This window comes from Carcharhinus amblyrhynchos, chromosome 35 (genome assembly GCF_965287045.1).
Source record: "Carcharhinus amblyrhynchos chromosome 35, sCarAmb.v2.hapA, whole genome shotgun sequence".
In the NCBI taxonomy this organism is placed as follows: Eukaryota; Metazoa; Chordata; class Chondrichthyes; order Carcharhiniformes; family Carcharhinidae; genus Carcharhinus; species Carcharhinus amblyrhynchos.
Window position 1 is genome coordinate 12,134,545 of NC_137358.1, and position 288,358 is coordinate 12,422,902.

Here is a 288,358-nt window from a genome sequence, read left to right on the forward strand (position 1 = left end):
GATTTGAAATGACCGAGTGGTTTGTGGACGCATTCTGGAGGGTCATCCAATCACATTCGGAGTGTCTGGGGTAGGCCAGACCAGATAAATGGCATTTGTGAACCAGATGCTTTTCTCTTTTGGTGATTTCTTTATCATCATTGCTAACCCCAGTTTAAATCCCAGATTCATCCATTCATTTAACTTTTATGTTTGACCAGTTTCTGGGACTTGAGGCCATGACGTTAGAACATTAGACTTGGGCCTCTGCAATACTTCCCCATTGGACATTACCACAACACCACTGACAGGACACTGAAGATCGAGGGGCGGGATTCTCCCAAAAACATCCTAAGTGCCGAGCTCATGTAAAAACTGGAGTAAATCCCGCTTTTTTTTAATCTCCCGCACTCTGAGCGTTGCGGATTGCGTAGTGTGAATCCCACTGAAAATCAGGAGCAGGGCCTATTCAGAGAGTTCATTGGCTGTTCCATGAGATCGTGGGGCAGGGCAACCTCAACTTGCCTTGGGGGTGGGGGTAAGAGTCAATGAGGAGCCTCTCCGCAGGAGATTCCCATGTCGCCCGAGTGTTGAGGTCAAATCCCTGATAGAGAATGGGGGTAGGCAGGCAACAAGGAAAGAGAGAGACATAGAGAGAAGAATGTGGCCAATGTCCCACCGCTGACCCAATACCAGCTTTGTCCCAACTTGCCGTGCTGCGGACTCCCAATGTTCCTGGGAAGTTTACCAGGGATACAAGTCGGCTTACATTAACACTGCAATGAAGTTACTGTGAAAATTCCCCCTAGCGCCCACACTCTGGCGCCTGTTTGGGAGAACTTAGCACCTAACCCGCACGCCTTTTGGACTGTGGGAGGAAATCGGAGCACCCGGAGGAAACCCACGCAGACACGGGGAGAATGTGCAAACTCCACACACACACACAATGACCCAAGCCGAGTATCGAACCCAGGACCCTGGCGTTGTGAGGCAGCAGTGCTAAATCACTGTGCCACCCACATAGTGACACCTTGTATTTGTCTAATGGCACTGGGTACTAGTCCATTGTTGCGAGTAGTTGAACTGGGCCCCCCCCCCTCCCTATCCGCCCCCCAACCCCCTCTCCCCACCCCCCCCAACACTCCCTATGCCCCCCCCCCACCCCCCAGCTGGATAATTTGCATTGTCCTCTTGTGACCTCTTGCCATTTGGCAGCTGGTTAGTTGCCAGCTGGCCTCCACATCTGGCTGGGTGTGTTCCTGGAGGTGCCACAACATGGTGCTTTGCTTCCTCTCCTCATCTCTCACCCCACAGGACGCCCGACAGGTCCACCCATACGGCATTCCCAGTGGCATCAGTAATCCAGAGGCCCAGGCTGCTGTTCCGGGGACATGAGCTCCCAGGACAATGGCAAACAGCAACAAAACCTTGCATTGATGTGGCGCCCTTCACATGGTCAAACATTCCAAGGTGCTTGAAGATCAAGCACCCCCTTCATTATAGAATCATAGAATCCCTGCAGAAGGAGGCCATTCGACCCATCGAGCCTGTACCGACAACAATCCCACCAAGGCTCTATCCCCATTACCCCATACACTTACCCTAGCTAGCCCCCCTGACACTAAGGGGTGATTTAGCATTGTCAATCCAGGTAACCTAACTTCTTAGAATCATAGAATTCCAACAGTGCAGAAGAGAGCCATTCGGCCCATCGAGTCTGCACTGACCACAATCGCACCCAGGCCCTATTCCCATAACCCCACGTATTTACCCTGCTAATCTTCCTGACACTAAGGGTTAATTTAGCATGGCCAATCCACCTAGGGGGCATAACTATAAGGTTCATGGTGGGAGATATAGGGGGGATGTCCGAGGTAGATTCTTTATTCAGAGAGTGGTTGGGGTGTGGAATGCACTGCCTGCTGTGATAGTGGAGTCGGACACTGTAGGAACTTTCAAGCGGTTATTGGATAGGCACATGATGGAGCACACGGGAATGATAGGGAGTGGGATAGCTTGATCTTGGGTTCGGACATAGCTCGGCACAACATCGAGGGCCGAAGGGCCTGTACTGTGCTACGTTCTATGTTCTAACCAGCCACCTTTGCACTGTGGGAGGAAACCAGATCCCCGGTGGATGCCCAAGCAGACATGGGGAGAATGTGTGGACTCTGCAGAGACAGTGACTCAAGCTGGGAATTGAACCCGGGTCCCTGGCACTGTGAGGCAGCAGTGCTAACCACTGTGCCACTCAAATTTTTAATCATTTAACCGTCCACAGGATGCGGGCATCGCTGGCTGGCCAGCATTTATTGCCCATCTCTAGTTGCCCCTTGAGAAGGTGGTGGTGAGTCGCTTTCTTGAACCATTGCAGTCCATGTGGTGTAGGTACACTCAGGGCGCTGTTAGGGAATTGGATGTCTCTCGGCTCTTTTTCCCTGAATCCAAAATGTTCCAACAGATCGAGGAGAGAGGGTGATGAAAAATGTAGAAACAGAATATCGCTGTGACGTTCCTTTCTGGAACGTTTGTCTGCGTGTTCCTCATAGGCGTGTCCTAGAGTTTAAACATCAGGTACTGGAGACTTCCTGGATGCTTGGCAACTAAATCAGAGATACAGTGGGGAGGCGCTGGCCTAGTGGTATTATCACCAGACCATTAATCCAAAATCTCAGCTCACGTCAGTGGGCCTGGGTTCGAATCCCGCCATGGCAGCTGGTGGAATTTGAATTCAATAAAAATATCTGGAATTAAGAATCTACTGATGACCATGAAACCATTGTCGGAAAAACCCATCCGGTTCACTAATGCCCTTTAGGGAAGGAAATCTGCCATCCTTACCCGGTCTGGCCTACATGGGACTCCAGAGCCACAGCAATGTGGGTGACTCTCAACTGCCCTCAGACAACTAGGGATGGGCAATAAATGCTGGCCCAGCCAGCAATGCCCACGTCCCACAAATGAAATAAAAAGTCGCGTAAAGGTTGTAATGCTGATATCGGTTCTCTTTCTTTCTCCAGGTGGCTCTGCCCTTCAAAACTCCGACGAATAGGAAGCGGACAATGACTATTGTTTCCATTGCACTGGCCGCTATTCTTCTCGCCATCATTGGAGTTGCTCTCTGGTATTTCCTGAGTAAGTATCTGCCTGTCTGTGTCTGTCCACAATCCCATTGCCAATCAACAGCGTCAATACTAACATGAGGTCAAATCCCTACTGCCAGTGTATGTCCCAGTGTGAGTATACCAGTGTGAGCATAGCCAGTGTGTGTGCTCCCAGTGTGAGTATACCCAGTGTGCGTATACCCACTGTGTGTGCTCCCAGTGTGAGTATACCCAGTGTGCGTATACCCAGTGTGTGTGCTCCCAGTGTGAGTATACCCAGTGTGCGTATACCCAGTGTGTGTGCTCCCAGTGTGAGTATACCCAGTGTGCGTATACCCACTGTGTGTGCTCCCAGTGTGAGTATACCCAGTGTGTGTGCTCCCAGTGTGAGTATACCCAGTGTGTGTGCTCCCAGTGTGAGTGCTCCCAGTGTGAGTGCTCCCAGTGTGAGTATACCTCTACTGTTTCAGTGGAAGGTGGTAACCAACATGAAATATTCACAATTTTTGCACAATTTGACCCACTTGTGTTCCCTCTGTCAACTCCGTCCCTCCCCCTCCCCGGGGGTAATGGCACATCCCAGTGTACACTGGGAGTACACACACTGGGAGTACACGCGCTGGGACATGCACACAATGGGAATATACACACTGGGAGTACACACACTGGGAGTACACACACTGGGAGCTGAATAGGCGCCGAACTGTGGCGACTAGGGGAATTTCACAGTAAACTTCATTGCAGTGTTAATGCAAGGCGCATTGACCCGAACAGGCGCTGGAATGTGGCGACTAGGGGAATTTCACAGTAAAGATTGGGTCAACTGGGGTTGTTCTCCCTGGAAAGACAGAGAATGAGGGGAGACCTAATAGAGGTGTATAAAATTATGAAGGGCATAGATAGGGAAGCTTTTTCCCAGGTTGGAGGTGACGATCACAAGGGGTCACAGGCTCGAGGTGAGGGGGGCGAGGTTTAACTCAGATATCAGAGGGACGTATTTTACACAGAGGGTGGTGGGGGCCTGGAATGCACTGCCAAGCAGGGTGGTGGAGGCGGACACGCTGGGATCATTTAAGACTTACCTGGATAGTCACATGAGCAGACGGGGAATGGAGGGATACAAACGAATGGTCTAGTTGGACCAATGAGCAGCGCAGGCTTGGAGGGCCGAAGGGCCTGTTTCCTGTGCTGTTCTTTGTTCTTTAAACTTCACTGCAGTGTTAATGTAAGCCTTACTTGTGACTAATAAATAAATAATACTTTATCTATTCCCTTCATAATCTAATATGTTTCTTCTGAATTCCAATGAGTATAGCTCCAGTCTACTCAGTCTCTCCTCATAGGCCAACCCCCTCTGGTCCAGGCAGGCGATGGACCTGTTGCTGCCCAGGGTGAGAGAGGGATAAGAGCGGTGGGCACCCCAGAGGCAGGAGATGGCACCCTGCTGCCCACAAAAATGGCCAAAGGTGGCAAGCCTGCAGATCGTGGCATGGTTCCCCAGCAACGAGTCACTACGCAAGTTATAGTTCAGTCGATAAATATTTTCACACGAGCTTGCCCCAAACGTCGGAGACGCTCACGGGCATGTTATTTGTTTTCGACGCTTTCCTTTTGTTTATGAGGCCACTTGAGCAGAATAAGCAGCCGCATTTGTCCCCCTGGGGGTGTAGGCCGCAGGTGTGAGTCGCGGAGAACAACTCGCTCTCGCCTGAGGTAAATGAGGAAGGCCCATTCGGACGTGCATCGCCCTGGCAACCAACAACCAAAGGTAGACGTTGCAGTCTCCTGGGCTGGCAAATAACAAAGCAGCTTGTCGTGATGCCACCACATCTGCTCATTTGTTGTCCATCAAACAGAAGGCCCGGGGTGTTGGGGGGGAGGGAGGGAGGCCCCAAGTGAGACATGGGGTTGCCAACCCTCCTGCACTGACCCTGGAGTTTGTCTATTTATACATCAGAAGTAAGACTTACATTAACACTGCAATGAAATTATTGTGAAACTCCCCCAGTCACCACACCCCGGCGCCTGTTCGGGTACACGGAGGGAGAATTTACCACCTAACCGGCACAGCTTTCAGACTGTGGGAGGAAACCGGAGCACCAGAAGGAAACCCACGCAGACACGGGGAGAATGTGCAAACTCCACAAGACAGTGATCCGAACCGGGAATCGAACCCGGGTCCCTGGGCGCTGTGAGGCAGCAGTGCTAACCACTGTGCCGCCGTGTTGCCCGTGCCAAGTTTCCACGGGTGAAAGGTTACCTTCCAACTCACTGCTGCCAGGCAACAAGCGAGAGGGAGAGAAAGATATCATAGTGAACTACAGAACCATAGAAAAGTTACAACGCGGAAGCTGGCCATTCAGCCCATCTTGTGGCACGGTGGTTAGCACTGCTGCCTCACAGCACCAGGAACCCAGGTTCGATTCCCAGCTTGGGTCACTGTCTGTGTGGCGTTTGCACATTCTCCCCGTGTCTGCGTGGGTTTCCTCTGGTTTACTCGCACAGTCCGGAAGACTGTGCTGGTTAGGGTGCGTTGGCCATGCTAAATTCTCCCTCCGTGTACCCAAACAGGTGCCGGAATGTGGCAACTAGGGGATTTTCACAGTAACTTCATTGCAGTGTTAATGTAAGCCTACTTGTGACTAATAAATAAATAAACTTTATTTTGTCATGACAACCCAAGGACACGTTCTAATCCCAACCTCCTGCCCCCTGGCCCATACCCCCATAGCTTATAGCACTCACGGTGCAGATCCAGGTACTTTTTCAAAAGAGTTTAGGGTCTCTGTCTCCACCACCAACTCGGACAGTGAATTCCAGACACCCAGCACCCTCTGTGTAAAAACCTTCTTCCTCATGTTTATATGTTTTTAAAAATTGTGCATGTTACCTTTTCATTTCCTTTGAACACGTTTGCTTATCAAAATATCAGAGGAGGGATTCTTTGCCTGGGTAGGGGGCTATTGGAAACAGAGGCCTAGGTAATAAAATCTCCAGGGATGCCTTAATCTGAGTTGGTAACTGTGGATCAAAGAATCCTACAAACTGGCCCCGTAGTCGTGTTCAAAAGTCATGGCCATCCTGGGGTTATGATCGTAGAAATCATAGAATCCTACAGTGCTGAAGGAGGCCATTCAGTCCATTGATTCTACACAAACAACAATCCCACCCAGGCCCTATACCCGCAACTATTTATCCTGCTAATCCCTCTAACATACACACCCCAGGACACTAAGGGGTAATTTAAAATGGCCAATAAACCTAACCCGCACATCTATAAACTGTGGGAGGAAACCAGAGGAAACCCACGCAGACACGGGGAGAATCTGCAAACTCCACGCAGACACTGACCCGAGCCGGGAATCGAACCCAGGTCCCTGGAGCTGTGAGGCAGCAGTGCTAACCGCCGCGCCACTGTGCTGCCAAAAATACACAGTCAGGTTCCTCCAGAGATGTGCGGGTTAGGTGGATTGGCCTTAGTGTCAGGGGGGATTAGCAGGGTAAATATGTGGGGTTACGGGAAACGGGCCTGGGTGGGACTGCGGTGGGTCCAGATTCGATGGGCCGAACGGACCCCTTCTGCACTGTCGGGATTCTCCGATTCTGTGAAATGTGGGGAAGACGGGGTGAGTCAACGTTTTGTCACGCGGGTGAGTTGGAAGTTGAGGCGCTGCTCTGGATTTCTCTCACGGGCATGGGAATTAGGAGGCTGGGTCTCAGCTCCCCGAGCCTGCTTCGTCACCCTGAGGGGACCTGGGTAAGATGTTCTGACGGAGAGCGAGTACAGACTCAATGGGCCGAACAGCCTCCGTCTGCACTGGCGGGGTTCCTCCGTTCTCTGAAAAGCTTTCCCTTTAATGTTGCCCTCAGTCGAAAAGCCGAAAATCGATGAGCCGAAATTGCAGATGAGTTTTGTGGGCAGCCTGCGGTTAGTGAATAAAGCCTTCAGCAGCGATTACGGGGACAAAGCTTCAGAGGAGTTTGAATCCGGGATGGAGGAAATCGGCGCAAAGGTGAGATTTCCGAAATGAAATCGGCTTCCTTTGATTGTTTTAAAATTGCTGGGCGTAACTGAGCACGGTGGCACAGGGGTCAGCACCGCTGCCTCACAGGGACCCGGGTTCAATCCCCGGCTCGGGTCACCGTCTGTGTGGAGTTTGCACATTCTCCCCGTGTCTGAGTGGGTTTTCTCCGGGTGCTCCGGTTAGGTTGACTGGCCGTGCCAGATTGCCCCTGAGGGCCAGGGGATTGGCGGTGTGAGTGTGTGGGGTTTACGGGGATAGGGTCCGGGTGGGATTGTGGCGGGTGCAGACTCGATGGGCTGAGTGGCCTCCTTCTGCACTGTCGGGACCCTACGGTCCTGTAAAGGGAAATGCTCGCTGCCCTGCCAAAGTCAGCTGAATGGGATTGGCGGAGAGGCGGTGGCCTTGATTTTTAACGGCGTGCCTCGGAAGGTCTCGCGCCCGAGGTAAACGGGAGATGCCGTTCTGGGAGCCTCACCCTGGGGCAGCCAGGCTGGTAACATCAGGGCTGATGTGGTTAGCAGAACATGCAAAGACTACGTATCGGGAAAATGGCTGTGGATCTAATACACCTCGGGAGGGGGGGCTTCTCCTGTCCCACGGCAACCCTGTAGTGGGCAGGGTGGGGGGGTAGACCATGTAAAGGTCCATCAGGCGGGATTCCCTGGTTTAAGGGCGAGCGTGGCAGAGAACTCTACCCCCGACGTTGATCTGAGTTTAGCCTTGTTGATCTCCCGGGAGTTAACAACATTAAAATAAGGCACGTCGTCTGGGTAACTGAGGGGAGAGGGTGGCCTTGTAGTATTGTAATCAGGGACCCGGGTTCGATTCCCAGCTTGAGTGACTGTCTGTGTGGAGTTTGCGCATTCTCCCCATGTCTGAGGTACAGAGAGGTAGAGAGATTCCTCCCGCTCAGAAAGGACAGCAGGACTAGGGGGCACAGCCTCAAGATAAAGGGGGGACAGTTTAGAACGGAGTTGAGGAGGAACTTCTTCACTCAAAGGGTGGTGAATCTCTGGAATTCTCTGCCCATTGAAGTGGTGGAGGCTACCTCGCTAAATATATTTAAGTCACGGGTAGATAGGTTTCTGATAGACAAGGGAATTAAGGGTTATGGGGAGAAAGCGGGAATGTGGAACTGATCCACTTCAGATCAGCCATGATCTTATTGAATGGCGGGGCAGGCTCGAAGGGCTAGATGGCCTACTCCTGCTCCTATTTTTTATGTTCTTATGTCTGAGTGGGTTTCCACCGGGTGCTCTGGTCTCCTCCAAAGATGTGCGGGTTAGGTTGATTGGCGGTGCTAAATTGCCCCTTAGTGCAATTAAGGGGATTTGTAATCCAGGCACCTAGCGTAATGCTCTGTGAACCCAGGTTCAAATCCCACCACTGCAGATGATGAAATTTGAATTCAATTTTTTTTTAAATGTGGAATTAAAAGTCTAGTAGTTTCTATGATTCCTATTCTATGAAAAGTGATTGCTAAATTTGTGGAACTATTTCTCCTTTAGGTCAAAGAAGCTTTCACATCTTCAGGCATCAAATCGTATTACAATAAATCGGAGGTCTTCACCTTTGGGTAAGAAAACAATTAGTTTCTTACTTTTCTTTTTATCCTCCATCCAAATAAACAGACAAGACACTAAATTTAAAGTTTAAAGTTTATTTATTAGTGTCACAAGTAGGCTGACATTAACACTGCAATGAAGTTACTGTGAAAGTCCCCCAGACTCCGGCGCCTGTTCGGGTACACTGAGAGAGAATTTAGCACGGCCAACGCACCTAACCCGCACATCTTTCGGACTGTGGGGGAAACCAGAGCACCCGGAGGAAACCCACACAGAGATACGGGGAGATGCCGAACAGACAGTGACCCAAGCTGGGAATTGAACCTGTGTCCCTGGCGCTGTGAGGCAGCAGTGCTAACCCACTGTGCCCCTAGTTAGACCTCAGCTGGAATATTGTGCACAGTTCTGGACGACACACGTAGGCAGGATGTGACCGCTTTGGAGAGAATGCAGAAGAAGTTTACAAGAATGGTTCCAGGGATGAGGAACTTCAGTTATGAAGACACATTGGGGTGGCCCAGTGGTTAGCACTGCTGCCTCACAGTGCCAGGGACCCGGGTTTAACTCCGGCCTTGGGTCACTGTCTGTGTGAAGTCTGCACATTTTCCCCGTGTCTGTGTGGGTTTCCTCCGGGTGCTCCGGTTTCCTCCCACAAAGAAGGAGATTTGAGAGAAATGCTCAGAATCACGAGGGAGCTGGACTGAGTAGAGAGGGTTCCCACTTGTAAAAGGATCGAAAACGAGAGGGACACAGATTGAAAGTGATTCGCAAAAGGAGCAAACGTGATGCGAAAATAAACCATCGGACGAGTGGACCACTCGCCTAATGAAGGAGCAGCGCTCCAAAAGCTCGTGATTCCGAATAAACCTGTTGGATTTTAACCTGGCGTTGTGAGACTTCTTACTGAACTTAATATAAGGTAAGTCCTTTCAAACATCTGATGGCAACAGGGAAGAAGCTGTTCTTGAGTTGGTTTGGATGGAATCTCCGACTTTTATATCTTTTTCCTGATGGAAGAATGTAGAAGAGAGTATGTCTGGGGTGCGTGGGGTCCTTGATTATGCTGGCTGCTTTTCCAAGGCAGTGGGAAGTGTAGACAGAACCCGTGGATGGGAGGTTGGTTTGCATGATGGATTGGGCTACATTCACAACCCTTTGCAGTTTCTTGTGGGCTGGGACAGAGCAGGAGCCATTCCAAGCTGTGATAAATCCGGATATTTACTGTTTAACGTTGCCCTGATAGCTAACCTCCTGTTAAATGAACTTCTGTTCCAACAGTGAAGGCAGTCTGTTGTCCTATTTCTGGATAGATTTTCGAGTAACAGAAAAGCAGCGGAAAAACCTGACCACGGATTTGGTGAAGTCAACCCTGAACAAACATTTTCTGGCTGAGTCAACTGATCATCAGATCCAGTCATCAGGAACCTCCATAACCAGTCAGTATTTCCACACTACTGTCTCAAAATGTGGTTCCAGTTGTCGTCCTGTGGGGCAAGGGAGTGTTAAACGGTGGAAGAATATTAATTATTCAGACCTGAAAAGCAGAAGTAGGCCATTCGGCCCATCGAGTCAGCTCCACCATTCAAAGAGATCATCACTGATCTGATTTGATAATCCACTTATCCCGCCTTTTCCCCCGTAACCCTCGATTTCCCTTACCGATTAAAAATCTCTCTATCTCAACCCTTGGACCATACTCGACGACGCAGCCTCTACAGGCCTCTGTGGTAAAGAATTCCACAGATTCACCACCCTCTGAGGGAAGATATTCCTCCTCATCTCTGTCTTAAATGGGTGACACCCTCACTCTGAGATTATGCCCTCTGCTCCTAGACTGTCCCACAAAGGGAAAACAACCTCTCTACCCTGTCAAGCCGCCTGAGATTCCAATATGTCTCAATAAGGTCCCCTCTCATTCTTCTAAATTCCAATGAACACAGGCCCAAACTACTCAACCTCTCCTCACCAGAAAATCCCCTCCATACCCGGGATCGACCTGGTGAACTTTCTCAGGACTGCCTCTTTCCTTAGAAATGGGGATCAAAACTCAAGGTCCAAATAGTGCCGTGTAAAGTTTTAGCAAGACTTCCCTATTTTTATACTCCATCTCCTTTCAAATAAAGACCAACATTCCACTTGCCTTCCCAATTACCAGCTGAATTTGTATGCTAGCTTTATGAGATTCATGCACAAGGGCGCCCAGATCCCTCCGTGCTGCACTTTCTGCAGTCTTTCTCCATTTAAATAATATTTAACTCCTTTATTCTTCCTGTATCACTTCACATTTTCCTACATTACATTCCAACGGCCAAGTCTTTGCACCTAACTTGTCCATATCCCTCTGTAGACTCTTTGGGAGCGATTTTCCAGCCACGCTCACCCCAAGGCCAGAAAATCCCAACCTAGGTCAACGGATCTTTGAATGGTCCGTGTCCCGCTGGCTACGATTCCTGTGGTTGGAGGGATGGGGGAATTCCTCCCTTTGTATCTTTCTCACTGCTCGCCTTCCCTCCTATCATGTGTCATCAACAAACTTGGCAATAGTACATTCACTTCAAGGCCATGAAGTCAAGGAAGGTTATCTGACTTAAGATGCAGATCAAGTCTCCACTTGCCTGGATGGATGCAGCTCCATGAAGCTCGACACCAGTAGCCCGCATGATTGGCACCCCATCCTCTCCCTCCACCAGTCATGTGTATCATTCACAAGATGCTCTGCAGCAACCCACCTTCCAAATCCATGAGCCCTACCATCTAGAAGGACGAGGGCAGCAGATACATGGAAACACCACCACCTGGAGGTTCCCCCCCCACCCCTCCCAAGCCACTCATCATCCCAACTTGGAAATATGTTGGCCATTCCTTCACTGTCGTTGGGTATGTGTTCCCATGTTTCATTCTTGGTTATATGCTCACGTTACCCTTTGCACCTTCTCTTATTCTTCAATCTCCATCTTGATCTCCCCGTTCCTCCTCAGGAGATAGATAAATGAGCCCTCTGCCTCTGGAGCTTTGCCAGCCCAAGTAGTAGCTACAAGAGTGACTGGTAAAAGCATGCAGAAACGCAATGAGGGAAAAGGAATTTGCCTCATTAAATCTGTGATGCCCACTGACCACTTATAATGTTCCATTGATTAGAGTCACAGAGGTCTACAGCAGCGAAAAAGGCCCTTCAGCCCATTGCATCTATGCTGGCGAAAGATAAATATTCGAACCCCATTTTCCAGTAACTATGCTCCCTGGTCATTGGTCCCATCAAGGGGAAAAATTTATTCCTGTTGACTCTATTTATGACTCTCATAATTTTGTACACCTCAATCATGTCTCCCCCTCATGCCCCCTCAGTCCCTCCAGCTCAGGCAACATCCCAGTAAATCTCCTCTGCACCCTTTCTAGTGCTATCACATCTCTCCTATAATGTGGATTCCAGAACTGCACACAATACTTCAGCTGTGGCCTAACCAATCTTCCATATAGTTCCAACATTACCTCCCTGGTCTTTAATAGGGGGCGATCTAACAAAGAAAGCGCTAAATCCAGGACAAGTGTGAAAACGGACAGTTTGTGATCCATTTTTGTTTGGGCAAATCCAAATCTGTGATCTTATGCATTCAGAGTGAGAAACCAAACCTCAAAAACCCCATTTCTCACCTGTAGCAGAGAGGTGGGGGTGGGGGGAGGGAAACAGGGCTTAAATTTCCAGAATGCCAGCTGAGAGCAACAGAGGGCACCATTGCACATGCGCATGTCTCTGTTCTGAGAGCAGAGAGGCCTGTAACTCATGCTCTGCTGCTCTCAGTCAGCCTCCATGGCCTAAAGCAGGCACCCACCCCTCCCTCACCGCCCCTCCAGAGTACCATGTGTACCCATGGTCTACCATGACCAACACCACCACCCCCGCCCACCCTACAGCCAGACGAATCAACCTCGGTGACCACAACCCCCCCCACCTCTCAGCCCCAACTGTTGGACGTCCGTGTCCACCCCTTCCCTGCCTGGACTGATTTGCCCCCATTACCCCTCCCCCCCCGACCAATCTCACTGCAGAGTTGCAGCGCCCAACCTCCCCCTGCTCGCCCCAATTGCAATACCAAGTGTGTAGCTGTTCCTCTCCCCGCCCCCCGACCTGTCACTGATTGGCCACTCCACCGGCCCATCTAGGCCTGTCAGGAAGATGTTGCCACTTTTATTCACAAACGTCCCAGTGGCAGACCAAGTCGAACTTTACAACGTCTCTCTCTCTAACCTGACAGTAAACATTACCGACCCCAGAGCAGTTAGTGCCCTTCTGTTGACATCACCCTGCCATTGTCCCAGTGCATTCCACCCAGCTCACAACAAGCTCTGTAAACACTTAACCCTCACTGTGGATCCAAATTTTAATCAGTTACCTATCCAGCTCTTCTTAAAGTTGATGCACCACTGACCACTTTGGCTTTTGTGAGGGGAAAAATGTTCTTTTTCTTTACCAACTCAGACAAATAAACATAGAAATGTGTGCAGGAGGTTTTTCCATTGAAGCTTATTTATTATCGTTACAAGTTAAGTTGCTGTGAAAATCCCCTAGTTGCCACACAGTGTTCAGGCACACTGAGGGAGGATTTAGCACGGCCAATGCACCCTAACCAGCGCGTCTCCCGCACTGTGGGAGGAAACCGGAGCACCCAGAGGAAACCCACGCAGACATGGGGAGAATGTGCCGACTCCGCACAGACAGCGACCCAAGCCAGGAATCGAACCCGGGTCCCCGGCGCTGTGAGGCAGCAGTGCTAACCACTGTGCCACTCCTAGATAAGACCGTCCATCTCCCTCTAGCACACTCTGTCGCTCAGGTAACTTGCTGTGTTTCTTGACTCAACCTACAATGTCTTTGTAACTCTTAAAACTGTAATCCAGCAATTGGATACTTCCCAGGCTCACAAACCCAACCCAGGAGAGCCGGGAAGGTGGGATTTTTATTCTGGGGGGTGTGGGGTGGGGCTGGGTTTCGCAGACGGGACTGCCACCCCTGGAATGAGTGTAGAGGCTGCCGGGTGTGGGGGCAGGCTGGGCAGGAGGTCTGTCCCCGTGCCCCGGTACTTGCTGAAGTTACTTTTAAAAACAGAACAAAATGATAAACAGTCCTCATCCCCGCACCCCTCCACAAGCCCCACAGGCTCTTCATGATCCATCCATCCCCAGTCCCTGCCATCTCATGCCCCTCACAGTCCTGAAGAATTGACATCACAGCCAGTGCCCCTCTACCCACCCCTCTATAGCTCTTCAGACCAGCGTGTCATCCTATTCTCCTACACCTGCCCCCATGGCCACTTGTATCATAGAGGCCTTTCGGCCCATCGAGTCTGCACTGAACACAATCCCACCCAGTCCCTACCCCCATATCCCTACATATTACACCCACTAATCCCGCTAACCTACACATCCCTAGACACTAAGGGGGAATTTCTTAGCACGGCCAATCAACCCAACCCGCACATCTTTGGACTGTGGGAGGAAACCGGAGCACCCGGAGGAAACCCACGCAGACACGAGGAGAATGTGCAAACTCCACACAGACAGTGACCCGAGCCGGGAATCGAACCCTGGACCCTGGAGCTGTGAAGCAGCAGTGCTAACCCACTGTGCTACCGTGCTGCCTATGCCACTCGTTATCACCCCACAGAACCCCTCATACTGCCCCCGCTCATCACCACACCCCTTTAATGGCAGCACGGTGGCGCAGTGGTTAGCACTGCTGCGTCATGGCACCAGAGACCCGGGTTCGATTCCCGGCTCGGGTCACTGTCTGTGTGGAGTTTGCACGTTCTTCCCGTGTCCACGTGGGTTTCCTCCGGGTGCTCCAGTTTCCTCACACTCCAAAGATGTGCAGGTTAGGTGGATTGGCCATGCTAAATTACCCCTTAATCAAACTCAGCTCCCTAATGCTGTGAGGGAGCAGTGTTAACCACTCTACCCCCGTGTCACCCATATGACAAAACGACCAAGCTGTGTTGTACTAGTTTTGAAGCTGCGTGGTGTTATTTCTAAAAATTTATAAGCTTGAATGAAAATATATTTTTAAAAGACTAAATAGCACGGATTTCAATGAGTTTCCTCTCTTTATTTTCCAGAGTTGTCGCCCAGAGATTTGAAAATCTTGACAGCAGCGACAGGTAACAGAGTGGCGGGTCCCTGTTGGGTCAGTTTGAAAGCTGCAATGCCGTCATTTAATTTCTGGAAAGTTCTTTTTGCCCAGATGAGCAATGGGTCCCGTTGCCTCGCCAACCGCAGCCATCTTGCTCGATCCTGGATGACTATTCAACTTCCTCAGTGGCACATTGGCCTTGGCACCGCAGGCTGGGCCCCCGTCTTTTGAACCTTGAAGCCTGAGGATTCACAGAATCATTGAATCCCTCCAGTGTAGAGGCAGGCCATTTGGCCCATCGAGTCAGCACTGACTCTCTTACACAGACCATGTATTTACCCCACTAATCCCCCCTAACAGAATCGAAACCCAGGCCCAGCCAAATATTCCTGTGACCCTGCAAATTCACTATTGGTAATCCACCTAAACTATATATCTTTGGACACTAAGGGGCAATTTAGCATGGCCAATCCACCTAACTGCACATCTTTGGACACTAAGGGGCAATTTAGCATGGCCAATCCACCTAACTGCACATCTTTGGATACTAAGGGGCAATTTAGCGTGGCCAATCCACCTAACTGCACATCTTTGGACACTAAGGGGCAATTTAGCATGGCCAATCCATCTAACCTGCACATCTTTGGACACCGAGGGGCAATTTAGCATGGCCAATCCACCTAACCTGCACATCTTTGGACACTAAGGAGCAATTTAGCATGGCCAATCCACCTAACCTACACATCTTTGGACACTAAGGGGCAATTTAGCATGGCCAATCCATCTAATCTACACATCTTTGGACACTAAGGGGTAATTTAGCATTTTCAATCCACACAAACTACATGTCTTTCGGACTGTGGGAAGAAATCTGAGGAACCAGAGGAAACCCATGCAGACACGAGGAGAACATGCAAACTCCACACAGACAGTCACCCAAGGCTGGAATTGAACACGGGTCCCTGACACTGTGAGGCAGCAGTGCCAACCACTGTGCCCCCCATGCCGCCTGATTTGAGTACCACTCCAGGGGCACAAAAAGCCCGACTCCGGTGCAGCACTGAGGGAGTGCCACCCTGTTGGAGGTGCTGACTGTCAGATGAGATGTTAACCCGGGACCCTGTCCCCCCTCTCTCTCTATGGAGGATGTAAAGAAAATGCCCCAGGGTGTCGTTTAGCAGAGGAGCATGGGGAGGTATCCCAGCGACCGTCCGAGAGTTTACCCCGCGGTCAAAATCACCAAAAAAGGCTATCTGACCTCGGTGACATTGGATGCTGTGGTTGGTACATCGGCGATAGGCAGAGTTGAGGCCACGACCAGACCAACTGTGATCTTATTGCACAGGAAAGCATTCTAGACGGACTGAATGGCCTAATTAGAATCATAGAATCTCACAGTGCAGAACAGAGGCCCATCGAGTCTGCTCCATCATTCGATCATTCCTGACAGGTTTCTCAACCCCATTCTCTCATCTTTTCCCCGACTTTTGATCCCCTTACCAAGCAAATCTATCTCTGTCTTAAATATACTCAATGACCCGGCCTCCTCTGTGGCAATGGATTCCACAGATTCATCTCTCTCTGGCTGAAGAAATTCCTCGTCATCTCGGTCGTCCCTTTACTCTGAGGCTGTGCCCTCGGACTCTAGTTTCTCCCACTAATGGATGCATCTTCCCCGTATCCACGCTATCCAGGCCTTTAAATCCTAGCATCAAAAAGCTGACCAGTTGTGTCAAAGCCTACTCTGCACTTTTTATTATTGTTCTTCATGCTCATCCCTGATCGCCCTTGAGAAGGATGTAGATTTACGTCAAGTAACTAAATCCCTCAGACAGGTGGGCGTAAACGCCTTTGTACTGGGGAATCACGGGAGAGATCAGGCCCGAAACAGGCCTCAGGCCTAGGTACTCCCTCAGTTTTCTGAACCTACTGGAAGCTATGGGCAACACGGTATCAGCACTTCTGCCTCACAGCACCAGGAACCCGGGTTCGATTCCAGCCTTGGGTCACTGTCTGTGTGGAGACTGCACATTCTCCCCGTGTCTGCCTGGGTTTTCTCCAGGTGCTCCAGTTTCTTCCAACAGTCCAAGGTTGTTGGGACATCGTAAGGTTAGGTCGATTGACCATGATAAATTGTCCCTTAGTGTTGTGAGTATTAGTGGGGTAAATAAGTGAGATTACGATGATAGGGCCTGGGTGGGATTGTTCTCGGTACAAGATTGATGGGCCAAATGGCCTCCTTCTGCACTACAGGGATTATATGATGATTTGGAATTAAGAATCTACAAATGGCCGTTGCCGCTTGTTGGAAAAACCCATCTGGTTCACTAACGTCCTTTGGGGAAGGAAATCTGCCATCCTTACCCGGTCTGGCCTACATGTGACTCCAGAGCCACAGCGATGTGGTTGACTCGCAACTGCCCTCCAAGGGCAACTAGGGATGGGCAATAAATGCCAGCCCATGTCCCACGAATGAATGGAACAAAAAAAAATCAAGGGGTTGATATGCTACCCGAGACTCACGGTTCCTCCCTGCTTTGTTTCCTGCAGATTGCCACAGTTATAGCTACATCCACTCGGACAAAAACACTGTACTGACTGGGCCAGAATCGGACTCCAGGAGTTGCTTCTGGCACATCCAGGGCCCCAGTGGCCTATTAATCAGGCTCCGCGTGGAGTGGTTACTCATTGGCTGTAGCGACTGGATTGCCATCTACAACGATGTTGCACCCACTGGTTACACACTGCTAACATCGTGAGTCCTTCAGCTTTTACATTTACCTTCTAGCCGTCACGGGGAACGAAAACCGCAACTGGGCTCACATTAACACTGCAATGAAGTTACTGTGAAAAATCCCCGAGCTGCCGCTGCTCTGGCGCCTGTTCGGGTACACCGTGGGAGAACTTCAGCACCTCACCAGCATGCCTTTGGGACTGTGGGAGGAAACCGGAGCGCCCAGAGAAAACCCACGCAGACACGGGGAGAATGTGCAGGCTCCGAGTGACCCAAGCCGAGAATCGAACTCGGGTCCCTAGGTCGCTGTGAGGCAGCAGTGCTAACCACCGTGCCACCCATAAATACACTGCCAAAGTCCAAAGTCAACAATTTCACATTTTCCCACTTTATGCTCCCCTCTGTCAAGATTTTGCCAACTAAGTTACACTATTTACGTCCCTTAGAAAACTCCTTGGTCGGAATTTTACCGTCCCACCCACCACAGGAATAGGAGAGGGGGTGGGGGGTGGCAGGGGGGGTGGGGGGTACCATGGGAAAGTCTGTTGACCTCGGCTGGGTTTCGGGACAAGGGAGGCTATTAAATCCCGCCCTTTGTATCCTCCTCACAACTTACTTTCCAGCCCATCGTCACGTCAAATAGATTAGGTGCCGAGACTCGCATTCCAACCATTATTTTGTACGTTGAGTTTGTGTCTCTATATGCCCTGTTTGTGAACTGAACTCCCACTCACCTGATGAAGGAGCAGCGCTCCAAAAGCTAGTGGCTTTTGCTACCAAACAAACCTGTTGGACTTTAACCTGGTGTTGTGAGACTTCTTGTTGTGTTTACCCCAGTCCAACACCGGCATCCCTACATCATGGCCTCACAGTGCCAAGGACCCGAGTTCAATTCCCGGCTTGGGTCACTGTCTGTGCGGAGTCTGCGCATTCTTCCCATGTCTGCGTGGGTTTCCTCCGGGTGTTCCAATTTCCTCCCACTTCCAACAATATGTGATTCGTAGATGTGTAGTTGTCCAAGGTCAGTTGAGAGTCAGCCACGTTGCTGTGGCTCTGGAGTCACATGTAGGCCAGACCGGGTAAGGATGGCAGATTTCCTTCCCTAAAGGGGCATTAGTGAACCGGAATATTTTTCTGGCAATCGACAATGATGGCATGGTGTCACAGAGGTTAGCACTGCTACCTCACAGCGCCAGGGATCTGGGTTTGACTCCTGGCTCGGGTCACTGTGTGTGTGCAGAGTCTGCATGTTCTCCCCATGTCTGCGTGGGTTTCCTCCACAGTCTGTAAGACATGCTGGTTAGATGCTAAATTCTCCCTCAGTGTACCCGAACAGGAGCTGGAGTATGACAACTAGGGGATTTTCACGATATCTTCATTGCAGTGTTAATGTAAGCCTACTGTGACACTAAAAATAAACTTTAATACTAGGCGGAACAGTTACACTTTATTTCTTCTTGTCCTAATGATTACCCAGTTTCATTCTCTATTCTCTCTCTTGGTTCAGGGTTTACAAGTGCAGCTGGAAAGAACCTGTAGTGGAGATATTCTCATCCGCTAATGTGATGTCGGTCATTTGGAAACAAGGCCAGTACAGTTACTATGACCCATTCAGGCTCTCCGCACAGGCTATGGCGATGCCTGGTAAGTGAGTCAGTATTTGTCCACTCGCAGACAGACTCAGTCAGCGATTCCAATTCCGATCCTTCAGCCCTGCTGGAAGTCCCTCGGGGTGGAGGGTGAGGGGATTTGATCTGATTTATTATTGTCTGGGAACCAGTGAAAAGTATTGTTTCTTGCACGCTATGCAGACAAAGCATACCGTTCATAGGGAAGGAAAGGAAAGGGGGCAGAAGTTTCGGGGGAGGCAATGGCCTAGTGGTATTATCGCTGGACTATTAATCCAGAAACTCAGCTAATGTTCTGGGGACCCAGGTTCGAATCCCACCACGGCAGATGGTGGAATTTGAATTCAATAAAAAAAATCTGGGATTAAGAATCTACTGATGACCATGAAACCATTGTCGGAAAAACCCATCTGGTTCCTTGAGGGAAGGAAATCTGCCGTCCTTACCCCGCCTATATGTGATTCCAGAGCCAAAGCAAAGTGGTTGACCCCCAACTGCCCTCTGAAATGGCCTAGCAAGCCACTCAGTTGTATCAGCGATTCAAGAAGGCAGATCACCATAACCTTCGGGGTGGCATGGTAGCACAGTGGGTTAGCACTGCTGCTTCACAGCTCCAGGGTCCTGGGTTCGATTCCTGGCTCGGCTTACTGTCTGTGTGGGGTTTGCACATTCTCCTCGTGTCTGCGTGGGTTTCCTCCGGGTGCTCCGGTTTCCTCCCACAGTCCAAAGATTAGGTTGATTGGTCATGCTAAGAAATTGCCCCTTAGTGTCTAGGGATGCGTAAATTAGAGGGATTAGTGGGTACAATATGTAGGGATATGGGGATAGGGCCTGGGTGGGATTGTGTTGGGTGCAGACTCGATGGGCTGAAGGGCCTCTTTCTGCATTGTAGGGTTCTACGATTCTATAAACCTTCTCAAGGGCAATTAGGAATGGGCAATAAATGCTGGCCTAGCCTGCGACGGCCATGTCCCACGAATGAATTTTAAAACATTGATAAATGTAGGAGATATTGGGACAGGTGACCGAAAGACTGCTCAAAGTGATAGAATTTAAGGAATGTAATGAGGAGAGTGTAACGCAGAGGTGTCGAGAGGGACTTCCAGAGCTTGGAGATTAGACAGCCCAAGGCACGGCCACCAGTTTATTTACTTTTCACAAGTAGGGTGGCACAGTGGGTTAGCACTGCAGCCTCACAGGGACCCGGGTTCGATTCCCGGCTTGGGTCACTGTCTGTGTGGAGTCTGCACGTTCTCCCCACGTCTGTGTGAGTTTCCTCTGGGAGACGTGCTGGTTAGGGTGCATTGGCCACGCTAAATTCTCCCTCAGTGCACCCATGTCCTACAAATGAATTTTTTTTAAAAATCAGATAAATTGTGACAGCGAATCCCATAGGATCGAGAGGGGCCAAGAGGGAATCCCAGAGCTTGGCACGGCCACCAGTGGAGGGGCTGAGGGAACCAGTGATGTATCAGAGACCAGAATTGGAGGAGCTGAGATATGTCTGGAAGGATTGTTGGGCGGGAGGAGATCACAGAGACAGAGAGGACCCAAGGGATTGAAGGGATTTGGAGACCAATTAAAGAATCAAAGCATTGTTGGACTTTAAGCCAAGAGTGAGGAGTCAACAGGATTTGGTGTGAGTTGGGTAGCAGAGACAAGCAAAAGGTCACCATGGAAAATCATGGTAGCACAGTGGTTAGCACTGCTGCTTCACAACTCCAGAGACGCAGGTTCGATTCCCGGCTCGAGTCACCGCATCTATGCAGAATCAGCACATTCTCCCCATGTCTGCGTGGGTTTCCTCCGGGTGCTCCGGATTCCTCCCACAGTCCAAAGAAGTGCAGGTTAGGTGGGTGCTAAATTGCCCCTTAGTGTCAGGGGGATTAACAGGGTACATACATGGGATTATGGGGATAGGGCCTGAGGGGGATTGTAGTCGGTGCAGAATCGATGGGCTGAGTGGCCTCTTCCTGCACTGTAGGGATTCTATAAGCTGGAAGGCCGTGTCAGATGGGAATCGGAATGTGGAGGGGCCCTGGATCTCTGCTCTTGACCCCGATTCAGACAGGCCAGGTGTAATTTCAATCCTTGTCGCTTTTGTTCCAGATTGTTCCGCCAATATCACACTGACGAGAGGATGGGAAATCCAAGGGAATGCAAGCACTCCATTCTTCCCTAGTTACTACCCCCCTAACACGGAATGTACCTGGCATTTTACCGTGAGTACAGAATGTGGGAATGAATGGGTTTTGTTTTTCATTCTAAAACTGGGTTTTGTTTTTCACTCTCTCCTAGACAGGTTTGATGCTAAGAGCATGGTCCAGCCATGGTCAGTGGGTAGCTCTCTCTCAAATCTACTGGGTTCAGATCCCACTCCAGAGACTCCAGCAGGGCTGATAGCCCACAGCGGCACTGAGGGAGTGCAGCCCTGCCCTCTTTCTGATGAGACATCAAATCCAGACCCTGTCTACCCCTCTCTGTTGGACGTAAGGGGCGGGACTTTACATAGAAACATAGAAGATAGGAGCAGGAGGAGGCCATTTGGCCCTTCGATCCTGCGCCACCATTCATTACAATCATGGCTGATCATCCAACTCAATAGCCTAATCCTGCTTTCTCCCCATAACCTTTGATCCCATTCGCCCCCAGTGCTATATCCAGCCAGCTCTTGAATACATTCAATGCTTTGGCATCAACGACTTCCTGTGGTAATGAATTCCACAGGATCACCACTCTCTGGGTGAAGAAATGTCTCCTCACCTCCGTGTTAAACGGTGTCCCCTGAATCCTCAGACTGTGACCCCCTGGTTCTGGACTCCCCCCACCATTGGGAACATCCTCCTTGCATCTACCCTGTCGAGTCCTGTTTTTTCTTGACCCTAGACCGGAAAATCCTACCTGAGGTCAACAGACATTTCCGTGGTCCATGTCCCACCCGCTACGATTCCCATGGCGGGCAGGTTAGGAGTGTCACAGTACTTGTTATGTATGTTGGGGCAAATCCCCTTTAAGGGACTGGGTCATGTGACCTGGGGTTGTGGGGTGAGCTGGTTGTGAACCCGCCCTGAGGGCGGAGTCAATGTTTGGCGTGTGGAGCGAGTAGACAGAACAAAGATCTGTGTTTCCTGACGCCTGTCTGTGGAGAAGTTCTTGAGGAGACACCTAGAATAGAATCATACCATCCCGACAGTACAGAAGGAGGCCATTCAGCCCATCCAGTCTGCACTGACCACAATCCTACCTGGGCCCTATCTCTGGAACTGCGCATATTTACCCTGCTGATCCCTGACACTTTGGTCAATTTAGCATGGCCAATCAACCTAACCTGCACATCTTTGAACTGTGGGAGCACCTGGGGAAAACCCACGCAGACACGGGGAGGACATGCAAACTCCACACAGACAGTGACCTGAGGCTGGAATTGAGCTCGGGTCCCTAGCGCTGTGAGGCAGCAGCGTTAACCACTGTGCCGCCTCTCCATAAGCCTTTTAAGTAAGTTTATTTATCAGTCACAAGTAGGTTTACATTAACACCACAATGAAGTTACTGTGAAAATCCCGCCACACTCTTGACGCCTGTTCGGTTACACTGAGGGAGAATTTAGCACGGCCAATGCACCCTAACCAGCACGTCTTTTAGACTGTGGAGGGAACCCACGCAGAGAACGTGCAAACTGCGCACAGACAGTGACCCAAGCCGGGAATCGAACCCGGGTCCCCGGCACTGTGAGACAGCAGTGCTAACCACTGTGCCACCGTGTCACCCACTAAGTACTAAGGGATTTCAGGGTAATATTTCTCCCCAGTGTCCTGGACCGCATTTATCCCTCAATCAGCGTTGCTGGAAAAGATTAACTAGGGTGGGATTTTCCAGCTACGCTCTTCCCGAAACCAGAAAATCCCGCCTGAGGCCAAGAGACCTTTGCACGGTCCACGGGAATCATAGCGGACGCAATGGAAAAATTCACCACTTAGAATTGTTGTTTGTGGGATCTTACTGTGCTCAAATTGGCTGCCCTCAGAAATATTTCATTGAATTTAAAGCCCCTCTGGGGCAAATTTAAGAAACGCGAGGTGCTGATTAACTGCAGGTTTTCTCTGTCTGCATCGAAATTACACTATTATTAATTCGACAGGGGGAAAGACTCTCACTTGTGGCATCAGGAGATTGACTTACTAAAAATATCGACAGTCACACAGACTGGAAATGGGTTTTGGTTTATTTATTTCAAATTTCACCCTGTGGAAGCACTGAGGAAGGTGCGAGGTTACAGCAACGCAGCAGCTGGTGTTATTGCTCTCTGAACCTTTGGAAAGATCCCATCTGGAAACATGTTTATTGCAAGGATCTGTTATGCTTGAGAGGGTGTAGCCAGCAAAGGCCTGTAATTAGGGAGGGTTGGTTTGTGGTTGTTGGATAGAACAAGGCTCCAGAATGACACAGTTCGGGAGGCCATTATGAATCTTAGCTGCCACAGTCCATCCCTTACTGCACCCAGTTTGTGGAGGGCACGATGGTTAGCATTGCTGCCTCACAGCGAAATGGACCCGGGTTCAATTCCAGCCTTGGGTGACTGTCAGAGTGGAGTTTGTACATTCTCCCCAGGTCTCCCTGGGTTTCCTCTGGGTGCTCCGGTTTCCTCCCACACCCCACAGGATTGCAGGTTAGGTGGATTGGCCATGCTAAATTGCCCCTTGTTGTCTAAAGATGTGTAGGTTAGGAGGATTGGCCATGCTAAATTGCCCCTTGGTGTCTAAAGATGTGCAGGTTAGGAGGATTGGCCATGCTAAATTGCCCCCTGTGTCCCATCCACATGTCACAGACAAGTCAAAGACTGGTTTGCATATTTCTTCACTCACATTTGGACTCAATCCTCATTTCTAAGCTGAGCGCTTTATCTTTTTCTCACATTTAGTAGTTAATAAATTGCTGCTTCTTTAACTCAAGAACACCAGATTAAATTGGCTCCTTCTGAAACATAAATATTGGGCTAGGAAGAGGATTTCTGCGAAGGAAGGGACCATTTTTATATTAATCTTGTTGCAAAGCAGCAGAGGAGGGAGGCAGTTCATCCCTCCTCACTGGGAAGCCTAGATGGGGGCCAGATACAGCACTGCCAACAGTTCGGCCGAACTGCAGAACACTGGAGCCTGGGAATGACTTCCCTTGGAGCTGTGGCTTTGCTGTCATGGCTTGATTCAGAGAGAGAGAGAGTTACCAAAACCTTTGCTGGTGTCCGCCGTATCATTCCTCCTTCGTCGTACATTGATACCCCCAAAACTTATTGACTCCCACCAGGCTTTGCAGTTGACTTTTAACTTAGTCTTTGTACGTTCCTGAAAGACATAAATCCCAAACCGGTCTGGGACATTGCTCAGAAGATATTATTCCTGCTGCGATGATGAGAAGCTCCCATTATCTCTGCAGGAGATGGCAGTTTCGTATGGCTTTTGATGCATCCTTCTCCAGACTCAGGGACTAGATCCCTTGTCCCTTGGCTTACTATCAATTTTAAAGTTTATTTTATTAGAGTCACAAGTCGGCTTACATTAACACTGGCACCAAGGGTGTGACTTGTAACTTGTAAAGGACTCAGAAATGATTAAGGAAAGAAGGTTTAAAGTTTAACGTCAGCTTACATTAACACTGCAATGAAGTTACTATGAAAAATCCCCTAGTCGCCACTATCCAGTGCGTGTTCGGGTACACTGAAGGAGAATTTAGTACGGCCAACCAGCACGTCTTTCAGACTGCGGGAGGAAACCAGAGTACCCGGAGGAAACCCACACAGACACGGGGACAATGTGCAGACTCCACACAGACAGTGACCAAAGCCGGGAATCGAACCCGGGTCCCTGGCACTGTGAGGTAGCACTGCTCACCACTGTGCCACCGTGCCGCCCACCAGCAATTCAGCCAGTGATGGAATTTACATTCACGGCCACCTCTGGGATTACCTCCATCATCAGTTTCCCGGGTGTGGTCTAACCAGGCCTCTGTATAGTTGTAGCCGATCTTCTGCATTTAAACCTGAAGTGCTGCCATTTACCTTTCCTACAATCTTTCCGATCTCCAACACAGGTTCCATCCCTGGACTACGGCATCAGTCTGTGGTTTGATGGTTATGAACTGGATACACCAACCTTCACAAAACCCTGCTCGCAAGGTCAGTGGAGGATACAGAACAGGAAGTAAGTTCAATATCTTTCTTAATTGCCTTTTTTTTTGCTTTTCTTTCTACGTTCTTCTTGTTCTACCCTGGCAGCAGGGTGGCACACTGGTTGGCACTGCTACCCCGCAGAATCAGGGGCCTAGGTACAATTCCCAGCCTTGGGTCACTGCCTGTGTGGAGTTTGCATGTCCTCCCCGTGTCTGGATGGGTTTCCTCTGGGTGCTCTGGTTTCCTCCTATAGTCTGAAAGACGTGCTGGTAAAGTGCATTGGCCGTGCTAAATTCTCCCTCGGTGTACCCAGACAGGCAACGGAGTGTGGTGACGAGGGGATTGTCACAGTAACTTCATTGCAGTGTTAATGTACACCAACTTTAAAGTTTAAACTTTAAGCCCTCCTTCCTTAATTATTTCTGAGTCCTTTACAAGTTACAAGTCACTCCCCCAGTGCCGCACTCCCCCAGTGCCGCACCCCCCCAGTGCCGCACTCCCCCAGTGCAGCACTCCCCCAGTGCCGCACTCCCCCAGTGCCGCACTCCCCCAGTGCCGCACTCCCCCAGTGCCGCACCCCCCCAGTGCCGCACTCCCCCAGTGCCGCACCCCCCCAGTGCCGCACCCCCCCAGTGCCGCACTCCCCCAGTGCCGCACTCCCCCAGTGCCGCACTCCCCCAGTGCAGCACTCCCCCAGTGCCGCACTCCCCCAGTGCCGCACTCCCTCAGTGCCGCACTCCCCCAGTGCAGCAGTCCCCCAGTGCCGCACTCCCCCAGTGCCGCACTCCCCCAGTGCAGCACTGCCCCCGTGCCGCACTCCCCCCGTGCCGCACCCCCCCAGTGCCGCACCCCCCCAGTGCCGCACTCCCCCAGTGCCGCACCCCCCCAGTGCCGCACCCCCCCAGTGCCGCACTCCCCCAGTGCCGCACTCCCCCAGTGCTGCACTCCCCCAGTGCCGCACTGCCCCAGTGCCGCATTCCCCCAGTGCCAACTCCGTCAGCGCAGCACCCCCCCAGTGCCGCACTCCCCCAGTGCCGCACTCCCCCAGTGCCGCACTCCCCCAGTGCCGCACTCCCCCAGTGCAGCAGTCCCCCTAACCTACATATCTTGGGACACTAAGGGGCAATTTAGCATGGCCAATGCACCCTAACCAGCACGTCTTTCAGACTGTGGGAGGAAACTGGAGCACCCAGAGGAAACCCATGCAGACACGGGGCGAACGTGCAAACTCCATATAGACAGTGATCCAAGCCGGGATTCGAACCCAGGTCCCTGACGCTGTGAGGCAACAGTGCGAACCACTGTGCCACCGTGCTGCCCAGAGCCCATCCACGGTGAATGAATTGTCATCACTGTTGGAAGGTGGGAAATGCAGGAGTCAATTTGCACACAGCAAGCTCCCAACGGAAATCAATGAATAAACTGTCTCGGTGATGTTGCTTGAGAGTTAAATATTGGCCAGGACATTGAGAATAAGTCCACCCCCAACCCTTCTTTAAAATAGCACCGTGAGAGGGTGAACATGCAGTGAGTGTATTGACTCATTCAGAAAACAGTGCCTCTGGCAGTGCAGCATTCCCTTAGCGCTGCGGCAGAGTGCCAGCTTTGTATCCTGCTCAGTATCCTGAACTGGAACCTGAACTGAGAGTCTTTGACCTCAGAGGGGAGATTGTTATCCACTGGAGCGCAGCTGACACAAGTCCGCGAGCCCACACCTACCAGGATCAGTGTGTCTCCTTTGTAAAAATGTTGGTGATAAGTTCACTTCCTTCCTGTGTATTCATAGAACCCTTACAGTGCAGAAGGAGGCCATTCGACCCATCGAGTCTGCACCGACTCTCCAACAGAACCCACCCTCACCCCTATCCCCATAATCCCACATACTTTCCCCACTAAGCTCCCAAACCTTCGCGTCTCGGGACACTAAGCATGGCCAATCCACCTAACCTGCACATCTTTGGACACTAAGGAACAGTTTGGCCTGGCCAATCCACCTAATCCACACATTTTTGGAGGAAACCAGAGCACCTGAAGGAAACCCATACAGACAGGAGGAGAACGTGTGAATGTCCAGAGAGACAGTAACCCAAGGCCGGAATCGAACCCGGGTTCCTGACACTGTGAGGCAATAGTGCTAACCACTGTGTCACCATGCCTCATGACTCAAATTTTCTTCTTTGTATCTTTTAGCCTCCAAATCTAGCTCCTCCATTATCTCAATACAGTCAACCCAAGTAAATCACCAGCGTGCAATTTTCATTTGGTATTCCCTAAGGGCTCCCAGATGGTTCCTTAGGTCAGTTTACTCTTTAGAACTGAGATGAGGAGGTATTTCTTCAGCCAGAGGGTAGTGAATCTGTGGAATCCATTGCCATAGAAGTTGTGGAGGCCAGGTCACTGAGTGTATTTAAGACAGAGATAGATAGGTTCTTGATTGGTAAGGGGATCAAAGGTTACAGGGAAAAGGCAGGAGAATGGGCCAGCAGAGCAGACTCAATGGGCCGAATGGCCTTATTCTGCTCCTCTATCTTATGGTCTGATAGTGCAGAGTTAGCTGGTGTTGCTACAATTGAATTCAGTAGCCCAGATCAACATGGAGAAAGGATATACTGGCCCTGGAGAGGAGATTCACTAGGTTGATTCCGGAGTTGAGAGGGTTGGCTTATGAGGAGAGACTGAGCAGACTGGGGCTATACTCATTGGAATTCAGAAGAATGAGGGGAGATTTTATAGAAACATATAAGATTATGAAGGGAATAGATAAGATCGAAGCAGGGAAGTTGTTTCCACTGGCGGGTGAAACTAGAACTAGGGGGCATGGCCTCAAAATAAGGGGAAGCAGATTTAGGACTGAGTTGAGGAGGAACTTCTTCAAACAAATGGTGGTGAATCTGTGGAATTCCCTGCCCAATGAGGCTACCTCATTGAATGTTTTTAAGGCAAAGGATAGATAGATTTTTGAACAGTAAAGGAATTAAGGGTTATGATGAGCGGGCGGGTAAGTGGAGCTGAGTCCATGAAAAGATCAGCCATGATCTTATTGAATGGTGGGGCAGGCTCGAGGGACCTGATGGCCTACTCCTGCTCCTAGATCTTATGTTAAAGTTAGTTGTCAACAGCTGTGGATCTGTCTTGGGCCAAACACACTATTGCGAGAGAATTCAGCTCATGTATTCCCCGGTTGAACAATCTGCTCAGGATCACATGAAGAATGGGCACTTTTGTCAGGGTGTAAGGTGGAATGTTCCACTGCCTTCAGAAAACAGAAACAAGGGAGGCCCACAGCCTCAGGCCTAATTGAGGCCTACGCTGCAGGCTGCGCTGCAATCCCCACCTCCTCACACGCTTCTCCTCTCTTCCCAGGCTGTGCGGGCAGAGGGTGCTGCAGCCGTACGTGGAGAGAATCTTCGTCGTGTCGCTGACCACGACGGTGACCTTCACCTCCGAGGTGACCCTCACAGGGCCTGGAATCCAGTTCTCCTACAGCCTCTTCAACCAGTCGGATCGTACGTCTGAACCTTCCCTGTCTTCAGTGGGTGAGGGGCGGAGGGGGAGCAGGGGGCAGAAGTATCTGATTCCATCATGATGTGCCTTGCAAAACATAGAAAAATAGAAATTAAAAGCAGGAGGAGGCCCTTCGAGCCTGCTCCGCCATTCATTATCATCATGGCTGACCATCAAATTCAATATACTGATCCCCCGCCCACTTTCCCCCATATCCCTTGATCCCTTTAGCCCCAAGAGCTACAGAAACATCGAAGGTATAGAAACTTTAATCACTCTTGATAAATAGGAGACAAAATCCCCAAAATACTTCTGGCAAATCTTAGCATGTTTATGGGACATGGGTGTTGTTGGCTGGCCAGCATTTATTGCCCATCCCTAGTTGCCTGAGGTCATTGCTGTGGCTCTGGAGTCACATGTAGGCCAGACCGGGTAAGGACGGCCGATTTCCTTCCCTAAAGGACATTATTGAACCAGATGGGTTTTTCCAACAATGGTTTCACGGTCGTCAGTAGATTCTTAATTCCAGATACTTATTGAATTCAATTCTGCTGTGGTGGGATTCGAACCCGGGTCCCCCAGAGCATCACCCTGGGTCTCTGGATTACTAGTCCAGTGACAATACCACTAGGCCACCACCTCCCCATTCTAATCTTCGCCCTCACCTGCCACACCCCCTATCCTCACGGGCAAATTTCACGGGTTATGCCACTAAACTAAGCAGTTGCCCTTCCAGTGCCATCCATTCCAGACCTTAGGAGCTCGCTGCAGGTCTCATCGGATAGACAATCGCCATAAATCTGGGCCCGCTGCTTCCCGGCCCCTCTGCTAGCTTAGCTTCTCCTCCTCTAACCTGCTTGTGATTTTGAACATCTCAGTTGACTCTCTCCTTCACATTCCCAGCCCTCAGGAGATGAATCTGCCTTCCCCAGGGGGCCCCTTCATCTCTCTTCCATTCTGGTCAATCTCCTCCGGCGAAATCATCCCAAGAATCAAAGAAAAAGTTGTCCGTCCGCCTGTGAAAATTCTCCAGCCGCGCTTGTCCCAAAGCTGGAAATTCCCGCCCACTGGGGTTTCACGTTCTCCACAAAATTCCAATGGCGGGCGGGATGGGAGAATCCCGGCCAACGTGCGCCCTTCATGGTAGAATAGGCTCAGAAGACAGGCTCCTCAGGCTCACCTGGGGAGGGGGGGAGCTTGGTGCTTGTGGGTCTTACCCCTTTTTAAAGTTTAAAGTTTATTTATTAGTCACAACACATTAACACTGCAATGAAGTTACTGCGAAAATGCCCTAGCCGCCGCACTCCAGCACCCGTTCGGGTACACCGAGGGAGAATTTAGCACCTAACCAGCACATCTTTCGGACTGTGGGAGGAAACCCACACAGACACGGGAAGAACATGCCTCACAACGCCAGGGGCCGAGGTCCTACTCCTGGCTTGGGTGACTCTCTGTGCGGAGTCTGTACATTCTCCCCGTGTCTGCATGGGTTTCCTCCGGGTGCTCCGGTTTCCTCCCACAGTCTGAAAGATGTGCTGGTTAGGGTGCATTGGCCGTGCTAAATTCTCCCTCAGTGTACCTGAACAGGAGTGTGGCGACTAGGGGGATTTTCACAGTAACTTCACTGCAGTGTTAACGTAAGCCTATTTGTGACACTAAGAAATAAACTTTAACATAACTCCTGGATTTGAGTTATCATTCCAGTGCGGTACTCTGGACTTTTGCTGCAATATATTGATGATTAGCTGGATGGGAATACGGCCCAGATCCCTCAGAGTGTGGAGTGTAGCAGGAGCGAACGGGGAAGGGGGGAGTTTTAACCCTGAGTTAACAGCCACTTGCACCGTCCAACTCTCTACTTGAATCTCTCTATTACAGCCTGCCCAGGTGAGGTCCTGTGTTCGGTGTCTGGACTTTGTGTGACCGAGTGTGACGGGTTGAAGGACTGTAGCAATGGAGTGGACGAGAATAATTGCGGTAAATTTGTTTTCCATTAAGTACGCAAAGCCACCCCGGATCTCACGCACTTACAGAATGGATCACACTCTCAGATGGAGCACATCAGAATGGACCAGCTACACACACTTAAAATTCCCATCCTCTTTTTAAATCCGCAACCCCGCCACCACCCCCCACCACCGCGTCACTTTGCCAATCCCCAACCCCCGAACCTCCTCCCACCCAATGACTAGTTGGGCAGCACAGTGGTTAGCACTGCTGCTTCACACTGTTAGGGACCCAAATTCGATTCCCGGCTTGGGTCACTGTGAATGTGGAGTCTGCACAGTCTCCCCATGTCTGCGTGGGTTTCCTCCGGATGCTCCACTTCTCTCTCACACTCCGAAGGTGTGCGGGTTGGGTGGATTGGCCGTGCTAAATTGCCCCTTAGTGTCAGGGGGACTGGCTAGGGTAAATGATTGGGGTTATGGGGATAGGGCCCAGGTGGGATTGTGGTCGGTGCAGACCAGATGGGCCAAATGGCCTCCTTCTGCACTGTAGGAATTCTATTATCTCCAATTCTACACAGCAGCACGATGGTTAACACTGCTGCCTCACAGCACCAAGAAACCGGGTTCGATTCCCGGCCTCGGGTCACTGTCTGTGTGGAGTCTGCATGTTCTCCCCGTGTCTGGTTGGGTTTCCTCCAGGTGCTCTGGTTTCCTCCCACAGTCCGAAAGACTGTGCTGGTTGGGTGGATTGGCCGTGCTAAATTCTCCCTCAGCGTACCCGAACAGGCACAGTGTGAGGACCAGGGGCTTTTCACAGTAACTTCATTGCAGTGTTAATGTAAGCCTATTTGTGACACTAAAAATAAACTGTAATGTAACTCTTGGATCTGGGCTGCCTTCCAGTACGGTACTCTGAACTTTTGTTCCGTGCTACAACATATTGACGATGAGCTCGTGTTTGTTTAGTTGTCTGCAAATATTGGGACTCTACAAAGAACACAAAACAAGCGAGCCTAAGAGTCAGAGGCCAAAGGCTTTTCCTCTGTTTCCCAGGCTGTGCCTATTGTGCCGAGTATAGCAATGTTCACTCTTTCACAGGATATGGACATAACTGGCTGGGCCAACCATTTGTTGCCCATCCCTAATTGCCCCTTGAGAAGGTGGTGGTGAGCTGCCTTCTTGAACCGTGGCAGTCCCTGTGGTGTAGATACACTCACAGCGCTGTTAGGGAGGGAGTTCCAAGATTTTATAGGGTAGCACAGTGGCAGTGGTTAGCACTGCTGTCTCACAGCTCCAGGGACCCGGGTTCCATTCCAGCATCGCATCTCTGTCTGTGTAGAGTTTGCACGTTCCCCCTATGTCTGGGTTTCCTCCAGGTGCTCCGGTTTCCCCCCCACAGTCCAAAGATGTGCAGTTTACACGGATTAGCCATGGTAAATTGCTCCTTAGTATCCAAAGATATGGGGGTTAAGTGGATTGATGATGCTAAATTAGAGTCATAGAGGTTTACAGCATGGAAAAAGGCCCTTCGGCCCAACTTGTCCATGCCGCCCCTTTGTGTTTAACAACTAAGCTAGTCCTAATTACCCGCATTTGGCCCATATCCCTCTGTACCCATATTGCCCATGTAACTGTCTAAACACTTTTTAAAAGACAAAATTGTACCCGCCTCTACAACTACTACCTCTGGCACCTCATTCCAGACACTCACCACCCTCTCTGTAAAAAAATTGCTCCTCATGACACTTTTGTATCTCTCCCCTCTCACCTTAAACCTATGTCCTCTAGTTTTAGACACCCCGACCTTTGGGAAAAGATATTGACTATCTAGCTGGTCTATGCCCCTCATTATGTTATAGACCCCTTTAAGATCACCCCTCAGCCTTCTCTGCTCCAGAGAAAAATGTCCCAGTCTATCCAGCCTCTCCTTATAACTCAAACCATCAGGTCCTGGTAGCATCCTAGCAAGTCTTTTCTGCACTCTTTCTAGTTTAATAATATCCTTTCTATAACAGGGTGACCAGAATTGCACACAGTATTCCAAGTGTGGCCTTACCAATGTCTTGTACAACTTCAACAAGACATCCCAACTCCTGTATTCAATATTCTGACCAATGAAACAGAGCATGCTGCAGCGCTTCTTCTCTATTCTGTTCACCTGTGACTCCACTTTCAAGGAGCTAAGAACCTATACCCATCGATCTCTCTGTTCTGGAATTCTCCCCGACGCCCTACCATTAACTGAGTAAGTCCTGTCCTGGTTCAATCTTCCAAGATTAATCACCTTGCATTTATCTAAATTAAACCCCATCTGCCTTTCGGCAGCCCACTGCCACCCCAGACCTTGGGTCCGACCGCCCAATTGATCAAGATCCTGTTGCAATCCAAGATAACCTTCTTCACTGTCCACTATGCCACCAATCTTGGTTTCATCTGCAAACTTACTAACCGTGCCTCCTATATTCTCATCCAAATCATTAATATAAATGCCAAATAACAGTGGACCCAGCACCAATCCCTGAGGCACACCGCTGGTCACAGGCCTCCAGTTTGAAAAATAACCCTCTACAACCATCTTCTGTCTTCTGTCATCAAGCCAATTTTGTATCCATTTAGATACCTCACCCTGGATCCCGTGAGATTTAACCTTATGCAACAACCTACCACGCGGTACCTTGTTAAAGGCCTTGCTAAAGTCCATGTAGACAACATCAACTGCACTGCCCTCATCAACCTTTTTGTCTACGCCTTCAAAAAAACTCAATCAAATTTATGACACACCAGTTACAAAGCCACGCTGACTGTCCCTCAGATATGGAGGTTAATATTGATAAATTATTATTGCTGGTTTAGACCGATGTGTGATGTTATCTCCTCACTTTCCAACCTTGCCTTCTGGATTCCATCCTTTCTCCCATTCCCCCCTTTCCAACATCTTCCGAGTCGGCTGTTTGCACATTGGGTTTTCTTTCTCTCCCACCTTCTTTTGTTCCTTCCTTTCGCTGTGTTTGGGGTCTGGTTCCTGGGCTTCCTTTCTCTCCCTCTCTCCGCCGCTCAAGATCCACCTTTCCCTCTTGTGCCTGTTTCTTCTTTCATCCTCTCTCTCTCTCTCTCCTCCTTCCTTAGTTTGTCCCGTACAGTTTCACTGCGCCGAGGGCAACACCTGCCTCTCCTTGCTTGACGTCTGTGACCGGACCAGTGACTGCGAGACGGGAAATGATGAAGAGAACTGTGACGAGGGTAGGTGAAGAGCAAACTCCAGCTGGTGCGGAGAAACCGTTCTCTTTGTGAAGAATCTTGTTTGCTTTGGCATAACGCCTTCAAAAACTCTGTTGGCGAACCCAGATCCAGCTCATTGTACGGTTTGTGTTTTGTGATGTTTGTGTCCAGTGTGTCTTTTACACAGTAAGAAGTCTCACAACACCAGGTTAAAGTCCAACAGGTTTATTTGGAATCACGAGCTTTCGCAGCACTGGTCCTTCATCAGGGACCTGAAGAAGGAGCAGCGCTCTGAAAGCTCGTGATTCCAAATAAACCTGCTGAACCTTAACCGGGCAGCGTGGTGGCACCGTGGTTAGCACTGCTGTCTCAGGGACCCGGGTTCGATTCCCAGCTTGGGTCACTGTCTGTGTGGAGTTTGCACATTCTCCCCGTGTCTGCGTGGGTTTCCTCCACGTGCTTTGGTTTCCTCCCACAGGCCAAAGATGTGCTGGTTAGGGTGCATTGGCTGTGCTAAATTCTCCCTCAGTGTACCCTGAACAGGCACTGGAGTGTGACGACCAGGGGATTTTTACAGTAACTTCATTGCAGTGTTAATGTAAGCCTTACTTGTGACAAATTAATAAACTTTACTTTTGGCGTTGCAAGACTTCTTACTGTTTCCCACCCAAGTCCAACGCCGGCATCTCCACATCTTTTACACGATCTATATGTGTGTGAATTTATTGTGTGTGTGTGTGTGTGTGCCCCATGTGTTTGTGTGGGTTCCATATATGTGAGTACCCTGTATGTGTGCTTGTTGTGTCATAGGTTCAATGTGTCTGTGTATGTATCTGTGCCGTGTAGACGCCATAGGTTGGATGTTGCGGTGTCACACGCCCCGAACCCGCCGTTCCCACCTGCAATCAACAGACCTTTAAAAGATCCATCAGATTTCAGATCCCGCCTGGAACAATCCCCATGGTGGGCGAGACTGGAAAATGTACCCCTATGTGAGTGTACCTTGTATGTATGTGTTTAGTGTGTCTTCCAGTTAGTCTGTTTTGATTTGATTCGATTTATTATTGCCACATGTATTAGTATAGAGTGAAAAGTACTATAAAAGTAGTCTTTCGTACTATATAGACAAAGCGAACCATTCATAAGGAAGGAAACGAGAGAGTGCAGAATGTAGTGTTACAGTCGTAGTGAGGGTGTAGCAAAAGAGCAACTTAATGCGAGGTAGGTCCGTTCAAATGTCTGACAGCAGCAGGGAAGAAGCTGTTCTTGAGTCAGTTGCATGTGTGCATGTGTGTGTGTACCAAGTATATCTGTGTACATTTCATATGTGAGTGTCCTGTGCTGTGTGTCTTTGGGATGAATTTTCTCGTTCCTGTCCCACCCGCCATGGGAATCGTAGCGGGTGAGGGGGCAGGCCATGGAAAGGTCCATTAACCTCGGGCGGGATTTTCCGGTTTCGGGGTGAGCGTGGCCGGAAAGCCCCGCCCTTTGTGTGTGTACCCTGTCGATGCGTACATTTCATACACATACCCTGTGTGTTTAATCTGTCTTGTGTTCAGTGTGTGTTTGTCTGTGTGTACGCCCTGTGTACCTATGTACATTTCATATGAGTGCACAGTGTGTGTTTAGCGTGTCTTGCATTCACAGTTTGTGTGTGTGTATATGTGTATGTGTACATTTCATATGCGAGTAGTGTGTGTTTAGTGTGTCTTGTGTTCGCAGTTTGTGCGTGTGTATTTTGTGTACCTATGTACATTTCCTATGTGAGCACACAGTGTGTGTTTTAGCGTGTATTGTGTTCACAGTTTGTGTGTGTGTATACCATGCATCTGTGTACATTTCATATGAGTGTGTTGTATATGTTAGCATATCGTCTGTTCTCTGTGTGTGTCTGTGTGTGTGTGTGTGTGTTTTGCGCTGTGGTTTAATATTGTTCTGTGTTATTCTATATCCTATAGCTGTACCATGTGACCTGTTCACCTACAAGTGCGCTGACGGATCATGTGTGAAGAAGGCAAACCCTCTGTGCGATTATGTGTCAGATTGTCCAGATGGGACGGATGAGAAAAACTGTGGTAAGAAGCTGAATCAATGAAGCAATCTCCACTGGCAAACAAAGACCAAAAGATTCAATAAACAGCAGCGGTGGAAAAATAAAGGTCTAAATCTCACATTTAGATGTTAAGGCATTGGGAACTTGATGGCATTCCTAGGTGTTATGGAGTCAGAAAAGATAACAGATGTTAATCAGCCAATAGTGAAGGCCTGATTGTAGAGAGCCCAGCACAGACCCAGCACAGGCCTGGTGGGTGAGGGTAATGCCTGATGTGATATTGAGGGCCCAAGTTTGATTCTTGGCCTTGTTCTCTTAGAATCAGCGCATCCTACAGTGCAAAAGGAGGCCATTCGACCCATCCAGTCCGCACAATCCCACCCCAGGCCCTATTCCTGTCACCCACCCATGTTTACCCTGCTAAACCCATGACACTCAGGGTCAATTTAGCATGGCCAATCAACCTAACCCGCACATCTTTGGAGTGTGGGAGGAAACCGGAGCATCCGGAGGAAACCCACACAGACACGGCGAGAATGTGCAAACTCTACACTGACAGTGACCCAGGCTGGAATTGAACCCGGGTCCCTGGTGCTGTGAGGCAGCAGTGCTAACCACTCTGCCTCCGTGCCACCCTCTTTTATCACCTGTCCTGAGTTGCCTTTGATTTGATTTATTATTGTCACATGTATTAGGATACAGTGAAAAGTATTGTTTCTTGCACACTTTACAGACAGAACATACCGTTCGTAGAGTACAAAGGAGTGAAGGAAAGGAGGGGGTGCAAACTATAGTGTTACAGTCATAGCTAGGGTGTAGAGAAAGATCAACTTAATATAGGATAGGTCCATTCAAAAGTCTGTTGGCAGCAGGGAAGAAGCTGTTCTTGAGTTGGTTGGTACGTGATCTTGAGTCGGTTGGTACGTGATCTTGAGTCGGTTGGTACGTGATCTTGAGTCGGTTGGTACATGACCTCAGACTTTTGTATCTTTTTCCCCCCGAGGGAAAATGGTGGAAGAGAGAATGTTGGGGTGCGTGGGGTCCTTGATTATGCTGGCTGCTTTGCCAAGTCAGCGGGGAAGTGTAGACAGAGCCAATGGATGGGAGGCTGGTTTGTGTAATAGATTGGGCTTCGTTCACGACCCTTTGTAGTTCCTTGCGGTCTTGGACAGAGCAGGAACCATACCAAGCTGTGTTACAACCAGAGAGGATGGTTTCTCTGGTGCATCTGTAAAAGTCGGTGAGAGCCATAGTGGATGTGTCAGATTTCCTTAGCCTCCCGAGAATCTAGAGGCGTTGAAGATGCAGTGGCTGCTTCTCTTCAACGCTGCAGTTGTTTTGAATGCAAGCTAAGGGGCTACTTCAGAGGCGGTTGACATGAGCATAAGGATGAGGCCATAATACATAGGAGCATTCGGCCCATCGAGTCTGCTCTGTCATTCAATGGAATCATGGCTGATCTGCTGTGATAATCCTCAACTCCCCTTTCCTGCCTTATCCCCATAGGCCTCGATTCCTTTACTGATTAAAAACCTATCCATCTCAGCCTGGAACATACTCAGTGACCCAACCTCTACAGCCCCCTACAGTAAAGAATTCCACAGACTCACCACCCTCCAGGAGAAGAAATTCCTCCTTATCCCTGGGTGGGATTACGTGGACTCGGTGGCCAATCCCTAGTTGCTCTTGATCAGAGGGCAGCTGCGAGTCAATCACATTGCTGTGACTCTGGAGTCCACAGAATCATAGAATCCCTACTGTATAGAAGCAGGCCATTCGGCCCATCAAGTCCACAATCCCAACCAGGCTCCACTCCCGCAATCCCACACGTTCACCCTACTAATCCCATGACACTATTTAGCACGGCCAATAAACCTAACCTAAACCGAACACTTTTGGAGTGTGGGAGGAAACCAGAGCCCCTGAAGGAAATCCATGCAGACACGGGGAGAATGTGCAAACTCCTCACAGTGACCCGAGGCCAGAATTGAACCTGGGTTCCTGGCGCTGTGAGGCAGCGGTGCTAACCACTGTGCCACCACACTGCCCTAAAGGCCCAAAGAAGGCATCCTTTCGAGATGTAACATATGTAGGCCAGACCAGATAAGGAAGGCAGATTTCCTTCCCTAAAGGATATTAGTGAACCTGATGGGGTTTCCCGACAATCGACAATGGTCGTCAGTAGATTCTTAATTCCAAATTTTTTTGCTGAGTTCAAATTTCACCATCTGTCATGGCGGGATTCGAACCCAGGTCCCTGGAGTTTCTGGATTAATAGTTGAGCGATAATACCACTAGGCCATCGCCTCCCCAATTGGCCTTGAATTAACGGGTTGCCTTTTCTTCCTCAGAGTGTGGCCTGCAGCCCTCCATGGGCAGAATTGTCGGGGGGACCAATGCCACAGAGGGTGAGTGGCCTTGGCAGGCCAGTCTACAGGTCAGCGGTCAACACATCTGCGGAGGCATGCTAATCAACCAGAACTGGGTGCTGTCGGCAGCTCATTGCTTCACAAGCGGGTAGGTACAGAAAACAATCACAGAATCCCTGCAGTGCAGAAGGAGGCCATTCGGCCCAACGCATCTGCACTGACCACAATCCCACCCAGGCCCCATTCCCATGAACCCCATGCATTTACCCTGCTAACCCTCCTGACACAAGGGACAATTTAGCCAGGCCAATCCACCTAACCTGCACATCTTTGGACACTAAGGGGCAATTTAGCATGGTTTCTACGGTGCATCTGTAAAAGTTGGTGAGAGTTGTGGCGGGCATGCCAAATTTCCTTAGCCTCCTGAGAAAGTAGAGGCATTGGTGGACTTTCTTAACCATAGTGTCGGCATGGGGGGACCAGGCCAGGTTGTTGGTGATCTGGACACCTGGAATCTTGAAACACTCGACCATTTCCACTTCATCACCACTGATGTAGACAGAGGCAAGTTCTCCTCTACACTTCCTGAAATCGATGCCTATCTCCATAATTTTACTAACATTGAGGGAGAGATTATTGTCACCTCACTACGTCTTCATTTAAAATTCTTTTGTGTTTCCTTTCAGATATACACCGCCAGACCGATGGACAGTTGTCCTGGGCAAGTTTAAGCTTAATGTCATTGGCTACCATGAGATCACTTTTAAGGTGGACAAAATCATCTCTCACCGTTACTATGACGACGACACCTATGACTACGACATTGCTCTGCTCCTGTTGGACCAACCGGTACCCATGGTGCCACACATCTTTCCCATCTGCCTCCCCGCCAGGACACAGGTGTTCGAAACGGACACAGTGTGTTGGGTCACGGGCTGGGGTACCACAGAAGAGGATGGTAAGTGACCCTGGAGGCCAGACCTTCCCCACAGCCTTAGCTCTGTGTGTGTTTTCTTGTCCCGTTGAAAGTGTATGAGTCGCACGCCTGTCAGTATAACTACGGACAACATATTACAGTTATTTTTAAGGTTATGCCCCTTCAATCTGGAACCTTCCAATCAGACAAAGTACTTTAATTGTATTAAACACCTCAACTGGGGTGGCACAGTGGTCAACACTGCTGCCTCACAGCGTCAGGGACCCGGGTTTAATTCCAGCCTTGGGTCACTGCCTGTGTGGAGTCTGCATGTTCTCCCCATGTCTGCCTGGGTTTCCTCCGAGTGCTCCAGTTTCCTCCCATAATCCAAAGAGGTGCAGGTTAGGAGGATTGGCCATGCTAAGTTGCCCCTTAGTGTCCAAAGTTGTGCAGGTTAGGTGGACTGGCCATGCTAAATTGTCCCTTAGTATCCAAAGATGTGCAGGTTAGGTGGATTGGCCATGGGAAATGTGTGGGATTATGGGATAAGGCAGGCGAGTGGGCCTTGGTAAAATGCTCTATTAGAGGGTTGGTGCAGGGTCAATGGGCCGAATAGCTTCTTCTGCACGGTAGTGATTTCACTGATTCTCTGAATGGGATCACCCCTTCATGCAATCTGGTCCGATAAATACAAGACTCGTCTGTGCAACCTATCATCAATAATTTAACTCTTTAGGGACTTGGTGGTGTAGTGGTAATGTCACTGGGCTGGGGAATCAAGAGTCCCAGGCTAATACTCATGGACACAAGTTCAAATCCCACCAAGGCAATAAGTGGAATTTAAATTCAATAATAAAATCTGGAATTAAAAGTTGATTTTGGAATGGTGACCAAGAAACTATCAGTTGTTATAAAACTCTTTTTCTCCCGACTCCATTGAAAATCCACAAATTGCACATCTGTCAGTAAAAAACCGTAGAAAATAGGAGCAGGAGGAGGCCATTCTGCCCTTCGAACCTGCTCCACCATTCAACGTGCTCATGGCTGATCATCCAACTCAATAATCCCTTTAGTCCCAAGAGCTAAACCCAACACCTTCTCGGGAAAAATATAGGGTGGGATTTTCAGGCCACGCTACCCGAGGTCAATGGACCTTTGCTTGGTCCGCCCGCTAGGATTCCCTTGGCGGGCGGGATGGGAAACCACTCCCCACGTTCCATTCTTCTATTCTGAGGGTCCTTTCTGAATCTCCAAAACTCCAATATTTCTTCGCTGAGATTCACTAGAACACATGCACTTTCACACACAAGCACTGACCATAGGAACTCCCTTCCTAACAGCACTGTGGATGTACCTACACCACATGAGTGAAGCAGTTCAAGAAGATGCCTCCCTGCCACCTTCTCAAGGATAATTAGGGATGGGCAACAGATGATGGCCTTGCCATCATTGCCCACATCTCATGAAAAAAATTTACAAACATTTGATTTGATTTATTGTCACATGTGTAAGTATACAGTGAAAAGTATCGTTTCTCGCACACTATACAAAGCGTACTGTGCATAGAGAAGGAAAGGAGAGAGTGCAGAATGTAGTGATACAGTCATAGGTAGGGTGTAGAGAAAGATCAGCTTAATGCGAGGTAGGTCCATTCAAAAGTCTGATGGCAGCAGGGAAGAAGCTGTTCTTTAGTTGGTTAATACATCTTCTCAGACTTTTGTATCTTTTCTCGGAAGGAAGAAGATGGAAGAGAGTATGTCCAGGATTAGTGGGGTCCTTAAGTATGTTGGCTGCTTTTCTGAGGCAGTGGGAAGTGTAGACAGAGTCAATGGATGGGAGGCTGGTTTGCGTGATGGACTGGGCTACATTCATGACCCTTTGTAGTTTCTTGCGGTCTTGATCAGAGCAGGAGTCATATCAAGCAGTGATACAGCCAGAAAGGATGCTTTCTATGGTGCATCTGTAAAAGTTGGTGAGAGTTGTAGCTGGCATGCCAAATTTCCTTAGCTTCCTGGGGAGGCACGGTGGCACAATGGTTAGCACTGCTGCCTCACAGCACCAGAGATCCAGGTTCAATTCCGGCCCTGGGACACCATCTGTATGGAGCTTGCACATTCTCCCCATGTCTGCGTGGGTTTGCTCCAGTTTCCTCCCACAGTCCAAAGATGTGCAGGTTGGGTTGATTGGCCACGCTGAATTGACCCTAGTGTCAGGGCTATTAGCAGGGTAAAGGCACGAGGTCACGGGAATAGGGCCTGTGGTCAGTACAGACACAGTGGGCTTCCTTCTGTACTGTAAGGATTCTATGAAGGTAGAGGCATTGGTGGGTGTTCTTAACTATAGCCTCAACATGGAGAGATTTTTGGTGAATTGAACACCTAGAAATCTGAAGCTCTCGACCATTTCCACTTCATTCCCATTGATGTAGACAGGGGCATGTCCTCTACTACACTGACTGAACAAGGTAGATGAATCTTATTAAATGGTAAAAGCAGCTTAATGAATTAAATGTCTTTTTAACCCCAAAGTCCTTATTCAAAACCAATCTTGTTAATAATGGTGATGGTATTAGTAACAGTGCAGAATCTTTCTAAATGTGAACAGGACGAGAGTCTACACTGAACAACGAGTGCAGAAGGGTTCAGTAACCATCTCTCCATTTCTTTTAGGTTCCACTGCAAATGTTCTCCAGAAAGTCGACGTCAAACTGGTGGATCAGTCGACTTGCAATGAAGCCTATTCCTACACCATTACTCCCAGGATGATCTGTGCTGGTTACGCTGAGGGACAGAAGGATTCCTGCCAGGTACCGAGCAAAGCTTTTATCTTCCGACAGCAGAAACCTGGCAGTTTCCCGCCTTCAAGCAAGGCTGTTAGCACTGCTACCTCACAGCGCCAGGGACCCAGGTTCGATTCCCAGCTTGGGTCACTTTGCAAACTTCGCCCAGGCATTCTCCCCATGTCTGCGTGTGTTTCCTCCGGGTGCTCTGGTTTCCTCCCACAATCTGAAAGACGTGCTGGTTAGAGTGCACTAGTCATGCTAAATTCTCCCTCGGTGTTACCCAAACAGGTAACGAAGTGGGGTGACTAGGGGATTTTCACAGTAACTTTATTGCAGTGTTAATGTAAGCCTTATCTGTGACACTAATAAACTTTACTTACTTTCACTTTAGACTGCGTTGTTAAAACTTAAAGCTTTGACGTCTACTTACTAGTGTCACAAGTCAGCTTACTTAACACTGCATTGAAGTTACTGTGAAAATCCCCCAGTCGCCACATTCCGACACCTGTTTGAGTACACAGAGAGAGAACTTAGCACGGCCAACGCACCCTAACCAGCACGTCTTTCAGACTGTGGGAGGAAACTGGGGCATCTGAAGAAATCCCATGCAGACACAGGGAGAACGTGCAGGCTCCACACAGACAGTGACCCAAGCTGGGAACCGAACCCAGGTCCCTGGCGCTGTGAGGCAGCAGCGTTGCCCTATCAGTGGGTTTAATTTGTTTGGGCCTATAGAGTTGGTGTCTGTGGGAAGGAGTCTGGTAAATAGGGCTAGCTGTGTTCCAGTGGAACACAGATTTGAAAACAAGGAGCGATTGTTGAGTTGCTCTCATCTGGAATGAGCTGCCTGAATTGGATGGTGGAAGTAGGTGTGATTGAAGCTTCCTAATGATGTGCAGACACCAGCGTTGGATGGCATGGCGAGTGCAATTCCAAATGGAATTAGACACATGCAGAACACCGAGCAATTTGCAGGACAATGGAGAAAGAGTAAGGCAGTAGGACTAATTGGACAGCCATGTTACTGTAGGCTGAGTGGCCCCCTTCTATGCTCCATGAATTTGAGCTCACAGATTTCAATGGTCGTTATATCACTACACAGGGTCTCAATTTTTTGCAACACGATGGTGCTGCGGTTAGCGCTGCTGCCTCACAGTGCCAGGGACCTGGGTTCGATTCCTGGCTTGGGTCACAGTCTGTCAGAGTCCGCATGTTCTCCCCGTGTCTGCATGGGCTTCCTCCGGGTGCTCCAGTTTCCGCCCACAGTGCGGAAGAGGTGCTGGTTAGGTGCATTGGCCGTGCTAAATTCTTCCTTGGAATAACCCGGACAGGCGTGTAGCGACTAGGCGCATGGCTGCACAGCAGTTAGCACTGCAGCCTCACAGCACCAGGGACCCAGGTTCAATTCCCAGCCTTGGATCACTGTCTGTGTGGAGTTTGCACATTCTCCCCATGTCTGTGTGGGTTTCCTCTGGCTGCTCTGGCTTCCTCCCACTGTGCGAAAGATGTACTAGTTAGGTTGATTGGCCATGCTAAATTGCTCCTTAGTGTCAGGGGGATTAGCAGGGTAAATATGTGGCATTATAGGGATAGGGTCTGGGTGGGATTGTGGTCAGTGCAGACTCAATGGGCTGAATGGCCTCCTTCTGCAGTGTAGGGATTCAATGATCTTTGGACACTAAGGGGCAATTTAGCATGGCCAATCAACCTAACCTGCACATCTTTGGACTGTGGGAGGAAACCAGAGCACCCGGAGGAAACCCACGCAGACACGGGGAGAATGTGCAAACTCCACACAGTGGCCCAAGGCTGGAATCGAACCTGGCGTTGTGAGGCAGTAGTGCTAACCGCTGTGCTGCCCCATCTAACCCATCAACAAATATTTCTGTTTAAAGCATGAAGGCAGCAATATTTCCAACTTCTGATATCCTCCTTTATCTACAGGGTGACTCGGGTGGGCCGCTGGTCTGTCAACAGTCCAGCGGGCGGTGGTTCCTGGCCGGAATCGTGAGCTACGGTTATGGCTGTGCCCGGCCGGGATATTACGGCGTCTACACACGGGTGACCCGGTTCATCGATTGGATTCAGAACAACATTTCGTAACCAAAGGGAAGCCTCCACATCCACTGGAGCCAAGACGTTTGGATGTGTAAGACTGCCAGTGGTAGGGACCCCTGCTCCTAGGGAACCACCCAATCGCAACCTGGGACCTTGGGCGACTTTTGATGATGTCAGCCTATGCGGTCAACCATTGAGATGTCATAGAACATAGAACATAGAACACTACAGCACAAACAGGCCCTTCGGCCCACAAGTTGCGCCAATCACATCATCACCTACCAATCTACAGACCTATCTATAACCCTCAATCTCATTAAACCCCATATACTCATCCAGAAGTCTTTTAAAAGACCCCAGCGAGTTCGCCTCCACCACCACTGACGGCAGCCGATTCCATTCACTCACCACCCTCTGAGTGAAAAACTTACCCCTAACATCACTTCTGAACCTCCCTCCCCGCACCTTAAATCTGTGTCCTCTCGTAGCGACCATTTCAAACCGGGGAAATAGCCTCTGAGAGTCCACCCTATCTATTCCTCTCAACATTTTGTCAACTTCTATCAGGTCGCCTCTCAACCTTCGTCTCTCCAGGGAAAAGAGTCCCAGCTCCCTCAACCTAACTTCATAAGGCATGCCTCCCAGTCCAGGCAACATCCTTGTAAATCTCCTCTGCACCCTTTCAATAGCTTCTACATCTTTCCTATAGTGAGGCGACCAGAACTGCGCACAATACTCCAAATGAGGCCTGACAAGGGTCTTATAAAGTTCCAGCATTACCTCCCGACTCCTAAACTCAATCCCTCGATTAATGAAGGCCAGTACACCATACGCCTTCTTGACCACCTCCTCCACCTGCGAGGCCGATTTAAGAGTCCTGTGGACCCGGACCCCAAGATCCTTCTGCTCCTCAACACTACTCAGACTTCTGCCCTTGATAGTGTACTCGTTCATCCCGTTGGTTCTGCCAAAATGGACGACTACACATTTATCCGCGTTGAAGTCCATCTGCCACTTCTCCGCCCAGTCCTGCGTCCTATCTATGTCAATGCGGTCTCCTTTGTAAATAAGCTATGCAGCCAGTGAGCTAACCGAGCTGACTGGGTGGATACGTCAAAGAATTGAGCAGGGCGGGAGGGGGGATGTTAGGCAACCATCTTCTCACTGTCATTTTTGGAAAGTTTGTGCTATTTTGATATCAGTTAACCAAATGAGCACTTTAACAGCCAGTCAGACCCATCCACAAACATGCACTCCCTCCACCACCAACGCTCAGTAGCAGCAGTGTGTACCATCTACTAGATGCACTGCAGCAATTCACCAAAGATCCTTAGACAGCACCTTCCAAACTCATGACCACTTCCATCTAGGACAAGGGCAGTAGATACATGGGAACATAAGAACTAGGAGCAGGAGTGGGCCATCTGGCCCCTCGAGTCTGCTCCGCCATTCAATAAGATCATGGCTGATCTCTTTGTGGACTCAGCTCCACATACCCGCCCGCTCACCGTAACCCTTAATTCCTTTACTATTTAAAAATCTATCTTTGCCTTAAAAACATTCAACGAGGAACACTACCGCCTGCAAGTTCCCCTCCAAACCATTTACCATCCTGACTTGGAAATATATCGGCCATTCCTTCACAGTCACGTGATCAAAATCTTGGAATTGCCTCCCTAACGGCATTGTGGGTCAACCCATAGCCCATGGACTGCAGTGATTCAAGAAGGCAGCTCACCACCACCTTCTCAAGGGCAACAAGGGATGGGTAATAAATGCTGGCCCAGCCAGTGACATTCATGTTCCACGATTGAATAAAAATAAACCTTTCATACTTCTGAAACTCCATTACATTTTACAATAGAGAAAGTTAAAGAGAAAACAATCTCAGGTTCCCCAGTGTCTCAGCACAAGAATCATAGAATCCCTACAGTGCAGGAGGCCATTCAGCCCATCGAGTCTGCACCAAACATAATCCCACCCACATCCTATTCCCATAACCCCACATATTTATCCTGCTAATCCCCCTGACACTAAGATCAATTTAGCACAGCCAATCCACCTAACCTGCACATCTTTGGAGTGTGGGAGGAAACCAGAGCACCCAGAGGAAACCCACGGAGACACGGGGGAGAACGTGCAAACTCCACACAGACAGTGACCCTAGCCCGGAATCAAACCCGGGTCCCTAGCGCTGTGAGGCAGCAGTGCTGACCACTGTGCCGATAACCGAAATCTCCTCATCCCAACTGCCTTTTTCTAAAAATAAAAAATATATGGGATCATCTCAAATGACTCTTGTGTTTTGTCAAGTATTTGAACAGTCGATGATGTGTGTATTTGAACGGGAGGGATTTATGTGAAATGATATATTCTTTTTGCTGAGAAAGGAACCTTTACGAAACGATTATTTTGCACTCCCGTAACCTCAAAGCAAAGGGTCAATTTCCAGCTTGAAGCAGCAAAATGCTGTTAATATAAATGACTTGGGAACACAGGACTTTGCGGGGTTAGGCCATTCAGGCCTGCTATGATCAGGTCTGATCTAACTGTGGTCGCAACCTCTCTTTCCTGATTGTCCCCCAACCCCCAATAACCATTCATTCCCACCAAAGGTCTTTCCAATTCTTGGATATATTCAATGTGTAGAGAGGCCGGCGTTGGACTGGGGTAAACACAGTAAGAAGTCTCCAAGAAGATTTAACCTGGTGTTGTGAGACTTCTTACAATATTCAATGTCCCAGCCTCCACTGCTTCCAGAGGGGAGAAGAATTCCAGACTAACTTCCCTCAGGGAGAAAAAAAATTCTCCTCATCTCCATCTCAAAATGGTGTCCCCTTATTTTTAAACTGTTTCCCCCTAGTTGTAGTCTCCCAGGAACATCCTCCCAGTATCCATCCTGTCAAGTCCCCTCAGGATCCTATGTTTCAACAGGATCACCTCTAATCTTCAATGGACACACACATCCGGTGTGTTGAATCTTTCCTCGGAAGGCTAAGCCCTTCATCCCAGGAATTAGTCAAGTGACTCAGAGGCTGGTTAAAGTGTAGAACGGATGGATCGTCAGGGGGGACAATGGGCGGGATTTTCTGGCTGCACTCGCCCCAAAACAGGAAAATCCCGCCCAAAGTCAATGGAAAATTCGCCCCAATGTCAATAAATTTGAGAACTTGGAAAGTGATTGCATTGTGAGTTACTGTCTGGTAATTATTAAGAGGCAGATAGCTCACAATGGTATTCCTGGCATCACAGAATCCATACAGTGCAGAAAGAGGCCATTCAGCCCATTGGGTCTGCACCAACAATCCCACCCAGGTCCTAATCCCATAACCCCCTGTATTTACCTCCCTAACCCACCCCCCCAGCCGACACATTTTGGGACACTAAGGGGCAATTTAGCATGGCCAATCCCCCTAATCTACTTATTGTTGGACAATGGAAGGAAAGCGGAGCACCCAGAGGAAACCCACGCAGACATGGGGAGAACATGCAGACTCTGCAGACAGTAACCCAAGCCAGGAATCGAACCCATGCTCTGTGACAGGCAGCAGTGCTAACCACTGTGCCACCCCTTCCAGCAGGGAGTTGTAAGAGGGAACTCTGCTCTGAATCTAAACTGCGTTATAATCTGATCTGGGGCGGGTGGGGGAAGGCATCTGACCTTGATGTTGAGCCCTTTTCCCCAGGCTGAGACCATCACCTTGGAATAAAATGACCAAGAAATACTCAGCAACACATCAAACCTTAGGAAATGCCAACATTGGATTGTTTCACCAACAGGTGAAACATTCGAAGCTCTTCCAGTGATTTTATACAATATCATAGAATCCTACAGTGCAGAAAGAGGCCTTTCGGCCCATCGAGTCTGTACCGACCACAATCCCACCCAGGTTCTACCCCCATATCCCTACATATTTTACCCACTAATCCCTCTAACCTAAGCATCCCGGGACACTAAGGGGCAATTTTAGCATGGCCAATCAACTTACCCTGCACATCTCTGGACTGTGGGAGGAAACCGGAGCACCCGGAGGAAACCCACGCAGACACGAGGAGAATGTGCAAACTCCACACATATCGATGTTACTGCAAAGCTGCTACGTTTAGTGATGCTGCAACACTTGAAGGGGGCGGCTGCTGTATCGTTTGTGTAAAATGAACTAAAGAATGACTCCGTGGCCCTCTTTTTATTGTGATGGGGATTACAATGTGAAATAAGAGAGTATTGGGTGGGTGATCGTCACATTATACAACTCAACTATTTCAGACTAAAGCTACAGAATCAATATAGAATACAGAATTTAGCCCATCCAGTCTGCACCGACCACAATCCCACCCAGGCCCAATCCCTATGCATTTACCCGAGCTTGTCCCCTGACACAAAGGGGTAATTTAGCATGGCCTAACCAGCACGTGTTTGAATGGCAGGAGGTAACTAGAGCATCTGGAGGAAACACACGCAGACATGGGGAGAATGTGCAAACTCCACAGTGACCCAAGCTGGGAATCAAGCCCTGGTCCTTAGTGCTGTGAGGCAGCAGTGCTAACCACTGTGGCACCCCATTCATTCATGGGACAGGGGTGTGCTGACTAGACCAGCAGTTGTTGCCCTTGTGGAGGTGGTGGTGAGCTTCTTGAACCATTGTAGTTGGCGACTGATACAACTGAGTGTCTCGCCTGGTCTTTTCATCCATTTATTTGTTTATTAGTGTCACAAGTAAGCTTACAATTCCCTAGGCACCACACTCCAGCAGCTGCTTGGGGACTCTGAGGGAGAATTTAGCATGGCCAATCCATCTCACCAGCACATCTAACCAGGACTGTGGGAGGAAACCAAGCACCCAGAAGCAACCCATGCAAACACAGGGAGAACATGCAAACTCCACACAGTGACCCAAACAGCGAGTCACTTGAAGGAGAAACATTTCAAAAGCTCCTGATTCCAAATATATCACTTGGACTTTAATAAGATGTTGCAAGACTTCTTACTAATTCAAGCTTAGTTGGGCAACACGGTGACACGGTTGGGTTAGCACTGCTGCCACACAGCGCCAGGGACCTGGCTCGGGTCACTGTCCACGTGGAATCCGCACGTTCTCATGTCAGTGTGGGTCTCCTCCAGGTGCTCTGGTTTCCTCCCATATGCCAAAGGTGTGCAGATTCGATGGATTAGCCATGATAAAACTGTGGGCTTATGGGTATAGGGCAGGGTCACTGTCTGTGCAGTTTGCACATTCTCCCCATGTCTGCGTGGGTTTCCTCCTACTTTCCAAAGATGCGCGGGTTAGGTGGACTGGCCGTGCTAAATTACCCCTTCGTGTCAGGGGAGAGCAGGGTGCTCTTTTGATGAGTCAGTGCAGACGTGATGCATCCCTGCTGCACTGTCGGGATTCTTCGGTTCTCAGACGCCACATTCAAGTTTTGACCAATCGAGTTAAACATTTACTGCACTTGTTCAATGCTCGCGCCCAGAAGGTTATGTAAATAGGACTAGGGCATCAAAAGCTGATCTATTAAAGCAAACTGCAGTTAATGAGAATGGACCCACCACTCTTGACATTCCCACAGATAAACAGGTAACGGGCCGATACAGCTACGCACGGAGGGTTTGCCAACTCTCCAGGATCAGTCTGGGAGTCTCGAGGAAATAAAAATCCATCTGACTCCGGGGACAACAGGACTGATGTATTAGAAGAGACTGACTGGGTTAGGATCGCTTTCACTGGAGTTCAGGCTAATGAGGGGGAAATGTATAGAGACTTATAAAATTCTAACAGGACTAGACAGTGACAATGGGAGGATATTCCCGATGGGGGTAATGGGGGGGGGGGGCAGTCCAGAACTAGGAGTCACAGTCTGAGGATAGACCATTTAGGACAGAGGTGAGGAGACATTTCTTCACCCAACTAACGGTGATCCTGTGGAATTCATTAGCACAGGAAGTAGTTGATGCCAAAAGCATTGAACGTATTCAAGAGGCTGCTGGATATAGCACTTGGGGCAAACGGGATCAAAGGTTATGGGGAGAAAGCAGGATTAGGCTATTGAGTTGGATGATCAGCCATGGTTGGCGGAACAGGGCCAGAGATGCTTCCATCTCTGGGACGATACTGCAAGCAATTCCTAGGACAAAATCTCTGGGTAGCGTTAAAAAAATAGTGCGCTATTTTCATTTCCTTGCAGAGAAAAACTACCTACCCCATTATAAATCATCCACACCACAGGGTATTCTCCTCCAATGCACAACTTGAAAGTCTGTTCCACATATTGCTCATTGTGTGAGTAGAACTCAGTCAGTATTCATAACCATTTAATGGTTTGAACGCTTCCTATTCTCACAGGGCCAATCTAGATTAGCCTTGCCAGATCATTAGTTGTCTTAATATATAACAAAGGTCATCAAAAATTACAGGGGGATCTTAACCAGCTAGGGAACAGGACCAAAAATTGGGCAGCACCATGACAGTGGTTAGTGCTGCTGACTCTCAAGGCCAGGGACTTGGGTTCAAATTCCTGCTTGGGTCACTGTCTGTCTGCAGTTTGCATGTTCTCCCCATGTCTGCGCAGGTTGCCTCCAGGTGCTCCAGTTTCCTCCCAGTCCAAAGAATGAGGTAGATTGGCCATGTTAAATTGCCTCAGTGTTAGTGGCACTAGCTAGGGAAAATGCATGGGGTTGTGGGGATAGGGCTTGGGTGGGATTGTGTTCGGTGCAGACTCGATGGGCCAATTGCCCTCCTTCTGCACTATAGGATTCTATTAGCAAACGGATTTCAACACAGACAAGTTGCATTTTGGAAAGTCAAACCAGGGTCGTACTTACACAGTGAACGGTAAGGCCCTGGTGAGTTGAGGAACAGAGGAACAAGGAGTTCAAGTACATAGTTCATTGAAAGCAGTGTCACAGATAGGATGGTGAGGAAGCCTTCATCAGTCAGACACTGAGTATAGGAGTTGGGACATTATGTTACAGTTGCGTAAGTCACTGGTGAGGCCACACTTGGGCCATTGTGCATAGTTCTGATTGCCCTGTTATAGGAAATACACTGACAAACTGGAGAGTGCAGAGATGATTTATGAGGATGTTGCCAGGACTAGTGGGCCTGAGTTATAGGGAGAGGTTGGCCAGGCTAAGACTTTATTCCTTGGAACGCAGAAGCATGAAGGGTGACCTTATTGATGTGTACAAAATCATAAGGCATATAGTCCTTTTCCCAGGGAAGGGGGGGTATTGAAAATTAGAGGGCTTTGGTTTAAGGTGAGAAGGGAAAGATCTAGGAGGGACCCGAGGGGCAACTTCTTCACGCAGAGGGTGGTGAGCATATGGAATGAGTTGCCAGAGGCAGGTACAATAGCAACATTTGAAAAGCATTCAGGTAAGTACATGGATGGGCAAGGTTCAGAGGGATACGGGCCAAACGCAGGCAATTGGAACTAGCTGCGAAAGCACCAGGATTAGCACAGACTGGTTGGGCTGAAGGGCCCGTTTCTGTGCTGTATTGCTATGAGTCTATACCTCCAACGGCTCCCTTTCAAAGGTCACCTTTCTAGGCTAAGTCTTGGAATACCAATACCATTGAGCTTAACTAGACCCCGTGATTGTCTTTTCAATTTCCAAATGACACAGGTTTACCAATCATCTTGTGTCATTTTCTTAAAGAAATCGAGAATATGTCCAACTAAAAAGTTGATGAGGCAAAATTGCAATCTGTATGAAGCCCTGTTGACTGCTGTTTATCAGGCTGCTAAACAGCAAACTCTCAAGTTTACTTATAATAATTCATTCCATTTTGCATTGAAGTAAAATTGGTCTAGTTATAATACTTAACCCTACTAACGAAAAATCACATTCTTCAGCAAGTTCACATTACCCAACAGGATCCTGCATTGTTGGGCTCTGGCCAGCACAGTAGCATAGTGGTTAGCACTGCTGCCTCACAGCACCAGGGACCCAGGCTCGATTCAGGCCTGAAGTGACTGTGCAAACTCCACACATTCTCCCCGTCTACAAGGGCTTCCTCTGGGGGCTCTGGTTTCCTCCCACAGTCCAAAACACATGCTGGTTAGGTGCATTGGCCATGCTAAATTCTCCCTCACCGTACTCAAAACAGACGCCAGAGTGTGGCAACTAGGGGATTTTCACAGTAACTTCATTGCAGCGTTAATGTAAGCCTACTTATGACGGTACTAAAATAAAATTTTAAAAAACCTCACAGGTTAGGGAGATTACCTGCCAAGTTCTTAAAAGCAAAGCACTGCGGATGCTGGAATCTGAAACAAAAACAGAAATTGCTGGAAAATCTCAACAGGTCTGACATCTGTGGAGAGTCAACGTTTCGAATCAGGTTGACCCTTTGCCAGAGAAGCACGGTAGCACAGTGGTTAGCGCTGCTACCTCAGCGCCAGGGACCCAGGTTCAATTCAAAACATCGACTCTAGGGGATTTTCACAGTAACTTCATTGCAAGGTTGATGTAAACTTACTTGTGATACTAATAAATTTTAAACTTGGTTTCATCACCCTCTCTAAACTTGGGCACCCCATTAGCTGCTTCTACCATACAAGCATTTTCTGGAGTCAGATTACACCGGTCTCCTTTGTAATAATAGTCAGTGCATCATCAGCCTTTTTCCTCACCTCTCGAGAAAAACTATGATCTCCCCCATGGAATGTATGGTGGCACTATGGTTAGCATTGCTCCCTCTCAGTGCCAGGGACCTGGGTTCGATTCCTGGCCTTGGGTCACTGTCTGTGATGCTTGCACATTCTCCCCATGTCTGCATGGGTTTCCTCCAGGTGCTCTGGTTTCCTCCCACACTCCAAAGATACACAGGTTAGGTGGATTGGTAATGCCAAATTGCTCCTTTATGTCAGGGGAACTAGCTAGGGTAAATACATGGGGATAGAGGCCTGGGTAGGATTGCGTTCAGTGCAGACTCAATGGGCCAAATGGCCTCCTTCAGCACTGAGTCTATGATATCCTCTGGGTGCTCCAGTTTCCTCCCACACTCCAAAAAATGTGGGGGTTGGGTGGATTGGTTATGCCAAATTGCTGCTGAGCCTTAGGGAGACTGGCAGGGTAAAGAAATGGGGTTATGGGGATAGGGTGGGATCATGCAGGCTGGATGGGGCAAATGTACTGCACTGTAGGGATTCTATGATTTGATCCAGGACCTTCCAGGTTATTTAAGACTTCCGTCTCATTCATACTAAAGTATTTGAATTACAATTCCACTCTTTTAGAGGACTTGGATAGGGCAGGCATCTTGCTAATGTCCTGCTTTGGTAACACTTTGATGAAGTCATTACAATATTGGCCTTGTGCTTATCAATTTCAAACTCATCTGCACCCAGAAATGTACTCACCACTTCTCCGACAGCCCCTTTGCTACTGCCAGTGCTGGAAGATTTTCATGTTATTGGATGCTTTAGCACCCATGCTTCTCCCACCGCACCCCCCCCACCCCCATGCTTATCACAGCAGTTAGCACTGCTGCATCACAGCACCAGGGTTCTGGGTTCAATTCTCGGCTGGGGTCGCTGTCTATGTGGAGCCTGCACGTTCTCCCCGTGTCTGCGTGGGCTTCCTCCAGGTGCTCCGATTTCCTCCCACGTACGAAAGACGTGCTGGTTAGGTGCACTGATCGTACTAAATTCTCCTTCAGTGTACACGAACAGGCACCAGAGTGTGGAGACTGGGAGATTTTCACAGTAACTTCATTGCAGTGTTAATGTAAAGCCTAATAAAATAAACTTAGGAACTTAAACACATCCATTGTACGATTCCCAGCAGGTTTACAAACACCAGGGTGGAACGCTTCCTGTGGCTTTCACTTGCAGAGAAGCAGGTTGGCTTTCCCAAATCATATTGAAGTGAATTTCAAATTCACAATAATATGCCTGAATGCACATCCTTTCCATTTCTTTACAGAACAAACAATCTGCTTCCCGAGTTAAGTTAGATCAATATTTCTGGGGGTGGGGGGAATGCACTCTGTCATGGTGATGGTTTCTGCCTGGAGGAGGATTGTCCTGGATTCTCCAGGAATTAAGGCCGTACTTCCAGGGCACTGCTCCAAGTAGCACCCAGAAGAAAATTATCGCATGCATTAATATTGTTTCCAACCTCATTTTGCAACATGATAGAGTGAACAGAGGCTCAAGGGGGGAATGGGGGGGCAATTTTTATTTTACTTCCTGATGTGGGAGTAACACAAAGCCCTGCATTTTCCTCTGTGTGCTCTGGTTTCCTCCCACAGTTCAAAGATGTGTGGGTTAGGTGAATCGGCCATTCTAAATTGTCCCCAAGGACGGTTTGGTGGCACAGTGGCCAGCATTGCTGCCTCGCAAGGCCAGGGACCCAGGTTCGATTCCCATTCTGGGTCACTGCGAAGTCTACACATTCTTCCTGTGTCTGCGTGGGTCCAGGTGCTCTAGTTTCCTCCCAAAGTCCAAAAGACACGCTGGTTAGGTGCATCGACAGTGCTAAATCCTCTGTGTACCTGAACAGGCACCGGAATGTGGCGACAGTAACTTCATTGCAGTGTTAATTGCAGTGTCTGAAAAATTTACTGGAGTTCTATGAGGATGTGTCTAGGGCGGTGGATAGAGAAGAGCCGGTGGATGTGGTCTTTCTGGATTTTCAGAAGGCGTTTGACAAAGTACCTCACAAGAGGTTATTGCAGAAGGTCGAGGGACATGGATTTGGGGGTAGGGTGTTAGCGTGGATAGAGGATTGGTTGTCAAATAGGAGGCAGAGAGTGGGGGTCAACGGGTGCTATTCGGATTGGAGGATGGTGACTAGTGGAGTGCCCCAGGGGTCGGTGCTGGGGCCTCAGCTTTTTACCATTTATATAGATGATCTGGAGGAGGGAACCGAGTGTAGGGTGTCGACATTTGCTGATGACACCAAGATTGGGGGAACGGCAAATTGTGCGGAGGGTGTGGAGAGTCTGCAGAAGGATCTAGATAGGCTGGGCGAATGGGCCAGGAAATGGCAAATGGAATTTAATGTTGGCAAGTGTGAGGTGGTCCACTTTGGTAGGAAAAATGGTAGGAAGGACTATTACTTACGGGGCGAAAAACTGCAGCAGGTGACGGTGCAGAGGGACCTCGGGGTCCTTGTGCACGAGTCGCAAAAACCCAGCTTGCAGGTGCAGCAGGTGGTCAGGAAGGTGAATGGGATGCTGGCCTTCAGAGCGAGGGGGATTGAATATAAAAGTAGGGAGGTCTTGCTGCGGCTGTATAGGGCATTGGTGAGGCCGCAGCTGGAGTACCGTGTGCAGTTTTGGGCGCCGCACCTGCGCAAAGATATTTTGGCCTTGGAGGGAGTGCAGGGGAGGTTTACTAGGCTGATACCGGAGTTGGGGGGGTTGAGCTATGAGGAGAGGCTGAATAAACTAGGCTTGTACTCGTTAGAGTTTAGAAGAATGAGGGGAGATCTCATTGAGACATATAAGATGATGAATGGGATGGATAGGATAGAGGTGGAGAGACTCTTCCCACTCAAAAAAGACAGTAGGACTAGGGGGCACAGCCTCAAGATAAAGGGGGGGCGGTTTAGAACGGAGTTCAGGAGGAACTTCTTCACTCAAAAGGTGGTGAATCTCTGGAATTCTCTGCCCATTGAAGTGGTGGAGGCTGCTTCGCTAAATATTTTTAAGACGCGGGTTGATGGGTTTTTGATAAGAGAGGGGATTAAGAGTTATGGGGAGAGGGCGGGAAAGTGGAACTGAGCCATGACAGATCAGCCATGATCTTATTGAATGGCGGGGCAGGCTCGAAGGGCTAGATGGCCTACTCCTGCTCCTATTTCTTATTATGTTCTTATTAATGTAAGCCTAGTGTGACACTCAGAATAAACTAAAACTAGTGTCCAAGGATGTGTAAAGTGAGGTAGATTGGCCACCTCAAGTGTGCAATGATATGTGGATTAGCAGGTTAAGCATGTGTGTGTACGGGGATAGAGCAAGGGGTCCGGGCCTGGGTATGTTGCTCTGTCGGTGAGTCAGGCAGATTTGATGGGCTGAATGGCCTCCTCCTGCATTTTGGGGATCCTACTTCCTTAAAATCACCATTAAAAAAAAATTACCGGACCAATGAGTAAAAGTGTATTTCCACACAATATTTATCCACATAACTTGTATTATCAATGCTATCGTCACATCTAAATAGCCAGTAGCTCAATCTAAACCCTCAGCCAAGCCACCTCAAAACTATTTTTTAAAAAGTGTTCACTATAGATTAATCTCACTTTCTGTTTATAGCTAAAGCTAAAATGTACCAAAAAATGTTTTTTCATTTAAAAAGTTAACGTTTTCAAGTACGCTCCCCAGTCCCAGCACCACAACTACTCAAAGCTTTGGCCCCGACCATCTGTAAACAAAACCGGGGAGAACACTGGCATCCTGTTAATATTCACTTGCTCTATGGTGTCTACATTGAGAACATGCATCGCAGACCTCAAAATGACGGCTGAGGCGTCCAAAGTTTTGCCCAACGTGGCAAAATCCAATAGTGTTATCACCACAAATTACTCCCCTTTTTTTTAAGAAAAAAAAAATAAATTAGCTGCCATTATCCTACCAGCATCAGAAATGCCTTCGGTACAAAAAAAAAAGTACCACAATGTCCTCTGGGTAAGGAATCTCCAGCCTCCTGTAGCCAACAACAACAATGTGCTCCCCCAAAAGGAAGGCTGCAAATACCAAAGACCGAACCCACACCCCGTCCTCTCAAGCGGCGAAGAGGAACAGGAAAGCCGCGTTTTAACATCAAAAAGGAGGATTTTTAAAAAAAGGAATGGAATTGCAGAAACGGTCTGCGCGTGTCCTGCTATGGCTTTTGGTGTTGTGATATGCTGCAGAGTTCCACATTGTCCGCAGAGTGGCATACACATCGTTTGTATAAAAAAAGGGAAGGAAAGGCGGCTCAAAGCATCCTCTCACATCGTCGAGCCTTTTGCTTGTAAAAGCTGTGGGAAGGAAATGAGGAGAAAAAGGTTACTTACAATCGCAGACCCCCAATAAAAATCTTTAAAATAAAAATTAACAGTTTGGTTCACAGCCTTTGCTTATTAATCAGGTGGTCAGTAAAGAAACCAATATGAAACAATGGGTCTAATACCTCAGTGACTTCTCTCCAATTTTTTCCCCTCAGAGATCACTCCCAGTGCTAGGTGAAGAGGGGGAAGCGGGCAGATAACTCTCCTTTTACATTACCATGCTCACTGGTATCTGGCAGAGCTGCTCTGTATCCAGTTGCGCTAAAGAAAGGATATCCATAAGGTATACAATCCCTACAGTGCAGAAGGAGGCCATTCAGCCCATCAAGTCTGCACCAACCACAAATCCTACCCAGGCCCTATCCCTGTAACCCCACATAATTACCCTGCAAATCATTGGGACTAGAGTCAATTTAGTATGGCCAATCTACCCAACCCGCACAGGGCTAAGGGCCAACAGAAAACATTGATTTGTTCTTTCTACTGGTACAGATACAATGGCCACCCATTCTAAATTTTCCACTGGCCTCCTTTTGTTATTAATTTTTCCAATTTTTTCTCTTTTTTTTTAAAAAGAACATCCCACTTGGCACTGCAGATCCAGAAACCAGCACAGGCTGAGAATTCAGCGTTTTTAGGCAAATTGTGGTTTAAAAGGAATATTCCAACAGTTTGTGCTTGAATACTCATCATAGAAAAGCAGGCCAAAGAATCCCAAACTGATTTAGCCCACTCCCCTTTCACCAGAACCAGTCTGCAGAGCTGGATTTCACAGCCACTTTCAAAGTGACAAGTGCACAATACTGCAACCATCATCTTTCGCATCCACTTACTAGTAGAAAATAAAATTCTATGAAGTTAAGCCATTCGCTAGGCCAATTACAAAAAAAATATATAAATGTTCCTTAGTTAAAATGTTTAAAGCATGCACTAAGAGTACCAGTCATTCGCAGGGCTCCCATTCCAGCTGCACTGCCTGGCTCACTAAACAGACAAATACACCCATCATTCATACCACTTTCTACACGTGCTCACAATGACAAGAAGACGGACAACAAGAGCCATGCGTAGGAGGGAGTAAAGAGAAAGAAAGATAAAATGGCAGGAGTTGTACCACAAAAATAGAGACGGATGAAAATAAGTCAAAACCAATAAAAGCACACAGGCTGCGTGCGCACACATACAGACGCCCATGCACACAGAGGAAAGTTGTAAGCACAAGGGATATACTGCAGGAGAGCACCCATATACAAATAGTTTTGTATACATGGGAGAGAGCACGCATGCAAAGAAGGCATGCAAAAAAATTGACAGTTTGGTTCACAGCCTTTGCTTATTAATCAGGTGGTCAGTAAAGAAACCAAGTTGAAGCAATGGCGACAGTGCAGTCAACGTTGGGAAAAGATGTCCATGTAGACAAAGGTAGGGGAGTCTAAAACTGGAGGGTGTAGGTTTAAGGTGAGAGAGGAGTGATACAAAGGGTTCAGAGGGGCAAGGCCTTTGACCGCATGCTGGGTTGTTGCATAAGGTTAAATCTCACTTGATCCAGGGCAAGGTAGCCAATTGGATACAAAAATTTGCTGGATGACAGAAGGTAGAGGGTGGTTGTAGTGGATTGCTTTTTTTAAACTGAAGGACTGTGACCAGCGGTGTGCCTCAGGGATCAGTGTTGCGTCCGCTGTTATTTGTCATTTATATTAATGATTTGGATGAGAATTTAAAAGTCATGGTTAGTAAGTTTGAAAATGACATCAAGATTGGTGGCATAGTGGACAGTGAAAGTTATCTAGGATTGCAATGGGATCTTGATCAATTGGGCCAGTGGGCTGACGAATAGCAGGTGGAGTTTAATTTAAATAAATGCGAGGTGATGCATTTTGGTAGACTGAACCAGGGCAGGACTTACTCAATTAATGGCAGGGTGTTGGGGAGAGTTATACAACATGTGCAGATCCATAGCTCCTTGAAAGTGGAATCACAGGTGGACAGGGTGATAAAGAAGGTCTTCAGCGTGCTTGGTTTCATCGGTCAGAACATTGAATACAGGAGTTGACGTGTCTAGTTGAAGTTGTACAAGACATTGATAAGGCTACACCTGGAGTGCTGTTGATAGTTTTGGTTACCCTATTGTAGAAAAGATATTATTAAACTAGAAAGAGTGCAGAGAAGATTTACTAAGATGTTACCAGGGCTTGATAGTTTGAGTTATAAGGAGAGGTTGCACAGACTGGGACTTTTTCCCCAGGAGCATAGGAGGATGAGGAGTAATTTTGCAAAGGTCTGTAAAATAGTGAGGGGCACAGGTCAGTTAGATAGTCAACATCTTTTCCCAAAGGTAGGGGAGTCTAAAACTAGAGGGCATAGGTTTAAGGTGGGAGGAGAGAGATACAAGAGGGCTCAGAGGGGCAATGTTTTCCACAGAGGGTGGCGAGTGTCTGGAACAAGCTGCCAGAGGTAGTAGTAAAGGCGGGTACAATTTTGTCTTTTAAGAGACATTTAGACAGTTACATGGGTAAGATTGGTAGAGAGGGATAATGGCCAAAAGCAGGCAAATGGCCAAAAGCGGCCAATTGGACTAGCTTAGTGGTTAAAAAAAAAGAGGAGCTTGGGCAAAGTTGGGCCAAAGGGCCTGTTTTCATGCTGTAAACCTCTGACTCTGATGGACTGAATGGCCTCCTTCTGCATTGCAGTGATTCTATGATGAGAGTAGGGGATCCCACTGAACTGTACAAAGAAGAAAAAGCTTTGGTGGAGGTTATTTGGGAAAAACATCCAAAACAGTATATAATTATTATTATTACTACACATACACACACATATGTAGACACACAAAGCAGACAAGCAAAGCTCCATGTAATGCACACAGATGTCTGTTCATCTGTGCACATACATGTGGCAAATGCTGCAACCTAAAGTGACACACAGAAGAAGTGACAAAAGCAGACAATGGATCTCATTCACCCTGAGGCTAGGCCAGGTCTTCTTTCAAAGCTGCTTTTGTAATTCTCGTAACACACAAATGCTAACACAATCCCACCACCAACTATTCTAAACGGCTGCCGGTTCTCACCACCGTGTACGTGAATTACATTTTAGTCCCCGTCATTCATATCACAATCAGCTTCCTCTTCCTCGCTCTTTATCCAGCATGCAGCATGCACAAGGGGTCAAATGTTAAACAGAAAAGTGGCTAAAGATTAAGAAATAGCAACTTTGACACTTTTTAAAACGTTTCAGAGTGTGCACAATTTACCAAGTAGCTCAGTGTTTCACAGGTCAGAGGCTAGGAATACTGCGGCGAGTAACTCACCTCCCCAAAGTCTGTCCACCATCTACAATGCACAAGTCAGGAGTGTAATAGAATACTCCCCACTTGCCTGCATGGCTGTGGCTCCAACAACACAAGAAGCTCAACATCATCCAGGACAAAGCAGTCCACTTGACTGGTACAACATCCACAACATTCACACCTTCCACCTTCGACGCTCAGAAGGAGCAGTGTGTACCATCTACAAGATGCACTGCAGCAATTCACCAAAGATCCTTAGACAGCACCTTCCAAACCCACAACCACTTCTATCTACAAGGACAAGGACAGTAAATACATGGGAACACCACCACCTGCAAGTCCCCCTCCAAGCCACTCACCATCCTGACTTAGAAATATATCAGCCGTTCCTTCTCAGTCAGTGGGTCAAAATCCTGGAATTCCCTCCCTAACGGCGTTGTGGGTCAACCCACAGAACATGGACCACAGTGATTCAAGAAGGCAGTTCACCACCACCTTCTCAAGGGCAACTAGGGATGGGTAATAAATGCTGGTGGCCAGCGATCCTCATGTGCCACGAAGATAATAATTCTGTCCCAAAAACTGCAGTCAATACAGTGGAACTTGATGAAATTAGTATAACCATGGAGAAGGTACTCAAAACCGAAGAGTTTCAAAGTAGATAAGTCCCCGGGACCTGATGGCCTACACTCTAGGGTGTAAAAGGAAGTGAGAGCAGAAATGGTGGATGTACTAGTTATAATATTCCAATATTCCCTAGATTCCAGAAAAGTACTGGTGGACTGGAAACATGCTAATGTGAAGCCCTTATTCAAGAGAGAGGAATACAAAGTGGGAAACTCTAGACCAGTCAGCTTGATCTCTGGTGAGAAAGTTGCTGGAGTAAATCATTGAGGAGGAGGTAACTGAGCATCTGGAAAAGCAAAGCTTATTTAACCAGTATCAGCACAGTTTTGTGAAGGGGAAGTCTTGTTTGACAAACCCGCGCGAGTTCTTTGGGGATGTAACCAACAAGATAGATAACAGGGGTCCTGTGAATGTGATCTATCTTGACCTCCAGAAGATATCTGATAAAGGGTCACACAAGAGACTGATCCAGAAAGAGCGATCCCAAGGGCATGGGGGTAGAGTAGTGGCTTGGTTTGAAGGTTGGCTGACTGACAGAAAGCAGAGGATCGGGATAACTGAGTCCTTCTCCAGTTGGCAATCTGTAACTAGCGGGGTCCTGCAGGGTTCGGTTCTCGGATCACAACTATTTACAATCTATATCAATGATCTACAAGCAGGGACAGAGTGTAACATAACGAAACTTGCTGACAACACAAAAATATATGGAAAAGCAGGCTGTGATGAGGCGATCAAAAGTTTACAAATGGATATTGACGAGCTAGGGGAGTGAGCCAGTATCCAGCAAATGAAGTTTAATGTGGATAAATGCGAGGTTATCCATTTTGGCCAGAAAAAGAAAAGGGTAAATTACTATATAAATGGGAAACAGACTCAAAAATCTGTGCAGAGGGATCTTTGTGTGGGTGTCCTTGTGCACGAGTCTCAAAGTGAGTACGCAGGTGCAGAATGTTATAAGGAAGGCAAATGGAATCTTGGCATTTATTGCAAAGGGTCTGGAGTGTAAAAATAGAGAAGTGTTGTTACAATTGTATAAGGCATTGGCGAGACCACACTTGGGAGTAGCGTGTTCAGTTTTGGTCACCTTCTTTGAGGCAGTTCCAAAGAGGTTCACAAGATTGGTTCCAGGTTTAATGGGGCTGTTGTGTGAGGGAGTAACTTAGGCTGGAGTACAGAAGAAGGAGGAGGCATTTGAGGTATATAAAATACTCAACGGGATTGATAAAGTAAATGTTAATCAAATGTTCCCCATTGTAGAACAGTCTAGGACAAGAGGACATAGTTGTAGAGTAAGAGGAGGGGGAGCTTCAAGACAGAGATAAGGAGAAGCTACTTCTCACAGAGGATTGTGAATCTATGGAACTCCCTGCCCCAGAGTGCAGTGGATGCAGAATGAATGGATTCAAGAAAAAGATAGATAAACATTTGATCAAAAGCGGGATAAACGACCATGGACAAAAGGCAAGAAAGTGGAGTCAGGATGAAATGGAGATCAGCCATGATCACATAGAATGGCAGAATAGGGCTCCAAGGGCTGAATTACTGACACTCACTCCTAATTACTATGAATTGAATAAACTCTGTTGGATTCCGTGAATGGAGAACTAAGAGGCCAAAACTCAACGTAGAGCTGCCATGACTTAGTATGCAGCCTTGGAAATGGTATGGGGAAGAGTAGCCCCGGTTATTTGGGGCTGATCAAAGAAAGGCTTTAAAAAGTGTACCTTTCACTGACTAAGAGGGAATAAGAAAAAGCAGACAATCCCCTGAGCCAGCTCTTCCATTTGCTGAGATCATGGCAAAGTTTTTGCATCAACTTCACCTTGCCACCCTATCCTCATTTTTCATTTCAGGATAAGATTTGCATTATATTAAAATGCTCTTTTGGACTGCAATGCTTCCTGCTTGATGTTTCTTTTTACTCTGCAGAGTCACAGCACACAGCTCAACAGTGACACCTTAGGGTAGAGCACCAAGGTGCCAGCAGTACCTGGTATCCAGGACATGGCACTGTCAAGTCTGCACAACCCAAGAGGGTCACCGACTGACAGACAAAAACACTTTTGTAGAATCACTGAATCCCTACAGTGCAGAAGAGGCCATTTGACTCACTGAGCCCGTACTAACAACAATCCCATCCAGGCCCCATCCCTGTAACCCCATATATTTACCCTGCTAATCCCCCTGACACTAAGGTGCAATTTAGCATGGCGAATCCACCTAACCAGCACATCTTTGGATTGTGGAAGGAAACTCACATGGACATGGGGGGGAACATACAAAGTCCACAAAGTCACCTGAGGCCGGGTCCCTGACAACGTGAGGCAACAGTGCTAACCACTGCGTCACTGTGCTGTGTAACACCTTTCACTTTGAGATTCACAGCGAGTCTCCACCCAGTGGCACCAGACTGCACTGAGAAAGCAACTGAGCAACTTGAAAAATCGAATCACAATCCACCACTGTATATAAAGGATTACCCAGGCCACCACTGCATTAGGCTACTAGTCCGTTTTAGCAAGAAATTAGTTTGGAGACAAACCAATGTAAACGATTGCAGGTCACCTAGCATGGCCTCCCTCTACCCAGCCTGAGTCTCTCTCACCATGCTTCTACCTCACCTTCGCTTTCCGACTCGGTTCACAGCTTATCCCGTTGGTGGTGTTGTGCAGTTCCTTGGAAACAACGCACAGAAATTCTGCCTGGTCTTCGTTTCCATAGTTGTATGAAGATCCGATGCTGACCAACTGTAATGACAATAAGGAATGCTTAGACACAACCCACTGATGTGAAAGAAACCCTATAAAAACCCCTGAGGAATTCCCTCAAAACAGACCCCAAGCCGAAAGAGGTGGACATTAACAGGAGAAAACTGAGCTTTGGTCATTTTAAGGAGGGTTGTAAAACAGGAGGAAGCGGGTGACTGACAGGTTTAGGGAAGGTGGGCTGGGGGAGGTGGATTGGTACCCACACGTTACCAGGATGCAAATGGCAGGAGGATGCACTAGGGACCATAGTCTATGAATGTGGATGAAGAGGCTTACATACTGAAATGTAGAGAAGGTGCAACATGAACAACCAGCTGTATCAATACTTACCCAATCCTTGAGCAAATAGATCCAACTCCATATAGGTTAGGTGAATTGGCCATACTAAACTGCCATGTAGTGCCCCAAGGTGTGTCGGTTAGATAGATTAGCCATGTTAAATGTGTGGGGTTACAGGGGTAGGGCGGGGGAGGCGGCCTGGGTAAGATACTCCGTCAGACACTCAGTTCAGACTCAATGGGTGGAATGGCCTCTTTTGACGGTAGGAATTCCATAATTTACACATACTGCTTCCAAATTTTGCGATTTGTTTTCTCTCAACCACCCCAATCCGATCTTTAATGTTGACCCTTCCTGCAACACCCACTAACCCTATCAGTGAACTATCTCCCCATATATTTAACCTACTAATCCCCCTAACATTAAAGGGCAATTTATCATGGCCAAACCACCTAATCCACACATCTTTGGACTCTGGAAGGAAACCCACAGCGGGGAGGAGGAGAATGGTGCATACTCCACACAGACGGTCACCTGAGGCCAGAATTGAACCCAGGTCCTGGTACTGTGAGGCAGCAGCGCTAACAACTATGCTGCTCAATTCCACCAGTCTCACAGCTATCTTGCCCTGTGCTAAATCTCACAGGAATTCTCTTTGAATCCTAGAATCCCTACAGTACAGAAGGAGGCCATTTGGCCTATCAAGTCTGTACCGAACACAATCCCACCCAGGCCCCATTCCCATAACCCCACATATTTACCCATTTACCCTGTTAATCCCCCTGACACTAGGGTCAATTCAGGGTGGCCAATCAACCTAACCCGCACATCTTTGCACTGTGGGAGGAAACAGGAGCACCTGGAGGAAAGCCACGCGGACACAAGGAAAACATGTAAACTCCACACAGACAATGATGTGAGGCCAGAATCAAACCTGGGTCGCTGGCGCTGCGAGGCAGCAGTGCTAACTACTGTGCCACATGTGCTTGGTGATTATGTTATGGCGTTGTGTTATTGCACTCTTCTATCAGGAATTCCTAATACTAAACCATGGACAGAGTTGCCCAGCCTCACCTGTTCAAACTTCCAACCATCGGACATGGTGGAAACCATCTGGGTCAACTCTTCCTCCTGACACTGCAGAACTCGGTAAACATGTTTTGTGGGAATCTGTGGAAAGAGGGAACACCGTCTGTGGTTAGCCTCTTTAATTGAAACCCCCGCAATTCACTTTATTGGGCCCACACTAATGCAATCATCTTAAAGTTACAGTTACAAATAAACTCGCATTGCAGCACCATTGTTTCTCTTGCCAGCCTCGACCAATTTCACAAAAGTGCAATAAATTCTTTGGCCAAATGCCCAAACTCCTCGGTGTGGATTCAAAAGAAGCAGTTTCTCTCTCGTGCAAATGGGAAATCATTCTTGTATGACAGCACTTTCGGGGAGATTAGCTATCGACAAAACAATTACAGCACTGTCTTAATTGAATAAAGCAGCCCTACCGCAGAATATGTATCACACGAGGGACTCGCCAATGCCTCAGTAATTTCTTTATATGTCCAATTTCTGATAAATACTTGCACTGAACTTCAAGGGCGCTAAACCAGTTTCCCATGCAAATTGCCACACAAATCGGAATGCATGAGCGAAATGTTTTGCATGCGCTCCTAGTCTAATTTTACACACAGGCATTTCTGAAGGAATGTCAACCCCAGAATACTTTTTTTAATTAAAAGGATTTAATTTCTCTGACGGCTGATGAATAATCACATTGAACACAAAGGCTGGTCAAATAGTTGGGTTTAAATTGAAATTCCACAAAATTCTGAGCCCGCTTTTGGCCATCGCACTTTTCGTTTCATCATAGCTTAGCTGCACTATTGCTACATTCCCACAAACAGGTCTGCACAACAATTAAGGGATTTAATCTTCCATTGCTACACCCCATAATTCCAATTAAGCTGTTGAATCAGAATGGATGAACACTTAAGCCAACAAAAAATTCCTGATTGTTCGAACAAAGGCATCAGCCCGGCCCTATCTTCCATATCGTGAGAATGCAGGTCATCAAACCATCACACTCCAGGAGTTAGGTCTTGATGTATTTACACGCCAGCTGTCACACAGAGTTGGTCATTACAAATGCGAGGTGTGGTCAAACATCTGTTCACCTGGGGCTTTTCTGCCGCGTGCGTTGGTCATGTTCACCAGCCTGTAGCTTCCTGGGCTGTCCCTGCTTCCTTTCTTTTAGGTTTAAGGTGTGAGGGGAAAGATTTAAAAAGGAGCCTGGGGGAGGGGGCAACTTCTTGACGCAAAGGGTGGTGCCTGTATGGTGTGAGCTGCCAGAGAAAGGGGTTAAGGCAATACAAAAGCAGCATTTATAAAGCATCTGGGTAAGAACATGGATGGGAAAGGATGAGAGAGGCAAGGGCCAAACGCAGGCAATTGGGACTAGCTGGGAAGGCACCATGGTAGGCATGGAACAGCCGGGCCGAAGGGCCTGATTCTGTGCTGTATTGCTCTAGGACTGAATTACAACCGTTACAAATTTATTTGGGGAGCCATATAGGCCACATCAGCAGCCAAACAGTACATGAGCTGGCTGATCAGTATACCTGTGCCTAACTTTTAATTCAAGCTGTCAACTCTGCCTTTAAAATAGCAGAGGGAGGAATTTAATATCAGCAAATTAAACAAACCCTGCTGGCTCAGTAGCCTGTTTTCTCTGAATGTCAGCGTCTCTATTTAACTCTTGGGCATTGTTACCATCAGCTGTCTGTCGCTGCACCAGTCAAGGATCCAGACTCGGTGCTTCACTCATGGCTCAGTTAGTAACCGTACCACCTGGTGGGGAATCAGTCCAGGAAGGTTTATGGTTCAACCCCAATCTGTGCCAATTTAGCAGCACATGCCACAGCGCTGAATGGCATTAGCACCACTCCACTAAAAATTGTTTATTTAAAAATGTATTTATTACACAGGCAGGCTTACATTAACACTGCAATGAAGTTACAGTGAAAATCCCCTAGTTGCCACACTCCAGCACCTGTTCGGATACGCCGAGGGAGAATTGAGCACTTAACCAGCACATGGGAGGAAACCGGAGCAGCTGGAGGAAACCCACACAGACACAGGAAGAACATGCAGACTCCACACCAACCGTCGCCCAAGCCGGGAATCAAACCCGGCTCACTGGCGCTGAGAGGCAGCAGTGGTAACCACTGTGCCCAGGGAGGTAGGGAGAAGAAAGGAAATTGAAGACAGAAGGGTTCCTGTGACTATTTACTGACATCCGCAAGGGAAAGCACCAAGTACAAGTTGAGCGCAGAGTTGTGCTTCCTCACCCAGTTGAATAACCTGGTCAAAACTCAACTGATCAGTTCATATTTGAAGAACGGCTTGAGGGAAGGGAGCACGTAACTGTAGATTAACTTTGAGATACTTCACCACACCAGGTTAAAATCCAACAGGTTTATTTGGAATCATGAGCTTTCGGAGCACTGCTCCTTCAGATGATGAAACAGCAGCACTCCAAAAGCTTGTGATTCTAAATAAACCCATAGGACTTCAGCCTGATGTTGAGAGACTTCCTACGCTGGGATACCTCTCAACTTGTACAATGTTTGAAATGATACTTGTAAGATTACACTTAGCACATATGTACAAGTTTCAAGATGTTAAAAAAATCCCCGTCCAATGCCAACATCTCCTCATCATGACTTTGAGAGAAGCAGAGTAGAAAAAAGTATGCAACGTTTCGTTTCTTCCTTGCTTCGACCCCATCCTACAGCACACTGTCCTTACCTGTGCAGGTTTACAGTCTCGCTCCTTGATCTTCTCCTTCACTAATTTGATGAGAGGTGCTATGTTGTAAAACTCCGCTTCTTCTAGGACCCCTGCAACAAAGAAACATCATGACTGCTGTGACATTCCACACAAGCCAGCATCAGCACCTTTCACTGCCGCCCTGGCAGAGTTATCGACGAGACTTAAGAAAATCTGAATCTATCCTTTTTTGAAACCTTGGCATACTTAACTTGGAGACTCTTTCTGCAGTTTACAAACCTGACCCTCTCGTTCATTTTGCTGCTACTAACCAAGAGCACACTCTGATCTGCCTTTATATAACAGTAGCTAACCAAACCCAAAACCAAGAGTGCCGTTAATGTAGTAAAACGCCCTTCTGGAGCACTTTGGAATATCAGAACAAAACGTCACACCGAGCAGATAAGGAGATATTATGAATTGAAATGAAAAATGCTCAGGTCTGGTAGCAACTGTTGAGAGAGAGAGAGAGAGAGAGAGAGAGAGAGAGAGAGAGAGAGAGAGAGAGAGAGAGAGAGAGAATGTTCAAGATGATGATCTTTCATCAGAACGTAGGCTGTGGGGAGCTATCAGCGCTCACAGAAGAGCAACACCGTACAGCAGAAGACTTGAGTTGTACTGATAAAGCTGCTGAATTACACCAATGTGCTTTTGCAGCAACAAGTGTTAAGATATCTTTAGCAAGAAAAGAGAGAGAGAGTCCCACTCAAGGTGACAGGTACCTTTCTAATGAACAGCTGAGACGGGTGGTCACAGTCCAGGGTGGGGATCTGCCTTCTCAAGCACAGGTGCCATGCATCACAGGGAGAAATCTAGGACTATACCCCTGAAAAAAAACCACGGTTGACCTGCATTGGTTATGTATGAAACAAAGTAGATGTTGCTTTTAACCAGGACAAAATGATACTTTTTAAATTAAAGATGACTTATTTGTTGATGTGGGCACCGTGGGTTCAAATCCCACCAGGGTGGCTGGTGGAACTTTAAATTCAATCCACAGACCTGGAATTGAAAGCAAGAATCGCAGAGTCCTACAGTGGAGGAGGCCATTCGGCCCATCAAGTCTGCACTGACCACAATCGCACCAAGGCCCTATCCCCATAATCTCATGTATTTACCCTAGATAGTCCCCCTGACATTAAGGGGCAATTTAGCATGGCCAAAACACCTAGTCTGCACACCTTTGGACTAATTTCAGTAATAGTAAATATAAAACTATTACCATCCTTCATCAAAATCCAACTGGTTGGCTAATGACTCAGAGTTCCTGGCACAGTGGTTAGCACTGTTGCCTCTCAGCTCCAGGGACCCAGGTTTGATTCCCAGCTTGATTCACTGTCTGTGCAGAGTCTGCACATTCTCTCCATGTCTGCGTGGGTTTCCCCTGTGTGCGCCAGTTTCCTCCCACAATCCAAAAGACATGCCGGTTAGGTGCGTCGGCCGTGCTAAATTCTCCATCAGTGCACCCGAACAGGCACTGGAGTGTGGCAACTCGGGGATTTTCACAGTAACTTCACTGCAGTGTTAACACAAGCCTTCCTGTGGCACTAATAAATAAACTTTATTTTAAAGTAAGAAACTGTCCATGAAGAGAAATTAACAACCAGGATTCCTGCTTCTGACAACCATACATTGGGTCCTTCTGGAAACTGTAGGCAGGTACGTACGTCAAGTCAAGAAGTCATTGAGGGCCAAAGGGCCTGTACTGTGCTGTACTGTTTTAAGTGTGATCTTAATAAGGAAAACTCCCCATAGATGACAGGCCTGCAGGTGATGGATAGTCACTGATCCAAGATACCAGAGAAAGGGAGAGAATAATGAAATATAACAAAGTCTACAAGGTCACGCATCCAGTTCTACAGCTAGGCTATCGGGGAAGGATAGGGAAAAGAAAGTTCAAATTGCACAAGATTGACAGGATACACAAGACTGACAGGCTGGCCATTCAGCCCACCTGGTCCATGCCAGTATTCACACACCACATAAGCTTCCTCTTTATCTTGGGGAGACGGTGATGTAGTGGTTGTATCAATGAATTAGTAGTCCACAGGCGCAGGCTAATGCTAACTGATTCAGATCCCACCACGGCAGCTGGTGGAATTTAAAATCCAATTACTTAATAAATCTGGAATATATAGCTGGTGTCAGTAATGGCGACCCTGATAACCATCATCGATTGTTGCGAAAACCCATCTGGGTCACTAATGTTCTTTGGGGAAGGAAATTGGCCATCCTTACCTGGTCTGGCCTACATGCGACTCCAGTGCCACAGCAATACGGATAACTATTAACGGCCCTCTGAAATGCCCCAAGGGCAATAAAGGATGGGCAACAAATGCCAGTAATGCCCACATCCAACAGAAGAATAAATTTAAATGAATAGTCACTGGACAGGACAGAGGGTATTGCTGGAAGAGACACCTTTTTTTTTGCCAAATCTTTCACTCATCAGGGTATTACCATCATATTCTTGCCATGTTTGGGCCCTGGAAGCAGGCGTTGCCCAACAAGCTTTTAGACTGAACTCACCCACCCATTATTCAGCCCATTCAAGAGACACTCCATCCACCACCTTCCCTCCCTCAATCACTGACACACACAGTAGTTGCAGCGTCTACCATCTACAAGATGCACTGCAGCAGCTCACCAAGATGCCTTCAACAGCATCCAAACCCACAACCTCTACCACACAGAATGGCAAGGGCAGACGTACAGGAACATCACCACCTGCAAGTTCACCTTTTCAAGTTTATTTATTAGTCACAAGTAGGCTTACATCACACTGCAATGAAGTTACTGTGAAAATCTCCTGATCACCACACCCCGACGACTGTTCGGGTACACTGAGGGAGAATTTAGCACAGCCGATGCATCCAACCAACATGCCTATTTTTGGACTGTGGGAGAAAACTGGGGCACCCAGAGGAAACCCATACAGACACGGGGAGGACATGCAGACTCCGCACAGGCAGTGACCCAAGCCAGGAATCGAACACAGGTCCCTGGCACTGTGAGGCAGCAGCGCTAACCACCGTACCACGCAGATGCTTCTTTTCAAAGGTTTTTACTAGTCTTTAAATGGTCAGAATGTTTCACTTTGTAAAAGTGCTGTTAAAGAAGGGGAGAAATGAATTACAAACAGAAACAAAATTTGCAAATGGACGCAAGATATGTGAACCCTGGAAAGGGGTGCAGACAAACAAGGATCAAAGCCACCCACCCTTTTTCTTTATTTATTCTTTCATGTGGGCATCACAGATAAGGCTGGCATTTTTGTCCACCCACCCCGATTACCGAGTAACTTGTTAGGCCATTCCAGAGAGCAATTCAGAGTCAACCACATTTAACGGGAGTCACTTATACATCAGACTAGGTAAGGACCGCAGATTTCCTTCCCTGCAGGGCATTAATGAAACCAGATGGGGTTTTTCTAACAATCGATGATCGTTGTCATGGTGACCGTTACTGAGCCAAACTTTCCACTCCAGATTTTATGATTTGAGTTTAAATTCCACCAGCTTCTGTGGTAGGATTTGAACCCATAAGCACAGCATTAGCTTTGGCTTTGGCTTCTGGATTACTTGTCCTGTAACACTGCCATTATGTCACTCATTCAATCTCTGTCACATCCACATCCTTCCGACTGTTTCTTCAATTCTGTTGCAGTAACTTACCCTAGAATGTACTTCTCAAAGTGTCGCATGAAACTTTTACACCCAATTTCATAGAATCCCTACAATGCAGAAGGGAGGCATTTGGCCCATCAGGTGTGTCCACCTCTCTTAACCAGGCCCACCCCTCACCCTATCCCCACATGTGCCCTGCTAATCCCCTTAACCACACATCTTTGGACACCAATGGACAATTTACCATTGCCAACCCACCTAACTTGCACATCTTTGGACACCAATGAACAATTCAGCATGGCCAATCCACCTAACCTACACATTGCTGGAAGTGTGGGAGGAAATCAGAGCACCTGGATGAAACCCATGCAGACACGGAGAGAAATGTGCAAACTCCACACAGAGAGTGACCCAAGGCTGAAATCGAACCCAGGTCCCTAACGCAGTGAGGCAGCAGTGCGCCACCCAAGTTCTTTGCTCTTCTCCCCCAACTGAGGAGAATCATGTTAATGGAATCCTTCTGCTGTTGAGCACTGATGCTAGAGATAACAATTTTAACCAAGAGATGTGAAAGAGTTAGGATAAAGTTTCTTGAAAGCAACCTGCCTGCTCATCGATAGTTCAACATTGTAAAAGGTAGTCACTCTTTAAAAAAAAAATCATTTCATCATGGTTAAAAGAACTAAAACTGTTTCATTTCGTGCGTAACTGATCCACGTACTCCGTTAATCTCCATTTTGAGAAGAAAAATCAGAACCTGCAAACAAGCAAATTTCCAAGCTTTTGGCTCAGTGACCATTGGGGAAAGTAAAAATAAACTGAAACGGCTGGATTTTTGTACAGGTAACTGGATTTGGCTACTTCATCTTAGAAAGGATATACCAGCCTTGTAAAGGAGCACACAGGTTGATGAGAATATTACCCAGACACCAACCACCACATTAAGACAGGAGGTCACGTAAACTAGGCTTTTGTTCTATGAAAAAAGAGAAGATTTGATATTTTTATGACTTGGAAAGGAATCAATGTGGTGCACGGAAGGAAATTTTCTCTGCTGGTAAGGAAGTCCGGGGCGAGTGGACATAACCTTAAAATCTCAGGAAAGCAGTGGCAGTACAGTAGTCAGTACTGCTCCTCACAGCACTAGGGACCCAGAGTTAATTCCAGCCTTGGGTGACTGTCCATATGGAGACTGCACATTCTCTCCGTGTCTGTATCAATTTCCTCAGGATGCTCCAGTTTCCTTCCACAGTCCAAAGGTGTGCAGGTTAGATAAATTGCCCCTTAGTGTCCCAAAATCTGTAGGTTAGGGGGATTAATGGGTTAAATATGTGGGGCTATGGGATAGGGCCTGGTTGCTGAGTCAGTGCAGACTCAATGGCCGAATGGTCTTTTTCTGCACCATAAGGATTTGATGATTTTGGGAACACTTTTTCCCCCCACAACTGGCATGAAAAGAGAAGAACATTCACCCTCAAAAAGCAATGGAAGCAATCTCAATTAATAATTTAAATCTGCGATCAATAGACTTTTACCAATCAAGGGTTTAAAAGGATATGGAGGCAAAGTGGAATTAGGATACTGCTCCGATCACAGGAAGTACAAGCTCGAGGGACTGATTCCTGCTTCCATGATCCCAAGGGTTGCAAGGCTAACTAACTCCCTTACCTTCTTCAGCTAGCTCCTTGTTGATGACAAGCTTGCCATGTCGGAGATAGTTCAATATCGGCCCGAAGTAGGTGGGATCACGGTCAATCAGATACGCTCCAGTCTCATCCTGAGGGACAAAGTCATTGGTTTACCATCTTTTGAAGACACAGGCTACTCAAAAGGGAGGGGCGAGGGGGCATATTAATCTGCTCTGGCAGGTAGCAAGAGCACAACCTTTGCACAATTCCCTACCACTGAAGTTATCTTGGTCACACAGACATGGCAGGTACATTAGAGGTTCCCAACTGTGAACATAGGTATATCTACTGTACTAACATCAATATCTGGACAAAAAGGAACAAGGGCAGCATACAACAATGCACCATGTCTCACGTGGCTAAACAAAGTAATACACCAACAGACCCACCAACATCTCATCAGATCGGTGATTTCTGATAAAACACATGTGCTGAGATTCAAGGGAATACATCCATTTCCTATGTAAAGAGCCACGGATGTATACAATTTGGATAAAAAGGGAAAGTGCAAATTGGATATCTCTTGCAAACTACGAGCCAGCACAGGCACAATGAACTAAATGGCCTCCTTCTACACTAATGTTCTATCTGAATAAAAGACACAAGGAGCCACATTCTACCAGTTCAGCCCTTAAGACATGGCATATTCAAAAGCAGAATCAATCTGCCAAAACTGCCCACTAAGGGATTAACTTCTCAAGACTCTCCACTGGTTAACGCTGCTGCCTCACACACCAGGGACCCAGGTTCGACTCCCAGCTGGGAGTCACTGTCTGTGCGGAGTTTGCACATTCTCCCCACGTCTGCATGGGTTTTGCCCGGGTGCTCTGGTTTCCTCCCACAGTCCAAAGACCTGCTGGTTAGATGCACTGACCATGCTAAATTCTCCCTCAGTGTACTCAAACAGGCGCCGGATTGTGGCGACTAGGGGATTTTCACAGTGCAGTGTAAATGTAAGCCTACTTGTGATGCTAATAAAATAAAGTCATGGAGGCAAATTTATTTGCTCATCTATTCATCTCTTTATTCTAAAATGTAATAAAACTTCAAGCCAGGAACTTGCTGAACGCATTTTGTATTTGAATGAAATAATTTCTTCCCACTATGCGAAGAGGACGTTCTTCAGTTTAGAATCAGACAGCACAGGAGTTGGCCCTTCAGCCCATTGTGCCAGGACTGATGTGATGCTAGAGTTATCCAAGTAAGCTCACTTCCCTGCTCTCCTCCTGCACTTGCATCATGGTGTTTACTTAGAGTAGCTATACTGCACTTTATGGTTTCAGATGACTATTTTAATGAAAACATCAACATGGTTTAAGTGGTAGAGTAATACTGTAGAGTAAAATTGTGGTTATAGATAATGTCTTTGGTTCAAGGAACAGGTTTTATTATCATGAACATTACTGTTTCTAATGTTGGTGAGATGATAAATTATTCTGAACGTGATATTTACTAGGAGCTTTTTATATAAAAAAAAAATCACTGAATAGAATCCCAACAATGCAGAAGGAGACCGCTCAACCCATTGAGCCGGCACCAACAACAATCCCACCCTGGCCCTATCCCCATCACCCCACATATTTACCCTGCTAACTCCCCCTGGCACTAGCGGGGGGATCAAGTGAGCACATTGAAGGTGGTGGTGTGTTGGTGGGATTGTGTCTAACTTGGAATAACAGAGATAGTTAGCTGTTAGGAGTTATACTGTGGTATGTTTAAGTCTTGTAATTGGTAAAAGCTATATTAATTCTTTTTGTTATATTTTAACCACGTTCTCAAAAATATAAAGCTTAGAACAGCATACAATCCCTACAGTGCAGAAGGAAGCTATTCAGCCCATCGAGCCTGCACTGACTCTTCAATAGAGCATCTTACCCAGGCCCACTCCATCCCTGTGTATCTACCTCATTAACCCACGTAACCTACACATCTTGGGACACTAAGGATCAACGTAGCATGGCCAATCCACTTAACCTACACATCCTGGGTCTCTAAGGCTGACTAACTGTCAGCATGGGTTTCCTCTGGTCCTCCAGTTTCCTCTCTCAATCCCAGAAGTCATTGTGGAGTTGTGTTAGTTTGACGCAGTCATGCTAAATTCACATCACTATAAACACCACACATGGAATGTCAACACCCCCCCAGATGTTTTGATTCTTGAGCTGTTTTTGGCAACACACCTGAGATCCTCATCAGGTCCCTCAGCAGGTACTGCAGCACAAGTTTCCCCAACAACAACCTGCATGTATGGAACACCATTAACACAGTACACCATCCCAAAGCACTTCACAGGAAGGTAATTAGACAAAATATGACACAGCCACGCAAGGAAACATTTGGGGCAGGCAACCAAGAACTTGGTCAATAGAAGGCTTAATGGCTAGCACAGCGTTTAGCACTGCTGCCTCACTGCATCAGGGACCCGTGTTCAATTCCTGCCACAAGTCACTGTCTGTGTGGAGCCTGCACCTTCTCCTCGTGTCTGCGTGAGTTTCCTCCCACAGTCTGAAAGATGTGCAGGTTGGGTGGATTGGCCACGCTAAATTGCCCCTTAGTGTCCAACGATGTGCAGGTTAGGGGAATTAACAGGGTAGATAAGTACGATTACAGGGATAGGATGTGCGGGTGGGTAGACTTGACAGGCTGAATGAGCCCTTCTGCACTGCAGGGATTCAGTGATTAAAAAAAAGAATGAGGTTGAACAACAGAATTCCAAGGCTCAGAGGCTGGGAAGCTAAAACTGCCTGTGTGAAAGCTGAAGATGGTTAGAGACAGCAGGAAGGGAAAGGCCATGGAGGGATTCGGATACTGGGGAAATGTGATAAACACAAGTCACTTCAGGGCCGGGAGCTTACGGTGGTCAAGCAGCACAAGTATGACGACTGAACGAAGTTCGACAAAGGCAACTAGAGTTCCAAATCAAGTGAAATTTATGGTGCATGCCAGATAGAGGGCCAGACAGTAGCGGTCGTGGCTGGAGTACAGGTGAGAGATTCAGCCACAGATGGGCTGAGGCAGCCATCACTGCACTGGCATTCCAAATAAGCTGCCCTTGTCACAAATCCAGACAACAGCTTGGACTACTGACACCTTTTCTCACACACACACGCAGGCAAGAAGGCATTCACCAGCCACCCACAGTAATGCACAAAGCAATAAGCCAGAGTCAGGGTGGTGGAGATAACGAAAATCCCACTGCTAAACCTGGTCTTGATTAAGAAAGCAAATGAGAAATGGATAGAGTGATTCAAGACCAAGTTGGTCTTTAGAGATGGGTCAATATAATAGTAGGTTAATATTAGACTCTTGGAATTATAGTTCCTGTACAGGAAAACAATTACTTTAATTGCCTAGGCAGCAAGAGGTGCTGGACTCTCAAGGATTGAAGGGAAAGAAAAAAAAATAACTCTAGGGTTCCTGTGCTGAGTTACTCTCCATGGATTAGTGCCTGTGTATAGGTGTCAGGTAAATAGAAGCAGAAGACAGTTCAGCCCCTCAAATCTACTGCTCAATTAAATCACAATTGATCTGTATCGTACTCCAATGACCAGGATCCATGACTCTAGATAGCCTTACCAAGGAGAAATCTGTCACGTTTAGTTTAGGAATTGTCAATCTGGGCTTCTGCAATTCTTTAAACAGCCTACAGACATTTTGCAATCCGGAAGGTATCTATCAAATTGGGTTCCAGCTTGTCTCCATCTTCAGAGTGCCACTTCAAAGAAACCCTCAGCACAGTGGCAGTGGTTAGCACCTCTGCCACGCAGCACCAGGGACCCAGGTTCAATTCCCAGCCTTGGGTCACTGTCTGTACGGAGTCTGCACGTTCTCCCCGTGTCCGCATGGGTTTCCTCTGGTTACCTCCCACAGTCTGAAAGACGTGCTGGCTAGGTGCATCAGCTGTGCTAAATTCTCCCTCGGTGTATCTGAACAGGCGTCAGAGTGTGGCAACTAGGGGGTTTTCACAGTAACTTAATTGCAGTGTTAATGTAAGCCTACTTGTGACAGTAATAAACATTAATTTTAATTTAAAAATTTAAACATAGACAAAGAATAATCTGAGCTCTGGAAGGTCACAGACCTGGAACGTCAACTCTGTTCTTCCCTCCTCAGTTGCTGCCAGATCTGCTGAGAATCGCTGGCATTTTCTGTTTTGTTTTCCAGTGTCTGCTGTATTTTTCCTTTTGCACAATCTTAATTCCATCTGCCTACCTTCAGAGCCAAAAGGAACCCTCTCAGTTACTGTCCTCAGATCTTCCTGACACTTACAAAAGGCCCTTTTACTGCTCCACTATCCAGCACTTTTCCCCAACCCTTTCTGATCCATATGAATGACTTTTCAGTTACCCTCAAAAACAACCCAGTGCTCCCAACTCCTGCATCTCTTGAAAGACGCAAGGATCCATTTCAGATTTGACCGAGGTATTCAAAATTGCGAGGGTTCTGGACAGAGACCAGGAAGATTCCCACTCATGCTTCTCTTTCTCGCTCCCTTCAAAGATATAAAGCAGCTGGCTGAAGAAGCGTGACGAAAATCTTTTTTCACTCAGCACGTGGCGAAGGGCTGGAACGTGGTGGAGATCCAAGCAAAGCATTCAAAAGGAAGAGTGTGCAGGGTGGTTACGTTGAGGGAGAGGAGGTGGGAGAATGGCACCAATGAACTGGTCAGATAACCAATGCAGACACAATGGGCTGAATGGCCTCCTCTGTGCTGCAATAATTCATCTGAGACTTGCCAAATTGCAGAACGTTTAGAATCTCTACTGCCTGTGCCAACAACAACCCCACCCAGGCCCTATCCCCATAACCCCACATACTTGCCCTACTAATCCCCCTGACACCAAGGACAATTTAACATGGCCAATCAACCTAACCTGTATATCTTTGAGAGTAAAACAGGGAGGGAAAACCCATACAGACAGAGGGGGGAAAAACGTGCAAACTCCACACAGTCTGTTCACCCAAGACCAGAATTGAACCCAGGTCCCAGACTCCATTCAGATAAGTAGCCCAGACATTCAAGATGGCATTGGTTACTTTCTCCACAGCTGCCTGGTCTAAACTGAGTGAGATTAAGGTTCAGATTAAAACTTAAGTTTTACGTTCAAGACTCATACCAAAGTTTTTGAGATCATAATTGCGGTGCCCATTTTAAGGAATATTGCAATGCCTGTGGTAAGATCAACAAATGGACCCTTAAACTTCAACCTTACATTAGCTCTGATGAAGAGTGTTCACTAAAAATGTCACAACCCTGCCTCTTCTCTTTACAAATACCGATATACCTACTGTATGTTTGCATTTCTGGTTTACTTGATTGGATTTGATCACTACCTCCTATTATATATCTGTAGCCTTCCAAGTTTTCACTATAAGGTAGAAACATGAGTAGACCATTTGGTCCTTCGAGCTTCCTCCACCATTCATTATGACTGATCATCTAACTCGATTGCCTGATTCCACCCTCCCCTTTGATTCCCTTTGCCCCAAAAAAATGAGAAAAATATCAGCCATGATTGAATGGCAGAGCAGATTTGATGGGCCGAGTGGCTCAATTCTGCTCCTTTGTCTTATGGTCTAAGAGCTATATCTAACTCTTTCTTGAAATCACACAACGCTTTGGCCTCAACTGCTTTCTGTGGTAATGAGTTCCACAGGCTCAGCACTCTGGGTGAAGAAATTTCCTTATCTCTGTCCAAAAAGGTTGATCCCGTATCCTTAGACGATGTTTCAGGATCGCACTGCGTGGTGATGTTGCTTTGACAGTCAGTCTTTGTGCAGCCTCGCCTGATAGTCTAAATGAGGAGTGATCCATGATTATAGAGATTCTTTTGTTCACTGATTAGTAGCAATCTCTCCAAAGTTCCATTGTTATTATACTCTATTTGCAACACTCGCTGCTGTTCTGAGAACCCCTCCTGAGTCTGTGCAATTCTCCCATGTATTGACTGTATTAAGACTTCACACCCTAGGGTGTTCCTACCTTTCTCTATTGCATTCCTAAACATGAAGGCCTTCTGCTGCTTACCAGACTTTCCCCCGTCCCCACTCCTGCAAATTCTGCTGTAACCATTCACACCGCCTCTTCTTTATTTGTCCTATTACGACCTAATGTGTCAAGCACCATCCTCCTTTTTGTTGCTTAATCACTCCTGCCTCCCCCTCATAGATCATGGTTCTCTTCCTGCCCCCCCCTCACAGATCATGGTTCTCTTCCTGCCCCTTCCCCTCACCCCCCCGACTTTACTTGCTTAAGAATGATTATATCACTAATGTTTTCCAATTCAACATAAACTTTAACTTTCAGGTTGATGTCTTATTTATTAGTGTCACAAGTAGGTTACATTAATACTGTAATGAAGTCACTGTAAAAATCCCCCAGTCTGCACAGATAGTTACCAAAGCCAGAAATCGAACCCAGGTCCCTGGTGCTGTGAGGCAGCAGTGCTAACCACTGTGACCACAAGATCAGAAGAAGTTGGAACAGGAAGTGGCCGTTTGGCCCCTCAAGCCGACTCTGCCATTCAATGGAATAATGGCTGATCCCACATTCCTCATGTCCATTTTCCTGCCCTTTCCCCATAGCTCTTGATTTCCCGATTGATAAAAATCTATTTATCTCAGCCTTAAATATGCGCAAGGACTCTGCCTCTGCCCCTGCCACCCCCCGGTAAACCTCTGTGACTCTCCACCCTCAGAAGAAATTTCTCCTCAACTCAGTCTTAAATTGACCTTTTACCTTGAGGCTGAACCCTCTGACCCTAGACTCTCTCACAACGGGAAACACTCTCTCAGTGTTTACCTTGTCAAGTCCCTTAAAAATCCCAGATGTTTCAGTGAGATCACCTCTCATTCTTCTAAATTCCAATGAGTCAAGTCCCCCATTTCCTCTGAGACAAATCCACCTTCCAAGGGTCATCTGAGTGAACCTTCTCTGAACTGCCTCCAATGAAGTAATATCTTTCCTTAAATAAGGACACCAAAACTGCTCAGTGATCCAAATATGGCCTCACCAGTATACTGTAAAATTGCAGCAAGACATCCCTACTCTCATACTCCAACCCACTTGAAATAAGAGCCAACATTCCATTAAGAACCATAGAAACCCTACAGTGCAGGAGGCAGCCATTCGGCCCATCGAATCTGCACCAACCACAATCCCACCCAGGCCCTATGCTCATAACCCTACATACTTACCCACTAATCCCTCTAACCTACGCATCTCAGGACACTAAGGGGCAATTTTTAGCATGGCCAATCAACCTAACCTGCACATCTTTGGACTGTGGGAAGAAACCTATGCAGACACGAAGAGAACGTGCAAACTCCACACAGGCAGTGACCCAAGCCAGGAATCGAACCCAGGCCCCTGGAGCTGTGAAGCTTGGGAGCTCGCATCTGTTGGGAAATGTTCCTGCCCAGTTTCAAACCGATGACCCTTTGTGTGAGATGAATGTGATAACTACTACACTACAGAAACACACCAAGATTTTAAACTTGATTCCTTTACAGGCGACATGAAATATCCCATGTCACTACATCAAAAAGCAGAGGAACTCTTCTGGGTGGCCTGACCAACGTATAACAAAAAGCAGATTTGTTCACGATCTCATTGCTATACTGGGAGCTTACTGTGCACAAGCTGTGCTGCCTATATTACAATATGACTAAGCTACAAGAAAGTATTTCACAAAAACTAGAAGCAGGAGTAAGCCACCAGGCCCTACAAGCCTGCCCCGCCATTTAATACGTTCATGGCTGATCTATGTCCAAAGATGTGCAGGTTAGGCTGATTAGCCATGTTAAATTTACCCTACTATCAGTGGGCTTAGCAGGATAAATAAGTACGTTTATGGGGATAGGGCCTGGGTGGGACTGTGGTCGGTGCAGAATTGATGGACCGAATGGCCTCCTTCTGCACTGTAGGGATTCTGTGACGATATTGTATGAAGTCAAGTATCTGTTCCTTTTTTGTGCTGTTTCTCCACAGGCTTCTATTCCTCAATCTACTAAACATTCATCCAACTCCACTTTAAATACTTCTAATGATCCAGCTTCAATCATCCTCTGGGGCAGAGAATTCCAGAGCGTCACCACTCTCTGAGAAGAAATTTCTACACACCTCAGTTTTAAACAACCAGCTCTTTATCTTGTAGCCCTTTATCTTGTAGCTTTAAATGACCCGTCCTTTATCTTGAGATGGGTAGATCTCATCATCTACCTTCCTCAGGATCTTATATGTTTGAATAAAGCCATCCTTCACTCTTCTAAAATCCAAGGAATACAGACCCAGACTATTTGGTCTCTCTTGATAGGACAACCATCTCATCCCAGGAATTAGCCTGGAACATCTCCTCTGGACTGCCTTCAATGTTACTACATCCTTTTTAAGATAAGGGGACCAAAACTGTATGCAGTATTCCAGGTGAGGCCTCACCAACACCCTGTACAATTGGAGTAAACCTCCCTATTTTTACACTCCAACCCCTTTGCAATAGAGACCAAAATGCTACTTGATTTCTTAACTACTCGTTGGACCTGTTAGCTAGCTTTCAGTGAATCATGCATTGGAACACTTAGATCCCTTTGTACTTCACTCACCTGCAGTCTCCCTCCATTTAGGTAATCTGCCTTCTGATTCCTCCTACCAAAATGCACGACCACACACTTCCCCACATTAAATTCCACTGGCCAGATTTTTGTCCAGTCACCCAATCTACATCCCTTCGCAGAATCACAATATCCGCATCACAACCTGCCCTTCCACCTACCCTCATACTATCAGCAAATTTGGAAACGTTACATTCTGTTCCCTCCTCCAGGTCATTAATGAATGATTGCAGTACAAGAACTGATCCCTGTGATACTGCACTAGTTACACCTTTTCACGCTGAAAAGGACACATTTATTCCAACTTCGTTTTCTGACAGCCAGTTTTCAAACCATGCTAACACCAATTCCACAGGGATCTCTTATGCAACACTTTGTCAAATGTCTTTTGGAAGTCTAAATACACTACATTTACAGATTCCCCTCTATTTTATACTCAAACAATTCAAGCAAATTTGTCAAACGTACCTTTCATACAATCAAGTCAGCTACATTTGATTATATTCAGCTTTCCTAAATAATTAGCTATTTTCTCTTTGATTATTGACGTCAGCATTTTATTAACTGGTTTAAAGTTCCTTGCCTTCCTCCTTTTTGAGCAAAGGCGTCACATTGACCGTTTTCTAACCTCCTGGTACCCTTCCGGAATTTAGCAAGCTACAAAATGGGTCCACAATCTCTGCAGCCACTTCCATTAAAATCTTGGAGGCAAGTCATCGGGTCCTGGCAACTTTTAGCCCCTTCCATTTCTCTAATACTCTATACCTTGTGATGATTGTAAATTCTACCACATTAGTTGAAATCAGCCCATCTGATAACTGGATGTAACTTAACAGTCATATGATCTGTCCCTACCTGTATTTTTCTGTTGGCACTCACTGACTGGGAAATTTGGGAATTCCTTTGATGCTGAATGGCACATTAGCACAGTGGTTAATATTACTGCCTCACAGTGCCAGAGGCCTGGGTTTGATTCCTGGCTTGGATTACTGTCTGTGTGGAGCATGCACATTCTCCCAGTGTCTGCATGGATTTCCTCCCACAGTCCAAAGATGTACAGGTTAGGTGCATTAATTTTGAATTATTGTCACACGTATTAGTACAGTGAAAAGTATTGTTTCTTGCGCACTATACAGACAAAGTATGCTGTTCATAGGGAGGACGCAGAATTTACTGGACGCTAGGTGTAAAGAAAGATAAACTCAGTGTGAGGTAAATCCATTCAGCCGTGCCAAATTCTCCCTCAGAGTACCAGAACAGGCGCCGGACTGTGGCGACTAGGGGATTTTCACGGTAACTTCATTGCAGTGTTAACCTAAGCCTACTCGTGACACTCAAATAAACTTTAGTATATAAATGCAATGATTATTTTTGATACTGATCCCCCTGTTTCAGTGGTGATTCGATGTCAGGATTCCTCCCCCCGGGGTTGTTCATGGCCCTGTGCTTTGTGCTGCTGTCTGGGGCTCTCCAGCCCCTCACTCCCCCCAGCCGAACCCCCTCTTCCCCCCCACTCACCCGGAGCCGCTCACTCACTCACCCGGTCCGACAGCAGCTCTCCCTCCTCCTGGCACAGGCGGTACAGGAACGACTTCTCCTCGCGGCACAGGGTCTGCCGGGTGGTCAGGAAGTGAGTGCCACCGACATTGAGCCGAACCCACTTGTTATTCGGCTCCTTCCCCTCCGCCATCTTTAGCTGCCATCTGCCGCCCTGTCCCCTCCCCCCTCCACACAACGCGCAGGCGTAGATTAACTCCCGCTTTCTCTGCAACACGCAGGCGCGAAATGGAACCCAAAATGCGCAGGCGGAAAGCGACTCCCGCCTCCTCAGCAACACGCAAGCGCAAAACGGGAACCACCCTTCACGTCATATGCGCATGTGCACAACGAAAGGCGCCTCTTTTGCAAAACGCAGGCGCGAAACGTGGCCTCCCCTAGCAATACGCAGGCGCAAAGCCCAGCCCGCCGCCCCGCCCTCTCTCTGTGCAGGCGCAGATCGAATTCCGCCTCCTCCGCAATGCGCAGGCGCAAAGTCCGCTCCTTTTTTTCCTTCCCGCAATGCGCAGGTGCGAACCGAGTCTCTGCTCCCCTTTGCACCACACAGGCGTGAATCCCATCACCCTCCTCCGCAACACGCAGGCGCCAACTCCCTCCCACCACCGCCTCCTCCACCAGGCGCAGGCGCGAACCAAGTTGCCCTACCGGTTCGAGCGCCCCCTAGCGGTCCAGGTCACGGACTGCTCGCTGGGAGTTATCCGCCCGAAAGGCAGGCTGGGAATTGTAGTCCACAGGAGGATCCTCGGGCCTGCAGGCCTTGGCCTTCCTTGTAGTGGGTTCATGCTGGACTTGCAGCAGACTCAGTAATAATATAAAGGGCCACAAAAGCCCTTTCCCTCCATTATTCTTTTATATTTATATTCTTTCATATCCTTCCATTCCTTCCCCTCTCATTCAATAATCTACCTTCACATGAAAATATAAATCCTATTATACAAAAACAATTCCAGCAACCAAAGCATTTTGCTCTGATTCACATCCAATTATAATTAATGCTGAACTGAATAACTGAACTTAATTAATAAGAACTGAAAAAATCAAATCCCAAATAGCTCTGGCCCAGGCCAGACACCACAAACTGCCAGGCCAGATACATACATACATACATGAACTCACCTGGCAGTTTGGCTGTCACGCTTTCTTGTTGACTTGTTTTTTATTTTCTTGTTAATGAACATTTTCATTCTATTACTCAGTATAACAACCTCCAAACAGTGGACATTAAAAACAGGCACTTGAGAATATTAGGTTAGTTTGACACTGCTTGTAAAAAAAATCAAAGAAGGGAAAATACTTTTACAGATGCACCATAGAAAACATTCTTATGGTCGTATCACAGCTTGGTATGGCTCCTGCTCTGTCCAAGACCGCAAGAAACTACAAAAGGTCGTGAATGAAACCCAGTTCATCACGCAAACCAGATTCCAATCAACTGATTCTATCTACACTTCCCAATGCCTCGAAAAAGCAGCCAGCATAATTAAGGACCCCACGCATCCCGGATATTCTTTTTTCCACATTCCCCTATGGGAAAAAAATCCAAAAGTCAGGTCACATACCAACCGACTCAAAAATAGCTTCTTCCCTGCTGCCACCAGACTTTTGAATGGACTTATCTCTCATTAAGCTGATCTTTCTCTACACCCTAGCTATGACTGTAACACTACATTGTGCACTCTCTCCTTTCCTTCTCTATGAACAGGATGCTTTGTCTGTATAGCACATGCAAGAAACAATACTTTTCTCTGTATACTAATGCATGTGATAATAATAAATCAAATCAAATTACTTTTAAATTGACACAAAACAGGATCATCAGGATTTCTCCTGTAGTAGTGATTGAGACAAGACAATGGCTACAAGGTGAAAATGTCGAAACTTTAATGCAGCCACAAAGCTGCGCAACTCAAAGAAATCAACAGGAAAATTTATCTGAACCCATCTTATACACCTGAGGGATGTGATGGCCTAGTGGTATTATTGCTGGACTATTAATCCAGAAACTCAGCTAATGTTCAGGGGTTCGAATCCCACTATGGCAAATGGTGTCCATATGAGCCGAGGGAATGTGTATGATGTATGAACAGTACATATTTAGTTTTGGGCAACATGGTAGCACAGTGGTCAGCACTGCTGCCTCAGTGCCAGGGACCTGGGTTCAGTTCTGGCCTGGGTCACTGTCAGTGCAGAGTCTACATGCTCTCCCTGTATCTGTGTGGGTTTCCTCCCACAGTCCAAAGATGTGCAGGTTAGGTGGATTGGCTAGGCAATATTGCCCCTTAGTGTAAGGGGGACTACCTAGGTTAAATGCAAGGTGTTATTGGATAGGACCTGGGTGGGATTGTGGTTGATGCAGACTCAATGGGCTGCATAGCCTCCTTCTGCATTGTATGATTCTATGTCTATGTCTAAATTGACCCTTAGTGTCAGAGAGATTAGCAGGGTAGATGTGTGGGGTTGCGGAAATGGGCCTGGGTGGGATTGTTGTCGATACAGATTTGATGGGCCAAATGGTCTCCTTCTTCACTGTCGGGATTCTATGACTACATGGTCTCAAAATGGAACTCCAGTATATGACCATTTGGAACTATTTTTCCTTTGTGGGGAAAAATAATTCAATGAGACAAGATGGCCCAAAAGATAAGGGAGCTCCCAGGTCCTAGAAGGCGATTGCCTATAGGAGCATGACTTCTTTCTTTCTCTTGCTCTCATCTGTAAATCACAAACCCATCATGTATGATGCTCAAAGAAAGTCTAAGATGAATACATGTAAGCAATGTCCTTTAAACGCACTCAAGTAAACATACGTGGCCAAAGAAAGCAACACAAACATCTTTGCAAAAGGCTGAGTCCAAACTCACGCGGAGGAATCTCAGCAAATTGTGTGCATACTGGGTAGACAAATACATTTGAACTCAATAAAAATATCTGGAATTGAGAAGTTACTGATGGCCATGAAACCATTGTTTAAAGATTATTTATTAATATCACAAGTAGGCTTGTATTAACATTGCAATGAAGTTACTGTGAAGATATCTGAGTCACCACACTCTGGTGCCTGTTCGGGTTTGATTTGATTTGATTTATTATTGTCACATGTATGGCTATACAGTGAAAAGTATTGTTTCTTGTGCATTGTACTGACAAAGCATACTATTCATAGAGAAGGTAAGGAGACAGTGCAGAATGTAGTGTCACAGTCAGAGCTTGGATGTAGAGAAAGATCAACTGAGTGTGTGGTAGGTCCATTCAAAAGCCTGATAGCAGCAGGGAAGAAGCTGTTCTTAAGTCGGTTGGTACGTGACAGCAGAATTTTGTATCTTTTCTCCTATGGAAGAAGATAGAAGAGAGAATGTCCAGGGTGCATGGGGTCCTAGATCATGTTGGCTGCTTTTCCAAGGCAGTGGGAAGTGTAGACAGAGTCAATAGATGGGAGGCTGGTTTGTGTGATGGACTGGGCTACATTCATGAACCTTTGTAGTTCCTTGCGGTCTTGGGCAGAGCAGGAGCCCATACCAAGCTGTGATTCAATCAGAAAGAATGCTTTCTATGATGCGACTGTAAAAGTTAGAGCCGTGGCGGACATGCCAAATTTCCTCAGCATTCTGAGAAAGTAGAGGCATTGATGGGCTTTCTTAGCTGTAGTGTCTGCACGGGAGGTCCAGGACAGATTGTTGGTGATCTGGACACCTAAAAGCTTGAAGCTCTCGACCATTTCTACTTTGTTCCCGTTGAGGCAGACAGGAGCATGTTCTCCTTTACGCTTCCTGAAGTCGATGACCATACCTTTGTTTTGTTGACATTGAGGGAGAGATTATTGTCGTTGCACCAGTTCACCAGATTCTCTATCTAATTCCTGAGATAGAGATTTCTGATACGCTGAGGAAGAATTAGCACGGCCAATACACCTAAGCAGCACACATCTCAGACTTTGGGAGGAAACTGCAGCACCCAGAGGAAACTCACACAGGACACAAGGCAGACTCCACACAGACAGTCACCCAAGCCAGGAATCAAACCAGGGTCCCCAGCACTGTGAGGCAGCAGTGCTAACCACTATGCCACTATGTCGTCATTGTCAATTGTCAGAAAAACCCATCTGGTACACAAATGTCCCTTTAGGGAAGGAAATCTGCTGTCTTGAGGCCTACATGTAGCTCCAAAGCCACAGCAATGTGGTTGACTTTCAACTGCCCTCGGGCAACCAGGGATGGATAATAAATGCTGGCCAGCCAGCTGTGTCCATGTCCCACGAATGAATCAAAAAACATTTCATGGAAAAGGCCTCCCCTCTAGCACTCAACTACCTCCAGCAAGCAAGAAGTATAAAAGTCTCGAGGTGGGCTGCAGGTACCTCTCTGGCAAATGGACCATCTTAAACCAGGCACTGAGGGGACAGGGCTAGTGGTACACAGTTAGCAAGGTGTGTTACAAGCAGGTGCAAATAGGATCAGGAGCCTAGGAGGGAGGCTGCAAGGATTAGGAGATAAAGGCAGTGACCCTGGATCAGATAGCAATGTCAGCATGTCAGCGAGGGCAAAGCTCAGCGATTGGTCCCAAAGGCAGTGATTGAGACAGGACGCTGGGATCCATCAAAGGAGCTTACACGGGATCAGTAATTGATACTTCTGACATTAACGAACCAGGTAGGTTGTTCCGACAATGGTTTCGTGGTCATCAGCAGATTCTTAATTCCAGATTTTTTTCACTGAATTCAAATTTCACCATCCGCTGTGCCGAGATTCGAACCCTGGTCCCCAGAACACTAGCTGAGTTTCTGGATTAATAGCCCAGCGATAATACCACACGGCCATCACCCTCCCCCGAATGAGAATGCCATGTCTTCAAAATGGTGTATGTTGAATCTTGCGGTGCGCAAAATTATCTTGTGTTTCCTACCGCACTCACTATCCTTCAAAAGTGACTTCATTGGCTGCCAAGTACTTTGCGAGGCGGTATATAAATGCAAATATCTTCAGCGAAGCCGTGGATCCGGCAATCTTTGGCTTAGGGCAGCGGCAGAGGCTGGTTATAAAATTCCCAGAATGACTCATCCTTTTTAATATTTCTCTTAGCTGGTGTTCCAATTTCTCCCGAAGGTTCCATCACCTCCGGCTTTGGGGTAATCCCCTCCGGCTGGGGGGCGGTTTTCCTCGGCTTGAGGGCGGCTTTCTTCAGTGCTTTGGGAGGCCGGGGCTGGGCTAACACGGCGGGTCCGCCTGGCCCCGGGGCAGAGGTGAGAGTAGGCCAGTTCTTGGAGAGTTTGGGCTGCTCTTCAATGTACCACTGGAGGTTCCTCGACAGCCGTTCACGGGTCAGTAGCTCAGAGGTCCAGACACCTTCAAACAGCAGAATGAGGAAAATGACCCAACAATCCTCCAGTGTCTCTCCTACACAAGCCCACTGTCAACGTAACCTCACAACCCTTCCCCCACAGTGACTTTCACCGTCACCCAGTTGGTCACAGACTCCCGCCTTGGAGGCAGAAGCTTGTGAGTTAACTAGTAAATAAAAAAAGGAAAGTCTATTAGTCACAAGTAAGGCTTACATTAACACTGCAATGAAGTTACTGTGAGAATCCCCTAGTTGTCACACTCCGGCACCTGTTCGGGTAACACTGAGGGAGAATTTAGCACGGCCCAATGCACCCTAACCAGCACGTCTTTTGGACTGTAGGAGGAAACCGGAGCACCCGGAGGAAACCCAGGCAGACACAGGGAGAATGTGTAGACTCCACACAGTGTGGAGACATACAGCAGTGGGCAGCACGGTGGTTAGCACTGCTGCCTCACAGCGTCAGGGATCCCTGGGTTCGAATCCCGGCTTGGGTCACTGTCTGTGCGGAGTTTGCACCTTCTCCCTGTGTCTGCGTGGGTTTCCTCCGGATGCTCCAGTTTCCTCCCACAGTCTGAAAGACGTGCTGGTTAGGTGTACTGACCTGAACAGAAGTGTGGTGACTCGGGGAATTTCACAGTAACTTCATTGCAGCGTTAATGTAAGCCTTACTTGTGACTAACAAATAAACTTTCAGTGAGCCAAGCCAGGAATTGAACTCGGGTTCCCGGCACTGTGAGGCAGCTGTGCCAACCACTGTGCCATGGCCCAAGCAGTACTGGTGGGGGGAGGTAGGGTGCTGCACTGTTGGAGATGCCACCTTTCAAATAAGGTATTCATTTTATTTATTCATGGAATGTGGGTGCCGCTAGCTGGGCATTTATTGCCCATCCCTAATTGCCCTTGAACTGAGTGGCTTGCCCTTGAACGGAGAGTTAACCACATTGCTGTGACTCTGGAGTCACATGTAGGCCAGACCGGGTAAGGACGGCAGATTTCCTTCCCTAAAGGGGACAATAGTGAACCAGAGGACAGTTGGGGGCAGCACTGTGGCTGCCATTAAACCGAGGCCTCCATCAGGGTGTTAAAGATCCCTTGGCCCCTATTTGGATGGCACAGTGGCAAGTACTGTCGCCTTAAAGTGCCACGGACCTGGGGTCGATTCCGGCTTTGAGTCACTGTCTGTGCAGAGTCTGCACGTTCACCCCATGTCTGCATGGGTTTCCTCCGGGTGCTCCGGTTTCCTCCCACAGTCCAAAGGTGCGCGGGTTAGGTGGAATGGCCATGCTAAATTAGTGTCACAAGAATTAGCAAGGAAAATAGGTGGAATTACCGGGATAGGCCCTGGGTGGGACTGTTGCCGGTGTAGATTTAATGGGTCAAATGGCCTCCTTCTGCACTGTTCTATGAAATTTCTTCACACAAACAGTTGTCCCCTTAGTGTCCAAAGATGTGCGAGTTAGGTGGACTGGCCATGCGCGGGGTTACAGAATAGGGGTCTGGGTGGGAGGTGCCTGTGGTGAGTCGGTGCAGACATGATGGGCCAGTTAGCCATCCGTACTGTAGCAATTCTACGGTTCTAATGGATAAATACTGAACTCCCCTGCTTATCTTTTAATAGCAGCGTGGGATCTTTTCAGTTTTCCTGAGGAAGAAGTTGGCGAGAGGGTCCAGGTAAGGCAGTCTGTCAGAGGGTCAGTGCAGGCTCAATGAGCCGAATGGCCTCTTTCTGCACTGCAGGGATCCTATGAATCTCTATGAATGGCACGGTGACACAGTGGTTAGCACTGCTACCTCACAGTGCCAGGGACCCGGGTTCAATTCAGGTCTTGGGTCACTGTCTGTGTGGAGTCTGCACATTCTCCCCGTGTCTGCGTGGGTTTCCTTCAGGTGCTCCGTCTTCCTCCCACAGTCCAAGGATGTGCAGGTTAGGTAGATTGGCCATGCTAAATTAATCCTAGCATCGGGGGATTAGCAGGGTAAATATGTGGGGTTACGGGAATAGGGCCTGAGTGGGATTGTTGTTGGTGCAGGCTCGAGGAGACAAATTGCCTACTTTTGTACTGTGGGGATTCTATAATTCACTACACAAGCCAAACTAAATTGGTAAAACGGTTCTTTGTACACGATTGGGTCATCAGTGTCTAATTTTACATGGCTGATAAACTCAATTCTGGAGTAAGATTATCTTGAGTTTGATGCTGGATGAATCTAGTCAGGCTTTTATCTCTTTGATGTCGATAAAATTAAGACCAAGTCTTTTTTAACATTTTCTGTGAGCTGAACGAGTGTGAAAATGGGAGAGTTTTGGAATTTTTTTCAATGAGGGAACCTAAATTCACCCGCAATCCGGCTGCTCTGCTCAGAGGGCGCAATTGCACATGCGTCCATATCAATCCAGGATACTGGCTAAGCATCTCGGACCAGGAAGCAACCATGTATCTCCTGGCTGTCGAGTGGGTACAGGAATGGAGAACTGGGGATCGGTACCACCCTAGCACATGTGTCCTCTGCCCAACAATGACCCATGCCAAGTGGAACTATATCTTTCACTCACGTCTCTATCTTACAATTCAAAATGTGACTGCATCATGAGAAATTCTTTTTAAAAATTGCACAAAACAGACAAACGAGGAGCAGTTTTGTTTCCTGGTTTTATGTACTCAGTTGTTTGAAGAATTTGCCATCTGTTTCTCCAGTTCATCTAACGCTTTCTTCATCTTCCGATGAACAATACTCATCTCAACCCAGTGACCTAAAAAGATGACAGACAACTTTGCAAGTGTCACGATGCAAACCTAAGAATTGAACCATTTCTTTCACCTTAGTTTTCTTAAGATTTAAACAAAAAGCAATGAAGAATCTCCCACTGAAGATCCCAATATGGGAAGGGCAGCACAGTGGCACAGTGGTTAGCACTGCCGCCTCAAAGCGTCAGGGACCCGGGTTCAATTCCAGCCTTGAATGACTGTATGAAGTTTGCACCTTCTCCCCAAGTCTGTATGTGTTTCCTCTGGGTGCTCCGGTTTCCTCCCACAAAGATGTGTAAGTTAGGTAGATTGGCCATGCTAAATTGCCCCTTAGTGTCCTAAGATCATAGAATCCTTACAGTGCAGAAGAAGGCCATTCAGCCCATCGAGTCTGCACTGGCCACAATCCCACCCAGGCCCTATTCCCATAACCCCACATGTTTACCCTGCTAATCCCCTGACTCCAGGGTTAATTTAGCACGGCCAATCAACGGAACCTTCGGACTGTGGGAGGAAACCCACAGGAAACCCACGCAGACACAGGGAGAATGTGCAAACTCCGCTTAGACAGTGACTCAAGGCCAGAATTGAACCCGGGTCCCTGGTGCTGGGAGACAGCAGTGCTAACCACTGTGCCACCATGCCAGCCCCGATGTATAGATTAGATGGATTGGCCAGAGTAAATTATTCCATAGTGTCCAAAGATGTATAGGTTAGGTGGATTGGCCATGCTAAATTGCCCCTTAGTGTCCAAAGATGTGTAGGTTAGGTGGATTGGCCATGCTAAATTGCCCTTTAGTGTCCAAAGATGTGTAGGTTAGGTGGATTGGCCATGCTAAATTGCCCTTTAGTGTCCAAAGATGTGTAGGTTAGGTGGATTGGCCATGCTAAATTGCCCCTTAGTGTCCAAAGATGTGTAGGTCAGGTGGATTGGCCATGCTAAATTGCCCCTTAGTGTCCAAAGATGTGTAGGTCAGGTGGATTGGCCATGCTAAATTGCCCGTTAGTGTCCAAAGATGTGTAGGTTAGGTGGATTGGCCATGCTAAATTGCCCCTTAGTGTCCAAAGATGTGTAGGTCAGGTGGATTGGCCATGCTAAATTGCCCGTTAGTGTCCAAAGATGTGTAGGTTAGGTGGATTGGCCATGCTAAATTGCCCCTTAGTGTCCAAAGATGTGTAGGTCAGGTGGATTGGCTATGCTAAATGCATGGGGTGACAGGGATGGGGGCAGTAAGATGCTCTTTCAGAGAGTCAGTGCAGACACAATGGCCTCCTCCTGCACTGTAGGGATTCTATGGTTCAGGGTGGAGGTGACTGTCCTAACAAAGTCTAACTGTGGGTTAACTGCGGAGGACTGGGGTGGTGGTGGCGAGAAGGATACGACCAGAGGCACCTCCCCCGGCCCACCATCTTTACTTCAGTCAGATCTTGCGACAAGGGGTCATTGACGAGATCAGGAATTTGTCTGGAACAGGGGTGAGCTACGGAGTTAAGGAATTATACTGTACCCAATTCATCTGTCGTTCTTCCATGCCAGTGCTCTGGGTCGCGTTTAAAGCGGTGATGCACCTCTTTCGTGTAGGTAGATTGTGCCTCACTCAGCCAATCAGTCGAGGAACCTGACACCCCAAAACAAAAGCATCTATAATAAATGTCCACACATACCAGCAGAACCTCACTCTACCATTCACACACAAAAATTAGCACAGCTACAGAGTAACTCAGCATCTCCCCACTGGAATTGGTGCCAGCCTCGATACAGAGAAGAAAGTCCCAACCACCAAAATGAGAGCTGCAGAAATGTACACGCCAATGATTGGCCACCAATGTGGGCAACACGGTGGCACAGTGGTTAGCACAGCTGCCTCAGTGTCAGGGACCCAGGTTCAATTGGCTGATAGTGTGGAGTTTGCACGTTCTCCTAGAGTTTCTTCTGGGTGCTCCAGTTTCCTCCCACAGTCCAAAGATGTGTAGGTTAGGGAGTGATTGGTCATGCTAAATTGCCCCTTCGTGTCCAAAGGTGTGTAGGTTAGGGGGATTGGCCATGCTAAATTGCCCCTTCGTGTCCAAAGATGTGCAGGTTAAGTTGATTGGCCATGCTAAATTGCCCCTTAATCGCCAAAGATGTGCAGGTTAGGAGATTGGCCATGCTAAATTGCCCCTTAGAGTCGGAGTATTAGATAGGGGGTTATGGGGATAGGTCCTGAGTGGGATTGTTGTCAATGTTGGCTTGATAGGCCAAATGGCCTCCTGCACTGTGGGGTTTCTATGATTGTAAATTTGAGCTCAAGCTTTGAATGTGTGGCCTTCCAGCCCGCAATCCATTTTAAAAAATATTGTTTCTGGTACGTGAGCAACAGTGGCAAGACTAACATTTGTTGTCCATCCCCAACTGCCCTCAGTGGCTCACGTGGCAATTTCAGAGGGCAGTTGAGAATCAACCACATTGCTGTGGCTCTGGAGTCACATGTAGGCCAGACCCAGTAAGGACGGCAGATTTCCTTCCCTTAAGGACATTAGTGAACCAGCTGGGATTTTCTCATGATTATTACATATAAAACAGACCATTTATTGCTGATGTGTTATCATACAATCCCTACAGTGCAGAAGGAGGCCATTAGGCCCATCAAGTCTGCACAATCCCACCCAGGCCCTATCTCCATAATCAGCCAAATGATCTTTTGGGCATGTATTGATTTATAAAGCTTCTCTTGGGGCAGCATGGTGGCAGAATGGTTAGCACTGCTGCCTCGCAGTGCCGGTTATCTGGGTTCGACTCCCGGCTTGGGTCACTGTCTGTGCGGAGTTTGCACCTTCTCCCCGTGTCTGCATGGGTTTCCTCTGGGCCAAATGGCCTGTTTCTTAGGGTCAATGAATCCTTACACAAGGAGGCCAATCAGCCCATCAAGTCTGCATCAACTCTCTGACAGAGAACCTTACCCTGGGCCACCCCCACCCTATCCCCTAACCCCACACATTTACCCCACAAATCCCCCAGAACTACAGGGGCAATTTAACATGGCCTACCCACCTAACCTGAACATCTTTGGACACTAAGGGGCAATTTAGCATGGCCAATCCACCTAATCTACACATCTTTGGACACTAAGGGACAATTTAGCATGGCCAATCCACCTAACCTACACATCTTCATTATGATCATGGCTGATCATCCAACTTAATATCCCGATACCCCCTTCCCTCTATATCCTTTGATCTCTTTCATCCCAAGGGCTAAATCTAACTCCTTGAAAACAACGTTCTGGCCTCAGCTACTTCCTGTGGTAGCAAATTCCACATGCTGCTCATCCTCTGGGTGAAGAAACTTCTCCTCACCTCAGCCCCCTTACCCTTAAACTAGTTCTGGACCCTCCCACTATTGGGCACAGTCTTTCTGAATCTACCCAGTTTAATCCTGTTAGAATTTTATAGATTTCTATGAGATCCCCTCTCATTCTTCCGAAATCTGGAGGATATAATCCTCACTGCACGAACAGCAGACGTTCAAGAGGGTGGCTCACCACCACCTTCCCAAGGGCAAGAACGGATGGGCAGCAAGTGCTGGCCTAGCCAGTGACGCCACATCTCAAGATCAAGTATAAAAACTCTTCCTAGTCATCTCATAGTTCTCCCTTATGACTGTTAGGGCAGCACGGTGGTTAGCACTGCTGCCTCACAGCACCAGAGATCTGGGTTCGATTCCCGGCTCGGGTCACCGTCTGCATGCAGTTTGCACATTCTCCTCGTGTCTGCGTGGGTTTCCTCCGGGTGCTCCGGTTTCCTCCCACAGCCCAAAGGCATGTGGGTTAGGTTGATTGGCCATGCTAAATTGTCAGGGGGATTAGCACAATAAATATAAAGGGTTACGGGAATAGGGCCTGGGTGGGATTGTGGTCGGTACAGACTCAATGGGCCGAATGGCCTCTTTCTGCATTGTAGGGATTCTATGATATTACATTCTATGATACTACGAACTTCATTGCAGTGTTAATGTAAGCCTACTTGTGGCACTAAGAATAAAATTTGAACAATCTCGCATCTTGGGACATTGACCATTTTAAAACTGCCCCATCGAAATACAAATTGCAATCAATAAACCATCAGGGAACGGTTATAAAGAAAGAATTTTGCATTTATATAGTGCCTTTCAAGATCTAATGCACAGGCTCTGAAATCCTTTTTGGAGGCGTACACTCGTTTCCCATTTCTCTCGGTCGGAAATAATGTTTTGTCTGTAACAAAGTGAATGTTTGCAGTGAGTAATCTATGTCAGAACAGGAACTGGCAGCACTTGGAAAGGTGAAACCAGAAGAGAAAACGCTGGAAAATCTCGGCAGGTCTGGCAGCATCTGTAAGGAGAGAAAAGAGCTGACGTTTCGAGTCCAGATGACCCTTTATCAAGTTGTCTGGACTCGAAACGTCAGCTCTTTTCTCTCCTTACAGATGCTGCCAGACCTGCCGAGATTTTCCAGCGTTTTCTCTTCTGGTTTCAGATTCCAGCATCCGCAGTAATTTGCTTTTATTTATATACCTGGAAAGATGTTACATCGGAGTGGATATCCTATCCTTTCATACCAGCTCACGTGATCAGAGGGCTTCTCTGGTGCCTGTACTGGAACGTCCTCCGAATCCAAACTTTTGGATGGTCTCTCCTTCTGTTTCATGAACTTATTAACCTGCAGAGAAGCAACAGGAAGGTCGCCACGCTGGCTTACGAACAGACAAACATTTAAAGTTTATTCATCAGTCAGAAGTAAGGCCTCCGTGAGGGCAGCAATGGAAGTTACTGTGAAATTCCCCTAGTCGCCACACTCTGGCGCCCGTTCGGGTCAATGCACCCTAACCAGCACATCTTTCAGACTGTGGGAGGAAACCAGAACAAACCCACGCAGACACGGGGAGAATGTGCAAACTCCACACGGACAGTGACCCAAGCCGGGAATCGAACCCAGGTCTCTGGCGCTGTGAGGCAGCAGTGCTAACCACTGTGCCACCCCAATCAAATAACATTCTTTTTTTCCCATATTCTCTTTGGAGGGAGGGACGCAAGCTTATGGGAGACAGCTGCAATGTGTGGAGACGCCGGTGTTGGACTGGGGTGGGCACAGTGAGAAGTCTCACAACACAAAGGTTAAAGTCCAGCAGGTTTATTTGGAATTACGAGCTTTTGGATGAAGGAGCAGCGCTCCAAAAGCTCGTGATTCCAAATAAACCTGTTGGGCTTCGACCTGGTGTTGTGAGACTTCTTACTGAGAACAGCTGCAGGCATATCATCTATCTTTGGGTGGCACAGTGATTAGCACTGCTGCCTCTCAGCGCCAGGGACCCGGGTTCGATTCCCAGCTTGGGTCACAGTCTTTGTGGAGTTTGCATGTTCTCCCCGTGTCTGCGTGGGTTTCCTCCCACAGTTTGAAAGATGGACACTGGCCATGCTAAATTCTCCCTCAGTGTACCCAAACAGGCGTCGGAGTGTGGTGGCTAGGGGGTTTTCACAGTAACTTCAGTGCAGTGTTAATGTAAGTCTAAAAATAGATACTACACAGTAAACTCAGTCCGAGGGGAAGGCTGTTGCCTTGACTCCCCAGTATTAAACCACTCCGTTCAATCAACTTTGGGATCTAGAAATTCCAAGGCAAAGCTTTCCTTCGCAGGTAACTTCTTGGAGTAAGACAAGGGTTAGAGAAAAGTGAAACGAAGGGCGGTGAACCAAAAACAGAGAGAAAGAGGATTCACAGTTTGGATAATTGGGTGGATTTTTTTTCAAATTCATTGTTGGGACGAGGGTTTCATTGGCAGGGCCAGCACTTATTGTCCATCCCAAATTCCCATTAAATGGTGGTGCTAATCTACCGTCTGGAGCCATTGCCACCCATTTGACGTTTCTGTAGAAGCTTCATACAACTCAGGGCTTGCTGGGCCAATTCGGAGGTCAGATTGGAGTCAATCACATTGTTATGGGTGGTACAGCGGTCAGCACTGCTGCCTCACAGCGCCAGGGACTCGGGCTCAATTCCAGCCTCGGGTCACTGTCATTATGGAGTTTGCACGTTCTCCCCATGTCTGCGTGGGCAGCACAGTAGCTGGCACTGCTGCCTCACAGCGCCAGGGATTCCAGCTCAATTCCAGCCTCGGGTCCCTGTCATTATGGAGTTTGCACGTTCTCCCCATGTCTGCGTGGGCGGCACGGTAGCACAGTGGTCGGCACTGCTGCTTCACAGCTCCAGGGACCCCGGCTCGATTCCCAGCTCTGGTTACTGTCTGTGTGGAGTCTGCACATTCTCCTCGTGTCTGCATGGATTTCCTCCGGGTGCTCCAGTTTCCTCTCAGTCCAAAGGTTAGGTTGATTGGCCATGCTTAAATTGCCCCTTAGTGTCCTAAGGCATGTAGGGTAGAGGGATTAGTGGGTAAAATATGTAGGGATATGGGATTATGGTCAGTGCAGACTCGGTGGGCCAAATGGCCTCTCTCTGTACTGTAGGGTTTCTATGATTTCCTCTGGGTTCTCCTGTTTCCTCCCACACTCCAAAGATGTGCAGGTTAGGTTGATTGGTCCTGCTGAATTGCCCCTTAGTGTCTCAAGGTATGTAGATTGGCATGGAGGCACAGTGGTTAGCACGCTGCCTCACATCGCCAAGGACCCAGGTTCGATTCCTGGCCTGGATCACTGTCTATGCAGAGTCTGCAGGTGCTCTGGTTTCCTCCCACATTATGACAGATGTCCCAGTTAGGTGCATTGACCAGACTAAATTCTCCCTCAGTGTGCCCAAACAGGCACCAGAGTGTAGCGACTCGGGGATTTTCACAGTAACTTCATTGCAGTGTTAATGTAAGCCTACTTGTGACGCTAATAAATACACTTAGGTGGATTGGCCATGGTAAATTGGCTCTTAGCATCCAAAGGTGTGTAGGGTCACAGAAGTTTACAGCATGGAAACAGGCCCTTTGGTCCAATTTATCCACGCTGCCTTTTTTTTTAAACCCCTAAGCTAATCCCAATTGCTCACATTTGGCCCACATCCCTCTATACCCATCTTATCCATGTAACTGTCTAAATGCTTTTTAAAAGACAAAATTGTACCTGCCTCTACTACTACCTCTGGCAGCTCGTTCCAGACACTCACCCCACTCTGTGTGAAAAAATTGTCCCTTCTGAACACTTTTGTAGCTCTCCCCGCTCACCTTAAACCTATGCCTTCTAGTTTTAGACTCCCCTTACCTTTGGGAAAAGATATTGACTATCTAGCTGATCTAGGCCCCTCATTATTTTATAGGCCTCTGTAAGATCACCCCTCAGCCTTCTACACTCCAGAGAAGAAAGTCCCAGTCTATCCAGCCTCTCCTTATAAATCAAGTCCCAGTAGCATCCTACTAAAATCTTTTCTGCAGTCTTTCTAGTTCAATAACATTCTTTCTATAATTGGGTGCTTAGGTGGATTGGCCATGCTAAATTGTCCCTTGGCGTCCAAAGATGTGCTGTTTAGAAGGAATTAGCCATGGGAGATGTGTGCGGATGTGGGGATAAGGTGAGGGAAAGGGGCTGGGTAAGATGCTCTCTCAGAGAGTCAGTGTAGACTCAATGGGCCAAATGGCCTCTCCAGTACTGTAGGATTCTAATCTATGATTTCAAGATAAAGGGGGGGCGGTTCAGAACGGAGTTGAGGAGGAACTTCTTCACTCAAAGGGTGGTGAATCTCTGGAATTCTCTGCCCGTTGAAGTGGTGGAGGCTGCCTCGCTAAATATTTTTAAGAAGCGGGTTGATGGGTTTTTGATAAGAGAGGGGATTAAGGGTTATGGGGAGAGGGCGGGAAAGTGGAACTGAGCCACGACAGATCAGCCATGATCTTATTGAATGGCGGGGCAGGCTCGAAGGGCCAGATGGCCTACTCCTGCTCCTATTTCTTATGTTCTTATGTTCTTATTATGTAATCTATGATTCTGAGAAGTCAAATGTAGGCCACATTAGACAAGGATGAAATAGTTCCTACCCTGAAGGACATTACTGAACCTGATTGTTGATCTGGCAATTTCATGCCCACCATTACTGAAAATTTGGATAATTAAAGATCCCGACTTACTATTTAATTTAATCTGAATTCTCTCAGCTGCCTTGCTGGGATTTGAACTCATGTTTCTAAGAGCTTAAAGCACAGCCTCTGTATTACTAATCCAGTAAGATTCCCACTGCGCTAATGCCTCCATCATTCACCGTGTTATGGACAGGAGCCAGCTCCACAAGTATTCGTTCCACACTAACCTCATCATCTGTCAGAAGCTCGTCCACGAGTTGGCTCCCAAACTTGTGCTTAATATTTTTGGGAATTACACACTCCACTTCTCGACTGGGGGGCGGCCTTGGAGTCTCGCATGACTCACTGATTCTTCCATCGCAGCTAGAGGGCATAGTTCCAAGCGAGTCCTTCACCTCCGGTTTGCGGGCCTTGTCATCCGTTCTGCCTCTTCCTGATCTCGAGCCCGTGGCTCTCGAGGCATCGGGGCTGCTCCCCTGCCCTCGCCCAATAACCCTTTCCGCATCGGCCTTGCAAATGCGGCCCTGGCGTTTTTCCAACTGAGGTGGTGACTGGGCTTCAGCAGAAACTGGTTTTTCCTCTGACAACCCTATAATTGAGAGAAAAGGCTTGCATTTATACAGCACTATTTATTAACCACAACTAGATGTCTCAGAGAGCTTCACAGCTAATACTTAGAATCCCTACAGTGCGGAAGGAGGCCTTTCAGCCCATCAAGGCTGTACTGACAACAATCCCACCCAGGGCCTCTCCCTATAACCCCACCTATTCACCTTGCTAATCCTAATGGATAATTTAGTGATGGCACAGTGGTCAGCACTGCTGCCTCACAGCGCCAGGGACCCTGGTTTGATTCCTAGCTTGGGTCACTGTGCAGAGTTTGCACATTCTCCCCGTGTAACAAATGACCGAGATGAGAGTGTAGAAGGATGGGTTAGTAAATTTGCAGACAACACTAAAGTCGGACGAGGTGTAGGCAGTGAGGATGGATGTTACAGTTTGCAGAGGGACATAGATAAGTTGCAGAGCTGGGCTGAAAGGTAGCAAATGGAGTTTAATGCGGAAAAGTGAGAGGTGATTCACTTTGGAAAGAGTAACAGGATTACAGAATATAGGGCTAATGGAAGGACTCTTGGTAGTGTCGACAAGCAGAGAGATCTCAGTGTACATGTGCAGAGCTCCCTGAAAGTTGACACCCAGGTTGATAGGGTTGTTAACTTTTATTGGTGGAGGGATTGAATTTCGGAGCCGTGAGGTCATGTTGCAACTGTACAAAACTCTGGTGCGGCCGCACTTGGAGTATTGCGTACAGTTCTGGTCGCCACATTATAAGAAAGATGTGGAGGCATTGGAAAGGGTGCAGAGGAGGTTTACCAGGATGTTGCCTGGTACGGTGGGAAGGTCTTATGAGGAAAGGCTAAGGGACTTGAGGTTGTTTTTGTTAGAGAGAATAAGGTTAAGAGGTGACCTAATTGAGGCATACAAGATGATCAAAGGATTAGATAGGGTGGACAGTGAGAGCCTTTTTCCTCCGATGGTGATGGCTAACACGAGGGGACATAGCTTTAAATTGAGGGGTGATAAATATAGGACAGATGTCAGAGGTAGGATCTTTACTCAGAGGGTAATAAGGGCATGGAATGCCCTGCCTGCAGTTGTGGACTCGCCAACTTTAAGGGCGTTCAAATGGTCAGTGGATTGGCATATGGATAACATTGGAATAGTTTAGGTTAGAGGGTCATTAGATTGGTTCCACTGGTCGGAGCAACATCGAGGGCCGAAGGGCCTGTACTGCGCTGTAATGTTCTATGTGCGTGCGTGAGTTTCCTCTGGGTGTTCCGATTTCCTCCGGGTGCTCCGATTTCCTCCCATAGTCCAAAAGACGTGCTGGTTAGGTAGACCAGCCTTACTAAATTCTCTCTGTGTACCTGAATACCAGCGTGTGGCAACTAGGACATTTTCACAGTAACTTCATTGCAGTGTGACTGTAAGCTTACTTGTGACTAATAAATAAACTTTTACTTTAGCTTTTAGCATGGCCAATCCACCTAACTTCTTTGAAACATAGTCACAATAGAAATTATGGCAGCCAATCACTTTCCACTATATCCCACAAACAACGCAACAATAGTGGCCAAATAATCTACTTTTTTATGTTGAGAGATAAAACTGACCAATACACCAGAAATAACTCCCCTGTTCTTCTTTCAAGTATGGCTGGGGGATCTTTTATATCCACCTTGGGGAGACATTAGCTGGTGAAACTTATTTTTATTACTCATTCATGGGACATGGGCATCGCTGGCTGGACCAGCATTTATTATCCATCCCTAGTTGCCCCTTGAGAAGGTGGTGGGTGAGCTGCCTTCTTGAATCGCTGCAGTCCGCGTGCTGTGGGTTGACCCACAATGCCGTTGAGGGCATTCCAGGATTTTGACCCAGCGACTGTGAAGGAACGGCCGAAATATATTTCCAAGTCAGGATGGTGAGTGGCTTGGAGGGGAACTTGCAGGGGGTGGTGTTCCCATGTATCTGCTGCCCTTGTCCTTCCAGTTGGAAGTGGTTGTGGGTTTGGAAGGTGCTGTCTAAGGATCTTTGGTGAGTTGCTGCAGTGCATCTTGTAGATGGTACACACTACTGCTACTGGTGGTGGAGGGAGTGGATGTGGTGCCAAGCAAGTGGGGTTGTTTTGTCCTGGATGGTGTCGAGCTTCTTCAGTGTTGTTGGAGCTGCCCCCATCCAGGCAAGTGGGGAGTTTTCCATCACACTCCTGACTTGTACCTTGTAGATAGTGGACAGGCTTTGGGGAGTCAGGAGGTGAGTTACTCGCTGCAGTACTCCTAGCCTCTGACCTGCTCTAGTAGCCACACTGTTTAAGTGGTGAATCCAGTTGAGTTTCTCGTCAGTGGTAACCCCAAGAATGTTAACTTAAATTCAACTAATTAAAAAAAATAATAATTTCTGGTCTGGAACTGAAATCTGTTCTCAGTAACGGTGACAATGAAATGAATACCAATTGGTGTCAAGACCCATTTCGCTCACCAAAATAAAGGCAAAATACTGCAGATGCTGGAATCTGAAACAAAAGCAGAAAAGGCTGGAAAATCTCAGCAGGTCTGACAGCATCTGCGGAGAGAGAGTAGAGCCAACGTTGAGTCTGGATGACTCTGTCAGAGCTCGCCCTTTGGGGAAGGAAATCTTTAGGAAAGGTGGCGCAGTGGTTAGCACTGCTGCCTCACAGCTCCAAGGACCTGGGTTCCATTTCCTGCTTGGGTCACTGTCTGTGTAGAGTCTCCCCGTGTCTCCATGGGTTTCCTCCGGGTGCTCCAGTTTCCTCCCACAGTCCGAAAGACGTGCTGGTTAGGGTGCATTGGCCGTACTAAATTCTCCCTCAGTGTTACCCAAACAGGCGCCGGAGTGTGGCAACTAGGGGAATTTTCACAGTAACTTTGTTGCAGTGTTAATGTAAGCCTACTTGTGACTGATAAATTTTAACTTTAACTTGAAATCTGCTGTCTATATCGGTCTGGCCTACACATGACTCCAGAGCCACAGCGATGTAATTGACTCCTAAATGCCCTCCGAAATGGCCTGGCAAGCTACTCAGTTCAAGGGCAATTAGGGATGAGCGACAAATGCTGGCCTTGCCAGTGACACCCACAGCCCATGAAAGAATAAAGAATAACCCATGGTGGAAGTGGGAACTTGGTTCAAGTGTTTTAAACGAAACCTCCTGCCATCTCATACTCACAACAGACAACATGACAACAGATGGTGGCACAGTGGTTAGCACTGCTGCCCCACAGTGCCAGGGACCTGGGTTCAATTCCAGCCTCGGGTCACTGTCTGCGTGGCATTTGCACATTCCCCCTAGGGGCTTCCTCTGGGTGCTCTGGTTTCCTCCCACACTCCAAAGATGTGTGGGTTAGGTGGATTGGCCATGCAAAATTGACCCTAGTGTCAAGGGGGTTAGCAGGGTAAATATGTGGGATTATAGGGATAGGGACTGGGTGGGATTGTTGTCAGTGCAGACTCTGAGCCAAATAGCCTCCTTCTGCACGGTAGGAATTCTATGATTCACACAGTGGATTGGGGAAACCTTCACTGCCCCCCACCCCAACCCACCGTAAGCAGGTTATTACTGAGTGCAAAGGTCAGAGAGAGAGTCATGGGTTTGGAAGGTGCTTTGAAGGAAGTTTGGTGAGTTGCTGCAGTGCATCTTGTAGATGGTACACACGGCTGCTACTGAGTGTCGGTGGTGGAGGGAGTGAATGTTTGTGGGTGGGGTGCCAATCAAGCAGAGCTGCTTTGTCCTGGATGGTGTTGAGCTTCGAGTGTTGTTGGAGCTGCCCCCATCCAGGCAAGCGTAGAATATTCTATCACACTCCTGACTTGTGCCTTATGAAAAAGGTTTTGGGGAGTCAGGAGCTGAGCTACCACACTGCAAATTTCCCAGTCTCTGACATACTCTTCTAGGCCATGCTAAATTGCCCCTTAAATGTCCAAAGATGTGCAAATTGTGTGGATTGGCCATGCTAAATTGCCCATTGGTGTTCAAAGATGTGTAGGTGAGGGGGGGATTGGCCATGCTAAATGCTCAGGGTTATGGAGGTAAGGTGCTCTATCAGAGAGTTGGCACTGGGTCGATGGGCTGAGTGGCCTCTTTCTGAGCATGCAGACATGAAAGAAGGTGAATGTGAGGGTGAGCGAGTATACATGGCAATGGAAGAAATATTTCAGGATGAACGCCATCCAAATGGTCCAGTTCAATGGTAATCCAACATGATCTTAGAGCATTGGCTCTATTCTCTCTCCACCGATGCTGTCAGACCTGCTGAGATTTTCCAGCCTTTTCTGCTTTTGTTTCGGATTCCAGCATCTGCAGTATTTTGCCTTTATTTTGGTGAGCCAAATGGGTCTTGACACCAATCGGTATTCATTTCATCGTCACCGTTACTGAGAACAGATTTCAGTTCCAGACCAGAATTGCTGCAACTGTACAGGGCACTGGTGAGGCCGCAGCTGGAGTACTGTGCACAGTTTTGGTCACTGCACTTGCGCAAGGATATTTTGGCCTTGGAGGGAGTGCAGAGGAGGTTTACTAGGCTGATACCGGAGATGAGATGGTTGGACTTTGAAGAGAGACTAAATAGACTGGGTTTGTACTTGTTGCAGTTTAGAAGGATGAGGGGGGACCTTATAGAGACGTGTAAGATAATGAAAGGGATGGACAGGATAGAGGTAGAGAGATTCTTCCCACTCAGAAAGGACAGCAGGACTAGAGGGCACAGCCTCAAGATAAGGGGGGGGCAGTTTAGATCGGAGTTGAGGAGGAACTTCTTCACTCAAAGGGTGGTGAATCTCTGGAATTCTCTGCCCGTTGAAGTGGTGGAGGCTGCCTCGCTAAATATATTTAACTCACGGGTAGATAGGTTTTTGGTAGGCAAGGGAATTAAGGGTTATGGGGAGAAAGCGGGAAAGTGGAACTGAGCCACTTCAGATCAGCCATGATCTTATTGAATGGCGGGGCAGGCTCGAAGGGCTAGATGGCCTATTCCTGCTCCTACTTATGTTCTTATGATCTACCTCGCCTTAATTTTACCAGAATAATAGTTAGTAACAGCAGCCTTACAGTTGATGTAGTTCTTTACCTTTGTAGTAACCTTCACTATCCAGTGTTGTGCCAAACAGGGTCCGACCAGGGAACCTCTGGCCTCCATCGCTCACTGCACTTTCAGGTTTTATCATTGCATCTAGAAAAACAATTTTTTTTTAGAAGAGAAAAGAAACTCGAGTTAAGACTTGTGGAGCTTTCTTAAGCATTCCAGAACTCTACTAACCTCATTCCATTGAGGGAAATCTTAAATAAGAGGCCAGTCCACAAGGTGACTGCCATTTCAAATTATATTCAGGCAAACTCTCACAAAGCATACCCAACATTCATCAGATTTCATTGTTTTACTCTATAGTGCTGCCTTTCCTAGATGGTAAAAAATTTTCCTTTCTTTCCAATGGCTAGAGGGAGGTGATGGCCTAGTGATATTATCACTAGAATATTAATGCAGAAATTCAACTAATATTCCAGGGACCCGGGTTCAAATCCCGCCACAGCAGATGGTAGAATTTGAATTCAATTAAAAAAATCTGGAATTAGGAATCAGATGACCATTGTCAGAAAAACCCATCTGGTTCACTAATGCCCTTCAGGGAAGGGAATCTGCCATCCTTACCCAGCCCTTGATAATCACCACCAACCACCCCCACCTTATTCATAGCCTTAGAACTTGATGACATGTCTTTTCCCAGATGCAGACTGACCCTAAGAACCATAGAGTCCCTACAGTTCAGAAAGAGGCCACCCAGCCCATCGAGCCTACACCAACTCTCTGATAGTGCATCCTACCTCCATAACCCTGAGCATTTAGCATGGCCAACCCCCCCTAACCAGCACATCTTTGGACACTAAGGGGCAATTTAGCATGGCCAATCCACCTAACCTGCACATCTTTGGACACTAAGGGGCAATTTAGCATGGCCAATCCACCTAACCTGCATATCTTTGGACACTAAGAGACAATTTAGCATGGCCAATCCACCTAACCTACACATCTTTGGACACAAAGGGGCAATTTAGCATGGCCAATTCACTGAACCTGTACAATTTATGACACTAAGGGGCAATTTAGCATGGCCAATCCACCTAACCTGCACATCTTTGGACACTAAGGAGCAATTTAGCGTGGCCAATTCACCTAACCTGCACATCTTTAGATCCTTGTAGATACCACCCTTGTAATTTCCGATTTTGCTTTCAAATGTTTGCATGTTGTGAATTTATTGTACATTCTCAAACTGCAATGTTCCCCCTTCCTTTACCCTCCCGCCTCCCTTTCTTTTCTCTAGCCGTCTTTCAAAGGCTTTTGAGACGCTGAAAACCGGGAGGATTTATCCCCTGCTGGGGTCCCGCTGTCAAACCTCTCGCTCATCGAACCCCTACGGTGCAGCTGGAGACATACAAATTCAACTCAAAACGCCCAACAGGGGAGCTAATGAAAACGTTATTACCGACCTGCAAGTGTGTGTGCTCTTACCAGAAACTGAAAAAGAAAATTTAAAGAAAATGTTAAATATTTCATTTTACATGATTAAGTTTTTTTTTAAATTGTATTAGGTCTGGGAAGTAACTAACCTTGAAACTGAGGACATTTAGGATCCCCCATTGCAACTCCCAGCCTGATATACCTGCGGATTCCTCGCCTGCCTGATTTTAACCTGGCTGAATGAAACTTCCAAGCATGGTGCCAATCAGGGCTTCGGTTACACGAGCTCCACCAACCAACAGCGGATTAGCCAGTCACGTGGGGCACAATGTATCCAACGTTGCCAGGGGAACAAGTGATCAACATTCCATTAAGGAACTCCACCACTGGGGTGGAAATGACAAGAGAAGACATTTCTTCTTGGAAACCGATGGGATTTATTGATGCGGCCAGTTCAAGGTTTGTGGAATTCAACTCCAGCACTTCCTTATGCCAACTATAACAGGGGCAAATGCCAAATTAGGGTGGCACAGTGGTTGGCACTGCTGCCTCACCATGCCAGGGACTCAGGTTCAATTCCAGCTTTCCTACAATGCAGAAAGCGGCCATTCAGCCCATCAATTCCTCCACTGACAACAATACCCCCATAACCCAACATTTTTGCCCTTCCAATTTCCCCTGACACGAAGGGGCAATTTAGTATGAAATCATAGAATCCTACAGTGCAGAAAGAGGCCATTTGGCCCATCGAGTCTGCATCAATCACAATCCCACTCGGCCCCTATCTCCATATCCCTACATATTTACCCACTAACCTATGCATCCTGGGACACTAAGGGCAATTTAGAATGGGCAATCAACCTAGCCCGCACATCTTTGGACTGTGGGAGGAAACCAGAGTGCCTGGAGAAAGCCCACGCAGACACAGGGAGAATGTGCAAACTCCACACAGACAGTGACTAGAGCCAGGATTCGAACCCAGGTCTCTGGAGCTGTGAAGCAGCAGTGCTAACCACTCTGCTAATCAACCTAACCCGCACATCTTTGAACTGTGGGAGGAAACCCATGCAGACACAGGGTGAATGTACAAACTCCACACAGACAGTGACCCAAGCCGGAATTCAAACCCAGGTCCCTGGAGGCATGAAGCATCAGTGCTAACCACCGTGCTACTTTGCTAAACAACCTAACCGGCACATCTTTGAACTGTGGGAGGAAACCCACACGGGCATGGGGAGAAGGTGCAAACTCAACACAGGCAGTCACCCAAGACGGGTATCGAACCCGGGTTCCTGAAGCTGGGAGGCAGCAGCTTTGTGCCACCATTTGGGTGACTGTGTGTGTGGAGTTTGCACCTTCTCCCCCATGTCTGAGAGAGTTTCCTCCAGATGCTCCAGCTTCCTCCAGTACGTCCTCCAAAGATGTGCGGGTTAGGTTACAGGAACACGGCCTAGGTGGAATTGTGATGGGTGCAGACTCAATGGGCCGAATGGCCTCCTTCTACCTTGTTGAGTTTCTATAGATAGAATAATCCTATGCAAACTAGTTTTTTAAAAAATATACTTTTATTAAAGATTTCTCCCAGTTTCACAAATAACACAACAGACCCTCAAGGAATGGTACAGTGCAGCGTAAACATTTCCCAACATATACAGATAGGAAAACAGAGCACGGACACAGTTGGTTCGAATCATTCATTACAAATGGCGTCTCCAAAGATAACAATGAAAGGTCATTTTAGAGATTGACAGAAAACAGAATAACAAGATAAAGCCATGAGTACATGACATAATAGGGCACACCCTTGCTTACAGGATACCAGAGACAGAGCCACGTATCTTAGGTTCCAGGGTTTTAAAAGTAGCTACTGCCATTGCGTCTTTAGCCAAGGAGAATTAAAGGATATCGACAGAGGTATAGAAAAGGTTATTCAGCCAAAGATTCTCGCACCACATTTAGGCAAGCACCAAAACGTACTTCCCCCATCTCCAGCTATTCACCAAAATAGGTCTTTTCCCAGGATATCTGCTCTGTCTGCACCTTTACTGGAGTCCATCAGATTTTCTTTGACTCCCAGGAAATACAGAAACAAACCACACATCACCAATAAGGGGACCTTTCCTCACCAGCTGTAAGGACTCATTGGGCCATACTTGCACCCTCTAAACTAAACCACTCCCCACCTCCCTGGAGTGGCACCACTCATGTTAGCCATGACATGGCGGCACAGTGGTTAGCACTGCTACCTCACAGCGCCAGGGACCTGGGTTCAATTCCGGCCTCGGGTTACTGTCTGTGTGGGGTTTGCACATTCTCCCCGTGTCTGTGTGGGTCTCCTCTGGGTGCTCTGGTTTCCTCCTACAGTTAGGTTAGGTTGATTGGCCATGGTAAATTAACCATAGTGTCAGAGGGATTAGCAGGGTAAATATGAGGGATTATGGAAACAGTGCCTGAGTGGGATTGTGGTCAGTGTAGATGTGATGGGCTGAGTGGCCTCATTCTGCACAGATTCTAAGAGTAAGAAGGATTCTATGATTCTGAGAATAATGGATACCACATAACCACTATTATAAACGCAAGGATTACAAGAAACAAAATGGATAATATCACACATCCATAGTGCCAAATAACTCCCCCAGCTGGCTCCCCAACATACTCAAGTCCTTTAAGGATATTGAAGTTTATTCATTAGTCACAAGTAATGCTTAACACTGCAGTGAAGTTACTGTGAAAATCCCCTAGTTGCCACACTGTTCGGGTACACTGAGGAAGAATTTAGCACAGGTAATGCAGCCTAACCAGTGCATCTTTCAGACTGTGGGAGGAAACCGGAGCACCCAGAGGAAACCCACGCAGACACAGGGAACATGTGCAGACTCCGCACAGACAGTGAACCAAGCTGGGAATTGAATTCGAGTCTCTGGTACCTTGAGGCAGCAGTGCTAAATCCTGTGCCACCGTGCTGCTCATAAAACCACTAGGATTCAATTTTGACATGGTTCCAGAAGCCCCCCCACCCTGCTTTGTATCCTGGCATAATGAGAATATAGTAGGATCAAATCTGTCTCTTAGTAATTAAAGGAGCATTTTGCAGGATGTATTCCAATATAAATAAATGGGTGTGCCTGGTTTTCAAAGGACAATTCACTCAGTGCTTATACACTAGATCACTCTGGTCAACATGATAAATAATATCACAAAATCAAAAAAGCAGTGTAACGATAAATCCAGGATTAGCGATCAGCTGCAGATTAGGAATCCAGATCATTGCTATAAGAGAGCCTTTCACCCCTGGATAACAAAAATACAGAAATAAACCACGCATCACCCTTTCCTCTCCAACTGTGACCATTGGCACCCACAGAGCTTGTGGGGCATGGGCATCGCTGGCTGGGGCCAGCATTTATTAGCCATCCCTTGAGAAGGTGGTGGTGAGCTGCCATCGTGAATCTCCGCAGTCCATATTCTGCGGTTTGACCCCCAATGCCGTTGGGGAGGGAATTCCAGGATTTTGACCCCGTGGCTGCGGAGGAATGGCCGATGTATTTCCCCAACAGGATGGGGAGTGGTTTGGAGGGGAACTTGCAGGTGGTGGTGCTCCCGTGTGCGAGAGGTCAAAGCCTGACTAGGATTGTCAAACAGCCTTAATGATCAGATGTCACCCTCAGGGTGAAGCAGAGCAAACCGCATTCAGACAGTTCCTAGGCTCAGCGGAACCTCTGCAATTGGAGCTATGGAAAGGCATTACCTGCTGGGGTCAGGCCTCGAAAGCAGGGTAGGCCGTGCCCCTTCAGGATTAATATGCCCAGCTTTCGTGTCGAGATTAATAACCACGATACCAGCTCTCGAAAGATTTAGTTGGGAATGCGCCCTCAGCCCCTTCTGTAAAGCTGGTTACACGGACACTCCTCCTCTGGCCCCGCCTCGCCAGATCGATCAGGGTACGTGATGTACGTAGAATCCTGACTGCATTTTCTGGGCCCGATACTACTATCTCCCACCCCACCAGGAGTATTTCAGTCCAGGAGGGGTTCAGACCAGCTGCCCACTTTTGGGGAACTAGCGGGACGAACCCACTGGAGAGAAGGGGGGAAATCAGGGCTTCCCAGGGGGTCAGGTCCCCTGGGCATTGGCACCTTGGCAGTGCCAGCCTGTGCCCAAGGGGCAAAGTGCCCATGGCTAGGGGGCACCTTGGCACTGTCCGTCATGTATGGGGCAGTGCCAAGGGGGTAGGGCAGGGCCTACTGGCGATCACTGGGAGTATTAGGAAGTAGCCGGGAATGGGAGAAGGGGGCAGCACTGCCGGGGCCCCCAGCCTGGCCAGCGGTTAAGCTGGCCTGAAATCTAATGATATTCACGCCAGCGGCCTCTCCATTGCACACAGTGTGGGACATTCTAGTCTGAACTCCCACTGGAAAAAAAGCGTGATTTACTCATTTTCCCGAAAATCCGACACTTCAAAAACTTTTTTTTTGGGAGAATCCCAGCCCAAACTTTAGTCTTTTTCAAAAATAACTGAAGTTTATTTGAGTCACAAGTCAGCTTACATTAACACTGCAATGAAGTTACCATGAAAATCCCCTAATTGCCACACTCCGGTGCCTCTTTGGATACACAGAATTTAACACGGACAATGCACCTAACCAGCACCTCCTTTGCACTGTGGGAGGAAACCCACGCAGACATGAGGAGAACGTGCAGCCTCTGCACAGACAGGTGACCCAAGCTGGGATTCGAAACCCAGGTCCCTGGCGCTGTGAGGCAGCAGTGCTAACCACTGTGCCACCCATAAATGTGGTAGAACAACTTCTGTTTATTCTCATTACGTTAATCACCATTAAAAGTAGCAGCTACAGCCTTCTCTGCCTCCAACTCATTAAAAAGACTATACTTCCATCACATACAAACAAGCCTACCCATATTTAAAAAAACTTCTAAAGTACACCAGATGTTACTTTTTTAAGATTTGTTGTTGGTTTCCAAAAAAGTGAAAAGCAGGCTTTTAAAACGGGAGATAATTAATGCAAGTTTCACAGATTTATATTGAAATGTACAGCACAATACAGAAACAGGTTAGCCAGCCTGACTGGTGTTTATGTTCTACACAAGCCTCTCCCCAACCCTTTCCATTTCACCTGAGCAGAATAACCTTCATGCGTCTCTGCCATCCATCTCAATTACTCCCTGCGATAAAACATAGAAAATAGGAGGAGTAGGCCATTCGGCCTTCAAACCATTCCACAAATTATTTTGATCATGGCTGCTCATCAAATTCAATATCCTGATTTCTACCGCCACCCCCCTCCTCCCACCCCCATATCCCTTGATATCTTCAGCCCAACAGCAGCACGGTGGCACAGTGGTTGGCACTGCTGCCTCACAGCGCCAGGGACCTAGTTTCGATTCCTAGCTTGGGTCACTGTCTGTGTGGAGTTTGCATGTTCTCCCCGTGGGTTTCCTCCAAAGATGTGCGGGTTAGGTGGATCGGCTATGCTAAATTGCCCCTTAGTATCAAGGAGACTAGTTAGGGTAAATGTATGGGGACAGGGCCTGGGTGGGATTGTGGTCAGTGTAGATTTGATGGGCTGAATGGCCTTCTGTACCAACCGACTCAAGATCAACTTCTTCCCTGCTGCTTTCAGACTTCTGAATGGACCTACCTAGCACTAAGTTGATCTTTCTCGACTATGACTAAAACAATACATTCTGCATTCTCTCCTTTCCTTCACTATGAATGGTATGCTTTGTCTGTATAGCGCACAAGAAACAATACTTTTCACTGTATATTAATACATGTGACAATAATAAATCAAATCAAAAATCAGTCCATCATACAAACCAGCTTCCCAAACTTTGACTCCATCTACACTTCCCGCTACTTCAGAAAAGCAGCCAGCATAATCAAGGACTCCACACAACCTGGACATTCTCTCTTCCACCTTTCTCCATTGGGGGAAAAAGATACAAAAGTCTCAGGTCACCTAGCAATCGACTCAAGAACAGCCTCTTCCCTGCTGCCACCAGACTCGGAATCGACGTTCTATATATTAAGCTAATCTTTCTCTACACCTAGCTATGATTGTAACACTACATTCTGCAGTCTCTCCTCCTTTCCATGTACTCTAAGAAAACTTCTTTTTCTGTGTCCTGGGACATGTTTAAAGACACTAAATGTGGATTGTTGCAGGGCAGATTGAGGGGAAAGTCCGTAAAGTAATCTGTCTGAATGGGATGTGCTTTTGGAGATGGGTGGCACCGTGTTATGGGACCATGGTGTTAAGAGAGATCAGCCATGGAACAAGCTGGAGAAACTGGATGGCCTCTCTCGCATTCTTACCTTCATTAGTAACAAGACTTTAAGGGGTATGCTTTATCTATGTAGCATGCAAGAAACTATGCTTTCCACTGTATACCAATAAATGTGACGATAATAAATCAAATTGAGTTATAACAATCCACAAAATAATGCAAGTCACAGCAGAGGGCATAACCTACAGAGATCTCGTCACACCTTGGGGAAGGATATATTTATGGCGCAGAATAGATGAACCAGAATGATACTAGGATTAAATTAGGGCAGGTGGCACAGACCAGGCGTGCATGCCCTGACTACAGAAGATTTAAGTGCGCATCTTATTTGAGGTGCTGTGAAGGGAAGAAAAATGACAGGGTAGAGAGAAATGATTCCCCCCCCAAGTAGAGGACGTCCAGGCCAAAGAGGATATATCCCTGCACTCTTTCCACACTAAGGGTTGAGAAAACCAGGGACACAGGTCCTCTCCCCTTCCCAACTCACTTCCTGACCAAAGGAAAACCTGCTCAGCCTGGGGTCAATTATAGAATTTCAGAATTGAGATTAATACATGAGTTATGGGAGCACGATGTTAAGAGAGAGAGAGATCATAAGAAATAGGAGCAGGAGTAGGCCATCCAGCCCTTCGAACCTGCCCCACCATTCAATAATATCATGGCTGATCTGAAATGGATCAATTCCACTTACCTGCCTGCTCCCCATAACCCTTAATTCCCTTAGATCAGCCATAATCTAATAGAAAAGGCTGGAGAAACTGAATGGCCTTCTTGTGTTCCTATCTTCATTAGTTACAAGACTTTTAGGTTTAGGGTGACACACACAGATCATTGTTTACCTCCAAAAAAAACTGGCCTCTGCCCTACCCCTTAATCAAATTTCTCCATTCCCAAAAGCTAGGCCTTGCTTCTTAACCGGCATAATGCAGAAAAGATTTACGAGGATTTGATGGTTTGAGTTATAAGGAGAGGCTAGATAGAGTGGGACTTTTTCCCCTGGAGCGTAGGAGGTTAGGGGTGATCTTGCAGAGGTCTATAAAATAATGAGGGGCATAGATCAGCTAGATAGTCAATATCTTTTCCCAAAGATGGGGGAATCTAAAACTAGAGGGCATAGGTTTAAGGTGAGAGGGGAGAGATACAAAAGGGTCCAGAGGGGCAATTCTTTCACACAGAGGGTGGCGAGTGTCTAGAACGAGCTGCTAGAGGTAGTAGTAGAGGTGGGTACAATTTTGTCTTTTAAAAAGCATTTAGACAGTTACATGAGTAAGATGGATATAGGCCAAACATGGGCAATTGGGACTAGCTTAGAATCATAGAATCACAGAATCATAGAATCCCTACAGTGCAGAAGGAGGCCATTTGGTAAAATCAAAATACCACGGATGCTGGAATCTGAAACAAAAACAGAAAATGCTGGAAAGTCTCGGCAGATCTGACAGCTTCTGTGGAGAGAGAATAGAGCCTGGATGACCTTTCGTCACCATTTGGCAGAGGAGCTGAATCCAGTTCACTCGCAATCAACATCCAATATCCACATCCACATATCACATTGAGGTGAAAGTATAGGAAGCTGAAATCCTGATCAAACTTGTACCCCATTACCTGGCCTACCGTAGCACCCTTCAGTACCAACCAGCTAACAGCACAGGCCTGCACGCCCATTTGCTCAGCTATTCTTCATCATCCCACATTCTTCAAATCGTAGAATCCCGACAGTGCAGAAGGAGACCATTCGGCCCATCGAATCTGCATCGACCACAATCCCACCCAAGCCCTATTCCTGTAACCCCACATTTACCCTACTAATCCCCTGACACTAGTGACAATTTAGCATGGCCAACCAACTTAACCCGCACATCTGTGGAAGGGAACAGGAGCGCCCAGAAGAAACAACGCCAACATAAGGGGAGAACATGCAAACTCCACACAAACAGTGACCCAAGCCAGGAATTGAACCCAGGTCCCTGGTGCTGTGACGCAGCAGTGCTAACCACTGAGCCGCCTGTCTCCAAAAGCACATCCTGTTCAGACAGATTACTTTAAGGACTTCCCCCTCAAGCTGTTCCACAATAATCCACATTTACTGTCTTTAAACATGTCTCAGGACATAGAAAAAAAGGACACCCAGCCAAAGGAAACACAACTGAGTTATTGTAAGAAAGGATCTTCAGATAGAGGTGGTAAGGAGGAAGAGGGTATCCCACAGCTTGGACCCTAGACAGATAAAGGCACAACACCAAATCTTCTTTAATTTAGTGTCACAAGCAGGTTTACATTAACACTGCAATGTAATTACAGTGTGAAAATGCCTAATCGCCACACTCCGGCACCTATTCAGGTACACTGAGGGAGAATTTAGCATGGCCAATGCACTCAACTAGCACGTCTTTCAGAGTATGGGAGCCATGATGTGGAGATGCCGGCGTTGGACTAGGGTAGGCACAATAAGAGGTCTCACAACACCAGATTAAAGTCCACTCACGTTGTCTGTACCTGTAAAGACTTGGATTACCTGTTAAGACTCACATTCCAACCATTATCTTGTAATTGTCTCTCTCCCCAACTCTTCACCCACCCGATGAAGGGGCAACACTCCAAAAGCTCATGCTACCAAATAAGCCTGTTGGACTTTAACCTGGTGTTGTGAGACTTCTTACTGGATTAAGGGAGGTAACTGGAGCACCTGGAGGAAACTCACACAGACACAAACAGGGACCCAAGCCAGGAATCGAACTTGGATCCCTGGTGCTGAGAGGCTACCGACTGTGATGATAGGGCAATGGGTGAGGGATGCTCAAAAGAGATCATAATCAGAGGAATGATAAATTCAGAGGAGTTGGGGTATTCGAAGGACTGGAGATTAGAGAGAGAGAGAGAGAGAGAGAGAGAGAGAGATAGATAAATAGATAGAGGAGACCATGAATGCATTTAAGCAGGAGTGTGAACATATTAATGAGACATAGGGGACTGAGGGCAAAGCTGACAGATAAGTAGGAACTGATTCCTATTTGGCAGCTGTGGTTTATAAAGGATGAGGCTTGGAGTGCAGCCAAAGAGCAGAATGTTTTCACCAACTTTTAACACACTTCATACGGAAACATTTCTACCCAACTTCCCTTTTCAACGAGCTGAAGTGAACAACACCTTCAACTCAAGGAGAAACTGTTACTCCATAAATATCAGCACAAAAGTTGGTGCTGAACCATCATAAATCAGAGATTGGGCTTGAACCAGAGGACTGTGCCTAACTCTGGGCACTATACTTTCAGAAGAATGGTAAGTCTCCTCTGTTGTGCTTTGTGATTGAGAAGGCTGTGAGAACAAATCTCAACAACACTCGAGCACGGTGGCACAGTGGTTGGCATTGTTGCCCCACACTGCCAGGGACCTAGCTTCGATTCCAGCCTTGGGTCAGTGTGTGTGGAGTTTGCACATTCTCCCCGTGTCCATGTGGGTTTCCTCCAGGTGCTCCAGTTCCCTTGCACGCTCCAAAGATGTGTAGGTTAGGTTGATGGGTCAATTTAGCATAGCCAAAGCGTCAGGGGGTTAGCAGGGTAAGTATGTGGAGTTACAGGAATAGGGCGTGGGTAAGGTTGTGGTCAGTGCAAACTCGATGGGCCGAATGGCTTCCTTCTGCACTGGAGGGATTCTATGATAATGTAGGCCAATGGAGTGCAATGTTAAAAGAAATATTATTTTGCCCAAGTTGTTGTTTTCGGTTGTGATGTTAAGCTGAGCTACCTTTTAGGTGGATGAGACGTTTGGCCACTTTTCCCCAAAGAACAATGAGCAGTAATAGCCAGCATTCAACTCTTCAACAACCAATTAATCACGCATCAAGCATACTGAGACACCACGTTGCAAATACCCAAGGTACACTTCAAACAAGAATGCTGATGCCTAACAGCCTATTTATGGAAGACACTTGAAAGTCTCTCTCCCCCCACAACCCCAACAAGAGTCTTTTCCACTGTGCTTTCACAATTCCCCACCTTCGCCCTTTTCATCTCCCTGCTCCGTGTCCTTTTGTTCACTGTTCTGCAAAGGAACACAAGGCCATTCAGCCACGCTCCTCATCAGATCGTTGCTAATCTGTATCCATCTCTCTCCATGCAGCACTCTCAGTTGTTTTGAGATTTGCTGATCAGAGCTCTCCAGACATCCGTCTCCAGCCGTCTTTCCGTGGTGCCACATTGTCCACTATGAAACAAGCAGAAAAGGCAGACCCCAATAACTACCTCAGCCAGTATATTAAATGGACACCGTCAGCATCATTGGCTACCACACTCAAACCATCTGAGCTAAGTGGCTTTACCATTTTTACCTCAATACCATTTAAATACATTTGATCCACATGCCTTAATTCATTTGCTTGGTAGAATCAGAATCCATGCAGTGCAGAAGGAGCTTGCAGACAATAATCCCACCTAGGGCCCATCCCTGTAACCCCACATTTACCCTGCTAATCCGCTGGATATTAAAGGAACAATTTAACACAGCCAGTCAACCCAACCTGCAGATCTTTGGAACAAAGGGGGAAACTGGAGCACCCAGAGGAAACCCACGCAGATACGGGGAGAACGCCACAAAGACCCGAGGAAGGAATTGAACTTGGATCCCTGGTGCTTAAGGCAGTAGTTGTGCCGCCCACTGAAAAAAAAATCTATGAAGCTTAGCCTTGAAAATTTCAATTGATTCAGCATCTGCAGTCATTTGGGGAAAACAACTGGTTTCCACTACCATTTTGCATGGCTGTGATGAAGTACTTCGGATTCCATTCCTGAATGGCCCAGTTCTAACTTTAGAACCGTGTTCCCCTTGTTTTAGATTCCCCAGAGGAAGCATCTCATCTAGTTTATCAAATCCTTTTGTCATTCTAAATACTTCAATTAAACCACCCCATAATCTTCTAAACACAACGGAACAAGCTTGTGCAATCTGCTTTCATAATTTATCCTGCAAGGCAGGCAGATGTGGTTGACTCCTGAAATGTAATTATTAATGACCAATGAACCATTACCAGCATCAATTTTACCAATTTCTCTCAGAATCTTAGAATCCTACAGTGCAGGAGGAAGCCATTTGGCCCAATTAGTCTGTACAGATCATGCTGCCACCCAGGCCCTATTCCCATAACCCCATGCATTTACCCTAGCTAGTTCCCCTGACACTAAGAGGCAAACCAGCCTCCCATCCATTGACTCTGTCTACACTTCCTGCTGTCTTGGCAAAGCGGCCAGCATAATGAAGGACCACACACACCCCAGATGTTCTCTTCTACCTTCTTCCATCAGGAAAAAGATACAAAAGTCTGAGGTCACGTACCAACTGACTCAAGAACAGCTTCTTCCCTGTTGCTGTCAGACTTTTGAATGGATTTACCTTGCATTAAGTTGATCTTTCTCTACACCCTAGCTATGACTGTAACACTACATTCTACACTGTTTCCTTTCCTGCTCTACAAACAGTATGCTTTGTCTGTATAGCGCGCAAGAAACAGTATTTTTCACTATGTTAATACATGTGACAATAAATCAAATTTAGCACGGCCAATCCACCTAACCTGGACATCTTTGGACATGATTGTGAAGATTTTAATTATGACAAAGTCTTATTTACAAGGGAAACCATACCCAAACTTCCATAGTCTTCACTAACAAAGAAATTCCTCAACCGGAGCAGATGGAACAGCACTTCTCTGGATTTGTAGTAATCAATATCCTACGATTCCCTGGCAATAGGCTCCAGAGAAAAGAAACCCAACCATACAACCCAATAGAAGTTTATAAAATTATGAGGGATACAGTTAGGGTCAACAGTTGGAAGCTTTTTCCCAGAGCAAAAATGACAATTACAAGGGGGCACAAGTTCAAGATATGAGGGAGGTTCAGTGGTGATGTGCGGGAGTTTTTTTTCCACATGGAAAGTGGAGGGGGCCTAGAATGCACTGACAAGTGAGGTGGTCGAGACATATACATTAACAACATTTAAGACTTATCTGGATAGACACATGGACAGGGAATAGAGGGATATAAGTAACTCAATAGATAGGACATGATCAGCACAGGCTTGGAGGGCCTGTTCCTGTGCTGTACTGTTCTTTATATTATGGCATCTTGATACACCACAGTGGCTAGCACTGCTGCCTCGCAACGCCAGGGACCCGGGTTCGATTCCCAGCTTGAGTCACTGTCTGTAAAGTCTGCACCTTCTCCCCAGTGTCTACGTGCGTTTCCTCTGGTTTCATCCCGCAGTCTGAAAGATGTTCTGGTTAGATGCATTGACCATGTTAAACTCCCCCTCAGCACACCCCAACAGGCACTGGTGTGTGGAAACACAGGGATTTTCACAGTAACTTCGTGGCAGTGTTAATGTAAGTTTACTCATGACACTAGTAAATAAACAAACTTAACTTTTCTTAAGTGATTACTAAACAACAACTCTGGAATTATTAATCCGTTCAAGTCTTATTGCATTGGAACCAACTCAGTATCCGACAGCACTCGCACTGCAAGTAGACCAGTTGGCACAGTGGCCCAGCTATTAGCACTGCTGCCTCACAGCACCATGGACCCACGTTCAATTCCAGCCTCGGGTCACGTTCTCCCGTGTCTGCATGAGTTTCTTCAGGGTGCTCTGATTTCTTCCCACAGCCCAAAGAGGTGCGGGTTAGGTGGATTAGCTGTGTTAAATTGACCCTGGTGTCAGAGGATTAGCAGAGTAAATGCACAGGGTTACGGGAATAGGGCTTGGGTGGGATTGTGAACAGTACAGGCTCGATGCGCTGAGTGGCCTCCTTCTGCCCTATAAGGCTCACCGCAGAAGCACTTCCTTGCTCTACAAAAAAGGTGCAATAGGATGGAGATAAATTGACATCTCCATGTTCATCAGAGCACTTTATAAAAGAGACAACAGAACTATTACTTACTTTTCGCTTTTTAATTTCTTTTTCTAAACACAAATACATTAACAAACAGCATACAAACAAGAGGTATTGTGATTGAAATGGTGCATGTGCTGCAATGGTACATGGTGCTCAGAGGCAGCTTGAGCCTCCAAAAATGGAATGATTTCTTCACGTTTAAACTTTCCATTCATTAGAAATTTATTTTAAACAAGCGCATTTTTCTTGCTGTCCGAGCTGCTTTTTTTTTCTTTCAAATATTACAATTTCACTTTTCCGGGCAAGCAAGAAGTAAAGGAGAGCAAATATGGCCTTTGGAAAAAGGTGTGCTTGGGAAGGCAGCAGATTCCATGTCAATAATGTCTCACATTCCACCATATTGTATTAAAAAGGTTACAGAATGGTATACATGTCACACAAATCAGGCTTCGAAACGGACAACCGGTCTGGATAAATGCAGTTCAGCACTGGACCAGGTAACGGGTTGTGTCTGACTCTGATCAAAGTTGTTCGAAGAACAAGAGTGTACACATCAGATTAAGCTCACGTACCGATCCAATAGACGCCTGCCTGTTTCTCCAGACTCCTAAACACCATTGTATACAAAAGGCAAAAAAGTTACAACCTTTCAGCCCGCCATATGTTGGGAGGGCCAAGTGAGGAAATGCCAGGCTGGTCAATTAACATTTAATATTGAGCCCTGCTGGCACAAGTCAAAGCCCCCCAACACTTCATTTGGGATAATTTTTTTTTAAAAATGGACGAGAGAGACAGCCAACAAAAAAAATAAAAGCTTCAGTCAAACTTTAAAGTACTTCAAAATGTCCATAACAGATGCTCTGCCAAGCATGCTCCATCAGTACTTTGTCCAGTTGGAAAGAACTACTGCAAATGAACAGGGTTTACGAGTAACAGCAGCTCTTTGTAACTCAAAACATTTGCAGAACAATGGCAAATCAAAGCTGGTGCGTTGCAAACTGGTTCTCAGCTTTCCTTGAGCAATCACCCTACGTTTGGTGATGATATAGTCAGATGTTAAGAGACAAACCAGTCGTGCAGTTTTGAACGAAGGTGAATATCAACTGAGGCAGGAGGAGAGAGAAGGGGAAGCAAGCACCCCAACCTAAAGCTTACATTTCTACCAAAATCTAAAAGCAATTACAAAGTTCAGACAATTGCATAAATCTACAAAACATTTAATACATGTTCAGAACACCCTTCATATTTAACCCATAGATTTTTTTTTAAATTTTTGATTTGTTTTTTGAAAAAGAGAGGTTGGTGCTTGGTGGCAATGCTCAAACACTTTTGAAAAGTATGAGGGGGAGAGAGCTAGCTCAAAAAACTTCACGATTGAGTAAAAGATCACAATTTTCAATTTGAGGTATATTGGGGGGGGGGGGGGGGCAGGGAGGGGAAGAAAGAGACAAAGTACTGGAGGTTTGGGAATGCAAGGGCATTTTCACTGTTTCAATTCAAAATGTTAAGCTGGTTTCACCCAAGATTTGAGCAGAGTAAAGATTCTAACCTCGGGTTTTCAGAGATTGATTCGATCATGCAATAACCATAGTTAATGGTCTTCCAGCCTTACAACATGGTGAGCAAGGTGACACACTCAAGACACAGAAACACTACATTAGTCCCAACTGCACAAGGCCATGCAATAGGCAACCATTACAACCATCAACTTTTTTTTGTTTTTTGTTTCTTTTCCAGGGGTGGGTGGGGGGGCAGGGTTTGTTGTTTGGGGAGGGCAGACATTAAAATCAGCATGTTTTCTAAAGACATACCAATTTCATACTCAAAACCCAATTGACTATGAAAAAAAGATATAAAAGTATTGTACAAGTTTACAGTGTCACCCTGGAATACTGATTTCAGTTTAAAATTTTATTTTTGTTGTTTTATCCATCAAAAAATATAAACAAAGAAATGGATGTACCAGTGTTCCAAGGGTGTTTTTCTTTATTATTCTTTTAGCAAGTGCCTGTCCTGGGTCAACTGGAATCAATACATAATTAAGGGGGATTGACTGCAAATTATACTTAATCTAGAGAGAGAGAGAGAGAGAAAAGGAAGAAAAGAAAGAAAAGAAAGGAAGAAAAAAGAAAGGAAGAAAAGAAAGGAAGAAAAGAAAGGAAGAAAAGAAAGGAAGAAAAGAAAGGAAGAAAAGAAAGGAAGAAAAGAAAGGAAGAAAAGAAAAGAAAGAAAAGAAAGGAAAGAAAAGAAAGAAAAGAAAGGAAAGAAAAGAAAGGAAGGAGAGGGGGAGAGAGAAAGAAAACAAAAGGAAAGAAGGGACAGAGTTAAAAGCAAGATCTTGCTCAGTGCCCAACGTTTAAGTTTGGCCATAATTTTCAACTATGATATTACTTCAGATAAGCCACTAATATCAGAAGTTCCATTTGGAAGAATATTCCATAAAGTTAAGAAAAAAAACAAAGCGCATAAATTCCCTTTTCTTCCCTGGAATCTGTATCTTCAACTTTTACTACAAAGTCTCGCTCTTCAATGCTGTATGTGAATGCAATGTTCCAAATTATCATACATCTGGCCAGGAACAAACTTGGAGAGCGCATCCTTAACCCATGATTCCACAGGCTCCTGAGGCAACCACTGTTCGAAACTGGACTGCAGAAAGGGTTTGTTGCTAGTTGAAATTTAAGGAGGCAGCAGGACCTTCTTAAAAATTACAGTTTACATATATTATTAGATGTTCAATACTGTACACATACAATGAACATTCATAAGCGGTTACACAAAGGATATAACACTGGTGATTGACAGAACTTTAATCTGAGATGCCCATTAGGCACAACCAAGTCTTGCTTCATGTGGCATTGCTCCCATGGCACCTGCTTCCCACCAAGTCCCAAGTACACCTTAGGAACTCAGCCACGCTGCTGCGGTCCGATCCGCAATGTGTAATAACTCAAATGTTAACAGCAATACTTAAGAAAAATTTCAACAAGATGTGACACAAGACAGGTTGAATTTTATCACCATTTATATAGACCCATTTCTTTCAAGTGACCAGAGTGGCAGTACCAACAAAAATCAACAACCAATGTCTTCAATGGAATGTACATAAAGGATACACTACGAGCTATGGAATATGATTTAGAAGCAGATAACTTAAAAAGCAACTGTCATAGCCAAAAAATGGGACTTGGATTGTATCCTATGGCTCAGTGCACTCACCTATACCACACTGGGGAATTAAAACTATAGAAGTAAAATATAAGTTTCAGCAGCTCCACTGGATTAATGCACAGACTGGGGACTCCTTCCAACACAACCAAAAACCTTTTCAAGCATGGTGCTGTCTGCTTAAGAGAAGTTTCAACAGGCTTATTTCACTCCAAGACCAAGCCAATTCATGTGTGCCATGCACAGTCAACCTCACCGCATTTTTAATATTGAAACATGATGCACTGAAAGAACACTTAAAATTCCTGGGCACGGGCACATGAATGACGGCAGGAGCCCAGAAGGAGCTTGGATCCGATTTATATTTTTGAAAAGAAACAGCAGTGAGCAGCATGGGTTGAAAGACAGATAGACAGACACACACACACAGGGAGGGGCAAGAGCCAAAACCAGAATACACACACACACACACACACACACACACAAACAGAACACGCGCAAGAGATAAGGCAGAATGAATCGACAATGATCGATAGTGTTGACAATACACTGCTGCTCCAGTAAGGAAAGGACGAATAACTTAATATCAATTTGCTTCATTCACAAGTATGTGCAATAAACAGATGTAATTTAATAAATGAATGGAGGAACTTTCTGCCTTTAGTAAAAGCCTTGAGCTGTTTAGAGGAATATTTACTGAAAGGGTAATCCAATCCAAGTGTTATTCAGCATGCACGTGCCAGATGTAGAACAGATAGTGTTATAACAAAGGTTTCAGCAAAAAAAAATACACATAAGGCAGATGTTGCCTTGCAAAGTATGCCAATTCCTTCCTTCCAAAACTGAAGGCAATTTTCTTCAGGGACATAGCTCAAGTACACATAGGTAGTAAAATGATGGCCTTGCCAGCAACACTTACATAGAGGAGAATGAATTTTAAAAAAAAAGAAAATGACCAACAGAAAATGCAACTGAGCAAAGCAGGTCAAGAAGCCTGAAGATGCAACAAGCCAAGGAAAGCTGTTCTGTTACTGGTCCTGGGGTGCAATCCAAACACAGATAGTCACCTGGATACTACAGGAGAGTTCTGCGATATGCTGCATGAACTCAGAAGTCAGACAGCACAAAGTTAGGTGGAAATCAGGGGTCATTTCAAATGCATCAGGCACCCATGATCTTAGCAGATCATGCTCCCTGTATTTTACAAATGGATGGCAACTTCACTAAAGAGGTACTCTTTGAAAGCATCAACTTTCTAGAGAATGAACACCTCTGGTCGGTCAACAAGAAGGTGCATTCTTGGTACTCGTGGAACAAAAACAGCAGCATTATAACCCGCCACGTCTATAGTACTGAAGTTCCGGTCTTTTGACCAGTTCAAACATAGACATCCTTCATCTACAGCAATGACAGGAGTTGTATCCGCCGATACTAAAACAGTCTCACATGTTGTGCTCCAGATCCAATATATACCATGCTACCAAATGTAATAGTTGTAATTCCAAAATGTGACTACAGTGACAATGTAAAAAGGTTCACATCTCAACATGCAAATCAAATCGAATTTCTGAAGGTTCAGTAGTAAAAACGGCCACAAGTGTTAACTACTTTACTACTGTCTGCCTGATTGAATCTCATGAATTACAGGTATTTGCATAATTATACTCAAACTGTCCAGCAGGTTCTAGACTCAAGCCTGAAAGATAAACAGTACAAGCCTCAACTGTTTAGAAAATCAGAATAGTCCAAAGAGATTCTATTGTAAATGGGTTGCAATTCCAGCAAATTTTACAATGCTCCTGAAAAGTAAGAGGACCATGAAAAGAATGGTACTTCCTACCAGCTCCCCTTCACCAAAAAGGTAGCAACTTTTCTCCATTGTGTTCTAAGGATAAAAAACAACTGGCCTCCTGACAAGCAGCACACTTGAATCGAAGTACGACCTTCCGACAGTCAACTGAAGGAAGAGGATTTTTTCACCTATAATGCCTCAAGCATGCAGAGCCCAAACCTGCTTCACTCCCAAAACAAGTGAGTGGGATCATGGGGAGGAGGGTGGGGGGAGGGGAAGGGGGAGAACTGTACCCAATTAAACTTGTGACCAGATATCTAAAAAAAATCCTTTTGCACTATTTCCAGGGGTGCGTAAAGCAACTGCTTAAAACAACCACCACCAAATTTTCTTGCCAAAAAATTGAGAAATACAGGTTCATAAGCAATCCCTACTTGCAAGTGAGATACAACTGTCCACAGTCCAATCTTAAACATGCACTTTGCTTTGTATGATTAAGTTTGTTTTGTAAACCAGCTTCACACCATTTCAAATGCCTTTCTGCAAAACTAGTAACCCTGCACAAAAGGTGCCTTTTTTAAAAATAAATCATTTCCAGGTCTTTAAAAAAAAACAGGACACTCAAAGGTTACTTAACTTCGAAGAAAGAAAATTAAGGACAGTGTAAATTTACCCCCAAAACCGCAGTTAACAGTGACGAAGCCCAGAGCAAAACAAAAATGAGAGCAGGTGACAGAGTATACACATGCAGGCAGCTGTAATCAGACAAGTCACATGTACCATGCCACCGCATTTAAAAAGGAGTTACCCGATTAAAAGAAAAATGTTAAAAGCAAAATGTGCCACGCTGCGGACCGAGACCATCCACCCAGCTTCTGTGGATCAGAAACTGCTCAGGAAGAGCTGCAAGTTCTTTCAACTAAGACAGCAATCTCAGATGCAGGGCAACATCACACACGCGTTTCTCTGCAAGTACTGGGGGTGGGGCAGTATGGGTGCATAGAAATAACATTTTATTGACGGTTTCCTTTTTTTAAAATACATTTATTACAGGACTTCCAAGTCTCTCATTTTTTTTTAAAGGGCCAATGTGGATTTAAGAAAGCCTTGGTGTTTAAAGAGCAAAATGCAGATCGTGGTATGCAAATGGATTTTTTTTTAAAACTGTTCTCACTTTCTTCTTGTAAGATCTTTCTCCTGATGAATGGTCCGGAGGCTTGATTACTATGCCAGGATGCTTAAAAGATGGGCCTGAAAACCATTCATGGTGGACATAAGCTGGGGAAGAGAAAAGAAAATCCAACCGCATTTTGCAAGTTAGCCAGCATTAAATAGGAGCCCCAAATTCTGGCTACACTGAACGTCAATTGAACCATTGAACATGTAGGGCTTTTCTTTTTAAAAAATAAAAAAAACATTTTACTACAGCCGCCACAGAAACACAGCAAGTTTCGTGCCGAGATGATTTGCCTCTTTTTTTGTTGTGAACTAGAACTGTCCGAGTAACGATGCAATTTATTTTCCCCAAAGACTGCCAATTGCTTGTAACAGGAACTTGCTAAATGTGAAAAGCGTGCCTTCTTTTCTCAGCCGACAGTCAGAAATCCACATCCTTTAGCTGCTTGGATTTTATGTTGGAGCAAATTTCTTGGCCTGTGCTCGCACTCGTTTTTCATACTCTACTCTGTTCTGGCTGTGAATGGAAAAAGAACACAAAAGGGAGGAGTTACGGATTTGAGAGAGAGAATAGAAATCTTGAATGCTTTTTTTTTTAAACCTCAAAAAGTACAATTAGTTCAATTCTGTCATCCTGGATCAATTAGGTAATATCCCGTTCAAATATGTTCTGCTGAGAATATACCAGAAATGAGTTTCTTCCGCAGCATTATTAGGGTAGCACTGCTGCCTCACAGTGCCAGGGACCCAGGTTCAATTCCAGCCAGGGGTCACTGTCTGTGTGGAGTTTGCACATTCTCCGCAGGACTGTTTCTCCTCCAGGTGCTCTGGTTTCCTCCCACATTCCAAAGATGTGAGAGTTGGTGGATTGGCCATGCTAAATTGACCCTCGTGTTGGGGGGTTATAATGGTAAATATGTGGGGTTACAGGAATAGGGCCTGGATAGGATCATGGTTGGTGCAGTCTCGATGGTCTGAATGGCCTCCTTCTGCACAGTAGGGGATTCTACGATCCCAACCCCATGTACATCACTAAGACGAAGATGGGCAGTTTGCATCCAGGTGGCCAATGCCTCAATTCAGAGCAAGTGAATGTTTCTCAGGAAATCTGGTGTTAGAAAATGGCAGCATGGACTCTGGTGTGTCACTTTAGTTTTAATAGCCTTTAAGGATAAGGCTGCATTATAGGCCTATCCTGCAGGACTAAAACTGCTCAAGCTAATTTTGGCCAAATCTGATACTATCCAATAGTTCCAGTAACCTGGTTTTGACCCCTGGCTTAGGTCACTGCCTGTGTGGAGTCTGCACGGGTTTCCTCTGGGTGATGCAGTTTCCTCCCACAGTCCAAAGATGTGTGAATTAAGTGGATTTACCATGCTAAATTGCCCCATAGTGTCCCAGAATGTGTAGGTTAGAGGGATTAGTGGAGTAAATGTGTGGGGTTGGGGATAGAGCTTGGGGTGGGACTGGTGTTGGTGCAGACTCGATGGGCCGAATGGACTCCTCCTGTAATGTGGTTTTTATGAATTCTATAATGCAAAGTACATAGAACATAACAGCGCAGAACAGGCCCTTCGGCCCACGATGTTGCGCCGAACAGTTAAAAAACAATGACCCTCTAACCTAAACCAAACCCTTACCATCCATAAACCTATCCACGGATCTCTTAAACGCCCCCAAACTAGGCGCATTTACAACTGCAGCAGGCAGGGCATTCCAATCCCTCACCACCCTCTGGGTAAAGAACCTACCCCTGACATCCGTCCTATAACTACCACCCCTTAATTTAAAGCTATGCCCCCTCGTGCTAGCTTTCTCCATCCGAGGAAAAAGGCTATCACTGTCCATCCTATCTAAACCTCTAATCCTCTTATATGTTTCAATAAGGTCCCCTCGTAGCCGCCGCCTTTCTAACGAAAACAACCTCAAATCCCTCAGTCTCTCCTCATAGGACCTCCCCTCCATACCAGGGAGCATCCTGGTAAACCTCCTCTGTACCCTCTCCAAAGCCTCCACATCCTTCCTATAATGTGGGGACCAGAACTGCACACAATACTCCAAGTGCGGCCGCACCAGAGTTGTGTACAGTTGCAACATGACGCTGCGGCTCCTAAATTCAATCCCCCTACCAATAAACGCCAAGTAGGGTAACCTCTCATCACAAACTAAACTGGAGTTCAACCTCATTCCCAAAAAATGTACTAATTAATTTAATAAAAGGAGAGCAAAAGCACATATGGGTCTTCGAAACAACTTAAGACTTGCTGGCTCTTTTGCCTGTTTTTGAATATGTGAATCATAGGATGGTTAAAAAGAGAAATCAGAGACAGTGCCAGCTCTCTGCAAAAGCAAATCAACCAGTCACAAATCAGCTTGGCCCTGTGAGTTTTCTTCCCAGCTAACTACCCAAATCCCTTTAGACACAATTGACTGTCTCCAGCACACTTAGGCAGTACAGTTCAGATCCTAACCACATGCTACATCAGGCTTTGCCTTACATCATTATTCTTTTGCCATTTACTTTAAATTGGTGTCCTCTGGTTCTCAGTCCTGCGAAAGAGAACAGTTTCCACCCCCCACATCCCTCAATTTTGAGCAGCAGTCAACTCTCCTCTCAACAGAGCACAGCCTCAGCTTCTCCAATCTGGCCACAAAAACCAAAGTCCCTTATTCCCTAGGACCGTTCGCAATCTTTTTCTGCAACCTCTCCAATATCTTCACATCCTCCCTGAAGCAAGCCAACCAGAACTTAATATTCGGTTGAACAAACCCACAAGCTCACTGGTCTTTTGGCTAAGATCAAGTGCAGTATCAACATGCTGTACTTGGTTGAAGTCATTAGGTCACATTTTAGCTTCATTTGAAGCAATTTTTAAAAGTGGCATCTCAGCCTTTTGGCTAAGATCAAGCCTTGGAGGAGGAGCTATGCCTACTCCAATCAGCTTGGATTATGTAGATCATGTCTCAACTTGTTGAGACTCTGAACTGGACTTGATTTGAGTGAATTGGAATAAAAACAAAAAACAAAAAGAGGGGCATGTTGCTGAAGCTTTGCATCTTGCAGTCATCAGGACACATGCAAGAATGCCACATTAAGCAACTGCCACGTTTTCTAGTACAGGAGAAACAGGTGCCAACTGGTTGACAAGTCAACTCTGATTGCTTTCTCCATGGCAGGAGAAATGGGAACTATAAGCTTTCCAAACTCCCTCAATCCAAGGCAGCACAAGGCTTTTGGTTATATAGAATGCGCCCCTGTGTTACGAACATGTCACTTCTAGCACTGATGATGAGTCATGTTACGAGTTCAACTGATCTCTGCTTGGCTGTTAGTGTAACAGTTAGCACAGATTGTTCAGCTAGTGCTGTCAAATCATAGAATCACACCTTACGGTAGAGATTTTGGGGTTTTACAAGCACAGGCTGTTTGTATACTGTCTATACTCTGTTACAAAGAGCCAAAGGAACATGATGTTGGATTCAATCAGCCAATCACTAGAACGTACTGTTAACCAACCCGGCATCACCCTGGCACTGAAATTCATACATGATATTGCTCTATTGTATAGTGGGCAGGATATCTTTTTGGACTGACTGCAGCATCCTGTTAGTGGAAAATACCACTTGTTGTTACAATGCAGTAGCTGTATATACAAAGAACAAAGAACAAAGAACAACCCAGCACGGGAAACAGGCCCTTCGGCCCAACGAGCCCATGCCGCCGCATCACCCTACACCTATTCTACCCTGCATGTCTACGAATGGAACCCCTAACTTAGCCAGATATGAACCGTCTTCACGCAGGTTTACGCAATATAGGCAAACGATGATCTGCTCAGGATTGTCCTGCATGATGTGCTGTTTCTGCATCAAATTTTCAAGGTGAGCAAACAACTGGGGTCCTGTTCACACGGATTGCCAGTAAGGATATTCTTAGTGTGTGCACCTATAACTTGCAAACCCTCAAATGGGCCAAAGGCAGCCAGTTTTGGCCAATCCACTAAATATTAGTTTATTCATTAGTGTCACAAGTAGGCTTATATTAACACTGCAACGAAGTTCCAATGAAAATCCCCTAGTCGCCACATTCCAGCGCCTCTTAGGGTACACTGAGGGAGAATTTACCATGGCCAATGCACCTAACCAGCATGTCTTTCAGACTGTGGGAGGAAACCCACACAGACACGGGGAAACGAGCAGAATCCGCACACACTGACTCAAACCGGGAATCAAACCCCATGGTCTCTGGCACTGTGAGGCAGCAGTACTAACCAAATTATTTGCAACGGCAAAATATCTGAAAAATCTGAACAGGTTCCAGCCATTCCACGCTGCTGCAATGCAATGGTTACATGAATGATATTGTCCATAAACAGGATGCTGCCGTCAGTCCAATAATGATGCAATGCCTACCACACGATTGAGCAATATCACGTTATGAATTTCAGTGTCGGTGCAATGTCAAGTACATAGGCTATCTATCTCAGCAATTGGCTGATGGAATCAAACAGCATGTTCTTTTCCTTGTGTAATAGTTAGAGTATTTACTGTACTCAACCAGCATATGCTTCCATCAATTAGCAGAGATTTGGTTTTGCAAGCATACAATTGGGCAGCACTTGCTGAATAATCCTGAGTGTGCTCATAGCTGCACTAACCATCAATGTTGAGCTTATAACGTGGCTCACTTACACTTGCTAGAAGCCATATACATTCATGCTTAGGGACCCGTTCTCTGCAAATAAAAGGAATATCTTCAAGTCTTGCGCCTTTTCAAACATTCCTTCCCGCCACCCCCTCCTCCTTCTTCATGGCAATGCTCGGCCAGTCACTCATTCTCCGATGACACAAGTTGTTGATTGTTTGAAAATTGACATTCTTGCACTGGTCCTAAACACATTATTAACCATTTTCTCAACCTGCCCTGTCACCTTCAAAAAAAACGTACACATGCTCCCAGGCCCTTTAGAAATCCATTGGTTATTTTATACTGTTGTTTCGTGTTCCTCCTATCTCACTTCTCTGCGTGAAATTTCATCTGCCACATATTCATCATTCCATCAGCCAACCCTCTTGAATTCTCTCACCATCTTCCTCACAATTCGCAATGGTTTCAAGGGTTCGTGTCATTCACAAATTTTGAAATCATGTCCTGTACACAGTCAAATCTAGGTCATTAATATAGATCAAGGAAAGCAGAGATATTACTGCCATTCTCTGGGGAGCCACTATATCCGTGCTGCCCCCTTCCTCCTCCCAACCCCTATGCGATTTCATCAAAAACTGCTTTAATAAACCCAGGTTGGCATTCATTGATCTAAATTTGTCAAGTCACTGTTAATTTTGTCCTAGATTATAATTTCCAAAGCCTTCATACAACTAAGTCTAACCTGAACCAATGATTGCCGTGCTTATTCTATCGCCTTTTTTTTTGATACAAAGATGTAAAAACATTTGCAATTCTCCAGCCCTGGATCTAAGTAGAATTGAAGATTATGGCTAGCGAGTGGATCCTCAAATCTTATTTTTACTTCCCTCAGTGTCACTTGATGCACTTGACTTATCAACTTTAAGTACAGATAGCACACCCCAATCTGGGGCACTAATATAGGTCAAGAAAAGCAGTGGGAAATAGGCATAGGATACCCTTTTATATTAGCTGCCAGTCTCTTCTCAAATTTGCAGGAAACATGTTGTATGATTTAAATTTGCTACTTTTTGGCTTTGAACTTGGAGCAGTTCATGATTAAGTTATACATACCCTAGGCTAAATCAATAGTTAATATATTTCCAGCAAAGACAAATATTAGCAAAGTACTAAACACTGTCGATGGAACTGAAGCACTAATGGCCAACTAACCATTAGGGAAGTTGATGGTCCAGTGCTATTATCACTAGACTATTAATCCAGAAATTTAGATAATGTTCTGAGGACCCAGGTTCGAATCCCACTAGGGCAGATGTCAGAATTTTTTAAAAAAATCTGGAATTAAGAATTTACCGATGACCATGAAACCCCGCTGCCCATTGTCAGAAAAACCCATCTGGTTCGCTAGTGTCCTGTAGGGAAGGAAATCTGCCGTCTTTACCTGGTATGGCTTACATGACTCCAGAGCCACAGCAGTGTGGTTGACTCTCAACTCAGTCTGAACTGAGCGGCTTGCTAGGGCCATTTGAATGGGCAACTAGGAATAGGCAATAAATGCTGGCCCAGCCAGTGATGCCCATTTCCCACAAATGAATTTTTAAAAAAGTCATTTCAGGATAAAAGCTGAATTGAATACATAACCAAAGCAACAAGAAAGTGCAGGTACTTTGGTCCCGTGTTCGATCCGTGGATAATCCCAGCCTCAGAACCAAAACTATCTATTTACAAATCACCCAAAAATGGCAAAATCTGAACCAAATAGGACAGGGCTGTAAATCATATGGCTTCAATATACTAAAGTTTATTTATTAGTCACAAGTAGGCTTACATTAACACTGCAATGAACTTACTGTGAAAATCCCCTAGTTGCCAGTTTAGGTACACTGAGGAAAAATTTAGTATGGTCAATGCACCTAACCAGCACATCTTTCGGTCTGTGCAAGGAAACCCACGTAGGCGTGGGGAGAACGTGCAAACTCCACACAATGACCCAAGCCGGAATCGAATCCGAGTCCCTGTTGCTGTGAGGCAGCAGTAGCAACCACTGTGCTGCCCAGAAAACTGCTGTTGACCATGACGTACAAAGAAGTGGGTAACTGAACAGGATAAACATGGCAGGGGTGAATATGTTACAGCAATTCAATTAACATTTTTCCCTAGCAGAATTATTTCTCAAGTTAACTGGTCACTAGGTGGGGAGTATAACTAATCGCAAGGCTTACTAAAACCATGCTTTTTGTTAACAAGTCCTACGTACCAGTAGATTGTGTATGCTTCTGCTTGTGCTGGGTCTTGAATGTTTGGCTCGTTAAGAAGTTCTTGAATTCCTAGCAATATCTGTTTTGAAAGAGAGAGAGGACGGTTCAGTGGTGGAAAGCAGAACAAAGTGAGGAGGAGCAGACTCTACAAAAGGCTTTTTTTTAAAAAGAAGAGAGTGAAAGAGAGTTCTGACCTGCTTAATAGTAATAGCAGGCCTCCAATCCTTATCTTCCTCTAGAATGGATAGACACACAGTACCAGAGGGATACACATTCGGGTGGAATATTGGAGGCTCAAATTTACCTGTTGGAAAGTTTAAAAAAAATGTAATCTTAAACCATGCAGGTAGATTTTAGGATACATATAGACACACATACAGACACACAAGATTGCCCAGCGACAGGTAAAATGAGTAAACTTCTTCTTGCACCATATTCCTTCTGTTCCAGTTAACCATAAAACAGGAGATTACAACACAACAGAAGCAAAAGTTTTCAGGTTTCATTTGTTCTACTCCAAGCTCCTTCATCAACCACCCCTCCCAGTCCACTTACTCTACACAGTGTTTGAAGTTTATTTACTATCACAAGTAGGCCGACATTAATATGGCAATGAAGTTACTGTCCCCTAGTCACCACACTCCTGATCAGGTACACTGAGGGAAAATTTGACATGGCCAATGCACCTAACCAGCATGTTCTTTCGCACTGTGGGGGAAACCAGAGTACCCAGAGGAAACCCATGCAGACACAGGGAGAACATGCAGACTTCACACAGTGACCCATGCCAGGAATTGAATCTGGGTCTCTGGCGCAGAGAGGCAGTGGTGTTAACCACTGTGCCACCCAGTGAAAGCATCTTGCAGACAGAAGCTTTGACTTTTGCCTCAGAGACATCCTTTTGTTTTTAAGATAAAATTTAGGTTTTACAAGTCACAACAAACAGACCAGAATAGGCACCATTTGAAACCTCAGACCAAATCTTTTCAGAGCATAAACATTTCCTTAATATTAACGATGTGGGTTGTGTGCGAGTGCAGAAGTCCATTCAAATTGGTGACAGCCCCATAATAAGCAGCAGACCAGGTCAGTTAACATCAGAATATTCCCCCACCCACTTAAACATCTTGTGTTCTGCATTGTTCAGATTCACATGCAGGACAAATTGTCTCCACATGAAGAGGCTATTCCACAAAATAATATAGCTTAATTGCTACCAGCGAAATGCTTTCCACAGAGCAATTTCTAGGTTTTAAGAGATGCACTTAATAAAAACCCTTTTAAACTCAGATGACAGCAAAGGCTGCTGTCGAGTGGCTTGGAGAAAATGCTTTATAATCTCCATATCTGCTGCAGTAGATCATGAAGGACATATAGTACTCCAACTTCTAAGAGCAGGATTCAAATCCAACCAACGTTGATTCAATCTTTACTTTCCATTCACTGGGCTAAAGTCATTTTATCTTGTGTGCAAATTGCAGGAACACTGCATGTACACAGAATACAATAAAATTGCCTGTCCGAACGTCCATTCAATCAGGTAACTGTTCTCCCAAGAAATGTCCTCTAAAAGTCAAAATGATTGCTGAATAATTTCAAAGTAAAAAAACAAAATCTCAGATCTTTCACGATTGTGACTTTTCACAGTAAGAAAAGTCACACACCAGACTTCTTACTGTGCCCACCCCAATCTAACACCAGCATCTCCACATTGTGATTTCTCAGTTCACCTGGCAAAACAAAAGTGAATTAAATGGCACCAAGCCCCTCTCATTTACCCCAGAGCATTCAGCACTCAAGCACGGACAGAGGTTTGGAGCAAGTCAGTTATTTGGGCCAAGAAAGAAAATCAAGACGTAAATGCTTACACTTTGGTGGCGACGAAGGGTAGTCATCCTTGAACAGCATTCGAAGTTTATACTGCCCACCTTCCCACGGCGTCTAGAAGAGAAGAATGTCTTGTTAACAGACAACCAGATACATCGGTGTAAGATTTAATTAACACAGGTTTAGTGGGTTCAGTCAACCACTCGTCACAATTCTTAGATATATAGAAGCTCAACCCAAATTCTCAATGTATTAACAATAACTGATAATGCACAAATTATTTTTGGTAAACAGTTCAGTTATATATGGGCTCTTATTCTAAAGTACTGCTCAAAGGTACAGGAGCCTCTGTTATTTCTCTGTTATTTCTAAGAGAATAATGCAATACAAAAACTTGATTAAATACAAAAACCAAACTAGGTTAATGAACAGACTGATAATTCCAACCAATAAAAATACAAAGCATTCTAATGACCTAATGGTATTATCATTAGACTATTAATCCAAAAACTCAGCTGATGTTCTGGGGACCTGGGTTCGAATCCATGTCAGGTAGAATTTGAAGTCAATAAAAAAAAATCTGGAATCAAGAATCTACTGATGACCATGAAACCATTGTCGATTGTCAGAGATATCCATCTGGCTCACTAATGTCCTTTAGGGAAGGAAATCTGCCGTCCTTACCGGTCTGACTTCAGAGCCACAGCTATGTGGTTGACTCAACTGCCTTCGGGCAACTTGGGATGGACAATAAAACATTGGCCAACCAGCGACACCCATGTCCCACGAATGAATAAAAATAAAAAAGGTATTTTGGAATTTGTAGGAGATAAATTTGGGAATGTCAACGGTTCTCCTCAATTGTACTACTCTGACCATAATTTACTATTTTCTCCTTACCAAACTACCTCCTACCAATCCTATATCAACAGGACTTACAGGGGCGAAAGAATCATAAAATCCCTATAGTAGAGGAGGGGGCCATTCGGCCCATTGAGTCTGTACCGACCACAATCCCATCCATGCCCTTCCCATAACCCCTCACTAGGGTCAATTTAGCAAACCAATCAACCTAAACCACACATCTTTGCGTATTGGTAGGCAAAAATGTGGGGTTGAAGTTCCAAGCAGATGGGCCATTATCTTACTGATTGACCAACATGTGTGATCTTCTCTTGGAGATCCTCTCCACTTTGAGCAGGCGGTTTGCAGTGTCGGTGGTCGCCATGATGTGGAGATGCCGGTGTTGGACTGAGGTCGGCACAGTAAGAAGTCTTACAACACCAGGTTAAAGTCCAATAGATTTATCTGGTATAACGAGCTTTCACAGCGCTGCTCCTTTCTCAGCTGAATCTTACTGATTGGTGGAACAGGTTCAAGGGGCCAATTGGCCTACTAAAGTAGGCTACTGGCCTGTTCCTGCTCCTAATTCATATGTTTGCACAGAAAGCAGCAATATGTCTTGACCTTGGCTGGTAAGGCAAACAAAATAATTATTCACATCTCATTCTATCCATTTCTCTTCAATGTTCTATCTTCTGTGGGCAACGTTCCAACATGGAATACTGCCATAGAAGAGGTTACAAGTTACCATGCCTAAGCAGCAAGTCATCAACTGTAAACTTAAACAAAAGTTGTACAAACTGTGAAAGGCATTACAGCTGAGCCAGGTGCTGTTAGCATCTGACATCCCATTTTCAGGAAGGTTTGCTTGGTTAGTGTACAATGCAGAAAGCTCAGTAAATCATACAGTGACTGGGAGTTCAGTTGGAGACACCAATTCTGGCAATTACGCGAACTAATTTGTGATCACATTCTGAAATCCAACCTTCCCCACCCTACTTAATATCCAATTAGTTAATATCCAGTCTTAGTATCCCAAATACAGTAACTGCTTCTTGAAAAGCCAGTTTCCCCCTCACACTCCTCTGCCACCCCATAGCTTTCCTGGATCTCTACATGTACCATCTAGTAAGTCATTGGAATATACACTTCTTAGCACCTAGTGGAAGGAATAGGGGGAAAAAAAACACCCAACTGAGCAGGGAATGGGAGGACTGAACTCAATACAAAGTTGTTGGGCGTGACCTATATTGTCACTGTTGATGATTTTTATTTAAGTACAGATCATATCATGCTATTACACTTTTTGTCTATAGATCTTATTTGAATGGAGGTCATATTGGGTCTTTTTCCCCCAAGGAGGGGCAGTGGCGTAGTGGTATGGGCACTAGACTATAATTCAGGGACCTGGGTAAAATCCTGTCACGGCACATTATGAAATTGGAGTTCAATAAAAATCTGGAATTAAAGTCTAATGGTGACAATGAAACCCAGTCGATTGTTGTAAAAACCCATCTGGTTCATTACTGCCCCTTAGGGAAGAAAATGATCTGGCCTACATGGGACTCCAGATCTACAGCAATGTGATTGACTCTCAAATGCCCTCTGGAATGGAGGGCAGTTCGGGATAGACAATAAATGCTGGCCTAGCCAGCGACACACACACCTTATATAGTAAATAAAGTTCAGGCTTCCTGGTTTGATGGAGAAACCTACTAAGACGATTTCATCAGGCAATCAAAATCACACTGGAGAGACTAGACTTACCTTCCTTAAAAAGCATGAGCAAAAGCAGTTGGATTTTTATGACAATCCAACAGCCTCATGATCTCCTATTGATATTGGCTTTACTTTCAGATTCATTTAATACAACTGCCATCAGGTCTTATTCTCTGGGTTACTAGTCCAGATTTTTGTATTCCTAATACAATCACATAGCAATCCACTACCCTACCGATATGCCTGCACTGCCGTAAAACAGTAGAGGGGGAAATTTCAGCATGTTTCAATTAAGCTAGATGTCACAACCAACAAGCAAGAAACTGCCAAAGTGATCAATTCTCACTAAAGCAAAACTCAGCTTTGTTCTGTTACTATACAGCATTAGGTAGGAACATCGAAATGATGACAAAATATAAAAGAAAAGGATTACATTAAACATGAAATTCAGCTACGCATTGGCCATTGCTTTGGCCCCCGCACAACATCCATTTCATCAATTTAAACATTGCACACACTATTTAGGTTAGATTATTCACATTGACCAAATCCTGTACGACCTAGCCTCAACCTCTCCATCTCAAATACCACCAACATCTAATAGCGCCCATCTCAACCAGTCGCAGCCAACCTGTTCAAATTCTCATTCAAGACGCTTGTTATCTCCAGCCAAATACTCCAAAGCTCTGCTGGATGGCCTCCCATGCTCCAAAACTCTATTTTATTCATTGATGGGACATGGGTGTCGCTGGCTGGCCAGCATTTATTGCCCATCCCTAGTTGTCCTCGAGAAGGTGGTGGTAAGTTGTTTTCTTGAATCGCTGCACTCCATGTTCTGTGGGTTGCCCCACAATGTTATCAGGGAGGGAATTCCAGTTGCCCATGTCATAATTTGCACCAACTTCCACTCACCGATTAGCCCATGGCTGAATGACTTGACTAGGGCCCATCAAGCCTGTGCCATCCTCATGCTTAAATACTACTTTGGCATCACCCTCCCTTCGTGCTCCAGCTCTACAATCCTCCATTCCACGTGCACCACCCCTGATAACTGTGCCTGCTGAAGCTCCTAGCTCTGAAGTTCTGTCTCTAAACCTCTTCACTTTAACATCCTCAAAACCCAGCTCTGAATGAAGTGCAAGGTCACTCAAATATCTCCCCTTGGATCAAAGCCACTTTTTATTCATTTATTCTCCCGACAAGCACCTTAGATCAGCTTCTTACCACAAAGAGCACATAAGTTCAAGTTGCTGCTGTTAATTTAGGATGCCATACGTATAAATGAAGCGCCAGCAAGAAATTTGCAATGCCATGCTACACAGTCAGAAGCGCTCAAAACTGAAACAAGCCGGAAACACACAACTGAACTACTGTTACCACAGAAACACTAGTGCTGGACTCCAGCTAATAGCATTTTTTAGGCTCTCAAAATAAACTGAAATTATCACTCAAAGAGGTGCTTAGCTCGGTGTAAACTTGGTCCTCAGTTCCCACTGCTTGCTGAAGCTTTTCATAGGAAGAAGCCTCTATGTGCACACTCACTGTTGCTATGGAATTATAGTACGTCTTAATGAACAGGGAAGTGGGAGCTGAGAGAGAGAGAGCGCACTTAGTGGCAAAGATAGTGTTCAGAAGGGACACGTGATAAAATTATTCTGGAAGGGAGAATAAAAAAAGGGCAAGAATGATGAACTGAACGTTGGCAGGACAAAGAACGATGTCCTGCTTAGTCAATTTGGGGAGTTAAGTAACAAATTAAGGTGCTGAACCTCAAAAAGGTAATAATCTTTGGATTATTACCTGCACCATGTGCAAATTGGCATTGGGCAAATAAGATGAGAGAAATGAATGCATGCCTCAAAGACCAGTGTGGTAAAAGTAGGTTCATGGGGCACTGGCATCAGTACTGGGGAAAGTGGGGGCTGTGCCCTTGGGACAGTTTACCCCTGAACCATGCAGGGGCCAGGGTTCTAGTGAGCTGCATATGTAGAGAAGCAGACAGATTTTAAACTAAATAGATACAAGGGATCAAGTTTGGGAAAATGCAGTCAATCAAAAAGTAGACACAAGACAAGCGAGAAAGGTACTAACATAGGAAAATGATAAACAGACCAGGACAGGAAGGGATAGTGTACAAATCTAAGAGCAAATCAACAGATAAGACCATAAAGGTTCCAAAAATAATAAAAACACAAAACTAAAGGCTCTCTATCTGAATATACATAGCATTCTAAACAAAACAGGCAAACTGATAGTACATGTTTATTTCCACTTGCATTATCTTATAGCCATTAGAGATAATGGGAACACCCAGGTGATAGTATTCCCACCTATATGCTGTCATTCTCCTTCAAAATAGTAGGTGGTCATGGGTTTAGAAAGTGCTAAGGAGCTTGTACTTGATACACACTGCCACAACTGTGCATAGGTGGTAGAGTGAGTGAGTGTTTGTGGATGAGATGCCAATCAAGCAGGTTCCTTTTATCTTAGGTGGTGTGAAGTTGAGTGCTGTTGGAGCTGCACCTATCCAGGCAAGGGGAGAGCATTCCATCACATTCCTGACTTGTGCCTCAGATTGTGGACAGGACTTTGGGAGACAGATGGTATGTTGATAGTGGGATTCAGCGATGTAATGCCACTGAATATCATGGGGCAATGGTTAAACTCTCTTGTTCAAGATGGTCATTGCCTGACACTTGTATGGTATAAATGTTACTTGCTACTAGTTGGTCCAAGCCTAGATATTGTCCAAGTCTTGCTGCATTTGGATATGGATTGCTTTAGTATCTGAGGAGTCGCATATGGTGAACATTCTGGAATCATCAGCAAGCATCCCCACTTCTAACCTTACAATGAAAGGGAGAAAACCAATGAAGCAGCTGAAGATGGTTGGGCCTAGGACATTCCAAGGAACTCCTGCAATGAGTTGAGATGTCTGACCTCCAACAACCACCTCCATTTGTGCCAGATATAATTCCAACCAGGAGAGGATTTTTCCTGATTCCCTCTGACTCCAGTTTGTCCAGGCTCCTAATCCATACTGTCAAATGCTGCGTTCATATCAAGGGCAGTCACTCTCACCTTTGAAGTTCAGCTCTTGAATCAAGGCCGCAACAAAGTCAGGAGCTGAGTGGTCCAGGCAGAATGCAATTGAGCATTAGTGAGCAGATTAAAGCTAAGCAAGTGTCACTTGATAGCAATGTTGATGACCCCATCCATCACTTTATTAATGATTAAGAGTAGACTGATGGAGCTATAATTGGCTGGGTTAGATTTGTCCTGCTTTGCATGTACAGGGCATACTTGGGCAATTTTCCAAACTGCTGTGTCAATGCCAGTGTTGTAGCTGTACGAGAACAGTCTGGCTAGGGGCGCAGCAAGTTGTGGGGCAAAATTCTTATAGTACCACTGCCAGAGCCTTTAGCTTTTGCAGTGTGTCTTCAACTATTTCTTGGTATCACATGGAGTGAATCAAATTGACTGGAGACTGGCATCTGTGATGCTGAGGATCTCCAGAGTGGGTGGAAATGGATCACTGGCTCAGCGCTTGTGGCTGACGATTGTAGCAAGTGCCTTGACCTTTTGCACTGATGTGCTGGACTTTTCCACCATTGTAGATGGGGATACGTGTGGCACCTCCTCCTCCAGTGATTTGTTTCATTATCCACCACCATTTATGGCTGGAAGAAATAGGACTGCAGAGCTCAAATCTGATCCGTTGGTTGCGGAATCACTTGGTTCTGTCTATCACTTGCTGCACACAGGTACTCCTGTGTTGTAGCTTCATCAAGTTGATATTTTAGTTTTAAGTATGCCAGGTGCTGCTACTGGCATGCCCTCCTACACTATTTTGTTATTTATTTATTAGTATCACAGGTAGGCTTACATTAATACTGCAATGAAGTTACTGTGAAAATCCCCTAGTCACCACACTCCGGACACATTGAGGGAGAACTTAGCATGGCCAATGCACCTAACCAGCACGTCTTTCAGGGAACCAGAGGAAACCCACACAGACACAGGGAGAACATGGAGACTCCACACAGTGACACAAGCCAGGAATTGAACTCGGGTCGCTGGCATGAGGCAGCAGTGCCACGATGCCACCCCAATTTTCATTGAACCAGGGTTGATTCCCTGGATTGATGGCATAGTGGAGGACATGCAAAGCCACGAGGTAACAGACTGTGGTTGAATATAAGTCTGTGGCTCATCAGTGCCTCATGGTTGCCCAGCCTCAAGTTGCGAGATCTGTTCAAAAGTTATAAAATCTACCAGTGGTAATGCCACACATGGAGAATATCCTCTATATGAAGACAGGACCTAGTCTCCAAAAGGACTATGCACTCCTACCAATACTGTAACAGACAGATGCAATCAAGTATGTTTCATTAATCTCTCACCATTTCCACAGACCCTTTAGGACTCAGTCAGTAGTGCCAAAAGAGAAAATGCTGGAAAATCTCAGCAGGTCTGGCAGTATCTGTGAGGAGAGAAAAGAGCTAACGTTTCGAGTCCAGATGACCCTTTGTCAAAGCTAAAAGGCATAGCAAGTGGGAGATATTTATATTACAGGTTGAGGGAATGAAAGATGAGTCATAGCCACAGAAACCAGGGGAAAAAGCTGCTAATGGCAGTCCACAGAGAGAATAAAGGGTGTGTACGGCCAAACAGCAGAGAAGCTGTAAGCTGTGACAGATGAAGATGTTGGGAGAGGGGGAAAAAAAAGGGACAGAAGTAGAATGTAGAAAAGGGGAGTTGGGGTGGAGAAAAGCTAAGGGAAGAGGGATGAAGTAGGGGGAGAGTGGCGGGGGGGGGGGGGAAGAAAAATGAAGAAAGACAAACAAATAAAAAAAGGGATAGAACAATAAAAATTAAATAAAATAGAATGAAACAAAAAGGGGACAAGGTGGGGTAGAGCAAAACAGCTGAAGTTGTTGAATTTGATATTGAGACCGGAAGGCTGTAAAGTGCCTAGCTGAAAGATGAGATGCTGTTCCTCCAGTTGCGCTGACGGGAACATTGCAGCAAGCCAAGGAGACACATGTGGGCATTGCAGCAGGATCGTGTGTTAAAATAGCATGCAAGTAGAAAGGTCAGTCAGTCAGTCAGTAGTGCTGCTGCAGGACGACTCTTGGCAATGGATGTTGAAGACCCCCAGCCCACAGTATATTCTGCACCCTTGCCATCCTCAAGTCCTTCTTCCAAGTGATGTGGAGGTAAGGTAGCAAGGAGGTTATAGCAGTGTTTTTAGAAAATCTTAATACAGTCAGGCTGAGTCAACATGGTTTTGTGAAAGGGAAATCACGTTTAACCAATTTATTGGAGTTCTCTGAATTAACATGTGCTGTGAATAAAGGGGAAACCAGTAGATATACTATCCTTACATTTCCAGAAGGCATAAGATGCCACATCAAAGGTTATTGCAGAAAATCAAAAACCATTGTGTGGGAATAACATATTAACATGCAGAAAATATTGTCTATCCAACTGGAAACAAAATAGGCATAAACAGGCCATTTTCTGGCTTGCAATCTGCAACAGGGATCAGTTCTGGAGCCTCAACTATTTACAATTTACATAAATAATTTGGACATATGCACGGTTGCTAAATTTGCTGATAATGCAAAGACAAATAGGATAGTAAGATGTGAAGAGAACATAAGGATGCTACAAAAGAATATATAGGTTAACTGAGTGGGCAAGATCTGGCAAAAGGTGTACAAGGTGGGAAAATGCGAGATGTTCATTTTGACAGTAAGAAAAGATATTACGAAATACAGAGCTCTAGATGCAGAGGAATCTAGGTACTCTAGTGCATGAATCGCAAAAGGTTAGTATGTAGATACAGCAAGTAATTAGGAAAGCTAAAATGTTATATTTTATTGCAAGGGAAACCAAGTACAAAAATAGTGGTGTTATGCTTTCATTACACAGGGCATTGATGAGACCACATCTTGAGTAGTGTGTGCAATATCAGGTCTTCTTATTTAAGGATGGATGTAAATGCTTGAAAGCAGTTTCAGGAAGGTTGATGAGCCTTATATCTAGAATGGGAAGGGCAAGCTAAGTTAGTATCTTCTGAAGTTTAGTAAAGCAACAGGCATTGCAATTGAAGCCTTTAAGGTCCCGTGGGGGGGGGGGGGGTCTTGACAAGGTGGATGTGGAGATGATATTTCCTTGTGTGGGAGAATCTAGAACTAGGTGTCACTGTTTAAAAATATGAGGTAAGGGGAGAATAGGATTTTTTAGAAGGGGGGTTATGAGTCTTTGGAACACTTCCTCCGAAGACAGGGAAAACAGTCTTTGATATTTTTCAGGCACAGCTAGATAGATTCTTGATGGGAAAGGGGTGAAAGATGATCAAGGGTAGATAGGAACATGGAATTGAGATTACAATCAGATTAGTCATAATCTTATTGAATGATGGAGCAAGCTCAAGGGGTCAAGAGGTCGACGCATGCATCCAATACATGTTTACAAGTTCATATTTTACCAACCACAGGTTTTCAGGATTGTAACTACTTGGCAAACCTGTTAAATTGCAGTCTTAACATACTGCACAAGAATCAGATTGAATGAGACCAAATTAGTTGACAAAAGAATTTTGTCGTGTCCCCCCCCGCCACCACAGGTCAGCACTGCTGCCTCACAGAGCCACGGACTCGGGTTCAATTCCGGCCTTGGGTCACTGTGTGGAATTTGCAAATTCTCCCCGCATCTGCGGGGGTTTTCTCCACATGCTCCGGTTTCTCCCACAGGCCAAAGATTTTCAGATTAGGTGGCACAGTGGTTAGCACTGTTGCTTCACAGTGCCAGAGACACAAGTTTGATTCCTGGTTTAAGTCACTGTCTGTGCTGAGTCTGCACGTTCTCCGGTGTCTGCATGGGTTTTCTCCGAGTGCTCCAGTTTCCTCCCACAGTCCAAAAAAGCGTGGTGAGGTGCATTGCAATGCTAAATTCCCCCTCAATGCACCCAAACCAGTGCCGGAATGTGGCGACTCAGATTTTCACTAATTTCATTGTAATATTAATGCAAGCCTACTTATGACAGTAATAAATAAACTTGAACCTTAAACTAAATTGCCCCTTAATGTCCTGAGAGATGTAGGTTAGGGAATTAGTGGGGCAAATGCACGTGGTTACAGGGATAGGGCAGGGGCCTGGGTGAGATGCTCTGTTGAAGAGTCGGTGCAGACTTGAATGGCTTCCTTCTACAGCGTAGGGACTCTAGAGTGCAATGCCTGAAAGACTGGTGGAAGTAAATTTAATAGTTAATTTCACAAGGATTTGGATAACTAATGGAGGGAAAATTTGAAGGACTATTGGGAGGAGAGAATGGCATCAATTGGATAGCTTTTTCAAGGACTGGCACATACACAATGAACCAAACGTCCACCTCCTGTGATTCTACAAATGTAATCCTGACATACTTTTCAATATAAATCAATGCATCCATGACTTAATGCTTTGGGTAAGAAAATTTCCCTTTCAACTAAGTGCAATGATAAAGGAAGACAAGTTGCTTTTGGCTGACTGTAAATTAAGTGAGAAACAGACTCTGAGCTGCACCAGTCTAACTACTACCGCAACAGACTTGAGTTTTATGTAGCATCTTATCACATCTTTCAGAAACATCACAGTGTTTCATATATAGAGAAACAAATTACTTTGATGTGTCATCTCTCACGCAGACAAAAACTGCAGCCTTTCTGCACACAGAACAGCACGGAGATTAACAACTACTTTCTTTCTGAGTGAACAATGTTGGTCTGGGCATCAAAAAGCTCCCTGTTCTTCCTGAAGGATACCATGGGGGAATACAGCCTGAAACAGTGACAGGAACATCTCAACAGAAGGAGGATGCCTCCTACTCCTCTGTCATGCACCAGAAATGGTTCAATGTTTTTTACCCTTACTTCTCCAAGGCAAGACTGATGGAGCACTAATATTTTAAATAAACATTATGGTAGGACAAATAACTTTTGAGCTTGTAAATCAGATTTAAAGGAGTGGCACAAATTTTTAAACAAATGTTTTAAGTTTTTTTCCCTTTCCCCTAACTTCACAAGCATCCCCTGCTCCTAAGCAGCTAAATTTCCCACCGGATATCATAAATAAGATAATGTGCAAATATTATACTTACTGCCTTTTTACCAGGGATAGCACATTCCCAGTTCATTAAGTTTAGAGTACCATCTGGATTCTTTGTGGGTACTGCAACAAAGCCCTGTCAGTAAAACAGAACACAAGAGTTAGAACTGACAGATTATACTTAACATAAGAACACATAAGAACATAAGAAATAGGAGCAGGAGTAGGCCATCTAGCCCTTCGAGCCTGCCCCGCCATTCAATAAGATCATGGCTGATCTCATAGGTGATTCCTTCATATACGGGCATCCAGACAGGAGCGTAACTTTGATTCAGCATCACTGAAGAGTATTACAAGCCACGAAGTACACTAACTTTCACATTAAAGAGAATAAATTTGCTACTTATATTTAACTGTGCTGCACGCAGAGGAGGATTTTCAGTAATTACAAAGGAACAAGACATGAAAACGCCATTTGTTGGCTGCTCCTATTTACATAAAGGCAAGCAGATTGAGCTTTAAGCCACAAGTCAAAGGCTGACAATCTGGAAAAAAAAGTACATTTAGTGCCCGGTCATTTTTCCTTCTAAGTATATCTGCTTCCTATTACCAAGGTTCAAGCAGCACTAGTACAAGAAAACCAGGTGACATCATGCAGCTCATTCATCTGCGGGGGTCAACCTCTTTTCCATCAAATCTCTGCCTAACAAGAAATACCAGTTTGGGGCGCACTGAAAAAATTGAAGTTTTAAACTTAAGTTTACTCTGCCTGTGGCATGCTGTAGATGGGTGCTTTGTACTGGCAGCCTCTCAAAGGAAAGCAAAAATTAAAAACTCTAATCTGCTCAAATCAGGTGGCATGCTTTAGAGAGAGGTATACCAGGATATCATTGGATTTGCATCTAAATATCCAGGGCAGGAGAACAACATTGGCTCATCCAATCATCCCAGATTCATTAATGAGTTTAGAGAACCAACGAGATGTGTTTCATAATCAACATGCCTGGTGTTCTACCCAGTGTAAACTTCACAGTGACACAGCGGTTAACACTGCTGCCTCACAGCAATAGGGACCAGGGTTCGATTCCCAGCTTGGGTGACTTGTGGAGTTTGTACATTCTGCCAGTATCTGCATGGGCTTCCTGTTTCCTCCCACACAAAAAATGTGCAGGTTAGGTTGAATGACTATCGTAAACTGTCCCTTTGTGTCAGGGGCACCAAAAGGATAAGTACATGGGGTAACAGGAATACAGCCAGGGTGGAACTGTGGTCAGTGCAGACTCGATGGGCCAAATGGCCTCCTTCTGCACTGTACAGGTTCTATCCAAACTTCTGCTACAGATGTCCCAACTTGCACCAAGTCCTGTTCAGTTACCATTCCTGTGCTTGCTGACTTACACTGACCTCCAGTCCAACAACATCGCAAACTTAAAATTATGTTCCATTCCCTCCAGGGAATTGCTACTCCCAATTCCTGTAACCACAGAGAACCTGAGAGCTGCTCCAATTCCAGCTTCTTGAGCATCCTTATTTTTCGTGGCTCCATCACCGACAGCTGCCTAGATCCCAAGCTCTAGACTTCCATCCTTAAATCGCTTTTCTTTTTTACACAGGATATCCAAATTCAGAGTAGGCCATTTGGCCTTCTGAGCCTCCTCTGTCATTCAACATGATGGCTGATCTGACTTTAACCTCTGTTGACCTGAATAACCTTTCATCTTTGCTTATCAATAATCTACCTAACTGAATATTTTTAAGGCAAAGATTCTGCTTCCACTGCATCTTGGAGGAAGAAAGTTCTTAAGACTCACAATCCTCAAACAAAAATTCTCCTCATCTGTTTTAAATGGACGACCCTTTATTTTTAAAGCAGTAGCCCCCTAGTTCTAGATTCTCCCAAAAGGGGAACAGCTTCTCTACATCCACCCTGTCAAGTCTTCTCAGGATTCTTACATGTTTTAATCACGTCGCCTCTTATTTCTCTGAATTCCAGCAGATACAAGCCTGGCTTGTCCAGTCTTCCTTCATAAGGCAACCTGTCCAGTCTAGATATTAGTCTAGTAAATAAGGAGACAATGCAGTACCACAGTTCTCAATACGCGCTCTCACCAATGCCCCGCATAACCTTCGTACACTCGCATTCAATTCCTTTCACAAGTAAGATACACCTTAAATCTTCTTCCTCACCAATCTCACCTGCCCTAATATCTCATGTGGCTCAGTGTCAACCTTTTTTGCTAAAAAGTTTATTTATTAGTTTCACAAGTAGGCTTACATTAACACTGCAATGAAGTGACTGTGAAAATCTCCTAGCTGCCACACTCTGGCGCCTGTTCAGGGTTACGGGGATGAGTCTGGGTGGAAATGCACCTAACCAGCACGTCTTTCAGACTGTGGAATACCTGGACGAAACTCATGCAGATATGGGGAGAACATGCAGATTCTGCACAGAGTGTTATCTAGGCTAGGAATTGAACCTACGTCCTCTGGAACACTTTGGGGCATTTACTACATTAAAGACATGATATAAACTGTATCTTTTTTTAAAGATGTAAAAACCCTGCCACAACATCCCATTTTGTCATTCCAAATGAAAAGCTGTTTTACAATCCTACATTATCACCTTATTTTCTTTCAACACCAAATCTATCCTGTTCCTCATTTTCTGGACGCAAATTCTTAGTACTGACAAGTCCCTCCTCTTCCTAGTAAACTTTTATGGGGGATAAATGCTCTCCACCTCAGCCTTTAGTTCAAGACCTGTCACTGTAATAATGCAAGACCAAGTGGCTTTGATTACTCACCTTTTGACACAATGTTCACCCAGCTAACAGTCTAGCTTACTACAACAGCTAGCCACACAGTAGGGGCAGCAGTCGATTTTGAACAATTTCAACTTATTTCAGTCAGTGATTCAATTTATACTGGAGATTCTGAACCTAGACAGTAAAATAAAATCCAATATTCTTCCTGCCTGGACCAAGTGGGGGACTACCCACTCCTGGTCCCAACAATTTGATTTAATCAATCTTTATTTTCTGAGCGACAGGGAGTCACATTCAGTGCAATTTAAAGAATTGCATTTTAACAGAATATTCCAAATTCCTGCCCCTCATAGCAACTCCCATGTTTATACAAAGGAAACTCAGCAAGGCCAGAGAACCATAGAATCCTAGTGCAAAATGAGGCCATTTGACCCAACCACAATCCCACCCAGACCCTATTCCCATAACCCCATGTATTTACCCTAGCTAATCCCCAGACACTAAGGGACAATTTGCCATAACCAATCCATCTACCCTGCATATTTTTGGACTTTGGGAGGAAACCGGAGCACCCGGAGGAAACCCACACAGACATGGGAGATTGTGCAAACTCCACAGAGACAGTCATCCGAGGCGGGAATTGAACCTGGGTCCTGTGAGGCAATAGTGCTAACAACTGTCCCACCCACAGAGGGGCACATTTGGTATTCGCGAGTTGCCTTCATAATAACGAACGCACTTCAAAATGTATTCACTGATCGTAAACTCCTTTGGATGTCCTGACCACACGAAAGATGCTAATACCAAGGTTCTTTTATGGAAGGTGCATCAACAACCTGAGTCTAATCTCCAAGTGTGTAGGAGTCCACAGTGCAAGATATTGCTCACCTTGTGTCTCATTACGCTAAAATGTTAAATGTCACAAAAGGTCAACTAACAGAATGCAAAAATAATTTCAATTCAACTCAAAGCAGCTGAGAAAGCACAGATTATTTCTGACAAAAAATAAAAACCCTTCATCAGATTGGGTCGGGTCATCCAGACTCAAAATGCTGGCACTATTCTCTCTCGATGTAGAGATGCCGGTGTTAGACTGGGGTAAACACACAAGAACATAAGAAACAGGAGCAGGAGTAGGCCATCTAGCCCCTCGAGCCTGCCCCGCCATTCAATAAGATCATGGCTGATCTATCGTGGCTCAGTTCCACATTCCGGCCTCTCCCCATAACCCTTAATCCCCTTGCCTATCAAAAACCTATCAACCCGCGTCTTAAAAATATTTAGCGAGGTAGCCTCCACCACTTCAACGGGCAGAGAATTCCAGAGATTCACCACCCTTTGAGTGAAGAAGTTCCTCCTCAACTCCGTTCTAAACCGCGCCCCCCCCCCCCTTTATCCTGAGGCTGTGCCCTCTAGTCCTACTGTCCTTTCTGAGCAGGAAGAGCCTCTCCACCTCTATCCTATCCATCCCATTCAACATCTTATACATCTCAATGAGATCTCCCCTCATTCTTCTAAACTCTAACGAGTACAAGTCTAGTTTATTCAGCCTCTCCTCATAGTTCAACCCCCTCAACTCCGGCATCAGCCTAGTAAACCTCCTCTGCACTCCCTCCAAGGCCAAAATATCCTTGCGTAAGTGCGGCGACCAAAACTGCACACACTACTCCAGCTGCGGCCTCATCAGTGCCCTATACAGCTGCAGCAAGGCCTCCCTACTTTTATATTCAATCCCCCTCGCTACGAAGGCCAGCATCCCATTCGCCTTCCTGACCACCTGCTGCACCTGCAAGCTGGGTTTTTGCGACTCATGCACAAGGACCCCGAGGTCCCTCTGCACCGTTGCATGCTGCAGTTTTTCGCCACGTAAGTAATAGTCCTTCCTACCATTATTCCTACCAAAGTGGACAACCTCACATTTGCCAACATTAAATTCCATTTGCCAGTTCCTGGCCCATTCGCCCAGCCTATCTAGATCCTTCTGCAGACTCTCCACACCCTCCGCACAATTTGCCGTTCCACCAATCTTGGTGTCATCAGCAAATTTTGACACCATACACTCGGTTCCCTCCTCCAGATCATCTATATAAATGGTGAATAGCTGAGGCCCCAGCACTGACCCCTGGGGCAGTCCACTAGTCACCAACCACCAATGCGAATATCACCCATTGACCCCCACTCTCTGCCTCCTATTTGACAGCCAATCCTCTATCCATGCTAACACCCTACCCCCAACTCCATGCCCCCTGACCTTCTGCAATAACCTCTTGTGAGGCACCTTGTCAAACGCCTTCTGAAAATCAAGAAACACCACATCCACCGGCTCTCCTCTATCCACCGCCCTAGACACATCCTCATAGAACTTCAATAAATTTGTCAGACACGACTTCCCCTTAACGAAACCGTGCTGCGTCTGCTCTACCAAACAATTCTCCTCAAGATGCCTCGCTATTTTCTCCTTGATCACGGATTCTAACATTTTTCTTACAACAGACATTAAACTAACCGGCCTATAATTCCCCGCCTTTTGCCTGCCACCCTTCTTAAACAACGGCGTAACATTAGCCATTTTCCCAATCTTCCGGCACTTCCCCGGAATCCAGCGACGTTTGGAAAATAATCACCAAGGCATCCACTATCACCTCTGCCATTTCCTTCAGAATCCTTGGATGCATTCCATCCGGTCCTGGGGACTTGTCCACAATCAGTCCCTCCAGTCTGTCGAGCACCGCCTCTCTAGTAACAATAATGTCATTCAGGCCCTCCACTCCTACCATCTTTCCATCGCTAACACCCTGCAAATTATTCACGTCCTCCTCCGTGAAGACAGAAACAAAAATGTTATTCAGGGCCTCAGCCATTTCCCCATCCCCTACCACTAAGTCCCCCTTCTCATCTTCTAAGGGTCCAATGTTCACCCTAGCCAGCCTCTTCCTTTTTATGTATTTATAAAAACTCTTGCTATCCTTTTTTATATTAAGCGCTAGCCCAGCTTCATAATTTATCCTACCCTTCTTTATCAATTTCTTTGTCATTCTTTGTTGACATTTAAACCTCTCCCAATCCTCTTCTCGCCCACTACTCTTAGCTACTCTAAACGCAGTAAGAAGTAAACACAGTAAGAAGTCTCACATCGCCAGGTTAGAGTCCAACCAGTTTATTTGATAGTAATCTCACAAGCTTTCAGAAACGGTGTTCCTTCATCAGGTGTGTGGAACATTACTATTACAATTACTATCAAATAAACTGGTTGGACTCAAACCTGGTGTTGTGAGACTTCTTATTATTCTCTCTCTGCAGATGCTGTCGGACCTGCTGAGTTCCACCAGCATTTTGTATTTCAGATTCCAGCAACCACAGTATTTTGCTCTCATAAAAATCCTCATCCCTAGGATATTCTCCATTTTTAGCTGAGAAGGGCAGCAGGAAAATGACCACTTTGATCTTGTACTGGTAGCACAGCAGTTTTCCTGAAGCAAAAAAAAATCAGCCAAAGCAAGCAGCAATACCAATTTAAATTTGGAACGAGAGACAGAAAAGAGAAGTACACTTAGCTGAGATAGCAAACCACTTGGATTACTGATTCAACTGTGCTGCAATCATCAGGCACGCAAGCTTTTATGAAGCAATGGCCTCTAAGTGCTGTATTCTGCTAGAGTTGAACTGCACCCTTCAAAAGGGAATTAATAAATACAAAGAAAAATATTGCAGGGATTCAGGACAAGATCAAGAATTTGATGGGTCAAACAGCCACCTCCTGTGCTGTATACTAATTCATGGTTCTAAGTGTCAAATAGATTTGCACTTTCCATTACAACCTGTACTCTGCAGTCAATCCTCGAACGATTCAAGCAAACATTGGTAAAACTTGCACAATAATTCAGAAGTCAAGTCCGGTAACCAAAGCTTGCAATCCTCTAAAGGATTATTCCACTTTGTGATATAAATATTCCTGAAGCAGTGGCCGACATTGCTACCAAAAAGTATACTTACGAAAGGATGATCCTTTCTCCAGGCTTTCCTTTCTTGCGCAAGTCGACTCAAAGCAATTCCGGACATAGTTCTACTTCAACAGTCCCCTGCAGAATAAAAAAGCAATTAGCCATAGCTTTCATGAATCCATCCACCCAGAGCACAGGGGCAGTGTCTCAGGTCAATGGATGAATCACTTCGGACGGAGATGAGGAGAAATTTCTGCACTTTTGGTTGGGAATATTTGGAATGTTCTACCCCAGTGCGTTGCTGATGCTCTGTCACTGGTATATTTAAGTCAGAGATTTTTGGTCTCAGGGAAGCGAGGGACATGCGAAAAGGGTGGCAAAGTAGACATGAGGCAGGAGGTCAGCCATGATTGTACTGAATGGTGGAGCAGGCTCAACAGGCTGTCTATTCCTTATAGACTTTATTGCCCAGAATTTTAACCCTTTCCTGTGCTCTCAGTAAAGTACAAATGACAGGTAGTTGAATGTTTTTTTTTTAAACAAAATACCTGTCCTGAAGGAGCTCTTTGGGGAATAACAAAACAATTGCCTGTTTCTTCTTCCAAGCTTGCACTGTGCCTTTGTACAGGAGAACAACAGCTACAGGTCAGTCACTGATATCAATAACATGCGTCGGAGCAACTAAGGCAACGAGTTAAAAGCAAAATATACAAAAGCACAACGTTAAAAAAAAATGCATGAGTAAAAGGTGACCTTTCCCATTGTATACACAAATCACCAACCCATTCCCCCAAGGGACAAATCTTTAATATAAAATCACGAGTGGCAAAAATGAAAGAGTGAACGATGAGCTAAAACATCATGAGATGAGAATGGAGAACTCCAGATTCAGATCTGATATTTGGAGTGAGAAGCGGCTCTGTAAATCCCTCCAAAAGAGTAGGCCATTCAGCCTTTCGAGCCTGCTCCATTCATTCATTCTGATCATGGCTGATCATCAAATTCAATATCCTGATCCCATTTTCCCTCCATATCCCTTGATCCCTTTAGCCACCAACAGCTATATCTAATTTCTTCTTGAAATTACACATTTTGGCCTAACTGCTTTCTGCCATAGTGATTTCCATAGATTCACCATTCTGAGTGAAGAAATTTCTCCTCACTGCAGTCCAATCCTCAAATTATGACCCCACCATCAGAAACATCTTTTTTTAATCTACCTTGTCATAGAAGCTGAACATTAAAGAGGGGGCATGTCTGAATTCCAACAAGCATAATGGTGAAATATCAAGCAGCCTCATGTCACAATAGCAAAGTCAATGTCAACTCAAGCCACTGTCCACAGTAGGAACAATGCAAAAGTCACCTCAGTTTTCAAAATACAAACAGGTATTCCACTAAAACTAAATAAATAAACAAACCAAACGTTAAAATTTAAAATCATGATCCACCACTTGCTCTTTGTGATAGTATGAAATTACCTTTTATTTAAAGATCCACTGATCTGGCTGGAAATATTCAGTAGGTCTGGCAGCATGTGTGGAGAGAGAAATAGAGCTAAACATTTCAATTTGATGACCATTCAACATCACTGACCTGAAAGCACCAACGTCATTTCTGTCTGCACAGAGTTTACTAAAGCTCAGTTTTCCCAGTGTTTTCAGTTTTAAGTTTCAGATTACAGCATCTGCAGCATTTTGCTTTCGTCTGAAATTTCCATACATGCAAATTCCACACCCTCTGTCCCTTTCTACTTTCTATCCAACAACGTGATCACACATGCACCCTCCCCAGAAAGGGCAATGCCTCACGCTCTCCACTCCATTGTGGACTGTTGGTTTTGCCTTGTGTTTATCCACTCAAAAAAAAACCTTGTATTGCTACTTTCTTCCTGTTTTATAGCACCCAACTTTTAAGGACCGTGTTTCCAGATGTATCACAGCTTGGTGCGGCTCCTGCTTTGACCAAGATCGCAAGAAAGTACGAAAGGTCACGAATATAGCCCGGTCCATCATGCAAACCAACCTCCCATCCAGTGACTCCGTCTACACTTCCCACTGCTTCGGAAAAGCAGCCAGCATAATCAAGGACCCATGCACTTCGAACATACTCTCTCCTACTTTCTTCTATCAGGAAGAGGGTAGAAAAGTCTGAGGTCACATACCAGCCAACTCAAGAACAGCATTTTCCCTGCTGCCACCAGACTTTTAAATGGATCTATCTTATATTGAGATGACTGTTCGCTACACCCTGGCTGTGACTGTAACACTACATTTTGCACCCTCTCTCCTATGTAGTCTATGAACTATAGTTTTTATAGTTTGTCCGTATAGCATGCAAAAAAAAACTTTTCACTGCACACGTGGCAATAATAAATCAAATTTTTTTTAAAAAATCAAATCTATGGTAGCTGTACTGATTTAAGGTGAAATTGGCAAGCAGCTGTCAAAGCAGGTCTATGTTTGAAATCTGAATGGCCCACCCTGACCAAGATCTATAATTGCCCACTGTTTATAATTCCAGAGGCATTTTATGATTGAATGGCAATACAATCTTGAACAAAAACTTAACAGGATAAATTTACAGACTCGATGCACAAAGGATGAAACACCACTCAGCATTGGAACTTGGCCAAGTTTTGTTACAAGTCTAAACCCAACGTGGTGTCCAAACATGAGGTTTTAATTCGAAAGGTCATCTTCGTAGCCCTGCATCAAGCATTAGACCGTAAAACATAAGAGCAGAAGTAGGCCATTCGGCTCAGAATCTGCTCCACCATTCAATGAGATGATGACTGATCCTAAGTGATAATCCTCAGCTCCACCTTCCTGCCTTATCCCCTTAAGGATTAAAAATCTGTCCATCTCAACTGTGAGCCGTACTTAATGGCTCAGCCTCTACAGCACTCAGTGGCAAGTATTCCACAGATTCACTAGAGAATGCCTCTGAGTGCCTCTCACCTGATGAAGCAGAGCTCTGAAAGCTTGTGCTATCAAATAAACCTGTTGGACTTTAACGTGGTGTTGCGAGAATACTTACGATGCCTATCTCAGTCCAATGCCAGCAACTCCACATATCTTTTAGTTTAGCAAGACTTCCCTTCTTCAGAGTATAAAAAGCAACAGCCAACATTCCATTTACATATTGAACTTGCAAGCTAGCTTTCTGTGATGTACAGAGATCCCAAAATCCCTTTGTGCTGCAGATTTTCTGCATTTAAATGCTCAACTCCTTTATTCTTCTTACCAAAGCACGTATCTCAATTTCATACGTTACATCAGCTATGTTTTTGCCCACTCACTTAACCTATCTATATCCCTCCGTATACTGCCATCCTCACCACATGCCTTCTCACCTATTTGTGTCTTCCATAAACCTGGCAATCGTACATTCACTTCCCTCCAAGTCATTTGACAATAACTTTGGCCCCAGCACTGGTCCCTGTGGCATGTCACAAGTTACACGTTGCCATCCTAAAAATGTTCCTTTTATCCCAACTTTATATCTTCTATCAGTCAGCCAATCCATGTCAGGTGAGAAAATATTAAAAATAATAAGTTTTATTTCAAGGATAAATAAATGAAACAAACTTAATCCCCAGAAAGGGGCAATTGGAACCATAAAAACTGCCAAATGATCCACAATTGTACTGTGATCTGGTAGCCAATTCAAATTAACCCAAGCTGAAAGGATGGGCAGTTAACCATGTACACAAGTGCATCAGTCCAACTGCCAGGAACTGTACAACTCAATCCTCAGAGGAGTGACCAGGTTCCCACCTGCAGCTGAAATCTAGCTGTGCAGTGAACTTGTGGGAGAAAGCTACTTTACCTGTTCTGCCTCCACCCAAGCTCCGCTTTATCCCACGGCCACTGTAAAGCGCAAGGAATTGAAACAAGTCGCTATATATGTAAGCAGCAGTGAAAGTTCCACGTTTTGTCGCTCACGAATCAAACTAAGGTGAGAACTTCCACCAACACAAAATGATTACAGAATCGCAAAACTGGTGATGATCCACCAGGTTTTCAGAAAAGTCTCAAAACAGGCTTCCAAACCCTCTTTTTTGAATGGGACGGAGAGGCTCTTCCCGCTCAGAAAGGACAGCAGGACTAGGGGGCACAGCCTCAAGATAAGGGGGGGGGGGGGGGGGTTTAGAACGGAGTTGAGGAGGAACTTCTTCAAAGGGTGGTGAATCTCTGGAATTCTCTGCCCGTTGAAGTGGTGGAGGCTACCTCGCTAAATATTTTTAAGACGCGGGTTGATGGGTTTTTGATAAGCGAGGGGATTAAGGGTTATGGGGAGAGGGCGGGAATGTGGAACTGAGACACGACAGATCAGCCATGATCTTATTGAATGGCGGGGCAGAATCGAAGGGCTGGATGGCCTACTCCTGCTCCTATTTCTTATGTTATGTTCTTAAATTGAACTAATTTGCAGGTACACCTAAAACAACGGGGACCAATATGACAGCAGTAGCTTAGACATAGGATCTCACACCCAATTTGTATAGTTGCACCCCTCAAAAAAACAGCTGAAATGCATATCAATTTCCAGCCCAGCATGCTCAAATATTTTTTGCTGAAGATGTCAGGATGTTGGATTGAGCTTACCAATGTATATTGAGTAAACACCCCAATTTAGTAGAAAATTGAGGGGTAGGGATTCAAGAGGATAGATATAAAGGAATTTTTTCTTCTTACGGGGAGGTATGGCACAAAGTTCAAAGAAGAAACCCTACAGGGCAAAAACAGGCCATTTGGCCTATCAAGTCTGCACCGACCACAATCCCACCCAGGCCCTATCCCCATATCCCTACATATTTACCTGCTAATCCCTCCCACCTATGCATCACAGGACACTAAGGGGCAATTTTCGTATGGCCAATCAACCTAACCCGCACATCTTTGGATTGTGGGAGGAAACCAGAGCACTGGAGGAAACCCATGCAGACAAGAGGAGAATGTGCAAACTCCACACAAACAGTGACCCAAGCCGGGAATTGAACCCACGTCCCTACAGCTGTGAAGCAGCAGTGCTAACCACTGTGCTGCCCTGTCACATGTTACAGGTTGGAGTACTATGTACAGTTTTGGTTTCCTTATTTGAAAAAGGATATACTATCACTGGAGAGGGTACAGAGGAAATTCATTAGATTGATTCCAGAGTTGAGAGGGTTGGCTTATGAGGACAGACTGAGTAGACTGAGGCTATATTCATTGGGAAGATAGAAGTAGGGAAGTTGTTTCCACTAGAGGGTAAAACTAGTATTAGGGGCATGGCCTCAAAACAAGGGCGATTTAGGACTGAGTTGAGTTGAGGAGGAGCTTCTTCACACAAAGGGTTGTGAATCTGTGGAATTCTCTGCCCAGTGAAACAATTGAGGCTACTTCATTGAATGTTTTTAAGATAGCTATATTTTGAACAGCAAAGGAATTAATGGTTATGGTGAGTGGGCGGGCAAGTAGAGCTAAGTCCATGAAAAGATCAGCCACAATCTCATTGAATGGCGGAGCAGGCTCGAGGGGCCAGATGGTCTACTCCTGCTCCTAGTTCTTATGTTCCAGAGTGTGGAATCAAGAAGCAATTCTTCACAAAAAAAAAGGAAACTGGAACTCTCCCAAAAGAGTACGGATGTTGGATCAACTGAATTGTTGAAAAGTTCATTTTACAGAATGCTGGGCAAGTCAGCACTTATTGCCCATTGCTAATTACTCTCGAGGTGGTGAGCTGCCTTCTTGAACCCCTGTGGTATAGGCACACCCACTGTGCTGTTAAATTGTATTTTTGTTGGGTGTCACCAGGGGATGTGCAAAAGTGGGTAAGTAGAGATAATACAGGTTAACCATGATCTGACTCAACAGGAGCTGAATGCCTTTCAGTCCCAAGTCATAGAGCCAGTGGACCTCAAATAGAGCAAACAGAGAACAGAGATCTTTTACAGTGTTCATGTATCAGTGGGCTCTGACAGCGACTTAAGAGTAAAAGAAAACTCACTCATTTATTGCAAGACAAAACTGCAAGCGATAGAAATACGCAGCAAGTCAATCAGGAAAGATTAATATTATGGATAGAGCTGCATGATCAATCTGAAATGTTCACTCAAATACAATTAATTAATAAATAAAATGAGAGAAATGTTACCTGTACCTTCAAGTTGGACGTGGGAACTTTAGTGTTTTCTTGTCACCACTCGTTCTCAGTCCTGTGCACGGAAGATCAAAAGAAAAGCAAAAACTGGAATGTGAAGGCTGGACATTGTTTAAAGACGATAGACTATTCTCCCACAGAAAAGTTACATTTCAAGTACAGATGCCCAATCTTACCCTCAAAACCCAGGGCAATGCCTCAAAGTGAGGAGTATGGTTAGAATTTGATCATTGTCACATGTATTAGTATACAGTGAAAGTATTGTTTCTTGCACCCTGTACGAAGCATACTATTCATCGAAAAGGAAAGGAGTGCAAAATGTAGTGTCACAGTCATAGCTAGGGTGTAGAGAAAGATCAACTTATGTGAGGTAGGTCCATTCAAAAGGTTGATGCGCAGCAGGGAAGAAGCTGTTCTCGAATTGGTTGGTACATGTCCTCAGTCTTTTTCCCGACAGAAGGTCGGAGAGAGAATGTCCGGGGTGCATGGAGTCCTTAATTATGCTGGCTATTTTGCCGAGGCAGTGGGAAGTATAGATAGTGTCAATGAATGGGAAGCTGGTTTGAGTGATGGACTGGGCTTCGTTCATGACCCTTTGTAGTTTCTTGTGGTCTTGGGCAGAGCAGGAGCTGTACCAAGTTGTGATACAACCAGAAAGAATGCTTTCTATCGGGCATCTGTTAAAGTTGGAGAGAATCAGAAAAGACATGTCAAATTTCCTACGTCTTCTGAGAAAGTAAAGGCATTGGTGGACTTTGCTAACTATAGCGTCGGCATGGAGGGACCAGGACAGGTCATTCATGATCTGGACACCTAAAAACCTAAAGTTAAAGTTATCGGCCATTTCTACTTCGCCCCCATTGATGTAGACAGGGACATGTCCTCCATCACACTTCCTGAAGGTGACGACAATCTCCTTCGTTTTGTTGACAATGAGGGAGAAATTATTGTTGTCGCATCAGTTCACCAGATTCTCTATCTCATGCCTGTACGCCGTCTCATTATTGTTTGAGAGCCAACCTACTTTGGTGGTGTCATCAGCAAACTTGAAAATCGAGTTGGAGGGGAACTTAGCCACACAGTCACAAATGTGTAAGAAGTATACTAAGGGGCTGAGGATGCAGCCTTGTGGGCACTGGTCTTGAGGATGATTGGGTGTTGTTGCCCATCCTTACTGACAGTAGTCTATGGGTTAGGTGTTCAGGATCCAGTCACCGATGGAGAAGTCAAGCCCCAGAGTTTGGAGATGAATTTCATAGAAATAATGATGTCAAAGGCTGAGCTGCAGTCAATAAATCACAGTCAGACATAGGTGTCTTTGTTATCTAAGTGTTCCAGGAAGTTTCCAAAAGAAATGTCCTTACATGGAAGATTGCAAGATCATAGGATATTTTGCCACAGGAAGTGGTTTCAGGCACAGCTCACTCAATTTTAAGGGAACAGAAGACCTATAGGGTTAATATCTTGATGTTAAACTGCAGGAGTCCTTTCCCCATGAACTACTGATAATTGCCAAACCAATAAAATGTAAATAGTTACCTACGCAGCTCTGAACTCTCAGGATAGTCTATCATTACACCATTTCTTCCCAGACCCACCATTCAAGATGGCTGTGGAGTAAATCACTTATTCAGCTTTCCCTTAAGCACGTAGCTAACATTCTTTAATCAAGACTCAGATGTCCAAGAATTATTTTGCAAAGCAGCTCAGCAAAAAGCAATCAGAAGCATCTAGACAAAGGTGGTTAGAGTACAAATGCAAGTGGGGAACAAAAACCACAATTTTTGGTTCAAACTCCAAACTATAATGGTTCCTGGTTTATTTTAACTTTTAAGGCTGTGTGGAAATAAAGGTATGAACTACTTCTATTTTATATGAACTACTTCTATTTTCCTACTAACAATTTGATAGGTAAAGTCCCAGAGCTCAAGAAGGTACTTAGTTCAATTCCTTGCATGCCTCAGAGTTAGTGACCTCAGTCAGACATATACCACAAGTTAGTTTCAATGCTCCAAAGTGAGGGGGAAGAAAGGCATGCAGCAACTATTTTGCTTCCAAGCTATTTTGTTAGTGACCTCTTCCAGGGAGAGTACAGGAGATGTCAGAGATGATAGGTTCAGTCCCAGCTGTGCAACCATCCTCATGTTACCAAAGGGCTGTTACCCCAATGAGCCAATGCCTTCAAGAGGAGGAGGCAGTTCAAGATTTAAAGCACAAATTGCATTCAAGGCACCCACAAAACTCAATTTATTGCATCTCATCCTATGAAAGGGCAACACAGTGGCACAGTGTTTAACACTGCTGCCTCAGCGCCAGGGACCCGGGATCAATCCGGCCTCGGTTCACTGTCTGTGTGGAGTTTACACATTCTCCCCACGTCTGCGCGAGTTTCCTCTGACTGCTCCAGTTTCCTCCCACAGTCCAAAGATATGTGGGTTAGGTGGATTGACCATGCATTATTATCAGGATAAAGTGGGGATATGAGAATAGGGCCTGGGTGGTATCGTGGTTGGTGCAAACTCAATGGTCCAAATAGTCTCCTTCTGCACTGCAGGGATTCTATGAGAATCATAAATGAACATTAGAGACTGTGCTGTTTCAACCTTTGTTTAATTAAACATTAAAGGCACTTTTCTCATTTCTTTAAATAAGGCAATTCTGAAGATTTCCAATCCAGAGGCGGAGAAACAAAGACAAAAATGTTGCTTGTGCCCCAATGTGTGCCTGTATCCATGAAAAGTAATATTTTTCCAATTGTCCCCAGTTCTTCAGACAATTACAAAACATTGCCTGTATATTCCAATGCTGGCTCCTAGCACCCAGGATAATATTCCATTCAACCAAATAAGAATTCTATTGCAAATTAAACTCAGCTAATCCAAATGGCAAGTGTATTGTTTGTTTTTATTTCAAACACTTACAACGTTCTTTCTCGGAGACTGAAATACAACCGAGCTAACACTCCAGTGCGGTACTCTGAAGGAAATGCTTCACTGTCAGAGGTGTTTTATTTCAGATGAACCTTCAGCCAAGATCCCCTCAGGTGGGACATAAAAATTCCCTGGCATCGAAGTGTAGCTGGGGAGGCTACACCCATCTCGCTTCCCCACAAGTGTTTTAGCCAATATTTCCTTCTCTATATTGACACCACAATTAACTTAATTGGCCATTTATCCGGTGTTATTGTGTGCAAAAAGTTGGGTGCCACTTCTTACAAGAACAGAAGGCCATTCAGACGATTAAGCCTGCTCTGCATTAAACTACTCCTGCTTTTTGTTTCTATGTTAAAACTTTTAAAGTTTATTTGTGTCACAAGTTGGCTTACATTAACATTGCAATGAAGTTACTGTGAAAATCCCCTAGTCACCACACTCCAGTACCTGCTCGGGCACATTGAGGGAGAATTTAGCATGGCCAATGCACCTAACCAGCACGTCTTTTCGAGTAGGCCATTCAGCCCTTCGAGCCTGGTCCGTCATTCATTTTGATCATGGCTGATTGAATTCAATATCCTGATCCCCAAGAGCTGTATCCAATTTATTCTTGAAACACACAACGTTTTAGCCTCAACTACTTTGTGGTCGTGAATTCTGCACATTCACCACTCTCTGGGGTGAAGAAATTTCTCCTCAGCTCAGTTCTAAAAATTTTACCTCAAACTGACCCCTAGTTCTCAACTCCATGTCATAGCTCAGAGCTGGTCAGTGCTGAAATTGCAATTTACCCATGTTTGATCCATAATTGCTCAGAAAACGACCTAACAATCTGAACAGAGTAAGCAACACAGCCTTTTCATGTGTGCAAGGAAACATGAGTAAAAACGTGTAAACTACTGCTTTTTGAGATCAGATAGTGAAAAAAACTGTTTAAAAATCACTGAAGAAAAACTTTTTAAAATTGACTTCATTCACAAGTCAGTACTTGAGTTATTCTTTTCACAACAGGTCACAAACATCTGGGGACAGGCGCAATAGAACCAGTAAGGTAGTCTCCTGACTTTTTGTTTTAAAAACATTTTGGGATCTTGGGGAATTTTTCACCTCTTTCACATTACATGGTGGCTGTGAACAGTGTCAGTCAGCATTTGGTCATAAATTTCCAGGCACCACGTGTGGGAGACTCAAACTGACATTCTTTTTTAGGCCAACAATTCAGTTTTCTAATTCCAATTTTAAGTTTTAATTACAGTTTGCAACCCCTTCCAATATTTAACACAACAAGAGACTGCAGCACGTGTACTGGTAATTAATATATGGATGACTGTCAATATGTTTAAGCCTTCAGAACAGTGCTTTACTATAAACTGAGCAGACTTCAGCAATCTCAGAAATTTATAGAGGGGAAGACACATCTGTAGGTCATTTATGCTTTCAAGCATGCTCCAGCATTCAACGAGATCATGGCTTAACTCCAAATACCCACCTTTGCCCCATATAGAAACTAAAAGCAGGAGGTTAGATGGGCTTTACATTTTTTGCACTGACCTGTGAAACCATCGAGGGCTGAAGGGCCTACGCTGCGCTGTAATGTTCTACGTGGGCTATTCAGCCCTTCGAATCTGCTCCGCCACTTTTTGATCATGGCTGATCATCGAATTCAATATCCTGTTCCCCTCTTGCTCCCATACCCCTTGATCCCTTTAGCCCCAAAGGCTACATCTAATTTCTTCTTGACATCACACATTTTGGCCACAACTACTTTCTGTGGGAGTGAATTCCACACATTCACCACCCTCTGGGTGAAGGAATTTCTCCTCACCTCAGTACTAAAAGGTTTATCCCTTATCCTCAAATTATGACACCTAATTCTGCCCCCCCGCCCTGCCCCAGGAATATTCTTTCTGAATCTACCCTGTCTAACCCTGCTAGCATTTTAAGTTTCTACAAGATCCCCCCCTCACTCTTCTAAACTCTAATGAAGATGATCCTAACTAACTTAATCCCTCCTTGTATGACAGAACTGCCATTTCAGGCATCAGCCTGGTAAACCTTCGCTATACTTCCTCTATAGCAAGGACATCCTTCCTTAGATAAGGATACCAAAACTACGCACACCAACGCCTTATACAATTGCAGCAAACATCCCTATCCTCTATGCAGGTCAACATACCATCTGCCTTTACTACCCATACCTGCACGCTTACTTTCAGTGACTGATGCACAAGGACTCCAAAGTCTCCTGAATACTGTTGGATGACAAATACAGATTGGCTGATTTTAAATTAACAAGTGGCCTAGCATTGTCATTGGAAGAAATTTTCAAATGTCTACCATCCTTTGTTTGCAAATGTTTCCTAATTTCACCCCCGAAAAGGTATGGCTAATTTTCAGAAATTGGAACATTTACTAAATGGTGAGAAACTTGGGACTGTATGGAGCAAAGATATTGAGTACAAAGAACAAATGTCACCTTTCATGACCTCCTCTCAGGACATCCCAAAGCACCTCACAGACAATCAAGTACTTTTGAGTTGAAGTCACTATTGTAATGGAAACAAAAGAGCCTTTTTGTGCACAGGAGGGTCCCAAAGGCAGCAATATGATAATAGCTTCATAATCTGAATAATATTGGTTGAGAAATAATCATTGGCACTAGGGATAAAATTCCTTATCTTTGTAGAATAGGGTTTTCAATTTTGGATATGGCATCTCAAGAAGGATGTATTGGTCTTGGAATAGGTGCTGTGCAGATTCATCAGAACGGTATTGGAACTTAAAAGGGTTAAACTACAAGCATTAAAGTAAATTTTATTTATTAGTCACAAGTAGGCTTACATTAACAGAGCAATGAAGACACTGAAAATCCCTTATCGCCACACTGCAGCACCTGTTCGGATATGCAGAGAATATTGGAGCACCTGGAGGAAACCCATGCAGACATGGGGAGAATGTGAAACTCCACACAGATAGTGACCCAAGCCAGGAATCAAACCCATGTTCCTGGAGCTGTCAAGCAGTAGTGCTAACCACTGTGTCACTGTGCCATCCTGGAGTGATCCAATCAAGGTGGTAAATACGTTAAGATTTGATTAGAAAAAGAGAAAGTTATTTCAGCTGGCATGGGAAGAAAGAAAAGGGACATAAGCTTCAAATTAAAGCTAAGCCATTAAGGAGGACTCTTTCATATTCAGGGCAATAGTACTTTGGAACTGTAGCCAAAAGGCTAAGAGAATGTTGCAGCAGTTGGATTTTAAGATTGAGATAGGTAAGATTTTATTTTTTTTTAGGCAGCAGCAGCAACATACATGGAGCAAAACTAGGAAGTCAAAATGAAGGAGATAGCCATGATCTAACTGAATGGCAGGGCAGGCCTGAGGGTCTAAACCTCGTATAGGTGACTCACCAGGTGATTCCTGAACAAAGTCACATGAGCATCTCAGTGGGCAGCGATCTGAAGCAGCTGATGTTATGAGATAAACAGAAAATGTTGGAAAATCTCAGCTGGTCTGACAGCATCTCTTGAGAGGGTACAGCCATCATCGTGTCAGGGTGATCCTTCATCAGAACGCATTCTGATGCGAAACATTGGTTCTATTGTCTCTCCACAGATGCTGTCAGACCTGCTGAGATTTTCTAACATTTTCTGCTTCAGATTCCAGTAGCCACAGAAGTTTGCTTTTATATGAGGGATCCTTGCAATGGAGTGTATACTGGTCAGAAACTTAACTCATGGTCAAATAAAACACAGATTGCAATTTTTGCTTCGCCTAAAGCAATGATAGGGTAACAAATACAAATCAGCAGCATGGATACAGCTCATTCAAGACCAGTTTAGCAAGTAAGCAGTCTGACAGTACAATGGCAGCAGAAGCGTTGAGGGGTAGAGTTAGAGTTAATGCGTACATTTGGAAGCTGAACTTGTGTTTTTTGATTTATATTATCAAACTATCATTAGAGTTCAAATTTCAATTTGCCTCTCTCACTCTTCTAAACTCCAATGAATACAATTCTAACTGACTCAATATCTCCTCATATGACAGGCCTACCATCACAGGCATCAGTCTGGTAAACCTTCACTGTACTCCCTCTATAGCAAGAACATCCTTCCTCAGATTAGAGCACCAAACCTGCACACAATACTCCAGATGTGGCCTCACCAATGCCTTATACAACTGCAGCAAAACATCCCTACCCTCAAATCCTCACTATGAAGGCTGCCATACAAACTTGAGAAGTGCAGCAAACATTAAGGATGATAGCAACTGACTGCAACAGGACATCAGGTGTCAGAATGGCCAGATAGAGCAAGATGAATGCATTTTGCTGGAAGAAGTGAGAAGCAATACAAATTTAATGGCACTGTCCTAAAGGGCACACAAGAACAGAGGGACCTTGCTAACAGCTCTACTGGGATCTGTGTGTTTGAGCTGTATGGTGTATGGGATTCAAGGCCTTATCATTAGATTCTACAGTGCAGAAGGAGGCCATTTGACCCATCAAGTCTGCACTGACCACAATCCAACCCCAGGCCCTATCCCCATGCATTTACCCTAGCTAACCCCTCAGATACTAACGTAGCAACGTAGCATGGAAAATCCATCTAATCCATGCAGCTTTGGACTGTGGGAGGAAACCGAAAGAAACCCATGCAGACACAGGGAGAACTTGCAAACTCCACACAGACAGTGACCCAAGCCAGGGATTGAACCCGGGTCCCTGGAGTCATGAGGCAGCAGTACTAACCACTGTGCCACCATAGACGTGGAGGACAAAAGAAGGGAAGTAGCTTTGAATCTCTATAAAGCTCTGGTGATATCACAATTAGACTATTGAATCCAGTTCTGGTCACCACACTTTTACGAAGGATATGAGGTACTCAAGAAGATGCCAAAAACATTTGCCAAATTGTCCAGGAATGAGAGGTTTTAGCAGCAAGGTCAGCTTAGAGAAGTAGGATTTTTTTTCTCCAAGAAGAACAAGAAAGGAGGGTTTTCTTTTAAAGAGGTGTAGAGGATAACGGATTTGGATAGGATAGACAAAAGCTCTTCCCGTTAGATGCAAGTATTATGTCTAGGGGTTACAAATTTAAGGTGTTGGACAAGAAATGCAGGAAGGATATGAGAATTTTTTTTTAAACAACACAGCAAGTGGTAATGATCAGGAAGTTATTGGCTACAAGGGTGATGTAAGCAGAGACAAAAACTTATTTCAAAAGGAAATTGGGCAGGCACTTGAAGAATTACAGGGATTCAGGAATTGGACTTACTGGAATGTGCCAGAGAGCCAGCCATGGACTGTATGGGTTGAATGGCCCTTCACACCATAATGATTAATGGCTGCAGAAGAGGAGGAAGGGGAAGGTGCAATAGACAGATCTTTGAAAGACAAGGGAAACAGTACAGGATGGGAAGAAAAGCCATGGCTGGAACAAAGCAAGGGAAATCCTATTGAGTTGAACATAATTAAGTGAACATAGTGCCCACAGTAAACTGGTAAACTTTAAATTGCAAAAAACTCCAGGAGAATGATCAATGCATTTTACAAAATATTACACAAGTCCTATAAACTGAAGCTTTGCTCATGATTTGAGACTAATCTTTCACTTCCCCAAGTTGACGTGAAACATGTTTCTTCCTAGTTTGAGCTGTGATGTTTTTATTGGACCCACTTTCACAGAATTCACCACACACCATGTTGAGTTGCATTTTCACAGGAAATTCAAATTGCTATTCAGTGTACCTACCCCACTGAGCATCATTAGTCTACTCCATCATGGTACCACAGGCATAGGGGACTAAATGGCCTTCATGACTGGTAAACATAGCACCAGACCTGGCGTGCACGACCCAATTACATACTGCTTTTAGCTAACTCAACTTAGTTGAAAGTAGCATCTTGAGTAAATTAGTGCCTCTACCAGTGCACATTTCAAAATCTGCTGAACTAATCCCCAGGGGCAGTGTTAGTTTTAAGGTTCACTGAATTGGTCACATCAAATTAAAAACTCATATTAGCTATCCCCACCCTAAAGAGCTTCAGAAAAATCCTTCCACCCATCCTGCTCCCAGTTCCCTGCCAATAGCACTAGTTTTTTTTCCCATTGCTACAGAAAAGTGACTGCCCTCTCCTCACTGTTTCCCTCTAATGGGCTGACCAATAAATAGGTGGGAAAAAAAAATCATAGTAGCGGCATGCACATTAATCTTCATCAATACTCAGCATCAGGGTGGCGGATTCTATCCAGCCAGAAAACTTGGACACTATTCAATTTGCAGCTTTATCTACTCAGAAGTTATTTTTACATAAAAGCAAAGCTTCTCAAATCCAAGACACAACCAATTATTTTCTTGCTAACCAAGGCCATGTTTATTTCCAGCTTTGACCAAGCTTTCAAATGAGGTCCCTCAAATCCAAAGATGGTATCGCATGTCTTTTTCAATCATCTTTCTCATCTTGGCTCCAGGGTACTGCATTCGACGGCAATAAAGAACACAGACCATGTCCCTCAAAGTTCCTGATTTCTTTCAAACTAACTTGGGGTTGTGAGGGGAAGGAAATAAAATGCAACTGTAAGTTGTCTATAAACAGAGTTACATAGCAGTATTGAAAGCAGCACTGCTCTCAGCTGATCAATAGTGCAACACAGGCAAGGAAAAGAGGGTGTAAAGTTAAAACATTTAACCTCAGCTGAAAGTCAATTCTTCTACCTTCAATTTTAATTTATGGTACATATTCCCTTCAATTAAATAAAAATTAATGAGTGAACATGAAATGATTTTAGGGTACCAATCCATAGCCATCAGCAGCTAGTCTACTTGAAGGCCTGGATAAGCATCCTTAGGCTGAGTGTGAGAGTTAGTCTACTTGAAGGCCTGGATAAGCATCATTAGGCTGAGTGTGAGAGTGAGAGAGTGAGAGAGTGAGAGAGTGAGAGAGTGAGAGAGTGAGAGAGTGAGAGAGTGAGAGAGTGAGAGAGTGAGAGAGTGAGAGAGTGTGAGAGTGTGAGAGTGTGAGAGTGTGAGAGTGTGAGAGTGAGAGAGTGTGAGAGTGAGAGAGTGAGAGAGAGAGTGAGAGAGTGAGAGAGTGAGAGAGTGAGAGAGAGAGTGAGAGAGAGAGTGAGAGAGTGAGAGAGAGAGTGAGAGAGAGAGTGAGAGAGTGAGAGAGAGAGGGAGAGAGGGAGAGAGAGAGGGAGAGAGAGAGGGAGAGAGAGAGGGAGAGAGAGAGGGAGAGAGAGAGGGAGAGAGTGTGAGTGTGAGAGTGAGAGGATAGCCAAGTGTATTAATCATTAGACTATTAATCCAGAAACTCAGCTAATGATCACGGACCTGGGTTCAAATACTGCCATGGTCAATAAAAAATCATCTGAAATTAATTTACTGATGACCATGAAACCATTGTCAGAAAAACCCATCTGGTTCACTAATGTCTTTTAGGGAAGGAAATCTGCCATCCTTACCTGAACTGGCCTACATGTAACTCCAAAGCCACACCAATGTGGTCAACTCAACTGCCCTCAGGCAACTAGGGACGGGCAGCCAGCCCGCGATGCCCATGTTCCATGAATGAATTTTTAAAACTTCAATATCACTTCAGCAGATCAGTTTAAAAAGTTTATTTAGTGTCACAAATCAGCTTACATTAACACTGCAATGAAGTTACTGTGAAAATCCCCTAGTCACCACACTCCAGTGCCCGTTCAGGTATACTGAGGGAGAATTAAGCATGGCCAACGCACCTAACCAGCACATCTTTCAGGCTGTGGGAGGAAACCAGAGCACCCAGAGGAAACACATGCAGACTCCATACAAACAGTGATCCAACCCAGGAATCGAACCTGGCTTCCCAGCACTGTGAGGCAGCAGTGCTAACCACTGCGCTACCAATTACCTAAAGAAAAATAGTGCTCAGTGGAGAACAATTATTAAATTTCCGCTCCCTAGCCAGTATACTGTGAACCCGCATCTGCAATCAGCTTGTGGAGCCCAAGATTGAGCCTGGGAACCTTCTGCTCCACACTGCTCAGTGAAAACATCAACTTACAGTGTCGTGATGGGAGTTCTTAAAAAGTCCATTTAAATTTCTCCTGCCCCGTTATGTTTTTGCTGCTTCACAATCACCTTGAAGCTTCCATAACTAAAGATCTAGTGTCAATTTTGGAAACTGTTGAATGAAACATTCCTACAGGCGGAGCAACTGACTACATCTAAAATGTTGCCGAACTCAGGTTTCCAGACTCAAGTCCTCAGGCAAGCAAATTCTGCCTGGATCAAGCCAGAATCATACAGCAACTCTCGAACCTTGGTCTACAAGAACATTTTCTGCACTGTTTTTCTTTAGGTAATTGGCACTGTCTTTCATGTGGAGCTGAGCCCAACATGGTCCACGAGGTTCACAGAACTATTTGCATTGCCATTATTCATGTACTAGTTTGTTTTGAGAGAGCTTTCAGCATTATTTGCCACAATGGTAGGTAAAAGTCATCTGAATTTCTGGTGTCAGTTAATCTCAGGCAGGTAGCCTCAGGACTCAACAGAAGAGAAGAAAACAAATCACTTAGGATCCAATAATCTCTGCTAGTCTGCTGCACATGTGCTTAATTGAAGACAGATATGCTGGTACCTACAGCTGAATAGCCTGCCAACACTCACTAGTCTCAAAGTGCAGCACCTGGCCAAAAAGCTCTGCAGACAGATAGCTTACGCACAGTCAACATTGGGCCCAAGTGAGAAAAATTGGGATCAACTTAGACACTTCATGTTAAATGCTTGGATGTGATTGCGAGATTCATTTTAAAAATCAAGGTCCTAATCATATGAGAATTATCTGGAAGAGAACACCTCTCATTTACTTACAAACTAAATATATTCCTTTGAGGTTACTACATATAGGTCAATGCAAGAAACGCTGTGAACATAATGGGGTTGGCCAATCATTTCCCATCCTCAGAGATGGGAGTACTCAGTCTGATTGCTAGCTTAAAAGCTAAAACATTCACTCCTAAATGAGAATAAAGGGTGAAACTGATAATGCTAGATAATAAATTTTAAAGAGTATTTCACAACTTTGCTGATGCAACAAAGTCAGTAAGAAGTCTCATAACACCAGGTTCAAGTCCAACAAGTTTATTTGGTAGCAGAAGCCACTAGCTTTTGGAGTGCTGTTCTTTTGTCAGGTAAGCGGACAGGACTTACCTGATGAAGGAGTAGTGCTCCAAAAGCTAGTGACTTGATACCAAATAAACCTGTTGGACTTTACCCTGGTGTTGAGAGACTTCTTACTGTGTTTACCCCAGTCCAACGCAGGCATGTCCACATCATGGCAACAAAGTCACACAGACCAAAGTTCCAGGCTTAATTCCTCATCTATCTGGTTGACGTTAACTGGAAAAGGAGTTAAGGCACAACAATTTAACAAATGACTGGAGCTGCAGATGCCTCCAGCCAAGCTGCTCCAGTCCAGTTAGACTAATTACATCTACCAAAATGGAAAAACTGTTCAGGTGTGTCATATCTACAAAAAGCCCAATGCAATCCCAATTACCAAACAATGCAAAGGAAGGCACCAGTGCTAAACAGTACCTACTCACCAATGGGTGTTCCCAAACAGGGGTCTGCAAATCCCCCCAGGAGTCTGAAGAGTCTCCAAGGGGTCTGCAAAGCTGGAGGCCACCAGGTAACCAGCAAACATTGATTTGAACAGGCAAGTTTAAAAAAAAATTAAAGAAATCAAATAGGCCAGGACAAGGCCTCTTGGAGCACCAGATGCTGGTAGGCTGACTAATTGGGTTCTGAGCCTCAGCATTTTGGAAAACCCTGCGCTAAATGCTCAATTTGCATTCTACCAAGACCACTTGATTCCAAAGCTGCGCTCGAAGCCTTTGTCCAAACATAGGTAGCTGAATTCCAGAAGTGAAAGAATGACTACATCATGGCAGCACGCAAGTGACCGTGGTATTAAGGGGCCCCAGCAAAACTGCAGTCTGTGCCCACATCAGCAAGATCCCAGATAACATTCAGGCTTTGGCTGTTGAATGGTAAACAACATTCATAACCACACAAATGCCAACAGTGACCACCCCTAATAATTAACAGAATCTAACCCACCTTTGATATTCAACATTAACAAATCTCCCACTACTCTTGGGATCATTGTTGACCAGAAACTGAACTGAATCAGCCATATAAACATTAACTACAAAGCAGATCAGTAGCTAGGATTATGTGACAAGTGACTCATCTTGACTCCACAAAGCCTGTCCACCACCTACTAGGTGCAAGTCAAAAGTGCAATGGAAAACCATTCGTACAGGCTCCAGAGGTTGAATGGGCTATTCCCAATTCATATGCCTGGATGCATATAGCACAAACACAAGAAACAGAATACCATCTCAAAGCAGACCATTTCATTGACACTCCATTTACTGCCTTAAACATTCACGCTCTCCACTACTGAAAGTGTGACAGCATTGTGTAGCATCTACAAGATGCACTGCAGTAATTCCATATCTAATGAATATCAAAGGGACGAGGATGAAGATCAGGCCCAGTTGACCTTTCCTCCATAGTCTAAGAGCCTGTTAAAATCACCATCCCGAGTAACTACTTTGAAAATCTTAAGTACCATGGTGGCAGGGAGAGAAGTAGGACAAAAGTCTGGCCTTCCCAACTTTCAAGAGGTTTGCCAGAAATGGCCAGAGTTTTAATTGCCATCTGTCTGGAACACATATAGGCATCGGGAGAGAACAGGTTCAATCTTCATCCTGAAAGGATATGGACATTATGATCCTTGTAGGGGCCAGTGACATGAAAGCACCAACTTTCCAACAACCCCAACAGAAGAAACCAATGGACAAGGTTTCACTTTAAGACTTTTAGTATAAGAAACCAAAGAATTAACAGGAAAATTCTACTCAGTAGAAAAAACAAACTACATTCTAAGTAGTTAATGCAAGGATAAATCTTATGGATTTATCCTTGTATTAGCTACATCAGACAGGCTCTTGGCATGTATTTGGCACTATGTGGAGTCCCCATGTTTCTCAGAACCAATTTCCTCCAGTGGAGTCTGACCACACTTCATCATACAAACTCTGATCCTCAAATCACTTCCGAAAACCACTTTACTCCATCCAAGTTCCATGGATCAAATTATCATCTCTTTCACTCCGGTCATAGTAACACTGATGGTTTAGCTATCCTAGAAGCATCTTCACTCAACAACACCCTGGCATGTAGTCCAGCTCCTCAATGTGCCTGAATGGTTCCCACAGCATTTTTTTGGTTTCAAACTTTTCAGCTGGCTCCCACACCAAGAATCTGCATCCATTCTTCTTCCACTGAAAACATTCCGAATCGCACTAATACCGACAAGTTGAAAGCACATCTCCTAACTTGGTTATTCTTCCCAAGTAGCTTCTGCTTCATTAGCAACCAAGGCACAGGTTTGTTTCTCCAGGGCAGCACAGTGGCAAAGTGGTTAGCACTGCTGCCTCACAGTGCCAGGGACACAGGTCACTGTCTGTGTAGAGTTTGCACATTCTCCCCATATCTGTGTGCGTTTCCTCCGTGTGCTCCAGTTTCCTCCCACAGTCCAAAGATGTACAGGTTAAGTAAATTGGCCATACGAACTGACCCAAGTATCAGGGGATTAGCAGGGTTATAGGGATAGGGCCTCGGTGGGATTGTAGTCAGTGCAGACTTGATGAGCCAAATGGCCTCCTTCTGCACTGTCAGGATCCTATGATCTAAGCCTGATGTTACAGCCGAGAAATCCAATTAACAAACTTGCCCCACCGCCGCCCCCCCCAAATGAAAACAGGACATTTCTATTTCAGCTTCTGATGGAGATAGTCTCGAAAAATATAGGCATGTTGAAAATGTTTTACATGCATTTATGAAGATAGACAAGTCTATGAGAGAGCAAGTAATAAGTAGGATTTATTGGGGTGCAATGAAGAAAGTGGGAGGATGCTAGCATGGAGTGTAAATATAAGCAGAGCACTGTTGGATCAAATCCCAGCCTGAGTCAGTGTGCGTGGAATTTGCATGTTCTCCCCATGTCTGCGTGGGTTTCCTCCAGGTGCTCCAGTTTCTTCCCACAGTCCAAAGATGTGTGGGTTAGGTGGATTGGCCATGCTAAATTACCCCTTAGTGTTAGGGGGACTAGCTAGGGTAAATGTATGGGGTTACACGGATAGAGTCTGGGTGGGATTGTGGTCAGTGCAGGCTCAATGGGCCAAATGGCCTCCTCCTGCACTGTAGGATTCTACAATTCAAATGGACTAATGCTATAAAATTCTGCTCAATCCATGGAGTCAATGTAAAATAAGAGGGTCAATATCTAGACTGAAACCCTTCTTCATTTGAATATTAACAGCATTTATCTCCTTTATACACGTTAAATACAAATCATTTTTCAAAGTTAAATTGAACACAGTACTTTTGCCACTCACTTCTAATAGAATCATTGCAAACTAATTTTGCTTTAGAATCACAGATCCTTTGTGACAGTATGCCAATAAACATCACATTTTCAGAATACTGCCCTGCCAAACATCTCCCACATGCACACTTTCTACTCTGCTCAATACCAGAGCAGACACAATGATCTAGTAAGCATAGTACCACATTTGATGCAGAGAGAGAGCAAGACATCATGTTACCTGACCCTCTTGCTTTCAAAAACTGAAGTTACCCAAGTTTTGAAAAACAGATGATGGAAGCACAAGCCAGATCAACACAAAAGTTTCCTCACCTCTTCCAACAAATTGCCCCTAGGTGTGAGGGGAACTAGTAAAGGGTAATATACGTGGGGTTAAGGGGTAGGATGGGGGGGGGGGGGGGATTGTCATTGGTGCAGTTTCTTTGGAATGAATGACCACCTCCTGCACTGTAGGAATTCTATGAAATAAGCCAAATTGTATATCGTATGGCACTCTATTAAAATAGTTTCCAATTTCTACTTTAAATTCACATCCAAAAACCAATAATCAAAAGCCTCCAATTCGAGTTTCTCCCCCCGTTTGATTTATTACTGTCACATGTATTAGTGTAGTGAAAAGTATTGTTTCTTGCCTGCTACACAGACGAGGCATACCACACATAGGAAGGGAGAGTGCAGAATATAGTGTTGCAGCCATTGCTAGGGGGTAGAGAAAGATCAACTTAAATGAAGCATTGTTAGAAAGTTTAAGAGTTAGAATAAAGTTTTAGAAGCATAGAGCGATTATAAAAAGGAAAATTAGATAGTATGCTGGGCACAGCTTGCAAGAAGTTGCCTTGCTGCCACACCATCTTGACTAAAGAATGCCTTGATAAAGTTAAGTCACTTTTGTGAAAGATGACTATTTTCTTTAAATGAAAAATGAAAAGAAGTCTACATTGACTTATTCCCTTTTAAAATGATCAAGCACATACAAACACCTGGAATAGAGGATAGGCGAGTGTGAGTGTGTACCTACAGGTTTACAATACCCAGAATAAAAAGGATGAGTGACAGTGTGCGCCTATACATTACAGGAAAATAATATTAGATTTACAACATCGGGAATAAAAGAATATGTATCTAAATATAAGCATTAAAAAAAATTAGATATATGACATCTGGGAAAAGAGGGGATGGGGTGTGCAAATGTGTACCTATATACCATATGCACCTAAAGTAAAAACTTAAGATTTACAACATCGAAAATAAAGATGAGCGCACGTACCCAAATATCACACATCTACAACAAGATTAGATTTACAACACCCAAAATAGAAAAGATGATTTGTGTATGTACATACCTATGAATCACACACATATACCAGAAAATATTAGATTTACAACAGCGGGAATAAAGGTGGGAGTGTGTACACAAACCTATAAATCACACACACATTTACAGGAAAAGGTTAGATTTACAACATCTGAAAAAAATGATGGGCGAGTGCATCTATACATTATACCTATTAGACAAAGTAATATCTATTAGATATAAATAATACATATCTATTAGACATAAAGTTTATTAGTGTCACAAGTACGTTTACATTAACAAGCTTACAAAATACATGTATATATTATATACACATGTGGGAATACCTATATGTGCACACATACACATCTTAGATACATTCACACACTATATGGGAGAATAGACATTCATACACTTGTATATTAGATATACACTCACATGTTGGGAGTATCTATATATGTGCAATCACACACACATATTTGGGAGTATCTATATGTGCATAAATACATCCTAAATATATACAGACACATGCATATATACACACACATATTAGGTTATATACACACACATGTATATTTGGGAGTATCTATGTGCATAAATACATCCTAAATATATACACATGTGCATACATACACATGTAAACCCCTATGACTCTATTAGATTATATACACATGTATATTTGGGAGTAATACGTGTATCTATACATCCTAAATATATACAGACACGTTGCATATATACACATATATATTAGGTTATATACACATGTATAGTTGGGAGTATCTATAATGTGTGCATAAATACACATTAAATATATTTAGAGATATATATAAATACACACACACGTGTAAATACATACAGGAGGTATGGGCACGCATAAACACTGGCCTAGTTTGCGGCTCCCATAAAGCAGCATGCGGGATGGCTGGGGGGGGGGGGGGGGGGAAGTAACTACTGATTAACATTTTATGAACCACGCCCTGTTATTGGAAAGGGGGGGTGGTATGATGATCATTTTTGCGGCATGCAGCGCTGCTTACCTTCAGTGAGTGTTGCCGGGGGGGATGGTGGTGAAAGGGGTGTTTTTATTTCCTCTGCTGCTCTCTGTGTGTATGTGCGTGTCTCTCTCTCTTCCCCCCCGCCCTGGCCTCTCCCCTCTTCATTCACATTCACTCTCTCTCTCTCTCTCTTTCACACACACACACACACACAGACAGACAACAAGGGAAACGGGCCGGGCGGCAATATGGCGGCGCCAGGACCCCGGCCACCCTCCCGTCAGGACCCCGGCCCGGCCGCCTAAACGCCTGAGGGCGGAGGGGTGACCACTTCCGGTCCCCAATCCCAACCCCCACATACCCACACTGTCAACAAAAAAGGGTAAGGGTGAAAAGAAAAAAATCCCACTTGATGTTTTTGAAATCACTGCATTTTAAAAAAAAATCCTATCGGGTTGGGGGTGGAAAGGAAAATAAGGAAAGAAAAGTAGGCGCGTATTTCGCTACCTAAAAGACTCAGCCCCTCCCCCCTTCCCGAGGCGGTTGGAACCGGTTCGATCCGGTCCTGATTTGAAAATAAAACCGTTTCCCCCTTAAAGGTGGGGGCTCGCTCATCTCAGATTCAGCATTCGCCAAGAACGAAAGCAAATTGACTGCTTTCATATCTCCCCTCCCTCCTCCTTCCCCCCTACCCCGGCCAAAGATTGTCCTCTTAAAGGGGCAGCGCCCCCAGAATGTTCCAGAAGGCGCCACATGGGGCTGCGATGACGTAATTGGCCCATTGAACTTTCTAGAAGGAAATTTGAGGTGGCTCATGGGCAAGAAGGAGATCCAACTCTCCTCCTCCCACTTCATGTTCACCCAACCATTCATTTGGAGTTTTGAGTGGAAGCCCCCCCCCCAAAAAACCTTGGAGGCCATTCAGCCTGTTGCGTCGCTCCATGCCAGCCCCTTCTAGCCATCCCATCTATTTGGGACGTGGACCCCAATCCCCCGAGGAAAAAAGACGATAGGCATTGCCGCTCCTCTCGCCACCTCAGGATGTTCACCCTCCCCTGCCCCTCCACATCGGTCTTAACGAAATACTTGTGAAATGCGTGGTCACTTTTTATTTAAATTGGCAGCATGGTGGTTAGTGCCGGGGACCCGGGTTCGATTCTGGTCTCGGGTGCCTGTGGGCGGCGCAATGGTCAGCAGTGCTGCCTCACAGTGCCAGTGGCCCTGGGTTTGATTCCCGGCTTGGATCATTGTCTGTGCAGAGTCTGCATGTTCTCCCCCTGTTTGCGTGAGTTTGCTTCAGGTACTCGGTTTCCTCCCACAAACCAAAAGTATGCGGGTTAGGTGGAATGGCCATGGTAAAAAAATTGCCCCTTAGTGTCAGGGAGATTAGAGGGTAAATATGCTGGGTCAAGGAAATAAGGTTTTGTATTAAGCTGATCTTTCTCTATGCCCCAAATGTGACTAACACTACATTCATCAAGCTTATTTTTATTAGTGTCACAAGTAGACTTACATTAACACTGCAGTGAAGTTACTGTGAAAATCCTCCTAGTGGCCACACTCTGGCACCTGTTCAGGTACACTGAGGGAGAATTTAGCACGGCCAATGCATCTAACCAGCACATCTTTCGGAGTGTGGGAGGAAACCGGAGCACCCGGAGGAAACCCACGCAGACATAGGGAGAACGTGCAAACTCCAGGTAGACAGTGACCCAATCTGGGAATCGAACCTGGGTCCCTGGCGCTGGGAGGCAGCAGTGCTTACCACTTTGCCACCATGCTTTTATAGATCCCAAAACTCAAGATGATAGGTGCTGTCTGCCTCAGTTTTGGTAAAAGTTGCTCATTCTATGTTGTTCATGACAAAAGAACAGCTTGAGGCATATAGTTTGGCTGAAAAAAGACATTTTGTCAAAGCTTTTCGTCTTCATTCATCAGGACAATTGCAAGAATCCCAATATCAGAGTAAATAACTTTATAGTGTACAAGAAGAGAGTGCTGATTGGTTGGCAAATGGACTTTGATTGGTAGAGGTATTGCCATGGAGAATGCACCAGTTCCTGGTGACTGACTGTTAACTGCCAAGAATTGTTTGAAAATTTAAATCAGGAGCTTGACTCTGATTGTCAAGGCATTGCCCTGCGGAATGAAACAACAAATGGCATTCATTTATTTTGTTTAGCTGAAACAGGTGTAATGTGTGTACCTGACCTTTCTGTCTGCAAAGAACATGGCCCTATGTATTAATATTTGTAGTGTCCAGTACAAGACCAACTGACAGTCTTAAATATTGTTTTGGTACAACAATGTTGCCTGAAAAGAAAATTATTGTTTTTGTTATGTTCACAGAGTAGTGGAAAGATTCATAGGACATTGGGAGAATTCCCCTGTTCTTCAAAATAACTCAATGGAATCCTGATTCAGCATCTCACCTGACAGACAGCACCTCCAACAGTGCAGCACACCCTGTGTAGCAGTTTAGATTTTAGTGTGGAAGGCCTCATAAGGAGTTCACCAAGTGGAACCCGAAATCTCAATTTTGTGACTTAGAGGTAAGAATGCTACCCGAGCACTGAACTATCATTGACAAATACAGACTAAATCGGACGCATTAATTTAGCAATAAATGAACAATGGGGTTTGGCGATATGGTCATTAAATCAATTCACCCTGCTAAAAATGCCTTAATGACTGTCGGCCGGTGGCTCTGACATCCATCATTATGAAGCGCTTCGAAAGGCTAGTCATGGCAAGAATCAATTCCAGACTACCTGAATCCAATACAGTTTGCCTACCACCACAATAGGTCCACTGCAGATGCCATTTGCCTGGTCCTGCACACAACCTGGAACACCTAGACAACAAGGACACCTATGTCAGATTCCTATTTATTGACTACAGCTCAGCTTTCAACACTATTATGCCTATGAAAAGCATCTCCAAACTCCGTGGGCTGGATCTTGGCTCCTCCTTCTGTGACTGGATCCTGAACTTCTTAACTCACAGACCACAATCAGTAAGGATAGGCAACAACACCTCCTCCATGATCATCCTCAGCACTGGTGCCTGACAAAGCTGTGTTCTCAGCCCCCCATTATGCTCCTTATACACCTATGACTGTGTGGCCAAATTCCCCTCCAAATCTGCTGATGATACCACCATAGTGGGTCGGATCTCAAAGAATGGCGAGACAGTGCAGGAATAAGATAGAGAATCTGGTGCACTGGTGCAGCAATAATAATCTCTTCATAAATGTCAACAAAATGAAGGGGATTGTCATCAACTTCAGGAAGTGTAAAGAAGAACATACCCCTGTCTACATCAAGGGGATGAAGTACAAAGGTTTGAGAGCTTCCAAGTTTTTACATGCCCAGATCACCAACAACCTGTCCTGGTCCCCTCTATGCCAACACTATAGTTAAGAAAGCCTACCAACACCTCTACTTTCTCAGAAAACTAAGGAAATTTGGCATGTCAGCTATGACTCTCACCAATTTTTACAGATGCACCACAGAAAGCATTCTTTCTGGCTGCATTACAGCTTAGTATGGCTCCTACTCTGCCCAAGACTGCAAGGAACTACAAAAGGTCGTGAATATAGCCAAATCCATCACGCAAACCAGCCTCGCATTCATTAACTCAGTCTATACTTCTACACTTCGGTAAAGCAGCCAGCATTATTAAGGACTCCATGCACCCCGGACATTCTCTCTTCCACCTTCTTCCTTCAAGAAAAAGATGCAAAAGTCTGAGGTAACATACCAACCAACTCAAGAATAACTTCTTCACTGCTGCTGTCAGATTTTTGAAAGGACTTACCTTGCATTAAGTTGATCTTTTTCTACACTCTAGCTATGGCTGTAACACTACATTTTGTACTCTCTCATTTCCTTCTCTTTGAATGGTATGTTTTGTCTGTACAGCGTGCAAGAAACAATACTTTTCACTGTTTGTTAATACATGTTGAGGAGATGCCAGTGTTGGACTGGGGTAAACACAGTAAAAGATTCGCATTCCAACCATTATTAAAGGAGCAGTGTTCTGAAAGCTAGTGGATTTTGCTACCAAATAAACCTGTTGGACTTTAACCTGGTTTTGTGAGACTTTTTGCTGTGTTAATAAATGTGACAATAATAAATCAAATCAATCTAAAGTGGCTCGTTGGTTACTCAGCTTCATTACAAGATATATAGAATATTAAAACTAGGGTTGCTAACTGATTATCCTGGAGGGTTCATCACATGATTTGCCCCAAGTCTCCAATCATTAATAGCCAACACGTGCATCCTTGTGACGTACAGCTTCCTGCACCAACTGAAAAGCACAAACCCATTACCCATTAGATTACTGTTGCCAAAGAGTTCTTTTTTTCCCATTTTCAATATTTTTATATTTGGTAAAGAGAAATGTTGAAGGATATTTTAAAACCATCTTTTCTAATCTCTCAAGAACCTACAACTACAAGTTGCTGGTGGCACAGTGGTTAGCACTTCCGTCTCACAGCACCAGAGACTTGCGCTCAATTCCTGCCTAGGTCACTGTCTGTGCGAAGTTTGCACATTTTTCCCGTGTCTGCATGGGTTTGTTCTGGGTGCTCCGGTTTCCTCCCACAGTCCAAGAGATGTGCTGGATAGGTGTATTGACCACACTAAAATTCTCCCTCAATGTATCAGGGTGTGGCAACTTGGGGATTTTCACAGTAACTTCATTGCAGCGTTAATGTAAGCCTACTTGCGACTAATAAATAAACTTTATAAACTCTATTATATTTCTCCTCTCCAGGACTGCACACAGCAAAGTCCTGGAAATTGATGATCTGTCCCTGGAGACTCCAGGCCAATCCTAAAGAATTAGCAATACTAATTCAAACAAGAATCTACAACTACAAGTTGCTAGTCAGACATTATTCGCAAAACAATGTACAATATCGGGATATCCACCTTTAGGAAGGAACAAAGGCTTCAGAAGGAGTTCACCAAATTGATAACTGATGAGCGAACTTAACTACGATGAGAGACTGGATAAATTTAAGTTATATTGTCTAGATATAAAGAGGTCACGGGAAGATCCATTCGAGGCAGTGAGGAAATCCAGAATCAGGGATAAATAAAATATTCACTGAGCTGAAAGTGAGTTGAAAATAAATCATCTTATGTAAAGTTGGAAGAATATGGAACGCACTTATCTCAGACTACCATAAGTGTAGAAACAAAAAGTATGTAACAAGGAGTTGACAATATTTGCAGGGGAGTTAAGGGTCTTGGAAAAAGTATGGGAAATTGGTATAAAGATAAAATGAGCTTTCCCGATAGTCCCATATCTATGCTGTGTGACCAAATAGCTGCCTTATACTATGCTATAGATGGCATAAATTTAGTGGTCCTCTTCTCCATCATCAAAGATGGGATTGGAGTTGCAATGAGTATTGAAGAACAAAAAAATTCAACCTGGGACCATAAAAATAGCAACAACTTTTTATGCAACATTTATTTATTACTTTTAGCAGAGACAAAATTACAAGCCATTTCAGAGAGATGAAAACGGAAGTAAAATGTCCGCCAAACCAAGGAGCATTGGAGGCAGAGGCACAGTTGCTAGTGGTGGGGTGAAGCGAGGGGAATCAAACAGAAAAGATAGAATGGAGTTCATGTTCTAATTCTACAGGACGTTACATGGTGGAAAAGGATTTGAAGGAATTTAAAGACAAGGATAAAAATGTTCAGTTTGAGAAAGGATTAAAGGCGGCACGATGGCACAGTGGTTAGCATTGCTGCCTCACAGTGCCAGGGACCCAGGTTCAATTCTGGCCTTGGCCCACTGTCTGTGTGGAGTTTTCACATTCTCCCCTGGTGTCTGGTGGGTTTCCTCCGGGTGCTCTGGTTTCCTCCCACAGTCCAAAGATGTGTGGGTTAGATGGATTGGCAATGCTAAAATAACCCTAGTGCGAGGGGGATTAGCAGGGTACGTATAAGGGGTTACAGGAATAGGGCCTGTGTGGGATTGTGGTTGGTGCAGACTCAATGGCCTCCTTCCATACTAGATTCTTTGATGCTGTTGGAGTCATTCGTTCATTTGAATAGGTGAGGGGACAGCACTGATATGATGTTTTTAAATGGTTTTCTTTTATTCAACAGAACTTAAAACTAACATGATCAAAGCGAAAAGAGAAAGCAAACTTGGAGACTGGCTTCTAAGCAAGACAGCCCCTGTACTAGATCTCAAAAACTGAAAATTGAACATATGGTTCCAAACTATATATCAACCATTATCTCGTTATTGGAAATGTTTTCCGTAGGCTGTCTCTGACTTAGAAAAACAAAAGTGCTTCAAATTTTTAGGTGTCCAGATCACCAACAACCTGTCCATGCCAACATTATAGTTAAGAAATCCCACCAATGCCTCTCTCAGAAGACTAAGGAAATTTGGCATGTCAGTTACAATTCTCACCAACTTTTACAAAGAAAGCATTCTTTCTGATTGTATCACAGCTTGGTATGGCTACTGCGCTGCCCAATATCACAAGAAACTACAAAAGGTCATGAATGTAACCCAATCCATCCTACAAACCAGCCTCCCATCCATTAACTCTGTCTGCACTTCCCTCTGCCTTAGCAAAGCAGTCAGCATAATTAAGGACCCCATGCACCCTGGATACTCTCCCTTCCATCTTCTTCCATGGGGAAAATGATACAAAAGTCTGAAGTCACGTACCAACCGACTCTTCCCTGCTGCTGTCAGACTTTTGAATGGACTTACCTTGCATTAAGTTGATTTTTCTCTACACCCTAGCTAAGACTGTAACACTATATTCTGCACTGTCTTGTTTCCTTTATGAATGGTATGCTTTGTATAGCGCGCAAGAAACAATATTTTTCACTGCATGTTAATACATATGATAATAATAAATCAAATCTAAACTTGCAGCTGCTGTTGTTTGCCTGAATTGTGTACCCTTCAGGAATGCAATCAATTTTTAGCTAATCTTTTGCCTCCTGATTCTACGTGTAGTCAAGTTAGCAGAGTTAGTTGCATTGGCAGAAATATCTTAATTTGAAGTCTTTGTATGGACTGGAACAAACAGGGCTAAGCGTACAATGGTTCCCTCATAATGTAGGATGCAAATCTTGTTCGTTGTACTCTTTTTTGACCTTGCAAATCAAAAAAAATGCGTTCATTATACTGTTCCCAATCAATAACCTGTTACTCTCTGGTTGTATAGAAGAAGATGCTCTGGATATGTAGAAATAGATCTGGGATGTATGTTTCCACCAGGTGATCCTGGGAACTGTCAATTTGTAATGTTGTTCAATCTATGCATTTGAATTCTCTTTGAGGTAACAATTTTTAGTACTGAATGTGAAACACCTTCCCACGCTGTACACAGTGTGAACATCAAGAATATTGAGGAGCTTGAAAACACCTGTAACAATGCCTCCACCCTAAAAGAGCACTTATACAGCATGAGTAATTATACTCCCACTCTGGCCATTGGCCTCCATGACACCAATCTCTTTTTGCATCTATTGTTGAGTCATTGAGCAATAAATTGGAATTGTTCCAGGTAATATCAAAGAGTCAAAATCTTCATTTCTGTGGTCCACTGAATATAAATCTTTAATTCCAGGAGTGAAAAGACTTGGCTAAGTTGAGAAAATGAAAGTTAATTTGATATTCAAAGACACAGTGTTCAGAAAGAACTGAAAAGGACATCATGTAGCTGTGTACATCAGACACAATTGAGAGGTAAGTGAACTTGATCACATAAGAGGGAAAGTGTTATGGTCAGGTGAGGAGGGTTCATAGACTCCCTACAGTGCAGAAGGAGACTATTTTGCCCATCAAGCCTGCACCGACAATCCCACTCAGGTCCTAGCCCCATAACCATACATATTTTCCCTCCTAATCCCCCTTGACACTGAGGGGCAATTTAGTATGGCCGATCAACCTAACCCGCACATCTTTGGACTGTGGGAGGAAACCGGAGCACACAGAGGAAACCCACATGGACACAGGGAGAATGTGTAAACCCCACACAGACAGTGACCCAAGGCCGGAATTGAAAACAGGTTCCTGGCGCTGTGAGGCAGTCATGCTAACCACTGTGCCACCGTGCCACTGGCCTCCCTCTTTTCTGCACCTTATTTGGCCTAATAGGGTTTTTGAAAAGGATATACTTGCCAATTCAGTGAATGTTTAACAGTTTATGCATTGTACTCACAAAAAATGGACAGGTTTTCGAGTTTTTTAGAAGTGGGTCGTGGGCGTTGTTGGCTGGGCCAACATTTATAGCCCATCCCTAATTGTCTTCAAAGAACAGTTAAGAGTCAACCACATCGCTGTAGATCTGGAGTAGACACAGTAAGAAGTCTCACAACACCAGGTTAAAGTCCAACCAGTTTACTTAACCAGTTTAACCTGGTTGGACTTTAACCTGGTGTTGTGACACTTGTTATTGTGTTTACCCCTGTCCAATGCCAGCATCTCCACATCATGACTATGATCTGGAGTAGGCCAGACCAGGTAAGCATGACAGGTTCCCTTCCCTAAAGGGCATTAGTGAACCAGATGGGATTTTCTGACAATTGACAATGGTTCATGGTCATCATCAGATTTTTTAATTCCAGATTTCTTTTTCATTGATTTCAAATTTCACCATCTGAAGTAGCAGGATTTGAACCTGTGATCCCAGAGGTCTCTGGATTACTAGTCCAGTCACAATGCCACAATGCCACCCCTCCTGGGTTATTCTTGGCTCAGTCTAATTAAAATAACACACTCCAACATATGCTCATGCACGCACAAATAGATTACAGTGTAGGGGAGGATAAGGTAGAATTCATAATGGCATGGCATTGTGAGACAGCAGTGTTAACCACTCTGCCCATGCTGCCCACGATTGAAATGAACATAAGAACATAAGAAATAGGAGCAGGAGTAGGCCATCTCGCCCTTCGAGCCTGCCCTGCCATTCAATAAGATCATGGCTGATCTGTCGCGGCTCAGTTCCACTTTCCCGCCCTCTCCCCATAACCCTTAATCCCCTCTCATCAAAAACCCATCAACCCGCGTCTTAAAAATATTTAGCGAGGCAGCCTCCACCACTTCAACGGGCAGAGAATTCCAGAGATTCACCACCCTTTGAGTGAAGAAGTTCCTCCTCAACTCCGTTCTAAACTGCCCCCCCTTTATCTTGAAGCTGTGCCCCCTAGTCCTACTGTCTTTTTTGAGCGGGAAGAGTCTCTCCACCTCTATCCTATCCATCCCATTCATCATCTTATACGTCTCAATGAGATCTCCCCTCATTCTTCTAAACTCTAACGAGTACAAGCCTAGTTTATTCAGCCTCTCCTCATAGCTCAACCCCCTCAACTCCGGTATCAGCCTAGTAAACCTCCTCTGCACTCCCTCCAAGGCCAAAGTATCTTTGTGCAGGTGCGGCGCCCAAAACTGCACACAGTACTCCAGCTGCGGCCTCACCAATGCCCTATACAGCTGCAGCAAGACCTCCCTGCTTTTATATTCAATCCCTCTCGCTATGAAGGCCAGCATCCCATTCGCCTTCCTGACCACCTGCTGCACCTGCAAGCTGGGTTTTTGCGACTCATGCATAAGGACCCCGAGGTCCCTCTGCACCGTCGCCTGCTGCAGTTTTTCGCCCCGTAAGTAATAGTCCTTCCTACCATTCTTCCTACCAAAGTGGACCACCTCACACTTGCCAACATTAAATTCCATTTGCCATTTCCTGGCCCATTCGCCCAGCCTATCTAGATCCTTCTGCAGACTCTCCACACCCTCCGCACAATTTGCCGTTCCCCCAATCTTGGTGTCATCAGCAAATTTCGACACCCTACACTCGGTTCCCTCCTCCAGATCATCTATATAAATGGTAAAAAGCTGAGGCCCCAGCACCGACCCCTGGGGCACTCCACTAGTCACCATCCGCCAATCCGAATAGCACCCGTTGACCCCCACTCTCTGCCTCCTATTTGACAACCAATCCTCTATCCACGCTAACACCCTACCCCCAACTCCATGTCCCTCGACCTTCTGCAATAACCTCTTGTGATGTACTTTGTCAAACGCCTTCTGAAAATCTAGAAAGACCACATCCACCGGCTCTCCTCTATCCACTGCCCTAGACACATCCTCATAGAACTCCAGTAAATTTGTCAGACACGACTTCCCTTTAATGAAACCGTGCTGCGTCTGTTCTATCAAGCAATTCCCTTCAAGATGCCTTGCAATTTCCTCCTTAATGACAGATTCTAACATTTTACCTACCACAGACGTTAAACTAACCGGCCTATAATTCCCCGCCTTTTGCCTGGCACCCTTCTTAAACAACGGCGTAACATTAGCCATTTTCCAATCATCCGGCACTTCCCCGGAATCCAGCGACGTCTGGAAAATAACCACCAAGGCATCCACTATCACCTCCGCCATTTCTTTCAGAACCCTCGGATGCATTCCATCCGGTCCTGGGGACTTGTCCACAATCAGCCCCTCCAGTCTGTCGAGCACCGCCTCTCTAGTAACAGTAATGTCATTAAGACCCTCCAGTCCTACCACCTTTCCATTGCGAACACCCGGCAATTATTCACGTCCTCCTCCGTGAAGACAGAAACAAAAAAGTTATTCAATACCTTAGCCATATCTCCATCCCCTACCACTAGGTCCCCTTTCTCATCCTCTAAAGGACCAACGTTCACCCTAGCCAGCCTCTTCCTTTTTATATATTTATAAAAACTCTTGCTATCCTTTTTTATATTAAGCGCTAGCCCAGCTTCATAGTTTCTCCTACCCTTCTTTATCAACTTCTTTGTCAATCTTTGTTGACATTTAAACCTCTCCCAATCCTCTTCTCGCCCACTACTCTTAGCTACTCTAAATTCCTCCGCTTTTAATTTAACACTTTCCTTCACCTCCTTCGTTATCCACGGCTTATTACCTCTCCTCCTACTGTCCTTTTTGACCATCGGAATAAATTTCTGCTGAGCACCAAGAAAGATCTCCTTAAAGATCCTCCACTGCTCCTCAGCAGACCCTCCCTCCAACGCGCTCCCCCAGTCCACATTCGCCAATTCTTCTCTCATCCTACCGTACTCCCCTCTATTCAAACAAAGGACGCGTGTCCGGGAACCCACTTTCTCCTCCTCCATCTGCACCAGAAACTCCACCACACAATGATCACTCTCCCCAAGGGGATCCTTCACCGCAAGGTCCCTAATTCTACCCGCCTCATTACATAGCACCAGATCCAAGATAGCTCGCTCCCTCGTCGGCTCCAACACACACTGTTCGAGGAAACTATCCCGGCATTCCAAGAACTCCTCCTCGAGCCCTCCGCGTCCAACATGGGTCGACCAATCAATATGCAGACTGAAATCCCCCATAACTACGGCCGTCCCATTCCTGCACGCCGCACTTATTTGCGCGTTAACAGCCCGCCCCACCTCCAGATCATTATTCGGGGGCCTATAGACGACACCCACCAGCGTCTTCCTCCCTTTGCTGTTCCTAATCTCCACCCACAACGATTCCACCCTCTGCTCCTTGGCTCCAATATCATCCCTTGCTACCACCGTGATGCTATCCTTAATCAGCAGAGCTACGCCCCCCCCTTTTTCCTCCTGCCTATCCTTCCTAAACACTTGATAGCCCTGTACATTCAGTTCCCAGTCCCTCTCACCCTGCAGCCACGTCTCTGTAATGGCCACCAGATCGTATTCATTTGTGTCGATCTGCGCCACCAGCTCATCCACTTTATTCCGAATGCTTCGTGCATTCAGATAAAGCGCTTTCATCCCAGCCTTCACCTGGACCCTATTTGCCGTAATGCCACCAACCATACTCACGCCCCCTACTCCCTCTATTATTGGGACATCCTCGGCCTCTTCCCTTACCCGTACCCTCTCCTTAACTTTAGACCTCGTAACATCACCTACCCTCGCACCCTCCCCCCCCCCAATTAGTTTAAAGCCCTGCCTACAGTCCTCTTTACTCGATTCGCCAGCACTCTGGTCCCAGCACGGTTCAGACCAACCCCATCCCGCCTGAACAGGTCCCACCTACCCCTACACTGGTGCCAATGCCCCATAAATTCAAACCCATTCCTCCCACACCAATCCCTGAGCCACCCATTCACTTCCTTAATCCTGTCAACCCTACGCCCGTCTGCACTCGGTTCAGGCAGTAGCCCAGAGATAACCACCTTGTCGGTTCTACTTTTTAATTCCATTCCCAGCTTTTCATACTCCCTCCCCAGATCCTCAGCCCACATTTTGCTTACGTCGCCGGCACCCACATGTACCACAACGACCGGATTCTCACCCTCCCACTCCAGGTTCCTCTGCAGCCCAGCTGCGACATCCCGTACCCGAGCACCAGGCAGACAACACACCCTTCTGTGCACTTTGTCATTGTGACAAAGGACAGTGTCAATACCCTTCACCCCACTATCCCCAATCACTACTACGTTCCTTTTCCCCCTCTCTTTGCCTATGTTCTGCTGCATCACTGTACCGTGTGCAGTTTGCTCACCAACCTCACCTGCCTCGTTCTCGTCCAGCCTGGAAGCAAGAACCTCAAACCTGTTTTGCAGATTAAGAGGCTGAGGCCTCCGCTCCTCACCCCCCTTCCTCCTCCCAGCAGCCCCCTCTTGTCCCTGACCCTTAGAGTTAGCCAGTCTAGGGGGGGTGGATGTCACTTGCACCCCATTGACAATGGCACCCTCTCTCCCCTTGATGAGCCTCAGTGACTGTAGCTCAGAGGCCAGCTCATCCACCTTGAGCTGGAGCTCCTCCAGCGACCTGCACTTACTACAGACATGGTCACTGGGATGGACCCTGGGGTCCACCAGTTCCCACATCATACAGAAACCACACATCACATGCCCCTCCATTATTCACTGTAGTAGTCTTGAAAAAAATTTTTTTTTTCCTTGTTTTTTCAACCGAACTCACCTGGCCTTTTTGCACTCAAGCCCTTTTTGATCTTAAGCCCTAATAGCTCACTCTGCTTCCCTCTCACTCCACTGCCCGCTCCGATGCTGCCCGCTGTCTACACCAGGCCTCCTTTTAAACCGCATTCATTACTAGGTGTCCTAATGGCCACAAGCAAATGAAGCTGGATTAGAGCAGCAGCTTTCCAACTACGTTCAGGAGATTCAGGGATGCTTATGCATGCCTGAAGGCTATCATCGCAGACAGCATAGATTATCAGTGATCTTCCTGGAGTAGAAGTCATAGCAGATGATCTGCTAGTCTATGAATGTGGAGACTCTATCGAAGAAACCACAGCTGACCATAATCAGAATTTAATACGACTGCTAAGGAGAGCTCGCAAGATGAACTGAAGTTTCCTGAAATTAAGTAAATAGGATATGTACTAACAGCAAAAGATCTTCACCCAGACCCTGATGTCACTGAACCTGCAATGCAGTGACCAACAGATGTGAAAGATTTGTTGGATTCATAAACTATTTAACAAAGCTTTTCTCCTAAATTGTCATCAGAATGTGAACCATTGTGCAACCTCATACCAAAGATACAAAAGTCTGAGGTCATGTACCAACCGACTCAAGAACAACTTCTTCCCTGCTGCCATAAGACTTTTGAAAGGACCTACCTCGCATCAAGTTGATCTTTCTCTACACCCAAGCTATGACTGTAGCACCACATTCTGCACTCTCTCCTTTCCTTCTCTATGAACGATATGCTTTGTCTGTATAGCGTGCGAGGAACAATACTTTTCACCTTATACAATTACATGTGACAATAATAAATCAAAATCAAAGCTTTTTCCTAATTTGTCATCAGAATATGAACCATTATGTAAGCTCACTGTTGATGACACATGACATCCCAGACAGACAATGGGTGAAGCTAGGAGTAGGCTTCAAACGACTATTATTTGCTCCAAAGCATCTGAAAAAAATGTTACCCGTCTACAGAGATATCATCTGGACATAACATTTGATTTGAATTATTATTGTCACATGTTGTTATACAGCAAAAAGTATAGTTTCTTGCACTATACAGACAAAGCATACCATTCATAGAGAAGGAAAGTAGAGAGTGCAGAATGTGGTGTTATAGTTAAAGCTAGGGTGTAGAGAAAGATCAATTTAATGCAAGATAGGTCGAATCAAAAGTTTGATGGCAGCAAGGAAGAAGCTGATCTTGAGTCAGTTGGCTCATGACCACACTGTGGACTACTGTTCTAACTATTGGGACTTAGATCAGCTGGCAGTCAACAATGACAGGAGAGATAGTAGAATGCCTGCTGTTCTCACAGCATTCCAGACACTGTGCTGAGTGACAATGGCCCTCAGTTCACGAATGAAGAATTCAATCACTTCACAAAGAATTGGGATATTGAACACTGTGCATCATCTCCGCACTATACCCAGTCAAACGGAAAGGCTAAGGCAGCAGTGAAAATTGTTAAAGAAATCATCAAAAATTCAAACAAATCTCTCCTAGATCTTTACTAGGCAATGCTTGAGTGGAGAAACATACTGACTAAAAGCATGGAATGTAAACCAGCACAAAGACTAAGATTATATTACACCCACATTACTGTTCCAATGGCAAAAAGGTTACTGAAATCAGAATGTGATAGCAGTCATGAGTGAAAAAATCAAGGTAAAAGGCAGTGTTATGGATCAGAAGGAGTTTATTTTTAAACAGTCATGCTCTCTCCTCTCACCACCCATCCATTTTTGATTTTGATTTCCCCCTTTAGAAGCTGTAAAGTGGGCGACCCAATTTCTATTTTTAACCCCACAGCAAGCTCAAAATAAGTTAAACTCAGAAGGTTAGTTTATTTGCACACACGCAAATGTAGGAGTAGGGTCACAATGTGGCATGCTTTTCACTCATAGAATAATATTAATGTCACAAGTAGGCCTGTATTAACACTGAAGTTACTGTGAAAATCCCCTAGTCGCCTCACTCCAGCACCTGTTTGGGTACACGGAGGTAGAATTTAGCATGACTAATGCATGTGTTACATTCATAAGAACATAAGAACATAAGAAATAGGAGCAGGAGTAGGCCATCTAGCCCTTCGAGCCTGCCCCGCCATTCAATAAGATCATGGCTGATCTGTCGTGGCTCAGTTCCACATTCCCGCCCTCTCCCCATAACCATTAATCCCCTCTCTTATCAAAAAACCCATCAATCCACGTCTTAAAAATATTTAGTGAGGTAGCCTCCACCACTTCAACGGGCAGAGAATTCCAGAGATTCACCACCCTTTGAGTGAAGAAGTTCCTCCTCGACTCCGTTCTAAACCGCCCCCCCTTTATCTTGAGGCTGTGCCCCCTAGTCCTACTATCCTTTCTGAGCGGGAAGAGTCTCTCCACCTCTATCCTATCCATCCCATTCATCATCTTATACGTCTCAATGAGATCTCCCCTCAGTCTTCTAAACTCTAACGAGTACAAGCCTAGTTTATTCAGCCTCTCCTCATAGCTCAACCCCCTCAACTCTGGCATCAGCCTAGTAAACCTCCTCTGCACTCCCTCCAAGGCCAAAACATCCTTGCGTAAGTACGGCGCCCAAAACTGCACACAGTACTCCAGCTGCGGCCTCACCAATGCCCTATACAGCCGCAGCAAGACCTCCCTACTTTTATATTCAATCCCCCTCGCTATGAAGGCCAGCATCCCATTCGCCTTCCTGACCACCTGCTGCACCTTCAATTCAATAAAATCTGGATGACTGTCTGAGTGGAGTTTCTCCCCGTGTCTGCGTGGATTTCCTCTGGGTGCTCCAGTTTCCTCCCCCCACAGTCCAAAGATGTGTGGATTAAGTGGATTGGCCATGCTAAAATTGCCCCTTAGTTTTGTGTAGGTTAGGTGGATTAGCTATGTTAAATGTACAGGGTTATGTGGATAGGCTGGCGGGGTGAGCCTGGGTAAGATGTTGTTTCAGAGAATCAGTGCAGACTTGATGAGCAGAATGGCCTCCTTCTGCACTACAGGGATTCTATAGTTCTAAGAAAAAGTCCCATCTACCCCACAGCCATTCACTTCACTCATTCAAACAGGACTATAGGTGTATATATAGTGGTTCAAGAAAGCAAAACACCACCATTTTCTCAAGGGCAACAAATGTTGCCCCCTGCCATCTTCACCTACATCCCACAAAAGAATAAAAAATAAATCTCCCCCTTAGAACACTCCTCTCTAAGAAGCAAAAAGACCAAAAAGAAAGTGGCTTGTCAGTACATATGAGCTGTGGATAACAAATGCAATAAAATTGACCCAACCCTGCAAGAGTTATTTATACATAATCCCTTATATAATGCAGCTGAACCATAGGGACAGTTCAAATTTACTTAACCCCCAACCTCCAGACTATACTGACACGGTCAGTATTATTGCCTGATTATTCTTTTGTATGTAACATGCGACAAAACTGTTACTGACATTCACAGAATTTATGTATCTCATTTTTATTTCTATACAGAACAAAAAAGGCTCTTAAGTTTCATCAGAATTTCATTTACATTTATTATATTTAATACATTTTGATGGGAAATCCTTTGGAGGAATATTGTCAGAGGTAAGAAAATGAAAAAAACAGGTTTGTGAAGACTTTTCAGGGGCTGTGCAAATCCCCTTTTTGCCACACTCCGGTACTGTCCGGATACACCGAGGGAGAATTTAGCATGGCCGATGCACCTAACCAGCACGTCTTTCCAACTGTGGGAGGAAACCGGAGCATCCAGAGGAAACCCATGCAAACCCACGAGGAGAACGCGCAGACTCTGCACAGACAGTGATTCAACCCAGGAATCAAACCCCGACACTGTGAGGCAGCAATGCTAACCACTGTGCCACCCATAATAAAACCCAGGTTCGATTCGTAACTTGGGTCACTGTCTGTGTGGAGTTTGCATGTTCTCCCAATATCTCTGTGGGTTTCCTCCAGGTGTTCCAGTTTCCTCCCACATTCTGAAAGACGTGCTGGTTAGGGTGCATTGACCCAAACAGGTGCCAGAATGCGGTGACCAGGGGAATTTCACAGTAACTTCATTGCAGTGTTAATATAAGTCTTACTTGTGACTAATAAACTTTTACTTCATTTGAAAAGGTATCCTTTAGCCATAGAAGTTTGAAAACCGCTTACCTAGATTTATAGCAATTCTATATTCACTATACACAATCTTACCATCTACCATCTAACCATTGTCAACAAGCAGAGCTAAATTGTATGCAAATTATTTTGTGGGTGGAATCTTATACTCCGGGGACAAGTTGTGGTGGTGGGTGGACTGGAAAGTCGATGCAGTTCCTGCTGGGTGGTGGAACAGGTCACCACATCAGATCGTCTGCTTGTCAGCACTCTCACATCTCAGTACAAGGTTCTGGGTTTAGGTTATTTTTCAGGCTTGAGTACAAAAATCAAGGCTGACACCCCAGTACAGCGGTGAGGGAGTGCTGAACTGCTAAAGGTGCTGTCTTTTGAATAAAGTGTTAAACTGAGGACCCCATCTGTCTACTTGGGTTGGATGTAAATGATCCCGTGTCATTACAATCCATGTCAAGGACATGGAGGCCTTGGAGAGAGTGCAGAGGAGGTTTACCAGGATGCTGCCTGGTATGGAGGGTCTTAGCTATGAGGAGAGATTGGGCAAATTAGGGTTGTTCTCCCTGGAAAGATGGAGAATGAGGGGAGACCTAATAGAGGTATACAAGATTATGAAGGGTATAGATAGAGTGAACAGTGGGAAGCTTTTTCCCAGGTTGGATGTGAAAATCACGAGGGGTCACGGGCTTAAGGTGAGAGGGGCAAGGTATAACTCAGATGTTAGAGGGAGGTTTTTCACACAGAGGGTTGTGGGGCCCTGGAATGCACTGCCAAGTAGGGTGGTGGAAGCAGACACGCTAGGGTTGTTTAAGGCTTACCTAGATAGGCACATGAGCAGACTAGAGATGGAGGGATACAAAAGAATGTCCTAGTTGAGGATCAAGAGCCTCCTGGGAATTAATAGATTCCTATGGGCCGTCCAACGAATTTTATGGTTCACTTGTCTCTTATGTTGGAGCTACTGGGGATCTTCCGTTAATGTCTGTATAGGCTGTTGTATGTTTATTGATGTCCCTTTTTTACATCCACAGGTGATTCGGTCTGCCTTGTTGGCCAACAAGGGGCATACACACGATGGGTCGTGCGAGGGCTGCTCTTGGATGTTGCTTCGAAAGTTGCCTAGTGCTTCATGTTGTTAGCGTACGCTTAAACTGGACCAATTGACGGGCAACACGACAGCTCTGTGACTATCACTGTTTGCTGTGCAGTTACAGGGACCCAGGTCGGATCTCCGGCTTGGGTCGGTGTCTGTGGGAGTTTGCACATTCTCCCCGTGCTTGCGTGGGTTTTCTCCGGGTGCTCCGGTTTCCTCCCACACCCCAAAAACGTGCTTTTAGGCTATTTAGTGTTAATAAATTGTCCCTAAATTGAATCTCCCTTAATCTGGCGCACATATAATTCTCTAAATTTGCACCCCTTTATTTGTGGAGTCCACGAGATATAGACAAAAATCGTAGGTGGAAGAAGGATTGGAATGAGGCACTCACTGAGTATTAAAATGGGCGGCACGGGCTTGTAGGGCCGAAGGACCTGTTTCCTGTGCTGTGTTGTTCTTTGTTCTTTGAATTACTTCGAAGACCAGAGCAGCTGTCCCCCTGTGTCCTATTATTATTATTACCAATATTATTTATCCCTCAGCCAACATCACAGATTGTTTGGTTATTCCTGCTGTTGATGGGAGGTTTCTGTGTGCTTGGATGCTGCATTTTCTACATTACAACAATGACCACACTTCAAAAGTGGTTGTAAAACACTTTCACCTGTCTGCAGGTTGTGAAAACAATACATAAATAAAAGATTTTCTTTCATAGGATCAGAGAATTGTTATAATCCAGGTCAGAAACTCCAAGGTATTTTGCGAAGTTAGCTCATACTATTTGCGCTTTGATTTTGGCATGGGTAAGCAGAAGATGTTTCACTCTTGGTATGATTCAAATGACCCACTTGGGAGCTTTTATCAAACAAAGTTTATTTAAGAATACAGTTAACACATAGTAAAAAAAATCAATAACTTTTATCAATTACAAAAACACAACTCTAACATTGTATAAACCTTAACAGCTAAGAATACTATTCCAATACAACCATCCCGACAGACATAACCCCATTCTAAGCTTAGCACAGGAAGTAAGTATGCTCACGTGATGCTGGATCTTGCAGCTTTGCAACACCCCAGTGAATTAGTCCTTTGGATATAGAATTGAATTTCTGAGGCTTTCCTCCCTGGAACTTTCAGAACACTTTGAGAGACAGAGATACCATTTGCCTCTTGCTTCCAGCAAGCCAGCCACAAAGGGCCGAGTTTCTCATTACCAGGGAGAGAGACACAAACACGGTTTCCAGTCTGCAGTCCCAAGAGTTTCTACCAACTGGAAGTAAAGACTTTTGGATTTCACCTGTGTGAAAAAAAAACTATCCAAAGCCACCTGATCTGCCAATCAGTCACAAATGACAATTCTCAAAAGGGTTTCAATCTCCAGGACACTGCATTAGGCCCATATTAAAAATAAGCAAAAGGCCCATGATATAGCATTAGCACAATAAGAGATGCCACTGCATACATCACGGGGCCAATAACAAAAAAAACAGGTCTGCTTAAAATAAACAGCAGAGAACATGATTAAAAAAATTTCTTAAAGGCACAGTAGCATCAAGGAATCCCTACAATGTAGGGGAGGCCATTTGGTCCATCAAGTCTGCACCTGACAGACCATCCTACCCAGGCCCTATTCCCATAAACCTGCTAATCCCCCAAATCTACACATCTTGGGACATTAAGGGGTAATTTAGCATGACTAATGCATATCTTTGGACATACTTCATTCTCAAATTGAAACTAATGTGCACACAATTCTCCAGAAAATTAACTCCCTATAGAGGAGCACTAACTGCAAGCATCCAATTATCTTTTGAGAATTATTTAGGTGTCTTAGGCCAATAGTGACCATTCAGTCAAGTCAGACGCACCATAGAAAGCATTCTTTTTGGTTGTGTCACAATTTGGTATGACTCCTGCTCTGACGAAGACAGCAAGGAACTACAAAAGGTTGTGAATATAGTCCAATCTATCACGCAAACCAGCCTCTCATCCATTGACTCAGTCTACACTTCCTGCTGCCTCGGAAAATCAACCAGCATAATTAAGGACCCCATGCATCCCTGACATACTCTCTTCCTCGAATGTCTGTGATCACATATTAACCGACTCAAGAACAGCTTCTTCCCTGCTGCCATCAGACTTTTGAATGGACCTACCTTGCATTAAGTTGATCTTTATCTACACCCTAGCTATGACTGTAATTCTGCACTCTCTTTTTCTTCTCTATGAACGGTATACTTTGTCTGCATAGGGCGCAAGAAACAATACTTTTTAGTATATGTTAATACATGTGACAATCATAAATCAAATCAAAGCCATCAGACCCATGATGTCCCTGGAACTGTTAGAACAATGGAGTTTGAACAGCTTAGCATCGCCACCATCAGGATTGCAGTGGTACTCCAACCAGCCTGTGATTCAAATTAACCAAATACCAAGGAAATAGCTTCCATCTTAAACTTGCATTCCTCTACACCGGAATTACTGATGCCAAAGTACACAATGCCGAACTTCCTGTAAGTGTCCTGTAATTAAGGGTACCGTGGCTTCACAAAATAAGGAAGAATTCAATGAGAAAAGGGCAACTTTGATGCTAAATGTTTTAAAGCAGAAATCACCATAAACTTGTTGCTGCTTCTTGGTCCTCGGTGTCACAGATGGAAACAATACATTTACACAGAACTCTCTTCCTGCAATGGCTGAGAGACAGAATGTGGAGGTGCTGGCGTTGGAATGGGATAAGCACAGCAAGAAGTCTCACAATACCAGGTTAAAGTCCAACAGGTTTGTTTGGTAGCACAAGCCACAAGCTTTCGGAGCGCTGCCCACAACTTGCCTGGGCTTGCAAAATCTCACTAACTGTCCCGGGCTGCAGACAATACACATCTCTTTAACCTGTGCTTAACCTTCTTTCCACTCACATCGTCTGTACCTTTAAGATTTGATTACCTGTAAAGACTTGTATTCCAACCATTATCTTGTAAACTGAGTTTGGATCTCTATATGTCCTGTTTGTGAACAGAACGGGCTGCACGGTAGCACAGTGGTTAGCACTGCTGCTTCACAGCTCCAGGGACCTGGGTTGATTCCTGGCCCGGGTCACTGTCTGTGTGGAGTTTGCACATTCTCCTCGTGTCTGCATGTGTTTCCTCTGGGTGCTCCGGTTTAAGAACATAAGAAATAGGAGCAGGAGTAGGCCATCTAGCCCCTCGAGCCTGCCCCGCTATTCAATAAGATCATGGCTGATCTGTCGTGGCTCACTTCCACATTCCTGCCCTCTCCCCATAACCCTTAATCCCCTCGCTTATCAAAAACCCATCAACCCGCGTCTTAAAAATATTTAGCGAGGCAGCCTCCACCACTTCAACGGGCAGAGAATTCCAGAGATTCACCACCTTTTGAGTGAAGAAGTTCCTCCTCAACTCCGTTCTAAACTGCCCCCCCCTTTATCTTGAGGCTGTGCCCTCTAGTCCTACTGTCCTTTCTGAGCGGGAAGAGTCTCTCCACCTCTATCCTATCCATCCCATTCATCATCTTATATGTCTCAGTGAGATCTCCCCTCATTCTTCTAAACTCTAACAAGTACAAGCCTAGTTTATTCAGCCTCTCCTCATAGCTCAACCCCCTCAACTCCGGCATCAGCCTAGTAAACCTCCTCTGCACTCCCTCCAAAGCCAAAATATTCTTGCGTAAGTGCGGCGACCAAAACTGCACACAGTACTCCAGCTGCGGCCTCACCAATGCCCTATACAGCTGCAGCAAGACCTCCCTACTTTTATATTCAATCCCCCTCGCTATGAAGGCCAGCATCCCATTAGCCTTCCCGACCACCTGCTGCACCTGCAGACTGGGTTTTTGCGACTCATGCACAAGGACCCCGAGGTCCCTCTGCACTGTCGCCCGCTGCAGTTTTTCGCCACGTAAGTAATAGTCCTTCCTACCATTATTCCTACCAAAGTGGACCACCTCGCACTTGCCAACATTAAATTCCATTTGCCAGTTCCTGGCCCATTCGCCCAGCCTATCTAGATCCTTCTGCAGACTCTCCACACCCTCCGCGCAATTTGCCGTTCCCCCAATCTTGGTGTCATCAGCAAATTTCAACACCATACACTTGGTTCCCTCCTCCAGATCATCTATATAAATGGTTTCCTCCCACAGTCCAAAGATGTGTGGGTTAGGTTGATTGGCCATGCTAAATTGACCGTAGATGAATAGGTTAGAGGATTACTGGGTGAAATATGTACGGATGTGGGGGTAGAGCCTGAGTGGGATTGTGGTCGGTGCAGACTCGATGGGCTGAATAGCCTCTTTCTGTACTGTAGGGTTTCTATGATTTCTTCTATGATTTCTATGAACTCTACTCACCTGACAAAGAGACAGCACTCCAAAAGCTTGTGGCTTGTGCTACCAAATAAACCTGTCAGACTTTAACCTGGTGTTGTGAGACTTCTTACTGAGAGACAGAAAGCAGAGTTGTCCCTGGTGTCCTAGCCAAGTCGGAACTTACTTGCTGGAGAATTGTGCGCCCGTTATTCTCAATTTGAGAGCAAAAGAAAAACTTTCATTCATATATAAATTTTCATGACCACCAGAGGTCGCAAAGTGCTTTACAGACACTTTTGAAGTGCCTGTACTGTAGAAAATTCAACATCCCATGTGCCCGCAAAGTCGTGGGAAACAGTTGCATTTTTTAGACTCAAGGGAAAAATACATGTGTGCAATTATAGCACTAACGTCCCACAATGCCTGTTTGAATTCCGAGGGAAAAAGCTTCAATTAACACACATTTCCAGAGACACTAGGAATTAAAATACACTGTACTGTGCCTGAGAAATCAATATCATGGGCATCTGGACAAAAAAGGCACTCGAATATATCACAATTCACAATACCGAACTATATTAATCTAATGCTCACATCAATAAATGAATGGCCTCTGAGATCACATCTTATGCTTTACTGCATCTTATCCCCATCTTGTATGGCTGTGGTGCTAGCAGCAATTTGTATTCAGTTTGTAGGTTTGGATAAGAGATTTTGTCAGGCCAGTAAATCTCCAAATTCTTAAAGAATGAAGTGAAAAACTCCATTCTAACCAGTTTTTTTTCCCCTGGATGTGTTCGCAGACCTAGGGAGTTCATTGTAGCACACTAATTTCACGGTTTCATTAAAGGGAAGTCGTGTCTGACAAATTTACTGGAGTTCTATGAGGATGTGTCTAGGGCAGTGGATAGAGGAGAGCCGGTGGATGTGGTCTTTCTGGATTTTCAGAAGGCGTTTGACAAGGTACCTCACAAGAGGTTATTGCAGAAGGTCAGGGGACATGGAGTTGGGGGTAGGGTGTTAGCGTGGATAGAGGATTGGTTGTCAAATAGGAGGCAGAGAGTGGGGGTTAATGGGTGCTATTCGGATTGGCGGATGGTGACTAGTGGAGTGCCTCAGGGGTCGGTGCTGGGGCCTCAGCTATTTACCATTTATATAGATGATCTGGAGGAGGGAACCGAGTGCAGGGTGTCGAAATTTGCTGATGACACCAAGATTGGGGGAACGGCAAATTGTGCGGAGGGTGTGGAGAGTCTGCAGAAGGATCTAGATAGGCTGGGCGAATGGGCCAGGAAATGGCAAATGGAATTTAATGTTGGCAAGTGTGAGGTGGTCCACTTTGGTAGGAAAAATGGTAGGAAGGACTATTACTTACGAGGCGAAAAACTGCAGCAGGCGACGGTGCAGAGGGACCTCGGGGTCCTTGTGCATGAGTCGCAAAAACCCAGCTTGCAGGTGCAGCAGGTGGTCAGGAAGGCAAATGGGATGCTGGCCTTCATAGCGAGGGGGATTGAATATAAAAGTAGGGAGGTCTTGCTGCAGCTGTATAGGGCATTGGTGAGGCCGCAGCTGGAGTACTGTGTGCAGTTTTGGGCGCCGCACCTGCGCAAGGATATTTTGGCCCTGGAGGGAGTGCAGAGGAGGTTTACTAGGCTGATACCGGAGTTGAGGGGATTGAGCTATGAGGAGAGGCTGAATAAACTAGGCTTGTACTCGTTAGAGTTTAGAAGAATGAGGGGAGATCTCATTGAGACGTATAAGATGATGAATGGGATGGATAGGATAGAGGTGGAGAGACTCTTCCCGCTCAAAAAAGACAGTAGGACTAGGGGGCACAGCCTCAAGATAAAGGGGAGGCGGTTTAGAACGGAGTTGAGGAGGAACTTCTTCACTCAAAGGGTGGTGAATCTCTGGAATTCTCTGCCCGTTGAAGTGGTGGAGGCTGCCTCGCTAAATATTTTTAAGAAGCGGGTTGATGGGTTCTTGATAAGAGAGGGGATTAAGGGTTATGGGGAGAGGGCGGGAAAGTGGAACTGAGCCACGACAGATCAGCCATGATCTTATTGAATGGCGGGGCAGGCTCGAAGGGCTAGATGGCCTACTCCTGCTCCTATTTCTTATGTTCTTATGTTCTTATGTAATGAGTCAAGATGAAAAGTAAATTTGGCATGAATCAATTTGGAATGGTTTAAGTGTTAAGACTACAACTGCAAATTGTGTTGTCAATAAAACACTATGCCGTGTCTGTGAGGCATTATTCTGTTCATGGTCGCAACCTTGGCAAGCCTGATTGACTCTGAGTTAAGTTCCAAACCCTATATCCTCTCAATCACCAAGTCCACCTACTTACATCTTTGTAGCAACCCCAATCTCTTGCCCCATCTCAGCTCAACTGCAATGAAAACATTACTCAAGCCTTTTTCACCCCTCGGCTATCCCAATTTTAAAACTGATACGTTGTTGGACTGGGAGCAAATGTCAGTCACTTAGCAGAAAGGGTGATGGGCGAATGGGACTAGGTACGAGGTGGAGAATGTACATTAGAGCTTTGGATAGCTTTCGAGATCTCCACAAACTTAGGAAAAAGAAACCCAGAGACTTGCAGGTATCAGCTGCACATAGAGTCAAAGAGACTTACAGCATGGAAACAGGCCCTTCGGCCCAACTTGTCCATGCCGCCCTTCTTTTTTTAACCACTAACCTAGTCCCAATCCAAGCATATGGCCCATATCCCTCTATATTCATCTTACCCATGTAACTACCTAAACACTTATTAAAAAACAGACCTCCCCTAACCACCCATCCCCCAGCCCATTCATGGAGGTCTCAGAGACTCTGCTGCCTCACAGCACCAGAAACCTGAGTTCAATTCTGGCTTTGGGTGACTATCCGTATGGACCTTGCACATTCTCCCCCGTGTCCATGTGGGTTTCCTGCGGGCACTCCGATTTCCACCCACTGTACAGAAATGTGCAGGTTAGGTAGATTGGCCATGCTAACTTGCCCTTAATGTCCAAAGATGTGGAGGTTAGGCGGACTGGCCTTGGTAAATGTGCAGGGTTACAGGGCTAAGGGTTGGGCCTGGGTAAGATGCTCTCTCAGAAAGTTGGTGCAGACTCAATGGGCTGAATGGCCTTCTTCTGCACTGGAGGGATTCTGGAGTCCTAAAGACAGACTCTGTTTCACTCATCAAATGCTGCCAGACTATATCATAGAATCAGCATAGCATCCCTACAGTGCAGAAGAGGCCATTTGGCCCATCAAGTCTGCACTGACTCTCCAACAGACTATCTTACCTAGGCTCTCTCACCTGCCCTATCCCCATAACCCCGCATATTTCCCATTACTAATCCACATAATCTGCATATCTTTGGATTTAAGGGGTAATTTAGCATGGCCAATCCACCCAACCCGCATATCTTTGGACTTTGGAATCAGATGGACTCTGGAGGTGAACTCTGTTCCTGTCTTCACAGATGGTGCCAGACTAAATGGCTCTTACAGAGCTCCAGAGCTTTATCCAGTGATTTCTGTTGTATTGTGTTGGTTTCCAGTGCAAGGAGTTGTCTCTGACTGAGTGTTGCAGTCTGGTGCATTCTAATGCCCAGTACTACATGCTGATGGACACACTGAAGCTTGGGGCTGCTGTTACTGAGGTGCAATGGGGAAGGCAGCTTTCTAAGACTTTTCAACCACAGTGAACTGAGGGGAATAGAAGCTCCTCGGTCCAAATGATTCACTGGATGCATACAGTGAATATCACATGTATCTCAGTTATACTGAAGCACCTCAGAGTGCAACCTTCTCTATGTAGACAGCCAGTGTGGTACAGTGACACAGTGGTTAGCATTGCTGCCTCACAGCACCAGGAGCCTGGGTTCAATTCATGGCTTGGTTTACTGTCTGTGTGGAGACTGCATGTTCTCCCTGTGTCTGCGTAGGTTTCCTCCTGGTGCTCTGGTTTCCTCCCACAGTCCAAGAGATGTGCTGGTTAGGTGCATTGGCCATGCTACATTCTCCCTCTGTGTACCCGAACAGATGCCGAAATGTGGCAACGAAGGGATTTTCACAGTAATCTCACTGCAGTGTTAATGTAAGCCTACTTGTGGCACTAATAAATAAACTAACTTTGCAACATTTGTAAGACTGTTGTAAAATGTCTGAAATGTTTGCGTTACTCTATTGAAGTATCTCAGAGTATTTCTGGATGTATGTATGTACTGAGGACCTGGGTTCGAATCCCACCACGGCAGATGATGGAATTTGAATTCAATAAAAAATATCTGAAATGAAGAATCTACTGTCCATGAAACCATTGTTGATTGTCAGAAAAATCCTTCTGGTTCACTAATGTCCCTTTAGGGGGAGAAATCTGCTTCCTTACCTGGTCTGGCCTATATGTGACTCCAGACCCACAGAAGTGTGGTTGACTCTCGAGGGCAACTAGGGATGGGCAATAAATGCTGGCCAGCCAGCGACACCCATGTCCCACAAATGAATAAAAAAGGACTCCAATTTGAACTCTGTTCCTCTCTTCACAGATGCTGCCAAACTATATGACTCATGCAGAGCTACTGAGTTTTATCCAGCAGTTCCTATTTCATTGTGTTGGTTTTCCAGCACAAGGCGTTGTCTCCGACTTAGTGTTACAGACTGGCACATTCTAAAGCTTGGGACTACATGCTGAGGGGTGCACTAAAGCTTGGGGTTGCTGTCACAAAGGCAGGGGAAGGTCGCTGCCTAAGACCTTTCGACCACAGCCTAGGGCAATCAGGGCATTAGGACAACACAGTGGTTAGAACTGCAGCCGAGGGACGATTTCTGGCTTGGGTCACCGTCTGTGTGGAGTCTGCACGTTCTCCCCATGACAGTGTGGGTTTCCTATGGCTGCTCCGGTTTCTTCCCAGTCTGAAAGATGTGCTGGTTAGGTGAATCGGCCATGCTAAAAATTCTCCCTCAGTGTACCCGAGTAGTTTAAGTTTTAAGTTTATTTATTAGTGTCACAAGTAGGCTCACATTAACGCTGTAATGAAATTATTATGAAAATCCCCTAGTCGCCACACTCTGGTGCCTGTTCGGGTACACTGAGGGAGAATTTAGCATGGCCAATGCTATTGTGGGAGGAAACTGGAGCACCCGGAGGAAGCCCATGCAGACACGGGGAGAATGTGCAAATTCTGCAGTGACAGTGACCCAACCCGGGAATCGAACCCAGGTCCTTGGTGCTGTAAAAAACCAGTGCTAACGTTGATTTGCTTTGATTTATTATTGTCACATGTATTGGTATATGAAAAATATTGTTTCTTGTGCACTATACAAAGCATACCGTTCATAGAGAAGGAAACAAGACAGCGCAGAATATAGTGTTACAGTCATAGCTAGGGTGTGGAGAAAGATCAACTTAATGCAAGGTAGGTCCATTCAAAAGTCTGATGACAGCAGGGAAGAAGCTGTTCTTGAGTCGGTTAGTATGTGATCTCAGACTTTTATACCTTTCTCCCCAATGGAAGAAGGTGGAAGAGGGTATGTCTGGGGTGCGTGGGCTCCTTAATTATGCTGGCTGCTTTTCCAAGGCAGCAGGAAGTGTAGATGGTATCAATGGGTGGGAGGTGCCTCTGTGGCGTCATGCTGCCCAGGCGCAAGAGTTTGGCGAATAGGGGATCTTCATACTAAAGTCACTGCAGTGTTAATATAAGCCTAATTGTGACACTAATAAATAAACTTCAAACATTTGTAAGACCATTGTGAAAGGTTTCCTTTACTGTATTGAAGCATCTCAGAATGTTACTTGATTTTTTTTATTCCTTTGTAGGACATAGATCTTAGTGGCTGGGCCAGCATTTGTTGCCCATCCCTAGTTGCCTGAAGGCAGTTGAAAGTCAACCACACATTGCTGTGGCTCTATGTAGGCCAGACTGGGTAAGGATGGCAGATTTCCTTCCCTAAAGGGACATTAGTGAACCAGATGGGTTTTTCCGACAATGGTTTCAATGGTCATCAGCAGATTCTTAATTCCAGATATTTTTTATTAAATTCAAACTCCACCGTATGCCGTGGCGGGATTCGAACATGGGCACCCAGAACATTAATTGAGTTTCTGGATTAATAGCCTAAAGGTGGCACAATGGTTAGCACTGCTGCCTTAAAGTGCCAGGGACCCAGGTTCAATTCCTGGCTTGGGTCACTGTTCGTGTGGAGTTTTCACATTCTCCCCATGTCTGTGAGGGTGCTCTGGTTTCCTCCCACAGCTTAGGTGGATGGTCCGTGCTAAATTCTCCCTCAGTGTACCCAAATAGACGCCGGAGTATGGCAAATAGGGGATTTTCACAGTAACTTCAGTAATAAAAGCCAACTTGTGCCTAATAAATAAACTTTACTTTTGCTATTATACCAAAAGTCTGAGGTCACATACCAACCAGCGGTTGGTATGACGGCACAATTGTTAGCACTGCTGCCTCACAGCATCAGGGACCCGGATTCAATCCCCGGCTTGGGTCACTGTCTGTGCAGAACCTGCATGTTCTTCCCGTGTCTGCGTGATTTCCTCTGGGTGCTCCAGTTTCCTCCCACAATCTGAAAGACGTGCTGGTTAGATACATTAACCCGAACAGGCGCCGGAGTGTGGCGACTCAGGTAATTTCACACTAACTTCATTGCCTTAAGGCTAATATAAGCCTACTTGTGACATTAAGTTTTAAGCTTTGTCTGTAAAACGCACGCGCAAGAAACAGTACTTTTCACTGTACTCTAATACGTGTGACAATAGGGGAATTTCACAGTAACTTCATTGCAGTGTTAATGTAAGCCTTACTTGTGACTAATAAGTCAACTTTAAGTTTAGTCTGTATAGCGTGTGCGCAAGAAACAGTACTTTTCACTGTACTCTAATACATGTGACAATAGGGGAATTTCACAGTTACTTCATTGCAGTGTTAATGTAATCCTTGTGACTAATAAATAAACTTTAAGTTTTGTCTGTATAGTGTGCACAAGAAACAGTACTTTTCACTGTACTCTAATAGTACTCTAACACATGTGACAATAGGGGAATTTCACAGTTACTTCATTGCAGTGTTAATGTAAGCCTTGTGACTAATAAATAAACTTTAAATTTTGTCTGTATTGTGCGCAAGAAACAATACTTTTCATTGTACTCTAATATATGTGACAATAGGGGAATTTCATAGTAACTTCATTGCAGTGTTAATGTAACTGATGACTAATAAATAAGCTTTGTAATAAATTCAAATTCCCTTGATGCATAAAAAGATTGATGTATGTAAAGAACCTGACTGTTATTTGGGCATTTTGGAATTATTATAAATGTCCTTCCAGATTTGTACAGAGACAAGTTTGTGTTTTGACTGCAGGTTTCAGAGCTCCGGAGGTTTGTGTGTGTTAGACTCCGCCCAGGCAGGGGAAAGGGAAGAGGGTGGGTGTGTGTGTGTATTCGCTGCTATGGCTGCACCCAAGGCTGTGGTGTCGGCTGCCTGGCTGGCGGAGGCTCTGAGCGGGGCTCAGGCTGGGGCGCTGCGGGTGCTGGACTGCTCCTGGCACCTGCCCAAGCTGCAGCGGGACGGCCGGCAGGAGTTCGGCCAGAGCCACATCCCGGGCGCCGCCTTCTTCGACCTGGACGGCTGCAGCGATCCGGCCGTGCCCGGGCAGCACATGATGCCGCAGCCGGAGCACTTCTCCCGGTGTGCGGGCGAGCTGGGCATCAGCAGCCTCACCCACGTCGTGGTGTACGACGCCAGCGACTTCGGGCTGTTCAGCGCGCCGCGGGTCTGGTGGATGTTCCGGGCGTTCGGCCACAACCTGGTGTCCGTGCTGGACGGCGGCTTCCTCAACTGGCGCAAGGAGGGGCGGCCGGTCACCGCAGAGGTGCAGCCCTTGCCCCTGGCTGAGTTCAAAGCCAACCCCAAAGCCTGGATCAAATCCTACCAGGAGGTCCTGGACAACATCCAGAGCAAGCAGTTCCAGCTGGTGGATGCCAGGGCAGAGGGGAGATTCAGAGGCATACATCCAGAACCCAGACAAGGTTTTGTTTTAAAAAGTTAATTTGCATTCTTCTGCTCTCTAAATAATGCATTTAACTAATGCATTGAATACTTTCTATAAATAATTCCTCCAGTGAGTTATTCTTCCCTCTAACGCCTACATTGAACTCTTCCCCCTCTAACTCCTGTATTGAACTCTTCCTCCTTTAACTCCTGTATTGAACTCTTCCTCTCTAAATAATTATTTAACTACTGCATTGAACTCTTCCTCCTCTAACTCCTGTATTGAACTCTTCCTCTTTATAAACAATTATTTAACTCCTGCATTGAACTCTTCCTCCCCTAACTCCTGTATTGAACTCTTCCTCTCTAAATAATTATTTAACTCCTGCATTGAACTCTTCCTCCTCTAACTCCTGTATTGAACTCTTCCTCTCTAAATAATTATTTAACTACTGCATTGAACTCTTCCTCCTCTAACTCCTGTATTGAACTCTTCCTCTTTATAAACAATTATTTAACTCCTGCATTGAACTCTTCCTCCTCTAACTCCTGTATTGAACTCTTCCTCTCTAAATAATTATTTAACTACTGCATTGAACTCTTCCTCCTCTAACTCCTGTATTGAACTCTTCCTCTTTATAAACAATTATTTAACTCCTGCATTGAACTCTTCCTCCTCTAACTCCTGTATTGAACTCTTCCTCTCTATAAATAATTGTTTAACTCCTGCATTGAACTCTTCCTCCTCTAACTCCTGTATTGAACTCTTCCTCTCTAAATAATTATTTAACTACTGCATTGAACTCTTCCTCCTCTAACTCCTGTATTGAACTCTTCCTCTTTATAAACAATTATTTAACTCCTGCATTGAACTCTTCCTCCTCTAACTCCTGTATTGAACTCTTCCTCTCTATAAATAATTGTTTAACTCCTACATTGAGTTATTCTCCCCTCTAATTCCTGCATTGAACTCTTCCCCCTCTAATTCCTGCATTGAACTCTTCCCCCTCTAACTCCTGCATTGAATTCTTCCCCCTCTAACTCCTGCATTGAACTCTTCCTCTCTATAAATAATTGTTTAACTCCTACATTGAGTTATTCTTCCTTCTAACTCCTGCATTGAGTTATATTTTCTCCCTCTAACTCCTGCATGGAACTTTTCTTCCGCCCTCTAAATAATTTATTTAACTCCTGCATTGAATCATACGATCCCCACAGGGGAGAAGGTCATCGAGCTTACACCAACAACAATCTCTTTCCCCAACCCCATCCCCGTAACCCCACGTATTTACCCTCCTAATCCCCTGACACAAAGGGGCATTTTAGCATGGCCAATCCACCTAACAAAGGAAAATTACAGCACAGGAACAGGCCCTTCGGCCCTCCAAGCCTGTACCAACCATGCTGCCCGACTGAACTAAAACCCCCTCCCTTCCAGGGGCCATATCCCTCCATTCCCGTCCTATTCATGTATTTGTTCAGACGCTCCTTAAAAGTCACTGCTATATCTGCTTCCACTACCTCCCCCAGCAATGAGTTCCAGGCACCACCACTCTTTGTGTAAAAGATTTGCTTTGTACATCTCCTTTAAACCTTGCCCCTTGCACCTTAAACCTGTGCTCCATAGTAATTGACTCTTCCACCCTGGGAAAAAGCTTCTGACTCTGTCCATGCCCTTCATAATCTTGTAGACTTCTATCAGATCATTCCCCTCAACTTCTGTCATTCCAGTGAGAACAAACCAAGTTCCTCCAACCTCTCCTCATAACTAATGCTCTCCATATCAGGCAACATCCAGGTAAATCTTCTCCCTACCCTCTCCAAAGCCTCCACATCCTTCTTGTAGTGTGGCAACCAGAATTGAACACTATGTTCCAAGTGCAGCCTAACTAAGGTTCTATAAAGCTGCAACATGACTTCCAATTTTTAAACTCAGCACCCCAGCCAATGAAGGCAAGCATGCTATTTGCCTTCTTAACTATCTTCTCCACCTACATTGCCATTTTCAGTGACCTGTGTACCTGTACACCCAGATCCCTCTGCCTATCAATACTCTTAAGGGTTCTGCCATTTACTGTATATTTCCTATCTGTGTTAGATCTTCCAAAATGCATTACCTCACATTTGTCCAGATTAAATTCATTTGCCATCTCTCCGCACAAGTCTCCAACCGATCTATATGCCACTGTATTGTCTGTTGGTCCTCGTCACTATTCGCAAATCCACCAACCTTTGTGTCGTCTGCAAACTTACTGATTAAACCAGTTATGTTTTCCTCCAAACCATATATATATATATTACAAACAGCAAAGATCCCAGCACTGATCCCTGAGGAACGCCACTTGTCACAGCTCTCCATTCAGAAACGCACCCTTCCACTGCTACCTTCTGTCTTCTGTGAGCCAGTTTTGTATCCACCTTGCCAGCTCACCGCTGATCCCATGTGACTATACCTTCTGCACCAGTCTGCCATGAGGGACCTTGTCAAAAGCCTTACTGAAGCCCATGTAGACAACATCCACTGTCCTACCCTCATCAATCATCTTCGTCACTTCCTTGAAAAACTCGATCAATTTAGTGAGACACGACCTCCCCTTTACAAAACCATGTTGCTTCTCGCTAATACATCCACTTATTTCCAAGTGGGAATAAATCCTGTCTCAAAGAATCCTCTCCAATAATTTCCCTACCACTGACATTAGGCTCACCGGCCTGTAATTACCTGGATTATTCTTGCTACCCTTCTTAAACAAAGGAACAACATTGGCTATTTTCCAGTCCTCTGGGACCTCCCCTGTAGCCAGTGAGGATACAAGAATTTCTCTCAAGGCCCCAGCAATTTCCTCCCTTGCCTCTTATTATTCTGGGGTATATTCCATCAGGCCCTAGGGACATGTCTACCTTAATTTTTCTCAATACCTCCTCCTTTTTGATCTCAACATGACTCAAACCATCTACTCACCCTTTGCCAGACTCATCATCCACCAAGTCCTTCTCTCTGGTGAATACAGACGCAAAGTACTCATTTAATACCTCTCCCATTTCCTCTGGCTCCAAGCATAGATTCCCTCCCCTGTCCTTGAGTGGGCCTAACTTACACATCTTTGTCCTAGTCTTCCACCACCTAACTCCTGCGTTGAACTATACTTGCTCCCTCTAACTCCTGCATGGAGTTATTCGTCCTCTCTCTAAATGATTTATTTAACTCCCACATTGAGTTATTCTTTCTTTCTCTAACTCTTGCATTGAATCATAGAATCCCCACAGTACAATTTAATGCGAGGTAGGTCCATTCAAAAGTCTGATGGCAGCAGGGAAGAAGCTGTTCTTGAGTCGGTTAGCATGTGACCTCAGACTTTTGTATCTTTCCCGTGATTGAAGGAGATGTAGGAGAGTATGTCGGGGGTGCATGGGGATCCTTGATTATGTTGGCTGCTTTTCCGAAACAGTGGGAAGTGTAGACAGTCAATGGATGGAAGGCTGGTTTGCGTGATGGACTGGGCTTCATTCACCATCCTTTGTAGTTTCTTGTGGTCTTGGACAGAATAGGAACCATACCAAACTGTCACACACCTGGAAAAGGATGCTTTCTGTGGTGCATCTGTAAAAGTTGGTGAGAGTTGTAGCTGATGTGCCAAATTCCCTTAGCCCCCTGAGAAGTTAGAGGCATTGGTGGGCTTTCTTAACTATGGCGTGACCTTGCAGTGTGTATGCCACAAGCATGACTGAGCTTTAGAAACACTGCATTTGCAGTGAAGTACTTTCAGATATTATGAAAGGTGATTTATAAATGCACATTGGACACTGGCCACATTTCCACATTGGGGGAGGGGTGGATTTGTGCTGTGAAGCCACCAAGATTACAGATTCGGCAAGAGTCTGAGCAAGATAAATATTTTACTTCTGGTGGAGCTCTAATGATTAACATCGATGAATCGCTAACAAAAGATTGAGCAAACATTCAGTGGTCAGATGCTTTGAGGACATGGAACTTCTCGTTTTGTTTTTATCTCTAGCATCTTTACTTGTCAACTACATTTCAGGTTATGATTAGTCATATTGAAATATTCATGCCATTTAAGGGATCCGAAAGTTTTGTTTCTGTATCCTACAACATTACCGCGGCAGTGGAGATCTCTCTTTTATCAAGAATGAAGACCATGCTCAGTATCTGAAATGTGCAAATTCCACACAGACAGTGACCCAAGCCGGGAATTGAACCCGGATCTCTGGCGCTGTGAGGCGCCGTGGTGATAGGGCAAAGGGATACTCAAAACAGATCATAACCAGAGGAATGATTAATTCAGAGGAGTCGGGGTATTTGAAGGACTGGAGATCAGAGAGAGAGAGATAGATAGAGGAGATCATGAATGCGTTTAAGCCACGATAATTGCTCTTGGGCAACCAGGGTTCCTGTCACTTTTTCAAACACATCACCATGTTTGGGTTTATCAAAGCAAGCAAGCAAGGAGAGATTGCCACACACAGAAGGAAGCTATTTGGCCATTGTGTTCGTGCCAGCACTCCTATTCACCGAGTACCACTTTCCCACATAGCCCTGCACCTCCTCCTTCTTCACATCAATAATTCCCTCCTGAATGCCTCGGTTGAACCCGCATCAACTCTTTCTCAGGCAGCACTTTCCAGACCTTTAACCACTCGCTGCGTGAAGAAGATTTTCCTCATGTCTCCATTGCTTCTTTTGCCGATCACCCCAAGTCTTTGCGATCTGGCTTTCGATCTTTCCATCAGTTTTGCATCCTTCCTGTAGCGAGGCGACCAGAACTGCACACACCATTCCAACTGCGGCTTAAACAAAGTTTTGTACCGTTTTGTTTTAATTGGTCTATTGCACCTAATTTAGTTGACTGATGCACCTAATCAGACGTGCTGGTTAGGTGTGTTGATATACCAAAGCAACAGTTTCTCCTTGAATTGAGGATGTTGTTCACTTAAACTGGTTGAAAAGGGAAGTTGGGTAGAAATGTTTCTGTACGAAGTTGGTGAAAACATTCTGCTCAACATTGGCTCTTTGGCTGCACTCCCAAGCTTCATCCTATATAAACCACAGCTGCCAAATAGGAATCAGCTCCTGCTCATTTGTCAGCTCTGCCCTCAGTCCCCTGTGCCTCTAATTAAAATGTTCACACTTCTGCTTAAATGCATTCATGATCTCCTCTATCTATCTCTCTCTCTCTCTGATCTCCAGTCCTTCAAATACCCCGACTCCTCTGAATTAATCATTCCTCTGATTATGATCTCTTTTGAGCATCCCTTTGCCCTATCACCACAGCGCCAGAGATCCGGGTTCAATTCCCGGCTTGGGTCGCTGTCTGTGTGGAATTTGCACATTCTCCCTGTCTTTGCATGGGTTTCCTCCGGGTGCTCCAGTTTCCTCCCACAGTCTGAAAGACGTGCTGGTTGGGTGCATTGGCCGTGCTAAATTCTGTGTACCCAAAACGACTCGGGGATTTTCACAGTTACTCCATTGCAGTGTTAATGTAAACCTAATTGTCACACTAATAAACAAAGTTTAAGCTTCAAATAACCTCCCAGTGTGCCACGATTGATAAATTTAAGTCTCCTGTGTGCAATCTTGGCTATCCTTTTAACCTGTCTGGCCACTTTTAGAAATCTGTGGACAAGCACCCCAAGATCCTTCTATTACTCTGAGCTTCCCAGTGTCCTGCTATTCATTGAATACTCCCTTGTCTTGTTACTCCTTCCAAAGTACATCACCTTTCACTTGTCAGGGTTATTTCATCTGCCACTTACCTGTCCATCTAACCAACCTTTCTATATCTTCCTGCACCATAGAACTTCTTCACTCTTAACTACCCTGCCAATCTTCATAACATCCACACATTTCTTATCATCCTCCCCAATAATCTCATGTATATCACTTATATATATAACACAAACAATAAGGGATCTAACATTGAACCTTGTGGCACGCTGCTGGACACTGGCCTCCAGTCACACAAACAACCTTCTAACACCATCCTCTGTCTCCTACCACTAAGCCAGTTTTAGATCCATCTCGCAAAGTTACCCTGGATCCCATGTGCTTTTACCTACTTTATCAGTCTCCCACGTGCAACCTTGTCAAAGGAGATGGAGTATAAGCTTTCCAATCAGCTACCAGACATTAGGATGGCACAGTGGTTAGCACTGCTGCCTCACAACGCCAGGGATCCGGGTTCGATTCCCGGCTTGGGTCACTTGTCATGTCTGTGTGGGTTTCCTCCAGGGGTGCTCTGGTTTCCTCCCACAATCTGAAAAACATGTAGGTTAGATTGATTGGCTATGATAAATTGCCCCTTAGTGTCAGGGTGACTAGCAGGGTGAATACATGGGGCTACAGGGATAGGAGCTGGGTAGGATTGTAGTCGGTGCAAACACGAAGGGTTGAATAGCAGCTCGGTAGCACAGTGGTTAGCACTGCTGCTTCACAGCTCCAGGGTCCTGGGTTTGATTCCTGGCTCGGGTCACTGTCTGTGTGGAGTTTGCACATTCTCCTCGTGTCTGCGTAGGTTTCCTCCGGATGCTCCGGTTTCCTCCCACAGTTCAAAGATATGCGGGTTAGGTTGATTGGCCATGCTAAGAAATTGCCCCTCGGTACCCAGAGATGCATAGGTTAGAGGGATTATTGGGTATAACTTGGAGGGATATGGGGATAGGGCCTGGGTGGGATTGTGTTCGGTGCAGACTCGATGGGCCAAAGGGCCTTTCGCTGCACTGTAGGGTTCTAGGATTCTATGATAGCCTCCTGCACTGTGGGAACTCTATGATTATTCTTATACCCTCATACAGCATTTACCAACACAACTGATTGTGATTTGCTCCTTCAATGTAGTTACCCAATCAATATTCATACATATTTAGTGATTATACTGCCATTTTTATTACGGTACGACCTTCAACACTGGGATACAATGGACAAAACAGAATCTTATTCCTTTGTAGGAAAACTCCCACCCTGCTCAGTTCCCATACAGTCTTGCAGCTGCATCTTAAGTCCTTGTAATATAATTTTACTTAAATGTTGTTATGAACCTTACTTTCCCCTTTCTGAGGATACAGATTTCTGAGGACAGACCTGTGGTGTAATCAGCATTGGATTGGACCTGACCATGGCCATGTAGGCTGTTGACCTGGAACTGGGCTGCCTTTGACCCAATGTTTCATCTCCTTTCTCTAGATATTGAGCCCGGCCACATCCCCAGTAGCATCAACATCCCCTTCACCACCTTCGTGCACCCGGACACCCTAAAGATGAAGAGCGAAAATGAGATTCGACACCTGTTTGAGGACCGCAAAGTCGACCTGAATAAACCACTGGTGGTGACCTGTGGCTCGGGGGTCACCGCCTGCATGGTCGCCCTTGGTGCTTACCTCTGTGGGAAAGAAGACGTCCTGGTCTACGATGGCGCCTGGATGGAGTGGTTTACACGCGCTGACCGGAGTAACATCATCTCGGAGAAAAAGTAGAAAACTGATTAGGAAGCATCAAAATCAATGTTCAAGGGAGTGCTGATCTCGCATTGAGATTAGTGATTCAGTTAATGAGTATTTGATTAGTGTAATTGCACTCGTATGGTTGGGATGTGAGAGTAGGAGGCCAACAAAAAAGTTGTGCAGGCTACATTAACAATTCAATTTACGCCCAAGTTAAAGCTGAGTATTTGGCAGGTATACTGCCATAAGTGGCTTTCTCCTGTAAGACTGCTGTTTGTCTTGTTTCTAATTGTATGTTTCTCAAATAGATGATTAAACCAGAGGTTCTGTCTTTTCTTCGCAAAACCAATAAAGGTGTGGTGAGGGAAAGGATGGTTTGTCTTCAGCAACTGGAGAATGATGAGCTAGAAAGAAAATGGTGAAGAGGGCAGGGATACGTGAGAGAAAAATCCATTTTCTTGGAAAAGTTGACATCTGCCAGAATCATCCCTGTATTTTTACAGAACAATTCCCATCTTCCTTTAGGCAGTACATTGCAATTTACCCAAGATGCTTAACATGCCCTTAGGCTTGAGTGTCAACTACTCCGTAATGCATTTCCAATTGCTTCTCATAGTGAATTACTCCTTACTGTCAGCGACTGTTCTATGTGTAGCCAAGATTTCAAAGTGGAACCAGATGGGTTTTGATGCATTTAGGATGCCAGCTGTTGATGCCTGAACCTGGATTCCCTTCCAAAGGAAGATTGTTTGTCAAAATTCCACTTAGAAATCTACCAGGGTCCAGATGTTAACACGAGTAAAGTTTCATAGCCCACATTAATAGGATTGCACATTTGGGTCAGAGATTGGGGTTGCGCCTGATGCATCCACAGTGAGAGGGAAATGGAGGCTAAGTCCCTGTTCTGCTCTATTCCTGATCTAAGCCAGTCTCACAACACAAGGTTAAAGTCATGAAGGGGCAATGCTCTGAAAGCTCGTGCTACCAAATAAACCTGTTGGACTTTAACCTTGTGTTGTGACTACTTACTGTGCCTACCCCAGTCCAACGCTGGCATCTCCACATCATGATCTAAACTATGCCAAGTGAAGCCCAAAATGTTTCCCCTTCAGCAAGGAAGGTGGCACAGTGGTTGGCACTGCTAGCCTCACAGCGCCAAGGACCCGGGTTCAATTCCGGCCTCGTGTCACTGCCTGTGTAGAGTCTGCACATTCTCCCTGTGTCTGCGTGGGTTTTCCTCTGGGTGTTCTGGTTTCCTTCCACAGTCCAAAGATGTGCCAGTTAGGTGGATTAGCTGTGCTAAATTGCCCCTTAAAGTGTCAGGCAGATTATCAGAGTAAATATGTGGGGTTATGTGACTGATCTGGGCGGGATTGTGGTCAGTGCAGACTTGATGGGCCAAATGGCCTCTTTCAGCACTGTAGGAATTGGAGAGGGAAGTAGCAACTTAATATCATCCCCCGGCCTCCTGGACTTCCTTCATGGGAGTCAAACCTAAGTTCTGGGTAAGGAGAGGTTTCAAAGCTAGTGGACACTAAATCAGCCCACAAGTCTGTGTACTCCTAAGAGTTTGGATTGGAAATTATCCCAATGGAGCTGGTCTGTTAGCGATTGTTGTTGAATAAATAGTATTGGAGTTGAATCCTAAGCTTGCATTGCGAAGGTGCATTCCAGATGTTGCAATGAAACCTTTAGGGAACATTCAGCAAGCAGTTATCCAGTAATATGCCTGATGTCATTCCTGGCCCCTTCTCAAGCTTTGTAGACTCACGCACATACCAATGTGCCTTGGACCACTGAGTTCCACACAAAAAGGCCAAGTGGTCATGTGAAGCAGATTTAAGGAATAGGCAAAGTCTTTCCCTTACACCAGCATCATCTATTTTGTTGTAGTATCAATTTGCTGTGAAGCTGGCTGAAATGTTTGATTAAAACCTGCAAATTTCAAAGCATTTGTTTGTGTGAGACAAATATGTTGAAGTCCTTTCAAGGGAGTCATAATTAAGAGAAACATTCAATGAAGTAATGAGGGGTGTAGCATTAGTGCTAAAGACCCAGATTATTCAATGTACAAAATAAGACATATAATGAGAAGTCAACCAAGCAGAACCTTTAATCTCCCACTATGTTGCAGCACTGCGGGGCTCTATGCTGTAGCGTTTTTTCCCATGAGGCCACCAGTGTTGCATTCAATGTATCATAGAACCGTAAAATCCCTCCAATGCAGGAGGAGGCCATTCAGATCATCAAGGCAGCCCTGACCCCCACATTCCTGTAACCCCACACATTTATCATGGCTAATCCATCTAATCTACACATCTTCGGATACTACAGAGCAATTTAGCCAATCCACCTCACCTGCACATCTTTGGACACCAAGGGGCAATTTTGCATGGCCAATCCACCTAACGTACACATCTTTGGGCACTAAGGGGCAAATTTAGCATGGCCAATCCACCTAACCTACACATCTTTGGACACCAAGGGGCAATTGAGCATAGCCAATCCACCTCATCTGCACATCTTGGGACACTAAGGGGCAATTTAGCATGGCCAATCCACCTAACCTGCACATCTTGGGACACTAAGGGGCAATTTAGCATAGCCAATCCACCTAACCTACACATCTTTGGGCACTAAGGGGCAAATTTAGCATGGCCAATCCACCTAACCTACACATCTTTGGACACCAAGGGGCAATTGAGCATAGCCAATCCACCTCATCTGCACATCTTGGGACACTAAGGGGCAATTTAGCATAGCCAATCCACCTAACCTGCACATCTTGGGACACTAAGGGGCAATTTAGCATAGCCAATCCACCTAACCTACACATCTTTGGGCACTAAGGGGCAAATTAGCATGGCCAATCCACCTCACCTACACATATTTGGATACTAAGGGGCAATTTAGCATAGCCAATCCATCTACCCCGCACATTTTTGGAATGTGGGAGAAAACAGACGCAGACACGGAGTGCGTGCAAACTTTACACTGTCACTCATGGCTGGAATTGAATCTGGATCTCTGGTGCTGTGAGGCAACAGTGCTAACCACTGTGCTGCCATATCAATTGGATATGGTTTGAAAGTTCCTCCACTTATTTCATTACACTGGATGTGTGACTGCTTGCAGACAAACAAAATGGATGGTGGAATTTCGAACAGTGGAGTTTGTATTCTCAGCTAGCTGATTTGATTATGGGATCAACTACCCTTCCCGAGGCTATCCGCAAAACGTAGGCTAACTCTCCAAAGCAGCATTGAGGGTGCACTGCAGTATCAATTTTTCAGAAGACATTAAACTAAGGTCCCATGTGCTCTCTCAAGCAACTATAGAAGGGAGAGCTAAATAAATAACATGACAGCTTCTGCCCATAAACTTTCCATTGAATGGAATGTTGACGCTTTTGGAAATTGCTAAAATATGCCACTGAACTCAACGGATGTTAATTAATTCTTTAATTGTACTGCCGTGCCCCTTTCTTGTAGAAGGAGAAACCTTTTGTTAAAGATCAGAGATATAATTACACCTGTCTTTTCTGTGTGTTTTATGTTGAGTGGGAATCAGAACATTGCTAGCATGGCTACACGTATAAGACCATTCTTGGAATATGTGAGTCAGATAAAGATTTTTAACTGCTGTTCATTTGGTCCAACTGTTATAGAATCCTGACAGTGCAGAAGGAGGCCATTCAGTCCATCAAGCCTGCACCGACAACAATCCCACCCGGGTCCTATCCCCATAACTCTACGTTATTTATGCTGCAAGTTCCTCTGACACTAATGGGCAATTTAGCATAGCCAATCCACCTGACCTGCACATCTTTGGAGTGTGGGAGGAAAGCAGAGCAAAGAACAAAGAAAATTACAGCACAAGAATAGGACCTTCGGCCCTCCAACCCTGCATCAACCATGCTGCCTGACTGAACGAAAACCCCCTACCCTTCCAGGAACGATATCCTTCTATTCCCATCCTATTCATGTATTTTTCCAGATGCCCCTTAAAACTCACTATCGTACCTGCTTCCACTACATCCCCCAGCAACGCGTTCTAGGCACCCACCACCCTCTGTGTAAAAAACATGCCTTGTACATCTCCTTTAACCCTCGCACCTTAAACATATGCCCCCTAGTAACTGACTCTTCCGCCCTGGAAAAAGCTTCTGACTATCCACTCTGTCCATGCCCCTCATAATCTTGTAGACTTCTATCAGGTCATCCCTCAACCTCCATCGTTCCACTGAAAACAAACCAAGTTTCTCCAACCTCTCCTCATAGCTAATACCCTTGATACCAGGCAACATCCTGCTAAATATTTTCTGTACCCTCTCCAAAGCCTTCACATCTTTCTGGTAGTGTGGCAGCCAGAAGTGAACACCCAGTGCAGCCTAACTAAGCACCCAGAGGAAACCCACACAGACACAGGGAGAATGTTCAAACTCCACACACACAGCCACTCAAGGATGGAATCAAACCTGGGTCCCTGGCAATATGAAGCAGCAAAACTAACCACTGTGCCATTTCTATAGCAACTTTCATTGCCTCAGGACGTCTCAAAAGGTTTTGCAGCCACTGAAGAACTTAAAAATTGTATGGGAGTTGGACATTTTCCTTATTATCCTTGAACTTGCTGGGCCAATTGAGTGGGCAGGTAGGATTCTCATGGAATCAGACCAGTTGCCGTGTAGTCGGTTTAGTTTAGTTGGCTGGGCAGCTGATTCGCGATGCGTGGGTTCAATTCCCACATCGGCTGGCGTTATCCAAGAAAGCCCCGCTCCCTCAATCTTGCCCCTCACCTGAAGTGTGGTGATCCTCAGGTTAAATCACCACCAGCCAGCTCTCCCCCTCAAAGCCTAGATCATCTGGGACTTTATTAGTGTAGTCCTGTGTAATGGAGGGACCCAGGTTCAATTCTGGCCTTGGGTGACTGTGTACAGTCTGTACATTTTCCCCATGTCTGTGCGTTTTGCCCGGGTGCTCCGATTTCCTCCCACAGCACAAGGTATGCAGGTTAGGTGAATCAGCCATGCTAAATTGCTCCTTAGTATCCAAAGATGTGCAGGTTGGGTGAATTGGCTAAGCTAAATTGCCCCTTAATGCCCCAAGATATGTAGGTTAGGTGGATGGTCCATGCTAAACTGCCCCTCAGCAGCTAAAGATATGCAGGTTAGCTGGATTGGCTATGCTAAATTGCCCCTTAGTGTCCCAAGATGTGCTGGTTAAGTAGATTGGCCATTGCCGAATTGGCCCTTAGTGTCTCGAGATGTGAACGTTAGGTGGACTAGCTATGGTAACTGCACGAGGTTACGGAAATATGGGCGTCAATGCAACCTCGATGGACTGAATGGTCTCCTTCCATAAGTGGTTCCAGCGCAGTACCTCGTGTGGCCACTGGGAGAGTCTGCACTGCTCAGCCGGCGACCAGGCGTTGGTCTGCCGGCCCTGCTGGTGGCGTTGTGGGCGGAGCGGGAGCGTTACCGCACGGCTGGCGGGTCGAGCCATTACCGAGCGGCTCCGATCGCGGCGATTGCAGGCGGCAGCGATGTCGATGGGAATGCTCCGGAGGGGGCTGGATCTGATGAGCGCGGATGTGACAGGTAGCGGTGTACCCTCTCCCTTTTCCCCTCCTTAACCGCCCCCCCCCCCTTGCCTCGGGCTCGTTGTTTAATTTTAAGATGGGATCGTTCTCTCCCATCTCGGCTTCACGGGAGCCTGAGAGCAGGAACGGCGATTCCGACCTCCCAGCGTAGGGGGCGTTGTGGGCGGCGGTTGCAGCGCCCTCTGCTGCCCTATCTGAGATTAGCAGCTGCCGAGTCCTCAGCCCTCCTGCGCAGAAAGAGACCCTTCAGCCCATTGTGTCTGTGCTGGCCATCAAGCACCTATTCTAATCCCATTTTCCAGCTCTTGGTCTGTAGCCTTGTATGCTATAATACTTCAAGTGCTCATCCAAATGCTTCTTTAAATTTGTGAGCATTCTTGCCTCTACCTCCCTTTCGGGCAATGAGTTGCAGATTCCCACCATCCTCTGGGTTAAAAAAATTTTCCTCAAATTACCCCTAAATCCCCTGCCCTTTAAATTAAATCAATGTGCCCTGGTTAGTGACCCCTTTACTAAGGGGAAATGTCCCCCTATTGCCCTGTCTGTGATTAGCAGATCCAAAGTCACCTGTTGGTCCGCCTGAGATTAGCAGCTGCAGCGCCCCCTGTCTTCCTGCCTGAGATGAGCAGCTGCAGCGCCCCCTGTCTTCCTGCCTGAGATGAGCAGCTGCAGCGCCCCCTGTCTTCCTGCCTGAGATGAGCAGCTGCAGCGCCCCCTGTCTTCCTGCCTGAGATGAGCAGCTGCAGCGCCCCCTGTCTTCCTGCCTGAGATGAGCAGCTGCAGCGCCCCCTGTCTTCCTGCCTGAGATGAGCAGCTGCAGCGCCCCCTGTCTTCCTGTCTGAGATGAGCAGCTGCAGCCCCCCCTGTCTTCCTGCCTGAGATGAGCAGCTGCAGTGCCCCCTGTCTTCCCGTCTGAGATTAGCAGCTGCAGTAACCCCCCCCCCCCCCGCTTCCTGTCTGAGATTAACAGCTGCAGTGCCCCAGTCTCTGTCTGAGATTAGCACTCAAGCATTAATCCCAAACTCATTTCCTTTCCAAATTTCCCCATTGCTATGCCAGATACAGCAGGGAGCAGGAAGAAGGCCAAGCCAGGACACTTGCCTGCTGCTGCCCATTTGCATTTGGTCAATACAGACAAAAAGGAGAAGAAGAAGCGATCGAACAGAACTCAGCAACAAGGGAGGAAGAACAAAGCGACCGTCAAAGACAAAGTAGTTAAATCAGCAGTGGGTAAGTGATGATGTGTGAAGAATGGAAGGCTAGATTGGATAGACCTAGTAGGAAGAGGGTGATTGAGAGGGATCAGTCTTTTTGGCTTCACATATATTGTTTTGTTCCAGTTATTTGTATCTCATGTACTGGTTAGAAATGGTCAAAATATCTAAGTTAAGTAAGAAGTCTCGCAACACCAGGTTAAAGTCCAACAGGTTTATTTGGAATCACGAGCTTTCAGAGCATTGCTCCTTCATCAGGGGAATGTAACTCTGGGCTTGCAAAAGCCTACTAACTGTCCTGGTTTAAGACAATTCACATCTCTCTAACCCTCTACCACTAGCATTGTGTGTACTTGAAAAGACTTGATTACTTGTAAAGACTCACATTCCAACCATTATCTTGCAATTGAGTTTTTGCCTAACATGTGCCATGTTTATGAAAACTACCTCTCCACTCACCTGATGAAGGAGCAGTGCTCTGAAAGCTCGAGATTCCAAACAAACCTGTTGGGCTTCAACCTGGTATTGTGAGACTTCTTACTGTGCCCACCCCAGTCCAACCCTGGCATCTTGACTAAGTTGAGATTAAACAGGTGAATAATTCCTGCCTTAGAATCCTGACCATGCAGAAGGGGGTCATTTGGCCATCGATTCTGCGCCAACTCTCTGACAGAGCATTTTACCCAGGCCCAGCACCCTGCCCTACCCCTGTAATCCTACCATGGCTAATCCATCCAACCTACACATCTTGGGAAACTAAGGCACTACTTTTTACCATGGCCAATCCACCTAACCTAACCTGCACATCTTTGGAGTGTGGGAGGAAACTGGAGCACCTGGAGGAAACCCACGCAGACGTGGGGACAATGTGCAAACTCCACACAGACAGTGACCCAAGGCCCAGAATTGAACCCTGGCACTGTGAGGCAGCAGCACTGCCCACTGAGCCCCTCTTACCGATCTTAACATGATCTTAAAGACCTCTGTCAGGTCACCCCTCGGCCTTCACTTTTCTAGAGAAAAGACAAGTGGGAAAGAACTTTACTGATCAGTATTCATGGAAGTTATATTCGGCCTCTGAGCTGATGAGAGTGTTGTTTGCCTCCACAGAGGAGTACTTGAAGAAAAAGGCTGCAGACCACACTGAAGAAAATCTCCAGTATATGCTGGGTTTCAAGTTCCTGACTGAAGACAAGGTTACCCAACAGGTGTGTATTTCTAAGGTGCTAGTCGCTTGCAGTTTTTCCGTCTGCAACAGGAGATTGCAGATTGAGGTCCCATCCTGCAGAAAACCTTGAATTTGTGAATGTAATCTGACTCTGAGGCTGCGTTAGAAAAAGCCAGAGAGAGCGCCAGACTCTTTAAGAATATATCAGTCACGGCTCAATGCGTAGTGCCCTCACCTCTTGAGTTTCACTCCGGAGACTTGAACATACAATGGAGGAGAGGGAGTACTACATTGTGGGACGTGCTGCCCTTTGGATGTGAAATCAAGGTCCAGTCTGCCTTCTTGCATGGCTGCAGAGGATCCCACAGCAGGAGGGGGTTTGCCTCAAGTGTTCTCATAGAGTCATAGGCTGGAATCTTACCACCATTTATGCCAGCAGAATTTTCCCATCCCACCACAGTGAATAGAGTCATAGAGGTTTACAGCATGGAAACAGGCCCTTCAGCCCAACTTGTCCATGCTACCCCCTTTTTTTAAAAACACCTAAGCTAATCCCAATTGCCCGCATTTGGCCTATATCCCTCTATGCCCATTGTACCCGTGTAACTATCTAAATGCTTTCTAAAAGATAAAATTGTACCCGCCTCTAATACTACTTCTGGCAGCTTATTCCAGACACTCACCACCTTCTGTGTGAAAAAATTGCCCCTCTGGACCCTTTTGTATCTTTCCCTTCTCAGCTTAAACCTATGCCCTCTAGTTTTAGACTCCCCTATCTTTGAGAAAAGATATTAATTATGCCCCTCATTATTTTATAGACCTCTATAAGGTCACCCCTCAGTTTCCTAAGCTCCAGAGAGAAAAGTTCCAGTCCATTCAGGCTCTGGGACGACAAATTCTCCAATCTCGCTGCAGTGGGAGCATGGTGCAAACAATTGGAAAGATCGCACCCATAGAGTTTTACAGCACACTAAGAGGCCCATTGTCCTGGCCAAGATTCATCCATTAACCTCATTTAGAATCATAGAACCCCTACAGCGCAGAAAGAGGCCATTTGGCCCATTGAGTCTGCACTGACCACAATCCCACCCCAGGCCTTATCCCCATAATCCTACTTATTTACCCTACTAATCCCCTGACACTAAGGGGCAATTTAGCCTGGCCAATTAATCTAACCCACACATCTTTGGACTGTGGGAGGAAACCGGAGCACCCGGTGGAAACACACGCAGATACGGGGAGAATGTGCAGACTCCAGACAGACAGTGATCCAAGGCCAGAATTGAGCCTGGGTCCCCGGCATTTTGAGGCAGCAGTGTTAACCACAGCACCACCATATTGCCAATTAAAAAAAAGAAGCCGAAGTCTTGCCTCTCTACAGCGCCTTCCAGCGCCACATTTCACAGCCAATGAAAGTACTTTGTAGAAGGGTTGTCAAGGTGGAAAACAGGGCAACCAATTTGCACACAGCAAGCCCCCACAAACAGCAATGTGACAATGACTGGATATCAGAGTCTATGCTTTTGGCTGAGGGACGCATGGTCCAACACCAGCCTCCACATCATGGCTATGGACAACCAGAGGGACAATGGGGAGAACTCCCCTGCTCTGCACGTAGATCAAAACCTATTAGCAGAACACGAGCCTAATTAGATAAGCAACGACCCAAATGGCCTTCCCTCTGTGCCAAGTTATTCTGTGATTCTATGAAGGGTATTGTGTAACCACAAAGCCTTCTTTCAGACCAACACACAGGACAAACTAGTGTGAATTCTGTCTGCCAATGTAAAATTATCATCGGGGTTTCTTCCCTTTATTTTAGGTTTTGATGCACAGCCAAGGAAGGAAAGCACGGGATCGCCCGGAGAAAGAGAAAGTGAATGAGGAAGAGACGAGCATCTTCACGGAGAGTGAATTCAGGAAGTTTGAGAAGGAGTATTTCGGGGCGTCTTAACCTCGGTGGAAAGTTGACATTTTTGCTGTAAAGAAGGGGCAGTTGTTGAGCAGACGTCACGTCACTGTATCAGAAGCCTTGTAAGCAACACCTCATTATTCCAAAGTCTTAACTATAAAGACCGTGCTGGGGTCCACGCTGAGAGAGGGGAAGGGAGACTGAAGGAGGAGTGAAATCCTTAACTGCTCCCGAGATCCAGACCAGCCGACAAACTCTGTCTAGTAAACGTTAAAACTCGTGATTTGTTATGTCTCAGCGTTCCACTGCACACACTTGCAGTAAGTATAGAGCAAACATTGTGTTGTACCAGATTACTTGCATCAATTATAAAAATTACTAACTCATGCCAATGTTTGTCTAACTTTCAGCTGCCCTAGTGACAGTTTTTCATTTGATTTATTATTGTCATATGTATTGGTGCACAGAAAAAAGTATTGTTTCTCACGCGCTATACGGACAAAACATACTGTTCATAGTGTACATCGGGAGAAGGGAAGGAGAGGGTGCAAAATGCAGTGTTACAGTCATAGCTAGGGTGTAGAGAAAGTTCAACTTAGTGCGAGGTAGGTCCACCCAAAATGGCAGCAAGGAAGAAGCTGTTTTTGAGTGGGTTGGTATGTGACAACAGACTCTTGTATCTTTTTTCCAACAGAAGTATGTCTAGGGTACATGGGGTCCTCAATTATGCTGGCAGCTTTCCCGAGGCAGCGGGAAGTGTAGACAGAGTCGATGGCTGGGAGGCTGTTTTGTATGATGGATTGGGCTACTTTCTGGTCTTGGTCAGAGCAGGAGCCATACCAAGCTGGGCTACGTTCCCACCCTTGTTAGTTTCTTCTAGTTAAGTCCTGGAACGTTGAGATATTTTCACACCTCTTCCATGAGCCATTTCAAGCGTCTGGGCCATCTCACCGATCATGTAGACTGGGGATGCTAGATTTCAACCCCCATCTGTGCTGGATTTGCTAGTCTGAATTTGGGGTCCCCGCATTAACTCTGAGGTTCTGCACGTTAAAAGCGGTGGAAACAAGTCAGCGTTCCTGCTCCTAGAGCCATCTAGAAAAGCCAATATGTACGTATCAGACGTGGACCAAAGTGAGTTCGGTCATTATCACCTCCCTCTTTCTTGCACCATCCTAACTCTCATTGTTCAGGCTCACTTCTGAAGAAAGGCCACAAGTGGAATGAGGTGAAGCTGTGCCACTGTCCTCAATCAGTAGCCCACAACTTGTTAAACGACTCCGGTATCTTTTATACAGGGAGAATGAAGTTCGGGAAACATCCTCCCTCATTTTTTCTTATCCTGAAGCTTCCACCTGTTTCTGATACCTTGCATAAGAATGAAAACCATGGCTAATTTCGTCCTCCTTCCCACTCCCCACCTCTCTCACCGCCACCACCTGGGCTTGGGAGAGCTGAGGCCAATTCTTTCACCATTGCCACAATTGAACAGTCACCCTGATTACAGCTAGCTCATTACTGATTTATAGAATCATTGGCTTCTTCTGCACTGTAGAGAATCTTTCAGCCCATCGAGTCTATACTGACTGAGTGTCTACCCCAGGTCCTCTCTCCCTGCCCTATCACCGTAACCCCACACATTTACCATGGCCGGTCCACCTAAGCTGCTCATCTTGGGACACTAAAGGGCAATTTAACATGGTCAATCCAAATAACCTACATGCCTTGGGACACTAAGGGACACTTTATCGTGGGCAATCCAGCTAACCTACACATCTTAAAGTTTATTTATTAATCACGAGTAGGCTTATATTAACACTGCAATGAAGTTACTGTGAAAAATTCCCTAGTCACCACACTCTGGCCGGCACCTGTTCGGGTACACTGAGGGAGAATTTGACATAGCCAATTCACCTAACCTGTACGTCTTTGGACTGTGGGAGGAAACCCTCGCAGACACGGAGTGAACATGGAAACTCCACACAGACAGTGACCCCCCAAGCTGGAAATTGAACCCAGGTCCCTGGCTGTGTGAGGTATCAGTGCTAGCCACTGTGCCACCCTTGGGATACTAAGAGGTAATTTAGAATGGCCAATCCACCTAATCTACATCTTGTTGAAATTGTACAAGACATTGGTAAGGCCACACTTGGAATACTGTGTGCAGTTCTAGTCACCCTATTATAGAAAGGATATTATTAAACTAGAAAAAGTGCAGAAAAGATTTACTAGGATGCTACCGGGACTTGATGGTTTGAGTTATAAGGAGAGGCTGAATAGACTGGGACTTCTTTCTCTGGAGCATAGAAGGCTGAGGGTGACTTTATAGAGGTCTATAAAACCATGAGGGGCACAGATCAGGTAGATAGCCAATATCTTTTCCCAAAGGTAGGGGAGTCTAAAACTTCAGGGCATAGGTTTAAGGTGAGAGGGGAGAGATACAAAAGGGTCCAGAGGGGCAATTTTTTCACACAGAGGGTGGTGAGTGTCTGGAACAAGCTGCCAGAGGTAGTCGTAGAGCCGGGTGCAATTTTACCTTTTAAAAAACATTTAGATAGTTACATGGGTATAGAAGGATATGGAACAAATGCGGACAATTGGGATTAGTTTAGGGGTTTAAAAAAAGGGGCAGCATGGAGAAGTTGGGCTGAAGGGCCTGTTTCCATGTTGTAAACTTCTGACTCTACAACTCTATGACCTATACATCTTTGGACACTAAGGGGCAATTTGACATGGCCAATCCACCTAACCTATACATTTTTGGATTGTGGGAGGAAACTGGGGCACCTGGACATGCAGAGAACGTGTAAACTCCCCGTAGACAGTGACCCAAGGCTGGAATCGAACCTGAGTCCCTGGCACTGAGAGGCAGCAGTGCTAACCACTGTGCCAGCATGCCACCTGCATCTCGGAATATCCCTGTCAGCCACTTCTACCAGTGACAGGCCTGTTCCCTGTTCTACCAGTAGCTCAGAATTATTTATCCTGGGTATCACTGTATGTCTGCTGTATCTCAGTGTGTAGCACCCCTGCTTCAGAAGTACAATGTTCCAAGTCTCACTGCAGGTCTTGAGTGCACAAGTCAAGGCTGACACTCCAGTCTGGCACTGAGGGAGTGCTGGGTTGCCAGAGAGGCCTTCTCGGGTAAATGTAAAAGATCCCACGACACTATCTCCAAGAATGACAGTTCTCTCGAGTGTCCTGGCCAGTATTCGTCCCTCAATCAACGTCACAGAAACAACAGATTTGTCCGGTCATTATCACAGTGCTGTTTGAGTGTAAACTGGTTGTCGTGAATCTTACAAAAGTGACTCCCTTCAAAAGTAATTCATTGGCTGTAAAGCACTTTGACATATTTGATGGCCAGGGAAAGCATTGCATAAATGTAAGCCTTTCTTTCTTTCCGCACTATTTCGTATTTAGTTGCAGCGAGTTGTGGAGAGCTGGAATGAACTGCCTGAAACATTGCAGGGAGCAGGGTCAATTATAACTTCCCAGGAAGAATTCAATCGGTACTCAAAGGGAAGAAATGTGTAAGATCACAGGGAAAAGGGGTGGGGGGGGTGATGGGAAGTGGAACTAACTGGATGGCTCTTTCAATTGGCAGGCACAGGCTCGATGGGTCGAATGGCCAGTTTCCGTGTGGGGTCGATTTATTGTTCTATGATTACACAGATTAGGACACCTATTCAGTTTGAAAGTGGTTTGTGTGTCGAGTGATGCTTGTCAGAGTACCAGGCCTGCCTGCCAGCAGGGAGCAGTGTCATTCTGCTTCTCGGTGAGCTTGCACAGGCTGGGGAATGCAAAGTCCTGCCTCCATTTCATGAGGTGCAGCAGCCATTTTGTAGATCATTGTTGTTCAATCATTATTTTTGTTTGAGAGTTTCTCACTTACTGAGAGTTACTTGACTGCTGCACGGGGAACCCAGCCCCTGCATGTATCCTGACCCCACACCCTTTCCCAACCTTCACCTTTCTCATCTGCTTTCTGGTTGTCGATCATTTCGAGGAGTGTTAGACTAATCTGCAGAACGTGGCTGTAAAGAATGATGGCACAGCAGTTAGCAGTGCTGCCTCACAGCTCCAGGAACCTGGGTTCCATTCCTGACTTGGGTCACTGTCTGTGTGGAGCCTGTAGATTATCCCCATGTCTGTTTGGGTTTCCTCCAGGTGTTCCAGTTTCCTCCCACAGTCCAAAGATGTGCGCTTTAGGTTGATTGGCCGTGCTAAATTGCCCCTTAGTATCCTGAGATGCATAAATTAGCAGGATTAGTAGGGTTGATATGTGGAGTGACAGAGACTGGGAATAGATTCTATAGGGCCAGAGAGCAGATTTGATGGGCTGAATGGCCTCCTCCTGCACTGTAGGGATTCTGTGATTAGGGACATGTGCAAAGTTTACTTTTTAAATACTTCTAAAATCAACTAATTTAAAATTATTGGACATTGGGGGGTGGGGACTGGTGAGATGGGAAACAAAGACTGATTGACAGTCAGGAATCATTGGATTAGGGAATCATAATCTAGATGACCTTCAATGCCAACACTGACAGTGCAGCACTCCCTCAGAGTTGCTGTCTTTCGGATGAGATTCCAGTCTGTCACTCAACTCCTGGATATCTGTTACTCAGATTAGTCATAATCTAATTGAAGGACGGAATGGGTCCTCCTCTCCCTACATTCCTGGAGTTTGTCTATTCGCTGTGACCACAAAGAATTGAATACCTGCTAGCTTTCACTAGCCTCGTGGCATGAAAGGTGCTGGTGTGGAGGAGGTGTCTGTGGGCCTCCAGGAAAAGTAGAAGGCAAAAGGAGTGGAAGAAGTGGCCAGGAAGATTGACAAATGGATATTTTTTAAACAATGTATTTGTGCGTGGAATGTGGGTGTTGCTGGCTAGGCCAGCATTTATTGCTCATCCCTAATTATCCTTTGTGAAGGTGATGGTGAGCCGCCTTCTTCAGCTGCTGCTGTCCATGTGATGTAGGTACACCCACAGTGCTGTTAGGGAGTTCCAAGATCTTGACCCTGCGACAGCGAAGGAAAGCCCAATAGTTTCCTAGTCTGGGTGCTGCGTAACTTGGAGAGGAACTCGCGGGTGGGGGTGTTCCCATGTGTCTGCTGCCCCTTGTTCTTCTAGATGTAGCCAGTAAAGTCACGGGTTTGGAAGATGCCAATGAAAGGCTTTGGTGACTTGCTTACCACGCTATGCTACTCGGGGAGGTTTGGGGAAAGACAAAGATGCATCTTGAGTTAAAACAGGAAGAGCTGGGAAAGACCCAGCAGTCTATGCATCTGTGAAAAGCAAAACAGAGTTAACGTTTTGTGTCTATAGGACCATAAGAATCCCATCATTCAATCATGGCTGATACAATTCTCATCCCCATTCTCCTGCCTTCTCCCCATAACCCTTGATCCCCTTATTGATTAACAACCTATCTGTCTCTGTCTTAAAGACACTCAATGATCTGGCCTCCACAGCCTTCTGCAGCAAAGAGTTCCACAGATTCGCCACCCTCTAGCTGAAGAAATTCGTCCTCGTTTCTGTTTTAAAGGAGCGTTCCTCCACTCTGACGTTGTGCCATCGAGTTCTAGTTTCTCCCACTAGTGGAAACATCCTCTCCACGTCAACTCCATCCAGACTTCCCAGTATTTTGTAAGTTTCAATTAGATCCCTCCTCGCCCTTCTAAACTCCACTGAGTATAGACCCAGACTCCTCAACTGCTTCTCATATGACAAACACGGCATTCCTGGGATCATTCTTATGAACCTCCTCTGGACCCCCTCCAAAGCCAGCACTTTCCTTCCTTAGGTACAGGGCCCAAAATTGCTCACAGTGTTCCAAATGGGGTCTGACCAGAGCCTTGCACAGCCTCAGCAGTACCTCCCTGCTCTTGTATCCCTGCTCTTGTATTCTAGTCCTCTAGAAATATGACTTCTTCGGTCAGGCTGAGGTTCTTTGACATAAGGAATGAGAAAATTGCTCCAAAGTGGGGAGCAAGACAGCAGTGATGTGGGCACTTGTTTGACATGTTAAACAACAACTTGCATTTATTTGGCACCTTTAACACAGTAAGATGGCCCAGCACACTTCACAGCAGTGTTGTCAAGGGCAATGTGACACTAAACCACGTAAGAAAGGGAAAATGGTGAAAAACCTGCTTAGAAAGCAGTAGGTTCTAAGGCAGCTTAAAGAGGAAGGCAAGGCAGAAATAGTGAGGTTTGAGAAGGGAGTCCAGAACCTGGGGCCTCAGCAGCTGAAGGCCTTTTTAAAATCGAGACATTTCTTGAGCAGAGCTGCGCAGTGATACAGTGGTTAGCCGTGCTACCTCACAGTGCTAGGAACCCTGGTTCAGTTCTGGCCTCAGGTGACTGGTGGTGTTTGCACTTTGTCCTCAATGTCTGCGTGGGTTTCCTCCAGGCGCTCTGCTTTCCTCCCACACTCCAAAGATGTGCGGGTTAGGTTGACTGGCCAGGGAAAATTACCTGTTAGTGTCAGGGTGGCTAGCAGGGTAGATGGGGTTACGGGGATAGGCTCTGAGTGAGATTGTGCAGACTCAGTGGGCCAAATGGCCTCCTATACTGTAGGGCTTCTATAATGTAGGTCAGCACAAGGCTGGTAAGTGAACAGGAGAAGACACTGTCTCAGTGTTTGCAATGTTCACTACTAATGTTTAACATGTGGGGATGCCAGGTGTAACAGAGTATCTGCCTCATTGAGCTGAAGACAATAGCTACCTTGGAGCAAACCAGACTAACTAGTTTCAGCTAGCGAGGGTGCATGCAATATGACGTGAATACAAGCCAAATTTCTTGCTCTAGGCTGAAGTTAATCTGCACTGTCAGTGAAACAAGTTACCCCACCTGGTAACCAGGCAATTGAAGAGATGTTTGTGCAACTTAACTCCTCAAGGACTGTTCCAACAAAGGCTGCATAATAACTCACTGAGTTCACACAACGAGCACCTGAGCCTAGGAGACCAAGAGGTTTAGAGGCTCCCCTGTATGTACCAAGGTGGACATTTGCAGCCCTCCAACCTTCCCTCCACGCTCTCCCAACTGAGGGACACATATTACCGGGTCAGCTAGAGCAGCCAGATACTCCTGGAGCCTATTCCGCCACTTGGTTGGCACTTGGTGTGGCGTGGATGTTACTCGTTACTTATCAGCCCAGGCAGGCTGGGCAGAGACTGCTTCATTATCTGAGGGGTAGCACACACAGCAACAATCAACGGTGAACATATCCACTTCTGACCTTACGATGGAGCGAGTGCATATTGTGGGGCCTGGGCAGTTGTCCTTATTTCTGTCAAGTTTAACTCATGGCACCTGAGAGCTTTCCCCTTGATCCAAATTATTCTTTTATTCATTCGTGGGTGTCACTGGCTGGGCCAGCATTTATTGCCCATCCCTAATTGCCCTTGTTCAGAGGGCAGTTGAGAGCCAACCACATTGCTGTGACTCTGGGATCACATATAGGCCAGACCAGGTAAGGATGGCAGATTTCCTTCCCTAAAGGGCATTAGTGAACTAGATGGGTTTTTCCGACAATGGTTTCATGATCATCAGTAGATTCTTAATTCCAGATTTTTTATTGGGTGGGATTCAAACCCAGGACCCCAGAACATTAGCTGAGTTTCTGGATTAATAGTCTAGCGATAATCAGACTAGGCAATCGCCTCCCACATTTCTTCTTGAACCATTGCAGTGATGGAAGTGCTCCACAAAGCAACTGAGTAGTGCAGGGTTTCATAGGAGTGTGGCAACAAGATGCCCTTTACTTGGGTGTCTTGTTGCCAGACTGCCATGAAATCCTGTGCTACTCAATTGCTTTGCGGAAGCGTTTCCATCACTGCAATGATTCAAGGAGAAATCTAAATATCTTCCCAAGGATAATTTACAGTAACAAATCTCACAACACCACCATTTTAAAGTCAAGGGCAAAGTCACAACAAGGGTAATTTAGAATGAGTACTGAATGTTGGCCTTACCAGTGGCCCCCACCCACCAGAAAATTATATATTTTTATATTCAATCATCGCTGGCCAGCATTTATTGCCCATCCCTAGTTGCCCTTGAGAAGGTGGTGGTGAGCTGCCTTCTTGAATCGCTGCAGTCCATGTGCTGTGGATTGACCCACAATGCTGTTAGGGAGGGAATTCCAGGATTCTGACCCAGCAGCTGCGAAGGAACAGCCGATATATTTCCAAGTCAGGATGGTGAGTGGCTTGGAGGGGAACCTCCAGGTGGTGGTGTTCCCAGGTATCTACTGCCCGTGTTCTTCCAGATGGAAGTGGTCATGGATTTGGAAGGTGCTGACTAAGGATCTTTGGTGAATTAGAACATAGAAAAACTACAGCACAAACAGGCCCTTCGGCCCACAAGTTGCACCAAACATGTCCCTACCTACCAGGCTTACCTATAACCCTTTATCTTACTATGTCCCATGTACTTATCCAAAAGTCTCTTAAAAGACCCTATTGAATCCGCCTCCACCACCACTGCCAGCAGCCGATTCCACGCACCCACCACCCTCTAAGTGAAAAACTTACCCCTGACATCTCCTCTGTACCTACTCCCCAGCACCCTAAACCTGTGTCCTTTTGTGGCAGCCATTTCAGCCCTAGGAAAAAGCCTCTGAGAATCCACTTGATCAATACCTCTCAACATCTTATACACCTCTATCAGGTCACCCCTCCTCCTTTGTCTCTCTAAGGAGAAAAGACTGAGCTCTCTCAACCTATCCTCATAAGGCATGCCACCTAATCCAGGCAACATCCTTGTAAATCTCCTCTACACCCTTTCTATGGCTTCCATATTCTTCTTGTAATGAGGTGACCAGAACTGAGCAAGTGGGGTCTGACCAGGGCCTTATACAGCTGCAGCATTATCTCCCGACTCCTAAACTCAGTTCCTCGATTGATGAAGGCCGGTGGTTAAGAAGGCCTTCTTAACCACGTCGTCTACCTGCGACGCTGATTTGAGCAAATTGCTGCAATGCATCTTTTCTAAATCGTTCAGACTGCTGCTACTCAGTGTCAGAACCATAGAACCCTACAGTACAGAAAGATGCCCTTCGGCCCATTGAGTCTGCACTGAACACAATCCCACCCAGGCCCTACCCCCATATTATACCCACTAATCCATCTAACCTACGCATCCCTGGACACTAAGGGGCAATTTCTTAGCACAGCCAATCAACCTAACCCGCACGTCTTTGGACTGTGGGAGGAAACCGGAGCACCTGGAGGAAACGCACGCAGACACGAGGAGAACATGCAAACTCCACACAGACAGTGACCCGAGCCAGGAGTCGAACCCAGGTCCCTGGAGCTGTGAAGCAGCAGAGCTAACCACTGTGCTACTGTGCCGTCCATGTCAGTGGTGGAGGGAGTGGATGTGGTGCCAATCAAGCGGCGATGCTTTGTCTTGGATGACATCAGGCTTCTTGAGTGTTGTTGGAGCTGCACCCATCCAGGCAAGTGGGGAGTATTCCATCACACTCCTGACTTTGTGTCTGGTAGATGGTGGACAGGCTCTGGGGAGCCAGGAGTTGAGTTGCTCACTACAGCATTCCTTGCATCTGACCTGCTCTTGTAGCCACTGTGTTTCATGTGGCGAGTCCAGTTCAGCTTCTGGTCATGGCAACCCCAAGGATGTTGACAGTGGGGGATTCAGTGATGGTAACACCATTGAATGTTAAAGAGCAGGGTTTAGAGTGTCTCTTATTGCTGATGGTCATTTCCTGGCATTTGTGGTGCAAATGTTACTTATCACTTGTCAGCCCAAGCCTATATCTTACTGCCTAACATGAACAGTTACTAAAACCATTTATGGTTTTGATTTTCACATTCAGTTCCACGTTACAGGAAGCAAATAAAACCTTCTTCCTCATACTGCCAGAAAGAAAACATTCAGTTTTTCTGCATTGGAATTCTTTAAATAGAGAGGGACTTCCTCATTCCAGAAAATCATGTTCTGGTAAGGAGGAACACACAGGGGATCTGGTTTCACAGTTACATGGTGCAGCACCAGCTTAAAGGGACATTGTCCCTATATAGGGGAGGGGGGAGGAGTACATCTTCTGCTAACCCAATCTGGGGAGAGGGGGGAAGTGGGAGGACGGGGTGGGGGAGTGGGGCTCCATCAGGATAAGGCCCAACACCCTCCGGAATGGGTTTTTACAACAATCAACAATGGGTCCATGGTCATCATTAGATATTTTTGTTGAATTCAAATTTCACCATTGCTGATCTACATTGCTCAAGAAATGTCTGGATTTTAAAATTCTCATCCTTGTCTTAAATCCACTCCACCCCCTCCTCCCCGCCCCTGCTCCCAATCTGGTTATCTCCCCATCCTTCCAATCCCTAAGGTTTCCATATTCCTCCAATTCTGGCCTCTTGAGCATCACTAATTTTAATCCCTCCACTGTTGGCGGCAAGGCCTTCAGCTGCTGAGGCCCCAGGTTCTGGACTTTCTCCTTAAATCTCGTTATCTCAGCCTCTCCTTCCTCTTTTAAACTGCCTTAGAAACTACCCCTTTAGCCATGCTTTTCATCATCTTCCCTAATATCTCCTTACATGGCTTGGTGTCAGTTTTCCCTTGATAATGCTGCTGTGAAGCAGCTGCGCCATTTTACAATGTTAAAAGTGCCAAAGATGTTAAAGGATGGCACGGTGGCACAGTGGTTAGCACTGCTGCCTCAAAGCTCCAGGGACCCGGGTTCGATTCCCAGCTTGGGTCACTGTCTGTGTGGAGTTTGCACTTTCTCCCCATGTCTGCGTGGGTTTCGTCCAGTTTCCTCCCTCCTTCCTTCATGCTGGTTAGGTGCATCGGTCATGCTAAATTCTCCCTCAGTGTACCCGAACAGGCGCCTGAGTTTGGCGACTAAGGGATTTTTCACAGTAACGTGATTGCAGTGTTAATGTAAGCCGACTAGTGACACTAATAAGTAAACTTTAAAACAAATAAATGCAAGCTGTTGTTTAACATGTTGAACAAGTGCCCACATCACTGCTGTCATGTTCCCCACTTCTGAGCAATGGTGAATGTGGTGGGATTTGAACCCGGATCCCCCCAGAGCATTGCCCAGGGTCTCTGGATTACTAGCACGGTGACTGTCATAGAATCATAGGATCCTACAGTGAAGAAGGAGGCTGCTCACCCCATTGTGCCTGCACCGACCACAATCCCACCTATCCCCATGTATTTACGCTAGCTAGTCCCCCTGACACAAAGGGTCAATTTAGCACAGCTAATCCACCTTACTTGCACATCTTTGGACTGTGGGAGAAAACCGGATCACCCAGAGGAAACCCACGCAGACACGGGGAGAACATGCAGACTCCACACAGACAGTGACCCAAGCTGGCAGTTGAACTCGGATCCCTGACACTGTGAAGCAGTAATGGTAACCACTATGCCACCGTGCCGCCCCTACTGTATCTGAGATCATAGCTGTTCTTCTACTTCAACACCATTTTCCTGCAATAGCCTCACACCCCTTGATGGAGAAATCTATGGATCTCAGTCTAGGAACATAGGAATTAGGAGCGAGAGTCAGCAATTCAGTCCTTTGAGACCACTCCGCCATTCTATATGATCATGGCTGATCCCCATCTTATTCTAACTCCACTTCCCTGCCTTTTCCCAATTGCCCTTTATCCCGCTGTTGATCAAATATTTATCTATCTCTTTCTTAAGTCCATTGATTCTGCATCCACTGTTCTCTGGGTCAGTGAGTTCCATAGATTCACAACCCTCCTTATCTCTGCCTTGAACCTCCTTCCTCTTATTTTACAACTATGACCTCGGCCTAGACTGTTCTACAAGGGGGAACATTGGGTTAACATTTACTTTATCAATCCCCTTGAGTATTTGATATACCTCAGTCAAATCCTCCCTCGTTCTTCTGTACTCCAGCAAGTACAAGCCCAAGCTACTCAACGGCTCCTCATACGACAGCCCCTTCAAACCTGGAATCAATCTAGTGAACCTGTTCGGAACTGCCTCCACATCCTTCCTCAAGGACCATAAGATATAGGAGCAGAATTAGGCCACTTGGCCCATCAAGTCTGCTCTGCCATTCAATCAATCATATAAAGACACAAACTCAAAAGCAAACAAGATACCTGACTGAGTTTGTGTCTTTATATGCCCTGTTTGTGAACGCATCTCCCACTCCCTTGACGAAGGGGCAGCGAGCACTCTGAAAGCTAGTGGCTTTTGCTACCAAATAAACCTGTTGGACTTTAACCTGGTGTTGTGAGCCTTCTTACTGAGTTTACCCCAATCCAACGCCGGCATCGCCACATCATGTCTATTCTCTCTCCACAGGTGCTGTCAGACCTGCTGAGATTTTCCCTTTCCATTTCAGATTCCAGCATCCACAACATTTTGTTTTTATCTTAGAGATCGCTGAGGGGCTGGGGTAGGTCACGGAAGCAGGGAGGGATGGGGGCTGGGAATGGACGTGTAAACAAGGAAGAGAATTTTAAACAGTGGGGCATTGCGGGCTGACTTTACAACTTGTGTCCAAGTGTTTGGGATGTGTCTGGAATCCATGGTACGCTAACAGAGCCAAGCTCTGTCCTGAACAATAGGCAACACTGAGTTAAAGAGCTGTGAAGAGTTACTGTAATGTCTTTATAGGATGAATAATTCATTGAGAGCAGGGGGTAGGAAGAGAGAGGTTCCTGTAAACTCACAAAGAGTATCTGGTGTGTGTGTGGGATTAGTGTTAAGAAGATACATTTGAAGGGTTATGTGCCTTAAAGGTTTGCCATCCATTTTGGTATGTGATACTCCCCCTTGCACAACAGGCCACAAGTATTATAAGCAGAGTTTGACATATCTCTGAGCTGCAGAGACCACAAGTTCTTGGCAGGAGAAGGACGTTGCAAAACAGCTGCAGTGACCCTGTGAACTCCACCACCCATTCCAAAATAAGATTGTGCAACAAGAGGCCCCAACTGTGATAGCAAGAACAACTTGCATTTTAATCATTGTAATTGAGATAACATAAAATTACTCAGGATAGGTGACTCAGAAATATATTTTTTTATTCGTTTATTGGACATGCTGGCTGACTAGCATTTATTGCCCATTCCTAGTTACCCGAGGACAGTTGAGAGTCTACCACATTGCTGTGGCCCTGGAGTCATATGTAGGCCAGACTGGGTAAGGACAGCAGATTCCCTTCCCTAAAGGGCATTCGTGAACCAGATGGGTTTTTCCGACAATGGTTTCATGGTTATCAGATTTTTAATTGCAGATATTTTTAATTGAATTCAAATTCCAGCATGGGGCACGGATGGGATTCGAACCCGGGTCCCCAGAACATTAGCTGAGTTTTTGGATTAATAGTCCAGCGAGAATACCACTAGGCCATCACCTCCCCCTAAATAGAAACAGGCTCCAATCCTTTCCATGCTGGTGCGTATACTCAATTCTAGCCTCCACCTATTTTCTCTCATCTAAGTCTGTAGTCGTAATTATCTAAGGGCCTGTACTGTGCTGTAATGTTCTAAGTTCTAATTCCCACCCTGCTCAAATGCTCATGTTCCCGTACTATTAGTTTCAGCCATTCCCTGAGGCAGCCAATTCCACAATCTCACCATTCTTTGAGTAAATAAAATTCTTCTGCATCTCCCACTGGATTCCTTTGTGACTTTCTTACACTAATGGCCTTGGGGCCAGGATTAATTGATCATTTCGATGAGAACATGCGATTGCACAAAGGAGGAAAATGGCCTTTAAAAAAAAGAGAACTTTTCATTTCCTTGTCGCCAGCAGTGCGAATGCACCTACGCCACAGGGAACTGTAACTATTTAGGAATTCGCCACCACCTTCTCAAGGGCAATCCTTTTATTTACTAGTGTCACAAGTAGGCTTACATTAACACTGGAATGAAGTTACTGTGAAAATCCCCTTGTCGCCACACTCGCCTGAAGCGTCTAAATCCTGGGATGCTAAACTGCCAGTCCTGCGCTTCTTTCATCCAAGTCTCTGTAATTGCCACAACGTCATAATTCCATGCAGTAATTCAAGCTTTAAATTCATCCGCCTTATCTGTCATACTCCTTGCGTTAAAGCAAACACACCTTAGACCATCTGTCCCTGTCATGTTTTGCACACTCTCCCTGTGTGAACCCATTCACTAAGTTTATCACAAGGCTCTGTACTCTCTGACCTACTGCGGTGGATCCTCCCCTCCTCCCCACCTTATTAGTTTAAGTGCACCTGAACTGCACGATCAAATCTCCCTGCTAGAATGCTAGTGCCCTTCCAGTTAAGATACCACCCGTCCTTTTATGTACATCCTGCTACCACTTCTCTTGCTGTTCCCCAAAGGGAAAGAACATGTGAGTGTGAAGGTGCGCCTAAAGAAGGAAGGGATTCCTGGCTCACTGCTGTCGGAATGTTGTTGATTTTTAAAACTCGTTTGTGGGCTTCATTCGTGGGTGGCAAGGCCAGCATTCATCCCCCATCCCTAACTGCTCTGAGGAAGTGGCGGTGATGCAGAGATTGCCTGAATGTTTTGTAATAATAATCTTTGTCAAAGCACCTTGGCATGTTCAACCATTGTAAAGGAGACTTTTTAAACCTAGAACAAAGAACAGTACAGCACAGGAACAGGCCCTTCGGCCCTCCAAGCCTGCGCTGAACATGATACTTGCCTAAACTAAAACCACATGCACTTACAGAGTTCGTATCCTTCCATTCCCATCTTATTCATGTATTTGTCTAGTTGTCTCTTAAATGGCTCTATCGTACCTGCTCCCACCACCTGCCTGGCTAGCGCGTTCCAGACATTCACCATCCTCCGTAAACAGGTACACACAGGTATGCAGCTATTAAAAAAAACAAAGGCAACAGAGGGGAGAAGTGGTTAGCACTGCTGCCTCACAGCGCCAGAGAGCCAGGTTCAATTCCGGCTTGAGTCACTAACTGTGTGGAGTTTGCACGTTCTCCCCGTGTCTGCATGGGTTTCTTCTGGTTCTCTGGTTTCCCCCAAAGATTTGTGGATTAGGTGGATTGGCCATGGTAAATTGCCATTTAGATGTGCAGGTTTGGTGGATTGGCCATGGCAAATCCACGGGGATAGGATGGACAGGAGGGCCTGGGAGGGGTGCATTTTTGGAGAGTCAGTGCAGACACAATGGGCCAAATGGCCTCTTTCTGCATTGTAGGGATTCTGTGGTTCTGTGTGGTCGCACCAATTCCCTGGAGCAAAACATCATTATTTTTATATTCCATTCCCTTTGCAAGAAATTACAGTATTCTGTTTGCCTCCTTAATCATTTGCTGTTCCTGCGTACTAACCTTTTCATGTACCATGTCACCCAGAACGCTCTGTTCTGCAATCTGTCTCCATTTAGATATACTATACTGCTTTTCTATGCTTCCTGCCAAGTTCACATTTTCCCACATTTAACATCATCTGCCAAATTTTTGTTCACTCTCTCAAACTGTTCCATTTCTCTTTGCAAACTCCTTACATCCCCTTCACAATGTACTTTCCTGCCTGTCTTTGTGTCATTACTGAATTTAGCAATCACACATTCAGTCCCTTCATCATTGATATAGATTTCAAATAGTTGGGGCACCAACACTAATTTCTGCTGCACTCCACAACTTACAACTTCCTGACCCAAAAATGACCCAACTCTGCTTCCTGTCAGCTTACCAATCCTCTATCCATGCTAATATGTTACCCCGTATAGCACAAGCTGTTGTTTTGTGTAGAAACCTTTGAAAAGCCACTTAATCAAATCACTTTTCGAAATTCAAGTACACCACATCTACAGGTGCCCCTTTATCCAATTGAAGATACGATGGCTTAGCGGTATTATCACTAGACTGTTCATTTCAGCTAATGTTCTGGGGACCCGGGTTCGAATCCCACCACAGTAGGTATTGGAATTTGAATTCAATAAAAAATATCTGGAATTAAGAATCTGCTGATGACCATGAAACCGTTGTTGATTGTCGTAAAAACCTATTTGGTTCACTAATGTCCCTTTAGGGAAGGAAATCTGCTGTCCTTATCTGGTCTGGCCTAGAATCCCTACAGTGCAGAAGGAGGCCACTTGGCCCATCAAGTCTGCACTGACCCCATTCCCATAACCCACATATTTACCTTGCTAATCCCCTGACACTAGGGTCAATTTAGCATGGGCAACCAAAATAACCCACACATCTTTGGACTTTGGGACGAAACCGGAGCACCCAGAGCAAACACAGGGAAAAGGTGCAGACTCCACACAGGCAGTGACCCAAGTCAAGAATTGAACTCAGGTCCCTGGCACTGTAAGGCAGCAGTGCACACACTGTGCCACCGTGCTTACATGTGACTCCAGAGCAACAGCAATGTGGTTGACTTTCAACTGCCCTGTGAGGGTAGCTAAGGATGGTTAATAATTGCTGGTCAGCCAGAGATGCCCATGTCTCATGAATGAAAATAAATCTGCTGGTTATTTCTCCAAAGAACTCCAGTAAATTTTCAGACATGCTTTCCCTTTTTCCATTACATTATATTGTCTGAGTGCCTTCCTGTGGCCTCTTTAATAATAGATTTCATCATTTCCCCAGTGACAGATGTTAGGCTGACCTATAATTTCCTGCTGCCTGCAGCCTTCCTTTTTTTGAATAGAAGAGTTGCACTCACTATTTTCCAATCTGAAAGGACCTTTCCAGAACTTAGGGAAATTCAGAAAATTACAACCAATGCCTCTAATCTCTAGCAGCCACCTCCAAAGGCTTCAGGGCCGCTTCCTGGACAGTGATTCCTAGATAATGATGTGTATAGTCATATTTCTGTGACCAGATAACGCCCAGACCCTGTAAAGCCTCCTTCCTATAGGCCATGAGGAGCCTTAATGGAGATGAGTGTTGGAGAAAACCCTCACACCCAATGCAAGTACATTGACCCAAGGAGAATCCAGAACAAAGAACAATACAGCACAGGAAACAGGGCCTTTGGCCCTCCAAGCCTGCGCCACACATTGGTCCAACTAGACCATTCGTTTGTATCCCTCCATTCCCAGTCAGTTCATGTGACTATCCAGATAAATCTTAAATGATCCCAGCGTGCCCGCCTCCACCACCCTGCTTAGCAGTGCATTCCAGGCCCCCACCACCCTCTGTGTAAAATACGCCCCCCTGATATCTGAGTTGAACCTCGCCCCCCTCACCTCGAGCCTGTGACCTCTTGTGATCGTCACCTCCGACCTGGGAAAAAGCTTCCCATTGTTCACCCTATCTATGCCCTTCATAATTTTATACACCTCTATTAGGTCTCCCCTCATTCTCTGTCTTTCCAGGGAGAACAACCCCAGTTTACCCAATCTCTCCTCATAGCTAAGACCAGGCAACATCCTGGTAAACCTTTTCTGTACTCTCTCCAAAGCCTCCATGAACACAAGCATGATTGGGTAGGGGAATAAACTTTAAGAACATTTTGCCAGCTGTCCTCAAGGTCATTGAACCATAGCAACCTGACAGTGCAGAAGGAGACCATTTGGCCCATCAATGCTGCACCACCAACAATCACACCCAGGCACCTATCCCCATAACCCCACATATTTACTCTGCTAATCCCCTGACACTAAGGGGCAATATATCATGGCCAATCAACCTAACCCTCACACCTTTGAAGTATGGGAGAAAATCGAAGCATCCGGGGGAAATCCACGCAGACACAGGGAGAATGTGCAGACTCCGCAGACAGACACCCATGGCCGGTATTGATTGATTTATTATTGTCGCATGTATCGGTATTCTTGCACGCTATACAAAGCATACTGGAAGTAGGGAAGGAAAGGAGAGAGAGAAAGATCAACTTAATGTGAAGTAGGCCCATTCAGAAGTCTGATGGCAGCAGGGAAGAAGCTGTTTTTGGTCCGTGATCTCAGACTTTTTCCAAATGGAAGGAATTTGAAGAGAGAATGTCCGGGGTGTGTAGCGTCCTTGATTATGCTGGCTGCTTTTCCAAGGCAGTGGACAGAGTCAATGGATGGGACGCTGATGGACTGGGCTACATTCATGATCCTTTGTAGTTTCTTGTATTCATAGACAGAGCAGGAGCCATACCAAGCTTTAATACATCTGGAAAGGATGTTTTCTATGTGCATGTCTAGAAGTTGAATCTGGGCCCCTGGTGCTGTGAGGCAGCAGTGCTAACCACTGTGCCACCATGTCACTCGAAGATGGTATTTAAAGAGTTCTTTCTGGCTGCCCTTGAGAGGTTTTGCTCTGCTGTGTATCTTTTGAGTCATTAAATAAGGAATATTCTCTTTATAGCTGGGTTTGTGTACACAGCCATGTTGACATTTGGGAGGAGGGGAAATAAGAGGAGAATTAGATTAAAGGAACAATTTTTTCCATGCACAATCAATCCTGACTATCGGAGTATGTGTGACAGGAGATCTATTTTAATCCAAGTTCATGTTGCACTTATATTAAGAACACAGGAAATAGAAGCAGGAATAGACCATATGGCCCACCATAGACCATAGAGCCTACTCCATGGCTCAAACAGCCACGTCCCACCCATTCCTCGATTCCCCAGGACCAAACAACTGTCAATCCCATCCTTAAAAATGCTTGTTGTTAGAGCATCCCCAACCCTGGGGAATAAAGAATTCCAAAGACTCTCTGAGTGATGAACTTTATCCTCACCCCCGCTCCTGAATAATCACCCTGTTATCCTGAGGCTGTGTCCCCAGAGGAAACAACCTCCCTACAACCTCTATGCTATCTGAGTTTCCTATGGTTCAATGAAATAGAGTCATAGAATCCCTACAGTGCAGAAGGAGGAGGCCATTTGGCCCATCGAACCTGCACCGACAACAATCCCACCCAGGCCCTACCCCAATAACTGCACGTATTTATCCTACTAATCTCCCTAAACTAAGGGGCAATTTAAGCATGGCCAATCCCGCTAACCTAGATATCTTTAGACACTAAGGGGCAATTGAGCATGGCCAATCCACCTAACCTACACATCTTGAGATACCAAGGGGCAATTTAGCATGGCCAATCCACCTAATCTACATATCTTTGGACTGTGGGAGGAAACCCATGAAGACACGGGGAGAATGTGCAAACTCCACACAGACAGTCAGCCAAGGCCGGAATTAGACCCAGGTTCCCGGCGCTGTGAGGCAGCAGTGCTAATCATTGTGCCGATTTGCCGATTGTCTCTCATTTTCTAAATTCGGAAGAATATAGGTTCAATTTACTCTCCCCTCAACATAAGACAATTCTCTCATCCCAGGGACCAATCTCACAAATCTTCTTTGTACCGCCTGCAATGAAAGAATAACCTTTCTTAAATGTGGAGAACAAAAGTGTGCACAGTACACCTGGTGTGGTCCCACCAAAGCCCTGCATGTTGTAGCAAGACTTCCTGTACTCTAATCCCCTTGAAACAAAGGCCAACGTGTCATTTGCCTTTCTAATTGCTTTATTACACTTGCATGCAAACCCAAGCATAATCAACATGTTATTTATTGCAGTTTGTTTCCTGGTTCTCTCTTCCTGCTGACTCCTGTTTGGACATGATTCTGACACTGCCTCCCAGTACCTCACCCATTGTTCCTTTCCTTGATGTACGACCCTGTGAATGAGGGCAGCCCACTCAAGGGCATTTCGGCTGAGGCACTAGCCATTCCTCAACTGACCACTGGTCGTGCTGCCTAGAGAACCACGGGGACAGGAGTGGAACGCCCTCCCCAGTGTGCCTGCAGCCTCCGAATCCGTGCACGCAACAAGGAGAGTCTAGCATATTCCATGCTCGACCCCCACCAAACCAACGAGGGAGTTTGTTTTCCAATATTCAGCAGGAACGCAGAAGCAATAGAGTTCTGAAGTATTTCCATGTGTCACAATTTCACGGTCAAACCTTCAGAACATGCCATACAAAGGACGAACACCAGTTGTTCTGACTATGTGGAGAGCACCAAGGTTAGTTTTCCATAAGAAGAGCCAAGAAACATATCAGAACCACTCCGGACATGTGCCAAAGTACCTCACCCCCGGAGGAACAGCTTGGAACTGCAGTCCCTGCTGCCATGTTGTGAAATGTGGCAGCCATTTTGTGCAGTATAGAGTACCACAAAACAGCAGACAAGATAAATAATTGGTTAATCTATTTTTTTTTTAGTTAGTGCTGCCGAGACACTGGGGCTGGAATTCTCCCGTCCCATCCGCCACCGGAATTTTAGTGGGCGAGTTGCGGACAATGTGAATCCCAATTGACAGTCAGGCAGGAATTTCTGGCTTTTAAACCAGCGCGACCAAAGAATTCCGCCCTGGGAGTCTAAAGAAGTGCAGGTTAGGTGGATTGGCCGCGCCAAATTATCCCAAGATATGTAGCTTAAATGGATTAGCCATGGGCGATGTATGGAGTCACGAGTACAGGGCAGAGGGGAGAGGGCCTGGGTAAGATACTCTGTCAAAGAGTCAGTGCAGACTCGATGGGCTGAATGGCCTCTTCTGCACTGTAGGGATTCTATGAGACACCCCCAACTTTCATTGTGGGGTATCTTTTGTATCTTTCTGAATGACCAGAACAGACCATCTACCTATCTCTAAAAGGCCTGGAACCTGTATTTTGTATTGGCCATGTATATTCTCCCTCAGAGTGCTTGAACAGACACCGGAGTGTGGCAACTAGGAGATTTTCACAGTAACTTCATTGGTGTTAATGTAAGCTTACTTGTGACACTAATAAATAAAAATAAGGAGGCTCATGTGAAGCAGGAAGACCAACACAGAGCACTTGGATTGAATTCCTGTCCTGATTTTAAATTATTCATGGGACATGGGCGATGCTGACCGGCCAGCATTTATTCCCCATCCCTAGTTGCCCTTGAGATGGTGGTGAGCTGCCTTCTCGAATCGCTGCAGTCCATGTTTTGTGGGTTGACCTACAATGCTGTTTATGGAGGGAATTCCAGGATCCACCTCAGATCAGCCATGATCTTATTGAATGGCGGGGTAGGCTCGAAGGGCTAGATGGCCTACTCCTGCTCCTATTTCTTATGTTCTTATTTTGACCCAGTGACAGTGAAGCAACGATGATGTATTTCCAAGGCAGGGTGGTGAGTGGCTTGGAGGAAAACTTGGAGGTGGTGATGTTCCCATGTATCTGCTGCCCTTGTCCTTCTAGATGGAAGTGGTCATGGGTTTAGAAGGTGCTGTCTAAGGATCTTTGGTAAATTGCTGCAGTGCATCTTGTAGATGGTACACACTGCTGCTACTGAGCGTTGGTGGTGAAGGCATTAAATGCTTGTAGATGTGATGCCAATCACATTCTCTTTATGAACTTTGAATCAGTCATAAACCCAATCATCTGCTGCCATTCTCTATTCAATTTATTTTGTTCTTTCAAGACCCACCCAACTATCGGCGCCTCCATCTGGATAAACATGACAAAGGAATAAAGGGTCTACAGATAGGATGATGTAAAGGAGCGTGAGAGGCATTCTGTATGGAGCAAGCAACCTGTTTGTGTGCTGGAACCTCTGCGTTCTCAGATGCTATCTTGTTGCGTAGAGTAAGAAGTCTCACAACACCAGGTTAAAGTCCAACAGGTTTATTTGCAATCACAAGTTTCTGGAGGACTGCTCTTTCATCTGGTGAGTGGAGGTAGGTTCACAAACACGGCATGTATAGGCAAAGACATAATTGCAAGATAATTACAGATTGGAATGTGAAGAATCCATTGGAATTGTTACTTAGAGACTAGGTGAAAGCACGGAGGAAATGAGGCACAATTATTTTACTCAGCCATCTGGAATGCACTGCCTGATAATGTTGGTGGATGATGTGGAGATGCCGGCGTTGGACTGGGGTAAACACAGTAAAAAGTCTGACAACACCAGGTTTTAGTCCAACCGATTTATTTGTTGGTGGAAGCAGATTCATTACTAACTTTCAGTCAGAAGTTGGATAAAGAGATGGAGCTTTACAGGGCTATTGGGAAAGAGCAGGAAGGAAATGGGACTAGTTGGATGGCTCTTTCAGAGAGACGGCACGGACCCAACGGGCTGAGTAGCCTCCTCCCGTGTTGTGAGATTCTATGATTACTTTGATATAGAAGGCAGAGGCCATTATAAATCATAGAATCCCTACAGTGCACAGGAGGCCATTCAGCCCATCGAGCCTGCACCAACCACAATCCTACCCAGGCCCTATCCCCATGCATTTACCCTAGCTAATCCCCCTGACAATTTAGCACGGCCAATCTACCTAACCTCACATCTTCAGACTCTGGAAGGAAACTGGAGAACCTGGAGGAAACCCACACAGACACGGAGTGAAGGTGCAAACTCCACACAGATGGTGAACCAAGCTGGGAATGGAACCCAGGTCCCTGGCGCTGTAAGGCAGCAGTGCTTATCAATGTGCCACCATGCCACCCATTATTCAGAGACTTAGGGAGTCCATTCAGCCCATTGTCTCGGCGCCAGTCATATAACAGCAATCTAGCCTAATCCCACTATACCACTTTTGATCCGTAGTCCTGCAAGTTACTTCAAAGAAATTTTTAAACGCAGCGAGGGTTTCTGTCACTATCTCTCTTTCAGACAGTAATTCCAGTAACTAATCTGAGTATGCATCATGCTCTCTTGATGTTTCATCATAGTGTTTTCCTCACGGACTTTTGGCTAAGATCAAGTGTAGTATCAACATGCTGTGCTTAGTTGGAGTCATTAGTTTACACTTTAGCTTCATTTGAAGCGATTTTTAAAAGCGACATCCTGAATGCCCCAGTACTGAGAAACTCAAGACCAAGGTATTTTTGAGATGACTCAATCTTGCCATGACTCAGCTACGTTAAACCCTCCGTTCTACAAAGTGACAGCCACAATGAGTTCACTCATAGGTTTCCATTTCTGCTAGATTCCTGGAACTGGTAACTCACTGATTCTCAACTAGGTGTACACGTGAAAAGGTTCATTTGCATTCCGAGACAGAATCAACACCTGAGCAGAAACAAGCATGCCACTGCTTGTCTCTATTCTATCTTCACAGATGTTGCAGACCAGCTGAGTTTCTCCAGCATTTTCTGTTTTTGTATCAGATTCCAACATCCACAGTATTTTACCTTTTATCTTATACCACTACAAGACTATTCTTTGATTTTTTTTACTCCAAAAATCAAATTCAAAATCCATTTCATGGTCCCCCACAAGAGAGACCAACAAGATCCAAGCTGACAAGATAAGACATTGCTCCCCAGCCTGGGCTTGATCTTAGTCAAAAGGCCGAGAAGCTATGACAGGAATTGATTCATTCAGTTCTGCATCCGTGGACGGAACTGAGAACGAGCGTCACACCTGCCCACAGCCCTTGAAACAAGCTGCACTTTTAGCATATCCTAACTGCAAATTTTTAACCCTTGACTGACGTCCCTGAATACTTATTGGCTTTTGCTCAATACTTTCTAGTCTGTTTTTGTGTCCCCTGCAACAATATCAGGCAATGACATTGACTGGACATTCATCAAACAATGATGAGATAGAGCGCAGGAATGAGGTAGAGAATCTGGTGAACTGGTGCGGCAACAATAACGTCTCTCTCAATGTCAACAAAACAAAGGAGATTGTCATCGACTTCAGGAAGTGTAGTGGAGAACATGCCCCCGTTTACATCAACGGGGATGAAGTAGAAATGGTCAAAAGCTTCAGGTTTTTTGGTGTCCAGATCACCAACAACCTGTCCTGGTACCCTCATTCCAACATTATAGTTAAGAAAGCCCCACCAATGCCTCTACTTTCTCAGAAGACTAAGGAAATTTGGCATGTCAGTTACAACTCTCACCAACTTTTACCGTAGAAAGCATTCTTTCTGATTGTATCACAGCTTGGTATGGCTCCTTCTCTACCCAAGATCGCAAGAAACTACATTCCTTCACGTGAATGTAGCCCAGTCCATCATGCAAACCAGCCTCCCATCCACTGACTCTTCCCGCTGTCTCAGCAAAGCAGCCGTCATAATTAAGGGCCCCACGCACCCCGGACATTCTCTCTTCCACCTTCTTCTTTCGGGAAAAAGATACAAAAGTCTGAGGTCACGTACCAACCGACTCAAGAACAGCTTCTTCCCTGCTGCTGTCAGATTTTTGAATGGACTTACTTCGCATTAAGTTGATCTTTCTCTACATCCTAGATATGACTAACACTGCATTCTATACGCTCGTTTCTTCTCTATGAACGATACAATTTCTCCGTACTGCGCATAAGAAACAATACTTTTCACTGTATACTAATGCACGTGACAGTAATAGATCAAATCAAAGACCATCTCCAACAATCTAATCATCTCTCCCTGACATTCAACAGCATCACTGTCATCGACAGATGACATCAATGAATCCTCCACTATCAACATCCTGAGGGGTTCCAGTGACCAAAAACTAAACTGGATCAGCTCCATAAATACCGTGGCTACAAGAGCAGGTCAGAAGCTGGGAATTCTGAGCTTACTCACCATCTGACTGCCCAAAACATCTCTGTCATCCACAAGGCACAAGTCAGGGGCATGATGGAATAATCTCCACTTGTCCAGGACAAAGAAACCTGCTTGATTGGCACCTCTTCCATTACCTTAAACATTCACTCCCTCCACCACTGAGGCACAGAGGGAGCAGTATGTCCCACCTACACGATGCACTGCAGCCTCAACAAGGTTCCTTCGACAGCACCTTCCAAACCTGCAACCCCTATCATTTTGTTGCAGCACATGAGAACACCACCACCTGCAACTTCTCCTCCAAGCCACACGCCATCCTAAATTGCAACTATATCACCATTCCTTCACTTTAATGGAGTAAAAATCCTCCCTCCCTAACAGCACTGTGGTGTACCAGCACTACATGGACCATAGCAGTTCAAAGCAGCAGCTCACCACCACTTTCTCAAGGGCAATAAATGCTTACCTATGTCCACATCCCATCAAACATCTTTCCTCAAAATGAAAGCAAAATACCCAACTCTGGAAATCTGAAACAAAAACAGAAAAGTGTGGAAAATACTGCGGAGAATTTATATTGAGTCTGCTATAGCTCTCCACAAACCGCAGAATATTTTCAGAACTGCTTTTACAAATCTTCCCTCTTTTGGGGGAAGATTTTTAGGGGCTCTACCACTACTCTGGTACCCCTCACAGGGGGGCATCATTATATTCATTCATTCATTCTTGGCACACAGGCATCACTTGTCAAGGTGGGCATTTCCAGCTCATTCCTGGATACACAAGGCTGTTAGATGGAGAATTCCAGGTTTTGGAGAACCTTGTAGCCTTTATCCTAGATGGTGGGAGCCATGGGTTTGCCAAAATGCCTCAACAAGTTATTGTGGTGCCTCTTGTAGGTATTACACAGAGCTGGTGCATAGGGCACTGACTTTGTCCTGGGTGTTCTTGTAGTTGCAATCATCCAGGGAAGTGCAGCATGTTCCATCGCATTTCTGAGATGCTTTGTGGAGAGTTTGTGGGTTGCAAGTCAAGACTCTGCAGTCACAAGCTCTGAGACAGAAATGGTGATTATGCTCAGACTGTGCTTTGGCAATGACAAGGCCCCCCCACATTTGTTTTTCCCTATGCCCGAGGTCACAGCACTGTTGCTGCTACAGTCAGTCAGTAAAAAGGTGGGTCTTCACTTTGCCAGGGTTAACTCAGAGGTTTTAAACCAAACCCATGTCCCCGTAGCTGAACTTTTCCCTTCACTCTCCAAGCCACCCTCCCCAACTTTGCAGTCACATGAAGTTTGAGATATTAAAATGGGGTCATATCAGGGAATGTTTGGGAAGCAATAAACTACAGCATGCAGCCTCTGGCCTGCTCTAATTACATGACTTTATGATGTTGGTCCAGTGTTGATCTGGTTAATTCTTCAATGTTGATCATGAGGCAATGCCAATGTATGTCTAAGGGAGGAAGTTCAGCCCTATTATGGAGATGATCATTACCTGGCACTCTTGCTCCACACGACATGTTGTCCAGGTCTTGCTTCTTCCAACCAAGGAATTACAAACATAACTGGTCATTTGTCAGCAAATGGGTCCACCTTTGACTTCATGATGGAGGGAAGATCACCAACTGCACTACGTTGAAAAACCAGACACTTGAAATTCCTGAAGTGATGTTCTGTGGTTCAATTATTCTAAACCCTATGTACCAATTCTTCACCCAATGGACTCTCCCAACACCCCACACCCATTGTTGATCTGCAAAGGACAGATCTATTCCTGTACCCAAGTCCTATTGTTTCACTCAGGCTCCTTGGTGCCTAATCAGCTGCAACTATGATTAGGTGCATTGACCCAAACAGGCACCAGACTGTGGGGACCAGGGGAATTTCAGTAACTTCACTGCAGTATTAATGTAAGCCTTGTGATTAAAATAAAGATTATGATATTAGTGTACACATCTGGAATTTGGTTTCTTTGAATCGAGCCTATAAGCTTTGCTGGAGCCAAATGATTTAGCAGAGTATAAACAGAACATTGCTAAGCAGTATTGTAGCAAATAACACTCCCTGCTATTGGATTTCCCTGCTCTTTATTCCATGGGGGGGAGGGGGAAGGGGGTATAAGGGTTAAATACTCCACACAAAAAATATTTTACTCCAGCAACAATGAAATGGGGCTGTTTTCCCTTGAAAGACAGCAACTGAGGGGGGATCTAATAGAGGTATATAAGATTATGAAGGGTATAAACAGAGGTAAGCTATTTCCCTATGTTAGAGGCACACAGTACAAGGGGCCACGGGCTTAAGGTGAGGGGGGAGAGGTATAACACGTATTAGAGGGAGGTTTTTCACAGAGGGTAGTGGGGGTATGGAATGCTCTGCCAAGTAAGGTGGTGGAGGCAGGCATGCTGGAGTTGTTTAGGAGTAACTTAGACAGGCACATGAGTGGGTTGGAGATGGGAAGATATAGGAGATTGTTTTAAATGAAGTTCATTAGCAGTGGGATGTCCCTGGTAATGTAAAAGAATATGGTATAATTTTTTTCTCTTTTAATTCACAGGTTTTTAGTCAGTGTGCCTTGTTGTCCAATGAGGTGTATACATGCAATGGGTTGTACTTGGGCTGCTCTTGAATGTTTGAGATTGGCCTAGTGCTTCATGTCATTAGTGTGTGCTAAAACTGGACCAGATGCTGAGCAACACGACAGCTGTGACTATCACTGTTTGCTGTGCAGACACATGGATTTGGGCCAGTGTCTGTGGGAGTTTGCACATTCTCCCTGCGCTTGCGTGGGTTTTCTCCGGGTGCTCCAGTTTCCTCCTACACCGCAAAGATGTGCCATTAGGCTGATTGGAAGTAATAAATTGTCCTTAGTTTCCCTCAATGTGGATTGCCATAAAAACAATAGATAGGGGTCATGGGTGGAGGGGTGAGTGGTAACATTAAAATGGCAGCACAGGCTCATTGGGCCAAAGGGCCTGTTTTTGTTGAAATGCAGCATGCAGTTAACTCAATCATTAAATGTACTCAAGTGTCCAAACTTATACCCAAGTTAAAGCATAAATGTTTTGTCCCAAAGGAAATACCCGTAACTTCAGATGACTGATTATTACCAGAGTTTTAACCTCAGCATTAGTGCAACCCCCAAAACATTTGAATAGGCAAAGATATAGGTATAATTGCATGCTTAAATTTAGTTGTGTAATGAATCCAGGTGGTGCCCAGCCTATGGAAAAGGAAGCAGTGGGAAATCTTTTGTTCAACTGGGATGTGCAGTGTCATGACAAAAATAAAGGCAAGGAATAGTCTAATTTAATTAATTTTATTAAAAATGACATTTATCCAACACATTTATGTACAAAACAGCTACTGCTTTATATTACAAGCTTTTTGCATTTTTACTACTTTTAGCTTTCCTAACTTCTTCTATCAAGCCTTTTAAATACTGAATTTCCTTTGCTAATGAATCAGCTTTCTCTTTTAAGTTTTTATTCTTTTCCTCCAGTAAACTACATTCTGCAACTATAGCACCATGCTCCGCTCTCTTCTTCTGTCTATACCGTGTCGCTGCACTTTTGTTCTGCTCCATCTTCTTCAACTTTTTCTCTATACCTCTTGGCTCCATACCACTAACTTTTACTTTTGATAAACTGCCTATGTTTTCTGTATTGGGCCGATCGTATGGTTTTGGCCTTGCTGGACTGAAGTCATTGGGTGAGGATGCACTAGTTTGTGGTGATCCTTCTGACACACTTCCCAGTGGAGACCCACTGGTCTGTGGCAATCCTTCCGACACATTTTCCAGTGAGCATCCACTGGTGTGTGGGGACCCTTCTGAAATATTTTCCAGCAAGGATCCACTGGGATGTGGTGATCCTTCCGACACACTGTCAGAAGATTCATCTGGGGAGTGAGGGGGACTGCTCCCAACTCCACTGTCAGAATCCAATTCATCTATCTCTTTGCAGGAATCCTGCTGAGGGCATGACTGAAGCAACTCCATACTATCTGAAACACTATCTTCCTTCTCAACTCCAGAGTGGAATAAATCACCAGGGGAGAAGGGTAGAGATTCTGGGGTAATTGTCAGGGTTCCAGGAGCCAGCTGATCTGACCCTGAGGGTGAATTGGGAAATGGCTCGAGATCAAGGCTCAAGCCAAGGTCTGCTTCTTGTGGTTTGGTTGGCAAGGAATCAAAAGGCAATTCTTCCAGGAAGTCACAGGAACTGTCCAAGACAGCCAGCAACTCCTCCGAGGAGGGAGAGCCATTCTCATCCACCATCAAGGTATCAAAGAAATCCACTTTCTCTAACATCCAGTCCAAGCCGGTGAATGCATCCCCTGTAAAAGCAAAAGGGAAAATAATTAGCACCTGCACTTACTTGCTTACAAATCCAATATTGAAAAGACTGAATGTGGTAAAACACTGTAGACGCCAGAATCTTAACTCCAGCACGAAATGGTACATGGACATTGACAAAGGCATTGCAAATTAACTGCTTATGTAGAAACATACATTCCAGTCAGGTGGGAAAACAAAACACAACCAAGGGGAAAGTCAAACATGGGAAACTTTGGTCTTATGGGCTTACATAAAACTGCATACTGGTTAAAACACGCTCTATTTCCTAAAAGACATCAATATTTGTAACTATATGATTTATCTACACGGGATTACAAACCAAACTTGCATTTCAACCACCCACCTCTAATCTGAGTTATACAAGCATCATTCCAATAGCTCTGTCAACCTACCCACAATATTGTCTGTGTCCAGTAACGAATCGACACAAGGGCACTGGGAGGACGCATCGCTTTCCTCATTGCCACCAAATGGAAGTGGTTTGAGGCACGATTTCACCGGCCCGGCCTCCTCCAGATCCACGTGCAGGAGACACGGGTCCCCTTCAGCCGTCAGAAACGGCCAATCGAGGAAGGACACGAAGTCCTCCATCAGGGAAGATAAAGAATCTAGTGGAACCGACATCATCTATCTGTATTTTTACACTGAGATACTCTTCAAGGAAAAACAAAGTCTTCAAGTCGAGTATTTCTATGCTGTCGACTGCAGCAAAGCTGAGGGGTCCATTGTAGAGCCTGGGAATAAATCAGAAGAACATAAAACATGAAATATTTTGCCACATTTGACATTATAACTCAAAAATTGCATGCCCAAAGCACATTCAATGTACTAACTCCACACCTATACCCAACAATACAATTTAAAAACAGGTTTTGTATAGATGTGTAGAGACACTGAAGATCACACAAACCCAGATTTGTAAATAAACTCAGCATCCCAGAAGGATAGTGCAAAGTTCACATCAATCACTGCTACCAGGAAATTCCTGTCAGTCTCAACAACTGAGATTTGGTAGTTCTTGTCATGAGCTAAACGAGTAAAACCAACTCAAATTAACTTGGGACAAATTAAGAGGGGCAGCCCCCCCAAAAAGCCTTGCCAGATCTGCAGCAGCCATTTCAAAACATGCCCACCCATTTAATACACCATGGGTATTTTTTTAAAAAAAGGGACATTTGCTTCAAGGACAGGGCTATTGTCAGTGGCCACAACACTTAAGTTGTTATTCGCCAATGTGTCAAGATGCCAGGGTTCAATAAAATGGGACAAATGGGTTAAGGCACAGAGGCAGAAAATTGAAGAGCGCGCTCAACAGGAGCAAGCAGTCCAGCAAAGGGTTAACCAGGAGCACTGACTCAGCCACACCCAGAATGGCAGAAGGACACTGGGTTTCTCCTTCACTGCTCTGCCACGTTTCACTAACAAGCAAAGGCGCCATCTTCACTCAGCAACAAAACCCATCGACCTTCCAACGATCCAAATCCACCCCCAGTGAGCAGGCAGAATCCACGTTGAGGGGAACACATTCAGATCCCAAGACTAGGGTTGGTTTAAAGGGTTGCAGATTTATCCACCAGTTTACATCACCCATGTACAATAAACATCAATTCATCTCAGACTGTCAATATCCAATAGTAATTTTTCAAAATACCCCCCCCCCAATTTGCCACTCACTAACCATTTTATTTCTAAAAATATTTTAAAATCCTTTTTAAAATTTCCACTTCAAATCTGCCTGATAATCAAAAACAAGATAGGAAATCAGTTCTTAATTGACTTGATATCTTTGTATAATTTCACATTTTTAGTTCAAATTTATCTGTTCTATTTCTAGAACAAATCAAAAATCATGTTATATTTATGATTATAATTTTTGTACCTATCTTTAAACTTCAATTTCTAACTTGGCTGTTACGAACCATTTTATTCCCAGAACAATTTAAATCACATTCACAACTAAACATGCTTACACCTTTTCAAAAGAAAAGGCATTTTAAATTGCACAATTTTATTCTCAGAACAATCTAATGATCGTCATTATAAACATACTTTTATGCCCTTTTAAAAAAACATATCTCAAATGTCCCAGTTACAAACCGTATTACTCCCAGAGCAATTTAATTGTCATGGCCATAATTAGGTATTTTTATACCTTTTTCTTAATATAAATACATTTTACAGCCCATTTAATTCCCTGGACACCTTAATCATGGCAATAGTTAAATATTCCACATTTATAGCCCTTTTTAAGAGGCATTTTAAATTACAATATTTCATTCTCAGCACAGTTTAATTATATTATATTTTTATGCCTTTTTCTTAAAATAAGATCAATTTCAAACCTTATTTTATTCCCAGAACACCTTAATCATAGTGATAATTAAATATGACAATATGTATCCTTTTAAAAAATATCCATTTTAAATTCAACTATTTTATCCCCAAAGTTATTTAATTATCCATCATAGTGATGCTGAGACCGATTTTAACCTGGAGGCGACAATCCCGCCCGCCCCCCGAAACAGCCGCCAAAATTTGCGGCTACGGGCGTTGTTTTTCTCCCTTTTTTGGAGGGGGAAAAGATTTAAATGTGTTTTTGTTTTCAAAGTTTTTCCCTTTAAAATGATGTGATTTTGAAAACAAAACTTACGCCATGTTGAAGCCGGTTTGTGCTGTGGGTGCCCAGTGCTGTGCACTGATGCGTGGGCTGCCGCTGCTACCCGCTTAGTGAGCCGCCATGCCGGGGAGCCAGGGCGGAATGTGATCCGCAGTAAAAGCACAGAAAAGCATTAGCAGAACGAGGACTGAAGCGCAGCGCTCGGCGTCACCCTTTAAATAACCTCAGCCTCATCACCCACAAACAACGTCAGCACGTTTTCCGCTGCAGGATATAATCCCCCCCCCCGAAAAATCACTTTAATTATTTTTTAAAAACTTTTTAATTTTTCACGTTTCTTTTCCAATGTCACCAAACAGCTATAGAATTTGGAAGATTCTTCGTCTTTTTTTTATTTAATAACTTAATGAAACGACTGAACGAGGCGGAAAACCGCTGGTGTCAATGCGGCGGGGGGAGGGGGACGGGGAGGAGGGCGGTGGGTGAGGGGAGAGGGGGAGAGGGGAGGGTGGCGGGGCGGGGGGAGGGAAGGGGGTGGAGGGCGACGGCGGTTGGTCCGAATTGCGATCACGCGCTGGGCCGGCCCGAGCGGCGGCCGCTGATTGGATGGTGGGTACGGTCTTCGTGATAGGACGACGGCGATTGGTCGAGAGGTGACACGGCGACGACCATTAGTGGGCGCCAAGCCAAGTCACGTGGGACAGTTGTCTGGGGGAAGAAGGGAGTGGTGTGAGGGGTTGGGCTAATGGCGGATTTGGTAACTTTTTATAGAGATTTATGTAGCAGAATGCACAATTAATGTTCCGTCGACCCAGGGTAGTGGATTCCAACATAACTTCCAGAAGGAAATTGGGTCAATATCTCCAAGGCAAAGATTTGCAAGCTTAAGGGTAAAGTGGGTTTAAGTCAAAATAGCCAGCACAGGTATGATGGACTGAATGGCCTCCCTTCATCCATAATTCCACTCAATTTGAATTTAGTTTTCAGAGCAAGTAACCAAAGATGGGCAGCACATCTATTAGCACTGCTAGCTCACAGCAAGAAATCCCCAGTCTAATGCTGGCATCTACACGTCATGGCCTTACAGTGCCAGGGACCTGGGTTTGATTCTGCTTGGGTCACTGTCTGTGTGGAGTTTGCATGTTCTTCTTGCATGGGTTTCCAACAGGTGCTCCGGTTATCTCCCACTGTCCAAAGATATGTGGGTTAGATTGATTGGCTGTGCTAAATTACTTCTTAGCGTTCTGGGATGTGTAGGTTAGAGGAACTAGTGGGTAAATTTGTGGGATTGTGGGGATAGGGCTGGGGGTGGGATTGCAGTTGGGGTACACTCGATGGGCCAAATGGTCTCCTGCACCGTAGGATTTGATCTATATGTAGATTAGGAGGATTTGTCATGCTAAAGTGCCCCTTTGTGTCCAAAGATATGTAGGTTAGAGGGATTGGCCATGCTAAATTGCCCCTTAGTGTCCAAAGATGTGTAGGTCAGGTGGATTGGCCATGCTAAGTTGCCCCTCAGTGTCCAAAGATGTGTAGGTCAGGTGGATTGGCCATGCTAAGTTGCCCCTCAGTGTCCAAAGATGTGTAGGTCAGGTGGATTGGCCATGCTAAAATGCCCCTCAGTGTCCCAAGATGTATAGGTTAGGGGGATTGGTCATGGGAAATTTGTGGGGTTACAGGAATAGCAGGGATGGGGGCCTGGGTAAACTAATCTGTCAGAGTTGATGCAGACTTGATGGGCTGAATGACCTATTCTGCATGGTAGAGATTCTGCAATTCAAGGCGATAGGTTTAGGCTTGCCCAGTCCATGCTGTGGATTGGCTTTGTAACTTTAGGAACAGGGTGATTTTTGTTTTTTAAATTCTGCTTAGCAATATATATTTTTGACAACAACAACAAAAATCTACTCAGTCATGGGGATATCGTTCAGGAAAACAGGACATGCTCTATTAGCTGAAAGGAGAAAATAGGTACAGTCAAACAAAAACTGGACATGTAAGAGCAACACTCATCTCCATTGCAGGTAAGGACCTGCTCACTGGGTGTGAGGCACTCTTGATGTTAGACAATAAGACATAGGAGCAGAATTAGGCCATTCGGCCCGTTGAGAATGCTCTGCCATTCAATCGTGACTGAGAAGTTTCTCAACCCCATTCTCCCACCTTTTCCCATAACCTTTGATCCCTTTACCAATCAAGAACCTATCTGTATCTGTCTTAAGTATACCCTGAGCTGTCTTCTACGACAGGTCAAAGATGGACTGTGTCGGCAAGGAGGCAAATCTCGAGGTAAAGGGGAAGGGAGGTAGGAAACATACCTAACACCACCCTTATCCTGCTGGCCACCTTTGTGTGTAGCTGGATTAAGCTGTGTATAGGCTCTCACTGTGCAAACACCAACTGGGCCGTGCTGTATCACCGATTCCTTTGTGGAAAGATTTATGCAGAGAAATATCTTTGACAACAAGGCCATTAAGCCGTGGACAGCATGTATTTCCCCAAAGCCCCGGGGGGAAAAGAGATGGTGGATCCTGTCAGATGGTTCCCTGAGTGGACTGTCAAACCTATTTGATGAATGTTTCATCACCGGAACTTGCAAGCAAACACCAAGATGTAACTTTGCTAGTGGCCAGAAAGGCGCTCCCCTTCAGACCTGTCAGATCCTTCCTACACACCAGTACTCTCACGTTTTCCGTACGTTGCCCTCATGGTGACAGTGATAAGGAAAAAACCATTGTCCACCTCAGTGACCTGAGGTCCACCTTAAGGACAGCACAGTGGTTAGTATTGCTACCTCACAGCACCAGGGACCTGGGTTCAGTTCCCAGCTTGGGTCACTGTCTGCGTGGAGTTAGCACGTTCTCCCCGTGTCTGTGTGGGATTCCTCTGGGAGCTCCAATTTCCTCCCACAATCCAAAGATGTGCGGGTTAGGTGGGTTGGCCATGCTAAATTGCCCCTTACTGTCGGGGGACTAGATTAAATGTATGGTGCTAAGGGACTAGGGCCTGGGTGGGATTGTGGCTGGTGCAGACACGATGGGCCGAATGGCCCCCTGCACTGTATGATTCTATGACCGCCTTTTGGTTATGTGCCTTTGCAAAGGAGGTTCTGGAGAGAGAAGCAGTTTTTGTCGAGGTTCATCCTGACGCAGGACTCTGCTCTATGAGCTGGAGATGCCGGCGTTGGACTGGGGTAAACACAGTAAGAGGCCTCACAACACCAGGTTAAAGTCCAACCAGTTTATTTGATAGTAAACCCACAAGCTTTCGGAAACACAGAACTGTCCACACACCTGATGAAGGAACAGCATTTCCGAAAGCTTGTGGGTCTACTATCAAATAAACTGGTTGGACTTTAACCTAGTATTGTGGGAGTTTTTACTATGAGCTGTTCCCAGGGTTGTACGTGAGACAAACATCAGCTGCTACTGGAGGATCATCAACTCGGTAAAAGACGCTCTTCAATCTGCTGGAAACCTGTTGGTCTTTAGTTAGGAATTCGAGAGAAGCTTGTTTACCTAGAGGCTGGTGGAATTTGCTGCTATGTAGAGTAGTTGAGATGCCTGTGATATTGATGCCTTTATAAGGAAGGTAGATAAACACAGAAGGCAGAAAGCAGCTTGGGCACCAATAGCGTAGTGATTATGTCACTAGACATAAACCAAAGACGAGGAGACGTGAGTTCTGATCTCACCTGGAGGCTGGAGAACTTAAATTCAAATTTTAAGCTTTATTAATAGACATATACAGTACAAAAGCAAGACTGTTACATTAAATTTGTATAGAACTCTGGTTCAGCTTCAACTGGGGTATTGTATCCTGTTCTAAGTGCCATACTGTAGGAAAGCCATTAGAGAGACTGCAGGAAAGATTCACAGAAATGGTTCCAGGGATGAGGAACCTAGTTAAAGTTTGAAAGTTTATTTATGAGTGTCACAAGTAGGCTTATTGTTAACATTGCAACGAAGTTACTGTGAAAATCCTTTAGTTGCCATACTCTGGTGCCTGATCGGGTGCAATGAGGGAGAATTTAGCATGGCCTAACTAACAAGTCTTTCGAACTAACTAACAAATCTTTCGAACTGTGGGAGGAAACTGGAGGAAACCCACACAGACATGGGAAGGACGTGCAGAGTCCACACAAGTAATGACCCAAGGATGCTGAACCTGGGTCCTAGGCGCAGTGAGGCAGCAATGCTAACCACTGCCATCATAGGCCAGCCTGATGTGGAGAGGTTGGGACTGTGTTCCTTAGAGAAGAGAAAATTGAGAGGATATATAATGAGCTGCACAAAATTGTGAAGGTTCTGGACAGATAGGAAAAAAACTGATCCCATTAGTGACAGGATGGGCACTCAGAGGGCATAGATTTAAGGTAATTGGCAAAAGTTCTGCACACATGAGGACGGTCTCAACAGGGATCTTGGGTTCATGTCGCACTATCTGTAACCCCTGTGACTTGCCTGGGTTTGCAAAATCTCACTTACTGTACTGTCTGGAGACAATACACATCTCTAACCTGTGATCAGTGCTCTTTCCACACACATTGTCAGCCACTTCAGGACTTGAACAGCAGGTTAGGTGTAAAGATTCGCATTCTAATCAGTAATCTCTAAACTGTCTGTGCTTTATATGCTCTGTCTGAGGCCAGAACTCTCCATTCACCTGACGAAAGGGCTGACCCGAAAGTTTGTGAGTTTACTATCAAATAAATCGGTTGGACTAAAACCTGGTGTTGTCAGACTTTTTACTGTGTTGACGTGAGGAAGAACAGTTTTCCTGCAGCAAGTTGTTGTGATCTGGAATGTACTGCCTAAGCGTGCGTGGAGTAGGTTCAATCAAGACAGATAAGAGGGAATTGGACTAATACCTAAAACAGAAAAATGTGCAGGGCTACAGGGAGAATGGCTGAAAATTGGCGTTAGCTTCATTGCTCCTTAGGAGAGTTAGCGCACTCACATTGAACAGATGGTCTCTTTTTATGCTGTAATCATTCAGTGATGTGTTTCTGTGGTAGTGACATGTGGTGGTAGGATGTTCAAGTGAAGCTTAAACACCACATGGACCTGTTGGGCCCAATGACCTGCTTCTGTGCCATAGTTTCAACATAATTATCACATTACTGTCTGCAAGACCTTGCATGCTGTGTGCTTTCTCAACTATTCAAATGCTTTTTACTGACTTCCCACATTCGCTGTAATGACCTCATTGAGGCCCATGAGAATGGCTTCTTGGAGTATGAGCTCCCTGATTGAGATAATGATTGGCTGCCCAATCAGGGAGTCTCACTTGTCAGGTCTACTGACACTTCAGATTCTAACTTTGTACCTGAAACACTCTTAGGAGTGGAACTGAGTTTATAAATAAAGGGTATGTGGTGAAGGGATGCTGACCTCTGAGGAGCTACTTCAAAAAGTAACTCAATAAACATAACCTCATCCAAAAGCTATGCTTCCCTCAAGTTAACGTGAATTAAATCCCACTTACCCATGTGCTCATTGACTTGGGATCCAATGTATGACAATCAACACCTCAAACTTACAATCCCATCCTTGTGTTCAATTCCTATCTCTATTACATAAGAACTAGGAGCAGAAATAGGCCATCTGGCCCCTTGAGCCTGCTCCGCCATTCAATCAGATCATGGTTGATCTTTTTATGGACTCAGCTCCACTTACCCACCATAACCCTTAATTCCTTTACTGTTCAAAAATTTATCTATCCTTGCCCTAAAAACATTCAATGAGGTAGCCAAATGCTTCACCGGGCAGGAAATTCCACAGATTTGCAACCATTTGTGTGAAGTTCCTCCTCAACTCTGTCCTAAATCTGCTTTTCCTTATTTTGAGGCCATGCCCCCTAGTTCTAGTTTCACCCGCCAGTGGAAACAACTTCCCTGCTTCCGACTTATCTATTCCCTTCATAATCTTATGTTTCTGTAAGACCTCCCCTCATTCTTCTGAATTCCAGTGAGTATAGCCCCAGTCTACTTAGTCCCTCCTTATAAGCCAACCCTTTCAACTCTGAAATCAACCTAGTGAATCTCCTCTGTGAGTATATCCTTTCTCAAGTAAGGAGACCAAAATTGTACACAGTACTCCAGGTGTGGCCTTACCAGCCCCTATACAGCTGCAACATAAACTTGCTGTTTTTTAAACTCTGTCCCTCTGGCAATGAAGGACAAAATTCCATTTGCCTTCTTAATTACCTGCGGTGCCTGCAAACCTGATTCTTGCACAAGGACACCCAGGTCCCTCTGCACAGCAGCATGCTGCAATTTTTCACCATTTATATAATAGTCCATTTTGCTGTTATTCCTACTAAAATGGATGGCCTCACATTTACCAACATTGTATTCCATCTGCCAGACCCTCGCCCACTCACTTAGACTATCTATATCCCTTTGCAGACTTTCCGCATCTTCTGCACACTTTGCTCTGCTGCTCATCTTAGTGTCATCTACGAATTTTGATACATTACACTTGGTCCCCAACTCCAAATCATCTATATAAATCATAAACAATTGCGGTCCCAACACTGATTCCAGAGGGACACCACTAGTTACTGTTGGCCAACCAGAAAAACACTCATTTACCCTCACTCTTTGCTTTAAGGGTAAAAGTAATAGAAGGATATGTTAATAGAGTAAGATGAAGGAGGGTGGGAGGAGGTTTGTGTAAAGCTTAAATGTCAACCAATTGGATTGAATTGGATTGTTTCGATGTGGTAAATCATTGTGATGTCACGTTGACGTTATCCACTTGTTGAGGTGAAAGCATTGGAGCCCAAGAACCTCTCTTTGAAAATTTGGATTCACTCACCCCAAGGAAAGAGTTACAATGCTGTTAACTAATCGGCAGAATGAGGTCAGGCATATTAACTGCAAATAACATGAAAAGAAGTGTTGTGTAATCCTCATCTGATCCGATGAGATTAAAGACCTAATTTTGTGCTGGGATCTGCACTTCCAGGAAGAAATCTTTCCTAAAATATTGCGGCATCTTTGCCTGGAAGTGGGGTGAAAACCTTCGTTCACACCTAGAAAGGCAGAGTTCTAAAAGAATGTTCTGCTCTGCTTATAATAGTAAGAAGTTTCACAACACCAGGTTAAAGTCCAGTCTGGTGTTGTGGGACTCGTACTGTGCCTACTCCAGTCCAACACCGGCATCTCCACATCCTGCTTATAATAGCACCATGTCCTATCTAACCTCCACCTAAAACACTAGAACAGGTGCAGGGAGTCTAAATTTAATAGCTCGACCAAAGGTCGGCAGTCGACCACACAATTATCAGATCTGCCTTTCAATGGTGAATGTTCTAAAAAATGACTGCGGTTGCTCATACACACACAAACACACACACATACACAGGTGCCCCTCTGTACATGTGGCATTTGTGGATGACGTGCGCTGTGCCGGAACCATGTCAAACCTCTTGACCTTCGCCTTGGCTTGATGAACAGCGTGCTAGGCTATAAAACATGCCCGCATTTTGTTTCTATGGGAACCTTGCAATAGATGATTAATCCTCATTTGAACAGCAGCTGAATAGCCTCACTAACACTGTCTAGCCGCACCGCGACTTGGTATGCTGCAGATAAAACAATTAGAATGTCACTGCATACTGAAGTGACAACAATGGCGGATCAAGCAGATTATAGACAGATCTGTGTCTAATCTCCTGGTACTTTATGCCCTGGTCCAAAATGTGCATCATAATGATAATATCTATGGAATAAAATGTCCTTTTCATTTATAAATATGAATTCCAAATAATACTGCAATAGCAATGACACAAATCTGCTCAAACCCTTTTATGAAAGTAATGGTATTTAGCTGATATAATAAATAAAGTTGTGGTTTAATCCCTAATTTTTAAAATAGCCGTTTACGTGTTCAGAACCAGAATTGAGGGTGTGTTGTTAACACCCTTGCAGCTGAGTCAGAAGATTGTGCATGGCACTCCCAGAGTGTACTGAGGGAGTGCCGTAATAAACAAAATGTTTTAATGCGAAATTAAAACGCATCTGCCCGCTCGGATGGATTTAAATGACTCCATAACACTATTGGGAGAAGCATTCTTCCCCATTGTCCTGGCCAATATTTATTCTTCAAACAGAGCCACTAAAATGGTTATCATAACACAATTTCATTGCTGATGACGGAAACTCACTGAGCACAAACAGGCTGCGTATTTCCTATGTCAAATAGTGATGTTGGGGTCCGTCCAACTCAGGAGAGGATGGACTGTGCCCAGGGTGTATGTTGACCTCTCTCAGGAGGTGAAGGAGATTTGGCATGTCTGCCACATGTCTCACCAATTTTTACAGATGCACTATTGAAAGCATCCTTTCCAGATGTATCACAACTTGGTATGACTCCTGCTCTGACTAAGACCGCAAGAAACTACAAAGGGTTGTGAACGTAGTCCAGTCCATCACACAAGCCAGCCTCCCATCCAGTGACTCCATTGACACTTCACGCTGCCTTGGAAAAGCATCCAGCAAAATCAAGGACCCCAGACATACGCTTTTCCGCTTTTCTCCATTGAGAAAAAGATACAAAAATCTGAGAACACATACCAAACGACTCAAGAACACCTTCCTTTCTGCCATCAGACTCTTGAATGTTCCTATCATATATTAAGCTGGTCTGTTTCTAGCTGTGACTGTAACACTATATTCTGCACCCTCTCCTTTCCTCCTTCCCTATGTATTCTATGAATGATATGTTTTCATAGAATCACAGAAACCCTACAGTGCAGAAAGAGGCCTTTCAGCCCAGCGAGTCTGCACCGACCACAATCCCACCCAGGCCCTACCCCAATATCCCTATATATTTTACCTGCTAATCCCTCTAACCTAAGCATTCTAGTACACTAAGGGGCAATTTTTTAGCGTAGTCAATCTTCTGTCTGCATAGCGGCAAGAAACAATATTTTTCACTGTGTATAAATATATGTGACAATAACAAATCAAATCAAAACTTCTGGATCGAACATTTCCTGTTGTGGTTGTAGAGACCAATTTGTGAGTTGTGACCCATTCCGCAGCGGGCACAGATGAATAACGTTGACCTGTCTCGACTGATGCTTTTTCCTTTCCTGTGGGCTCCCTTTTCTGCCATCTGGCCTTCATTTTGTCCACTGGTTTTTACAGTGCTTTTCCTGACATACAAATCTCCAGGTTCTTCTGAATAAGGCTCTCAAGAAGAAGGACTTCCAATCCCAGCCAACTTAAGGCTTTGCTTGTTGACATCCTTGTACCACAGAGGTGGGCAAATTAAATCAGCCCCGGAGGAGTACTGGAAAGAAAATGGCTACAGACCACTCTGAAGAAAATCTCCAACCTATACTGGGTTCCAAATTCCTGACTGAGGACAGAGTTACCCAAAAGGTTTATGTTTCTAAGCTGCCAGTTGCTTGCAGTTTTTCCGTCTACAACAGGAGATTGCAGATTGAGGTCCCATCCTGAAGAAAACCTTGAATTTGTGAATGTAATCTGACTCTGAGGCTGCGTCAGAAAAAGCCAGAGAGAGCACCAGTTCTTTAAGAATGTGTCAGTCATGGCTCAGTGTGTAGCATCCTCACCTCTTGAGTCAGGGTGGCACGGTGGTGAGTAATACAGCCTCACAGCGCCAGGGAACTGGACTCAATTCCCAGCTTGGGTCACTCTCTGTTGGAGTTTGCACTTTCTCCCTGTGTCTGTGTGGGTTTCCTCCGGGTGCTCCAATTTCTTCTGAAAGACGTGTTGGTTAGGTGCAATGGCCATGCTAAATTCTCCTTTGGTGTACCTGAACATGTGCCGGAGTGTGGCGACTAGGGGATTTTCACAGTAACTTTGTTATAGTGTGAATGTTGGCCGACTTGTGACACTAATAAATAAACTTTTATTTAAACCTGTTGGTCTCTTGCCGATAGCAAGCTTGCCATCGAGCACATCTCTGGGGATCCGGTTGTCATCCATTCAGCTCACATTTTTAAAATTCTTTCATGGGATACTGGCATCGCTGGTTGGCCAGCATTTATTGCCCTTGAGAAGGTGGTGGTGAGCTGCCTTCTTAAATCGTTGCAGTCCATGTTCTGTGGGTTGACCCACAATGCCATTAAGGAGGGAATTCCAGGATTTTGACCCAGTGACTGTGAAGGAACGGCTGATACATTTCCAAGTTAAGATGGTGAGTGACTTGGAAGGGAACTTGTAGGTGTATCTTCTGCCCTTGTCTTTTGAGATAGAAGTGGTTGTGGGTTTGGAAGGTGCTGTCTAAGGATCTTTGGTGGATTGCTGCAGTGCATCTTGTAAATAGCACACACTGCTGCTACTGAGCGTTGTGATGGAGAGAATAGATGTTTGTGGGTGTGATGCCAAGGTCAAGCGGGCTGTTTGTCCTGGGTGGTGTCAAGCTTCTTGGAGCTGCACCCATTCAGGCAAGGGGGGAGTATTCCATCACACTCCAGACTTGTGCCTTGTGGACGGTGGATAGGCTTTGGGGAGTCAGGAGATGAGTTACTCGCCACAGTATTCCTAGCCTCTGACCTGTTGTTGTAGTCACTGTGTTTATATGATGAGTCCAGTTGAGTTTCCGGTTAATGGTAACCCCAGGATGTTGAAAGTGGGGGATTCAGTGATGGTAACACCATTGAACACCAGTGATTATAGAGTGTCTCTTATTGGTGATGGTCATTGCCTGGCATTTGTGTGGCACGAATGTTACTTCTCACTTGTCAGCCCAAGCCTCAATTATTGTCCATTGCTGCATTTGAAGGTGGACTGCTGCACTATCTGAAGAGTCACAAATGGTGCTGAACATTGTGCAATCTCCAACTACCATCCCCACTTCTGATCTTATGATGCTGGCGATGGAGTCACTGCTGACTCACAAGGGCAGGTGTGCAAGCCAAGAAAAGAGGTTGAGTGGTTTCCACCTGTGCTGCCTCAATGGAATAAAGAGCATCTCTTGGCAAGACAGAGTGCCGGATATGCAAATACACAATAATGGAAACACTTCAAAAGCACTTATTTAGGTGTTGAGTGCCACAGGATGTCCTGAGGCTATCAAAAGCAGTTGTCAATCTTCCTTTCCAATTCTGTCGCTGGCATTTCCAACAGGATTGAAAGGGCACAGGTTTAATGAGCCATGCCACAAAATTCTCAAATTCATCTGTGATGCTGGGAGAATATGCTATAGGGCTGGGTGAACAAGATTTCTGCTGCTGTTGGTCACTTAGGTGTAAATGAAGGATCCAATCAAAATCAATCTTTCCATTACTTTGAATTTAAATTGCTGATGCTGGCAGATTTTGTTTTACTGACAACTATGAAGCAATGACGCCAAGAGACACAGTACAGGAAAGAGATAGAGAATCTGGTGAGCTGGTGCGACAATAATAATCTCTCCCTCAATGTCAGCAAAACGAAGGAGATAGTTATCGACTTCAGGAAGTATCTACATCATTAGGGATGATGTAGAAATGCTCGAGAGCTTCAAGATCTTAGGTGTCCAGATCACCAACAACCAGTCCTGGTCCCTCCATGCAGACACTATAATTAAGAAAGCCCATCAATGCTCTACTTTCTTAGGAGACAAAGGAAATTTGGCATGTTCACTACAACTTTCACCAACTCCTACAGATGCACCATAGAAAGCATTCTTTCTGGTTATATCACAGCTTGGTGTGGCTCTTGCTCTATCAGATCAAGAATGAAGCCCAGTCCATCATTCAAACCAGCCTCCCATCCATTGACACTGTCTACACTTCCCACTGACTCAGACAAGCAGCTAGCATAATCGAGGAACGCATGCACTCTGGACATACTTTCTTCCTCCTTCTTCCATCAGGAAAAAGATAAAAGTCTGAGATCATGTACCAACCGAATCAAGAACAGCTTCTTCCCTGCTGTCATCAGACTTTGAATGTGCCTACCTATTAAGTTGCTTTTTCTCTACACCCTGGCTATGACTATAACACTACATTCTGCACTCTTTTTTCCTTCCCTATGTATGGTATGCTCTGTCACAAGAAACAATACTTTCACTCTAAAATATACGTGTAACAATAATAAATCAAATCAAAAAGTTCCTTCCAAATCTTCAGGCATTCAAAACTGGTACAGAGGAACCTTGGAGCGTGTGTCCGTAGATCCCTGCCAGGAACTGGATAAGATAGTCAGAAAGGCATTAGGGATACTCCTCTTTATGAGGCAAGGTACAGAATCTAAGAGTAGGGAACTGGAACTGTATCAAAACACCAGTTAGATCATAGCTGGAGTACAGTGTGCAATTCCGGTGACTGCACCACAGGAAAGATGTGATTGTTGTAGAGAGGATATGGAGAGATTTACTAAGATGTTTCCCGGACTAGAGAAATTCAATTACGAGGAAAGATTAGAAAGGGAATTTTACGAGAGTACCTCACCTTCTGACTCACTGAAGCCTGTCCACAATGCACAAGTCAGGAACACTTTCCACTCACGTTGAGTGCAGCTCCAACAACATTTATGAAGCTCAACACCATCCAGGACAAAGTACTTGATGTGCATCCCATCCACTCACTTTGCCACTGATACACAGTGGCAGCAGTGTATACCATCTACCAGGAACTCACCAAGGGTCCTGCGATCTCTATCACCCAGAAGACCATAAAATATGGGAGCAAAATTAGGCCATTTGGTCCATCATGTCTGTTCCGCCATTCAATCATGGCTGATAAGTTTCTCAACCCCATTCTCCCACTTTTTCCCTGTAACCCTTGATCCCCTTACCTATCTATCTCTGTCTTGAATGCACTCAATAACCTGGCCTCCACAACCCGCTGTGGCATTGAATTCCATAAGAATCACCACCGTCTGGCTGATGAAATTACGCCCCATCTAAGTCCTTTGTTCTGAGACTGTGCCCCGGATCCTAGTCTCTCCTACTAATGGAAACTTGTTCCACTCTATCCAAGATAAGGACCACCTGCAAGTCCCTCTCAAACCACTCACCATCTTGACTTGGAAATATATCGCTGTTTTTTCAATGTCACTGGGTCAAATCGTGAAACACTCTTCCCAGCTGCACAGTGGGCCTGCAGCAGTTCAGGAAGGCAGTTCACCATCACCTCAAGGGGAAATTAGGGATGGAAAATAAATGCTGGTGTAGGTAACAACACCCACATGCAGTGAACGAATATAAAAATAAAGGTTGGATCTCTTTTCTTTAGAGTAGAGAAGGCTGATGAGAGATTTAATTGAAGTGTATAAAATTATGAGGGGTCTAGATAGAGTGCATCTGAAGGATCTATTTCCTTGGTTGAGGAGTAGATATCAAAGGTATAGATTTAAAGGTAAAGTTTATCTCATAGTCACAGGTAGGCTAGTCGCCACGCTCTGGTTCTTGTTTGGGTACACTTTGTCCTGGATGGTGTTGAGGGAGAATTTAGCATGGCCAATTCCCCTAACCCGCATATTTTAGACTGTGGGCAAAAACCAGAGCACCCGGAGAAAACCCATGCAGACATGGGAAGAACTTGCAAATGCTGCACAGACAGTCACCCAAGCAGAGAATTGAATCCGGGTCCCTGGTGCTGTGAGGCAGCAGTGCTGACCACTGTGCCACCATGCCGCCTGTAGGGTAGATTTAGAGTAAGAGGTAGGAGATTTAGAGAGTTTCAGGGGAAATTCTTACCCTCAGAGGGTGGCGGGGATCTGGAACTCACTGCTGAAAGACAGAAACCCTTCTAAGGTTTAAAAAAATACTTGGATAAGCACACTAAAGAATCCCTACAGTACAGAAAGAGGCCATTTGGCCCATCGAGCCTGCACCAACTACACTTCCACCCAGGCCCTATCCCCATAAGCCCATGCATTTACTCTAGCTAGTCCCCCTGACACTAAGGGCCAATTTAGCATGGCCAATCCACCTAACCCGCACATCTTTGGACTCTGGGAGGAAACCAGAGTACCTGGAGGAAACCCACACAGACATGGGGAGAATGTGCAAACTCCACATAGACTGTGACCCAAGCTGGGAAGCGAACCTGGGTCCCTGGCGCTGTGAGGCAGCAGTGCTAGCCATAGTGCCAACCCACTCAAAATGCAGTAACCTACAGCATGACGGATAATGAGCCAGAATGTGGCAGTCCTCAGGGTTTGTATGTGTCTGTATATATGTGTCTTTGTCGAGTTCTGTGTGTATGTGTGCATGTATATGTGTTTGTGGCTGTTTGTATGTGTGCCTCTGTGCATATGGTGTCTGTAGAAATTCAGCAGACCATTAGAAATTATAGAAAAATATGAGGCAGTACATTTTTGTTTGACAGGTATAACAAGGAAACATTGCCACTGGAAGTGAAGTTAAGGTAGAGATCAGCCATGATCTAATTGAATGGTGCAAAAGGCTCGACAAGCTGAATAGTTACCATTTGTTTCAGTGAATAATTATGGCAGCAAGCAGCTCTACGAGAATATTGAAAACACACAAGCCTGCAGATCAGCCTGAAGTTAGCGCAAGTGTTGGATATGCCTCAACTGCCTCCAGCTAATCATTGGGAACACATCACCATCAGCTCAACCTGCCTCCCCACAAATTATTTCAAGTTGAACCAGACTGGTGGCAATTTTGTCTGCCTCCCTCTTTTAAGACACTCCTTAAAGCCACGTTTTTGCTAACTAGTCCCAATATATCTTTTGGTGACTTGGTGTCTGTCTGATTCTGTGGGTGGCACGGTAGCACAGTGGTTAGCAGTGCTGCCTCACAGTAAGAAGTCTCACAACACCAGATTAAAGTCCCAACAGGTTCATTTGATAGTAAGTGCCACAAGCCTTCATCAGGTGAGCGGAGAGTTCTGATCAGAAACATGGCATATAAAGACACACAGTTTACAGAAATACTAATTAGAATGTGAGTCTTTACAGCTAATCTGCTATCGAAGTCTTAAAGGTGCAGACAATGTGCCTCACAATGCCAGGAACACAGGTTCGATTCCCGGCTTGGGTTACTGTCTGTGTGAAGTTAGCACATTCTCCCTGTGTCTGTATGGGTTTCCTCCAGGTGCTCCGGTTTCCTCCCACAGTCATAAAGATGTGCTGATTAGGTGCGTTGGCCATGTTAAATTCTCCCTCTGTACCTGGATAGGCGCTGGAGTGTGGCAAGTAGAAGATTTTCGTAGTATCTTCTTTGCAGTGTGAATGTAAGCCTACCTGTGACTAATAAATAAATAATAACGTTTACTTATAAATAAATAAACTTTAACCCTTCAGTGTAGACGAGGTAGTGGGAGCAGATAACGACAGTGTCTTTTAAGGGGCATCTTGCCAAATACATGAATAGGATGGGAATAAAGGGATATAGTTCCTGGAAGAGTAGGGGTTTTAGTTGAGTCGGGCAGCATGTTTGGTGCAGGCTTTGAGGGCCGAAGAGTCTTTCCTGTGCTGTAATTTTTTTTGTTCTCTTTGTTCTTTGTTCAGTGAAGTACCTTGGGACATTAATGAGGCATATAAATATAGGTTATTGTTATTCTTGTAGGTTTTTAGCTCACTTGATGGCCCAGGGTTTAAAATGTACTTCGTAACGTTGGACTACACAGTCCCAGCACAGTGGCACAGTGGTTAGCATTGCTGCCTTACAATTCCTGACTTGAGTCACTGTCTGTGTGGAGTCTGCACGTTCTCCCCATGTCTGCGTGGGTTTCCTCCAGGTCCTCCAGTTGTCTCCCACAGCCTGAAAGACATGCTGGTTAGGTGCGTTGACCCGAACAGGCGCTGGAGTGTGGCGAATAGGGGAGTTTCACGGTGACTTCATTGCAGTGTTAATGTAAGCCTTACTTGTGACTAAAAAATAAATAAAAGGTCGCAATTTAGTCTTTTCCTGGGTTCATAGAATTCTAAAACTACATGGCGCAGAAGGAGTCTTTCTGAGTCTGTACAAAAGTTGATGGATCCCAGCTAGGCTACTTGTTGGAGAGACAGTTGTCATCTTTGAGGAGAAATGTTAAGAAAAACTAAAATTAACAACGTTTAGTCCTTGTCAAATAGGCCTTTCGGGAAAATGTGAGAGTGGATCTTGGGTGCGGTCAGGCGAAGCCTGCTCTTAATTTCATGAGAGGAATTCATCGACTTCTCTTTCCGGAGAGTCAGCAGTCTTGTGGGCAAGGAGCCTAAATTTAGCGAATCCAGAATTTCTCTTATGAGATGCCACTTTGTATATGTGTAACTGAGATTGACGGCAGCTGTGGAATCATTCTTACATTCTTGCTGAGTTGGCAGGTGGAGGGGTTAGGGTGGGAAGGTGGGGGGGGGGGGGGGAGCAGGGAGGAGAAGTGGGAGTGGCAAACGCAGGCTCCTTACAAGAGGTAGATGTCAAAGAGATCATTGAGCATGAGGAGAGAGGACAGATTTGAGTAGAGAACTGAGGAGTATAAGGGCGTAGGTGACTGATTGAAGTTATGATAAACAATGCCAAAGTCCTGCTATAAAATAGGAATTAGGAGCAGAAGTTGGCAAATTCAGCCCTTCGAGCTGCTCCAGCATTCAATCGGATCTGGCTGATCTCTCCCTAGTCTCAAATCCACCTCCCCACCTGTTCCCCATATCCCCTTATCCCGTTTTTTATTAGAAATATATCAATCTCCTTCATGAAACCATTTAGTGATTCAGACTCCACCGCGCAATGGGGCAGCAAGTTCCACAAATTCACCACCCTCTGTGAGAAGTAGTTCCTCCTATTCTAAGTTTTAAATCTATTGCTCCTCAATCTATTACCTGTGATTTCTTGTTCTAGATTGCCCCAGAAGAGGAAACATTTGGTCTACATTTACTTTATCAATCCCTTTTAGTATCTTATATATTTGATCAGATCCTCTCTCATTCTTCTAAACCCCAGCGAGTATAAACCAAAACTGTTTAATCTCTCCTCATTCACCAACCCTTTCATCCTCTAAATCAATCTGGTGAACCTCCTCTGAACTGCCTCCAGTGCCACCACATCCTTCCTCAAATCAAATCAAATCAAATAAGGAGGCCAAAACTGGACACAATACTCTGGATGTGGTCTCACCAACAGTCTATACAATTGTAGCAACTCTTCTCTACTTTTATACTCCAGGCCCTTTGCAATAAATGTCAACATCCCATTTGCCTTTTTTTTAAATCACATGCTGCATCTGCATACCAACTTTCTGCGATTCATGGATATAGACACCCAGATCCCTCTGCCTGGAAATCTTTTAAATCTGCTTTCCATTTAGGTAATGGTGTTATGGGGATAGTGCAGGGGATTGGTCTGGGTAAAGTGTTCTTTCGGAGAGTCAGTGCAGATTCAATGGGCTGAACGGTTGTCTTCTGCAGTGTAGGGATTCTATGATTCTATTTAAGTTGGACATCACAGCAAGCAAATCAAATTTAACTTCTGTCCATACACCTCAGAGAATACAATTTCAATACTCTTAATATTTACAATATGCATTCTGTGTCATGCATACAAGGAGTTCTACACAGTTTCCAACCTCTCAACTCTGGCTAAAAGGTCTTAGAAAGCAACCTGTCCCCCACTGTGCCTCTGCAGCCCCTGCTCCAAGTTTCAATACATTCTTCAGCACATGGTCCTGGTTCTTGAAATGTGCCAGTCTGCAGCACTAGATCAGGGACAAGTCTTTGCACCAGAAGTCCAGCAAGTTTTGGGCAGACTAAGAAGCATCTTTCACTGTGTTGATGATCCTCCTGCAGCAGTTGATGTTTGCCTTCGTGTGCATCCCTCGGAACAGCCTGTAGAGCACTGAGTCCTGCATCACAAAACTGCTCAGAATGTACCTCAACAAATACCATCTTATCTGTCTGCAGACTTTCTTTGCAAAGACACATTCCACAAAGGAGTGGACAACAGTCTGTTCCCTACCACACCACCTTGAGGGCAATGATACGACACCGAGCATGTAGGAAGGATCTAATGTTAAAAGTTCTTCTCATCCCCAGCCAAGCCAAGTCTTGGTGCTTGCTTGAAAATTCTGGTGATGCGGCATTCTGCCAAATGAGTTTGGCAGGCTGCTCAGGGCAGGATCCACCATTTCCTTTTCCTGCAGGTCTCAAAGATGTTGCGTGCAGATGACCACTACCTGATGGACTTGTGGTCGAAGGCATTTTTCTGCATAAATCTTTCCAAAAGGGATAGATGGTACAGCATGGCCCAATTATTTGCAGTATTCTAAGGCAGTGTGGCCAAACCCAAACCTCACAGCACCAGGGACAGGTAGAATGTCAGCATGTAGCAACATTTGATGTTTGCGTACCAAGGTCTGTACACAGCTCGATGCAGCAATACACAAAGGTAGCCATCAGAATGAAGGTGATGTTGGGCAAGAGATAACTCAGGTGATCATCACAGCCCAGCAGTGAGAAATGGGCCAGATCTGCGCCACACTGAGAGATCCTCGCAGCTGATGGCCAGACTCTTATCCGCAATGGAGAGGGAAATCAATCCCACCAGTTTCGCTTTATCACAGCTACTCTTTCTAGTTTTTAATGCGTGCCCTGGCCCCTCCACACCAGATCATTAATCAGAATCTTCAGACAGTGTGACCTGACGGTGAAGGAGGACAAAGGATCAGATTCAGGTGGGAGAATTCAGATGGCCATTGCACCTAACCTGCACGTCTTTTAGTCTGTGGGAGGAAACCAGAGCACCCAGAGGAAACCCCACGCAGACACGAGGAGAACATGCAGACTCCACACAGACAGTGACCCAAGCCAGGAATTGAACCCGGGTCCCTGGCGCTGTGAGGCAGCAGTGCTAACCACTGGAGGCCTCTGAGGCAAAGAGCAAGACCTGCTGACTATTCACTTCTTGGAGATCCTCCTTAACATCGACTGCAGCCAAAGCAGATTCTCTTTCATGTTCTGGGGTCGGAACCTTCAGTTCCTTTCTAGTCTTCTGAACACCTTTGAGGATGAAAAATCTCCATTGCTTCCCTCCAGGGTGACTGAAAGCCAAAGAGGGGTTTCCTGGTTCTCCAACCTTTATAATTCTTTTTAAGATCCTCAATATTGTCGGGGGTCAACAGTTTCACTTTCAGTTTCCATGTCCCCTGCCCTCCCTCTGGTCTTCCTGTAAGTGACAGTTGGCCAATAGGAGGCAGCGGTCAGAGAAAAATACTGGCTTAATGTCACTGGACCTGACCATTAATGCTCAGGACGCAAACAGGAAGTCTGCCCTGGAATGGACACACCTGCTGTAACTGTGCAGCACACTACCTGCTATAACTGTGCAGCGCGCTACCTGCTATAACTGTGCGGCACAGTACCTGCTAAAGATATCATGCAACTTGGTATATTTTACCTTTTCCATTGGGAATCTGACCGTGGTGTCTGGTTTCCTACTGGAAAGTCTAGCCATATCAATGAGTCGCTGACCGTAGTGAATAGCTTGGAAGTGGTCAACAGCAGTGAGGCCAGAGGATTGGAGGTCATTTCCTGCTGACTGAATCACATCCATTGTGGAGGGAAGCCAGTGGCGAGGCAGGTGGGGAAGACCTCAAAGCCTCATTGGACTTTCACCAGCCCCCCACCCCATTCCATCCTCAGTGCCCCCTCCCCACACCCCACACCCTCATCAGGAAGCTGCTTCTAGGCGTCGGGATGCCTGGAAGCCAACTAGAAAATCCCTCTTGGCTTCTGACAACAGGCTTGAAATGGCCATGAAAGTCTTGTCCATAGTTTGTCAAGCAGGAACCCTAGCGTAACATGCAGCCCCAGGACTTTTTCTGTTAACTTGCAAGAAATTAAAGCTGGTTTTCGGGACAGAGTGGTTTGAAAGGCTTATGTCATCCAAAATTTTCTTGTGACCTTTACAAGACTCCCTCTTTGCAGTTCCCATTTTTGCACTGCCAAGACTTTAATCTGCATTTCAAAATGTCCTCGGTATGTCAAACATAAGGGGCGGGAGTTGGAAGGAATCATCTTAACCTCCTGCCCAACCCTGGGCGAGTGGGGGAGGAGGCCAGAGAAGAGGTTAAAAATGAGGAAATAAACAGGAAAGTTGCTTCCAACTGGCCACCACTAGTTTCAGTAGAGAGTACCGTGCGGCACAGTGGTTAGCACTGCTGCCTCACAGCACCAGAGACTTGGGTTCAATTCTCAGCTTGGGTCACTGTCAGTTTGGAGTTTGCATGTTCTCCCTGTGTCTGTGTGGGTTTTCTCTGGTGCTCTGGTTTCCTCCCACAGTCCAAAGATACGTTAAATTGTCCCTTATTGTCAGGGGGACTAGCCAGGGTAAGTGTATGGAGTTGTGGGGATAGGCCCTAGATGGAATTGTGGTCAGTGTAGACTCGATGGGCTGAATGGCCTCCTTGTGCACTGTCGGATTCTATGACTCTATAGAAAGCATAGAAACACAGAAAATAGGAATAGGCCATTCAGCCCTTTTAGGCCTGAGGAAGCCAGAGGAAGTCAACAGCAGCACACAAAGGCTTGAGCAAGAATTCTGATGCACAAGAATACAAGAAATAGAAGCAGGAGTAAGTCACCAAGCCATTCACGTCTGCCCCAAGGGTCCCTTGCAGTTACTAGTGGCCTGTTTGACATGTCAGGAATTAATTGCAAATATTTATTCCAAAGACAATCTCAGATATTCTGATAAACCAGGAGTGCTGCAGATCTTGCACATAAAGTAGTGTTCAGCTCAGTTGTTTTGGTTCTGCATTGTTGCATAAACAGCCCTGAAGATGTGCACGTTCTGATAATTATTAGAGCTTGAACACTTAAGACTGTATCATGCTAAAATGAACCTTCTCACCTGTCCTAATGTCGACTTGTGTTTCTCAGAGTCAAATTGCATGGATAATGTTGCCTGTAAAGTATCCATATAGTGCATATGGGCATTTGGCCCATTGAGTCTGCATTGACTCTCCAAAAGAACATCTTATCCAGGCCCACTCTCCAACCCTATCCCCAAAACCCTGTGCATTTACCATGGCTAATCCATCAAACCTGTACATTCTTGGATGCTAAGGGACAAAATAGCCAATCCACCTAACCCGCATGTCTTTGGACTGGGAGGAAACTGGAGCACCTGGAGGAAACCCACACAGACACTGGGGGAATGTGGACACTCCACACAGAATCAGAATTAAACCCGGATCCCTGCTGTTGTGAGGCAGCAGTGCAGACCATTGTGCGACCATGCCCACATCCTGGAACCTGTTTTACAAAGGCATACCATTCAAGCAAGCTGTGACTTGACAAAACATCATAGGAATCATTGAATGGTGACAGCTCGGAGGCAATTCAGCGCATTGAATCCACGTCAGCTGTCTGCAAGAGCAGCTCAGCTGGTTCCCACACCCTTCATTCTTTCCCCAGAATCCTGCAGATTGTCAGGATATGTTGTCAAGCGCTTCTCATTCTGTCCCCATCACACACGCTCGTCGTGCATTCCAGACCCTAAACACTCTTTGCATCAAAAAAACTTTTCCTCGTAATCAATTCACTCAACGTTTCAGTAATATTGATTGGTGAAATACAACCAGAGTATAAGGAGGTCCAGGCCACAAAGGACCAAGGATGTCTCTCTCCGTTAGAGAGAGACGGTTGCTTATAATCAGTTTGCAGGGCACCGTTCCACCAGTGCAGGTTGAGGCACAGAGGCCTAGGCCTCCATGAACTGCCACAACCAGAACAGAGGTTGAACCCACACTATTAGCTTTGACCTGGCTTCACATTGTAGCCATCACAGCTGGCTGAGGCACCACAGAAACCACAGCAAAGGAATTTGCAACACAGCTTTTATAGTTATGTCCGTGGTGAGCTCATTTGCATTGCAGTCACATGGCTGGTGGAGTGTGGAGACTGAACTATATTAATAACAACAGCAGAGCTCTGATGAAGGGTCATCTACACTCCAAACGTTGGCTCTACTCTCTCCCCACAGATGCTATCAGACCTGCTGAGATTTTCCAGCATTTTCTGTTTTTGTTTCAGATTCCAGCATCCACAGTATTTTGCTTGCGTCTATATTAACCTTGATTCTATGTAATGGGCTTGGCTCTCAGCCAAGGTCAACACAGGCACACTCCTAGATATATAGAATCGTTGAATCATAGAGTCAAACAGTGTAGAAGAGGCCCTTTGGCCCATCGAGTCTGCACCGACAAGCGAGAAATATCTGAACTCCCACCTAATCGCAGTTACCAACACTTGGTCCATACCTTGAATGTTATGACATGCCAAGTGCTTATCCAGACATTTTTTAAAGCATGTGAGGTAACCCGTCTCCACCACCCTCCCAGGCAGTGCATTCCAGACCGTCACCACCCTCTGGGTAAAAAATGTTTTCCTCGTATCCCACCCTGAACCGCCTGCCCCTCACCTTGAACCTATGTCACTTTGTGACTGGCCCTTCAACTATGGGGAACAGCTGCTCCTTATCCACTCTGTCCACGCTCCTCATAATCTTGTACACCTCATTCAGGTCACCCCTCAATCTTCTCTGCTCCAGCAGAAATAACCTAAGCTTATCCAACCTCACTTCATAACTTAAATGTTCTATTCCAGGCAGTATCCTGGTGAATCCCCTCTGCATCCCCTCCAGTGCAATCACAACCTTCCTGTAATGTGGCGAGCAGAACTGCGCACAGTACTTTAGCTGTGGTTTCACCAAAATTCTAGACAACTCCAACATAACTTCCCTGCTTTTGTACTGTATGCCTCGAATGATAATGGCAAATGCCCCATATGCCTTTTTCACCACCCTACTAACATGCCCTTCTGCCTTCAGAGGTCTGTGGACAAACACGCCAAGGTCCCTTTGTTCCACAGAACTTCCTAGTGTCCTGCTGTTCGTTGAATACTTCCTTGTCAAATTACTCCTGTGTCTGATAACCAGTGTATGACTAGTCTCGTACTCATATCCCCACCACACTGAACTGGGGGCAGAAAAACCCGTACATCTTTGGACTGTGGGAGGAAACCAGAGACCCACGCAGACACAGGGAGAATATGCAAACTCCACACAGACAGTGACCCAAGGCTGGAATTGGACCCAGATCCCTACTACTATGAGGCAGCAGTGCCAACCACAGTGCCACCATGCACCCCAGTCAATGCAGCAGCGCCAGCAAGACTGCCATGCAGATCCCAGCAAGCATCATAAGAAGAGTAGGCCATTCAGCCCCTCAAACCTAACCCACCATTGAATTAAATAATGGTTGATCCCCATCTTAATTTACTCATCATGATTCCATAATACATCTTGCCCAACAAAAATATTTCAATGTCAGTTTGGAAATTTTTGAGTTTTTTGTGGGGGGAGAGTTCTAGATTTCCAATACTGTGTGTGTAAAAATTGCTTTTGTTTTATTCCCGTAACTGACTTGCTCTAATTTTACAATTGTGTCCCCTTGTTCTGGACACCATTCAGCAATACACAGAGCCCTCAGTAGATAAAGTCTCAAATATAAGCAGTTCCAAGGAAAAAGGAATTTCTCAAGAGAAAATGCAAGCTCCTTTAATCTTCTTAAGCCCTTCAATTAGCTCACAACTTAATCTTCTGAATTTACAGGAATACCAGTCTAGTCTACCATATCTAGGACATCACAACTTAACCCACTTAGCCTGGTTATCACTCTGGTGAATTTGCCCTGTACCTCCTCTTAGTCCAATACAACCTTCCTGAGGTGCAGTGCCCAGAAATGAGCGCGCTAGTCCAGACGCAGTCACAATCTTTATCCCTTCATCCTCCAGCCCACTTCAGGTAATGGTTATTAAGTTAGCCTTTTAAATTACGTTTGCACATGGGGGGACCAAGTTGTTGGTGATCTGGACACCAAAAATCTTGAAGCTTTCGACTATTTCTACTTCGTCCCCATTGATGTAGACAGGGGCATGGTCTCCACTACGCTTCCTAAAGTTGATGACAATCTCCTTCATTTTGTTGACATTGAGAGAGAGATTATTGTTGTCACACCAGTTCACCAGATTCTCTATCTCAGTCCTGTACTCTGTCTAGTCATTGTTTGAGATCTGACCCACTACGGTGGTGTCATCAGCAACTTGAAAATCAGGTTGAAGGGGAATTTGGCCACACAGTCATAGATATACAAGGAGTATTGAAGGGGGTTGAGAACACAGCCTTGTGGGACATCGGTGTTGAGGATGATTGTGGAGGAGGTACTGTTAGTGATAATCATTTGACAGCTTCTCCTCCATTACCTCATGAGTTGTTTTGGTTTTAGCCTTTTTGTATCATCTTCCTAAATGTCACCACATGATGGGAAAGGTGTGATTGTACTAGAGGGGGGACAGAGAACATTGTCTGAAGTGGAGAACTTAAGTTATGAGGAACACTTGTTCAGATTAGGATTGTTTTCCTTGGAACAAAGGAGATTTAATTGGTGTGTGTAAAATTATGTGGGGGCTTGGTAGACTGGATTCGAAGGACACATTCAAGCCTTTGGTTGAAGGGTACAAGAGGACAGAAGATGCTTTGAGAGAATTTTCTTTCACCTAGACAGTGCAAAGGTCTGGAAGGCTTTTTTAAAATTCACCCATAGGCCAGACCAGTCAAGGACAGCGGTTATCCTTCCGTAAAGAACGTTAGTGACCTGATTGGATTTTTACAACAGTCGATAAATGGTCAATTCCTGATTTATTAATTGAACTTAAATTCCACCAGCCATCCTGATGGGTTACAGGTCTAGTGACATTATCACAATGCCACCATCATCACCAGCACCTCCCCAAGGAGGGAGAGCGAAGTAGAAGTCCTCATAACATTCAAAATATAGAGTCACAGAGTCATACAGGTTTACAGCATGGAAACAGGACCTTCAGCTCAACTTGTCCATGCAGCCCTTTTTTTGTAAACCCATACACTGGTCCCAATTGCCCATGTTTGGCTCATATCCCTCTATACCTATCTTACCCATGTAACCATCTAAGCACTTTTTAAAAGGCAAAACTGTACCCACTTCTACTACTGCCTCTGGCAGCTTGTTCCAGACAATCACCACCTTCTATGTGAAAAAATTGCCCCTCTGGACCCTTTTGTATCTCTCCCCTCTCACCTAAAACCTGTGCCCTCTAGTTTTAGATTCCCATACCTGTGGGAGAAGATATTGATTTTCTAGCTGATCAGTGCTCTTCATTATTATTATAGACCTTTTCAGATCACCCCTCAGCATTCTACACTCTAGAGAAAAAAGTCCCAGTCTATCAAGCCTCTTCTTATAACTCAAAACATCAAGTCCCGGTAGCACCCTAGTAAATCTTTTCTGCACTCTTTCTTGTTTAATAATATCCTTTCTATAATAGGGTGACCAGAACTGTACACAATATTTCAAATGTGGCCTTTACTAATGTCTTGTTCAACTTCAACAAGATGTCCCAACTCTTGTATGCATTGTCCTGACCAATGAAACCAAGCATGCTGAATGCCTTCTTCACCACTCTGTCCACCTGTGATTCCATTTTCAAGGAGCGAGGAACCTGTACCCCTAAGTCTCTTTGTTCTGGAATTCTCCCCAATGCCCTACCATTAACTGAGTAAGTCCTATCCTGGTTCAATCTACCAAAATCATCACCTCGCATTTATCTAAATTATACTCCATCTGCCATTCGTCAGCCCACTAGCTCAATTGATCAAGATCCCTTTGCAATCGGAGATAACTTTCTTCTCTGTCCACTATGCCACCATTCTTGGTGTCATCTGTAAACTTACTAACCATGCCTTCTAGATTCTCATCCAAATCAATAATATAAATGACAAATAACATTTGTTTGGACATAAATAACATTTATGCTTGGACATGCACTCAAAGTGCTTTAACCCACAATGTCACAGACCAATATTACAAAGTGGAATTAGGCTGTTGGCTAGCTTGAATACAATGGGTCAGAGAGCCCTGTTCTGTGCTCTAGATTTCTTCAATTCTATGACTGTCAAGTAGCTCTGAGGTTATTTTTGTAAACACAGTAAAAAGTCTGATAACACCAGGTTATTTTTGTAGCCAAGGAAAGTAAATGCTCAGATAAAGATCTGATCTAGCATGGCTCAGGGTCTGTAGTAACCTAGACGCAAGGTCAAAGGGCAAAAGAGTTCTGATTTTGTTTTAAGGCTGTTGTGTACTTTGTGTGAAGGGACCCTCTCCTTCCACGATGAATGTATGACAAAATATTTTAGCAAGTTTAGCACTATTTTCGGTCCGAGAGAAAAAGGATCAAGGGAAAGTCAAATCCAATTTCTAAGCTTGAGTTGAGGACTGCGATTGTTAGTAAAATACATCACAGAACTGTCGTTTGCGTTTTGTCAGCACCAGTGAAGCATAAGGCCCGAGACAAAGGAACAAAGGAACACTAAAGATACTTGTTTTAAAAAAGAAATCCTGTCAGCAGAATGAGGGCCTGTTGTGTCACTGCACTGTGCTCTTTCAACCCATTTTAGTAGTCTGGGCAACAGAGAGAAATTAGCTTGGGGCCATGGGCTGTTAAGTCTGGCTGGGAAGTTTCTTGGATGGTTGATTATGTGATACGTTGACTGTTAATTGGATGTCAGCTGTAATTAACTATATGCAGGTGGAGGGCATTGATTAGGTTGTTACTTGAACAATTCTGCATTGGTTTCCGAAGCTTGGAAGGTAGCAAATGTCATCCCACTCAATGGGTCGAATGATTCTTTCTGTACTGTAGAGGTTCTATGGATTAGTCTGTTGAATTCACTATTTAAGTTCTTTTTTAAGTTTATTTATTAGTGTCACAAGTAAGTTTACATTAATACTGCAATGAAGTTACTGTGAAAATCCCCAAGTCGCCACACTCCGGTGCCTGTTCAGGTACGCTGAGGAAAATTTAGCACGACCAACGCACCTAATCTTTCAAACTGTGGGAGGAAACCAGAGCACCCGGAGGAAACCCACGCAAACACAGGGGAAATGTGCAGACAGTAACCTAAGCCGGGAATCGAACTGGCTTAGCTTGGGGCCATGGGCTATTAAGTCTGGCGGGAAAGTTTCTCGGATGGTTGATTATGTGATACGTTGACTGTTAATTGAATGTCACCTGTAGTTAACTATATGCAGGTGGAGGGCATTGATTAGTTTGTTACTTGAGCAATTCTGGAACAGTTGCCGAAGATTGGAAGGTAGCAAATGTCACCCCACTCGATATGAGGCTGCAGTGCTAACCACTGTGCTACCAGGAAATAGAACACAGAAATCTAGAGTCCTGTTAGCCTTACATCAGTGATAGGGAAGTTGCTGGAATCTATTATAAAGGGTGTGATAAATAGACACTTGGACTAACATGATCTGATTGAGCATAGCCAGCGTGGATTTACAAATGGGAAATCATGTTTGACAAACTTGTTGGGGTTTTTTGAAGATATTACTAACAGAAATTATGAAGGAATGTCGATGGGTGAACATTTGGACTATCAGAAGGTTTTTGATAAAGTCCCCCCTCAGGAGATTAACTAGCAAAATAAAAGCACGTGGGATAGGAGACAACATTGACTGAGGATTGGCTAACAGGCAGAAAGTAGAAATAAAAGGGTCATTCCCATGTTGGCAGGCTGTGCCTAGTGGGCTACCATATGGATCAGTTGTTTACAATACACATCAATGATTTCGATGTGGTGTTCAAATGTAATCTTTCCGAGTTTGTGGATGATACAAAATTTGGCAGGGAATGTGTGTTGTGAGGAAGATGTAAAGTGGCTACAGGAGGATTTGGGCAGACTTAGTGAGTGGGCAAGAACCTGGCAGATAGAGTAAAATGAGAGGAAATCTAATTTGGTAGAAGGAACAAGATGTGCAGAGTATTTCCTAATTGGTAGGGAATTGGAAAGTGTGGATGTACAAAGAGACCTGGGTGCCTTTATCCGATGCAGCAAGCTATTAGGAAGGCGAATGGAAATTTAGCCTTTATCGCAAGTGCATTTGAGTACTGGAGTCATGAGGTCTTGCTTTACTGTATAGGAGCTTGGTTAGACTGCACCTGGAGTACTGTGCACAGTTTAGGTCCCCTTACTTCAGAATGGATATTATTGCCACAGAGAAAGTGCAACGAAGGTTCCCCAGACTTGTTCCGGGAATGGTGGGACTGTCTTATGAAGAGAGATTAGGCAAACTGGGCCTGTATTCTCTAGAATTTCGAAGAATGAGAGGTGATTTCATTGAAAGCTACAAAATACTTAAAGGAATAGACTGGATAGATGGAGACTCTCTTTGCTGGAGAGTCTAGACTCAGGAGGCAGTATTTCAAAGTAAAGGGGAAGCCACTTAGGACTGAGATGAGGAGAAATTTCTTTACACAAAGGGTTGTGAATCTTTGCAATTCTCTACCCCAGAGGATTTTTGATTTCATTTCATTTATTATTGTCACATAGAAAAGAAAGAATCTCTATAGTGCAGAAGGAAGCCCATCAAGCCTGCACCAATAGCAATCCCACCCAGGCCCTATCCCTGTAACTTCTTATATTTACCCTACTAGTCCCTCTGACACTAAGGGGCAATTTAGCATGGCCAATCAACCTAACCCACACATCTTTGGACTGTGGGACGAAACTGGAGCACCTGGAGGAAACCCACACAGACACTGGAAGAATGTGCAAACTCCAAACAGACAGTCACCCAAGGCTGGGATCGAACCTGGGTCCCTGGCACTGTGAGGCAGCAGTGCTAATGACTGTGCCACACATAAAGTTTATTGATATGCAGTGAAAAGTATTGTTTCTTGTGCGCTGTACAGACAAAGCATACCATTCATAGAGTGCATAGGGGAGAAGGAAAGGAGAGGGTGAAGAATGTAGTGTTACAGTCATAGCTAGGGTGTAGAGAAAGGTCAGCTTAATATAAGGTAAGTCCATTCAAAAGTCTGACGGTCGCAGGGAAGAAAAAAGCTGTTCTTGAATCGGTTAAGTATGTGAACTCAGACTTTTGTATCTTTTTCCTGACAGAAGGTGGAAGAGAGAATGTCCAGGGTGTGTAGGGTCCTTAATTATGCTAGCTGATTTTCCTAGGCAGCAGGAATGTAGACAGAGTCAGTGGATGGGAGGCTGGTTTGCGTGATAGACTGGACTACATTCAAGGGAGCTCAGTCATTGTGTATGTTTTAAGATGGAGATTGATAGATTTCTGATTAACACTAATGTAAAGGGTTATGGAAATAGAGGGATGTGAAAAGCATTGAAGTGTTCAATCAGTCATGATCATATTGAATGGTCGATGGGCTGAATGGGCCGACACCTGATCCGATGTAAGCAGGTTCCACAGCGTGGCCGATGTGGCCATCAACAGGTGCAGGCAGGAGTAGTCAAGTGGGCTGTTCAACCCAACTGTCTGCCGCTCTACCACAGCTATCTTCGCTGCCGACTGGCTCTGGAGAGGGAGCATGTGGTTTCGCCAGCACTATCAAGGAGATGCCCTCTTAACCATGTTTTAATTTAATATTTTAGGTTTTCTTTGCGATTTGTTTTTGTTTGATGTGGTATCCCTTTAAGGAGCTGCCTTTTTAATTGCCCCTCAGTTTGTTAGCTTAGCTTAGGAGGAACTCCTTGTAAGCCTACTCCTCAACCTGGCAGAAGTGGCTGTCAACAGATCTAGACAGTGGATGGTTGAAGGGGGGGGCATCTGACCCGACTGGCTGTCCCTCCACTGGTGGTCCTGGAAAGGGAACACGCAAAGTCCACCTGGTGGGCACTGCAGGGGCTAGGGTACAGAATCACCCCTGAGAATGATACTGTGGTTTAGTTATTAAATTTCCTTTGATGTTTTTGTTTTATTTACAGTGCACAACCAGGGACTGCCCCCTTCTCATTTAATGATTTTTAATTAAATGATTTTGTTTTATTGAAAAAGAGTATAAAGAGGCACTGACACTATAGTGGTTGAGTTAGGAGCTATGTACTTGTAATGTTTCACTCTGTGAATAAATCAAAGCTGAGTAAAAATTAGCTCTGGTTTCATTTTTTTCATTCATTTTTGGGATGTAGGTGCTGCTGGCTAGGCCATCCCGAGTTATCCTTGAGCCGCCATCTTGAACTGCTGCAGTCTGTGAAGTGTAGGTGCACCAACAGTGCTGTTAGAGAGGGAGTTCCAGGATTTTGACCCAGCAACATTGAAGGAATGGGTGATTTTTTTTATTCATTCATGGGACATGACTGGCTGGCCAGCATTTATTGCCCATCCCTAGTAGCCCGAGGGCAGTTGAGAGTCAACCACATTGCTGTGGCTCTGAAATCACAAGTCGGCCAGACCAGGTAAGGATGGCAGATTTCCTTCCCTAAAGGACATTAGTGAACCAGATGGGTTTTTCCAACAATTGACAATGGTTTTATGGTCATCATTAGACTCTGTTAATTCCAGATATTTTCATTCAATTCAAATTCCACCATTGCCGTAGTGGGATTCGAACCCGGTCCCCAAAACATTAGCTGAATTTCTGGATTAATAGTCTCGCGATAATACTACTAACCATTGCCTCCCTTTTTATGCACCTATTTCCAAGACAGGATGGTGAGCGGCTTGGAAGGCAACTTCCAGGCAGCGGTGTTACTGGATATCTGTTGCTCTTGCCATCATAGATCCCCAGGGCAGAAGAAGGCCATTTGGCCCATCAAGTCTGCACTGACCACAGTCCCACCCAGGCCCTATTCCTGTAACTCTAAATATTTACCCAGCTAATCCCCATGACACTAAGGTCAATTGAGAAGACCAATTAACCTAACCTGCACATCTTTGAACTGTGGGAGGAAACCAGAGCACTCAGAGGGAACCCACGCAGACACGGGGAGAATGTCCTTCTAGGTGGTGGTGGTTGTGGGCATCTGACATGCAATAAAGGCTTGCATTTATATAGCGATTTTCACAACAACCAGATGTCTCACAGTACTTTGGCAGGGAAGCAAAACTAATAAGTAGTAGAAAAATAGTAAATGAAGGTAGGTGAAATGGAGATGGGATAGCACCGTTAATCAGAGACGAGGGGCCTGATTCTCCAATCTCACCCATGGCTGAGAGTCTCCAGACCAGTGATGTGAATTAAGGTTTGGCTGAGTGGAGTTTGCATGTTCTGTCCGTGTTTGTGTGGGTTTCCTCCGCGTACTCTGATTACCTCCCACAGTCCAAAGATATGTGGGTTAACTGGACTGGCCATGCTAAATTGACCCTTAGTGTCATGGGGACTAGCTAGGGTAAATGCATGGGGTTATGGGGATAGGGCCTGGGTGGAATTGTGGTCAGTACACAATCGAAGGGTTGAATGGCCTCCTGCACTGTAGGATTCTATGATTCTTTGAGTGCCAAATTCCCTATTCTTGCTGGCAACAGTGGCAAAGCATGTGAGGCTACATCTCAGAGAATTCCAACCAAAATTGATACACTAGTGAGAGAGAATCTGAGATCGTAGATTAAAATGTAGAATCAGTTTGGTGGAGTTAAGAGACTGCAAGAAATAGCAAACATTGGTGGGAGCTGTCTATAGGCTGCCAAACTGAAGTGGTAACTTTAGGCACACAATAGGAGAGTCCAAAACTAGAGGGCATAGGTTTAAGGTGAGAGGGGAGAGATTTAAAAAGGACCTGAGGGGCAATTTATTCACACCGAGGATGATGCATTATATGGAATGAGCTGCCAGAGAAGATGGTAGAGGTGGGTACAATGACAACATCGAAAAGATATTTGGACAGGTCCTTTGGGAAAGGTTTAGAGGGATATGGGCCAGATGCAGGCTAATGGGAACTAGTTCAGTAAAGGAAACCTGGTCAACATGGACAAGTTGGGCCAAATGGCCTGTTTCTGTTATGTATATCTCTGTGACTCTAACCCTTGGAGCCTTTGGTGTAGCAAAAATCTCCATCTTAATATATTTTATCGAACACACACTCCCCCCCGCCCCCCACACAAAGCCACAATATTTTTGGGGCGGGGGGAAATGAGTTCCAATTTCCATTACTCTTTGTGTGAAGGAGTGTGCCCTGACATCACCCCTGAAAGGTCTGCCTCTCAATACAAGGCTATTCGCCTTGTGTGGGACTCTCCACAAGACAATGTAACTTCTCTCTTTGTACCCGAGTAAATCCTTTGATCTCCTTAAACTCTTTGGTTGACATTACATACCATCATTCTTTGCCAAAGCTTTTTTGATGCACAGCAGCAAGCTAATTTTAACTGAGTCTTTGAAGTTTCATTATAGTTTCCACTCCTATTCCAGTCAGCCCTGTAGAGCAACAGCACAGTTCTTTTGTTAATGGGCTTCAGCTGGAGAATCCCTCCCATGTTACACTGTGCTTCTGTTGCCACCTGTTGGTATATTCATAGAATCCCAACAGTACAGAAGGAGGCCATTCAGCTCATAGAGTGCACTGATTCTCTGGCAGAATATTTTACACAGACCCTAACCCCATAATCCCCTAATCTACACATCTTTGGACACTAAAGGACAATTTACTGTGGCAATCCACCTAACCTACACATCTTTGAACACTGATGGGCAATTTAGCATGGCCAATCCTCCTAACTTGAATATCTTTGGACACTAAGGGACATTTTAGCATGGCCAATCCACCTAACCTACGCATCTTTGGACTTGGGGCAGTTTAGCATGGCCAATCCCCCAGTCTGCACATCCTGGGGCACTAAGGCACAATTTATTATGGCCAATCCACCTAACCTGCTTATCTTTGAACACTAAGGGGCATCTTAGCATGGCTAATCCATCTAATCTACTCATCTTTGGACTCGGGGAAGTTTAACATGGCCAATTCACCTATCTTACACATCTTGGGGCACTAAGGGGCAATTTAACATGGCCAATCCACCTAACCTACACATCTTTAGACTGTGGGAGGAAATTGGAGCACCTGGACAAAACCCATGCAGACACGGGGAGAACATGCAAACACCACACCGTAATCCAAGCTGGGGATGAAACCCCACCGTAACCCAAGCTGGGAATCACTCGTACCGTCCATCACACTTCTCAGGGACAGGTTATCAATTGCACATTTATGCTCTGATGACTGCCCCACCTTGGACAGTGTGGAGAGAATTATTTTAAAATAATGTTTTGATCTTGTGTGACATTGCTCACGCATATTTTCCTTTTAAATTTCTATTTGACCCCCATTCTTTGTCTTCTATTCTTTGTCTCTCTCTCTGGCTTTTTGGTCAGGCACTGCCTGAATTTTAAAATTCTCAACCTTTTTTTCACATCCCTCTGT

The 288,358-nt window shown here is 45.5% G+C and overlaps 7 protein-coding genes across 11 annotated transcripts in view; 3 read left to right on the plus strand and 4 right to left on the minus strand.

The window, feature by feature from the left end:
• The window catches only part of tmprss6 (transmembrane serine protease 6), a 54,462-nt gene extending 10,092 nt beyond the window's left edge, over nt 1-44,370 (plus strand). Inside the window, exons 2-18 of the mRNA XM_080217506.1 lie at nt 3,000-3,114; nt 6,954-7,096; nt 8,617-8,684; nt 9,952-10,109; nt 14,784-14,825; nt 17,348-17,552; nt 19,039-19,175; nt 21,269-21,381; nt 25,244-25,353; nt 28,686-28,828; nt 30,705-30,803; nt 33,902-34,015; nt 35,953-36,069; nt 38,399-38,564; nt 39,103-39,374; nt 42,002-42,138; nt 44,059-44,370. Of these exons, the coding sequence (XP_080073632.1) occupies nt 3,000-3,114; nt 6,954-7,096; nt 8,617-8,684; nt 9,952-10,109; nt 14,784-14,825; nt 17,348-17,552; nt 19,039-19,175; nt 21,269-21,381; nt 25,244-25,353; nt 28,686-28,828; nt 30,705-30,803; nt 33,902-34,015; nt 35,953-36,069; nt 38,399-38,564; nt 39,103-39,374; nt 42,002-42,138; nt 44,059-44,217 (2,298 nt within the window). The 3' untranslated portion in view covers nt 44,218-44,370. The remainder of the gene's footprint in view (nt 1-2,999; nt 3,115-6,953; nt 7,097-8,616; nt 8,685-9,951; nt 10,110-14,783; nt 14,826-17,347; nt 17,553-19,038; nt 19,176-21,268; nt 21,382-25,243; nt 25,354-28,685; nt 28,829-30,704; nt 30,804-33,901; nt 34,016-35,952; nt 36,070-38,398; nt 38,565-39,102; nt 39,375-42,001; nt 42,139-44,058) is intronic.
• An 11,895-nt stretch (nt 44,371-56,265) lies between these two features.
• LOC145361691 (BTB/POZ domain-containing protein KCTD5-like) lies at nt 56,266-83,622 on the minus strand. 2 transcript variants are annotated; one of them, XM_080217603.1, is made up of 6 exons: nt 83,428-83,619; nt 73,258-73,366; nt 67,943-68,034; nt 65,210-65,305; nt 63,710-63,835; nt 56,266-57,142 (listed from the first exon to the last, which is right to left on the minus strand). In XM_080217603.1, exons 1-6 carry the CDS (start codon nt 83,575-83,577, stop codon nt 57,113-57,115), a joined length of 603 nt encoding a protein of 200 aa, XP_080073729.1. In that variant the 5' UTR covers nt 83,578-83,619; the 3' UTR covers nt 56,266-57,112. The 2 variants fall into 2 exon arrangements, with proteins under 2 accessions (XP_080073729.1, XP_080073728.1); XM_080217602.1 differs by lacking the exon at nt 56,266-57,142 and adding an exon at nt 60,242-60,309 and having other exon boundaries at nt 83,428-83,622.
• A 3,806-nt stretch (nt 83,623-87,428) lies between these two features.
• Nucleotides 87,429-106,803, minus strand: cimip4 (ciliary microtubule inner protein 4). Its single transcript, XM_080217538.1, has 7 exons — nt 106,746-106,803; nt 106,626-106,653; nt 105,208-105,309; nt 99,784-100,145; nt 96,060-96,204; nt 93,037-93,147; nt 87,429-88,783 (listed from the first exon to the last, which is right to left on the minus strand). Exons 3-7 carry the CDS (start codon nt 105,302-105,304, stop codon nt 88,452-88,454), a joined length of 1,047 nt encoding a protein of 348 aa, XP_080073664.1. The 5' UTR covers nt 105,305-105,309; nt 106,626-106,653; nt 106,746-106,803; the 3' UTR covers nt 87,429-88,451.
• A 15,995-nt stretch (nt 106,804-122,798) lies between these two features.
• LOC145361544 (SUMO-conjugating enzyme UBC9) lies at nt 122,799-176,118 on the minus strand. Of its 3 annotated transcripts, XM_080217369.1 has the most exons (9): nt 175,881-176,118; nt 158,170-158,224; nt 153,504-153,549; nt 152,075-152,160; nt 145,369-145,452; nt 134,702-134,774; nt 133,028-133,137; nt 132,833-132,912; nt 122,799-126,444 (listed from the first exon to the last, which is right to left on the minus strand). In XM_080217369.1, the coding sequence occupies exons 4-9, from the start codon at nt 152,138-152,140 to the stop codon at nt 126,381-126,383; spliced, it is 477 nt and encodes a 158-aa protein (XP_080073495.1). In that variant the 5' UTR covers nt 152,141-152,160; nt 153,504-153,549; nt 158,170-158,224; nt 175,881-176,118; the 3' UTR covers nt 122,799-126,380. The 3 variants fall into 3 exon arrangements, with proteins under 3 accessions (XP_080073495.1, XP_080073496.1, XP_080073494.1); XM_080217370.1 differs by lacking the exon at nt 153,504-153,549 and having other exon boundaries at nt 158,164-158,224; XM_080217368.1 differs by lacking the exon at nt 153,504-153,549 and having other exon boundaries at nt 175,881-176,116.
• Nucleotides 176,119-205,782: 29,664 nt separating this feature from the next.
• Nucleotides 205,783-214,142, plus strand: mpst (mercaptopyruvate sulfurtransferase). The gene is made up of 2 exons (XM_080217558.1): nt 205,783-206,400; nt 213,564-214,142. Exons 1-2 carry the CDS (start codon nt 205,821-205,823, stop codon nt 213,851-213,853), a joined length of 870 nt encoding a protein of 289 aa, XP_080073684.1. The 5' UTR covers nt 205,783-205,820; the 3' UTR covers nt 213,854-214,142.
• A 5,012-nt stretch (nt 214,143-219,154) lies between these two features.
• Nucleotides 219,155-224,101, plus strand: rps19bp1 (ribosomal protein S19 binding protein 1). Of its 2 annotated transcripts, none has more exons than XM_080217555.1 (4): nt 219,155-219,419; nt 220,481-220,651; nt 221,746-221,843; nt 223,626-224,101. In XM_080217555.1, the coding sequence occupies exons 1-4, from the start codon at nt 219,167-219,169 to the stop codon at nt 223,755-223,757; spliced, it is 654 nt and encodes a 217-aa protein (XP_080073681.1). In that variant the 5' UTR covers nt 219,155-219,166; the 3' UTR covers nt 223,758-224,101. The 2 variants fall into 2 exon arrangements, with proteins under 2 accessions (XP_080073681.1, XP_080073682.1); XM_080217556.1 differs by having other exon boundaries at nt 220,487-220,651.
• A 27,404-nt stretch (nt 224,102-251,505) lies between these two features.
• Nucleotides 251,506-255,378, minus strand: atf4a (activating transcription factor 4a). The gene is made up of 3 exons (XM_080217605.1): nt 255,213-255,378; nt 252,955-253,296; nt 251,506-252,540 (listed from the first exon to the last, which is right to left on the minus strand). The coding sequence occupies exons 2-3, from the start codon at nt 253,187-253,189 to the stop codon at nt 251,579-251,581; spliced, it is 1,197 nt and encodes a 398-aa protein (XP_080073731.1). The 5' UTR covers nt 253,190-253,296; nt 255,213-255,378; the 3' UTR covers nt 251,506-251,578.
• Between the last annotated feature and the right edge of the window lie 32,980 nt (nt 255,379-288,358).

Coding starts and splice junctions, on each gene's coding strand:
- LOC145361691 (XM_080217602.1), bottom strand. CDS start 83,577: ATGGCGGAGGGGAAGGAGCCGAATAACAAGTGGGTTCGGCTCAATGTC. Junction 73,367..83,427: donor GAGAGCTGCTGTCGGACCGG/GTGAGTGAGTGA, acceptor TTTGTCCCTCAG/GATGAGACTGGAGCGTATCT. Junction 68,035..73,257: donor CAAGGAGCTAGCTGAAGAAG/GTAAGGGAGTTA, acceptor TCTTTGTTGCAG/GGGTCCTAGAAGAAGCGGAG.
- cimip4 (XM_080217538.1), bottom strand. CDS start 105,304: ATGATAAAACCTGAAAGTGCAGTGAGCGATGGAGGCCAGAGGTTCCCT. Junction 100,146..105,207: donor TAGTGAAGGTTACTACAAAG/GTAAAGAACTAC, acceptor TCTCAATTATAG/GGTTGTCAGAGGAAAAACCA. Junction 93,148..96,059: donor CCGATGTAACATCTTTCCAG/GTATATAAATAA, acceptor TTGGGGTGTCAG/GTTCCTCGACTGATTGGCTG.
- LOC145361544 (XM_080217369.1), bottom strand. CDS start 152,140: ATGTCCGGAATTGCTTTGAGTCGACTTGCGCAAGAAAGGAAAGCCTGG. Junction 134,775..145,368: donor CTATCCCTGGTAAAAAGGCA/GTAAGTATAATA, acceptor CTTCTCTTCTAG/ACGCCGTGGGAAGGTGGGCA. Junction 132,913..133,027: donor CTGCTATTACTATTAAGCAG/GTCAGAACTCTC, acceptor CTTTCAAAACAG/ATATTGCTAGGAATTCAAGA.
- mpst (XM_080217558.1), top strand. CDS start 205,821: ATGGCTGCACCCAAGGCTGTGGTGTCGGCTGCCTGGCTGGCGGAGGCT. Junction 206,401..213,563: donor ACATCCAGAACCCAGACAAG/GTTTTGTTTTAA, acceptor TCCTTTCTCTAG/ATATTGAGCCCGGCCACATC.
- rps19bp1 (XM_080217555.1), top strand. CDS start 219,167: ATGGTCTCCTTCCATAAGTGGTTCCAGCGCAGTACCTCGTGTGGCCAC. Junction 219,420..220,480: donor GATGAGCGCGGATGTGACAG/GTAGCGGTGTAC, acceptor TTGCTATGCCAG/ATACAGCAGGGAGCAGGAAG. Junction 221,844..223,625: donor AAGACAAGGTTACCCAACAG/GTGTGTATTTCT, acceptor CCTTTATTTTAG/GTTTTGATGCACAGCCAAGG.
- atf4a (XM_080217605.1), bottom strand. CDS start 253,189: ATGATGTCGGTTCCACTAGATTCTTTATCTTCCCTGATGGAGGACTTC. Junction 252,541..252,954: donor GGACACAGACAATATTGTGG/GTAGGTTGACAG, acceptor TTGCTTTTACAG/GGGATGCATTCACCGGCTTG.